Below are 288358 nucleotides of genomic sequence, written 5' to 3'. Positions count from 1 at the left end.
ACTGATAACCACCCGAGCCACTGCCTGTTCACCCAACTATCATCCAGAAGGTGAGGTCAGTACAGGTGCATCAAAGCTGGGACCGAGAGACTGAAAAACAACTTCTATCTCAAGGCCACCAGACTGTTAAATAGCCATCACTAGCATATTAGAGGCTGCTGCCTATATACATAGATTTGAAATCACTGGCCACTTTAGTAAATGGAACACTAGTCACTTTAATAATGTTTACATATTTTGCATTACTCATCGCATATGTATATACTGTATTCTATTCTGTTCTACTGTATCTTAGTCTATGCTGATTTGACATTGCTCAACCATACATTTATATATTCTAAATTTCATTCCTTTTTTAGATGTGTGTATATTGTGTGTATTGTTGTGAAATTGTTAGATATTACTGCACTGTTGGAGCTAGAAACACAAGCCTTTTGCTACACCCGCAATAACATTTGCTAAACACGTGTATGTGACCAATAACATTGGATTTTATTTTATTTGAAGAAGACATTTGGACCTAGATTTGGCGCTCCGGTACCGCTTGCCATGAGGTAGCAGAGAGAACAGTCTATGACTAGGGTGGCTTGGAGTCTTTGGCAATTTGTAGGGCCTTCCTCTGACACAGTATGGTATAGAGGTCCTGGATGGCAGAAAGCTTGGCCCCAGTAATATACTGGTCCGTACTCACTACCCTCTGTAGCGCTTGCAGTCGGAGGCCGAGCAGTTGCCATGCTCTGGGCCCCAAATTTACAGAAGGCTACCATTACCCAGTAAACCATAGACGATGCAACCTTGAAAGAATATTGACATTGAAGCTATTGGAAATGAAATATCGAAAGCCTTCTACTTTGATTATGTACAATATGTATTTTATGTGGTATTTACAATTGTGTAAATGTATGTTTTTAGTTTTGTTTTCCATGGACATTTTGAATGTTCGAAACTTTTTGATACTGAATGTGTTTGGGGTGGACAGATTCAGGATTTAGTTGCACAGTGAATCAAACAAGCACCTACTAATCATTGCAGGGGTGAAAATATATATTGAATACATATTTGAGAGGTCAAGTTAAATAGTGAGAATTGAGAAGCGAATATTTTCATTTTCAAAACCCATTAAAAATCTAATCCCAGTGGAACCAAAGTCTGCTTTCTGCTTGGCTACAATTATGATAAGTTTGATTATGTACATTAAGTCTGCATTCTGGGCTCCCGAGTGGCTCCCGAATGGTGCAGCAGTCTAAGGTACTGCATTTCAGTGCTAGAGGCGTCACTACAGACCCTGGTTTGATTCCAGGCTGTATCACAATCGGCTGTGATTGGGAGTCCCATAGGGCGGCGCACAATTGGCCCAGCGTCGTCCGGGTAAGGGTTTGGCCAGGGTAGGCCGTCATTGTATATAAGAATTTGTTCTTAACTGACTTGCCTAGTTAAATAAATAAAAATGCTGCTTGGCTTTTACTATGATAATTTAAGAACCTGTGCCCCTACACCAATATATTGTCTATTTGAATGCAGCTGCCACTGTATTGAAGCCATTGGACACAGTTTATCATAGTGTGCTACGCTTTCAGTTCAGTACACATCATTGTATTCTGTATCAGAAAGTAGACTGGCCTTCTTTGAAGTCTAGTAGATCGATGTATTACACTTTTTTTGTTAATAAAGCCCTCCTGCATAAACTTCCGCGATACCTTTTTACTGAAGTATGTTTCTGTTTTTCTGATTGTGTTTTGCTTTTCATGTATTGTTGTGTATAATAAAGGGTATTTTAATGTGTAAATTAATGTTTAGTTTAATATGTACAGTATATTGTATTTTGATGTGTATTGTACTAAAACAGGGCTCATCTGGAATAGAGACCTTGGTCTCAGCATTGATTCCCTGTTAAATTAAAGATTTTAAAAAATGTAAACAGCTGGCTTATTAATAGAATTTAGAGGCCACATAACCCATTTTTATGGTTAGGCACATGGTGAATAATATTGCTCTATAATATTAATGTACCACAGTATTGCCAGGGATGACTAATAAACACACTACAGTGTGTCACGGTCGTCGTGGTAATCATACTCGGACCAAGGCGCAGCGTACGTAGAGTTCCACATGTTTATTAATTGAAACTCACAAAAACAATAAAGAGCAATGAAACGTGACGTTCTGTAGAGCTCAAAGGCATCAACACGAAAACAAGATCCCACAAAAACCAGTGGGGAAAATGGCTGCCTAAATATGATCCCCAATCAGAGACAACCATAAACAGCTGCCTCTGATTGGGAACCATACCAGGCCAACATATAAATAAATGCACTAGATAACCCACCCTAGTCACACCCCGACCTAACCAAAATAAAGAATAAAAAGCTCTCTATGGTCAAGGCGTGACACAGTGGGTCCAAGCAAATTAAACTGGAATACTTCAAGTTTCTTAAAGGGGCAATCTGTGATCGCTACATCCATTTTTAGACTTTTAATTTGATTATATATATTCATTGATTCTTGAAGAACCCAAAATATAAGCTTGTTTTACTCCTTTGTTTGTTAACAAGGTAATAGCGGTGTAATAAATACTCAGGGATAAAAGGGTGTAGATTCACGGCAGACGTTTATTGTGCCTTCACAGAAGGCAGGAATCGTGGTCACAGGCAGGCAATGGTCAAACACAGGTAGGCAGTCAAAAACAAACAATACCTCACAACCATACAAACAGAAAGAACTGAACTAAATAGGGAGCTAATGAAACCAGGTGAGAAACCAACACAGGTGAAATCAATGAACAAAAATGAAAGACAGGGCTACGTTCAAGAACACAAAGAAAAAGAACAGGTTGACTAAGAAAAGAAAAGCAGAACCTTACTAGCAGAGGTGGATAACAATAGCGGCCACCTTGCACATACCATAAATTCGGGAGATTTGCTCTCAGTTACTCTTTTTTTTGTATAGTAATTTGCAGAATATACTGCACATGATCCCAATTTTAGCTTCAAGACGCTGGATTATTATTTTTTTTAACAAAAAAGTAGATTGTGATGATTTATTGGCACATTGAACAATGTCTGCGCCGTAGTGTAAAAACTCAGTGAATCGTGCTAAAACATCAACGTCATATCTGAATGTTCGCCATGGTAAACAAACACCGTATAGCCTCAAAACATGGCTAAAACTATAATTTGTATATAGTCTGGTCTGTCCTTATATCCATTGCTCCGTCAATGAATTTGAGAGTGATTACATTTCTCCAGCCCCATCCCTCAGCTGTTTACCAGAAACATGGTGGGGTCTCGCTTTGTTATTGTTCAAACTGCAGATTGCCTCTTTAATGAAGCACTGCATGGGTAGGCCTATGTGATAGTTCCTTACCTGCTTCATCACTAGGGCTAGATCAAGTGTGGTTTTGCACTGCATTTGGGTATTTTATACAAATAGTAAGAACATCCTGTACACTGTTAAGATTCAAGGTATGTTGTTTATTGTGATGTTATCATTTGTTATAATTTGTTCAATATATCTAATAAGTATTTGGGTGCTTTGGCAAATTTCATACATTTACTTTAGGACGTATACCGTTTATATTAAAGTCCCCACAGTTTATAGCAAAGGTTAAAACGTGGACGATAGTCCAATTTTCTCGCCATTGCACGGTACGTAGTAGAAAATCAAATCATTATCAGTAGCACATTGAGCTATTAAAGACACATGTACAGTACGTGTACTCTCTGTTTTCCTCCATATTTTATGTGTTCCATTCGGAGGTGTTCACTCTGGTTCCAGAACTTTCATAAATCCTTAACTTACCCCTTTATCCGTTTGGCCGCTGTCTGGTGAAGATTGACCCATGGCCATGATCAGGGGATGGATAGAGCTCTAAACTGTAAGCCCCATTTGACATTGAAAACGAAAAAATGTGTAGAAAAAGGTTGTTTCAAAGAAAAATGTGACCTTAACTATTTGTATTTGTATTTATTATGGATCCCCAAGGCCGCAGCTACTCTTCTGGGGTCCAGCAAAAATGAACGCAGTAATATACATTAAAATATATATATATATTTTACATTAAAATACATTTTACAGCAGATTTCACAATACATTAAGTCTGTGTTCTCCGGCCACTATTCTATTACAACACACAATCGAGGGGTATGTGTGTGTATAGTGTGTATGTTATGTGTGTTTGTATGTGTGTTTGTACCTGTGTGTGTGACTCTTCACATGCACTTCAATGGTTGCACATCGACAAATAAAAGGAGGCAAAATTGTCTGTTATTATTTGAGACAGGCAATGGTAATGCATGGCATACAGTGCACAGAGCATGGTTTACATTTGCTGTACACTCCACTGCAAAAGGAGACAAGTCAGGCCTTAATGTAACCAGCAAAAGCTGGATAAAAAATCCATACAAACTCAATTATGAATCAATTTGAGTTTGTGTCAGACAGTCTGGTGCCAACAGAGTGGATTTTTTATTAACTTATGGTCTAGAAAGAATGAAACACTTTTCATTTGTGTATTTCAGTGTGTTGCCTTATGATTCAGAGTGAGGGTGTTCACACTGTCTTGCAGGCACTCATCTCACAGACAACCTAGGATGCAACATGTTAAGCTGAAGTATGTGTATTGATGATGAAGGTTGTTATTCCTGTCACAAATAGAACTGACTTCTATTTTAGGGCATTCGAAGTAAGATAAATTAAAAGCGACATTTATAAAAAGACCTGGATTTAGCTGCATCAGGCACAATAGGCGAGAGACTATTGGTAAAATGGAAACAAAACCGGGTGACACGACATGGACACCGTACTATTTGGAGCAAACAAAGAAACGATTGAACGCAGTGGTAAACCTTTGCCAATGAAATGTTACCCTCACCTCTTCTGTTGGCTATTCTTAGATATCAAACTAGTTCATAGACCTGCATATTCATGATCTTTATGACAACTCCCTGCTATTCTAGGTTAAGACCTATGTTAATTCTGAGATTTACACCTAAGCTTGAGTTCACTTGAAAGTCTTACATATCGTAGATAGCTTTAGAGGCTGTTATCTTGGAGAGCTAGTAGAAGAAGAAGAAACTGAACTTTGACAGATAAGTTTTGTTTTGTTTTAATTACTGTTACCAGTTTTCAAAGTTTTGTGATGCTTTCGTTCAATTAAAAAGTTATTATTATATGCACATTTTTCACCCCCTCTGTGCTTTGTACCTTCAGTTCGTACATCTGGATTCTGCAGCTTGGCAGAAAATCCTAAACCTCTCATTTTTTATTTTAGACATACTGTAGATTACTTATAAATTGGCAATAAAAAAATGACAACATTTTAAAATAAATTTTCCTCTAGTTAACTGAAGACCTATTATTTAACTGGGTCAGGATACAGAATAGTCATCAATTCTGTCTTGAGCAAGAAATTATGACCATGGAGAGCTCATCTGGAGAAATGAAACAATAGCCCTGATAGTCATTTACTAGTTTCCTGCCAAGAGAGGCTTCATTAATTGGAAATGGTGTGGAATACTTGGCTAAGTCTCTTTCCAACATGTTGACTGAGAGCGGGAGTGTGGGAGCCTTGCAGTGATTCTGCAGGTTTATTTGATAAAGAAACAGAGGCTAGGAAAACGAATGTTGGGCGAACACAGTGTGACGCTGTCAGGTGTTCTTATAAAATACTGTTAAGAAACCGACATAGGTTGCTAGCTAGCTGTCAGGAAACCCGCTGCCTCTTTCTTTTTCCACCCCTCATGTTTTGAGCTCCCTCTTGTTTCCTATTTTCCTTCTCTTTCTTGTCTTTAAAAATTACATCCGCAGTATTGCATTTTGTAGCTGATTATGCACCGAAATGTAGCTTTCTCCAGTACTCCAGGCCCAGAGGAGTTTCATCACATCCTCTGTAATAGACAAGAACAAAAGGAGAGTAGACGAGAGGAAGAGGGAAGAATTCCACTGAGTTACAACAAAGTACATGGTAAATTCTGCCAGGCCCTCACCCCGCAACATCCCTCAAATTGTTTGACGTGATGCCACCAAAATAGCTCGATCCGGCTACAGGTGCTCCTCCGGGGGAGAGGTAGAGCATATTGATCATAGTCTGCTTAAAGCTATCATTAATTCACACACCTTGGCTTAATAGGACGTTTTCCTTCATTTTCTTTTTCCCTTTTCATTAGGGCTGCCGCTCTTCTGTTCTTCACAACAGTGTAACATGACAGGCCTTTGGGTTGCTGCTGACCCACCCTGCCAGTTCCACCATTAAAAGATTTATCTCTCAAATGAGACCTGCAGTAAACATGGTAATCTGTTTGGCAGCACTCACGGCAGAGGATGAATAAAACATTTGACAACACTAAGCTCCGAATCTTACTATCTCTTACTGGGAGAAAGCACCCCCACAAACCCAACCCACCCTGCTTCTCCCTCCAGGCCCTTCTTTGTTAATCCCGCTGTTCATATTCTTCCAGCTCCTTAAGGAGCTGCAGGGGTGTGGCCAGACTTTTGTCTTGGCTGACAGAGAGTTCATTATGTGATTGGGCGAGAGGCTAATGCAATAATGCTCATCACGTGCTCCCGGGCAGCGGGGGCTTTGAGTTCACTTCATTTTCAGCGGCCCCGTCCTCTCGCCAAAAAAAGCCACCTCTCCAAAGTGACAGGTCCACCCCCTCTGAAGTATTTATCCTCTTGTCTCACAAAACCCCTTTTTAATTGAAATTATCTGACATCTGATAGAGAGACAGGAGCTCTGGAACTGGAATTGAGCTGAAGGTTTTTTTCTCTTTCTCTCTCTAACCCTCTCTTTCTTTACAGCAGGTTATCCCTCTATTATGTGATTTATTATTTTCTGTGAGTGATAGAGGAAACAGCTCCCAATCTTTCTTCCTCTTGCTCTCTCTCCCACCATTTCTCTCTCCTTCTCTCTCCCTCTCTTTCTCTCTGTCTCTTTGTCTCAAGCAGTAAATATAGCCTGGGTCTGTCGTTACCCAGCTGAGCTTCTCTCTATTCTGTGATATATGGTATTGTGCCTGGGCCTTACTGTACACATGGAACACAATAAGCAGTTTTGTTTGTCATTCACCGCCTTATGTGCGAATATGACATGTCTCCCACTGTGAGCTGTCAGAAGGTACCAGATAACCAGGCTAACGCTGCTTTTCTGTTTGACCAGCCAGCGTCCCAGGTGCAACAGGCTTGGTTATGTTTCCACTTGCCACTGCAAGTTTATGTATTCCTATTAGTTGGTTGAATTAACATACGAATAAGGTGTTATGCCATTAGTTATGCTTGGAGATAGGGGGAGATCTCCAACATCAATTCTTCCCAGTCTGATAATTCTATGCAGACGGTCATGGACTGAAATACTGTATTCTATTCAGTTCATTATGCAAAAATGTCAAAAGATTTCACATATACGGAAATCAGTCAATTTAAATTAATTCATTAGGGCCTAATCTATGGATTTCACATGACTGGGATATGCATCTGATGGTCACAAATACCTTTAAAAAAAGTGGGGGTGTGGATCAGAAAACCAGTCAGTATCTGGTTGGACCACCATTTGCCTCATGCAGCGCGACACATCTCCTTCTCAGAGAGTTGATCAGGCTGTTGATTGTGGACCGTGGAATGTCCCACTCCTCTTCAATGGCTTTGCGAAGTTGCTGGATATCGGCAGGAACTGGAACACGCTGTCGTTAACATTGATCCAGAGCATCCCAAACATTCTCAATGGTTGACATGACTGGTGAGTATGCAGGCCATGGAAATGTTCAGTTTCCAGGAATTGTGTACAGATCCTTGCGACATGGAGCTGTGCATTATCATGCTGAAACATGAGGTGATGGTGGCGGATGAATGGCACGACAACGGGCCTCAAGATCTCGTCTCTGTGCATTAAAATTGGCATCGATAAAATGCTATTATGTTTGTTGTCTGTAGCTTATGCCTGCCCATACATGACTGGTGAGAGTAGCCTAGTGGTTAGACTGTTGGACTAGTAATCGAGAGGTTGCAAGTTTGAATCCCTGAGCTGACAAGGTACAAATCTGTCGTTCTGCCCCTGAACAAGGCAGTTAACCCACTGTTCCTAGGCCGTCATTGAAAATAAGAATTTGTTCTTAACTGACCTGCCTAGTTAAATAAAGATAAAATAAAAATACCATAACCCCACCACCACCATGGGGCACTCTGTTCACAACGTTGACATCAGCAAACCACTCGCCCACATGACGCCATACACTCTTGTCTGCCATCTGCCTGGTACAGATTAAACCATGATTCATCCATGAATAGCACACTTCTCCAGTGTGCCAGTGGCCATCTAAGGTGAGTATTTGCCCACTGAAGTTGGTTATGACGCCGACCTGCAGTCAGGTCAAGACCCTGGTGAGGACAACGAGCATGCAGATGAGCTTCCCTGAGACAGTTTGTGCAGAAATGATTTGGTTGTGCAGAAATTATTTGGTTGTGCAAGCCCACAGTTTCATCACCTGTCCGGGTGGCTGGTATCAGACAATCCTGCAGGTGAAAAAGCTGGATGTGGAGGTCCTGGGCTGGTGTGGTTACATGTGGTCTGTGGTTGTGAGGCTGGTTGGACGTGCTGCCAAATTCTCTAAAACTACGTTGGAGGCGGCTTATGGTAGATAAATGGGCATTCAATTCTCTGGCAACAACTTGGTGGACATTCCTGCAGTCAGCATGACAATTGCACGGTCCCTCAAAACTTGAGACATCTGTGGCATTGTGTTGTGTGACAAAACTGACAGTAAAAGTGGCCTTTTATTGCCCCCAGCACAAGATGCACCTGTGTAATCATCATGCCATTTAATCAGCTTCTTGATATGCCACACCTGTCAGGTGGATGGATTATCTTGGCAAAGGAGAAATGCTCACTAACAGGGATGTAAACAAAGTTGTGAACAAAATATGAGAGAAATTAGCTTTTTGTGAGTATGGAACATTTCTGGAATATTTTATTTCAGCTCATGAAACATGGGACCAACCAACACTTTACATGCTGTGTTTATTTTTTTGTTCAGTGTATATATGTGTGTGTACGGTACCTTTTAGATATTGGAGGTTTCCTGGGATGTGCTTTTGTATGTTATTTCTGTAAGAGCGAGGTAGCTAGCATGCTATAATTGTAATGGTCACATTATCTCACTGCTAATTCAGTTATTTCCATACGAACATATGAATCATGAATCTACAGCCATCAATATACTGTTGTCCTGCACATCTAATGTGCTACTTTGTTTCTATCATCAGGTACTTACATGTATTGTGTTTTGTACTCTTTTTTTGTCATTGTGATGTTTAATTACCCAGTCTGATATTGGCATGCAAGTGAATAAACTCCAATCACCTGGGACCGCTGCCTGGCTCCAGTTGAACCAAAAAAAAAAGAGAGTTACGAAATACAATCACATCTATTACAACTGCTTGTGTATTTTCGAATCAAATACAGTTGCAGGTAGGCTATTCGTCCCCCCTTCAGGCGCTCTCTTTCCCAGACTACTGCTATTGCCAGGCTCTTTCAGTGCATGCCATGCTGATGCAGACACAACCGTAATTAGGTCAACCGAATCTGTTATTTATTCTGTTGCAGTTACAACTTGAGGAATGTTTTCCCTTCCTCGGTGCACTGTTGTATTTTCCTTTCTGCAAAACATGACATGTTGTCATGACTATTGCACTGTAAGCCATTTCACACAGTTGTCTGCATGAATGTTGTACTGCATCTAAGATGCAGGACTCGATTTCATCAAGTATGTAAAAGGAATCCAGTAAAAGAAATGCCTTGCTCTTTAGCTGAACGTGTCTTTGTAATGATTGTTTTAGATTGAGCACCTTGGAGGAGGTAACCATCTGTGTTACTACAACAGTGGGGTGATGCTATCAAACTAAAGAGTTCCACTGTGCAGTGGTTTACAGTACATGTTCTGCCTCTCATTCGGGTTTTGTATGCGCTTCGCGAAGGCCATATCATGTTTGGCACCTAGTTAATCGTATTTTTCTTCCATGGTACTTTCTTCTGTGGTGCTGTAAACAAGAAGCAGGAAGTGTTTCATTTGATTATGCTCATTTCTCAGGACAGTGGCCTTTTCGCAATTAGATTTACTCAAATCAAACCAAATTGTATTTGTCACATGTTCCGTGAAATGCTTACTTACAAGCCCTTAACCAACAACGCAGTTCAAGAAATAGAGTTAATAAAACATTTACTAAATAAATAAAAATGTTTAAAACAATGTAATCGATCAAAAAGTAACAGAAGAAATGTACATCACAATACTGGTACCGGGTCAATGTGCGGGGGTACAGGTTTGTCGAGGGAATTCTAAAGTGACTATGCATAGATAATATACAGCGAGTAGCAGCAGTGTAAAAACAGGGGGGGGGGGGGGGGGGTCAATGTAAATAGTCCGGGAGGCCATTTGAATAGTTGTTCAGCAGTTTTATGGCTTGGGGTTAGAAGCTTTTATGGAGAATATTGGTCCTTGACTTGGCGCTCCAGTAACGCGTGCCGTGTGGTAGCAGAGAGAACAGTCTATGACTTGCGTGACTGGAGTATTTGACAATTTTTTGGGCTTTCCTCTGACATCGCCTAGTATATAGGTATTGGATATCAGGAATCTTGGCCCCAGTGATGTACTGGGCCGTACGCACTACCCTCTGTAGCGCCATACGGTCAGATGCTCTCGATGGTGCAGCTGTAGAACTTTTTGAGGATCTGGGGACCCCTGCCAAATCTTTTCAGTCTCCTGAGGGGGGAAAGGTGTTGTCGTGCCCTCTTCACAACTGTCTTGGTGTGTTTGGACCATGATAGTTTGTTGGTGATGTGGACACCAAGGAACTTGAAACTTTCGACCCGCTCCATTTCAGTCCCGTCGATGTTAATGGGGGCCTGTTCGGCCCTACTTTTCCCATAGTCCACGGTCAGTTCCTTTGTCTTGCTCACATTGAGGGAGAGGTTGTTGCCTACCCTTACCACCTGGGGGCGGTCTGTCAGGAAGTCCAAGATCCAGTTGCAGATGGAGGTGAATAGTCCCAGGGTCCTTATCTTAGTGATGAGCTTTGTGGGTACTATGGTGTTGAAGCCCTGAGCTGTAGTCAATGAACAGCATTCTCACTTAGGTGTTCCTTTTGTCCAGGTGGGAAAGGGCAGTGTGAAATTCAATAGAGGTTGCATCATCTGTGGATCTGTTGGGGCAGTATGTGAATTAGAGTGGGTCCAGGGTTTCTGGCATGATGGTGTTGATGTGAGCCATGACCAGTCTTTCAAAACACTTCATGGCTACCGACGTCAGTGCTACGGGCGGTAATCATTTAAGCAGGTTACCTTAGCTTTCTTGGTCACAAGGACTATGGTGGTCTGTTTGAAACATGTAGGTTTTACAGGCTCGGCCAGGGAGAGGATAAAAATGTCAGTGAATACACTTGCCAGTTGGTCCGCGCATGCTTTGAGTACATGTCCTGGTAATCCGTCTGGCCCAGCAGCTTTATGAATGTTGACCTGTTTAAAGTTCTTGCTCACATCGGCTACAGAGAGCATGATCACACAGTCGTCCAGAACAGCTGGTGGTCTCATTCATGCTTCAGTGTTGCTTGCCTCGAAGTGATCATAAAAGGCATTTAGCTCATCTGGTAGTCACTTATTTATATAAAAAAATCTAAATTTACATTGGCGCATTACATTCACTAGTTCCAAAAAACATCAAGTGATTTTGCATAGCCACATCGTTTCAACAGAAATACTCATCATAAATGTAGATGATAATACAAGTTATACACATGGAATTATAGATATACCTCTCCTTAATGCAACCGCTGTGTCAGATTTCAAAAAAACTTTACAGAAAAATAAACCATGCAATAATCTGAGACGGAGCTCAAAACAAGAGTCAAATTAGCCGCCATGTTGGACTCAACAGAAACCAGAAAATACATGATAAATGTTTCCTTACCTTTGATGAACATCAGAATGCAGTCCTAGGAATCCCAGGTCCATAATAAATGCTTGATTTGTTCGATAATGTCCGTTATTTATGTCCAATTAGATACTTTGGAATTGTTTACCAAACCCGCTAACCAAAGTCACAAAGCGCGTCCACTATAACGTGACGAAATGTCCAAACGTTCCGTAACAGTCAGTAGAAACATGTCAAATGATGTACTGAATCAATCTTTAGAATGTTGTTAACATACATCTTGAATAACGTTCCAACCGGAGAATTACATTGACTTCAGTTGACCGATGGAACGGAGCTCCCTCTCACGTGAACGCGCCAGTTCAATGCGTGGGCACCTCATGGCAGTGATTACTCATTCCTGTCTCCTTCGGCCCCCCTTGACATTAGAGTCATCAGACAAAGTTCTATTGACTGTTGACATCTAGTGGAAGCCGTAGGAAGTGAAAACTCATCCATATCTCGCTGTAATTTCAATGAGAGCTTGGTTGAAAATCTGCCACCCCCAGAAAAAATTCTAACAGAAAGTGTAACTTCTCAGGTTTTTGCCTGCCATATGAGTTATGTTACACTCACAGACATAATTCAAACAGTTTTAGAAACTTCAGAGTATTTTATATCTAATACTAATACTAATATGCATATATTAGCAACTATGACATAGGAGCAGGCCGTTTACTCTCCGTTTACTCATCCAAGCTACTCAATACTGCCCCTTAAGCCATAAGAAAATAAGAGATGTAGCTAACTAGGTAAACAATGAACCTAGCTAGGTAAACAACATGTAAGATCAAACCGTCACGTAACGTTAGCTAACGAGCCAGCCAGCTAAAGTTAGCTAATTAAAAAACAATGAACATAGTGCCAAATCATGTTGTTCCTACCCTGCAAACATAATGCCAAATCATGTTGTTCCTACCCTGCATGAATCTGCTGGGAGCTAACCAACCAGGTTCAATGTTAGCTAGCTAACCTACGTTAGGCTCTAACTAGCAAAGCAAACGGTTCTGGGATACGAATAATAACATCATACACATAGCGTTAGATAGGGAGCCAGCCAGCTACCGTTAGCTAGCAAGCTAACAGTACAGTTTAGCTTGAAATGAAACAACTTTCTGTCAAAATTAGAAACGTGTAATATCTGAAAATGTAGTTAGCTAGACTATCTTACATTATCATGCATGATGGACGCGTCTCCCTGTCACGGATGCCATGCCACGTTTGCCCTTAGTTTGAAGATGTAGCTATCATACTTTAATTCCACTGATTTCAAAACTCGTTCCTCCAGAAAGTGGAGAGCAACACTTATGCAGCTCCACTACACGATACATTTTTTTAAAAGCAGTGTTTTTCTGTGGCTTAACCAACAAGGCTCGTAATTGAACTATTTCATTCGTATTTACAGGTGGCATACACATTTGTTATTAAGGCATATGAAAGTTCACATGTTCCAGAATGCATTTCTGCCCCCGAAAAATGCATTTTGATCAAAATAAAATTAAGTCCTCGACTTGCGACATACGCCTAGTTTCGAAAACGGGTCATATGCTGTATTTTGCACCAATGTTTTTGTATTGACTTCTTATTCGTTGACTTCATGCCCATGTGACTTCAATAAACCACTGGAGCTAGGAGGCTATTTCCTGACCCATGTAGTTCTTAAATGGAATTTGGCTGGCCGTCTAATTTGGGTTAGAAACACCTCAAGGAGGACAGTACAATGCATGCACATTAGCCTTCTCATTATACATACTGTATTTTTGAATGGGTTCCAACTCAGTGGGCCAAATGCAATATGAAGATGAAATCAGCATAAAACAATGTAAATAACATCAGCATGTCCTCATTGGTTGAAGGATCCCTGCATACAGAGAACAAGATACATGATATAGGGTTAGTTTACTTTAAACAAGGAACATTGTGTACCTTGTACTATCTTAGAAAAAAGGGTTCTAAAAGGGTTCTTTGAGGGTTCTATATTGAACATTCATCTGAAGAACCCTTTTTGATTGAAATAAATATTTTTTTATTTTTTTGTGTGTTTCTACCTTGACCAAAAAAAGGTTATCCTGCAAAGAGGGACAAGCTAAAGAACCCATTATGGTTCCAGGTAGCAGCTTTTGGTCTGAGAGTCTAGCAAGTAGCAAGGTGAGCTGATGTTTGATACAAATGCGTGTCGTGTGGAAATGAAACAAATTAGCTACAGACGGACAATCCCACTCTATAGAATAGATTGGATGAGCAATTACATGCTGAAATGTGCATCACTCACTTTGTCTCCGTGGACAATGACACAAATGAATAATATTGTGGTTAGATGTAATGAAGAGGCTTCTTATCTCAACTCCAGGTATGAAAAAATTGATCTGACATCAGTGTTAAAACCGAATAATTAATTTAGGTTATTAGTGTATTTTATTTACATGTATTAATTGGAGTGACTGTACCGCATGCTTCGGTATGATAATAGTTACACGCTGTTACACGCTGAACGCTGTCAACTGGAGGTAACTGCGAAGACATTTCCATTGTTTTGACCTGGAACTTTATACACAGAAGATCTCCGCTAAACATAGAATCACATGGTTTATCCATCTCTCTGTGACCTCTGACAACTTCAGAACAAAGTTGACTACAAATATAAAGTTGCCATTGTCTTTGCATTTGATACAAACAAGCAACGTATAAAAATATGCTTCAAATGAAAACCGACATGACTATATTCAAATATCAACAGTAGGCTATAGGCCTATTTAAATCATATTTAAATACATTTCATGATAACTCAATTTAGTTCTATTTTGCTACTTGTAGGCTGTAATTTGTCTCATTATATATTTCATGATGTGTAGCCTAACATGTACGCAATGATGTGCCAAATGAGTTCTCTCTTTCTTTCTCTCTCTCGGAGAACCTGAGCCCTAGGACCATACGTCACGGCAAACCGGGCATGATGACTCCTTGCTGTCCCCAGTCCACCTGGCCTTGCTGCTGTTCCAGTTTCAACTGCTCTGCCTGCGGTTATGGAACCCCTACCTGTCCCAGACCTGCTGCTTTCAACTCTTAATGATCGGCTATGAAAAGCCAACTGACTTTTATTCCTGATTATTATTTGACCATGCTTGTCATTTATGAACATTTTGAAAATCTTGGCTCTCTCTAATTCTCTCCTTCTCTCTTTCTTTCTCTCTCTCGGAGGACCTGAGCCCTAGGACCATACGTCAGGACTACCGGGCATGATGACTCCTTGCTGTCCCCAGTCCGCCTGGCCTTGCTGCTATTCCAGTTTCAACTGTTCTGCCTGCGGTTACGGAACCCCTACCTGTCCCAGACCTGCTGTTTTCAACTCTTAATGATCGGCTATGAAAAGCCAACTGACATTTATTCCTGATTATTATTTGACCATGCTTGTCATTTATGAACATTTTGAAAATCTTGGCTCTCTCTAATTTTCTCCTTCTCTCTTTCTTTCTCTCTCTCGGAGGACCTGAGCCCTAGGACCATACGTCAGGACTACCGGGCATGATGACTCCTTGCTGTCCCCAGTCCGCCTGGCCTTGCTGCTATTCCAGTTACAACTGTTCTGCCTGCGGTTATGGAACCGCCACCTGTCCCAGACCTGCTGTTTTCAACTCTTAATGATCGGCTATGAAAAGCCAACTGAAAATTATTCATGATTATTATTTGACCATGCTTGTCACTTATGAACATTTTGAACATCTTGGCATAGTTCTGTTATAATCTCCACCCGGCACAGCCAGAAGAGGACTGGCCACCCCTCATAGCCTGGTTCCTCTCTAGGTTTCTTCCTAGGTTTTGGCCTTTCTAGGGAGTTTTTCCTAGCCACCGTGCTTCTACACCTGCATTGCTTGCTGTTTGGGGTTTTAGGCTGGGTTTCTGTACAGCACTTCGAGATATTAGCTGATGTACGAAGGGCTATATAAAATAAACTTGATTGATTGATTGATTTTTATTTGGTAAGCATTTACATCCATCGCTATCAGGAAACCTGGCCCTGTACTGTCCATTGCTGTCTATCTCGACGTTGTATTGTGTTAAAAATTAAGGAGATCACTGACAGTTATCAATCAGAGTTGTGAATCAATGCATGATTTGTGCAAAGTAACGCAGGGCTTATTATTATATTTACAATATCAAAACTTCTTATAGTCAGCTGTGGCATTGACATAAATTTGAGGCTGTTGGACATAGACCATCCAAATAGTTGAAGTTAAAAACCTTTATAAAATTGGCATATTCATGAAAGAAACGTAAAAACAAGGCAAACAAATCGGCTACAGCCAACATGTTGTGGTTTCACAAAACCTTCAGGCCATGCAGTTTGCCCTTTGCCTTAGTCAGCTGTGGCAGTTGCAATTGGACGACATATATTTTTGGGGGAATGGCGAGTAAACGTAAAAGACTCTTGTCTCCAGCAGGACTGCGGCATGGAAAAGTGGTTGAGCTCCCAGAGGCCCGTACTGAAACTATATGGAGGTCCATAACCCTACGAGTCACCTGAGTCTGAAACTAGAGTGGCTTGTTGACAACCGATCACTCAGGCTCCAGTCGGCCTTTCAGCAGCCCCCCCACAAGCCCCTGACACACCACGTAGCCCCACAAATGGGGGCAGCACACTGTATGTCAGCACTGTCATTAGGGCATTTGCTGATTCTCTACACAATCCTCTCAACCCCAATCTATGGGATTTCCTTAAAACCAGTTGAATGATAGGGCAACATTTAGATTTCCGTTTAAATAGACATTCCCAAAAGTAACTCTTTTTCATGAGATGGCCATAAAGAATAACTGGTAATGTTGAATATTTTTAGGAAGGTCTAGAACTCACCTTTTTGGTAAACATTTTTAGAAATTGCTGAGTCATACTCCCTTTTGAGAACACAAGCTCAAGTACATAGTAAAAGTATTATGAAAAAAAAAGTTTTTCCTATTCAACAAAGGTATGGCAATAGGTCTAGAAATGACTGAAATGCTTTCTAAATATAGTAACAGTCAAATTATAAACAATGTACAATAAGATTTCATATTTCTTATAACTGTAAAATAAATATGATCATACTTACTGACAGTACCATTTTGCCAAAATTTCAGATAACTGTCGACAGAATGTTCTCCTAAATGTCCACTGAGCAGTGCAGAGACACCATTCAAATGTGGGCAGCTTCGTTACAACTTTATATTTAAGGACAAAGTGATTTCATCCATCTGTGACCAAGAGAAAGTTCTATTTTTATTTTATTTCTATTTTATTTAACCCTTATTTAACTAGGCAAGTCAGTTAAAAACATATTCTTATTTACAATGACGGCCTACCAAAAGTTAAAAGGCCTCCTGCGGGGACTGGGGCTGGGATTACAAATAAAAATATAGGACAAAACACACATCACGACAAGAGAGACACCACAACACTACATAAAGAGAGACCTAAGACAATAACATAGCATGGCAGCAGCACATGACAACACAGCAACACAGCATGGTAGCAACACCACACGACAACAACATGGTAGCATCACGACATGGCAACAACACAACATGGTAGCAGCACAAAACATGGTACAAACAATATTGGGCACAGATAACAGCACAAAGGCAAGAAGATAGAGACAAGCGAAGCAGCCACAACTGTCAGTAAAAGTGTTCATGATTGAGTCTTTGAATGAAGAGATAGAGATAAAACTGTCCAGTTTGAGTGTTTGTTGCAGCTCGTTGCAGTCGCTAGCTGCAGTGAACTGAAAAGAGGAGTGACCCAGGGATGTGTGTGTGCTTGGGGACCTTTAACAGAATGTGACTGGCAGAACGGGTGTTTTGTGTGGAGGATGAGGCCTGCAGTAGGTAGCTCAGATGGGTGGAGTGAGGCCTAAGAGGCTTTTAGAAATAAGCATCAACCAGTGGGTCTTGCGACGGGTATACAGAGATGATCAGTTTAAGGAGGAGTATAGAGTGTAGTGATGTGTTCTATAAGGAGCATTGGTGGCAAATCTGATGGCCGAATGATAAAGAACATCTAGCCGCTCGAGAGCACCCTTACCTTTTTTTTTACCCCTTTTTTGTGGTATACAATTGGTAGTTACAGTCTTGTCTCATCGCTGCAACTCCCGTACGGACTTGGGAGAGGTGAAGGTTGAGAGCTGTGCATCCTCCTAAACACAACCCAACCAAGCCACACTGCATCTTAACACAATGCCCACTTAACCCAGAAGCCAACTGCACCAATGTGTCGGAGGAAACACCATACACCTGGCGACCGTGTACTGCGCCCGGCCTGCCACAGGAGTCATGAGCGCGATGGGACAAGGACATCCCTGCCAGTCAAACCCTCCCCTAACCCGGACGATGCTGGGCCAATTGTGTGCCACCCCATGGGTCTCCTGGTTGCGGCCAGTTGCGACAGAGCCTGGACTCAAACCCAGAATCTCTAGCGGCACAGCTAGAACTGCGATGTTGTGCCTTAGACCACCGCGCCACTCGGGGAGGCCAAGAGTGCCCTTGCTTGCCGAGCTATACATTACGTGTCTGTAATTTAGCAAGTATTCTAGTATTCTTTCAATCCTTTGAAATTATTTTGTATATTTTAATGTTAAGAGCTCTAAATCTGTCTAGGAACATCACAGTGAGAGCTGGACTCGCTAGACTATCACTGTTAATTTGCTGTCTCTCAAGTTGGGCTCACTTGCCAGAGAATGTGACACATCACTCCATATGCAAATGTGGGGTCTGAAACCTGACACTTCAAGTCAGCTCCGCTTAGAGAGTAGAAACAGAGAGCAGACAGATGGGTCTTTTTGGCATTATAAGGCACAGGACCCTACAGCATTCACAGACCATATGGGGGACTTAACACTCAAGTGGATGGGTTTAAAGATTTCCTTACATTTAAGATGGGTTGTTTGCATTTTAAAAAAACTTCAAACTCCTGAAAATATGTTACAGGTGTAGAATAATTACTTTTTTATCTTATTTTATTACGTGTATGTTTCCCATGGATGTATAAGTGATGCTGATCATTTATATTTGTAATTCTTAGGATCCCCATTATGCTGCCATGACAGAAGCCACTCTTCCTGGGGTCCAAACTCATTAAGGCACTTACATCACACAAAAAACTAAATAGTGCATCATATTTTTTTATTTAACCTTTAATTAACTAGGCAAGTTAATTAACTTATTTACAATAATGGCCAAACCTGGGCCAATCGTGCAACGCCCTATGGGAATCCCATTCATGGCCAGATGTGATGTAGCCTGGATTTGAACCAGGCTACATCACCAACTACAGTGACGCCTCTTGCACTGAGATGCAGTGCCTTAGACCACTGCGCCACTCGGGAGCCCATATAATATTATTAAACCACTACATATCTACAATACAAAGTGTATAATACCACCAAACAACAATATTACAATGGACGTGTGAGTAGAGTGAGTTCGCTAGCGTGTGTGTGCGTGTCTCTTCACAGTCCCCGCTGTTCCATAAGGTGTATTTGTATATGGGTTTTTGTATCTGATTCTACTGCTTGCATCAGTTAACTGATGTGGAATAGAGTTCCATGTAGCCATGGCTCTTTGTAGTACTTTGCGCCTCCCACAGTCTGTTCTTGACTTGGGGATTGTGAAGAGGCCTCTAGTGGCATGTCTTGTGGGGTATGCATGGGTGTCCGACCTGTGTCCTAATAGTTTAAAAAGAGACCTTAGTGCATTTAGCATGTCAACACTTCTTTCAAAAACAAGATGCGATGAAGTCAATCTCTCCTCCACTTTGTGCCATGAGAGATGTACATGCATATTATTAATGTTAGCGCTCCATGTACATTTAAGGGCCAGCCTAGCTGCAATTTTCTTAGCCAATTGTAATTTTCTGAGGTCCCTCTTTGTGGCACCTGACCACACGACTGAACAGTAGTCCAGGTATGACAAAACTAGGGCCTGTAGGACCTGCCATGTTGATAGTGTTGCTAAGAACATTGATCCAAGATGGAGTAGCAGTCGGACGTCTGTTTTGTCTTGTCACGTCCCATGTATATATCGTTTTCATCGTATATATTTCGTATTTTTTATATTTTTAATCTCAATTTCCGTCTATGGACTGAACATACTCTCCTGCAGCCCGCCTCACCCAATGTGGTACGGATCTGCTATATTTTACACTTTAGAACCGGAACTCCCATCAGAAGCTAGCCAGATAACTAGCTAGTAGTCAGTTAGCCACTGCTAGCGGTCATCACCGTTAACTCGGACATCAGCCAACCTCATTTCCTGCCAGACTGCGCAGTGCAATATCAACCCAGAGCATATCGGACTGCTTTTTATTTACCACATCTCCGAATTCCTACCGCAAGCTCTGAACTTTTACACCGGATCATCGCAGCTAGCTAGCTGCTATCCGAGTGGCTACTCCTGGCTAACGTCTCTGTCCCGACGTAAGCACCAGTTAGGCTGGAGATCGAGCTAGGCCCATCTCCCGGCTAGCCGAAGAGGTCCTTCAGCCAACTCTTGGGCTAGGATACCTATTTTGCCAATTGGCCTGAACCCTTCTACTGCCGACACGGAGCCCCGCCGATCCATCTGCCGACGTAACCATCCGAGGGGGTTTCAACAGGCTCTTCCATTGCGACGTCCCCAGGAGAATCATCTGCTAGGCTGCTAGCTCCGGCCCGCTAGCTGTCTGAATCAATGTGTCTCCAGCTTGCCTAGCTACTCACTGGACCCTATGATCACTCGGCTACACATGCCTCTCCCTAATGTCACTATGCCTTGGCTATTGCTGTTTTGGTTAGTGATTATTGTCTTATTTCACCGTAGAGCCTCCAGCACTGCTCAATATGCCTTAGCTAGCCCCTTTGTTCCACCCCCCACACATGCGGTGACCTCACCTGGCTTAAATGGTGTCTCTAGAGACAAAACCTCTCATCGTCACTCAATGCCTAGGTTTACCTCCACTGTACTCACATCCTACCATACCCTTGTCTGTACATTATGCCTTGAATCTATTCCTCCGTGCCCAGAAATCTGCTCCTTTTACTCTCTGTTCCAAACGCACTAGACGACCAGTTCTTAAAGCCTTTAGCCGTACCCTTATCCTATTCTTCCTCTGTTCCTCTGGTGATGTAGAGGTTAATCCAGGCCCTGCAGTGCCTAGCTCCACTCCCATTTCCCAGGCGCTCTCATTTGTTGACTTATGTAACCGTAAAAGCCTTGGTTTCATGCATGTTAACATTAGAAGCCTCCTCCCTAAGTTTGTTTTATTGAATGCTTTAGCACACTCCGCCAACCCGGATGTTCTAGCCGTGTCTGAATCCTGGTCTAGGAAAACCACAAAAAATCATGAAATTTTCATCCCTAACTATAACATTTTCCGACAAGATAGAACTGCCAAAGGGGGCGGTGTTGCAATCTACTGTAGAGATAGCCTGCAGAGTTCTGTCATACTATCCAGGTCTGTGCCCAAACAATTCGAGCTTCTACTTTTAATTATCCACCTTCCCAGAAACAAGTTTCTCACCGTTGCTGCTTGTTATAGACCCCCTTCAGCCCCCAGCTGTGCCCTGGACACCATATGTGAATTGATGCCACACATCTATCTTCAGAGTTCGTGCTGTTAGGTGACCTAAATTGGGACATGCTTAACACCCGTCCTACAATCTAAGCTAGATGCCCTCAATCTCACACAAATAATCAAGGATCCTACCAGGTACAACCCTAAATCCGTAACCATTGGCACCCTCTTAGATATCATCCTGGCCAACTTGCCCTCTAAATACACCTCTGCTGTCTTCAAACAGGATCTCAGCGATCACTGCCTCAATGCCTGCGTGCGTAATGGGTCCACTGTCAAGTGCTCCCTAAAACACTTCAGCAAGCAGGCCTTTCTAATCGACCTGGCCTGGGTATCCTGGAAGGATATTGACCTGATCCCGTCAGTAGAGGATGCCTGGTTGCTCTTTAAAAGTGCTTTCCTCACCATCTTAAATAAGCAAGCCCCATTCAATTAAAAAAAACTAAGAACAGATATAGCCCTTGGTTCACACCAGACTTGACTGCCCTTGACCGGCACAAAAACATTCTGTGGCATTCTGCATTAGCATCGAATAACCCCCACTATATGCAACTTTTCAGGGAAGTCAGGAACCAATATACTCAGTCAGTTAGGAAAGCTGAGGCTAGCTTTTTCAAACAGAAATTTGCATTCTGTAGCACTAATTCCAAAAAGATTTGGGACACTGTAAAGTCCATGGAGAATAAGAGCACCTCCTTTCAGCTGCCCACTGCACTGAGGATAGGAAACACTGTCACCACCGATAATTCCATGATAATCGGTAATTGCAATAAGCATTTTTCTTCGGCTGGCCATGCTTTCCACCTGGCTACCCCTACCCTTGCCAACATCTCAGAAACCGCTGCAGAAACTTGCCCAAGTCCCCCCCCCCCCCCCCCCGCTTCTCCTTCACCCAAATCCAGACAGCTGATGTTCTGAAAGATCTGAAAAATCCGGATCCCTACAAATCAGCTGGGCTAGACAATCTGGACCCTCTCTTTCTAAAATGATCCCCGAAATTGTTGCAACCCCTATTACTAGCCTATTCAACCTCTCCCTCGTCTGAGATCCCCAAAGGTTGGAAAGTTGCCGCGGTCATCCACCTCTTCAAAAAGGGAGACACTCTAGACCCAAACTTGTTATAGACCTATATCCATCCTGCCCTGCCTTTCTAAAATCTTCGAAAGCCAAGTTAACAAACAGATCACCGACCATTTCAAATCCCACCGTATCTTCTCCACTATGCAATCTGGTCATGGGTGCACCTCAGCCACGCTCAAGGTCCTAAACGATATCATAACCCCCATCGATAAATGACAGTACTGTGCAGTTGTCTTCATCGACCTGGCCAAGGCCAAGTGTTCTTATCAGCAGACTCAATAGCCTTGGCTTCTCAAATGACTGCCTCACCTGGTTCACCAACTATTCTCAGATAGAGTTCAGTGTGTCAAGCCTGTTCTCCGAACCTCTGGTAGTCTCTATGGGGGTGCCACAGGGTTCAATTCTCGGGACAACATTTTTCTCTGTATATATCAATGATGTCGCTCTTGCTGCTGGTGATTCTCTGATCCACCTCTACGCAGACAACACCATTCTGTATACATATGACCCTTGTTTGGACACTGTGCTAACAAACCTCCAAACGAGCTTCAATGCCATACAACACTCCTTCCGTGGCCTCCAACTGCTTTTAAATGCTAGTAAAACTAAGTGCATGCTCTTCAACCGATTGCTGCTCGCATCCACCCGCCTGACTAGCATCACTACTCTGGACGGTTCTGACTTAGAATATGTGGACAACTACAAATACCTAGACTGTAAAATCTCCTTCCAGACTCACATTAACCTGTTGATGATAGGGGGCGCTATTTACACTTTGGGGGAAAATCGTTCACAATTTAAACGGCCTCATACTCAATTCTTGCTCGTACAATATGCATATTATTATTACTATTGGATAGAAAACACTCTCTAGTTTCTAAAACCGTTTGAATTATTTCTCTGAGTGAAACAGAACTCATTCTGCAGCACATTTCCTGTCAAGGAGTGAGATTTCAGAAATCGAGGTCTCTGTTCTGGGTTCAGTTTATAAGTCCCCATGTAAGCCATCGGGCTACATGCACTGCACACGCCTTCCTCTAGATGTCAGTAAGCGGGGAGATTTTGAATGGAGTGGATTGCGCAATCTGGGACCTTTTATAAGACCGTGGAACGGAAGGACCGTCCTTTTCAACGGTGCGCTTGGCGCAAGCAGTCATCACAATGGCGTCCTGCAAACGCTTTCGTTTTAGTAGTTCTATATCTCCGGTCATGTTTTTATTCGTTATAGGTGTTAAAGACATCATAAGGTAGTTAATTTAAACCGACTTAGCAGTTTATAGCAGTTTATTGCGATTTTCTGGGATTTCTTTCTCATGCGTTTTCAAGAGTTGGACACCTCTCCAGTTGGTGGCTAACATTAGCAGCTATTTCGACCGGACAAGAGGACATCTTTCAACCCAAAGACGATTGTTCTGGAGAAAGGACACCTTGCCCAAGATTCTGATGGAAGCTCAACTAATAGTAAGCAGTCTTTATGCTGTTAATTCGTACTTATGTTGACAAATGTCAGATAATAATTCCGCCATGAATTATGGTGCGGTCTCGCTTTAGCGCACACTGTATGCTTGAGGTAACGTTAGTTTTAAAAATGTAACCCAGCGATTGCATTAAGAACTAATTTGTCTTTCAATTGCTGTCCAACCTGTATTTTTTAGTCAAGTTTTGGAATAGTTACTGATTAGAATAGGTGCCTTTTCAAAGTATTCTCCTGCCATTTTCTGGGCAGCTTTGCTACTTTTCTCATTGTATAACCACGATTTGTGGCGCTAAATATGCACATTTTCGAACAAACTCTATATGCATTGTGTAATATGATGTTATAGGACTGCAGTGGCGTGCCGTGGGCCTTCAGTGATGTACTACACAGTCCCACCCGAATTAATCCACCTCATTATGATGCCATGGCTCTAGAAACTATACATTTAGACAGAAACGCAGTATAACCAGGCGTTGCGTCACCTTGAAATTGACAAATTGACATTTTTGGGTAAACAGTGTTTACCCAAAAACATGACACAATCAATGAGTCTTTTCAATATTTCCCTTCACCTTTTCATTGTGCAGCTCCGTTGCCCTGCGCGTTTGTTCTTTGAGCTGTCGATCCACTCCGGTGTCCCCAAAAGTTTTCAAAAGCACCATTGCTTGTTAGGAGCCTGTGAGCCATTGACAGCGCTCGTAGTTGAAACTTTGAAAGTGGCGAGCGAACGAAGCACTTTCCTGCCTGTGACAGGCTTTGTGGCGTCGGGCGACCTCTCCTTACAATGTCTAACTTTTCTTGAAAAGTTCGTCTTGAGAATGGCGTTATAATTATATCCTCGACCAAATCGATATCTTCTCCTCCTTCCGCCATTGTGGGTTGAAAAAACAGCTTAGTAGTAATTAATTCGTTTATCAAATTCAGTTTCCTAGATCTCCATAGGACCTGCCTCTCGATATTGGTAATCCAATCAAAAGACGTGCACGCACTACGCCTGCTAGCTGGCTCCTGTGTAACACTGGAGCCAGCCAGAAGGCGTACAATAGCCAACTCTAAAGCTGATTGGTTGACACTAAATTTTCATTTCCATTCACTATAAGCTACAAGCGCCCGCACTGTTGATTCTGAAGGCCTGAGGGCAGATTTTAGACCCCTGGCAACACATGATGGCTGAATATGATTGGATAAAAGATCTAACATAAAGACCAGCCCTCAAAATCTCAACCTGGGGCTGGAAGCAGTGCAACCAAGAGGAAAGCTATGAAATGAAGAGTATAACTCTTACTCTGGGGAATAATTTAATACATATTTGTGGGAAAATATATTTAAAAAAAAATTATATTCTGATGATGTTTAGGCCAGCAGAGAAGGCCTTGCAGGCCCTGACGGCCCACCACTGTAGGACTGTCATCTGAAGAATTCTGAGAAGGTTAGTGAAAAAATTAAACCGCATGAAGCAAACTGGATGTAGTCTATCACAGTGCCATCCATTTTGTCACCAAAGCCAAATGTACTACCCACCACTGCGACCTGTATGCTCTCGTTGGCTTGCCCTCACTACATATTTGTCGCCAAACCCACTGGCTCCAGGTCATCTATAAGTCTATGCTAGGTAAAGCCTCTCCTTATTTCAGCTCACTGGTCACCATAGCAACACCCATACCTATACCTGCTGGAGCACACACTCCAGCAGGTATATTTCACTTGTCATCCCCAAAGCCAGCACTTACTTTGGCCGCCTTTCCTTCCAGTTCTCTGCTGCCAATGACTGGAACGAATTGCAAAAATCACTGAAGCTGGAGTCTTATATCTCCCTCTCTAACTTTAAGCATCAGCTGTCAGAGCAGCTTACCGATCACTGTACCTGTACACAGCCAATCTGTAAATAGCACACCCAACTACCTCACCCCCATATTGTTATTTATCCTTTAGCTCTTTTGCACCCCATTATCTCTACTTGCACATCTGTCACTCCAGTGTTAATGCTAAATTGTAATTATTTCACCTCTATGGCCTATTTATTGCCTTACCTCCCTACTCTTCTACATTTGCACACACTGTACATAGATTTTTCTATTGTGTTATTGACTGTATGTTTGTTTATGTGTAACTCTGTGTTTTTGTCGCACCGCTTTGCTTTGCTTTATCTTGGCCAGGTCGCCGTGGTAAATGACAACTTGTTCTCAACTGGCCTACCTGGTTAAATAAAGGTGAAACAAAAATAAAGAATGAAATAAAAAAGAAGGCAGAGTAGCGCTTTATGATGGACAGACTTCTCTCATCTTAGCTACTGTTGTTTCAACATGTTTTGACCATGACAGTTACGCAAAGCAGTTCATCCACCTTTACTTGCTAATTTTCCACATTATTTATTACAAGATTTAGTTGAGGTTTAAGGTTTAGTGGATGATTTGTCCCAAATACAATTCTTTTTCTTTTTGAAATATTTAGGAATAACTCATTCCTTGCCACCCATTCTGAAACTAACCTCAGCTCTTTGTTAGGTGTTGCAGTGATTTCACTTGCTGTAGTAGCTGACGTGTATAGTGTTGAGTCATCCACATACATAGACACAAAGCCAGTGACATGTCATAATTAAAGATTGAAAAATGAAGTGGCCTAGACAGCTGCCCTGGGGAGTTCCTGATTCTACCTGGATTATGTTGGAGAGGCTTCCATTAAAGAACACACTCTGTGTTCTGTTAGACAGGTAACTCTTTATTCACAATATACAGTGCATTCGGAAAGTTTTCAGACCCCTTCCATTTATCCACATTTTGTTACGTTACATCCTTATTCTAAAATGGATTCAATTTAAAAAATCCTCATTAATCTACACACAAAACAAAGGTTTTTAGAATTTTTTGCACATTTATTAAAAATAAAAACAGCATAAACATAAGTATTCAGACCCTTAGCTGTGAGACTCGAAATTGAGCTCCATTGATTTACCTGAGATGTTTCTACAACTTGATTGTAGTCCTGTGGTACCTAAAGGACTCTCTGGTTTGTGGAAACCAAGATTTAACTTTTTGGCCTGAATGCCAAGCGTCAAGTCTGGAGGAAACCTTGCACCATCCCTTTGATGAAGCATGGTGGTGGCAGCATCATACTGTGGGGATGTTTTCAGTGGCAGGGACTGGGAGACTAGTCAGGATCGAGGGAAAGATGAACGGGCAAAGTAATGAAGAGATCCTAGATGAAACCTGCTTCATAGTGCTCAGGACCTCAGACTGGGGCGAAGGTTCACCTTCCAACAGGACAACGACCCTAAGCACACAGTCAGGACAATGCAAGAGTGGCTTCGGGACAGGCCTCTGAATGTCCTTGAGTGGCCCAGCCAGACTTGAACCTGATCGAACATCTCTGGAGAGACCTGAAAATAGCAAATACAGAAACTCCCCAAATACAGGTGTGCCAAGCTTTTAGCGTCATACTCAAGAAGACCCGATGCTGTAATTGCTACCAAAGGTACTTCAACATTGTACTGAGTACTTATGTCAATGTATTATTTAAGTTTTTTATATTTAATAAATCTGCAGAAATTCTAAAAAACTGTTTCTACTTTGTCAGTATGGGGTATTGTGTGTAGATTGATGAGGAATAAGGCTGTAACGTAACAACATTATGAAAAAGTGAAGAGGTCTGAATATTTTCCGAATGCACTTTAGCAGGGGGTGTAAAGCCTTAACACATACATTTGCCATCAGCAGACAATGATCGATAAGGTAAAAAGCCGCACTGAAGTATAACAAAACAGCTCCCACCATATTTTTATTATCAATTTCTCTCAGCCACTCATCAGTCATTTGTGTAAGTGCCGTGCTTGTTGAATGTCCTTCCCTATAAGCGTGCTGAAAGTCTGTTGTCAATTTGTTTAAGGTAAAATTGCATTGTATCTGGTCACACACAATTTTTCCCAAAAGTTTACTAAGGGTTGGTAACAGGCTGATTGGTCAGCTATTTGAGCCAGTAAAGGGGCGCTTTACTATTCTTGGGTAGCAGAAAGACTTTTGCTTCCCTCCAGGACTGGGAGCACACACTTTTTAGTAGGCTTAGATTGAATATATGGCAAATAATTGTGGCAAAACAGTCCACTATTATCCTCAGTAATTTTCCATCCAAGTTGTCAGACCCCGGTGGCTTGTCACTGTTGATAGACATCAATACATTTTTCACCTCTTCCACTTTACAGAATTCAAAAGTACAATGCTTGTCTTTCATAATTTGATCAGTTATACTTGGATGTGTAGTGTCAGCATTTGTCGCTGGCATGTCGTGCCTAAGTTTGCTAATCTTGCCAATTAAAAAAACATTAAAGTTATTGGCAATATCAGTGGGTTTTGTGATGAATGAGCCATCTGATTCGATGAATGATGGAGCCGAGTTTGCCTTTTGCCCCAAATTTTTATTTAAGGTGCTCGAAAGCTTTTTACTTTCATTCCTTATCATGTATTTTTGTTTCATAATGTAGTTTATTTTTATTCAGTTTAATTACATGATTTCTCAATTTGCAGTACATTTGCCAATCGGTTGTGCAGCGAGACTTATTTGTCATTCTTTTTGCGTCATCCCTCTCAACCATACCATTTTTTAATTCCTCATCAATCCAGGGGGATTTACCATTTTTTACAGTCATTTTCTTAATAGGTGCATGCTTATTAGTAACTGGAATAAGCAGTTTCATAAAAATGTCAAGTGCAGCGTCTGATTGCTCATCATTATACACCACAGACCAGCAAATATTCTTAACATCATCAACATAGGAATCACTACAAAACTCCTTGTTTGACCTCTTATACACTATATTAGGCCCAGATTGTGGAACTTTGGTTTTCCTAGATAAGGCTACTATACTGTGATCACTACATCCAATGGATTAAAGAAAATTTCAGCAGCAAAGGCGCAGAAGATGGGAAAATGAAAGTATTTCCACGTTATGCATCGTTGTTATTTTGTCCAATTCTCCTTTGTTAGTTATATGTGCACGTTTATATTTAGCTTGGATACACGCACTCTTACACGCGACTGTCCATACATCACAGGGACAGATGAAGCAATTGCTTTCATTTGGAGGCCTGCTGATGGATAAGTGGAAAATGTGTCACAGACAGGTAGCTGTGAAAAATCACTCTTGTTATGCCTGTAGACAGCTGAGGTATCTGTGGAATTCAAAAAGAAATTGAGGCTTCGTGGAGACCCTCTGTGAGGTTTATTACAATCTGACCACATTCTTGCCTCCCTTCAACCCAATATTGTCTGCACATGCTGGTGAATAGGATGTTGACATTTCTCTCCTCAAAGGTACATATGGTATGTCCATTTGGTATTTCCACAGTGCACATAATATAATACGTATAGAAAACAGGTGAAGATAAACAGGTAATACATGATCTTGAATTTTTTTTCAATATTATCCTTCCTTTAAATGATGACATGAACATGATAGCTTAATTTCACCCATTAGTTCAACTGAACAGCATTTAACGACAGCCATGACTTGACAGTATTTTAAGTATTTCTTAATTCAAATCAAATGTATTTATATAGCCCTTCGTACATCAGCTGATATCTCAAAGTACTGTACAGAAACCCAGCCTAAAACCCCAAACAGCAAGCAATGCAGGTGTAGAAGCACGGTGGCTAGGAAAAACTCCCTAGAAAGGCCAAAACCTAGGAAGAAACCGAGAGAGGAACCAGGCTATGAGGGGTGGCCAGTCCTCTTCTGGCTGTGCCGGGTGGAGATTATAACAGAACATGGCCAAGATGTTCAAATGTTCATAAATGACCAGCATGATCAAATAATAATAATCACAGTAGTTATCGAGGGTGCAGCAAGTCAGCACCTCAGGAGTAAATGTCAGTTGGCTTTTCATAGCCGATCATTTAGAGTATCTCTACCGCTCCTGCTGTCTCTAGAGAGTTGAAAACAGCAGGTCTGGGACAGGTAGCACGTCCGGTGAACAGGTCAGGGTTCCATAGCCGCAGGCAGAACAGTTGAAACTGGAGCAGCAGCAAGGCCAGGTGGAGTGGGGACAGCAAGGAGTCATCATGCCAGGTAGTCCTGACGCATGGTCCTAGGGCTCAGGTCCTCCGAGAGAGAGAAAGAAAGAGAGAAGGAGAGAATTAGAGAGAGCATACTTAAATTCACACAGGACACCGGATAAGACAGGAGAAGTCCTCCAGATATAACAAACTGACCCTAGCCCCCCGACACATAAACTACTGCAGCATAAATACGTGAGGCTGAGACAGGAGGGGTCAGGAGACACTGTGGCCCCATCCGATGATACCCCCGGACAGGGCCAAACAGGAAGGATATAACCCCACCCACTTTGCCAAAGCACAGCCCCCACACCACTAGAGGGATATCTTCAACCACCAACTTACCATCCTGAGACAAGGCTGAGTATAGCCCACAAAGATCTCCGCCACGGCACAAACCAAGGGGGGGCGCCAACCCAGACCGGAAGATCACATCAGTGACTCAACCCACTCAACTGACGCACCCCTCCTAGGGGCGGCATGAAAGAGCACCAGTAAGCCAGTGACTCAGCCCCTGTAATAGGGTTAGAGGCAGAGCATCCCAGTGGAGAGAGGGGAACCGGCCAGGCAGAGACAGCAAGGGCGGTTCGTTGCTCCAGAGCCTTTCCGTTCATCTTCACACTCCTGGGCCAGACTACACTCAATCATATGACCTACTGAAGAGATGAGTCTTCAGTAAAGACTTAAAGGTTGAGACCGAGTCTGCGTCTCTCACATGGGTAGGCAGACCATTCCATAAAAATGGAGATCTATAGGAGAAAGCCTTTGAATAAAAACAAAAGTAAGTTGTCCAAAAGTGGTTATTGCTGACAATTCCACCAAACATTGGTTAAATTATGACATCCAAAAGCCAACTCTGACACTGATTAATATTTAAATTATTGTTAATGGGCTGGAATCCTTTCTCCTGGTTAAAAATGCATGATAGTCATATTCAAACAAAAACTTACCTTTGCAATTAAACTAATCATCAGCCTTATTATTGTACATATATTCAACTGGTCATCTATATTTAATCAACATTTCCGTTTCGTTATTGTCTTGATTTCAGTGAGTTGCCTTCAAATGAGTTATTTATGGATGTTTGTGAACCTGGCTTGAGTGGATTTTTTTCCTTGGGCCTTTGTGTCTTCCTGTGTAGCAGTGTCTGGTATGGTAAATTTTGGGCTGTATCCCAAATAGCATCCTATTCCCCTTATAGTGCACTATTTTTGACCAGAGCTCTATGTGTTCTGGTGAAAAGTGCACTGTACAACGAATAGCGTACTATTTGGGAAGCAGCCATGGTGGTGAATATGGTGATAGCAATAGTGGTGGAGGTGTCCCAGGTGATGTCCCAGATCAGTCCCAGGTGATGAGTTTATGCGTCCACACTCCCCAAAGACACAGGGCATGACCTCTCATCCATCGAGATCAGCTCTCATTAATTTCACTTTCATAAGCGCCCGCAATGACCTCGCTCCAGTGAGTGGGGAAACAGTCCCAAAACACTTGTTTAGTAAAGTGGGAATCTTCTCTGCTGCACCAATTGGAATTGGGCAAACACATGGCCAAACAAATAACCATACACAACTGGCACTCAACTGGCAATCAAACAGATACATAAATGTGTGTGTGTGTGTGTGTGTGTGTGTGTGTGTGTGTGTGTGTGTGTGTGTGTGTGTGTGTGTGTGTGTGTGTGTGTGTGTGTGTGTGTGTGTGTGTGTGTGTGTGTGTACGTGCACGTGCACACACACCCAGTGGCTGATGGACTGATGGCCTTGGTATTGTAATATGTTTGGGAGCCTGTACTGGGATTAGCAGCTCATTTCGGTGGCTGCACGCTTGGCCTTCACAGCTTCCTTGAGAATGTGGACAGCTGTGTGGGGGGGGGGGGTGTTTAGAGAGAGAGGGGGGAGTCGGGGGTGTACGCTTATCTGACATTGAGTGGCAAACTTGAGATGTACAACACCAGTTTAACCACTACACACCACTGAATTTAATTGAGAAGGGGAAGCAGCTGACTCCCACTGCTTCTAAAATGCCTTATCGTACCCTGGTTAACGATGAAAGATTGAACACGGCACCTGTAAACATTGGATTAGTGTGCTCCAGGATCACATTTTTGGTCATATTATTTTTAGTTGATGTGTAACTGGTAATCTGTTGCAATAGTATTAGGTAACACCTTAAATTGCTCATTTACTGCATTAACTGTGGAATAAAACATGTAACTACAGTAGTGACAACATTGTATTATCCTTCTGTTACCTAATACTATGTCACTGATGATTGGGATCGGAACTTTATGGTTCAAAATATTCTCCGACATCCACTGTACCTTTAATTACAGATTACCCAGAGAAACCACTTGTGTCTGGCTCTGTGATGAAATCCAAGTGGGAAACATTATGAGAATGCGAAAAAGGTCGTGAATGACACTGGCTCTATGAAGAAATTGATCAAATCAAATCCAATTTTATTTGTCACATGCACATGTTTAGCAGATGTTATTGTGGGTGTAGCAAAATGCTTGTGTTTCTAGCTCCAACAGTGCAGTAATATCTAGCAAGTAATATCTAACAATTTCACAACAATACACACAATACACACAAATCTAAAGTAAAGGAATGGAATTAAGAATATATAAATATTTGGGCGAGCAATGTCAGAGCGGCATAGACAAAGATACAGTAGAACAGGACAGAGTGAAGTATACACATATGAGATGAGTAATGCAAAATATGTAAACCTTATTAAAGTGACTAGTGTTCCATTATTAAAGTGGCCAGTGATTTCAAGTCTACATATATAGGGCAGCAGCCTATAATGTGATAGTGATGGCTATTTAACAGTCTTATGGCCTTGAAATATTTTTCATACAGGTATTTTGCCCCCGATGATACGTTGGGTAGACCGCACCACCCTCTGGAGAGCCCTATGGGTTGTGGGCGGCGTAGTTGACGCACCAGGCGGTGATACAGCCCGACAGAATGCTCTCAATTGTGCATCTGTAAAGGTTTTAGGTGCCAAGCCAAAGTTCTTCAGCCTCCTGAGGTTGAAGAGGTGCTGTTGGGCCTTCTTCACCACACTGTCTGTGTGGGTGGACAATTTCAGTTTGTCAGTGATGTATTCGCCGAGGAACTTGAAGCTTACCACCTTCTCCACTGCGGTCCTGTCGAAGTAGACGGGGGGTGCTCCCTCTGCTGTTTCCTGAAGTCCACGATCAGCTCCATTGTTTTGTCGACGTTGAGCATTCAATACCTCACACTCCTTTACAGATACCGATACGTAAATACATATTTAAGTGCCAGGTATCTATCATCTGGAGACCAGGCTTCTTTTGCTCTGGTCATGTGAAATGACAATATGTGAGAGCTTGACTCTGATATCATGACCTGTGCATGCCTGTCCTCTTCTGTTTTTCTAGTTTCAGTGTGTTTCCTAAGAAAGTCTGTGGGCTCTAAGCACATATTTATTTTGGATTAGTTGTTTTTTCATATACTTTCCATACAGTACAACAAAGTTATATCAACCCTATGTGAGAAAGTCTGTTCAAAAGTGTATTTGAACCAATGCTAACATCCACCTTTACTGGCTGGATAGAGTGTGGCACAATCATGTTATGAGGATTTCTGGGTAATGTGGTCATTGTTGCCAATGCACTGATGCCAGGTTCCCTGACTTTGTTATTCCAGGTTACATTTTCCGTCCCGCTGGTGGGTCTGCTTCCGGAATCCTGAAACGTCAACCATCAGTTCCAAACCAAACAAACTGCCTCCAGGAACATAAGGAAAAGGAAAACAGTGAACAAATCCAGAGTTAATTTCTCCAAGAAAACCTTGGTCGGAGTAATACATTATGACAGAGGGAAGGGACTTACGCTGTGGTTATTTCCCATGCGCTACCCCTGAGCGTTAAAATGACCCCCAAAAAAGAAATACAATTAAAAAAAGATCCTACAGCTGATGTTTCCGTTTGTAATTATGCTGACAGGGAAACCTTTTACTATGTTTTATCCATTCTATTTTGTCGGGCACCAACTGTATTGGCATTTACATGACAATCGGACTGGTGAGTCCAGGCTCCATCGCACAGTCAGCTGTCTCTCTAATCCAATCTAGTCCAATGTTGTTGGCATGGCAGTAGCGAGACCTCAGCAGCGGGGAACCCCTTTGTTGGAGGAAAGTACGATCTGTATGTATTCGGAGCTCCAAAAACATGCAGAGGTCACTGGCTTTACTTCCCGGGCTTCCTCCTCTTGCTGTGTTGACATAAGTGTGTGGTAAGTGGCATTATCACAAACAATGACACATTTAGCTGAGATCAGAAATACAGTGTAGACATTGTTAATGTTGTAAATGACTATTGTAGCTGGAAAGGGCACATTTTTTATGGAATATCTACATAGGTGTACAGAGGCCCATTATCAGCAACCATCACCCCTGTGTTCCAATGACACATTGTGTTAGCTAATCCAAGTTTATCATTTTAAAAGGCTAATAGATTATTAGAAAACCCTTATGCAATTATGTTAGCACATCTGAAAAAATTTCTGATTAAAGAAGCAATAAAACTGGCCTTCTTTAGGCTAGTTTAGTATCTGGAGCACCAGCATTTGTGGGTTCGATTACAGGCAAAAAATGGCCAGGAACAAAGACCTTTCTTCTGAAACTCGTCAGTCTATTCTTGTCCTGAGAAATGAAGGCTATTCCATGCAAGAAATTGCAAAGAAACTGAAGATGACGTACAGTGCTGTGCACTACTCCCTTCACAGAACAGCGCAAACTGGCTCTAACCAGAATAGAAAGAGGAGTGGGAGGCCCCGGTGCACAACTGAGCAAGAGGACAAGTACATTAGAGGGTCTAGTTTGAGAAACAGATGCCTCTTTGGCTGCTTATAACACAGTATTTAGGTTTTTCACCAAGTATGTATTTATCAGGAATCAAGGTAAGACCCAAGTGCAGACTGTGTGAAGTAACAATGTTTATTGTAACAACAGGGGCTGGCAAACAACAGGTCAAGGTAGGCAGGGGTTGATAATCCAGAGTAGAGGTCAAGGTACAAGACGGCATGCAGGGTCAGGTCAGGCAGACGTCAGTAATCCAGAGGTGGAGCAAAGGTACAGGATGGCAGGCAGGCTCAGGGACAGGCAGAGTGGTCAAAAAACTAGGAGGACGAGAAAAAGAGAAACTGGGGAAAAACAGGAGCTGAGACAAAACGCTGGTTGACTTGAACAAACAAGACGAACTGGCACAGACAGACAGAAATCAGAGGTATAAATAACCAGAGGACAAGTGGGGAAGATGGGAGACACCTGGAGGGGGTGGAGACAAGCACAAGGACAGGTGAAACAGATCAGGGCGTGACTGTATTTAAGTTTGTCTTCATCATTTAAGTTTTCAAATTCTTCGTATTGATTTTTAATTTTGGGGAAGAATGGATTTCTTATGTCAGAATATGTGTCACAGTTTTACAGAAAATACATATCTGTCTCCATCTCTTCCTTGGGGCAGAAGGAGCACAGCCTGTCCTCTCTAGGCTGCCAGGTTTTCCTGTGATGACTAGTCTCTATGGCCAGGCTGTGCTCACTGAGTCTGTACATAGTTAGTGTTTTCTTCAGTTTTCTGTCAGTCACAGTTTGTTTGTGATTTCTTTCCAATAGGTCATATATTTTTGCTTTGTGATAATTTGGTTAGGCCAGATTTTCTGAGTGCTGTCCTGAGGCTTGTGTTGGGTTGGCAGTGGTTAGTGAATTGTGCCTCAGGACCAGCTGACTGAGGGGATTCCTCTCTAGGGTCACCTCTTGGCATTTGAGGGCTTTGTAATAGTAGGGGGTCACTTGTTTTTAAATGATTATCAAATTTGGTGTCTCTTTTTTGGATATTAATCAGAAGAGGGAACTGGCCAAATTCTTCTAAGAGTTTTTCTCTTTACTCTGAGGATGCTCTTACAGAATTCCGCATGTTTTCAATGGGGGTGTTTGTCCCATTTGTCAAATTCTTGTTTTGTAAGCGGACCCCACATTTCACTGCCATATAATGCTATTGGTTCTAGTATTTATTAGAATATTTTGATCCAGATCCTAATTGGTATGTATAATTTGATATATATTTTAATGGCATTGCAGAGTATCCAACTGACAATCTCTTAGAAAAAAATATGAAATTTAAAGATTTAAAAACAACTGATGTTGGCACAAGATGGAGGGAAGGTTGGAGCATAACTAATGGAATTACAGTTAATGAAAATGCATGCTTAATGCCGTATAAATTAATGTATAGAATGTATTATACAATAGACAAAATACACAAATTCTACAGCACAACGGCAGAGTCATGTCTCAAGTGTAAAACAAATAGTGACTCAATAATCCATGTTTTCTGGGAATGCTATGAAGTCCGGAAGTTGTGGGCAGAGCTAGAATTTTGGCTGTCAGAAGTATTACAATGTGAACTTACTTTTAATCCGTCTGTCTGCATATTTCAAGACATGGCATATGGGGGTGTAGTGATATACTCAATGGGCTGGATGATTATTTTATCATCACTCATCTTGAAAAAACTTGGAAGTCAATCAATCTGCCATCATTGACTCAATGGAAAAATCGAATGATTTATATTATTGAAATATTGAAATAGCATGGGCGACAGAGAAAAACAAATTGGTACAATTTAAGGCCAAGTGGCAAACAATAATGCAGGCACTAGAGATGGGGGTGTGAGCATGCGAGTCTGGGCAGATGAGATGTAGTCATTGTTGCTGTACATTGTTGTTTGTATGTATGTTTGTTATAAAAAAGAAAGCCCTCCTTGCTTTGTCTTTCAGTTTATTCACAGCCAGGTTGAAGTTCCCTGTGGAGCCGATTTATTGTCCCAAATACTGTGGTGTGTGTGTGTGTGTGTGTGTGTTCTATGTGAGTGGAGCCCAGTAAAAATGTATATCGGTTTCTCTGACACCTGGATCATTTCTGGAATATCATAATTTTTGAATTTTTGAGATTGACTTTCAGGGCCCAGGTCTGACAGAACTATTGCAGATAATCTTATTGTTGATTTATCCCTCTTTTATGAGGGACAGGAGCACCAGGTCATCTGCTTACAGGAGGAATTTTATTTCTGTGTTGTTAAGAGTGAGACATGGGGCAGTTAATTTTTCTGGTGTTTTTGCCAAATCATTAGTGTATATACTCAAGTTTTCAAGCATGAGCTCCACATATCTCTAACGGTCTCCCCAGCATGAGTTTTTTTTATTCACGTGATGTCAGAATGCAATCACTGTAACAAAATGTGATTATAACTCCATAGGACAGTTAACCAGCACTGCCCTCAAACCAAGACACGCTGCCTGTTAATTATCTATAGGCTTGGCTATGTTCCAAAATAATTTTCTAACAAGTTATATTTTCTAACAACATTTTGAATTGAGGTGTGTTCCACCTCCTCATTAATTAATAGCCCATTTCACTGTTGTGGACAATTTATGTTGTAAGCTTTACTGAGCCGGACAAACTTCTCTCTTCGAGGAGAGCCCAAGCACTTCCCCGGTGTTTCCGCAGATCAAGTATGCAGACATTTGCCCAGTCTTGCACAAACTTTTTCCCCCTGGCACATTTTCTGACTGGAACTCGCATTGCCTTCATTGTTGTTTTCCTTACAAATAATAACTGTGGACATGTGTCCGTTCATATTTAAGTAAGTGCCTTATTTTCTAGATATCGTGTTGTCGTTTCTACTGTAGCTCCGTACTGTATGTACGGAGCATAATGTATTTACAGTTTTATTCACATGTTTTTAATGCAACCGCTGTGTCAGATTTCAAAAAAGCTTTACCGAGAAAGCACACCATGCAATAATCTGAGTACAGCGCTCAGAGCCCAAACAAGCCATACAGATATCCGTCATGTTGTGGAGTCAACAAAGTCAGAAATTGCATTATAAATATTCACTTACCTTTGATGATCTTCATCAGAATGCACTCCCAGGAATCACAGTACAACAATAAATGTTTGATTTGTTCGATAAAGTCCATAAGTTATGTCCAAATACCTCCTTTTTGTTTGCGTGTTTAGTACACAATCCAAACTCACGATGTGCGGGCAGGTCCAGGCGAAAGTCATATTACAGTTCGTAGAAACATGTCAAACTAAGTATCGAATCAATCTTTAGGATGTTTTTATCATAAATCTTCAATAATGTTCCAACCGGAGAATTCCTTTGTCTGTAGAATTGCAATGGAACGCAAGCTACCTCTCACGTGAACGTGCGTAACCAGCTCATGCCACTCTGGCAGACCTCTGACTCATTCAGCTCCCATTCCCCCCTCCTTCACAGTAGAAGCATCAAACAAGGTTCTAAAGACTGTTGACATCTAGTGGAAGCCTTGGGAAGTGCAATATGACCCCATTTCCACTGTATCTTGGATAGGAAAAGAGTTGAAAAACTACAAACCACAGATTTCCAACTTCCTGGTTGGATTTTTTCTCAGGTTTTTGCCTGCCATATGAGTTCTGTTATACTCACAGACATCAGTCAAACAGTTTTACAAACTTCATAGTTTTTTCTATGCAAATCTACTAATTATATGCATATTCTAGCTTTTAGGACTGAGTAGCAGGCAGTTTACTCTGGGCACCTTTTTATCCAAGCATATAGATTTCAAAATAGTTGGGAAGAGACTCTAGATGTACCAATTCCATGGCACATGGTTTATGAATTGACACACAATTTTCCATTCCTCCTGATTGCCGTAATATTAAAAACAGTCAAATGCATTCTCTCCGTCGCCCACACGCACTTTAAACATTTGGATAATTAAGCATTTAACTTCTTATGGCTGCAGCCCGGTGTCGGTACACTTATGACAACAGCCAGCTCAAGTGCAGGGCGCGAAATTCAAAAGATATTTTTTTTAAATATTTAACTTTCACACATTAACAAGTCCAATACAGCATATGAAAGGTACACATCTTGTGAATCCAGCCAACATGTCCGATTTTTAAAATGTTTTACAGCGAAAACACCACGTATATTTATGTTAGCTCACCACCAAATACAAAAAAGGACAGACATTTTTCACAGCACAGGTAGCATGCACAAAGCCAACCTAACTAACCAAGAACCAACCAAACTAACCAACAAACAACTTCATCAGATGACAGTCTTATAACATGTTTGTCATGTTTTGTCTTTCATCATGTCTTGTCCCTGTGCTTCCCTCTGCTGGTCTTATTAGGTTCTTTCCCTCTTTCTCTCTCTCTATCGTTCCGTTCCTGCTCCCAGCTGTTTCTCATTCTCCTAACGACCTCATTTACTCTTTCACACCTGTCCCCTATTTTGCCCTCTGATTAGAGTCCCTATTTCTCCCTCTGTTTTCCGCTTCTGTCCTTGTCGGATTCTTGTTTGACGTTTGCTGTTCCTGTGTCCTTGTTCCGCCCTGTCGTGTTCTTTGCCTTCTTCAGATGCTGCGTGTGAGCAGGTGTCAATGTCAGCTACGGCCAGTGCCTTCCTGAAGCGACCTGCAGTCTGTGGTCGCGTCTCCAGTCGTTCCTCTCTGTTGACGAGAGGATAGTATCCAGGAGAATCATTATTTGTTTTATTCTGGAATAAAGACTCTGTTACTATTACGTCGCTTTTGGGTCCTCATTCTGCAGCACAACAGAAGAATCCGACCAAGAATGGACCCAGCGACTACGGATTCTCGCAACACTGCCGTCGAGATCCAGGGAGCAATGCTCGGCAGACACGAGCAGGAATTGTCTGCTGCTCGTCATGCCGTTGAGACCCTGTCCGCTCAGGTCTCCGATCTCTCAGGACAGTTTCAGAGTCTTCGTCTCGTGCCACCAGCTACTTCCTGGTCTTCCGAGTCTCCGGAACCTAGGGTTAATAACCCACCATGTTACTCTGGGCAGCCCACTGAGTGTCGCTCCTTTCTCACCCAGTGTGATATTGTGTTCTCTCTCCAGCCCAACACATACTCAAGAGAGAGAGCTCGGATCGCTTACGTCATATCACTCCTTACTGGTCGGGCTCGGGAGTGGGGCACAGCTATCTGGGAGGCAAGGGCTGAGTGTTCTAACGTTTATCAGAACTTTAAAGAGGAGATGATACGGGTTTTTGATCGTTCAGTTTTTGGGAAAGAGGCTTCCAGGGCCCTGGCTTCCCTATGTCAAGGTGATCGATCCATAACGGATTACTCTATAGAGTTTCGCACTCTTGCTGCATCCAGTGACTGGAACGAGCCGGCGTTGCTCGCTCGTTTTCTGGAGGGACTCCACGCTGAGGTTAAGGATGAGATTCTCTCCCGGGAGGTTCCCTCCAGCGTGGACTCTTTGATTGCACTCGCCATCCGCATAGAACGACGGGTAGATCTTCGTCACCGAGCTCGTGGAAGAGAGCTCGCGTTAACGGTGTTTCCCCTCTCCGCATCTCAACCATCTCCTCCCACCGGCTCAGAGACTGAGCCCATGCAGCTGGGAGGTATTCGCATCTCGACTAAGGAGAGGGAACGGAGAATCACCAACCGCCTTTGCCTCTATTGCGGTTCTGCGGGACATTTTGTCATGTCATGTCCAGTAAAAGCCAGAGCTCATCAGTAAGCGGAGGGCTACTGGTGAGCGCTACTACTCCTGTCTCTCCATCAAGATCCTGTACTACCTTGTCGGTCCATCTACGCTGGACCGGTTCAGCTGCTTCCTGCAGTGCCTTGATAGACTCTGGGGCTGAGGGTTGTTTTATGGACGAAGCATGGGCTCGGAAACATGACATTCCTCTCAGACAGTTAGGGAAGCCCACGCCCATGTTCGCCTTAGATGGTAGTCTTCTCCCCAGTATCAGATGTGAGACACTACCTTTAACCCTCACAGTATCTGGTAACCACAGTGAGACCATTTCCTTTTTGATTTTTCGTTCACCTTTTACACCTGTTGTTTTGGGTCATCCCTGGCTAGTATGTCATAATCCTTCTATTGATTGGTCTAGTAATTCTATCCTATCCTGGAACGTTTCTTGTCATGTGAAGTGTTTAATGTCTGCTATCCCTCCTGTGTCTTCTGTCCCCTCTACTCAGGAGGAACCTGGTGATTTGACAGGAGTGCCGGAGGAATATCATGATCTGCGCACGGTCTTCAGTCGGTCCAGAGCCAGCTCCCTTCCTCCTCACCGGTCGTATGATTGTTGTATTGATCTCCTTCCGGGGACCACTCCCCCTCGGGGTAGACTATACTCTCTGTCGGCTCCCGAACGTAAGGCTCTCGAGGATTATCTGTCTGTTTCTCTCAACGCCGGTACCGTGGTGCCTTCTTCCTCTCCCGCCGGAGCGGGATTTTTCTTTGTTAAGAAGAAGGACGGTACTCTGCGCCCCTGCGTGGATTATCGAGGGCTGAATGACATAACGGTTAAGAATCGTTATCCGCTTCCCCTTATGTCGTCAGCCTTCGAGATTTTGCAGGGAGCCAGGTTCTTTACTAAGTTGGACCTTCGTAACGCTTACCATCTCGTACGCATCAGAGAGGGGGACGAGTGGAAAACGGCGTTTAACACTCCGTTAGGGCATTTTGAATACCGGGTTCTGCCGTTCGGTCTCGCTAATGCTCCAGCTGTCTTTCAGGCATTAGTTAATGATGTACTGAGAGACATGCTGAACATTTTTGTTTTCGTTTACCTTGACGATATCCTGATTTTTTCACCGTCACTCGAGATTCATGTTCAGCACGTTCGACGTGTACTCCAGCGCCTTTTAGAGAATTGTCTCTACGTGAAGGCTGAGAAGTGCGCCTTTCATGTCTCCTCTGTCACATTTCTCGGTTCTGTTATTTCCGCTGAAGGCATTCAGATGGATCCCGCTAAGGTCCAGGCTGTCAGCGATTGGCCCGTTCCTAAGTCACGTGTCGAGTTGCAGCGCTTTCTCGGTTTCGCTAATTTCTATCGGCGTTTCATTCGTAATTTCGGTCAAGTGGCTGCCCCTCTCACAGCTCTGACTTCTGTCAAGACTTGCTTTAAGTGGTCCGGTTCCGCCCAGGGAGCTTTTGATCTCCTCAAGAAGCGTTTTACATCCGCCCCTATCCTTGTTACTCCTGACGTCACTAAACAATTCATTGTCGAGGTTGACGCTTCAGAGGTGGGCGTGGGAGCCATTCTGTCTCAGCGCTCCCAGTCTGATGATAAGGTCCATCCTTGCGCTTACTTTTCTCATCGCCTGTCGCCATCGGAACGCAACTATGATGTGGGTAACCGCGAACTGCTCGCCATCCGCTTAGCCATAGGCGAATGGCGACAGTGGTTGGAGGGGGCGACCGTTCCTTTTGTCGTTTGGACTGACCATAAGAACCTTGAGTACATCCGTTCTGCCAAACGACTTAATGCACGTCAGGCTCGTTGGGCGTTGTTTTTCGCTCGTTTCGAGTTCGTGATTTCCTATCGTCCGGGAAATAAGAACACCAAGCCTGATGCCTTATCCCGTCTCTTTAGTTCTTCTGTGGCTTCTACCGACCCCGAGGGGATTCTCCCTGAGGGGCGTGTTGTCGGGTTGACTGTCTGGGGAATTGAGAGACAGGTAAAGCAAGCACTCACTCACACTGCGTCGCCGCGCGCTTGTCCTAGTAACCTTCTGTTCGTTCCTGTCTCTACTCGTCTGGCTGTTCTTCAGTGGGCTCACTCTGCCAAGTTAGCTGGCCACCCCGGCGTTCGGGGTACGCTTGCTTCTATTCGCCAGCGGTTTTGGTGGCCTACTCAGGAGCGGGACACGCGCCGTTTCGTGGCTGCTTGCTCGGACTGCGCGCAGACTAAGTCAGGTAACTCTCCTCCTGCCGGTCGTCTCAGACCGCTTCCCATTCCTTCTCGACCATGGTCTCACATCGCCTTAGACTTTATTACCGGTCTGCCTTCGTCTGCGGGGAAGACTGTGATTCTTACGGTTATCGATAGGTTCTCTAAGGCGGCACATTTCATTCCCCTCGCTAAGCTTCCTTCCGCTAAGGAGACGGCACAAATCATCATTGAGAATGTGTTCAGAATTCATGGCCTCCCGTTAGACGCCGTTTCAGACAGAGGTCCGCAATTCACGTCACAGTTTTGGAGGGAGTTCTGTCGTTTGATTGGTGCTTCCGTCAGTCTCTCTTCCGGGTTTCATCCCCAGTCTAACGGTCAAGCAGAAAGGGCCAATCAGTCGATTGGTCGCATATTACGCAGCCTTTCGTTTCGAAACCCTGCGTCTTGGGCAGAACAGCTCCCCTGGGCTGAGTACGCTCACAACTCGCTTCCTTCGTCTGCTACCGGGCTATCTCCGTTTCAGAGTAGTCTTGGGTACCAGCCTCCTCTGTTCTCGTCCCAGCTCGCCGAGTCCAGCGTTCCCTCCGCTCAGGCTTTTGTCCAACGTTGTGAGCGCACCTGGAGGAGGGTCAGGTCTGCACTTTGCCGTTACAGGGCGCAGACTGTGAGAGCCGCCAATAAACGTAGGATTAAGAGTCCTAGGTATTGTCGCGGTCAGAGAGTGTGGCTTTCCACTCGTAACCTTCCCCTTACGACAGCTTCTCGCAAGTTGACTCCGCGGTTCATTGGTCCGTTCCGTGTCTCTCAGGTCGTCAATCCTGTCGCTGTGCGACTGCTTCTTCCGCGACATCTTCGTCGCGTCCACCCTGTCTTCCATGTCTCTTGTGTCAAGCCTTTTCTTCGCGCCCCCATTCGTCTTCCCTCCCCCCCCCCCGTCCTTGTCGAGGGCGCTCCTATTTACAGGGTACGGAAGATCATGGACATGCGTTCTCGGGGACGTGGTCACCAGTACTTAGTGGATTGGGAGGGTTACGGTCCTGAGGAGAGGAGTTGGGTTCCATCTCGGGACGTGCTGGACCGTTCGTTGATTAATGATTTCCTTCGTTGCCGCCAGGGTTCCTCCTCGAGTGCGCCAGGAGGCGCTCGGTGAGTGGGGGGGTACTGTCATGTTTTGTCTTTCATCATGTCTTGTCCCTGTGCTTCCCTCTGCTGGTCTTATTAGGTTCTTTCCCTCTTTCTCTCTCTCTATCGTTCCGTTCCTGCTCCCAGCTGTTTCTCATTCTCCTAACGACCTCATTTACTCTTTCACACCTGTCCCCTATTTTGCCCTCTGATTAGAGTCCCTATTTCTCCCTCTGTTTTCCGCTTCTGTCCTTGTCGGATTCTTGTTTGACGTTTGCTGTTCCTGTGTCCTTGTTCCGCCCTGTCGTGTTCTTTGCCTTCTTCAGATGCTGCGTGTGAGCAGGTGTCAATGTCAGCTACGGCCAGTGCCTTCCTGAAGCGACCTGCAGTCTGTGGTCGCGTCTCCAGTCGTTCCTCTCTGTTGACGAGAGGATAGTATCCAGGAGAATCATTATTTGTTTTATTCTGGAATAAAGACTCTGTTACTATTACGTCGCTTTTGGGTCCTCATTCTGCAGCACAACAATGTTATTCAATAAATCTATGTTTTGTTCGAAAAATGTGCATATTTCAGGTATAAATCATAGTTTACATTGCAGCTACAATCAGAAATTGCACCGAAAGCAGACAGAATAATTACAGACACCAACGCCAAATAACTAAATACTCATCATAAAACATTTCTGAAAAATACATAGTGTACAGCAAATGAAAGACAGGCATCTTGTGATTCCAGCCAATATTTCCGATTTATTAAGTGTTTTACAGCGAAAACACAATATAGCGTTATATTAGCTTACCACAATAGCCAGAAACACAAGCCATTTCCCAGTAGCAAAAGTTAGCGATCGTAACAAACCAGTAAAAGATATAATTTTTGACTAACCTTGATATTCTTCATCAGATGACAGTCCTATAACATCAGGTTATACATACACTTATGTTTTGTTCGAAAATGTGCATATTTAGAGCTGAAATCAGTGGTTATACATTGTGCTAACGTAGCTACTTTTTCCCACAACGTCCGGATTTTTTTCTGACACTTTTTCTGACACACATATTCTGACCAAATAGCTATTCATAAACCTAACTAAAAAATACATGTTGTATAGGAAATGATAGATACACTAGTTCTTAATGCAATCGCCGTGTTAGAATTCTAAAAATAACTTCATTACCACATAAGGCTTACGTTATGTCGACCGAGTGCCCAAAACCTGGGCGCAAAACTAATAGTACACAGTTCGACAGATATATGAAATAACATCATAAAATGTTTCCTACTTTTGCTGATCTTCCATCAGAATGTTGTACAAGGTGTCCTTTGTCAAGAACAATCGTTGTTTGGATTTAGAACGTCCTTTTCCCTCTTGAATTAGCAAGCGCACTAGCCAAGTGGCGCGAAGCTCTCCTTTCTGAACAAAGGCACACAACGCAACACGCCTAACGTCCCGAATAAATTTCAAAAATCTAATAAAACTATATTGAAAAAACATACTTTACGATGATATTGTCACATGTATCAAATAAAATCAAAGCCGGAGATAGTATTCGCCTATAACGAAAGCTATTCAGAAGGCAAATCCAGGTCCACCCTCGCGCCTTCCTGAAAACAGGAAATGGGTGACACGTCATTCCAAGAGGACGTATTCCATCTCAGACCAAGATAAACACTCCATTTCTTCTCTCACTGCATCTTGACATCCAGGGGAAGGTGTATGACGTGCATGTATACTAATAGGTATCATGCCCATTTATAGGCAGGACCTAGAAGAGAGCATCGATTTCAGATTTTCCACTTCCTATCAGGAAGTTTGCTGCAAAAGGAGTTCTGTTTTACTCACAGATATAATTCAAACGGTTTTAGAAACTAGAGAGTGTTTTCTATCCAATAGTAATAATAATATGCATATTGTACGAGCAAGAATTGAGTACGAGGCCGTTTAAATTGGGCACGATTTTCCCCCAAAGTGAAAACAGCGCCCTCTGTCCTCAACAGGTTAATGCAACCGCTGTGTCAGATTTCAAGAAGTTTTACGGCAAAACACAATATTCAATAATCTGAAAACAGCGTTCAGCCACAAAAGCAAGCCATACAGTTACCCGCCCAAATTGTGCTGTCAACAAAACTCATAAAAAGCATTATAAATCTTCACTTACCTTTGCTGACCACCACGTCATGGTCATATTTGACAATTGGTGGGTAACAGAGAGCTTTGTATGCGTCTCTGTGTGTGGAGTAAAGGTGGTCCAGAGTTTTTTCCCCCTCTGGTTGCACATTAAACATGCTGGTAGAAATTAAGTAAAACGGATTTAAGTTTCCCTGCATTAAAGTCCCCGGCCACTAGGAGCGCCTCCTCTGGATGAGCATTTTCCTGTTTGCTTATGGCCTTATACTGCACGTTGAGTGTGGTCTTAGTTCCAGCATCGGTTTGTGGTGGTAAATAGACAGCTGCAAAAAGTATAGATGAAAACTCTCTTGTTAAATAGTGTGGTCTACAGCTTATCATGAGATACTCTACGTCAGGCGAGCAAAACCTTGAGACTTCCTTAATATCAGATTTCATGCACCAGCTGTTATTTACAAATAGACACAGACCACCACCCCTGTCTTACCGGATGCAGCTGTTCTATCTTGCAGTTGGACCGAATATCCAGCCAGCTGTATGTTATCCATGTCGTCGTTCAGCCACGACTCGGTGAAACATAAGATATTATAGTTTTAGTGTCCCGTTGGTAGGATATCCTTGATCGGTGCTCATCCATTTTGTTATCCAATGATTGCACATTGGCTAATAGGACTGATGGTAGAGGGGGTTTACTCACTTGCCTACAAATTGCCAGAAGGCAGCCCGACCTCCACCCCTTTTTCTCTGTATTTTCTTCATGCAAATGATGTGGATTTGGGCCCGTTCCCGAGGAAGCAGTATATCCTTACTGTCGGACTCGTTAAAGAAAAAATCTTTGCCCAGTTCGAGGTGAGTAATCGCTGTTTTCATATCCAGAAGTAATTTTTGGTCATAAGTGACGGTAGCAGCAACGTTATGTACAAAATAAGTAAAACAATAAGTTACAAACAAAAAAAATAGCACAGTTGTTTAGGAGCGCGTAAAACGGCAGCCATCCCCTCCGGCGCCATTAGGTCACAAAAATGATATTATACGTAGACATTAAGGTGTCTGTAATAGAATAAATGTGTCAAAAACTAGTGTAGACATTAATAAATGCATTTCTATAGCATTACAATTAAGGAGGAGTACAGAGATGGCTGAACAGTGGATTCAACACAGTGGCCCCTGTCATAATCCAGGCTTTATTTGTCTTTATATAAATTATGGTACCAGTGAGCCTTTCTTGTAGTGGAGCTGTTACAAAATCATTTATAAACAATTCGCTTTTTTTTTCATGTTCAGATATATACATTAAGATATAAAAGGGGGAATATAGATACATTCACCAAAATGTATTAAAATATATGTTTAAACCCTTTCTCATGCTTGGAGTCTTCAGAGATTTTGAAAAAATTGTGTGACATTAAAACCCTGTCTCTGCCACAACATTAGGTTTTTTATCAGAAACATCAACATTATCCAAACCACAAGCTAGAATGAGCGCATTTTCATGTCACTGGCAGAATAGGGAACTTTTGACTTCCTGTGTATTTGACTGCTCATAGTGAACCACAAAGTCCAGCATTCATAGTGAATAGGCAGATGGGGCTTGCCTACAAACTTTGTTGGTGGCACTGTTTACTTCGAATGACCAACACACATCAATCTCAGCTCTTCTCTAGGCACATTTTTTTATGTTTGTTTTTCCACTAACGTTTGTCATCATGCCTGTGGGGTGGTCTGTCTGGCTGTGCTAATTACAAACATGTGCGAAAATGAGTTTGTGGCTATCAAGAATGATGCTTACGGTGACCAAAGATTATCAGAGGGATTTCAGGCTGAATGGATGGGTAATCCATTTAGACGACAGCTGAGAAGTGATGCGATACCATTGTTTTCTCCCTTAGCAACAAAATGTTTTATATATATACAGGCATCAACCACTACCCTGAGAGCACTTGATTCAGTTTTTTATGTGGCCCTCAGCATCATTACCAATCAAAAACTTTTAACACATTGGGATCTCTACAGCGCCGTTGGCTAGTCGTCATTGACCTTGCATAGGCTTAAACACTGGTATACACTGATTTATAAGGCCATATTGGGTAAAATGCCACTTTATCTCTGTTCTTTTTTAATCAGATCAGTAAATAAATATAAATTACAGTCCCATTTTCACGTTGGTGGAGTTTAAACACTTGGTCGATGTAAATATCATAGAAGCATGTAATTGTCTTTAGGTCAGCTGTTTTTTAGTTATGCGATTTTTGTTTCTTTACGTAATATGTAATTGTTGTACTGTATGTGTGTCTATAGTTTTGTTTAATGTTTTGTTAGTGTATGTAAGTTGTTTTGTCTCAATGAGAAAAACCTGTAAAAGAAAGGTTAAATAAAATAAAACATTTAACATGTAAGATTCTCAATTAGAAGTAACATAACATTACTTGACCAGGTGCATTTGCTAGCTAATGTTATAGTCCTGTATTGAACTCTGAAAGCCCTCAGATAATTCATATAGCTAGCTATCTTTTGGACACTCGCTGTCTATCAATTTCGCATATGCCATGGTAGTCACTACTAGACTGGTAGCTACCTTCAGCAGAGTAAACATTTGTCTATTTGTTCTATCTTTGATTACAGTTAGCTAACTTAAACATGCTAACGTTAGCAAATAAGAGCAACTCAATCTGGCAGCCATCTATTCCACCCTTGTCTGGAAAATACTGTTACTAAAAATGGAATTGTCGATATAGCTAACTCACTCTCGGTGTGTTGGTAGTAATGATGAAGGTGTACAAATTGTCTATGGTTGGTTAGTTGATTCTCAGCTGGCTAACAATCTTGCTCCCAATTTAGTGACGCTAACTAACTAACACCAAACTGAAAATATTACAATGTCTAATAGAAATCAATACAATTAGTGGGGTGGTTAAATTATGTATTGTTGTGTGTTTTGTTGTAGGTGTTACTGTACATAATCTGATTCCACCAACATGTGTTTCCAACCCCTAGCTCTGCACTAGGTGAAGGTAAATTGGTAAAAATATTTACACATTGACGGCTAACATAGCTCAATTTACAGTAAGCATGGCATAAACATGAATCGGGTAGTGTTTGTATGGGTTTGTGTTTGTGTTTGTGTTATGGGGTTACAGGTGGTTAGATGTAGCCTCAGAACCACAGAGTACCTTCCAGACCATGTAATCAATTTAGTCTACCCCTTTTCTCTTTGTAAATCTCCTTCCACAGCCCTGCTGAAAAATACCCCAAAGGGACGACATTTTTGGTAGACGAGCATGAGGGAGGGACCACACCTTGTGGTAATGGAACACATCAAGATTGTGGGACAAGAACAAGCAAGGGACACTGAAAGGTATCAAATCAAGACTACAACAGTAATGACACAACCACCTCATTCTTCTCTCTGCAGATTCCCAAAACACAATACAAAGACACATCAACAGAAATCCCCTGCTACTATTGACAAGAATGATCTGTCAAAGTCAATGGACTGGGGGAGTTTTACAGATAGGTCTTTGAGATGAGGAAAGGGGTTTGGTTGTGCTTAGAGACAGTAAATGTATTGTTGTGTATGAAAAAGTTTGAAAGGTGCCATTTCTCCTCAAGCTCACTTACACAACAATACGTACTGTGTAAGAACTGCCTTCCTAAGATTGTTTACACCTTCTGCTGCCCCCCTGCCCATTCACTTTGTTGACTGATCTCTCTGCTCAAAAGCAGCTCCCAATGTCCTTCATTGTCCCTAAACAGTACACTAGTCTGTCTCTAAACACGTAGGTCCCAATTGGTTTGACACCTTTACCAACAATGGCATGTTACTCTACGTGCCTTCCACATAAAGTGTAAAATGGTAACACCACAGCCATGTCTTTCCAGGAGACATGCAGTACCAGCAAATCTTCTGCAAGAGGTCCAAACAGTCGGTGGTTGGTCTAGGAGCCCTACACCACTTCTGGCAGTCTTACCCAGCTGGCCATACACCGCAGACGGGACTAAACCATCGCCACAAACACTGCTTCCTCAGCCCACCATGCCAAACACCATTGCCAGTGTACCGAAGCCGGATAAAGGACCATAAAATAAATATGGATTTCTCTATCAATCCTCAAAATTTGTCTGGCTTTATGGATACACAGAAGATATTTATACAGGGCTCTGTAGCATCAACCCGATTTTTGACATTCAGATATATCCAAAGAATATTCATTTGTCAAAATCTAAAATACAGGGGAGTGAAAAATATTTAATTCTAACTCAAAAAGAGCTAGGTATTAAAAAATAATGTTACACGGTAAAAGTAACAAAAGTATGAACAGTGGTGTACAGATTCTTACAACAGATAATGTGATTCAACCAAAGATGTTTGGTATCAATTACTGGGAATAAGAGGAAAGGTACTGTTTGGTGTAGCACAGGTAATTTTTGACCAACCTTAGCTTGGCGACGGTGCCTTAGACCTTGAAACAGAAGTCTCAAAATGTCCATGTCCAGTTGCCAGGGTCCATTTTGAATTTAGAAAACGCTCCATTATTAAAACAAATGCTTTATTGTTTCATTATCTAATCCAACAGTGTACGCCGTCATCTTATCTAGTTTTCTCACATTGATCGAGACAGGTGAATGTACACTCCAAAGTGTCGCAATGTCTCGGGCCTCCCGAGTGGCGCAGCAGGCCATGATGGGTCACTACAGATTTGGGTTCAGTCCCGGGCTGTATTTTTGAAACAAGTTATTTTTTTTCATTTCACTTCACCAATTTGGACTATTTTGTGTATGTCCATTACATGAAATCCAAATAAAAATCCATATAAATTACTGGTTGTAATGCAACAAAATATAGGAAAAATGCAAAGGGAATGCATCTTTTTGCACGGCACCGTTGCCTGGAATCGAACCAGGGACTGTAGTGACACCTCTTGCACTGAGATGCAGCATCTTAGAGTGCTGCACCACTCGAGAACCTGTGTTTGCAGCTGTGTTTTCTCAGCACATTCAAGATAGGAAGGTATATTGAGCCCAGATATGCATTTCTTGGCTGAGGTCCATATCTGGATCTTGATATGCTTTTTGATATGCTTTTTGATATTATGAAAACAAAAAGGATTTCTGATGCATTTCTGATTTTTCAGCACATGCTCAATGTTTTGACAAATATGAAATACTTTCATGCACATACCATTTTTGGATTCCCTCTGGATATTATAAATGTTATGGCCAGATAGGGTCTCAATAGATAAATAAAGGTTAAACTTTTTTTTAAATTAGGCAAGTCAGTTAAGAACAAATTCTTATTTATAATGACGGCCTACCGATGTCTTGAGACAGGCTTATGTGGACATCTTATTTTCTCTATAGGTTGACAAATACTGACAATAGGCCTACATAGTATATCAGCACATAGAATGCATATACTCTTTGAAGACATGTTCAATAATTTGACAAATATTGAATCCATATAATTCTTTCAGACACTATAATTGTTGTATTCCCTCTGGATAAAGGTGCGTGCAAGCCATAAGCCAAAAGTGCTGTAACTGGTAGCCTAGCAACAAGAATCACGTATTTTCTGCTGTGGGGTTCCAACTGTCCTTTTTTTGTTTGGGCGGCACAAATGAGTGTGTAAACGGTGTGGGCGAACTGACAACTGGAGAAAGATAGAGGTGAGAAGCTCATCAGAAAATTCTTCAAGGAAGTTCATGGTAAAGCGAGTAGTTAATTTGACATACGTTTTATCATTTTAGTAACTAGAATCAAGGATGTTAGCTAATTTGGCCAGTAGCCAGGTAGAGTAGCTACCTTGTGGTATAGTTATTTGAAATGACAATATTTTCTTGCAATATCGACAATTTTGATTCATGATTTATGCATTAACAGTGGATCACAGAACAACACTCTACCAACATGTTGGGTCTGTACTGCGAGGTACCGTCGCTGATGACCCAATCTGCATCCATTGCATCGTCCATAATAAAAAATGGGCAGGCAGGGGTATTAAGGGTGTGCAACTTTTATTTTCTGTTAAATAAATGTATGCTGCATTTTTCGCAAAGATTGGCCTATGTTTGCATCTTTCCAGAAAACAAGTGTTGTGATTGGAGCTCTGGATTTGCTGTGCTGTATTTTTTAAATACGGAAATAGTAGAAATGTGCATTGGAAATAGCAACTTTGATTAAATATTACAATGTTTGCCTTTCCGTGCTCTGTAGCCTATTTCTTAATATGGTGCAAATGTAAGCTCAGATATGTCACCTTCATGCAAAGAAGAAGCACAATGATGTTCGGCGCCTGAACAGGGGAAATCATATGGGTGCTGGACATTTCATGAGTCGGATTGAGCCCCTTTTCGATGATTCACATATCATGTAAGGATGTCAAATGAAATTCTGCTTTTTTTTATATATATACGGATACATAAATGATCAGGTAATGACAGATGATATATTTCTGAAAATATATGGATTTGTTCATGCCTGAGTATAAATGCTTAGACACAATATGCCAGCATGTTGACACATACCCTTTGCGGAGTTAGAAAAGTCTACAAATATGTAAGTACCAGGTGCGTTTCAAGACTGTGTCTCACCTCAGATATCTCCCTGGATTCATACTGTAGCAGGAAGAGTTTGTAGGTCTGGATTGCATGTAGAAACGGTCCTATTGCAGAGAATATCCTAGCTTCATATATGAAATTAAGGACATGTGTATCTGGAACATGTCTACTCCTTATATCTAATAAAATGTCAGATATCCGGATATATATAGATAAAGATATCCCCTGTTATTGACCCTTTTTCGCCTAGTGTTAATATTTACAAACCTCAAAGCAAAGTTTGGAGACAAATGCTCGCTCTCAGATACACCGCCATTGTGGTCTTTCCCCACTCCACATCACATCTTCCGTTGGGGCATCAGTGTGTGGATCCTTAAAGTAACTGTCCAGTGTTTTAAGATTTCTATGAAATATGACCTATAATTAATTACAATATGAGTTAAATAGTTTTCCTTCCAAAAAATGGTAATTAAGTATTTTAAAAAGCAGCTTTTCTGTGTTGGAATAATGTGGGTGTACACCAAAAACAAAATGTGCTGGGAATATAATGGTCATTAATATAATGGTCATTAAAATATTAATGCAAGTAGAACGCTTGATTGGCCAGCTCGTCCTCCTCAGATGGATGACATCACCACTATGAGGAAATAGCAATAATTTTTAAACGGTCTGTTTGAGATACAAGTTCGAGGTGGGGGTTTTAAAAGTGTTTTTTTCTCGACAATTTATGCTTTGGCCACAAATAACATTATTTGGGTATGAGTTAACAGAATATGAACTTTTAAAAGTGAGATTTTTACTGGACGGTTAGTTTAAGAGAGCTGACAACACCCTGTGACTTCCAGGGTGCTCACTCTTTGCTCATGTCTGAGCTGCCCACTGCTGTTTCCTTATTGACCACATGACCATTGTCTCCAAGGTATTCATTATGGCCTTTATGGTAAGACACACAAGAACGCAGAAGCAGCTTCTGAGCCTTTGCCACCTTCGGAGTAGTGGAGGGAAGCTCCCGAATACAATTCCACCAGCTTATGTTCAATACTACACACTGGTGACCCAAGTGTTCACAAAACTGGTTGGAGGGGTGGTGTGTGTACATGAGCACACCAACTCAAATGGAATATTGATGTACTGATATGAGGTTTGAAATCTGAAAAAATAGAAATACACTTTCGTTACAGAAAGTGTCTTAAAACGTGTGTACATTTTAAAATAGGCTTTAACAGTAGCTTGTACACCTTTATGAGTGCTTCTTAATAAAGCCTCCAACAGATGGGTGGTTATGGGTCAGATTCTGGAAATTCATGGCTTTAGCGGTCAGTAGAGTTCGGTGATCACTGGTCAAAGAAGATGGATCAAGAGCCAAATACAATCACTCTCGCGCATGCAAACATGAACACACACATACTTCTAAGAAGGTGAGGCTTCTCCTTGAGTAGTTCTAAGTTGTATTATGCAGTACCTAGGGCTTTTGTGGTGACCGTATTACCGACACGCCCGGCAGTCATGAGTCATGACCACAGTCAAATTCCATGTGACCGTTGAGTCGCGGTAATCTCCTCCTATGCATATGTATAGGAACGGTGTTGATGTGTAGATAGTACTTAGCTCGCACTCTATTGTCCCTCTAATCACTCTGACATCAATGCAAATGCTATAGAAAACCCCCCAAAAAAATAAGTTCAACAGGTTGATACTGAGTGTAAAACACGGTCATTGTTGATCTTGTTTCAAAGCCAAACACAACAAAATTGACAGCGCTTTCTAAGGTGATGATTCATTCAAAGCATTTAAGACTTTGCATGTACAGCACCGATACACATATTAGAGCTTATGCATACACATAGGCCTACAGTATATATGACCCCAAGCCCGATACAATCCATAGCCTAACAGCCATTGCATATTACGGACTGCAGAAAAAAAAGCCTGTACTCCAAAATTAAATAAACTAAAGTAATCGCCTTTGACTGTGGACTGTGTTATTATACATACTGCATGGGCTGGTACCATATGCTATGCTCCAAACTTTCTATCCATGAGTTTGGGAAAGAACATATAGGCCTAGGCGATGCTGTTGGTTCATTGATTATGCAGGGCGGCTTACAGAATAGGCTGGTTAGCCTACAATTATAGTGAATTTGTATTTGATTTTGAATAGCCTAGTAATAGGAGATTAAAAAAAATATTTTCATAATTAAGAGGTTGACATTACTTTTAACTATAGAACATATCACCGCCGTGCTCTTCCATCTCCCCCTCTCTCTCCTTCATTCCTTTCTCAAGCACGCAGAGAGAGGGGCTGTCAATGTCACGAATCCCGTTTCCTGAGTCGGTTTTTTGCCTGTGTTCTGTCCTGGAGTGTTTTTTTCGGCGTCCTGGAACGCACCCTGTCTGGTTGCCGGGCAATGTAGCCAGTTGGGAGTTCTGATTACCCGCACCTGTATCCCATCAGCTATCTGCACACCTGGTCCTGATCATCATCTCTCCTCTTCATAAGCCCGGACCTGACATCCATTCCATGCCGGATCGTTAGCCATGAACAGTATGTTGTGCCATAGTATCAGCCTCAAGTTGGATAGAATTTGTTTTGTTGTTTTTTACGTATTGCTTGCCTTAAACTTACCTCCGTTTGTTTTGTCTTCAGTTACTCACCCGGATCATTTACCCCATTCCCGCCTGGTCGTCGGAGGATTCTGTTACCCCATTGGATCCACCTATTTACTCACATCAACTCACCACCGCTGCCCGCTACGCCACCTGGATATATCTACCCATTCACATTCACTTGTAAATAAATACTCACCTTCTTCCTACTCTCCTTGTCCTGGTCTGCTTCTGGGTTCGATTTTGAAAGAACGTGACAGTCAACAGCTTAATGAAATGTTTTGTTGTGAAAACATGTTATTATGGATGTTTCCAATTATGGATGTTTCTCTTTGGATGTTCCCAAAGAGGTTTCCCTTGGTTTCCCAAATTAAGCACTGGGTAACTGTAGGAACAGGGTTGAGGAGCCATGGAAAACAGAGTTTGGGCGGCATATCACCTGTCACGCAGTGAGAGGCTGCTTCTCATGATGCATGGAGTGAAATACAGTGCCTTCAGAAAGTATTAACATGTCTCAGCCTCCAGTATTTATGCTGCAGTAGTTTGTGTCGGGGGGCTAGGGTCAGTCTGTTATATCTGGAGTATTTATCCTGTCTTATCCGGTGTCCTGTGTGAATTTAAGTATGCTCTCTCTAATTCTTTCTTTTTCTTTCTTTCTTTCTTTCTTTCTCTCTCTCGGAGGACCTGAGCCCTAGGATCATTTCTCAGGACTACCTGGCATGATGACTCCTTGCTGTCCCCAGTCCACCTGGCCGTGCTGCTGCTCCAGTTTTAACTGTTCTGCCTGCGGCTATGGAACCCTGACCTGTTCACCGGACCTGCTACCTGTCCCAGACCTGCTGTTTTCAACTCTCTAGAGACAGCAGGAGCGGTAGAGATACTCTCAATGATAGGCTATGAAAAGCCAACTGACACTTACTCCTGAGATGCTGACTTGTTGCACCCTCGACAACTACTGTGATTATTATTATTTGACCATGCTGGTCATTCATGAACATTTGAACATCTTGGCCATGTTCTGTTATAATCTCCACCCGGCACAGCCAGAAGAGGACTGGCCACCGCTCATAGCCTGGTTCCTCTCTAGGTTTCTTCCTAGGTTTTGGCCTTTCTAGGGAGTTTTTCCTAACCACCGTGCTTCTACACCTGCATTGCTTGCTGTTTGGGGTTTTAGGCTGGGTTTCTGTACAGCACTTTGAGATATCAGCTGATGTAAGAAGGGCAATATAAATAAATCATGTTTTTTTAACAACATCTCTTTACTTTTTCCACATTTAGTTGTGTTAACAGCCTGAATAGAAAACGGATTAATTAAATACAGATGTTTTGTCAAAGTGGAATTATGTTTTTAGAAATAATTACAAATAAATAAAACATGTTAACCTGAAATGTCAATAAGTATTAAAACCCTTTATGGCAAGCCTAAATAAGTTCAGTAGTAAATATTTCCTTTACAAGTGTCACGGCTGACTAGGTGTGTTGGTAGGAATCAGGTGCAGAGAGCAGAGAGTTCCAGGGGAAAAATGCATCAACCCAAACACAGGGTAAACATGGTCCTGAGCACAACAACACCTTACGACACAAACGTGAACACAAAAATAATCCCGCACAACAAAGGGCGGGTACCACACGCTTACATATGGAAGCAAATCAAGATAACACAAATCGGAACAGGTGCAACTAATAAGACAAAACTAACAGAAAAGGGAAAAGGGATCGGTGGCGGCTAGTAGGCCGGTGACGACGACCGCCGAGCACGACTCCCGTCGAAGTTGGGGAGCCAACTTCGACGGGAGTCGTGACAACAAGTCACATAATTCATCACTCTGTGTGCAATAATTGTGTTAAACATGATTGTTGAATGAGTACCTCATCTCTGCACCTATTGGTAGATGGGTAAAAATGATTTTAAAAAGCAGACATTGAATATCCCTTTGAGCATGGTAAAGTTATTAATTACACTTTGAATGGTGTATCAATACACTCAGTCCCTACAAAGTTACAGGCGTCCTTCCTAACTCAGTTACCAGAGAGGAAGGAAACCGCTCAGGGATTTCACCATGAGGCCAATGGTGAATTGTCATGCTCGTCTGTTGAAGAAGGAGTGGACCAAAGCGCAGCGTGGTAAGGGTTCATGATTTATTCTCAAAAAACACTTGAACAAAATAACAAAGAGCAAAACGACAACGAACAGTTCTGTCTGGTGCAGAAACACAAAACAGAAAATAACTACCCACAAAACACAGGTGGGAAAACGTTACCTAAGTATGGTTCCCAATCAGAGACAACGATAGACAGCTGTCCCTGATTGAGAACCACACCCGGACAAAACAAAGAAATACAAAACATAGAAAAATGAACATAGAATGCCCACCCAAATCACACCCTGACCAAACCAAAATAGAGACATAAAAAGCTCTCTAAGGTCAGGGCGTGACATGAATTTAAAACAGTTATAGAGTTTAATGGCTGTGATGGGAGAAAATTTAGGACAACATTGTAGCTACTCCACAATACTAACCTAATTGACAGAGTGAAAAGAAGCAACCCTGTACAGAACAAAAATATTCCAAAACTTGCATCCTGTTTGCAATAAGGCATTAAAGTCAAACTGCAAAGAATGTGGCAAAGAAATTAACTGAATGTCCTGAATACAAAGCATTATGTTTGGGGAAAATCCAACACAACACATCACTGATGTATCCCTCTTCATATTTTCAAGCATGGTGGTGGCTGCATCATGTTATGGGTATGCTTGTCATCGACAAGAACTATGGAGTTTTTCAGGATAAAAAATAAACAGAATAGAGCTAAGAACTGGCAAAATCCAAGAGGAAAACTGGTTCAGTCTGCTTTCCAACAGATACTGGGAGACAAATCCACCTTTCAGCAGGACAATAACCTAAAACACAATGCCAAATATACAATGGATTTGCTTACTAAGATGACATTGAATGTTCCTGAGTGACCTAGTTACAATTTTGACCTAAATCGGCATGAAAATCTATGGCAAGACTTGAAAATGGCTGCCTAGCAATGATCACAATCAACTTGACAGAGCTTGAAGAATTTGAAAAATAATAATGTGCAAACATTGTACAATCCAGGTGTGCAGAGCTCTTAGACACTTACCCAGAAAGACTCACAGCTGTAATCGCTGCCAAAGGTGATTCTAACATGTATTGACTCGGGGTTGAATGCTAATCTAATCAAGAAATATGAGTGTTTTATTTTTCAGAAATGTTTTGTTTTTCTATCAATTTAACATTATAGAGTATTTTGTGTAGATCGTTGACAAAAAATGACAATTAAATACATTTTAGGGCCTCCCGGGTGGCGCAGTGGTCTAGGGCACTGCATCGCAGTGCTAACTGCGCCACCAGAGTCTCTGGGTTCGCGCCCAGGCTCTGTCGCAGCCGGCCGCGACCGGGAGGTCCGTGGGGCGACGCACAATTGGCATAGCGTCGTCCGGGTTAGGGATGGTTTGGCCGGTAGGGATATCCTTGTCTCATCGCGCTCCAGCGACTCCTGTGGCGGGCCGGGTGCAGTGCGCGCTAACCAAGGGGGCCAGGTACACGGTGTTTCCTCCGACACATTGGTGCGGCTGGCTTCCGGGTTGGAGGCGCGCTGTGTTAAGAAGCAGTGCGGCTTGGTTGGGTTGTGCTTCGGAGGACGCATGGCTTTCGACCTTCGTCTCTCCCGAGCCCGTACGGGAGTTGTAGCGATGAGACAAGATAGTAATTACTAGCGATTGGATACCATGAAAATTGGGGAGAAAATGGGAGAAATTTATTTAAAAAAATAAAAATAAAAATAAATACATTTTAATCCCACTTTGTAACACATCAAAATGTGGAAAAAGTAAAACGGGTGAAATACTAGATCTAGACATTTCTATATGCAATCCCGTGTGAAAAATACAATCACATTTTAATAGTCACATGCTTCGTAAAACAACAGGTGTAGACTAATAGTGAAATGCTTACTTACGGGCCCTTCCCAACAACGCAAAATGACAATAAAAAATTATAATAGAAAAAAAACGTAACACCAAGAATAAATACACAATGAGAAATGATAGCTTGGCTATATACATGGGGTACCAGTACCGAGTAGATGTGCAGGGGTACGATGAAATTAAGGTAGATATGTACGTATAGGTTGGGGTAAAGTGACTAGGCAACAGGATAGATAAGACAGTAGCAGCAGCGTATGTGATGAGTGTGTAAGTGTGTGTGTGTGTGTGTGTTGAATGTGTGCCTGTGTGTATGTGTTATATGTAAGTGAGTGTGTGTCAGTGGAGGATTCTCAGAGGAAGAAGGGGAAGACCATCCTCCTCAGTGAATTTCATAAAAATGGAAATATTGAAACATTAAAAAAGTTATCCTTTTTAGATAAAAATATACTAAATACATTCACATCACCAAGTAATTGAGTAGAATACAATGTTTTGCAATGAAGGTCGAATGTAGCCTCAACAGCACTCTGCAGGGTAGCACCATAGTGTAGCCGGAGGACAGCTATTTTCCATCTTCCTATTGACTCCAATAAAAAACCTAGGCGGCTCGTGGTTCTCACCCCCTTCAATAGACTAACACAGTAATTATCACAATTTCCGGAGGACGTCCTCCAAACTATCAGAGCTCTTGCAGCATGAACTGACATGTTGTCCAATCTTTGAACATCCCACATGAGCACCATTAAATCCGTTATTAAAAAATGAGAAGAATATGGCACCACAACAAACCTGCCAAGAGGGGGCCGCCCACCAAAACTCACGGACCAGGCAAGGAGGGCATTAATCAGAGAGGCAACAAAGAGACCAAGATAACCCTGAAGGAGCTGCAAAGCTCCACAGCGGAGATTGGACTATCTGTCCATAGGACCACTTTAAGCCCTACACTCCACAGAACTTGCCTTTGCGGAAGAGTGGCCAGAAAAAAGCCATTGCTTAAAGAAAAGACTAAGCAAACACTTTTGGTGTTTGCCAAAAGGAATGTGGGAGACTCCCCAAACATATGGAAGAAGGTACTCTGGTCAGATGAGACTAAAATTTAGCTTTTTGGCCATCAAGGAAAATGCTATGTCTGGCACAAACCCAACACCTCTCATCACCCCGAGAACACCATCCCCACAGTGAAGCATGGTGGTGGCAGCAAGATTCTGTGGGTGATGTTGTTCATCGGCAGGGACTGGGAAACTGGCCAGAATTTAAGGAATAATGGATGGCACTAAATACAGGGAAATTCTTGAGGGAAACCTGTTTCAGTCTTCCAGAGATTTGAGACTGGGACGGAGGTTCAACTTCCAGCAGGACAATGACCCTAAGCATACTGCTAAAGCAACACTCAAGTGGTTTATGGGGAAACATTTAAATGTCTTGTAATGGCCTAGTTAAAGCACAGACCTCAATCCAATTGAGAATCTGTGGTTTGACTTAAATATTGCTGTACACCAGCGGAACCCATTCAACTTGAAGGAGTTAAAGCAGTTTTGCCTTCAAAAATGGGCAAATATCCCAGTGGCTAGATGTGCCAAGCATATAGAGACATACCCCAAGAGACTTGCAGCTGTAATTGCTTCAACAGGTGGCTCTACAAGGTATTGAATTTGGGGGGGTGAATAGTTATGCAAGCTCAAGTTGTCTGTTTTTTTTTGTCTTATTTCTTGTTTGTTTCACAATAAATCAAATGATACAAACTCCCCCAAAATCCATTTTAGTTCCAGGTTGTAAGGCAACAAAATAGTAAAAATGCCAAGGGGGGGTGAATACTTTCGCAAGCCACTGTTCAAGTCAAGGTAAGCTTTTGGTTTTATTCATTTATTGCCACCGGGGCCCACCGGATAAACGGCTAAACTGCTTGCTGACTGTACACCGTACTGCACTATTGTAGCACGTTTTAGTAGCAAGTTAGTTCTAGTAGCGTAGATGCGAGACGGAATTATAAAACGAGCAAGTGATCATGCTCTTTGTATGTGGCTGCTATGAAAGTGAACTGTGTTTGCGTGTGATCAAGGGGTGTATTCATTCTGCTGATTCTGTTGAAAAAAGATTCTTAAACGGGCGGCTCCAGAGTGGTGCAGTGGTCTAAGTCGCTGCATCTCAGTGCAAGAGGCGTCACTGTAGTCCCTGGTTCAAATCCAGGTTGCATCACATTCAGCTGTGATTGGGAGACCTTATAAATAATATTTTTTTTCTTTCAACTGACTTTCCTAGTTAAATATAGGTTAAATAAAAAAAATAAAAAACAGAAGCAAACATAATGAAACGGGGATAACATACCTGAATTTGTCCAATAGAGACTCTTGAACTAATGATTACACCCTAGATTGGCTAGATGCAGGCAAGAGTTTGCGAGGCGGTATTGAATGTGTTACTGTCTGTCACCCTGATTACTTACATTTTTGTCTCTTTACCTGTGCACCTACGTTGTAAACTTTAATTCATAGGCTAGGTTTTAGCAACCTCATGATGTTTATAGGGAACATTTGAGTATCATTTGGTAGCCAAAACCTATCAATGTTACATTGAGCTGGGTGGATGGAATATGGATGACAGTCATCCAATATGCTGTAATAGAAATAAGGCCATGCTCATTAAAAAAAATGATCGTCCACCCTCGTCTTAAATGGCTCAGACCGCCACTGGTGTGTGTGTTTATATGTATTTGGTGGAGTGTCATTGTAAGTATGTGTGTGGGCACAGTCATAGAGTCAAAAAGAGTGCAAAACTGTCATTGCAGATAGTCCAGGTAGCTATTTGGTTAATTATGAGGCAGTCTTATGGCTTGTGGGTAAAAGCTGTTCAGGAGACTTTTGGTCCCACAATCCGGTACCATTTACAGATAGAAGTCTATGACTTGGGTGGCTGGAGTCTTTTACAATTTTTAGGGCCTTCCTCTGACATTGCCTGGTGTAAAGGTCCTGGATGGCAGGGAGTTCAACCCCTGTGATGTACTGGGCCATACGCACTACTCTCTGTAGCGTCTTGCGGTCGGATGCCGATTAGTTGAAATACCAAGCAGTGATGCAGCCAGTCAAGATGCTCTCAACGGTGCAGCTGTAGAACTTTTTGAGGATCTGAGGGCCAAATATGTTCAGCGTCCTGAGGGGGATTAGGCATTGTTGTACCCTCTTCACAACTGTACTGGTGTGTTTGAACCATGATAGCAATGTGAACTCAGAGGAACTTGAAGCTCTTGATCAGCTCCACTACAGCCGTGTCAATGTGAATGGGGGTGTGTTCGGCCCTCCGTTGCCTGTAGTCCACGATAAGCTCCCTTGTCTTGCCCACGCTGAGGGACAGGTTTTTGTCCTGGCACCACACTGCCAGGTCTCTGACCTCCTCCCTATAGGCTATATCATCGTCATTGGTGATCAGGCCCACCAATTTTGTGTCGTTGGCAACCTGGATGATGGTGTTGGGAGTCATGCAGAGCCATGCAGTCATGGGTGAACAGGGAGCAGAGGAGGGGACTAAGCACACACCCCTGAGGGGCCCCCGTGTTGAGGGTCCTTTTGTCCAGGTTGGAAAGGGCAGTGTTTGGTGCAATTAAGATTGCGTCATCTGTGGATCTGTTCTGGCGGGATGCAAATGGGAGTGGATCCAGGGTTTCTGGGATGAGGGTGTTGATGTGAGCCATGACCAGCCTTTCAAAGAATTTCATGGATATAGATGTAAGTGCTATGGGGCGTTAATCATTTAGGCAGGTTACCTTGGCATTTTTGGGCACACAGACTATGTTGGTCTGCTTGAAACATGTAGGTATTACAGACTAGGTCACGAAGAGGTTGAAAATGTCAGTGAAGACACTTGCCAGCCACGAAGCACATGCTCTGGGTACGCGTCCTGATAATATTTCTGGCCCTGTGGCCTTGTGAATGTTAACCTGTTTAAATGTCTTACTCACATCAGCTTCGGAGAGCATGATCACCAAGTTGTCTGGAACAGCTGGTGCTTAAAGCGAGCATGGAAGGCATTTAGCTTGTCTAGTAAGCTTGCGTTGCTGGGCAGCTCTTGGCTGGGATTTCCTTTGTATTCCGTGATAGTTTGCCTCTCCCTGCCACATCTGACGAGTGTCAGAGCCAGTGTAGTGAGATTCGATCTTAATCCTGTATTGACACTTGGCCTGTTTGATGGTTCGTCGGAGGTAGTAGATGGGTTTCTTATACACTACCATTCAAAAGTTTGGGGTCACTTAGAAATGTCATTGTTTTTTTAAAGAAAAGCACATTTTTTGTCCATTAAAATAACATCAAATTGATAATAAATACAGTGTAGACATTGTTAATGTTGTAAATGACTGTTGTAGCTGGAAACGGCAGATTTTTAATGGAATATCTACATAGGCGTACAGAGGCCTATTATCAGTAACCATCACACCTGTCACGTTCGCATGAATTATTCTGGAGACAAGCGCAGGAATACGTAATAGGGTTTTTTATTGAGCCCAAATTACGGCATGCCGAGTAAAGGCACGAGGACGAAGACCAAACAAACACGTAACAAAACACAGGGTAGAAACCCAAAACAAAAGAGCGAGGAGTACCTTGAATAAATAACACACACGCGCACACTGATTAACACACGGGACAAGACCCGTAATCATTTGCGGAATCCACAATGGCACGAAAGCCAAAACACACAACACAGGTACTCACACGCATCTATTGACATTGTAACAATAATCGACAGTCCAATGGAAACCAAAGGGCACACTGATACAAGTAATAATCAGTGGGAATAGGGGACAGGTGTACGTAATGAAAGTTCGAGGGATTCGTGACAACTACTGTGTTCCAATGGCACGTTGTGTTAGCTAATCCAAATTTATAATTTTAAAAGGCTAATTGATCACTAGAAAACCCTTTTGCAATTATGTTAGCACAGCTGTAAACTGTTGTTCTGATTAAAGAAGGAATAAAACTGTCCTTCTTCAGACTAGTTCAGTATCTGGAGCATCAGCATTTGTGGGTTTGATTACAGGCTCAAAATGGCTAGAAACAAAGACCTTTCTCCTGAAAATCATCAGTCTATTCTTGTTCTGAGAAATGAAGGCTATTCCATGCGAGAAATTGCCAAGAAACTAAAGATCTCGCACAACGCTGTGTACTACTCCCATCACAGAACTGCGCAAACTGGCTCTAACCAGAATAGAAAGAGGAGTGGGAGGCTCAGGTGCACAACTGAGCAAGAGGACCAGTACATTAGAGTGTCTAGCTTGAGAAACAGATGCCTCACAAGTCCTCAACTGGCAGCTTCATTAAATAGTACCTGCAAAACACCAGTCTCAATGTCAACAGGGAAGAGGTGACTCCGGGATGCTGGCCTTCTAAGCAGAGATCATAAGACCGGTGTCTGTGTTCCATTGCCCATTTTAATATTTATTTTTATTGGCCAGTCTGAGATATGGCTATTTCTTTGCAACTCTGCCTAGAATGCCAGCATCCCTCTTCACTGTTGACTTTGAGACTGGTGTCCAACTCCTCAAGGGTCAACGAACGCCTCCAACTCAATCATCAAGTTTGCAGACAACACAACAGTAGTAGGCTTGATTACCAACAATGAGACAGCCTACAGGGAGGAGGTGGGAGTTTGGGCCCAAGAAAATAACTTATCACTCAACATCAACAAAACAAAGGAGCTGATCATGGACTTCAGGAAACAGCAGAGGGTGCACCCCCCTATCCACATCGACGGGACCGCAGTGGAGAGGGTAGAAAGCTTCAAGTTCCTCGGCGTACACATCATGGACAAACTGAAATGGTCCACCCACACAGACAATGTGATGAAGAAGGCGCAACAGCACCTCTTCGTCCTCAGGAGGCTGAAGAAATGTGTCTTGGCACCTAAAACCCTCACAAACTTTTACAGTTGCACAATTGAGAGCATCCTGTCAGGCTGTATCACCACGTGGTACGGCAACTGCACTGCCCGCAACTGCAGGCTCTCCAAAGGGTGGTGTGGTCTGCCCAACGCATCACCGGGGGTAAACTATCTGCCCTCCAGGACACCTACAGCACCCGATGTAACAGGAAATCCAAAAATATCATCAAGGACAATAACCACCCTCGCCACTGCCTGTTCACCCCGCTATCATCCAGACGTCGAAGTCAGTACAGGTGCATCAAAGCTGGGACCGAGAGAATGAAAAACAGTTTCTATCTGAAGGCCATCAGACTGTTAAATAGCCATCACTACCACAGTAGAGGTTGCTGTCTATATACATAGACTGGATATAAATTCTTAATTCCATTCCTTTTTTAAGATTTGTATGTATTGTTGTGAAATTGTTAGATATTACTGCACTGTTGGAGCTAGAAACACAAGCATTTCGTTACACCCACAATAACATCTGCTAAACACATGTATGTGACCAATACAATTTGATTTGATTTGAGTCTTAGTACCAGCATCGGTTTGTGGTGGTAAATAGACAATTATGAAAAATAGAGAGGAAAACTATTTTGGTAAATAGTATGGTCTACAGCTTATCATGAGGTATTCAAACTCAGGCTAGCAGAACCTTGAGACTTCCTTATATTATGGATTGCACACCAGTCTTTGTTGACAAAGAGACACACCCCATCCCCACGGATCTGAATTCTGCTGTTCTGTCCTGCCGATGAATGGAAAACCCAGCTAACTGTATAGTATCCATGTTCTTCCTTCGAAAAGCCTAGTCAATTACAGTTCTTAATGTCCCATTGATAGGATAGTCTCAATCAGAGCTTGTCCAGTTTGTTCTCCAGCAATTGCACATTCGTCAATAGAACAGAGGGTAGGGACGGTTTATTCACTCGTCGCCATAGTCTCATCAATGTGCCCACAAAGATGTCCTCTATAGCAACGTTTTTTTCTTCTTCCGTGTGTCGGGATTATGGCCTGGTCCGAGGTGAGCAGTGTGTCCTGTGCCAAAGACTAATTGAAGTAGAAGTCTTTGTCCAGATCGAGGTGAGTGATTGCTGTTCTGGTGTCCAGAAGCTTTTTTTTTCGGTCATAGGAAACAATGGCGGAAAGTTAAGGTCAACCCCAAAAAACATAAAATATTGGTCAGGAGCCATCCCAGCACCATCTTCAGTGAAGCTTTCTACTGCTACTATATTTATTTCTCAGCTGCTAATATTCAGCACATTTTGCCACTGTAAAACCGGAGTAGCCTGCCCGGCATGATTGAAAAAGGAACGGGGTAAAGCGCAGCCTCGATTTGCTATTCGAGTGCTTAGGCTTTGGATGATGTCTTTTTCCCCTGCCTCCATTCCTGTCCATTTGATAATGACACATTCTAAATTGAAACTAATTTCACATATTAGTAAAGATTGATTAAGTTGAGAATAGTCTGAGGAGTGCGAATTTTATCACTTGATGAGAGAACAACGTGTGCCTCTTGAGGCAACGAACAGAGCACAAGCTTTTTTTGCAACTTTTTAAAACTACCAATATAGTCGCATCATGCAGCCCATATATGTTTTGATATGCCAGACATTCTAAGGTTTATATTATTCACAACTAAAGTTGCCAAAAAACTCTAAATCTAGCATATAGGACCTGTTTAATATGAAGTGGCTCAACATAGCCACTTGATATGCGCACTCTCTTGGGAATGGGAAAAATATCCTTTCTATTTTCAAGTTCAATTATACTGAACAAATTTCTAAGATTTTACTGAGTTACTGTCACGATCGTCAAAGGGAGAGAGAGAGGACCAAGGTGCAGCGCGTGAAAAATACATCTTTTTATTATCAGAAGGAAAACGAAACAAAACAACAAACAGACGACCGTGAAGCTATATAAATCCAGATAGTGCTGACACAAACACTACACATAGACATAGACAATTACCCACAAAACAGCTAAAGCCTATGGTTGCCTTAAATATGGCTCCCAATCAGAGACAACCATAACCAGCTGTCTCTAATTGAGACCCAATTCAGGCAACCATAGACTTTCCTAGACACCTACACTGAACACTAAACCATCTACTCTACTAAACCCCCTAAACCATACAACACCCTAGACCAGGGGTGTCAAACTCATTCCACGGAGGGCCTAGTGTCTGCAGGTTTTTGGTTTTTCCTTTCAATAAAGCCCTAGACAACCAGGTGTGGGGAGTTACTAACTAATTAGTGATGTTAATTCATCAATCAAGTACAAGGCAGGAACGAAAACCCGCAGACACTCGGCCCCCCGTGGAATGAGTTTGACACCTGTGCCCTAGACAATACAAAAACACACAAACTTCCCCATGTCACACCCTGACCTAACTAAAATAATAATGAAAACAAAGATAACTAAGGCCAGGGTGTGACAGTTACAGTTCATATAAGGAAATCAGTCAATTGAAATAAATAAAGTAGGCCCTAATCTAAGGATTTCACATGACTGGGAATACAGATATGCATCTGTTGGTCATAGATACCTTAAGAAATAGGGGTGTGGATCAGAAAACCATGCATCGGGATACATCTCCTTCGCATGAAGTTGATCAGGCTGTTGATTGTGGCCTGTGAAATGTTGTCCCACTACTCTTCAATGGCTGTACAAAGTTGTTGGATATTGGCGGGAAGTCAAACACCCTATTGTAAACGTTGATCCAGAGTATCCCAAACATGCTCAATGGATGACATGTCTGGTGAAAAACTGGGACATTTTCAGCTTCCAGGAATTGTGTATAGATCCTTCCGACATCGGGCCGTGCATTATCATACTGAAACATTATGTGATGGTGGCCGATTAATGGCACGACAAATCGCCTCAGGATCTCGACACAGTTTTGCCATCGATAAAATGCAATTGTGTTCGTTGTCCGTAGCTTATGCCTGCCCATACTATATCGCCACCGCCACCATGGGGCCTTCTGTTCACAACGTTGACATCAGCAAACAGCTCGCCCACACTACGCCATACACATGGTCTGAGGTTTTGAGGCCGGTTGGACGTACTGCCAATGAACATTCAATTATCTGGCAACAGCTCTGGTAGACAATCCTGCGGGCAGAATGCCAATTGCACGCTCCCTCAAAACTTGAGACATCTGTGGCATTGGGTTGTGTGACAAAACTGCATTTTAGAGTGGCATTTTATTGATGCCAGCACAAGGTGCACCTCTGTAATGAGCAGGCTGTTTAATCAGCTTCTTGGTATGCCACACCTGTCAGGTGGATGGATTATCTTAGCAATGGAGAAATGCTCACCAACAGGGATGTAAAACAAATTTGTGCACAAAATTTGAGAGAAATAAGCTTTGTCTGCATATGGAACATTTCTGGGATATTGTCCACCAGAGCGGTTGCCAAATAATTAAATGTTAATTTCTCTAACATAACCTCTAACAAGTCACCCTCCCAGATCCGAGATCCTCCTCATCAAAAAAGCTGACTAGCATAGCCTAGCCTAGCGCCACAGGGATATCATATAATATAATTTCATGAAATCACAAGTCCAATATAGCAAATGAAAGATAAACATCTTGTGAATCCAGCCTTCATTTCCAATTTTTAAAATGTTTTACAGCGAAAACACAATATATATTTATATTAGCTCACCACAATAGCCAAACACACAACGTCATGTTTTCACCATGTTTTCACCGCCAACATAGCTTTCACAAAACCCACAAATAGAGATAAAATTAATCACTAACCTTTGAACAACTTCATCAGATAACAGTCTTATAACATCATGTTATACAATACATTTATGTTTTGTTCGAAAATGTGCATATTTAGAGGTATAAATCGTAGTTTTACATTGCAACCACCGTCACAAATAGCACCAAAACAGCCAGAATAATTACAGAGAGCAACGTGAAATATATAAATACTCATCATAAAACATTTATGAAAAATACATGTTGTACAGCAAATGAAAGATAAACATCTTGTGAATCCAGCCAATATTTCCGATTTTTTAAGTGTTTTACAGCGAAAACACAATATATATTTATATTAGCTCACCACAATAGCCAAACACACAACGCCATTTATTCACCGCCAACATAGCTTTCACAAAACCCACAAATAGAGATAAAATTAATCACTAACCTTTGAACAACTTCATCAGATGACAGTCTTATAACATCATGTTATACAATACATTTATGTTTTGTCCGAAAATGTGCATATTTAGAGGTACAAATCGTGGTTTTACATTGTGAATACGTAGCCATAATGCACCAAATTGTCCGGAGATATTTTGGACAGTCACGTAATCTAACCCAAAAACTCATCATAAACTTTACTAAAAAATACATGTTGTACAGCAAATGAAAGATACACTGCTTCTTAATGCAACCGCTGTGTTAGATTAAAAAAATAACTTTAGTACAACGTACAGCATGCAATATTGTGAGACAGCGCCCAACAATTCTCCGCCTTGTTGGAGCCAACACAAACCACAAAAATACGAAATAACATCATAAATATTCTCTTACCTTTGTTGATCTTCCATCAGAATGTTGTGCAAGGAGTCCTAGTTCCAGAATAAATTGTTGTTTTGTTTTAGAATGTCCATTTCTTCTGTCGAATTAGCAACTTTGGCTAGCCATGTGGAGGGCACATGTGGAGGGCACAACGAAAAATTCCAAAAGTCCCAATAAACGTCGAAGAAACTGGTCAAACTCGGTTGAAAATCCAACTTTATGATGTTTTTCTCATATGTATCCAAGAAAATCAGAGCCGGAGCATTTCGTCGTGTATACCTAACCCATTTCAGACGACAATGTGTGGTTCCCTGGTGCGCAGTTGAATACTGCCAATAGAGCGGACCTGTCACTCCAAAAGCTCTCATTCGGTCTCACATCAAGCTAGACACCATTCAACATTCTACTGCCTGTTGACATCTAGTGGAAGGCGTATGAAGTGCATACAGATCCATAAATATAAGCCAGTTGAATAGGCAGGCCCTGACACAGAGCCCCATTTTCAGAATTTTCACTTCCTGTTTGGAAGTTTGCTGCCAAATGAGTTTTGTTTTACTCACAGATATAATTCAAACAGTTTTAGAAACTTCAGAGTGTTTTCTATCCAATAGTAATAATAATATGCATATTGTATGATCCAGAACAGAGTACGAGGCCGTTTAATTTGGGCACGATTTTTTCCCAAAGTGAAAATAGCGGCCCCTATTAAGACGAAGATAAGCCACCTCCAACATCGTTTTAGAGAATTTGGTAGTACATCCAACCGGCCTCACAACTGCAGACTACATGTAACCATGCCAGGACCTCCACATCCGGCTTCTTCATCTGCGTCATTGTCTGAGACCAGCCGCCCGGACACCTGACGCAACCAAAGAATTTCTGCACAAATTGTCAAAAACTGTCTCAGGGAAGCTCATCTGTGTGTTCATCGTCCTCACTAGGGTCTTGACCTGACTGCAGTTTGATGTTGTAACCGAATTCAGTAGGTAAATGCTCATCTTTGATGGCCTCTGGCATGCTGAAGAAGAATTCCAGTTTCAACTGTACCGGGCAGATGGCAGACAAAGTGTATGGCGTCATGTGGGCGAGCAATTTGCTTATGTCAATGTTGTGAACAGAGTGCCCCATGGTGGCTTTGGGATTATGGTATGGGAAGGCATAAGCTACGGACAATAAAAACAGTAGCATTTTATCGATGGCAATTGAAATGCTAAGAGATACCGTTACAAGATCCTGAGGCCCATTGCCATGTCATTCATCTGCTGCCATCACATCATATTTCAGCATGATAATGCATTGCCCCATATCACAAGGATCTGTACACAATCCCTGCAAGCTTTAAATGGCCCATTTCTTCCATGGCCTGCAAACTCACCAGACATGTCACCCATTGAGCATGTTTGGGATGCTCTGGATCGACATGTACGACTGCATGTTCCAGTTCCCGCAAATGTCCAGCATAGACATTGAAGAGGAGTGTAACAACATTCCACAGGCCACAATCAACAGCCTGATAACTCTATGCGAAGGAGATGTGTCACACTACTTGACTAAAATGGTGGTCACACCAGATACTGACAGGTCTTCTGATCCACACCCCTACATTTTTGTATCTTTAACCAATAGCTGCATATCTGTATTCCCAGTCATGTGAAATCCATAGATTATGGCCTAATAAATGTAGTTCAATTGACTGATTTCCTTTAATGAACTGTAACTCTGTACAATCTTGGAAATGTTTATATTTTTTTCAGTGTAAAATAGGTTGTTTCCTTTTGCTTATGACATTTTGAATATATGCTTTCTGTTTAGTGGTTTTAAAAGAGTAATAGCCCATTGCGGTCCAATGATAGCTCAACAATGTCTTCTGAACATTATAAACAGAGGTGGTAAAATTGTCAATTGATGTGATTTTAGCACATCAATTGGCCTCCCGAATGGCGCAAAGGTCTAAGGCACTGCATCTCAGTGCTAGAGGCGTCACTACAGACCCTGGTTCGAGTCCAGTCTTTATCACAACCGCCCGTGATTGGGAGTCCCATAGGGCGATGCACAATTGGCCCAGTGTCATCTGGGTTAGGGTTTGGCCGGTGTAGGCCGTCATTGTAAATAAGAATTTGTTCTTAACTGACTTGGCTAGTTAAATTAAATAGTACCTGTGGTGTGCAGTATACTAAATTATTGCGTGTCACCATAATTGCTGCTGCATCTATCTTGTATTTTTTTGCTGAAATATTCTGCAAAGACCAACAAAAAAAACAAGCCTCTGTAGGACAACACAGCGCATTCAGAAAGTATTCAGACCCCTTGACATTTTCCACATTTTGTTATGTTACAGCCTTATACTAAAATGGATTCAATTGTTTTTTCCCCCTAATCAATCTACACACAGCACACCATAACGACGAAGCAAAAACTGTTTTTGTTGTTTTTTGCACACACCAAAAATTATAATAAATGAAATGTTCTATTTACATAAGTATTCAGACCGTTTGGCAGCGATTACAGTCTTGAGTCTTCTTGGGTACGGTACAAGCTTGGCACTCCTGTATTTGGGGAGTTTCTTGCATTCTTCTCTGCAAAGCCTCTCAAGCTCTTTCAGGTTAGATGGGCAGCGTTGCTGCACAGCTATTTTCAGGTCGCTCCAGAGATGTTCGATCCCGTTCAATTCCAGGCTCTGGCTGGGCCACTCAAAGACATTCGGAGACACTCCTGCATTGTCTTGGCTGTGTGCTTAGCATTGTTGTCCTACTGGAACCGTCGCACCAATCTGAGCTCTTGAGTGCTTTGCAGCAGGATTTTATCAAGGATCTCTCTGTACTTTGCTCTGTTCATCTTTCCCTCGACCTTGACTAGTCTCCCAGTCCCTGCCGCTGAAAAACATCCCCACAGCATGATGCTGCCACCACCATGCTTCACCGTAGGGATGGTGCCAGGTTTCCTCCAGATGTGATGCTTGGCATTCAGGCCAAAGTGTTCAATCTTGGCTTCATCAGACCAGAGAATCTTATTTCTCATGGTCTGAGAGTCCTTTAGGTGCCATTCTGCAAACTCCATGCAGGCTGTCATGTGCCTTTTACTGAGGATTAGCTTCCGTCTGGCCACTATACCATAAAGGCCTGCTTGGTGGAGTGCTGCACAAATGGTTGCCCTTCTGGAAGTTTTTCACATCTCTACAGAGGAACTCTGGAGCTCTGTCAGTGACCATCGGATTATTGCACACCTCCCTGATCAAGGCCCTTCTCCCCCGATTGCTCAGTTTGGCCGGCGGCCATCTCTAGATAGAGTCTTGGTGGTTCCAAACTTCTTCCATTTAAGAACGATGGAGGCCACTGTTCTTGGGGACCTGTGCCTCGACACAGTCTTGTGTCGGAGCTCTACAGATAATTCCTTCGACCTCATGGCTTGGTTTTTGCTCTGACATGCACTGTCAACTGTGGGACCTTATATAGACAGGTGTGTGCCTTTCCAAATCATGTAAATTCAATTGAATTTACCACAGGTGGACTCCAATCAAGTTGTAGATACATCTCAAGGATGATCAATGGAAGCAGGATGCAACTGAGCTCAATTTAGAGTCTCATAGCAAAGGGACTAAATACTTACAGTATGTAAATAAGGTATTTCTGTATTTCTATATATTCTGATGTACAAAGGGCTGCAACTAAAAGATACCTTTTATGTAAGTTCACTTCATGCACATTATCACATTATCTCAAGACTATATATGTTGTTGTAGCAATCAAATGTATCCTTGCAACTTTTCATGTCTCCAAAATATTACTAGTTTGAAAAAAGTCTCAATAGGATCTATTCAGTGAAACTCAATTTGCATTCCGTATTGAGATAGTTGCTGTATTATTGTTTGAATACAGCCAACTGCATCTTGAAATCCAATCATGTTTCCTCTATGCATAGTCCTCACTCAAGATTCAGAGCAGAGTCGGACAAGTCATTGTGTTTGACCCAAGATATTAACCCCGTGTGATAAGGCCTGTTGAAAACCACATGTGCTAATTTTGTGATAACCTTTCCCCTCATGGGTCAGGCTGTGGCGCTGAGTCTCCCGCCTCTCTGAGTAGAAGTGCCGTGCAAAATGCATGACATGATATTCAAGATCTTCCTCATCAGATTGAAGAGCTTATACTTGTTTTCTATGCCTGCAATCAGTCAATTATTCTTCGAGTACACGTAATGAACATTGCAAGAATGGTCCGAATTTAATCAAAGCCTGTGCATGAGCACGTGCAGAATTATTATAGTGTTAATCAACCATCCAAGTATTAGCTCAACCATTACATGACAAGCCTATCCGGTATCTGATATGCATGATATCCAGCACATATCACAATTCTTTCACGTGCTTTTCTTGTAAAAGACGTATTGCAATTCATTTGACTATTCATAAACTGGTTCTGTGTGACTCAGTTGATAAGAGTGAGGTGGTGCTAGCATCTCCAAGGTCGTGGGTTTAATTCCGACCACTTCTGAGAAGAACTATGAGATTAAAACATTGCAAAATGTGAGAGGAAAGAAAGCAAAAAGCTAATCAAATTGAAAATACATTATATGTTCCATCCATGCACCCTTTTTATTTCGCTTGACAGCAGAGCTTGCGTTCTAAAACGTTTTCTAAAGTTAATCAAATGAAATTGGCAATAGGAAAGGTGATTGTCCTGGTTAAACGTCTGTCACAAAGCTTGCTAGGTTATGAGAACATGTTCAAGTGCATTGAGAGCTCTTCAATTCAATCAACATACGTAGTTAGGCCATGTTTAAGACCTCTGTGTTGAGTTGAACCAAAGGCCAATATAAGATTTCGTTCATCATATTATTGCTAACAATATGGAGTGCCTGCATTCTGCACCAAATATCATCTTCTGCTTGGTTTACGGAAGTTATTTACGACAAAAAGTTCAACTAGTAGGTAAAAACCAAGCTACACCAAAGTGCTGACTACGTCGACAGTGACTAAAACCTAGCGGAATGTAAAAACACTTTGTGACTGTCCACTGACAGTGCACTGTAAAAGCACTTTGTGGCAACTGCTTATGTGAAAGGGGCTTTATAAATTCATTGATTGAATGAATTAGTGGACCAAAGCTAAGAATCATGTCTATAGAAATGATAATATATTGCAGGGTTTAATGAGGTTGGATGAAGGGACACTCTTGGGTACTGCTAAGATCATGGAACCTTTTTGATTAAACGCTTTGATTCCCACAATTACACCGGCATGATTTAGTGCTTATCTAACCCCTTTTAAACATTATGTGTTTAAGCTACAGACTTCTGGGGTTGTTGCATTGGATTCGTCTATTTATTCTGCACACGCTGATACTAACCATTAGGCTGTGCAATTAACGGTGGCTGAACTAGAGCTGTGTTTCTGAGACAAGGTCGGATCCCAAAAACGGTTCTTTCTAATCCAATGGTTCTCTCACTAAAACGTCTGTAAAGTCAGAACGGTTTGAGCAACAAACTATTATGACTCCACTATGAAAAGGTTAGCCAGTATGGCTCGTACAAGGCAAGGCTCATGTAAGGATACTTACTTACTTTGCTTATGAAAAGCTGAGTCTCTCATGAACATGCTCACAAGCCACACAATAGTCGTTAGAAGGCAAGGTTTTTTTATACACAGATAATAGGAAATACCAGGAGTATCTTTAATAATGTAATAAGCTAACATAGTTGCTGTCACAAACTACAACAAAGTTGTCACTATTAGTTTGATATTAATTTCTGACTGAGCATACAATTTCTGTACTTACAGTATTATCATAAAAACTTTTTTTCAGGTTTTTGCTTGGAGGACCTTATTTTTTTATTGACATTTGTCAATAAAACTCATGAAAGCCACTGTTTATGTCAAATTGTTTTGTATTCTACTTGTAGGCCTGGTTGTCCTGAAAAGAAAATGGTAAAACACTTCAATGTGAGGCTAAATATGAGGGCAGAGCAAGCAGATTAATGAAAATAGTGAATTTCAGCTTTTTCATCATGCACTGTTAAAATGAAGTGCTTTGTAACACCAACACGAGTGGCAACCGAGCTGCCACCAGCGCAAAGGAGACAAAACCTTAACTTCCCTGGAGTATTGAAACACATCACCCTGAGATGTTTTAAGACATGACAGTGTGATGTAACACCACTTAATGAACTGTTGTGCAACCCCTTGCCAAGGACTGGGAGCACTACCGGAAAAAGTTGAAAACATTATTTTGGTGTTTCAAGTTCTGTTTAGTGCAGAATTAGATACCTTCTCCTTTGTTGTCATTTCCTCTCTCTATGGCTTCTAAACACTAATGTGGAGTTTAAAATCCTGTCTAATGCAGAATTAGATCACTTCTTCTGGATTGATTAATGTATCTGATCAGTTGCCAGTTTAACCCATTTTGGTATGTTGAGCAGCACCTCTGCTCTCCAACAGCAGTAACTGGAGGTTTTGCAGCAGGCATTGCAGGATACTATATATTTCCTCTTCCAGTAAAAGTTGGAAATGTGGGAATGGATTGTCTCAGTAAATGTCATTTTGCCTGATGGTTTTTATATCTGTTCATCATGATTCATTACACCTCATGGCACAACAAGCTGCTTAATACTAATATAGAAGTATATTTTTATATCTTCCAACATGCATACAACATTGTATAAAATAAAAAAACACAATCCTATAACAACAGAGCCAAATGCAAGGAGAGTAAAACCAGACTTCTAATTAGTTCCATTTTTGGTTATGCTCATATAAAATACACTTACATTTTGAGAAACATTAAATTTGATTTATTCTTAAATGTTTTGGTAAAATGAAATTAACAAATCATTATAATGACTTTTTTTGAGTCGATTTCAATTCAATCCAGAACTATTTTTTACAGTGTGGCTGTGTGGCTGAGTATGAAAAAATCCATTGAAATTCCAACGAAATGTACCATTTTACTGTCCCATAAATTGGGGGTCCAATTCCTGCTTCCGTCTGTCTCACTTTCACTCATTCTCTGTCTCCTGTTTCTAATCTGTCTAAATAAAGCAATAAAAAAAATGTAGGTGGAATTCCCCCCCAAAATATTCTCCATAGGCCCTTCTCATCAATCAATATTATTATTATTATTATTATTAAACCTTTATTTAACCAGGAAGGGCTCATTGAGATTTAAAATCTATTTTTCAAGAAATTCCTGGCCAAGATAGGCAGCACCAAGTCATTACAAAAACTACAGACAAACAACATGAAAAACTACAAGTAATCTAGTAAAAACCATAGAATTCACAAGAGTATAACAAAATCAAAAACAGCAAATTAAAAACATTGACAGGTCAGGGAATCAGTCTCAAGATCATTCATCAGTGATTTAAAAATACCAATCGGGACAAGTTCTTCCAGTTTAAAAGTATTTTGTAAGGCATTCCAAGACGATGGCGCAGAGTACATAAAAGCCCTTTTACCAAATTCAATTCGGACATTTGGAACAGTTAGCAGGATAAAGTCCAGCGAACGAAGAGATTACCCACGACATTTCTGAACAATAAAAATGCCCAAATAAAAAGCTAGTAAACCCAAAATGGCTTTGTAAATTAAAGTATACAAGTGACTGAGCCTACGAGTGACTAGAGAAGGCCAGCCAGCCCTGGTATACAAAGTGCAGTGGTGCGTAAGTGTTTTGCAGTTTAAAATAAAACTCAAAGTGCCATGGTAAAGGGTGTCAATTGATCTCAAACACTGAGTGGAAGCATTCATATATCTAGTCTAGTAAAGGCATAAATGTAGCTGATACTAGCCTCCTTCTGGCTTCAAAAGAAAAACAGGCCTTATTCCTAAAATAAAATCCCAATTTCAACTTCAATTTTTTTGTAAGTTGTTGAATATGCAATTTAAAAGAGAGGCCGTCATCAATTCAAATTCCAAGATATTTATATGAGGTTACAGTCTAAATCTCAATGCCCTGACAGGTAATAATAGGTGAAAAGATCAGAGGTCTATTTCTTGCTTTAGTAAACACCATTAGTTTAGTTTTGTCAGTATTGAGGATAAGCTTCAATTGACACAAGGTATGTTGAACAGTATAAAAAGCATTTAGCAAGTTCTGGAAAGCTTTTGTAGGAGACGAGGCACAACAGTAAATAACAGTATCATCAGCATAAAAATGAAGTTACGCATTTTGGACATTTTTGTCTAAATTATTTATATAAATAGCGAATAAGAGAGGACCAAGTGCAGAGCCTTGGGGCACACCATTACAGACAGACAATTTAACAGACATGAGCCCATCAAATTGAGTACACTGAGTTCTATCAGACAGATAGTTAGCAAACCATGCAACTGCAAAGACCTACACTCGACAATCTCTGCCTTAGTATAGCATGATCAACTGTATCAAAAGCCTTAGAGAGATCAATAAAAAGTGAGACACAGTGTTGTTTTTTGTCAAGGGCTTCAGTGAAAACCTTCATGGCTGCTGTAATTGTGCTATGCTTCTTCCTGAAGCCCGATTGGTACATTGATAAAATAGAGTTAGTAAATAAAAACTCTTTTAGCTGTTCACTCACAAGGGTTTCAAGTATTTTCACCAGGGGTGACAGCTTTGAGATTGGCCTATAATTATTTAAAATAGTTGGATCTCCCCCTTTTAAAAGTGGTAGGACAATTGATGATTTCCAGATCTTTGGAATTTCATTATATTCCAGAGTTAGATTGAACAGATATGTAAGTGGTTCAGCTATGAAATCAGCTGCCAGATTTAAAAAGCAGGGATCCAAAAGATCCGGACCTGCAGACTTTCTCTGATCTAAAGATTTCAGGGCTTCATGTACCACCTGCACTGAGAATGGCTAAAAGCTAAAAGTTTGACCAGCTCTCACTGGTTCATCCACACAGGGTTGTACAGAGACAGAGGACACTGAATCAAACAGCCTACCAGATGATACAAAGTGCTCATTGAAACAATTCAGCATTTCAGTTTTGTCATATATAGCAACAAAGTCCTTCAATACACATGACGGTAATTCATTAACATTACCGTTACCAGACATAGACTTAATAGCCGTTCAAAACTTTCTAGGATCATTCAGGTTATCCGTGGTAACCGACATAAAATATTCAGACTTGGCCGTCATGAGAAGAAAAGAACACTTGTTTCGTAACTGCCTAAAAATAAGCCAATCAGCATCAGAACATGATTTCCTTGCTTTAGCCCAGGCTAGATTACGGTTACGGTCGTGAATAATACAAGACAGCTCAGAAGAAAACCATGGGGTACCCCACCCTTTAATCCTGAACCTGCGGAATGGGGCATGTTTGTTTACTATTTGGGAAAAAACATAATGAAAGAATGTCCAGGCAATTTCCACATCAGCGATAAGCTCAATCTGCTCCAGTCAAAATAAAACAAATCATGAAGGAAAGCCTGCTAATTAAAACACTTCAAATTTCTCTTATGAATAAAACGTGGGTTTGTCTTAGGAACCTTAGTATTTCTAACAGCAACAACAGCACAATGGTCACTTAAATCATTGCAAAAAACACCAACCGCAGAATATTTATGTGGAACATTTGTCAATATCAAATCAATCAGGGTAGATTTATCTGGCCATTTAAGATTTGGGCGAGTTGGTGAGTTATTCAACTGGGTAAGATTCATAGAATTACAAAACATTTTTAAATCATCAGACACTGGCTTTAACCAACACCAGTTGAGATCACCAATCAAGATCATTTCACTGTAAAGAAGTTTAGACATAAGGTTCTTCAGAGAAGAAAATGCATCACCGAGAACAATATTTAGGCTATAAACCATTTTCATTTCTTAATGATTCGATTGATTGTTTGAGAGACAAAATCTGCAAAAAATAAATAGTGTGTTGTGATGCTGCCGTTACTGAAATTCACTGAAAACCCCCAAAAGTGTTTTCACAACACTCTCAGAAAATCAAATAAAATCCCATTCAATATTCATATTGAATAACCCCTTTGGGTGTTTCAGGGTGAATCAATTCTGTTTTTAAACACTTCCTATGTCATAACACTTACATAGGGTTTACATTCAAACACCCTCCTAACTACTTTTCATGGTTTTATTACACAATCATGATGTTTTGAGGCTTTCTATTTTTACAGTGTGGGAGTCCCTGGTCCCTGGGACCATTTTGCACACCTGTGTAAGGACATTATACCCACTTTCACATGCTCAAGTAATTAGGTACGATCACAAAGTATCTCTTCAGAAACTGGGACCGAACCATTCCATTCATTGTCTTCGCAAATTAAAGATATTTTTCCGTGTTCTTTTCCATCACATTTATCTGGTCTATATATACCAAACATTAAGAACACCTGCTCTTTCCACCACATAGACTGACCAGGTAAATCCATCACTTGTTAAATCCACTTCAATAAGTGTAGATGAAGGGGAGGAGACAGATTAAAGAATGATTTTAAGCTTTAAGCTTGCATATCACTGCTGGCTTGCTTCTGAAGCTAAGCAGAGTTGGTCCTGGTCAGTCCCTGGATGGGAGACCAGATGCTGCTCTAAGTGGTGTTGGAGGGCCAGTAGGAGGCACTCTTTCCTCTGGTCTAAAAAATATCCCAATGGCCCAGGGCAGTGATTGGGGACACTGCCCTGTGTAGGGTGCCGTCTTTCGGCTGGGACGTTAAACGGGTGTCCTGACTCTCTGAGGTCATTAAAGATCCCATGGCACTTATTTTTAGAGTAGGGGTGTTAACCCCGGTGTCCTGGCTAAATTCCCAATCTGGCCCTCAAACCATCACGGTCACCTAATAATCCCCAGTTTACGATTGGCTCATTCACCCCCCTCCTCTCCCCTGTAACTATTCCCAAGTTCGTTGCTGTAAATGAGAACGTGTTCTCAGTCAACTTACCTGGTAAAATAACAGATAAATAAATACATTTAAAAAAGACAACGTAAACATGGATTGTGTATTTGTGCTATTCAGAGGGTGAATGGGCAAAACAACATATTTAAGTGCATTTGAACAGGCTCTGTCAGTAGGTGCAAGGCACACCAGTTTGTGTCAAGAACTGAAAAGCTGCGGAATTTTTCACACTCAACAGTTTCGCGTGTGTAGCAGTATGGTCCACTACACAAAGGACTCAATATGAGGGAGGTGTTCCTAATGTTTGGTATACTCAGTTTATAATCAACCAAAACTTTTGATTGGACTGGAAAGATTTCAGGCTAAATTGGCATCATAAAACATTGAGTAATAGATTTGGGATGTATGCCATTCTGGTACTCCAGAAATGTTTTTAATAACAGTTGAATTCGGAAGATTACATACACTTAGGTTGGAGTCATTAAAACTTGTTTTTAAACACTCCACAAATGTTTTGTTAACAAACTATAGTTTTGTCAAGTCGGTTAGGACATCTACTTTGTGCATGACACAAATCATTTTTCCAGCAATTGTTTACAGACGGATTATTTCACTTATAATTCACTGTATCACAATTACAGTGGGTCAGAAGTTTACATACACTAAATTGACTGTGCCTTTAAACAGCTTGGAAAATTACAGAAAATTATGTCATGGCGTTAGAAGCTTCTGATAGGCTAATTGACATCATTTGAGTCAATTTGAGGTGTACCTTTGGCCTACCTTCAAACTCAGTGCCTCTTTGCCGGACATCATGGGAAAATCAATAGAAATCAGCCAAGACCTCAGAAAAAAAATTGTAGACTTCCACAAGTCTGGTTCATCCTTGGGAGCAATTTCCAAACGCCTGAAGGTACCACGTTCATCTGTACAAACAATAGTACGCAAGTATGAACACCATGAGACTACGCAGCTGTCATACCGCTCAGGAAGGACTTTGGTGCGAAAGTGCAAATCAATCCCAGAACAACAGCAAAGGACCTTGTAAAGATGCTGGAGGAAACAGGTACAAAAGTATCTATATCCACAGTAAAATGAGTCCTATATCAACGTAACCTGAAAGGCCGCTCAGCAAGGAAGAAGCTAATGCTCCAAAACCGCCATAAAAAAAGCCAGACTACGGTTTGCAACTGCACATGGCGACAAAGATCGTACATTTTGGAGAAATGTCCTCTGGTCTGATGAAACAAAAATATAACTATTCGGCCATAATGACCATCGTTATGTTTGGAGGAAAAAGGGGGAGGCTTGCAAGCCAAAGAACACCATCCCAACCGTTAAGCACGTGGGTGGCAGCATCATGTTGTGGGGGTGCTTTGCTGCAGGAGGGACTGGTGCACTTCACAAAATAGATGGCATATTGAGGGAGGAAAATTATGTGGATATATTGAAGCAACATCTCAAGACATCAGTCAGGAAGTTAAAGCTTGGTCGCAAATGGGTCTTCCAAATGGACAATAACCCCAAGCATACTTCCAAAGTTGTGACAAAATGGCTTAAGGACAACAAAGTCAAGGTATTGGAGTGGCCATCACAAAGCCCTGACCTCAATTCTATAGAACATTTTTGGGCAGAACTGAAAAAGCATTTGCGAGCAAGGAGGCCTACATACCTGACTCAGTTACACCAGCTCTGTCAGGAGGAACGTGCCAAAATTCACCCAACTTAATTGTGGGAAGCTTGTGGAAGGCTACCTGAAACATTTGACCTAAGTTAAACAATTTAAAGGCAATGCTACCAAATTATAATTGAGTGTATGTAAACTTCTGACCCACTGGGAATGTGATGAAAGAAATAAAAGCTGAAGTAAATCATTCTCTCTGCTATTATTCTGACATTTCACATTCTTAAATTAAAGTGGTGATCCTAACTGACCTAAGACAGGGAATTCTTACAAGGATTAAATGTCATGAATTGTGAAAAACTGAGTTTAAATGTATTTGGCTAAGGTGTATTTAAACTTCCGACTTCAACTGTATATTGAAAATATTTACATACTATATATGCTTTTCACAAATAAAGCTTGCTCAGCTGATGTTTCCAGGGACCTACTGTCGGGCTCTGTACACTAACCTTAACAATGTGGTCCAGCGGTTAGTGCCACCAACCCTGGTACACCAGAATAGCCTAGGCCAGGGGTTTTCAAACGTTTCTTGCCCAGGGACCCCCACCGAGGCAAACCGGCGACCCAGCGACCCCCATTATATGTTATCACAAAAAAAGTCACATCTTATCATCAGGTGAATGATAATGGCAAGTAGAAGTAAAACCTGTAATCAACATTTTAAAATGAGGAGATAAGTTTTACAGTTTCATTATTCTGACTTCCCCTTATACTGACCTCGCATAGTCTATAAGCTAGAAAGGTATCTTGTAGAGAAAATGCTCCTGTTGTTAAGCAAATTTTCTGCAATTCTATACAGTTTAGCATGGAGTGTAGAGACAATTTTGCAGTTTTTAAGCTAATTTACTGCAATTCTATGCATTTTGTCATGGCTAATGCTGTGTTCCTCTGCTCAAACATAACAAAATCAATGGGTATATGCCATACATTTTCAATTCTCCCTGACTGTCTAGATTTAATTGGATTGTTAGTTCTCAAATATGGTAGTATTTAACAACAGATATAGTTCAATATCTTTTCTGTATGTTTTCCACCCCGAAAATTACCACTTAGACTAAGAATTTTCTATACACCAAAAAACCTGTAATTACCTCCAATGACTGTAATTTCCTCCATATTAAAGGGATAGTTAGAGATTTTGGCAACGAAGCATTTTAGGCTATCTACTTCCCCAGAGTCGGATGAACAAGAACAGCTAGCATGCTAACTGTTCCTGTAGGCTTTCAGTCATAGCGCTAATGCTAGTTTGCATTGGCTCGTGAAACTACCTCGCATTTCCTTCATACTGGACACAGAGACATAAAAATGGTACCTACGATGGTATTCTGTAGCAGCGAGAGACATTCATAAAATAATAAATGTTCACATACATTTTATTTTATTTTAAATAAAATGCGGACCCCCTGCAGCGATTCTGCGGTACTATTAAGCATTCATTTTGGCCACTTTTTATGCATTGCTGAGCAGTCCCCTCCAATGTATATAGAACAATAATGTTTTATGGAAATAAGTTACATGTATTTAAAACTTTTATAATTGCAATCCTTTATACCAGCACAAAGAAGTTACTTTTAAATTAGTCAAATGAATAAGAATATACAATTGGAGGGAGGAATGTGCATTTACAATGATGAATATGTAAGAAATAATTATTTTTTCCCTCAATTAAAACTGGAGGGAATTATTCTAAAAGATTATTGACCTCTAAGGGGACTTGTGATGTCACATATTTGCTCATCTCTATCCTTGGTATAGTATTCATCTTAATTAGTACAAGAGTGTATTAACTTGGACAGATTAGTGCACTAATACATTCGATTTTTATTATTGTTCTGGTGGGGGAGGTTAGAAACCACTGTCCTCATCCTAGAGACCTATTCTTCATCATTGTCAGATATGACCTTTGAGTTTCTTGGTATTTTGACAACTTTGACCGAGCAGTTATTTTGGGGGGGTCCTTCATTCAAGGATCAAATATGCATGTCCTTACAAACGGTGACAACTCAAAGGGTGACAATATTTCAGATGAGGCTCTTTGGAATGGACAAGGACAAGGTCTCATACAGCTCATAGAGTAAATAGTATGAGTTATATTCACTAAGTCACTGGAAATGGATAAAAGATTGATCCACACACTCACCGTATGTGTTGAAAGCAATAGAGGGAGACCACTAACACACAGAAATATAGTGCTAATAGACATTAGCATTTACAGTATGATGCACATTTCCTCATCAATTCAAACATGTTCATTTTGCACAAAAGAATGAGTCGTCTTTTGTATTATTTGTTATTCCCATACTTTCCCAACCTTTTGCCACTACTGCAGGGCATATGCATGTTATCAGTATTATGCTCTTTCGAAGAATTTGTGTCTGTCAATGAAGCCTGCAATCTTGAGATAAATCAATCGGAGAGGTTTTCGTATTGAAAGAAACCACAACCAGATTCCTAGATAACACCATAAGATGGCCCATGCCTCATAACATTGAACAAACAATATTTTTCATTCTAGACAAGTATGTATTTGAGAGATGGGTAGTTACAAAACCACTAGGCTGTTGTCTGGGATGATAGGTGATCACTGTCGTTAGAAAACAAACCAATCATACTTCTTCCGAAGCGGTGAATGTCCTAAAGTCTGTGACAGAGTGTACACAATTTTTTACAAAAAGCTTTGTTTACAAATTAATATTCATAAAATCCTGACATTGAGCAAATACATCTTTATTTTCATTCCAGGCATTACAACGCGTACTGAGACTTCAGTAAGCATAGGTATACCACCTATTTTGTTTAAAAATATGTCCACATTTACACAATCCAGAGCAGGTTGAGGCAAAATGAAGCAAATTAGAACTGTTGGTCTCTGCTGAACCATTACTGGCCACCGTATATAATTTCTTGATGGCTCACAAGCAGTGTTGGAGGTTTTGAGTTACAAAGTACCACGTTACAGTAATAATAACTTTTTGCGGTAACGAGTAATATGATGGAGTACTGTTCCAATTTGAGTAATACTAGTTTAGTCACTGATCACAGATAGGTTGCCGTTACTTTGCCACTTTTGTTATACTTCACTTCCTATTACAGTTATTGATCCAAATACATATTTGTGATGATTATTATTCCTTCTCTGTTGGCACAATATAAAAAAATCCCCCCGCCCCAGATTGTAATTGTTTTTGTACAGAGTCTGACATCCTCTCACCAAATTGCAGTTTACGCACGCACTGCTACTAACTGCATTGGTGAGGGAGTTGAAAAATGCCAGAAGCGTCTAAAACATTGAGTTTCTCAGCGTGGAAGTAGTCCCGTTATTTTGATTTGGTAGGAAGACAAAGTGACAAGAATATAACTGAAAAATGTAAACTGTGCCCAAGAGAGAAACACCTCTCCACTGCTCGGAACACAACCTCCAATATCTTGGAGTGCCTGCAAAAGCAACATGCCAAGACAAAACTCGTAGCGAAAAGACCCAAAGCATGACCACTGCTGCTGAAAATGACTGTTGGCCTACCTCATTCTTTCAACCAAGGCTTGATTTTAATCGTTCAGGGGGACAGGCTGTAACCCAGGGAGAGCTGAACAAGCTTGTAGCTTGGTATGTAGCAGAGGAAATGCTGCCCTTATCCACGGTAGACTCCCCCTCAAAATACCGATGAATGTGTATGTGCATAGGTAACGTTGACATTGTTTACATTGAGTGAGGACATGCAACATTTTGTTTTATAATGCAAAAGTAATACAATGATTAGTGTAACTAATTACTTTTCCCAGGGAGTAATAAGTAAACATGTTTTACTGTTTAAATAATGAATGAGTAATAGGTAATATATTACTTTTTTGGAGTAATGACTCCAACTCTGGTCACAAGTGAACCACATCTATTTCCACACAACATTTGAATAAGGATTTTATAATTACATCTGTTGCTTTCATGTACCCATTGGACAAATATAAACCATTTGGTCTTGGTTGTTTTCTGAAACAAAAAAGGTTGTTTTGTGTTTTACAACAAATTCAATGTCAAAAACAGCCAAATAAACTCTGGGATTCTTCTGTGTGTTTATGCCATGATACATTTTTGGGAATTATTTGTTTATATGGCGTTTTGGTCATTTAACAGTTCATTTATTTGACAGTTGTGCAAGCCAGAGCCTAACGTGTCCATGCTGGACCGTGGTTTTTCAAATTTGATCTCAAAGCCCTCCCTGTGTTTGACTTCTTTTTAATTGTTTCCTGTCTGCCGACCCAATTATAAGTGCAGGATTCTTTGTGAAAAATTGCATTAACAACATTTTTAAATGGAAAAATTTGTAAATAACTGAAATTCAAACCAAATGATGAGGTCATTAGTTAGGTCTCGATTTGATCATATTTTACTTAGTTTTTGTCAGCTCTTAGTATACACATGTCGATTCCAGTTTAGATGCTGGTTGGGCACCTAAGCTGCTTTTGTTTGGCCGGTATAATGAAAGATGGACGAAAAAATTAAACTTTGTATTGATTGAGGAAAAGCTTAAGTCAGTCTGACTTTATTATCTATTATTGATTTTGAGTCAGGTGAACTGTGTGTGATATGTTGGTTAACTTAAAAAAAGACTATCAGCATTATGTTAGTGGCAATTGGAATGCACATGGGGTGTTAGGAGTTATTTATCAAGATTGTATCAATTATTTATTTCTGGAAACATATCTCAAAAATAACTACCTTGGTAATCATTTTTGTTCATTACTTGGACGAAATGTTCACATCCACTGCATGTTTCCCTTACTGCCTTATTGCTGAGATAAGTTAAGTGATAAGTGATTAATCACGGTTCAATGTCTTAATCTGCAAGTACTCCATCGGATTTACAGGTAATACTTTGAGGTGAAGATAGATGCGTGACGCAATGGATAAGACAATTTAAAACTATTGAAGACTACTGCAGTGACAACGCATAAAGGCTAACTTTCTTAGAAATGACCTGGTGAGACTGAGCCTTTATACAGCACACTCAACAATGCATGAGACATACTGCAGACTGGTGAAAAGAAAAGGACCTCTCAACGCTAAGCTCTCCCAAGCTCTCTTTGTTCCATTGTAACGACAACCACACGAAGGAAAACTATGAAGGACAAATATGGAGCACAAAGTCTAGTGAGTTTGTTTAACATTTAGTTTCATAGGTAGGAACTCCTCTCGTGGGCGTCAGCCAGGAAGTTGTAGCCAACCTGCCTCACTCACCAATGGACTGAAAACACATGTTTAGCGAGGATTGTGACAGGCACGTTCAGTGAAACGGATGGGTAAAAATGCCAGATTAACCCTGGCGTAATGGGAAAGGATTTACCAAGGGAGACAACATTATGCACTGTTGCCACTCTGAAATGAGCGCTGTGCATAGTTCACTCTCTGCAGTGTGAGGGCAGCTCCACAAGGTGCACAAGAAGGGAGGTCAAAGCTCTAAGCTGCTGGGTTGCCCATGGCTACATAAATATTAACTGAGCCTCCACTGTTTTGAGAGGGCTTCTTTGATTGTGAATCTCCTCAGAGGGTTTGCTATCCACTGGGAGTACAGCAGGCATCTGACAAAACTTGGTTTGATGCAAACAAATTAATATAGAGAGGTGTTGCATTTGGTTAACGGGTCAAGAAAAGCCAGTAGTTCTATGCAAATATGTTGAAGAGAGAAATAGCATACTTGTAGGCTAGATAGTTTGTTTCTGTTCCATGGTGGAACACATATTTGGAGGTTTGCCTGAGGTATTTTACTTTTACTAGGTGAAATTCTATCCTCAAAGGGTCCTTCATAGATTCAACTTTCAAACCATTTAGTTTACAGTTAGAATGACATCTCTGTTGAATTGAGAGTTTTTCTAGTTTATTTCATGGGCTTTCCAGACACAGAACTTTTCACAATGTCAAAAACAATTGTTAACTACATCAATAGTTATCATATGTAATACCTCTTCCGTTTCATTTAAGGACCAAACAATTGACAGCTGTGCCTCTATATAGATAGCAAAATAGTTGGGAAGATTTTTTCGATTGACTGATTCCATGGCACATGATTTCTTAACTCATACACAAAACGACGCTGGATTCCAAACTTAGAGTTCTTCAATTTAAATTGTTATACAACATTCTTGCAACCAATATAATGTTATATATATGGGGATACAACCATCCCAGCTCTGCAGATTTTGCAGCGAAGAGACATAATCATTAGGATCATTTGTTTTGGTACTGCCTATATGTAGCTTGTTTTTGGTCACGGGTTCAGAAAAGGCTGAAGAATTGCAACATTTACCTGGAGCTAACTCTGCAAATAGCACTGCTGCGTGATTTAAAAAGTCATAGTATATTGATCTAAAATATAATAATACTCTTAGCAAAAATATATATATTTATTTACAGTCTGTAGAAACTATGAGAATAGAAAGGTTCAGAACTTTTTTGAAACATCAGTGCACAGTTGAAAAATATATGACAAATAGAAATCAAAACTGGATGGTGGTCAGAGATAAAATGTATATAGTATGTATAAGCTGGAAGTAGAAGCATAAGTGTCACGTTCCTGACCTATTTATGTTAGTTTGTTATGTGTGTTAGTTGGTCAGGACGTGAGGTTGGGTGGGCATTCTATGTTTTCTGTTTCTGTGTTGGTTTTGGGTTGCCTGGTATGGCTCTTAATTAGAGGCAGGTGTTTGGCGTTCCTCTAATTAAGAGTCATATTTAGGTAGGCGTTGTCACAGTGTTCGTTGTGGGTGATTGTCTTCCGTGTCTGTGTAATTGTTTGCACCATACGGGACTGTTACGGTTTGTTCGGTTTGTGTAGTCTAATTGTCCTATTCGTGCGTTCTTCTTGTTTTATGTAAGTTCGTCGTATAGGTCTGTCTACACCGTTTGTTGTTTTGTTAGTTTAGTTAAGTTCGTGTTTTCGTTTAATAAATATGTGTTCAAACTCCACTGCGCCTTGGTTCGATCAATACTCCTCCTTTTCGGTAGAAGAGGAGGAGGACCGCCGTTACAGAATCACCCACCAAGAATCCAGAACCAAGCAGCGTAATTTGGAGCAACGGGGAAGTATACAGGACTTGTGGAGTTGGGAGCAAATATTTAACGGAGAAGGACCATGGGCTAAAGTGAATCACCGTCCATGGGAACAGCTGGAGGCAGCTCGGAGAGTGGAGGAAAAGAGAGAGAGGAACCGGAGTTATGAGGGAACGCGTCTTGCACGGAAGCCCAAAAAGCCCGTGAGTAACACCCAAAAATTTCTTGGGGGGGGGCTAAGAGGTAGTGGGCCAAGGGCAGGTAGGAGACCTGCGCCCACTTCCCAGGCTTACCGTGGAGAGCGGGAGTACGGGCAGGCGCCGTGTTACGCAGTAGAGCGCACGGTGTCTCCTGTACGAGTGCATAGCCCAGTGCGGGTTATTCCACCTCCCCGCACTGGTAGGGCTAGATTGGGTATTGAGCCAGGTGTCATGAGGCCGGCTCAACGCGTCTGGTCTCCAGTGCGTCTCCTCGGGCCGGCATACATGGCACCTGCCTTACGCATGGTTTCCCCGGTTCGCCTACATAGGCCGGTGCGGGTTATTCCACCTCCCCGCACTGGTCGGGCGACCGGGAGTATTCAACCAGGTAAGGTTGGGCAGGCTCAATGCTCAAGAGTGCCAGTACGCCTCCACGGTCCGGTATTTCCGGCGCCACCTTCCCGCCCCAGCCTAGTACCTACAGTGCCTACACTACGCACTAGGCTACCAGTGCGTCTCCTGAGCCCAGTTCCTCCTCCACGCACTCTCCCTGTAGTGCGTGTATCCAGTTCGGTGCCTCCAGTTCCGGCACCACGCACTAAGCCTCCTGTGCGTCTCCAGAGCCCTGTACACACTGTTTCTTCTCCCCCTACTAATCCTGATGTGCTTGTCCTCAGCCCGGTGTCACCAGTGCCGGTACCACGCACCAGGTATAGAGTGGGCTTTGAGAGTACAGTGTGCCCTGTCCCTGCTCCCCGCACTAGTATGAAGGTGCGTGTCCTTAGCCCGGTGCCTCCAGTTCCGGCACCACGCACCAGGTCTACAGTGCGCCTTATCCGGCCAGAGCCATCCGTCTCCCCAGCGCCATCTGAGCCATCCGTCTCACCAGCGCCATCTGAGCCATCCGTCTCCCCAGCGCCATCTGAGCCATCCGTCTCCCCAGCGCCATCTGAGCCATCCGTCTCCCCAGCGCCGTCTGAGCCATCCGTCTGCAATGAGCCTGCAAAGCCGCCCGTCTGCCATGAGCCTGCAAAGCCGCCCGTCTGCCATGAGCCTACAGAGCCGTCCGCCAGACAGGAGCCGCTAGAGCCGCCCGCCAGACAGGAGCCGCTAGAGCCGTCCGTCAGACAGGATCTGCCAGAGCCGCCAACCAGACAGGATCTGCCAGAGCCGCCAACCAGACAGGATCTGCCAGAGCCGCCAACCAGACAGCATCTGCCAGAGCCGCCAACCAGACAGGATCTGCCAGAGCCGCCAACCAGACAGGATCTGCCAGAGCCGCCAGCGAGCCATGAGCGTCGAGAGCCGTCAGAGAGCCATGAGCGTCGAGAGCCGTCAGCCTGCCATGAGCGTCGAGAGCCGTCAGCCTGCCATGAGCGTCGAGAGCCGTCAGCCTGCCATGAGCGTCGAGAGCCGTCAGCCAGCCATGAGCGTCGAGAGCCGTCAGCCAGCCATGAGCGTCGAGAGCCGTCAGCCAGCCATGAGCGTCGAGAGCCGTCAGCCAGCCATGAGCGTCGAGAGCCGTCAGCCAGCCATGAGCGTCGAGAGCCGTCAGCCAGCCATGAGCGTCGAGAGCCGTCAGCCAGCCATGAGCGTCGAGAGCCGTCAGCCAGCCATGAGCGTCGAGAGCCGTCAGCCAGCCATGAGCGTCGAGAGCCGTCAGCCAGCCATGAGCGTCGAGAGCCGTCAGCCTGCCATGAGCGTCCAGATTCGTCAGTCAGCCATGAGCTGCCCTTCAGCCAGAAACGGCTATATACCCAGAACTGCCCCTCAGTCCAGAGCTGTCTCTCTGTCCGGAGCTGCCTTTCAGTCCGGAGTTGCCCCTCTATCATGATCTCCCTCTCTATCTTGATCTACCTCTTTATTCTTATCTATCCCTCTGTCTGGTGCTATCCCTCTGTCTTGATCAATCTCTCTGTCCCGGTGCTGTCCCTGTCATTTATGTTACTAAGAAGATTTTGTGGGGGTAAAAGGAGGGTGGACATTCTTAGGGGGAGATGGAGGCTAGGATGGATTATGGTGGGGTGGGGACCTCGCCCGGAGCCTGAGCCACCACCGTGGTTAGATGCCCACCCAGACCCTCCCCTAGACTTTGTGCTGGTGCGCCCGGAGTTCGCACCTTATGGGGGGGGTTATGTCACGTTCCTGACCTATTTATGTTAGTTTGTTATGTGTGTTAGTTGGTCAGGACGTGAGGTTGGGTGGGCATTCTATGTTTTCTGTTTCTGTGTTGGTTTTTGGGTTGCCTGGTATGGCTCTTAATTAGAGGCAGGTGTTTGGCGTTCCTCTAATTAAGAGTCATATTTAGGTAGGCGTTGTCACAGTGTTCGTTGTGGGTGATTGTCTTCCGTGTCTGTGTAATTGTTTGCACCATACGGGACTGTTACGGTTTGTTCGGTTTGTGTAGTCTAATTGTCCTATTCGTGCGTTCTTCTTGTTTTATGTAAGTTCGTCGTATAGGTCTGTCTACACCGTTTGTTGTTTTGTTAGTTTAGTTAAGTTCGTGTTTTCGTTTAATAAATATGTGTTCAAACTCCACTGCGCCTTGGTTCGATCAATACTCCTCCTTTTCGGTAGAAGAGGAGGAGGACCGCCGTTACAATAAGTGTTGTTGTCCATTAGTTTACTCCAATTAGGGGAAGGGTGGTAAGGCTAGGGGAAAATAATAAAGGAAATCAATATAAATGTAATTTAATTATTAAATAAAAAATATATTAAAGTATTTAAAAAAACTCTGCTAAGATATGCTAGCTGCAATATGAATTGAAAGCCAACAACAAAGAAACAAGAGGGCAATGTAGTCAGATAACGTATAAACTTGTTAAAAAGAATCAGCATTATACACAAGTATCTGTTAACTAAGGTGTGAACTATCGATTGGGCACACAACCTCTACAAATCATTAGCCATCATTATCAAGTAGTCCATGGAGAGACACAGACTTTTTGTGTGCAACTATTTTTGGGAAAAAACTATAAGAATTGAGGGTTAAAAACAAGTCATTGATACTCATGGGAACAAGGGAGCCATATTTATTCTTCTCATGTTTGACTAAATTTCCTCTAAAGTGTGCCCCAACACATACAACCAATATAAAAACAGATAGATACACTTTATCGACATTATCACTAACAAAACATGTTTCATTTACTAGACGTTCTAATCCAGAGCGATTTACAGGAACAATTAGGGTTAAGTGCCTTGCTCAAGGAAACATCGACAGAGTTTTCACCTAGTCGGCTCAGAACCAGCAACCTTGCCCTTCGGTTACTGTCCCAATTCTCTTAACCGCTAGGCTACCTGGTAGCCTTCTTTTGGTAGCCTTCACTAAGGCTTGATTCAACATTGGTGCTACTACTGTTTTAATTCAGATTTAAAAAAGTATCTTGCAACTCTGATTTCTCTGTTCCCTCCCTCATTTCCCTGTCTGCAAGCTAGGTGGGCCAAGCAATCAGGTCTGGAAAAAGTTATACTTTAACCCGAGGTGCCCCAAGCATGCACCATTTAAAACATTTCTGTCTGGCAAGTGATTACTTGCAACCACATGTGAGATATCACTGGTATCAAAGCAGTCTGACTTGCCTTGTTAAATAAAGGGTAAATTAAAAAATACAAATACGTTCATCATTAACACAAATACACATTTCTGTCCAACCTTAATGGCTCAATGCACTGAACAATAAATAGGGACCACGTACTGAAAGTCGGTGGTCTCACTTCAATGTGTGATGGTATCGTCATTGTAACATTGTAATTAACAGTTATCAATAACAAAGTAGTTAATTAATATCATGTGTTAATATATGTGTAACAATTCAGATGTAACTCAATAAGTATAGCTACAATGTAACATGATAGAATGTATGTAGGCCTATATGTCTCATATATCCAAGAAAGTGAAATGAAGTACATGCATACAAAATTGTTTTTTTTTGCCCTCTAGAAGACTGTCTTGATCTACTCTCTCTAGCTATACAGAAACGGTATTCCTTCAAATATGAATGTCTGCCTTTGGATGACCTTTATAACATCTGCTTTCTCTTTTTGTCCCTTCAAAAAACGCTTGTATAATTATGTAAAATGCTTATGAAAACACAACTATTCCCCTCTCATCCGTTCACCTTCACCTGGTGAATATGACTCAATTTCACATTTCCCTACAACAGTTGAAAGGACGTTTTTATTGAAGCCAGGTGTATACCAGTCTCTTGGTGCCTGATAATGTTCCCGGACTGCATTCCTCAAGCAGATCATAACATTTTCCACAGCATCACCACCGATTGATGGTTGCCACTTAGCAGTTTTGCCTGAGAATACTGATCTTCACTGAAGTTAAATCCAAAATAAGCAAATTAATACGTAAGATAACGTTTGAAAAATTATGAAATAGCCAGGTATTGCATTCGTTGATGTATAGGATTCTGAGATATGTTTTTTTCCTTCTTATTTGAATAATTAGCCCTTTATTCCATGGTAGCTCAAAAATAAAACATATTTTTTAGATTGCTTGTCATACAGTTTATTGCTATACAATTTGTCACCATTATGCAACAATTCACAATCACACAAGATACATTGTTTAGTCATTGGTCAGCTTTGCCCACCTTTCTCTACAGTAGCAGATCACCTTCCCCCTTGGACTGTTGCAATGGTCGTTCTGTCTTTTATTGAGGCCAATTGGAGAAAAAAGTCTCTCTGCACTTTTCTGCTCCTTCCTTTTTGATGCTAGGTAGTGTTCAAGTAAAAATAAGTCCTCAGTCATTGGTTGAATAGGCTGGACTGCCTATTGTGAGGGGATTGAGCCTCTCCTACACAAAAAGAAAATGGAGAAGTTAAATAGTGGCATATATTTATAGATAATCTACTTCACATCTGTACTCTGTTCACTGTAATCTTCTTTGCGACAGTCAGGGCTAAACGGCCGAGCATTTCTTCTTGCTGGACATGATAACATGTTTATATGATTCGTTCCTATTGGATGTGTGCGTGTGTCGACTCCGAGTCAGTGTGGATCGGGACTCCGTGTCAGGTTTTGACAGCAGTCCATTCACAGACGACTCTTGCAGAAGGCAGCCTGCCCTGCTGCGACTCACTGCACTGGGAACTGGCTCTGTTTACTGGAAGCCTTCTCCGGTGAATCAAGCAAGTCTCTCAATGCTGTGAGCGGTATCTTTTCCCAAACGCGAGCCCCTTAAACTTTGCAGTACCATTGAACCTCATTCTCTCATCCAGGGGAACTCGGCGTGGATTGACATCAACTGCAGTCTCCTTTTTTTTCTGCAGAGAACAGGTTTCACTGCCTGTTCGCTCTTCTTCCCTCTGTCTCTTCGGGTTTCTACTCTGTGGATTGTTGCTTTGACTCCAGGCGAACAGGGGAGAAGAGATTACATGCTCAAGCAGAACTGTTGATGAGTTAAGACTGAGCAGCACCTTGCCATGGAAGAGTATGTCCGGTCTGCGGGAATGTATGGGCTGAAAGAGGGACCAGCTGCCTGATAAAGCCCTATCTGTCCCAGATAAGTGGAGCATGCATCAGAACTGCAGAGATTCTCTCAACACTGCTGTGTTCTGATCTGCAGAGGAGTTCCTGTTACAAGACTGCCTGCTTTCTACACACAGCTATTGTCCAACAGATTTTTTTCTGCCTCTTGACTTCGTCGTATTTATCGTGACTGTTTTCTCAGAAAGGTAAGGATTTCCTTTAGGATAACTGCATTTCCCTATTACTTAGGCCTACTATCACGTTACCAACCATATCCAAGAGTGGTTTAATCTCTTGACAAGTCTCTGTCTGTAACTTTCTTGTGTCACTTTATTAGGGGAATTGTTTGTCAAGTTCAGAGATATACTTTCCAACTCACACATGTGAGGATATCAAGTCATTAATCACACACTACAGTTGTATATTTTACTTTCCCAGACCACAAACAAACCATCTGTAGGCTGCTTGAAAATCTCGAGCTATGAAAAACCAAAGAGCAGGTTCGCCATGAATTAGGTCTACTTTTAAAGAACAGAACTGTTTGAAGTAGGCTAATTAAAATTATCCAAGGGATACCATTGTTAATTGAAGAAATGATTAATAAAAACAACCAGATGTGGATTGATTTGGTCAGCTGCCTCCCTCTCAGTTTGAGTGAATGGAAACTATTAAAATGAGGGGGAACACGTTTATATGAACCAGAACATGTAAAGCACCATTTCGTTGGAATTGAATTTATGCCTTTAAAGTTGTAGATAGAGTTCCTTGCTGTTTTTTTCATGTAGCCTATCAATGGGTTCCTTGCTTGAATAGGGCTGTATGTTAGCAGTGATCTAAGAATCAATGTGGCTGTGATTCTGGAGAGCAATGAGGCTCTTTCAGTCTAGCCAGGGCCTTGACTGCTATATTTTGAGAAGGGAAAACTCTAGAATAGCCTGTCTTTGCATCATAGTAGGCAGACAATATTATGTGTAAAACGAGTTAATTCAACTGCAATGCATTGAACTGAAGAACAATATGTAGCCTAATACGACAGGCAGAAACTTGATGTTGAAAATGTGAAATCATTGGTTAAAAATATAAAATCCAAGGAGACGACGAGATATCATCTATCTGTGTCTTATTGGAACACAGTTGCGCACAGTGGCAGTAAATTAGATCATTTTACTGCACTTGCATTTTTTACCAATACCAAAACCATCTTGTCAACCTGCATGTGTTAACAACCGGAGAAAAAGACAATATGCGGAGCGGAGCTCATGTACTACCCCGGCCAACTCAGCGTCCTAACGGCTGTGTGTGAAGCAGTGGAACAGAGGAGAAAAACAAAATATTGATCATTCATTGTACAGCATACCTTTTACTCCAGTCCAGTATTCCCTTCTCCGCCACTAAACTACCAGCACGATTCTCGATTCTGTCATATTTTGTGAGGCGTTACGCCTGATGTGAAAGGCTGATGTGAAAGGCTAATGAAAGTTCCTGCCTGGATTTGATCAATTATATGCACTTGTTTCTGCGTGCGATCAGCCAGCGTTAGATATGGCAATGACAGAATAAAGGTTAGTCATTAGCATAATATGTAGGCTTACTCATTGATGAAGATTTAAAAAAAAACGTTTTATATTGATAAAAATGTCAGTAATCCAACGTCTCAATATATATTAATTTATATAAATAGGAATAAATCTACCTCAGATGAAGCTATAGGCTATAGCTGATCATCTAGAATGGCTAACTGTATTTTATTGTCTTAGTTTATAAATGGAATAATATATAAATGGAATAATACTTTAGTCCTTTGCAAATAGGCTCTAGTCCATCTATCTCATCAGTCCCATAGGGTAAAATGTAACTTTATTTTTGGCTGCAAACAGGGTAGTTTAAATGATGCAACTAATATTATAACTCAACTGTGAAGTTGTTTGAACAGAGTGTGTGCGAACAAAATCTGCACTCTTATTAGATTGGTTGAGGCACATTGCTACTCTTCTTCCCCAGCCCCTTTCATGAAGGGCGATGCCATTTCACAAGTTTCTGCACAAAATGTTTGAATTAATGCAAGTACTCATTTTCACTGTTTGAAGGAATAGATTAGCAAATGACAGTGGTCACAACTCTTGCTCGATGGAGAGAACTCCAGCCTTGTAACCAATAGGGTTAGCTGATGCCGAAAGGGTAGGGGGAGTGTGAGTTAGTAAAATGGGAGGTGAACTTGTAGCCCGTCTCTACCCCTTTTATTGCGTTTCTATGTGAAAACACAATCTCCCTGCTTTTTTGTTTGCCATTTGAATGATATTTTCACGGGAACATGTAATACTATCTTTCTAGTTTTATTTCCACTCAACTGCAATACTGGTTGTTTTGATATTCTACATTTTTTATCTATTATTGTGTATTAGTTGAGGATTATAAATGTAATACATCTGCAGAATAGGTATAGGCATATACATTTTATGAACAGAGAGAGTATCTGGTTAACTGTCAGAAGCTTGTTGAAAAGAGTACCATTAGATACATTTCAAGCTGTCGCGAATCATACACCCATGTATAGCTTAGGCCATTTATAGGCTTCTCAGTGGTTTCTCACATGTTGGTCTGTTTTATGTCTTTTAGCTCTATGCAATCACACTTTCCCGAGCCAATATGCCTTTATAAGCGTGGTATTGTTTAATTCAAACCAACAGTCGCTTTTTTTCGACCCAGTCTTGTGTCAGAGGGAGCGCGTCCTGTTTCAAAGAACTGCAGCTGTTGATGTACCAGAGCCCGGGTTGCTCCTCTGCCTCTCTGTTCATTTCCACTCACAGATCAATAGACTCAGTGTGGTTCTCTATGGACTTCGGGGACCAAACTGGTACATATTATCATTAGCTCTCTATTCTTGATTGTAGCTGTAGCCTACATTTTATTGTGATCAAGCAAAAATAGTAAAGTGTTCATTTTAACCTCAAAGAAACCGTGTATTTGAGGAGAAGAGGCACATACTGTACAGTATCCTATTGTGAAGGCTCGAAAAAATCAAGAACCGCTATTAATGTTTATATTTCATATTTTTGAATAGATAACACTACATGCCAAGGGAAGTCTGCTCAGGTATGATTGAGTGGCATGCTAGAGCATCTCCTCCACTTCAATGGGATCGTGTCGATGATTTTGCGTCTCCTACAGTTTTGAAGCTACACAACCAAACTAGATAGCCTAATCTGTTATGACTGTATTGAGCCAATGCACTATTGATTTTGAAGTTGTTATTGTACTGTGACCCCTTTGTGCACACTGGCAAAAAAAATATATTCTTATTGAACTGAACCCACATTCAGAATGTGACCGTAGTCACATTGGGGCTTTGTTTGACTAGGCTCCTCCAAATAAAGTGGTGTGAAAGTGCCGCTGTGATATTTTACGAATGCAGTCCAGAATGTCCCGGAGCTGTGTTGCTTTTATTCACAACGTAAGGAACACCAGATTGACACAGGTCAAGAGTACATGCATTCACAGAGTTAAAGTGACTTCCTTCGCAAGTAAAATGACACACAATGAGCCCTTCAACGGACACTCAATTACGGTTAAATATGTTATCTGTCTTGTACAAAGAGGCGTTTTCGGACACAATCATTTCTGTTGCTGTTTCTCCTATATGGAGCCCTACTGTGCGGATAATCACTCGCCATTAAATGGAAAAAACAAGGCTGTAAAAAGGGCGAAGGCAAATTGTATGTAATGTGCAGGTCTTTGGTCCAAAATACCACCCCTTTTATGACTGATTTTATTTTACTATTGGCAATCGGTAAAACACTATGAGCCAGGGTGTTCCCCTCCCTGCTATTTTATGAAACATTTGTTTCCACTTGCCAAAGGCTTCTGTAGCAGTGGATGATTATTTACCTTCTGAAATGGCAGGTAAAACTTTCTGCTTGCCTTTTTAATTTCCTTCCAGGGACATGACATAGCATGTACAATGGTGACAATAAATAAGGGTCAATTTAGACCCGTGAAAGAAATAGTGAGGATATTTTTCTATGGTTTCTATATTGTTTTTCCACTGGTCAAGTGGTAGCCATCCTTAGCTTATCTAGGATCTCTTTTTCATTAGTTTGCCCCTTTTGGTGCTCCTCTGAATAGGATTCTGGAAATAAAACGGAAACACAAAGAACTTAAAGGCATAGCTGTAAAACTCATGGCTCGTGGCATAAAACAGCTCTAAAGGAAAACAAATATGTTTTGTTACTGGTTGTGGCCAACTATATATATTTTACAGAACCATATTGCGTGCGTTAGGCGTCTCTTTTTCTTGAATAGAACATGTAGTGTGTCATAAGCGGCGGGCGTACGTGTAACCAATGAGACAGTTATATTTTCTCTTGTGTCGTATATTCACAGGCTTTTGTCAGCTTTGACAGAAAGAATGCAAAAATGTTCTGACAAACATGTAACTTAATTAACTATGTCATTATCCACAAATTATGAAAATAATAATATGAATTACTGTTATTATTAAATATATTATCAACTTAAAAGAAGTACAACTAAATAGAAAAAAAGATTTTTTATTTGTTTTTAATTAAATAATAATGAAGACTGAATATAGACACAAAATAAAATATGTCTGTAAATATATGTGCGTGCACACACGCATGTGAGCGCGCACATACACACACACCTCACTTTTGGTGGTACGTGCACTAAAGTTGTCATTCTCAGCCCGAGCCTGACCACCCAATTGGGTTTCGGGGCTTGCCGTGCTGTGTCAAGAAATAAAAAAACAGTGCGTGTCTGTGCACCTTTTAGCCTACTACGGCTCTCTCTCAGCTGCAGCAGCCACTAATGGCGCCAGGATTCCAATAATGGTTGGGCCAGGGAAATTTGATAAAACTGATGATGAAATGTATTTTTCCGATGATTGAAATGTTTCGAATAGTGATACGAATAGGCTGGAGTGCACTCAGGAGAATGATGATCCACAAGAACACGACAGGCAGGGCATCGCAGTATCAGGAGAAGCCCATATTCCAATGGCACCCATACATCCTAACAAAATACACCCTATGACTGCCCTGCTAATGTGCCTTGCTGGACCTTGTAAACAGCTACCTTTTTAAATACACGATTGTATTTAATTACTGAGAAATGCGGTATGACAAACAGAGGATAGCGACAGTGTTACATTTCATGCTCAGAGCCGTCATTACCCTAGCTAGATCAGGGATGGGCAACTTTGATGGGGTAAAAGGGCGGCCACAAAATCTGAACTCATCATGAGGGGCCGCAGTGGCTCGCGGGTCTCTCTACCCACATCCATACCCACACGTAAGTTAAATGTTGTTGGGGGCCCTCACCCACCTAGCGAGCGAAAGAGTTTAGCGGCCCCCCCTCTTGACAGCAGAGAGAAAAAAAAATAAGTTTTAGAGTTAATTTCCTGCAATTGCAGAAAATGTTGCAGTTGTAAAGCAAGTTTGCTGCAATTCTACACATTTTGCCATGGGTTGGAGGGAAAATTAGCAGTTTTACAGATAATTTCCTGAAATTCTACATATTTTACGATAAGATGTAGAGAAATGTTTGCAGGTTTTTATATGATTTCTGAGTGAGAGTGACTAACAAAATCAATGGGTAATTTGACCATGATTAGTAGAAGTTTAGATAGCTGGCTAGACTAATTTACCAATCTAAAAAATGTTTGCTGACATGGCTAATTGAGTGACTGTCAGTGACTGACAATAACAAGAGAAAAACTGATGATGCACAACCATATTTTGGAATTGCACCTTATGTGATCAGAAGGGGTTTCCTGTGCCCTGGATCATACAGCACACTCAGTACTGTGCCCTCAAACAGAGACGGTCCTTCGAAAAGCTGCTCTTGACAAAGATGCATTGTTGAGGTTAGCCTATAACCCACTGCACTGAGTGGCTACATCTACGAAGCTCATCTTGACTACAGTGAGGCTTGTAACAAGGCGGCAACTGTCACAGCTAGACCTGCTGCTTTCTCGGTAAGAGGCACTCTCTCTCTGTTGACCATATAGCGGTATCACTCTTCTATCCCTGACAAAACAGAAGCTATATAGATGGTGGGTCAACTCAAGAGGAATTTCCAGGGGAAATGCTGAAAAACAGAGGACAAATGCCACTCCCAACAGAGATGTGTAAACGCCCAACTGAAGCCGTTTAAAAAAAAATCTCAATATTACATATTTTCTGGGTAACAATTAAGTACCGTACTGTGATTATGTTTTACCATTTTAATTTAAAACAAACAAAAATAGCTTCTTAGCAATGAACATTTTCTCATGCAAGAATTTTAGACTGTCTGGGAGTGGTCTGAGTGAAGAAGGGAAAATGGAAAACTAGCTGTTGTTGGCAGAGAGGTTTGGAATTCTCTTTCTTATTGGTCTATTAACTAATTTACCACCGGGTGATGTCACCAGGCAGGCCAAAACTCCATCCCATAAAAACAGGCTGAAATTACTGCCTGCCTTTTCAAACAACTCTTAGACAAAAAGGGCATTATTATAATTTTCTCAATTTCACAGTATTATTCCAACCTCATAATGTTGAAATATATACAAAACACAGGCGAATCACGTTTTTGACTGCACTGGGCCTTTAAGTGAAATATCGTCCCATAGGAAGGTGAGATTTAGTTCCATTTGAGCATGAATGTAATTTTTCCTTCTACAGAACATAGCTTTAATCTAGCAATGAGACTGTGAAGTAAAAACTGAGATTTTGTGTAACTGGCTTACTACACACAATACCCCATAATGTCAAAGTGGAATTATGTTTTTAGAAATGAATAAAAAATGGAAACGTGAAATGTCGAGTCAAAACTATTCATCCCCTTTCTTATGGCAAGTCTTAATACGTTAATGAGTAAAACTGTACTTAATAAGATGCATGGACTCACTCTGTGTGCAATAATTGTTTCACATCATTTTTGAATGACTACATCATCTCTGTACCCCACACATACAATTATCTGTAAGGTCGCTCTGTCGAGCAGTGAATTTCAAACACAGATTCAACCGCAAAGACCAGGGAGGTTTTCCAATGCCTCGCAAAGGGCACCTATTGGTAGATGGGTAAAAATGAAAAAACAGACATTGAATATCCCTTTCAGCATGGTGAAGTTAATAATTCCACTTTGGATGGGTTATCAATACACCCAATCACTAACATGATACGGGTGTCTTTCTTAACTCAGTTGCCGGAGAGGAAGGAATCCGCCCAGGGATTTCACCATGAGACCAATGGTGACATTAAAACAGTTAAAGAGTTTAATTCCTCAGAAAACTGAAGAAGGATCAACAACATTGTAGTTACTCCACAATACTAACCTAAATGACAGAGTAAAAAGAAGGAAGCCAGTACAGAATAAAAATATTCAAAAACATGCATCCCGTTTTCAATAAGGCACTAAAGTAAAACTGCAAAAAAATGTGGCAAAGAAATAAACTTTATGTATTGAATACAAAGCATTATGTTTAGGGCAAGAGTACCACTATTCAAATTTTCAAGCATGGTGGTGGCTGCAAGAAGGACTAGGGAGTTTTTTTTTATTATAAAAAGAGATAAGCAAAGGTAAAATCCTAGAGGAAACGATGGTTCAGTCTGCTTTCCAAAAGACACTGGGAGACACATTCACCTTTCAGCAGGAAAATAACCTAAAACACAATGCCAAATATACACTGGAGTTGCTTACCAAGATGACATTGAATGTTTCTGGGTGGCCTAGTTACAGTTTTGACTTAAATTGTCTTGAAAATCTATGGCTGTCTAGCAATGATCAACAACCAACTTGACAGAGATTGAAGAAGTTTTTTAAGAATAATGTGCAAATATTGTACAATCCAGGTTGTGAAAAGACTCACAGCTGTAATCGCTGCCAAAGTTGATTGTAACATGAATTGACTCAAGGGTGTGAATACTTGTGCAAATTAGATATTTCTGTGTTTCATTTTCAACACATTTGCAAAAATGTCAAAAAACTTGTTTTCACTTTGTCATTATGGGGTATTGTGTGTGGATGGGAGATACATTTAAAAAAAAAAAAAAAATTTTGTTACATTTTGTTACATTTTGCTGTTACACAACAAAATGTGGAATAAGTCAATGTGTATGAATACTTTCTGAAGGCACTTTAGACAAGAAACCTTAACACATTTTAAATCCACTGTAATTTGTTGTGGCCTCACATTAGCTAGCTAGCAATATTTAACTACTTTTTACTCAAAAAACGCAGTTAGAGGCTATAACGACGGTCATTTCTCTGTTGTAGCATAACACAATGAATCTAATGTTGTAACAAAACAATGGACAGTAGTGAGGTTATGGTTCATATTAAACAACTGAAATGAAGTGCCACATTAGCGACAAATGTTACAACATTGCGACAAATACACCCCTGTGTGATTAAGCAGTAAGAAAGTGGTAGACTGGCTCGACAACATGCCCACTATCCTGCCAGGTCTAAATCCCTAGTTAGGGGTGTGAAAAGAAACACAGAGACCCAAGGAGCAGGGCTGCATTGAATGCAGATTGTGTCGGATTAACACGGGGAAGATTGAGCGATTGTGGCCATGGTGACTTTCCTGTACAGCTTTGCTTGTACAGCTGCACCAGGCCCGGCATCGTACAGACGCTTGCCCAGAAAGGGCTATATTTGGGTTTATCTGTCTGACAGTTAGATTTTCAGTTTTACTTAAAAAAAAATTGTATCAGTTGGAATATCAAAATGTACAGAGCTTCTTGTATGTTCCAAAAGTGTATTTAAAAAAATGACACGATGAAACTACACTCAGAATGTATGCCTACCTCCAAGTGTGAAACCTTAGTAGGTGATATTTCTGTCAGAAAATCACACAAACAATGACTTCTTTTACCATTCAGGGGACTTGTTTGCTGAATAGTGATTCACCTCCTACTAGGTTGGTTGTAATTAAATATGGTATGAGAAATATAACCCCTACCACCACACACCTGGCACTATCATCTGAACTGATGCACATGTCTCATGCCTGAGTTGGGATTACCATTAACATCCTTTAAGACATGGAATAAACAATGTACTCTTTTTGTTTGTTTTATTGCACTTCTTTCAGTTAGGAAATTGGAGATGACCATAAATATTAAACTTTTACACTAAATTAGGTTTAGTTGTATATGAATGCTTATTGTGCGCAAAGGATTTGTTACACTTGAGTGATCACTGAATTAAAATATATAGGCTATTGTCAGTAACATGCAACGTGAACATCCCCTTTCTCTATCCCCCAGCAGCAACTGGTATAAGCCATGCAATTGGGTAGTTGATGGAATAAAATACTATTAAAAAAGAGAGAGACAAAAAGAGGGGAAGCAGGGGTGTATTTTTGTCCTTGCAGAGCTGCACTGGTTGCCGCTCGTGGCATTTCCATCATTCATCACCTCGAGCTGATAACTAGCAAGTCTGGAGCGAGCTGACAGGATGCATCCAGCCCCCATTACCATCAGAAATAGGTCCAGCAAGCCCTAGGGCAGCCAAGGAGCCACAGCTCCAAAAGGGAGCCTGTTCAAAGTCTCTAAAAAGTTGGCTTTGTTGTGCCTGATAACATCTTGGATTGGCACAGGCACCTTTTTGCATTGCCTGAGAGATCCTCCTGTTGTTAACCCTGTAGCCTTTACTAAATTAACAGCGTTGTGGAAACGTAGCCTTGAGAACTTGATAAATCTGACCATTAGCAAAAGTTGTAAACACTTTGGATCTAAGACATGCTACACAAAACCGACATACCTAAGTGCATTAGCCAAAAAGGGGACATTTGTCACACGTTGTATTTTTTTACATTGTTGTTTTTCCGATTTACATTGTAGGCCAGGGATAAAATAATGTAGAGTAGCCTATTTATATCCTTGACATTTGTGGAATTTCTCAGAGAAATGTTCCAATAAGGTGTTGATATTTGCATGATGCACAACTGGAGCATGCACCAGTAGCCTGAAACAAAATGCTAATTGATGTTACATACACTACCGTTCAAAAGTTTGGGGTCACTTAGAAATATCCTTGTTTTGGAAAGAAAAGCATTTTTTTTTAATCCATTAAAATAACATCAAACTGTTCAGAAATACAGTGTAGACATTGTTAACGTTGTCAATGACTATTGTAGCCGGCAAAGGCAGATTTTTAATGGAATATCTACATAGGCGTACAGAGGCCTATTATCAGTAACCATCACTCCTGTCACGTTCGCATGAATTATTCGGGAGACAAGCGCAGGAATGCATAATAGGGTTTTTTATTGAGCCCAAATTACGGCATGCCGAGTAAAGGAACGAGGACGAAGACCAAACAAACACGTAACAAAACACAGGGTAGAAACCCAAAACAAAAGAGCGAGGAGTACCTTGAATAAATAACACACACGCGCACACTGATTAACACACGGGACAAGACCCGTAATCATTTGCGGAATCCACAATGGCACGAAATCCAAAACACACAACACAGGTACTCACACGCATCTATTGACATTGTAACAATAATCGACAGTCCAATGGAAACCAAAGGGCACACTGATACAAGTAATAATCAGTGGGAATAGGGGACAGGTGTACGTAATGAAAGTTCCGGAGGGATTCGTGACAACTCCTGTGTTTCAATGGCACGTTGTGTTAGCTAATCCAAGTTTATAATTTTAAAAGGCTAATTGATCATTAGAAAACCCTTTTGCAATTATGTTAGCACAGCTGTAAACTGTTGTTCTGATTAAAGTAGGAATAAAACTGGCCTTCTTCAGACTAGTTCAGTATCTGGAGCATCAGCATTTGTGGGTTTGATTACAGGCTTAAAATGGCTAGAAACAAAGACCTTTCTCCTGAAAATCATCAGTCTATTCTTGTTCTGAGAAAGGGAGGCTATTCCATGCGAGAAATTGCCAAGAAACTAAAGATCTCGCACAACGCTGTGTACTACTCCCATCACAGAACTGCGCAAACTGGCTCTAACCAGAATAGAAAGAGGAGTGGGAGGCCCTGGTGCACAACTGAGCAAGAGGACAAGTACATTAGAGTGTTTAGTTTGAGAAACAGACGCCTCACAAGTCCTCAACTGGAAGCTTCATTAAATAGTACCCGCAAAACACCAGTCTCAACGTCAACACTGAAGAGGCGACTCCGGGATGTTGGCCTTCTAGGCAGAGTGCCTCTGTCCACTATCTGTGTTCTTTTGCCCCTCTTAATATTTTATTTTTACTGGCCAGTCTGAGATTTGTATTTTTCTTTGCAACTCTGCAAAGAGAGTCGCCTATTTGCATCCCAGAGTCGCCTCTTCATTGTTGATGTTGAGACTGGTGTTTTGCGGGTACTATTTAATGAAGCTTCCAGTTTTCAGTTGTGCTAACATAATTGCAAAAGGGTTTTCTAATGATCAATTAGCCTTTTAAAATGATAAACTTGGATTAGTTAACACAATGTGCCATTGGAACACAGGAGTGATGGTTGCTGATAATGGGCCTCTGTACGCCTATGTAGATATTCCATAAAAAAATATGCCGTTTCCAGCTACAGTAGTCATTTACAACATTAACAATGTCTACACTGTATTTCTGATCAATCTGATGTTGTTTTAATGGACACATTCTTTTTTCAAAAACAAGAACATTTCTAAGTGACCCCAAACGTTTGAACGGTAGTGTACGACAATTACAGATATCAACGTTGTCATTTTTGCTCATGTTACTGAAGTGAAGTTGTGTCGTTGACGTGCTTAGCCTAAGTGTAAATACATATGGGGACATACTGTTTGTCGATTTTCATTTTTTACTTCCATACCATTCCATCTCTGTTTTTTTGCCAGATAGAAGAGGTTTTAATTCACTTTAGGTTTACAGCTAATACCTATAAGGGTCACTGGTCTGCACTAAGGATGGTTACTGAAGTTATGATTGGACATTGAATCAGTGTGGAATTTCTCAATGTTTGCAATCTGGTGTCATGAGTTCTCAATTTTATTAAACCAATCACACCATGTTCAAGTCATACCATTAGGAACCAAGTAGACAAAGAGACAGCATTGTGGAACATGTCAACAAAGACAATTCAAGTCTTGTGTTCGTGGGGAATCTTGGGTTGGGTCCTATTTAAGCAATTGCCTTTGTCAAAGCCACATTAGTCCTGTAATTAGATTATCTTCTATCGCCGTGGCTTAGTACATTTTGTTGTTCTGTGAATGCCTCTCTCATGTCAAGAAACATTTAAGTAGATATCTCACAGGGAGCCTGTTGTCTTGTGAGGAGATTTCCACCACTAAACAAGGGCCATTATCGAGATATTACCCTCTCTCACAGCATGGTGCTCTGTTATCACACTTCCTCCATATTCATATGGAGTTTTTAACTCCCTATTATAATTTTGTATAATTTAGAGCTGTGGTAATTACACTTCAGTGGATTACCTGTGCAGAGATACCAAAGATGGCAATCTATACCTCATGCTGGCTCGGCGTAGCAGTTCAAAGGTACGACCTAGACTGAAATGTTATCAGTTTGTATAACACAGAATGGGTCAACCTTTCAGGATTTGTTTGGGAATTTGAATTCCTTTGGTATTCAAAAGGAGAGGGTTTATGACAGGAAAGATCATTTTACCAGTGAATATTTTATCTCCAATTCGCTTACAGTTTGCTGTGTCATCCTCTGTGTCTTTGGATTTGCCGACTTTGGTCCAGTTATTCTGAGTTGTTTGTTTCCCCTCCTTTGTTATCACAAAAGAGCAAACACATCTTAAACATACACAAGGTGCAGCAGCAGTGATTGCTGTATCGGTTGTCCTGCTGTGGGTGGTAGAGGGCGATAACGTTGCCAGTAAGCCATTTACATTCGAATCATTTTTTATCACGCCAAGACTCTGATTCTCGGTAAAGATTATTCTCCATTGAAGGGAGGCACGTCCTTTTGAAAGGGAAATATTTTTGCATGACTGACGTTGTAGCTTTAACAAAAGGGATTGTAAATAAGATGCTAACACTCAATATATATCTGCTATATTGAAAAAAATATATATCAATGAAATGGAATGTGGCTGTTTAACATCGTAGGTTGCAATATGTGTCGTGTTTGTTTATTGTTCAGCCCTTTGGTTATATAGCAACATGTATTACGGCAATTATAGTCAATTGTTTTCAGTTTCATAGAGCACTGACAATGTATTCTGTTTAAGTTTTATGCATGTGTAAAAACCAATCCATTCTCACTATAATGTTATGGAAAAGCCCACAATGTTTACACCTTGAAGATAACACAGCTGAAACTATTTCAACATTTTATGACTTCCTCTTTGTTCAAAGACGATGAGTTGTTGCAACCCAGTCAGTCTACAGTAGGCCTAGACACACAACTGGGCTCCACTCTGTTACAGTTATGCAGACGGGCGTGCTCAATGAGCCAATCCCAAGGACGTTTGCATCACAATCGTTCGTATAACACTGGGTGAACACATGTTAATGAACATGTAACTGCTCAGATGGAAGCTCAGTCCAAAAGCTGCTCTCTGTCACAACCCGAGGCAGAGGGCAACGAGCACTGATACTGATTGAACAAGGCCTTAAATATGATGTAAATTAATTAATATAGCTCCACAAACAAACCAGTTTAAAATGGCTGCATTTAATGAATGAGTATTTATGATATTACAGTGCCTAAAATCTGTTATAATAGTTTTTCCTTTACAGAAATATACTTCACGTTGTACGGTGCATTGGAGAGGCAAACCATTCATTTGCAAGCAACAGTATCTTAAAAAAAAAAGGTAAATATACCATCACAAGGTTTAACAAGTTGCATTACCTGTTAGTTGCATTACCTGTTAATATTTAGGGCTGACAACTGATTGCTCTCAAGAAATACTACACCAACGTCTTTCGTCTCCCGGTTTCCTGATGAGAGCCAACCAGTGTTATTCTACCTTGTTTATTAGCATGCAATGACATACGACACTTCCCTTGTCTCACGAAGGCATTCACGTCGTCTTTTGAGATTGAAAATAGATGCTATAGCGGCGAGAAAATGTAGAGGGTGAAGTTTGACGTGTCTGCTCCAGTGCTGGCTCAATGTGTTTGTGTTGCTGCTTTAAGGGAAAGGTCCTTGCTCTGCTGTCTATTTTAGTAAGGGCTGAGATTATAGCATCCCTCATTTTGCTTTCGTTTGTCCTTCCTCGGAGCCATCGGAAGGATCAAAGCCTCAATTACATAGTGTGCCAGGACAGGAAAACTGGAGTATAATGTGTAATCCTAAAGAATTAGCACACCTTCTTAAACTATTGTTTTGCCGATACTGCACACCACACTTCTGTGCACTTCATATACACAATCATATCACTGTATAGTGTCTCCTACCATACCCTTTTTCTTCTTTGTCTTCCAGTGATAGCAAAGATTTGTCCGTATGGAGATAAATTGGCTGCTTACCTACTTGCTCCACATCCATTCTAGATGTTGCTTTTACGAGTCATCGTCTGTGTTACGTTTTTCATGTTTAGTGTTGCCACCCACCATCTTAAAAATTAACCTTCCTGTTGAATAATGCCTCACGATCATGGTGAATTATTGATGGGCCTGGTCCTTAATAGGGGGACAGAGCAGGCTTTTTACCCATTCATCTGCTTATTTTCATCCTGTTGTACAGAGAGATTAAAGCTGCTCACTGGTGCAATTAATGGTAAAGGTAACCACACTTCCACTTGCATGGAGGAAAAAACAAGTATTGTGAACCTAACGGTATACTTTTTCAGTATCAACACTATCTACTGTCCTTTTGTGACACTAAGTATTATGTGTTCTATCTGTGTACTGTATACAACTAATGTGTTGTATCTGCGTGGCAAATTAAAGCTCAGACAGCCTTGGCGATTTGCCATAGCCTTGGAAGTTCTCTCTCTGACCGGGTTGTTATTAGATGTTGAAGTTTGATTCGGGAATACGTCAGCACAGATGAAGTGGACAACATTGACCCGACACCCAGTATTTTGTGCCAAGTGCCTGTCTGACTTTGTCTTCACCAATACCGCATTGTATCATTTTTTAATGAGCGCAACACTGATGCATTCCGCTGAAATTGAGAAGATGAGCTAAGGAGAACTTGGCTGGACCAACTGCCGAGCTTCATTTTGTGATCCCTGATTTGTTATGACTAATTTAGGCACAGCATCGTGGCACAATGGATCATAGGACAAACGCCTCTGTTTTGCTCATGAAATGCTCTCTGAACAAAAATCCTACAAAATATATCCACATTGGGTTGTCTGTCTCCCTGCATCCACAATGTTATACTGAGAGTATTCCATGCACTATCTGTCTTTTTCAAGGATAAATGTATAGTATCAAGGACTTATTGGAGTTGATTGGCAGGTACTATCGCCATGAGACACCTATATAATGGTGGGCCTCACATTTCTGACCTCCTTATTTATCTTCCTGTATTAATGTCAGCCTATTAATTCCTGAGCTGAGAAGCATTGACAATGGCACCATCTAACAGCTATGGCAGAACCATTCTTATCTCCTTTGTCTTGAAAGGAATAGTTTTGTGCTATCAGTAAATGGAAATTACATTTTCAAATTTTATTTGCTATAATCCACTTCACTTCCACTAAAACATCAAAATGACCCCTAATAATGTATGGAACCTGTATTAAAAATTGTTACCATCTCAAATCATCTAGCTATAATCTACATGGAGAGACAGGTATAGGCATCTCTCAGAACGAATAGGGTTTTCTGTTGCATTGCTAAAATGATTATGGGGTTATGAATTCCATACTAGTGGGAGAAAGGGCAAAACAACACAAACCATGTTATGGTACAGCCCAATAAGATTTTCACATTCTTAAATACAAATAAATACACATATTTCCATGCTGAACCAGAGAAGATACTTGAACCACTGTTTGGGATCAGAATGTAGACATATGATATTGTATGTAATAGAGATGGTGTAGATTTCCCACCAATATGTTTATTACTGGTTTATTGTTGACTTGTATTAACTAAGTGAATTCGTACTGAGTTATATGTCTTGCTCATCCAAGACATATTTTGGTTAGTGGCCTTTTTCCTTTTTCTCCCCCAATGCTTTATTAATGACCTATCTTAGGTCATGATTGTTTTATTTAGTAGCCATATGTCCTGACCAATGGGGAACGCGCTAATCGATTAATTGAATGGCCAGTAAAAATGATTTATGGAGAGAACACAAAGAGCAATGGGCGGTACAGTTCCAACCTTAGAGATGTATTCACTGTGTAGTCTACACTACTGTATCATGCTCTATGGTGGAGGTGTAGCAAAACTGAATGGTTACTCTTTGCTACATTCAGAGAAAAATTCCAATATTTAGTTATATTCTGAAAAAGCTGTGTTCATATACTCTGAGACGATTAAGTAAAGCTAGTTAATAACTGAGAATGGGAAAAGACTTACCTGACTCAGATCTCTGAGTTGTAGATTAGTGTCTATGATTGCATGACAGTGCAAATTGTCATTGTTTTAGAAGCAAAATGGAGGAGCAGTATTTTATTTTTGTCCTGAAAAGACAGCTCTGACTACTGCAATATGTTTTGGATAAGGGAGAGGGGCGTAATGAATTGTTAGCTAATCATTTTTTACTGGACCAGTGAAAATGTACACACACAACATTTATATAAGAGATTGTACGCCATCTGTTGCAACATTTCATTTTCCTAAAATAGTTTAGTGACCCAATTTACAACTGCTACTTCAGAAAAGTATGATTTTTTGTTTTTGCTTTGTGTGCCCCCTTCCCTTCTCATCCCTCCCAGAATAGCTGTAGCAAAGCTGTTCTGGTGAGCAGTGTGTGTTTGACCTAGTATTTCGCCATGATGATCTCTGTCAGGGTCATGGGGCTGTGTTCAGGGGCAACAGCAGTCGCACTGTGTTTGGTTGTGGTGTCAGTCATGCTCCTTGTTCTGACTCTGCTCCATGCTGCTCTCAATCATTCCGCCACCGAGGGGTCAGCGACTTGATTCCACTCCACGCCATTTCGAACTCAGTGGGACTCCACAAGTCATCTGATCACCGGCTCAATCTCTTCCCCACCGGAGGGAGAATTTTCTGATTTACGCTTGCAAATTGTACATCTGCAGCAGTGTCAGAGAAGAAATGCAATCTCTTTAAGGAATATATTTCCTCAACGAGCCAGGCTAGGTTACTCCATGACTGAGCCACAGGTCCCTATGTATTTTATGCCTTCAAAGATTATAGTTTTTTACTTGGTAAGACATGAGGATAAGGAGAGTTTGGACAAATGTGGAAAGGACTATAGTGTGAATGTATGATTTTGTTTTTTTAAAAACCAAATGGGAGCAGCTATATTTTCATTCAACATGTGCTGAAACCAGCACACCAAATCATTGGATGCGATTTACATTTTGGTGAATCACTGGCGCCCTTTTTTACATTGTTGGGATGTTCCGTGACAATTAACATCCCTACTCTTTCTTGAAGCCCGGGGGCTAATGCAGAGGTCAAGCAACACCTGCAGGCTGTCAATCTTTTATTGTAACCTAGACCCATCCCCCTCTGTCGCTTTATCCTGTCTCCTCCCCATTCTTCCAGACCTCGTTTCAAATAATAGCCAGCTCTTCCTCTATTCTCTTGTGGCCCTCTTCAGCAGCTTGAGAGGGACAACAGATCTTTGTCCAAAGGACTTAGCATTCTTTCACATCTGCCACTTGTTCTCGGGGCCCGTCATTCAAATTTCAAACTGTCCCTTTTTAATAGCTCCCTTCCTCCCAAATACTTAGCTTTTGTTGCTTTTTATTCGAAAGAACAAATGGGCTCAGCAATTCACGTTTGTCACTCTTACGTCAATTTGATTATAAAGCTGCCTGCCGGTGCTTTGGTTGGATACAGCAAGTGCACATATGCTGAAAGCCTTTGGGCCAACACCTCTGTGGCTTCTCTATCTCTCCGAGTACATCTGTCTGCATTTGCCTCGTATTTAGCAAAGACAATGCTGTGCCTGTTGACATTTCACAATCTGTTCTTACCATTCACAGTACATTGACCTCCTATCATGCTTCTTGTGAAATTGAAAGTAGCCTAGGATGATGATTCCTCTGACAACTTTCAATATGACAGTTGGCACTTTTAAGGCCCGTCTCAGATCAAATCAGAGTCAAGAGTTGGTTAAGAAAACAGTCAGGATATGATCACCGGTGGTTTCGGCTCTAGCTACAAGGTAAAAAAGGTCTCCAGCAGAGAAGGGAGACCTCGGTACGTTTAATGATGAGAATGGCAGGCAGGCAGACTCCCCCATTCGCCTTTGGTGTCTCAGCATGCTAAACACTCTCAGCATGATACAAAGATTATTAAAGTATAGAACTGTTATCATCCATTTACAGAACACCCATTCTCCATGTAGTAGGGATCTACCGTCTCATTTATTTATTTATTTCCGATGTGGGGGAGCCTGCTGCCTCTGAGGCAGACAGTGCAGCGCTGTTGAAGACATTCTGTCTTTGTCCGACTCAGTCTTATTCAGGAAATCTGTGGTGCTGCAGGCTGCAGCTGCTACATCCCTACCTATATGATGCTGATATAGAAGCCTAGTCATACTGATACAGTACCATGGCCTCAAGCAAAGGAAATGTTTTCTTGTCTCTCTGTATCTGCTCCAGTATGGGTTTTTCATGAAAACTACAATAGTGCATAAATGTGTTTTTAGGTCATAAAGGATTTCAGTGCAACTCTCTTTTTTGAGTGCTCTTCAGTTGCACTGTAGTTTAATTTTCAAGATAAAGGAAACTAGGTTCCTGTTATGACGATTTCGCCCTATATTGAAAAAGCTATGAGAGCCGTCCCTGCTCCTCGTGACGTGATTGTGAAAAGTAAAGTCGGAATATGTTTGTGGTCTTTCAAGGTCATCTCAATTCCTATTGCAGCCATGATACAGAGTTGGCATATTTTATGTTTGCTTTGTCCAATCCAGTTTTGTATGGGATGGCACCTTGCTTGTGAAAAGGACATCTCTTAGCCCATACACATGTAACAGTATTGATTCCGTACCTCTCTATTTATTTATTTGTTTTTTCTTTCAAACCCATCCCCCCACCACCTCCCACCCCTTCGGAGGACAAAGGCAACCTTGTTTTACACTCTTGTTTGTACAGATATTTTGCTACATACATTTCACATATATGGCACTTTTCCACATGGTATTACATGACAAAAATACAGTTCAGTATACACACCACATACAAAAAGGTATTCAGACACATCCGGCACACATGATTCCTGGAGCTCTCGGCCCCAGCCACTACAGATCAAAAGTTTTTAATCTCATCCCTCAGCTACTCTCAGCCCATCCCACCTACCACCCGCTCTTGTTTTCCATGTGTCATATATTTTTCAACTTTGCTGTGATGTCTGACATGAATTTTGAACCTTTCTAATCTCATAGTATCCATAGATTGTAAATAAAAAATGTATAGAGTCTAAGAGTCATGTTATATTGTTAATTGATTGACTATGGCTATAAAAATCGTCCAACAATACTATACTTCTAGGGTTAGTTTTAAGTGAATGCTGTGATTTTACAGCCATTCCTGAACCTGTGACCAGAAACAAGCCACATGGGGACAATATCAGAATAAATGTTCTAGTAAATGTTCCTGACTTTCTCCCCTTTTCCCTTGCCTCCTCCATTTCTTTGGTAATGCTGCAACCAGTTGGTTATAACTTTGGAGAGAGCAAACATTCTCATATATTTTTGAAAGCTGCATGTGTGACATAACTTCCCTATTCTTATTCATAGTAAAGATAATACAATTTGTTAAAAATAAATAATGTTTTTTCATCAATCAGTATATTTTGAGTTTAACCATAATATTTGGTCTGTCTTTTCAGGAGGATGAAATGTAAATTGTAACCAGCTTCGTATTGCTTGTTTCATTTTCAATTAACCAAAAATGAAAGGTTGTAATTTGGTTAAAGGCAAGAAGGTCATCTTTGAACAGCAGGTCAGCTATTCTTACTAATCTGCTGCAGAACCAGTTTGGATGTAGTATATCTTTTGTATGACTGCAGCTTTTAGTGAGACATTTAATGCTTTCATATTTCATAATTTTAGCCCCCCAAACTCATATTCATTATATAAATAAGAACATTTAATTTTGCCTGGCTTACTTTTCCAAATAAAGTGAAATATTTCTTACTCATATAATTAGGTTTTAGTCCAGAGAGGCTAGAGAATTTATCTATATTGCCAATGAGACTGTGCAGGGATCCAGATTACGGACTTAAGAGAATTATAGCCATCGGCATGCAGATATTTTTGTTTTTAATCCCTGCATTTCTAAACCCCTTGATTTTAATAACTAACATTTCGATGGCCATAACAAACATATATGGAGACAGTGGACAACCTTGGTTAACTCCTCTTGACAGTTCAATATTTTCTGAGAAGTAACCATTATTTACTATTTTACATCTGGGGTTGCTATACATATCTTTAAGCCATTGTATAAGAGACTGACAATTAATATAGTCCAGGCATTTATATATAGTATGACTAGAATTTTTCAAAGGCCTTTTCAATATCTGCTATGAAGACCAGGCCTGGTTTCTTCGATGTTTCATAGTGTTCTATTGTTTTAAGTAATTGACTTATATTATCTCCAATGTATTGTTTGCGTAAAAAACCTTTCTGATCAGGATGAATAATATCCAGGAAAAAACTTTTTTAATTCTACCTGCTATGCATTTTGCCAGGATTTTTGTATCACAACATTGAAGTGTAATGGGCCTCCAGTTTTTTAAGTGGACTCGATATTTATACTTACCACCTGGGTCCTGTTTCAGTAATAGTGAAATCAGACCTTCTTGCTGACTATCTGATAGTCCACCATTTTTAAAGTAGTAGTGAAAACATGCTAATAGTGGATCTTTTAGTACATAAAACAGTTTTTGCATAACTCTACTGGTTTGCCATCAAGCCCTGGCGTTTTTCCGAACTGAAAATATGTAATATCGTCATGAAGTTCCCCCTCTGTAATTTGGCCTTCACACAAATCTTTTTGTACATTTGTGAATTTTACACTATTATTAGTAAAAATGTCCTTACGGTTATTATCATTCAGTAAGATGGAGGAAACTAAAAAGAGAACATACTGTGCCTTCAGAAAGTATTCATACCCCTTGACTTATTCCACATTTTGTTGTTATTTTTTAACCGTAATGATTGAAATAATTTAAAATTAAATACAGAAATATCAAATTTACATAAGTATTAACACCCCTGAGTCAATACTTTGTAGAAGCACATTTGGTAGTGATTACAGCTGTGAGTCTTTTGGGATAAGTCTAAGAGCTTTGCACCTGGATTGTACAATATTTGCCCATTATTCTTTCTACAATTCTGCAAGCTCTGTCAAGTTGATCGTTGGTCATTGCTAGAAAGTCATTTAAGTCTTTCCATAGATTTTCAATCAAAATTGTAACTAGGCCAATCAGGAATATTTAATGTCGTCTTGGTAAGCAATTCCAGTGTAGATTTGGCCTTGTGTTTTAGGTTATTGTTCTGCTAAAAGGTGAATTTGCCTCCCTGTGTCGTCTGTTGGAAAACAGAATGAACCAGGTCTTCCTCTAGGATTTTGCCTTATAGCTGTCCTTGCCGATGACAAGCATATTCATAACATGATGCATGCTTGAAAATATGAAAAGTTGTACTCGGTGATGTGTTGTGTTTGCCCCAAAGAAATTGCTATGTATTCAGGACAAAAAGTAATTTTCTTTGCCACATTTTCTGCAGTATTATTTAAGTGCCTTGTTGCAAACAGGAATATTTGTGGAATATTTTTATTCTCTACAGGCTTCATTCTGTTCACACTGTCATTTAGGTTAGTATTGTGGAGTGACTACAATTTTGTTGATCCATCCTCAGTTCTCATATCACAACCATTAAACTCTGTAACTGCTCCTCTCCGGTAACTGAGTTAGGAAGGACGCCTGTATCTTTGTAGTGAATGGGTGTATTGATACTTCATCCAAAGCCTAATTAATAACTTAACCATGCAAAAAAGGGATATTCAGCATCTGCTTTTTTATTTTTACAAATCTACCAAATTGGTGCCCTTCTTTGCGATGCATTAAAAAATCTCCCTGGTCTTTGTGGTTGAATCTGTGGTTGAAATTCACTACTTGATTGAGGGACGGGGTAGTCATTGAAAAATCATGTTAACCACTATTATTGAACATGGAATGAGTCCATGCAACGTATTATGCAATTTCTTAAGCACATTTTTCTCCTGAACTGTAGGCTTGCCATAACAAAGAGGTTGAATACTTATTTCAGCTTTTCATTTATTAATTTTAAAAGTGTTCTACCAACAAAATTACACTGACATGATGGGGTATTGTTTGTAGATCAGTGACACAAAATCTCTATTTATGGCACAATATCTCCATTTAATCCATTTTAAATTCAGGCTGTAACACAAGAAAATGTGGAAAAAAGTAAAGGGGTGTGAATACTTTGAAGGCACTGTATGCTTAAAATCTTTTGCTTCTTCTTTCAAGATAATGTATTGAATCGGTGAATCATGGATGACTCCATTTCTTCGGAGTTTCTGTAAATTATTCTTCGTAGCATTTAAAAAAAAAAGAATTTGCTTCATTTTTCATTCACGTCTTCATCTAAACTGGATGAAATGGATTTAACAAGTGACGGCAATAAGGGATCATAGCCTTCACCTGGATTCACCTGGTCAGTCTATGTCATGGACAGAGCAGGTGTCCTTAATGTTTTGTACACTCAGTGTATAGGCTAGCCTACCATTTGTATTTGATATTCATACTTTTGCTTATTCGATCTGGTCACAAACATAGGCCTACGGCATTGCAACGAATTCTTGTTTTTAAAAAAACGAATCTGTGCCTCAGAACCAAAAAGTTGCACGTCTCGACTGTTGACCAATGAACAGTCATCAGCATTGGTGTGCAAAGGCAGGTGCACATATACAGATTAGTGACCAGAAAGTAGTCTACCTACATTAATATTACTCATAAAGTAGGCTACCGTTTTAGCAATCTGCTATGGATGCTAGTGTTGCAGAGTATAGTGAAACTCCTGTACTTTTTCAATACTGAACATGAAAAATGGTTCGGTACTAGCATTTGTGTTAGTTTCGGTACTTCTATCAAATGTGTCTCATGTCTTAGAAAGACTTGATCCTTTCTCAATCAGTATATCAGCACAGCCGATGTCCCCTTAAAGTATGAGCGCACTGTGCATTTCTCTGGTCTGCTCCACTTAAAAAAATAAATAACATATATATTTTGTAGGGGCTTTAATATTGCAGATACATTGATGATCGATCTAATTGTCTGCATCACTTCCAATCCCAATTATATTTATATATATATATATCACACACATACACATAAATGCATACATACAGTTGAAGTCGGAAGTTTACATACACTTAGGTTGGAGTCATTAAAACTCGTTTTCAACCACTCCACAAATTTCTTGGTAACAAACTATAGTTTTGGCAAGTCAGTTAGGACTTCTACTTTGTGCATGACACAAGTAATTTTTCCAACAATTGTTTACAGACAGATTATTTCACTTTTCATTCACTGTATCACAATTCCAGTGGGTCAGAAGTTTACATACACCAAGTTGACTGTGCCTTCAAACAGCTTGGAAAATTCCAGAAAATGATGTCATGGCTTTAGAAGCTTCTGATAGGCTAATTGACATAATTTGAGTTAATTGGAGTTGTACATGTGGATGTATTTCAAGGCCTACCTTCAAACTCAGTTCCTCTTTGCTTGACATCATGGGAAAATCAAAAGAAATCAGCCAAGACCTCAGAAAAAAATTGTAGACGTTCACAAGTCTGGTTCATCCTTGGGCGCAATTTCCAAACGCCTGAAGGTAACACGTTCATCTGTACAAACAAGAGTATGCAAGTATGAACACAATGGGACCCGGCAGCCGTCATACCTCTCTGGAAGGAGACGCGTTATGTCTCCTAGAGATGAACGTACTTTGGTGTGAAAAGTGCAAATCAATCCCAGAACAGCAGCAAAGGACCTTGTGAAGATGCTGGAGGAACAGGTACAAAAGTGTCCACAGTAAAACGAGTTCTATATCAACATAACCTGAAAGGCCGCTCAGCAAGGAAGAAGCTCGAAAACCACCATAAAAAAAGCCAGACTATGGTTTGCAACTGCACATGGGGACAAAGATTGTACTTTTTGGAGAAATGTCCTCTGGTCTGATGAAGGAAAAATAGAACTGTTTGGCCATAATGACCATCATTATGTTTGGAGTTTAAATGGGATGCTTGCAAGCTGAAGAACACCATTCCAACCGTTAAGCACGGGGGTGGCAGCATCATGTTGTGGGGGTGCTTTGCTGCAGGAGGGACTGGTGCACTTAACAAAATAGATGGCTTCATAAGGCAGGAAAATTTGGTGGATATATTGAAGCAACATCTCAAGACATCAGTCAGGAAGTTAAAGCTTGGTTGCAAATGGGTCTTCCAAATGGCCAATGACCCCAAGCATACGTCCAAAGTTGTGGCAAAATGGCATAAGGACAACAAAGTCAAGGTATTGGAGTGGCCATCACAAAGCCCTGACCTCAATCCTATAGAACATTTGTGGGTGTAATGGTTGCTCTCCTCCTCTTCGTCTGAAGAGGAGGAGTAGGGATCGGACCAAAACGCAGTGTTGTATGAAGACATAATGAATTTATTAAACAAGACGAACACTGACACGAAATACACTTGAATAACTACAAAATGACGTAGACCGACCTGAACATAAGAACTTAACATAAACACGAAGAACGAACGAACAGGTACAGACTAGCACAAACGAAACAGTCCCGTGTGGTGCGACATACACAGACACAGAAACATTCACCCACAAACAAACAGTGAGAACAGCCTACCTTAATATGGTTCTCAATCAGAGGAAACGTCAAACACCTGCCCCTAATTGAGAACCATATCAGGCAACACATTTAACCCCACATAGTAACACATAACATAGACTACCCACCCAGCTCACGTCCTGACCAACTAAACACATACAAAAACAAGGAAAACAGGTCAGGAACGTGACAGTGGGCAGAACTGAGAAAGTGTGTGCGAGCAATGAGGCCTACAGACCTGACTCAGTTAAACCAGCTCTGTCAGGAGGATTGGACCAAAATTCATCCAACTTATTGTGGGAAGCTTGTGGAAGGCTACCTGAAACATTTGACCCAAGTTAAACAATTTAAAACAAGGTTTTAAAACAAGGTTGTCCACCATCGGCAGTGAAGAGGCGACTCCGGGATGCTGGCTTTCTAGGCAGAGTTGCAAAGAAAATGCCATATCTCAGACTGGCTAATAAAAAGAAATGGGCAAAAGAACACAGACACCGGACAGAGGAACGGAGTCACCTCTCTCACTGTTGACGTTGAGACTGGTGTTTTGCGGGTTCTATTTAATAAAGCTGCCAGTTGAGAACTTGTGAGACATCTGTTTCTCACACGAGACACTAATGTACTTGTCCTCTTGCTCAGTTGTGCACCGGGCCCTCCCACTCCTCTTTCTGTTCTGGTTAGAGCCAGTTTGCGCAGTGCTGTGAAGGGAGTAGTACACAGCGTTGTACGAGATCTTCAGTTTCTTGGCAATATCACTTGGAAGAGCCTTCATTTTTCAGAACAAGAATAGACTGACACGTTTCAGAATAAAGGTCTTTGTTTCTAGCCATTTTGAGCCTGTAATCAAACCCACAAATGCTGATGTTCCAGATACTCAACTAGTCTAAAGGCCAGTTGTATTCCTTCTTTAATCAGACGAGCAGTTTACAGCTGTGCTAACATAATTGCAAAAGGGGTTTAAATAATAAAGGGTTTTCTGATGATCAATTAGCCTTTTAAAATGATAAACTTGGATTAGCTAACACAACATGCCATTGGAACACAGTGTGTGATGGTTGCTGATAATGGGCCTCTGTACACCTATGTAGATATTCCATAAAAAATCCAGCTACAATAGTAATTTACAATATTAACAATGTCTACAATTTATTTTAATGGACAAAAAATTGCTTTTCTTTCAAAACAGTGACATTTCTAAATGACACCAAACTTTTGAACGGTAGTGTATATGACAATTATCTGATGGTCCGACCGCATTCTCCACTTACTCATTGCTAGAGCTAGCTCTTTGTCCTGACGAGGAACCACTGGACTGGGATTCCGGGCTGCATCATGTTTGTTCCCCACTCATGCTGCACAGAAGTTAACACACTTGAATAATTGAACACGGCATGTAGAAATGTTTTAACTGCTAATTACTGTTCACAAAACAATGTCCATGCAGGCTAGAACACTTAACATTACAAGAAGATACTGGTAGCTTCCAGCTTGGTAGGCTAACTTTCCTTCCTTGTTCACAATTCACTACCCTCGTAGTTTGTTTGTGACCTTAACGCAAAATATGCTGATTTTCACAACTATATTAATTTACTTAGGCGTCTCCCTCACACAGAAATACTTTCCTTCAGTATCTCTTCTTCGTGTGGATTTCCGGCAGACTAGATTGCACATTTTGGTAAAGAAATGAAGGGGAAATCTTAACATGGCACCACCATCTATCCCTGCACACTATCCCCAAAAACCCACTACCCCATCCCACTACTTTGGCCCTAAACGATCCTTTACCATGCCGTCCGCTTGGGAGGATGGAACCCATTCTCTCAAATCTTCCTGTAGATCTTCTTAACTAAAATTTCTGACCCCAAAATATTTCTCTACTGCTGTAACCACCACATCCGTCTTCTGTGATTACCACTCCTTTAACACAGTGCAGTTGACCACCAACCTTACTCATCCTCTCCGATCTGGCTCCGTCTAATCACTCACCTTTCAGCTATCATCCACTCGCTTCTCTGCCTCGGCATAGGAAACTTTCTGCCCAACTCAAACAATCTCAACCTGTCTCTCTCTCTCACAGGGCACTTCAGATCCCCAGCTGCATGGGCACCCCCACAGTTGACCCACAGTGCTCTCTCTATCCCAACTGTACACTCCCTCTGACTATGCCCTCCTGTGACAATAACTCTAGTACTAACTCAGACCCAGGTGCAGAGAAACACAGCAGGCAGAGATGAGGGTAAATCCAGAATGATTACTGAAGTATTCACAGGAAAAACAAGAAAACAAGTGCACATGAGTACAATACAAAACAAGACAAGAGACCTGAGCAAACGGTCTAACTCCATAGAGGAACCTAAATAGTCCTAAACCAGGTGAACCCAATAATCCCAATCAGGCTCACCTGGACACTAGAAACATAAGGGTGCCCTCCAGTGGCACCCTCAGGGATAATACTCCATAATGACCTCTAACCTGTGACACACTCATACACATTTCTCACATCATGGGATCTCCTTCTACACACTGCTGCAGCATGTCCGAATCCTTGGCACCATAAGCGCCGTAGCGGGTTCGGAACATAGGCCTTCACAGAATAGCAAATATAATCTAACCTGACGTTATCAGGTAGAAACTCTGTGTCAACGCTCAACAAGACAGACAGGTTATTCTTACTCTCGCCATTGCCACTGGGTCTACGTCTCACCAAACGGCTGGCGTCATAAACACCAGGAATGTTGTTTTTCATTTGATCTACCTCTAGACTCAATGCTACCCCACTGATAACGCTTTAGAGTGGCGCCGTCTTCCGGAGAGCAAAGCACGCCACAGGTTGAGCCTGAGCCGTGAAGCTTCCTCTGGGCGGAGGATGCACAAATAATCTAAACAATTCCCCTTCTCGAAACTAGCACAGATATAACTGTTCCCAGTTTGTCCTTCAACCAGCTTGACACAACGTACAGGGCTGTGAAAAAGAATTTACCCCCTATCTGATTTTCTCTATTTTTGCCCAAAAAAATTTGACTGAATGTTATCAGATCTTCAACCAAAACCTAATATTAGATAAAGGGAACCGGAGTTTACAAATAAACACAATTGATGGTTGTTTAATTTATTTAATTAACAAAGTGATGCATCACCCTACCCCCCCCCTCAATAACTGGTTGTGCCACCTTTAAATGCAGCCAAATGATTCCTGTAGTTGTTGATCACATCGCTGTGGAGGAATTCTGGCCCACGTGCAGAACTGCTTGCAGAACTGCTTTAACTCAGCGACATTTGTGGGTTTTCACACATGAACTGCTCGTTTCCAGTCCTGCCACAACGTTTCAATTGGGATTAGGTTTGGACTTTGACATTCTAAAACTATTCATGTAGACTTGATTGTGTGTTTTAGATCATTGTCTTGCTGCATGACCCAGCTGCACTTCAGCTGGGTCATGCAGTGCACTTCACAGATGGATGGCCTGACATTCTCCTGTAGAATTATCTGAGCAGAATTCATGGTTCCCTCTATTAGGGCACATCGTCTAGGTTCTGGGGCAGCAAAGCATCACCCTTTTTTTAACTAGGCAAGTCAGTTAAGAACAAATTCTTATTTTCAATGACAGCCTAGGAACAATGGGTTCCTAGGCTGTTCAGGGGCAGAACAACAGTTTTTTACCTTGTCAGCTTGGGGATTCGATCTTACAACCATTCGGTAACTAGTCCAACGCTCTAACCACTAGGCTACCTGCCGTCCCCTGCCATCACCATGCTTGACCGTTGGTATGAGGTTCTTCCTGTGAAATGCAGTGTTTGGTTTTCTCCAGGCATAATGTGAACCTTGTCGTCCAAAAAGTTACACTTTTGAATCATCTGTCCATAGAACCTCTTACCAAAGGTCAAAAAGTAAAAACCACTGAGCTAGCAAGCAGATTGTTGATTTGCTGTAGAGCTATAGGATCGGGTGCAGCACATATGTCAAATTGGAAGGAGAGAGTATTGCCATAAATTAATATGCCACTCCAAAAATTGGTTGGTGATTAAGAATATGAACCGTTTACTTTGCAAGCTCACCAGCAAAAGGGCATCAAGCAGCAATTACTAACATAGGCCTTCTGGTTTTTTGGTATGTCAACATTGCTTGAAATTGATCATTTACTTGAATTTGGAATTTGTTGTTCAAATTAGTTATTATTTAATCAAAATGTTTGTAGACAAAATAATGAAAAGGGCGGGCTGTCTGGTAGCCTCAATAAATAAACAAAGATTTGTAGTTGAACAAATCATCGCCTGTATAGATTTTTATTACTTGACTTGAGACTTGACTTGCTCTTAGAATGCAAGACTTGAACTTGACTCAACCCATTCTACTTGGGCCTCGACTTTAGACTTGGACCTTGTGGCTTGTCACTCGAATAATAGTGACTTGGCCCCACCTCTGCTTAAAACCGTGTGATAATCTCCCACCATAATAACAGGATAATGTGTTCCCTGCAAGCTCAATAGATTGTTATGTATATTTTCAAAGAAGTGTGGATCATCATTATTTGGACTGTATAGATTAATGAGCCAAATGTGTTTATCGTCCAATAGCATTTTTTAAAAGGATCCACTTTCCTTGTGGGTCTGTTTGGACAATTTGCACTTTCGGATCAAAATGATTGTTAATTAATATAATCACCCCTTTAGATTTTTTTTCTCCCACAGAAATAAATATGTCCTTCCCAGTCCATTTCCCACACAACATCATCTATAGTTGTAGAGTGAGTTTCCTGTAAACAATATGTATTATATTCCTTATCTTTTAGCTAGGTAAAGATTGATCGTCTTTTTAGAATCTGCTAAACCATTACAAATTATAATTATCTATACTTATATTTACCACTTACCATAACGAGATACAAGTTTCAGTTATACTTACCAGAATACATGAATTTACAAACAAAAAGTACCATTGCAATCAAGCTGCTAGGCATATCTATATATGAGATTTCAAATGTTCCTAACAGTCCTCCTTGGTCCCTCCCCTAAAACGTCACATGGGTATCATTTTTTGATTTTCAATGTGCGCTCCATAACATTGATCCTGAGAAGTTGGGACACTTCCCTTGAAAAAAGCTCAAAGTGCCACTTACGGCACAAAAACAGGTTAGAGCAGTAAGCATTTCTGCCCCTTTCACCTCGGTTGTAGTATATACATTTGGTATAATTGTATTTTTCTTATCCCCAAATGCATTCATTTTCAAATTAGACAGATAATACACATAGGTAGTTCCTACAAAAATAGAATTACCTTTAACAAGTAGCAGGCTGTAGAAATTTGAAATGTCAGGAAGCAAATATAACATAAGATTCAATGTAATCTGTGTTTCTGGTCATACCTCATACCAATAATAAAGATCAGTAAGAACAGAAATAATGATAATGATAATAGCAACAATAATATCAATAATCAGGATAATACCAATAATGATAATAATACCAACTGTAGTATTAACATTAAAATAATAATACTATTAGTGACAATAATAGGAACCACAGTTGTACAGATTAACATACCATTCATAATAGCTAAAATGATTTGGTGTAAGAAAATATTACCATTTCTGTCCCATACAGTCCCTGTCATCATCACCTAATAGCAGCGATGGCGGAATGCATGCATACACACACACACTCCCCCCACCTCCCCCACACACACACATGTAGGCACGCAAGCACGCACTCACGCACGCACAGGCACACACACACACACACACACTCCTCTCCCCATGCACACACGCACACACACATACGAGTAGGCTTGCTATGTGAATGCGCATACAGTTGTAACCGTACGTGAGGAGTGCCAATTGTGCAGGGGCCTCATTTATAACCGTTGTGTAAAATTGAACACTAAATATCTGCTAAAGATTTATAAACTTGGCGCATGCCATACATACCCATGTTTCCCATTCTAAGTCAGACCTGTCAGAAAATTGCACCCGTGGATGGGTATTATAATACCGCCTGAAAAACTCCCATCACTCACCTTTTATGGTGACAATAACGCCCTTATTTACTGTATAGTTTGGAAGTATTGGAATTAGGCCAAGACTGTATCTAAAGGAACTGCAATGGCGAACTTGATCGAATGTCTTTGGAGGAGTTGGTGTTATCTGACTGTTTCTGAAAGACAAAAACAATTGCAAATTGTTGTGGACCTGTAAATAGATTGGTTAAATGCAATAATATTTTGTATTCACATTTTCCTCAAACATAAATATGCCACTGCCCGTGAATTTTGAAACATTGTCTACTGGGATTTTTTTTACAACTATAGTAGGCCTACTTACAGTGGTAGTCTACACACTTCAATGCAAAATATCAACTGTCTGCTCACCTTTTAAATACTACTGTATCTTAGAAATCGCACACCCTATCGGTTACATAGAGCAAAAACGTTTAATTATAATATCCTACGCCAATTAAATGGAAGATGTGCATGGTCATTTGGTGTATGGCTACTATGGGAATATAAACTCATCATGACCAGAACAGGTGAGGAATTTATTCTGCAGTGGTTATGATGTGTATTATGTTTATAAATTAAGTATTTTCTACATTAGAAATGTCACATTACAGTACTCAGACATTGCCTACAAAAGTCAATGGAAAAGGTGAACCGTTTGATCTACCATTTAACTCGCATAGAGTAAAATAGGCTACTTGAAATAGCTTATCTATTTACTACTGTGAAGCGGGTCCAATTAAATGAGAGCTGGGGTGAATGGTAGTCTATCCTAACTTGTTATAGCCCTATAAGCTATTTCGCAAGTAGCATATGAAACCATCACAGTCAGAAAGGTGAGGAATTTATTCTGCAATGATCATGGAAATGAAAAAAATATGAAAATATATGCCTATTTCTAATTATTGTAGTATGCAAAGATAAATCGCTTTTCGCTTTTCTCACTCATGGCAAATGATTGTATCTTGTTATTATATTTAACTAGGCCTACCCATTTTTTTGTTATGAATATGTGTTATCATATATTCCCCATTTGTACAAGGCTACTACTAGACATTCTCATGTCAAGTTCAGTTTTTATAAATGTGACCGGCCGCCTCGATTCGGTCTTATGTAGCAAACATTTTTAGTGTTTTTTTTTACATTGGATAAAAGTAGAAACTCAGAGCTAGAAAATGGTATATCATACACTGCAGTTGAAGAACATTGGTAAAGTAATTCTGCTTTGATAGTTGATAAACTTGTAACCCAACTTTTGAGAAAATGGGCCTTGAATGTTTTGGTACACCCACTGGAGAGGTCTTCTTTGTCTACACCCATTCAGCATCGCACACCGTCTCTTAAGACTTGGCCCCACCCATCTCTTTAAGGATTCACATGTGATGCCATTTGCTAAACAGAGTGATTAGTTTAGTGAACAATATAAGATTTCAAGACTAAAAGTGGTGAATGTAGTAGCCTACAATAAATAAAAAAAACTCCAGGTAAAAATACATTATCTAGTCCTTGGCCTATATCCTAATCTGATTTTCGTGCAGGTCATGTTACTCTTCACATTATCGTCTCTGGTAAACAAACACTATATAAAATAAAATCTAAATGTATTTGTCACATGCACAGGATACAGAAGGTGTAAACAGTACAGTGAAATGGTTACTTGCATTGTAGCAATATCAAAAACAGAGTGTGCAGATAAAATATTTTATATATATTAGATATTTATTAGATTAGGCTTATCTGACACACTTGTCTAGATTGATGGGTCATGTGAAGAAAATGCTATAACCAATCTCCAGCCACATCTAGCTAAGTGGATGGGTCACTATTATCTAGACATGTACACATGTTCATGAAATACAATTGATGGCCATAATCACCCCCAGACACACCTGGCTAACTTGATGGGTCATGTAATCATCTCGGGTGAAGTGTTTTGTGTAGACATGTAGCTAAGTAGCTAGCTAAACAATGGACCGGCATAATCCCAACTCATACTACTACCAACCAATACAAACATTGTCGTAGCTGTAGTATATATCTCCAGGTAGCTAAAGCTAACCAACCAGGTTCAATGTTAGCTAGCTAACATTAGGCTCAAACTAAGAATGCAAATTGATTTCTGATTTGAATAAGGTTTCGCTATTTAGCTAACAGTATGATTTAACTTCTTCTGGCTGCAAGCCCGACGTCGGTACACTTATGACAACAGCCAGCTCAAGTGCAGGGCGCGAAATTCAAAATATATATTTTTTAAATATTTAACTTTCACACATTAACAAGTCCAATACAGCATATGAAAGGTACACATCTTGTGAATCCAGCCAACATGTCCGATTTTTAAAATGTTTTACAGCGAAAACACCACGTATATTTATGTTAGCTCACCACCAAATGCAAAAAAGGACAGACATTTTTCACAGCACAGGTAGCATGCACAAAGCCAACCTAACTAACCAAGAACCAACCAAACTAACCAACAAACAACTTCATCAGATGACAGTCTTATAACATGTTATTCAATAAATCTATGTTTTGTTCGAAAAATTTGCATATTTCAGGTATAAATCATAGTTTACATTGCAGCTACAATCAGAAATTGCACCGAAAGCAGACAGAATAATTACAGACACCAACGCCAAATAACTAAATACTCATCATAAAACATTTCTGAAAAATACATAGTGTACAGCAATTGAAAAACAGGCATCTTGTGATTCCAGACAATATTTCCGATTTATCAAGTGTTTTACAGCGAAAACACAATATAGCGTTATATTAGCTTACCACAATAGCCAAAAACACAAGCAATTTCCCAGTAGCAAAAGTAAGCGATCGTAACAAACAAGCAAAAGATATATAATTTTTGACTAACCTTGATTTTCTTCCTCAGATGACAGTCCTATAACATCAGGTTATACATACACTTATGTTTTGTTCGAAAATGTGCATATTTAGAGCTGAAATCAATGGTTATACATTCTGCTAACTTAGCTACTTTTTCCCACAACGCCCGGATTTTTTTCGGACACTTTTTCTGACACACATATTCTGACCAAATAGCTATTCATAAACATAACTAAAAAATACATGTTGTATAGGAAATGATAGATCCATTAGTTCTTAATGAAATCGCAGTGTTAGAATTCTAAAAATAACTTCATTACGATATGCAGCTTCGGTATAGCTAGAGTACCCAAACGTTGGGCGCCCACGACTAGTTCACATGTACGACAGATATATGAAATAGCATCATAAAATGTTTCTTACTTTTGCTGATCTTCCATCAGAATGTTGGACAAGGGGTCTTTTGTCCAGAACAATCGTTGTTTGGATTTAGAACGGCAACTTTCCCTCTTGATTTAGCACGCGCACTAGCCAAGTAGCACGGATCTCTCCATCGTCAACAAAGTCAGAGAACGGAACACGGCAAAACTCCCGAAAAAATTTCAATAATCTGATTAAACTATATTGAAAAAACATACTTTACGATGATATGGTCACATGTATCAAATAAAATCAAAGCCGGAGATAGTAGTCGCCTATAACGGCAGCTAAACATAAGGCAATCCCACTGTCCACCTCGCGCTCCCCAGAGTACCGGAAATGAGGGACACGTCATACAAAGAGCTTGTATTCCACTTCAGACCAAGATAAACACTAAATTTCTTCTCTCACAGCCTCTTGACATCCAGGGGAAGGTCTATGAAGTGCACGTAGACTCTTACGTATCATGCCCATTTATAGGCAGGAAGAAGAACAGAGCCTCGATTTCAGACTTTCCACTTCCTGGTCAGGAAGTTTGTGCCAAATGAGTTCTGTTTGACTCACAGATATAATTCAAACGGTTTTAGAAACTAGAGAGTGTTTTCTATCCAATAGTAATACTAATATGCATATTGTACGAGCAAGAATTGAGTACGAGGCCGTTTGAAATGGGCACCTTTATCCAAGTTACTCAATACTGCCCCTTCAGCCAGAAGAAGTTAACTTGCAATGAAAACGACTTTGACAAAATTAGAAACGTATAATATCTGAAAATGTAGATAGACTCTTACCCGTATACATGGATGAATGTTTCACAGCAGACTGGAACCATTTAACTAAGTTTTATTTGTAGCTGCATGTTTATCATGAGTAGCTCCTCCCACCCCAAAATCCCTCCCCTCTCACAGATTCAGGACCCCTGTTTATCGTCCCATCCGAAAGATGTCTTTTGGATGGGACGGTAAACAGGTGTCCTGACTCTCTGTGTCATTAAATATCCCATGGCACTTATCATAGGGGTGTTAACCCCAGTGTCCTGGCTAAATTCCAATCTGGCCCTCATACCACCATGGCTACCTAAATCATCCCCAGCTTCCAACTGGTTCATTCATCCCTTGTAACTATTCCCCAGGTCATTGCTGTAAATGACAATGTGATCTCAGTCAACTTACCTGGTAAAATAAAAAATAAATAAACCTATTGCTCCACAAAAGCCGCAGCCCTTGCAGAGCATGGGAAACAACTACTTCAAGGTCTCAGAGTGAGTGACGTCACCGATTGAAACACTACCAGCATGCACCGCTAACTAACTAGCCATTTACACACACAATGTACTGTAATATGGACATTGTTCAGACTCAGATCTGGTTTACAGTGGTCTTAAGAATTCACTAATTATAATCACATTCCGTGATAAATCTGTTTTGATGCCGCATGCAATGACCAGTAACTTAATGCAAGCGAATGCACACGGATAGGTTTTGTATCAGATTTGTGCAATATATTACAAATAGATTTCATCACCATAAATGTTTCAGTAGTGTTATTGTGACTGGCTGACAAGAATACACCTACAAGTACTTACATCATCTGGAAGAATATTGTGATTCTGGCCTTTGGGGCAGTGTAGCAAGCAGAAAAATAAGAGTGGAGTTGTTTTTGACTTCTTAAAAGGCAAAAGAAAAGAAAAGGTTCTACTGAGGTCCTGTGTGCCTTGTTACCCGAGTGATGGTGGGCCCCTGGGTGAATGTGATAATGGTTGATGGGAGAAGAGGACGGGTGCAGCTAGTGAGTGTAAACATGCAGACAAAGGGGATCCATTAGGAGTGCACACACCACGCATGAGCTTCCAGGTAAGGCATTTTGGTTTCACCCAGCAGCCCGCCAGTCAGTTGTGCGCTGTATCCGTGACAGCTAGCTATTTTCCTTTGTAGTAGCAAGAAAACAAACCGACCAATTCAGCCTATATGAATGACAGGTACGGATTGAGTGAGAGGGGAGGGATTTTGGGGTGGGAGGAGCTACTCATGATAACTTGGTTGTGTTCACTCAGAACAACTGTGTGGAGAGACACCATTTGGCTAGCGTGTTTGTTTGTTTGTTTTGGGGCAGCCGATAACTCGGTGAGCACTGCTAGCTCTTGGTCACGTGGAGGTGAAAGCGGGACCTCTGAGTAGTAGCAGCCACTAGGCCCACCCCTATTGAATGGTCACTCAGCACTTAGCTTCCATTAAGGGATTTCCCTCCTCCGGATTATTGACTTTATGTCTTTTTTTCACTAGCCTGTCTGGATTTGTAGCGTTTTACAGTTTGGGTTTCAAAAATTCCACAACGAAGAAACTAAAGCACACAGAGCAGCATCAGAGCTGAAGTGTTCAGGAGGATGTTAAAATGAGGATGGTACATATTTTGTGAAATTCAAGACTGACTGACACCACTGGACTTTTGAACATGAGAATAATGTCTCCCTTCCTTTGCCTTGCAGGTGAGAGGATCAAGGATGAACATCTTTGAGAGCTGTTTGCCTGGACTTTAACCCCCAGTCATCGCTCCCAAATCATGCAGAGACCATCCACACAAGGCACTATGGCATGCTCTCTGTGGAAACTACCAACCTTCTGCTGGCTTATTGCAATGGCCCTAATACAGTCTTCAGAGGGTAAGTACACAGTCCTGTTATGTGCAATCACCTAATATTGAAATCCTTTGAAGTTAGAAAATTATATATTCATTTCAATGTTTTTTTTGTAACAATTAGACAGGGAATGTGTCAAGGGCCTGTTCTTCTCATTCAATCAATGAAATGTTTGTTGTCTTCCTCAAGTTTAGCATTTAGGCTCTGAAATAAAATTGTCACTTTTGCGTTTGAGTGGCTCGTCTGACTGCACGCAGTAGTTGTATGAATACAGTGGCCTCAGAGGATGAGGGATAATATTGAGTGGTTTCATTAGTTAGTCAATTGTGATTGGTTTGAGATTCTCTGCTTCAAAGCATCAGTTGTCCCTGGTGCGATCAAAGCTTCTACTGGGATACATGTTTCATTTGCATATACTGTACATCTTAACCTAGAGATCTAAACCATACATGTTTTTAATCACAGCAAATTTGGGCTTTGGTTAATAGACTTAATATTGATCCGAATCATGCCTAAACGATCTCATAACCATCCAGGCCAACAGAATATGCATAATGGCAGGAATAGTACACCCACAAATGTATTAGGATCTTCGAATATTTCAAATTGAGGCTTTAATGCCAAATGTAGCATCTTTACAATGCAAGGAATCAGTAAAGGCACTGTTTTGGGGGTTTATTTGTGCCAACTGCTCACGGCTCTTTCTTCTAATGGTTGGATTGACAAGGAGCGGTTGTCCTATATGGGGGAATCAAACAAAAAATGATGCACATTGTCATGATTTCATAATTTGCTCATGAAAGATAGATGCCCAATCCTGTGCATATAATGATCCAACAGTGTTCGTCCCAAATGGCACCCTATTCCCTACATAGTGCACTACTTTCTATGGGCTCTGGTCAAAAGTATTGCACTATGTACGGAATAGGGTGCCACTTGGTAAACAGCCACAGTCTTTGCTACAATGGTCTGTTGCTGCTTGTCAGGTGTAGTGTAGCCTGTGGGCGGCAAGGGATTTAGGTAGTAGAGGACGAAGGTGAATGCTGACTAGAGCTGGGACAATAAACCAAAAAATGATCAACGCCGACCAAACCGAGCACTTATCGTAGACACCTTTTCTGATATCGTTCATCACGATACGTAGCATATACTAGAGGAGTGTGAAGTTTGAAGAATGCTGACAGTAATCTTTTGCCTAAACTGAGAGATGTTGTGCTGAAAACGGGCCAAAGGAGGTGGTCACCGTTTTCAGCCTGCGTCAATAGATGCACCTATTCACTAATCCATATGAAACCTTTTCATTTGGTTTCTCGTGAGCCCCTCTTCTCCTCGTGGTCCCGTTCTAACAACGGGGCTCAGCCTTGCAGGAGTTTCATTAAATAATATTCCCAAGTAAACATGGTTCATTAAACTGCATCCTGCCCGTAATATATTTTTAATGCATTTTTATAATTGAATTAAAATGGGTTACTGCCGTGCTATAAATGGCTAGATGTTTTGATTTAAGAGACTGCAAGATTGATTGCTCTGAGGGTTCTCTCGCTCTTCTTTCCTTTACGTCCCTCGAAAATTCACATCTCATCGTCCCCATTTGACTCTGTGGGCAGATGTGCAGTGGGGTCCGAAATTATTGACACCATGATAAAGATGAGCAAACATCACTGTTAAAGGCAGATTGCCTATTTAAGTATTGCACTGGGTGAGGTAGAATAACATTAATCTAAAATTGAGTTTCGAAATGGCGTTGTTGGGAGATCTGGAGAGACCTGGTCAGTCAATTACTAATACTCTTAGTAAAATTATTTATCTTCAACTTGCAATCTGTGGATTTTATTTGATTAGATAGATTCAAATTGTATGTTAAACATCACAGCATAGTTGAAAGATATATGGCGCGTAGTCCGAAGAGGGTGGCCAGCAGAGATGGGTGGGATGGGCTGAGGGTTGGGATGTGGAATTGGAGACAAGTGGGAGTGGAGTTGCTGGGTGGGGGATAGAAGGACGGTCAAACATAAAAGTACAAAAATAAAGTCAAAATAAAACAAAACAAAAAGTATGTTTGAATGACACTGAGGGGCAACGTTGTTGCAGCTAATGCCTGTTTTCTTGAGGCTGATGCCGCACAGGTGTTTGTACACATGCATATACACACACTCTCATTCAAAGATACACACGCACATGTAAATAGTGCCATACATGCACTCAAACATATTCAGTTGGCCTTGCTGAATGGTTGTTTTCTGTTTTCCTTTGTCTTTTGTTCATTTTGTTGACTGTTGATGCATTGGGGGTCGGGGGCTTGGGGGTGGGGAATGGAATTATTTTATTATGATTTTTGGGGCGTGGGGAGGGTCTCGGTTGAGGGGCAGCTCTCAGGAACTGTGGGAGGGCTGCTGGCCTGGCGGTTGGTCTCGGAGGGCTGGTGGCCTGGCAGTTGGGCGCTTGGGCCGGTGGCTGATAGTTTGCTGGTTTAGGTTCCCGTTTCTTAGCTTGTGGGAGATCTGTCTGTGCCAGAGCGTTGACCCTGGTTGCTTCTGTGGGTTGCTCTGGTTGGGAGTCTGTTAGATGACTGAATGTAATGTAAAATGTTGAGTGGCTTCTCTGCAAGTAGATTGTATGTTTAAAAAAAAAAGATGAGGAATCCACATGACCGTATATAATAAACACAATAATATTATTCCCTGTCATCAGCATTCCAACACAATCTCAGAGGCAGTAGTCAAATCATAAACCATCATTCTCCCCAAAGCATTTACAAATAGATTAATTTCATGGCATACCCAGCATTACTTTTCATATAACATCAAACATTCTACCACTATTCCCAACAGTGCGTCTGAAACACCAACCAGAAAGGAAAATGTAAACAATATTGTGGGTTACTCACAGTTGGGTATTGGATGCACAGATAACAAAAATAAAATGATAAATGCTGGAGACGTTTTTTACTACTGCCTGGATGGCTTGGCACTAAACTAATAAGACCAATTAACTCGGTTGTAGGTGAACTCAGAGCATAGAGCTGTATAGAGGTCTCTAGTGTCCAAAAGCCTGTGTAACATGGGCAGTGCCATTGAGGACTGATACGTTACGATCTATGGCTCAGAGGTAACTGCAATTAAAGGGATAGTTAGTGCAATTAAAAAAAGACAGTTAACGTTAGCCTTTTCTAAAGCTAAAAGTGGTCTCTGCTGGTTTTGCTCTTACTCCTCAGGGGCTCTGCAAACGGGCCTGGTTTGATATAGGTCATGCTTTGATCTAGGTCAACCTCAGGCAAGCGAATCAAACAGGCAACCAGTCTGAAGTAGGGTTTGATGTTTGCCCAGAAGGGGTCAGCAGGATTTGGCTATGTTGCCGTCGACCAACAAGCCCCCTGTCAGTATAGATAGCTTGGGGTAGAGCACTGTCGTGCTGCCCAATGAGGAGCAAGTTGGGAGTGACTGGGTCCGGGTCAGGTAGGCGGATGATGAAGGGGAGTGGTACTGCCGCCCCATGGAGCACCATGGGTGGTGGTTCTGGAGGAGGGTGGCGTGCATGAATGGCAATTGCAGGAAGGGGGTATGCAATGCCTCTACTCTGGGCCCTCATGAGCCCACAGCTGCATGCTGTTGGAACACTATGAGGATCTGACCCCTGTCACTGGAGGATGAGGTGGAGTTGGCTTGCACGCCACAGGAAGCTGTCTTGCAGTGTCCCCTTCACCAGGAGCTAGGTTGAACACTAGTCTGAATTTGCCGCTGTGTTGCTCAACGGTAGGTAACAGGATTCCAGGAATCCTTACTCAGCATCAAGAGTAAGTTTGGCAACATAGCCTGAGGTTACCAGCTTCTGGATCTCCTAATGGTGGACTTTTGCCAGCCTTGGGTTCTTTAGGAACCGACGCTCAGTGCCACGAATGGAAGGCATCACTGCTTGTTTTGTAGCATGCAGCTGTGGGCTCATGGGGGCCCAGAGTAGAGGCAATGCATATCTCTGGAGCCCATCCACCAAGATTATTGTGGTCTTTTCCTCCAGGAGATTCAAGGCACTCTGATCTTGTTTGGAACATGTGACTTCCTTTCCAATGAGAGAATGTGTCCACCTAAAATAGCTTCTGTACATTCTTAAGGAATTCAGTGGCTGGGGAAGCAATGGTAGCGAATAGGCATTGCTGGACATGTGTGTGACATCAGGCTTGCTGGGCCCTGCACAGCCCAACCAAGCAAGGTGTGGACAGCGACAGGGCCTCCCACAGGGCCAGTATGGACTGGCTCAATGGGATCAGCAGGTATAGATGGTCAGACCCTATGAGCAATAGAGGCCGTGGCCTGGGGATCTTTGGCTGCGGCATGACCTTCAGTTGTGGGAACTTCCTCTGAAGCATGTCAGAAGGGGAGGTGTGCTCCGCTAGGCAGATACTGTCTGCTGTGACTGCACTGTGGACTTGATGCCGGGTGCCGCTGTCTCCTTCAGGGGATATGGTGAATGACACAGAAGCACCACTTTCTTGGAGTACATCATGACGAATAGTTTGAAGGCTCAGTACCTCTGATTCACCCTCTAACCCAAGGCAGTAGGCAGCAGCAGGGAGAATGATGGAACGTTCAGAGCCGTAATAAAGACGGGAAAGGTCTCCATCGCCTCTTCACCATGATTTAAGATTAGTCTGACCACTTTTAACATCACTCGTGCTGAGCGGTTTGGGCAGTCAAGGTAGAGGACACCAGTCTTGGCTTTGTCGGTGCTGACCATAACGACGCTCCTGTTCTCTTGCGGTATGACCTCATGTAGCACGGTGAGGTTTCACTCCATGCTGGTGTTGCATAGCTTTTTTAGGGTGCATTCCTTTGGGGAGTGTTTTCCCACACTTCCAGCAGCATACTTTCACCGAGATCCAATCCCTGATCTTCTCCCTCGAAAGCTGCTTGAACTCAGGACATGAGCCTAAGAAGTGTTCTTCCCCTTCACAGTAAGGACAATGGAATTCTAACTTGGGGTTGTTTTGGTTCGATTGTTGCTGCTTACCACGAGGAGATCTGTAACTGGCCTGTTTGTGTTCATGTTCACTGGTCAGGTACATGGTGGTACCCAGGCACCATGGTTCTTTCCGGTTAACCTCCCGCTTGTCCTGGTAGAGAACAGAGGCTGTCAGAGTCTTCCGGCCCTTGCTTACACCTGCAACCAGCCAGACAGGTTCTGAAGGGTATAGGTTTGTCCTACTCTAAGATACCATGAGTCAAGCAGCTCTCAATAAACCCAGTCACGGTATTCAGGTGACAATTTACCCAGTAGCTTTTACACATTTGAACTCAGCACCCTGGTGACCTTCCAATGTCTGCAGCATGCCTATAAAGGATTGGATGGAGAAAAGCAAATTCTTACCTTCACATGTGACGCATTGAGAATGTTGCCAATGTCACGCTGCACAAGCTGACGGGGCTGTCCATACTTGACATTTAGGGCATTGAGAGCTGAGGTGTCTGGCCTAGTGTCGTACATGTATTACTTTGCCAGTTTCTGTGCACTTGGCATTTTCAGATGATCCAGGAGCACTTGAAACTTGCACTGTTCTGAGAGGTGACCATAGTTACCTAGGATACTGTCTAAGGCCATATTCAAGAGGGTGAAATCACTCTCTTGCACCATTTCCAAGTAAGGCAGGTTAGGTCTGGGTATAACATAAGCAGAGGTGACAAGGAGCTCCATCATGTTGGCCCCATTGTCCGGATGTGGTAGCGATAGGGGGAGAAAGGGGTTAGGGTGCTCCACCACCGCCAGTTGATGAGTTGAAGGCTGAGAGGATGGTTGTGCTAGCCAGTCAGAGCCAGGGTCAGACTGGGCACCCTGGGATCCTAATGGTGGGTTTGGCCCAGAAGTTTGGAGATGTGTTGGTAACCCAACCAGACTGTGAAGGCTTGAGTAAGTCTTGGATCTATTAAAGTATTGTGAGGTAGGAGCTGGTACAGGGTGCATGTGTCCCAGTTAGAGGGCAAGGATAGGGGGAGAGACATGAGGTTATATTTAGAGAGTTTGAGCTCCCATTTATTCTAATTTCCAGGGTTGGGTAGGTTACTTTCTAAATGTAATCCGTTACAGTTACTAGTTACCTGTCCAAAATTGTAATCAGTAACGTAACTTTAGGATTACCCAAGCTCAGTAATGTAATCTGATTACATTCCGTTACTTTTAGATTACTTTCCCCTTAAGAGGCATTAGAAGAACAGAAACATTTATATTACCAATTGAACAACATCTATTGCAGGATGAATCCATTTTACAAGTTAACATAGCTGGCCATATAAGGATGTCAATTTTGACTTTATCAGTTGGTTATGTAGGCTTCTTCCAACCCATCGCTTCCTACTACATATAATAATACGATTAAATTATATTCTGACATTAAAAACCAAAGTCTATCAGAATTCCAGTCATTCCCAAAAAATGTATAGCCCTTGATTTTCAAGAATAGGACTTGGACGTATAGATTAGCCAAATTGTTTACCTGAGCATGACCCCAAAACTAAGGACTTATTAGCCAGCCCTACTCTGTTGTCTATGAATTTGTTGTCATGGAGGACTAATTGGGCTCATTGATTAGAGTTGAAAAATAAATGCTGCACTCATGAAATGGCATGCTTTGAGCACTACTGAAGAAAAAATATTGTATTCCATAGGCTTGGATCTGCACTGTGCAGCTGTTGCAAGAGCGCATTTTTCACTGGCTGTCAACTGGTTTCAAAAACAATGATCGATAGGCAGCTTAAACTTCTTACATTCAACCATTATTGGGTTCAAATACACATTTAGATTTGTGAACAGCCATCCACAACAACCACAATCTGTAAGGTGCAAATAGCTAAATGAGAGAGCAGCTGTATTTATTCACATCAATGCGCTATGTACAGTTGAAGTCAAGTTTACATACACCTTATCCAAATACATTTCAACTCAGTTTTTCACAATTCCTGACATTTAATCCTCATAAACATTCCCTGTCTTAGGTCAGTTAGGATCACCACTTTATTTTAAGAATGTGAAATGTCAGAATAATAGTAGAGAGAATAATTTATTTCAGCTTTTATTTATTTCATCACATTCCCAGTGGGTCAGAAGTTTACATACACTCAATTAGTATTTGGTAGGATTGCCTTTAAATTGTTCAACTTGGGTCAAACGTTTCGGGTAGCCTTCCACGAGGTTCCCACAATAAGGTGGGTGAATTTTGGCCCATTCCTTCTGACAGAGCTGGTGTAACTGAGTCAGGTTTTTAGGCCTCCCTGCTCACACACACTTTCTCAGTTCTGCACACACGTTTTCTATAGGATTGAGGTCAGGGCTTTGTGATGGCCACTCCAATACCTTGACTTTGTTGTCCTTAAGCCATTTTACCACAATTTTGGAAGTATGTTTGGGGTCATTGTCCATTTGAAAGACCCATTTGCGACCAAGCTTTAACTTCCTGACTGATGTCTTGAGATGTTGCTTCAATATATCCACATAATTTTCCTCCCTCAGGATGCCATCTATTTTGTGAAGTACACCAGTCCCTCCTGCAGCAAAGCACTCCCACACCATGTTGCTGCCACCCCTGTGCATCATGGTTGGGATGGTGTTCTTCGGCTTGTAAGCTTCCCCCTTTTTCCTCCAAACATAACGATGGCCATTATGACCAAACAGTTCTATTTTTGTTTCATCAGACCAGAGGACATTTCTCCAAAAAGTACGTTCTTTAGTCTGTCTTTTTTTATGGCGGATTTCAAGCATTGGCTTTTTCCTTGCTGATCGGCCTTACAGGTTATGTCGATATAGGACTCGTTTTACTGTGGATACTTTTTTACCTGTTTCCTCCAGCATCTTCACAAGGTCTTTTGATGTTGTTCTGGGATTGATTTGCACTTTTCGCACCAACGTACGTTCATCTCTAGGAGACAGAACGCGTCTCCTACCTGAGAGGTATGACTGCTGCATGGTCCCATGGTGTTTATACTTGCGTACTCTTGTTTGTACAGATGAACGTGGTACCTTCAGGCGTTTGGAAATTGCTCCCAAAGATGAACCAGACTTGTGGAGATCGACAATGTTTTTTCTGAGGTCTTGGCTGATTTCTTTTGATTTTCCCATGATGTCAATCAAAAAGGCACTAAAGGTAGGCCTTAAAGGTAGGCCTTGAAATACATCCACAGGTACACCTCCAATTGACTCAAATTATGTCAATTAGCCTATCAAAAGCTTCTAAAGCCATGACATAATTTTCTGGAATTTTCCAAGCTGTTTGAAGGCACAGTCAACTTAGTGTATGTAAACTTCTGACCAACTGGAATTGTGATACAGTGAATTAAAAGTGAAATAATCTGTCTGTAAACAATTGTTGGAAAAATTACTTGTGTCATGCACAAAGTAGATGTCCTAACCGACTTGCCAAAACTATAGTTTGTTAACAATACATTTGTGGAGTGGTTAAAAAACGAGTTTTAATATCTCCAACCTAAGTGTATGTAAATTTAAAACTTCAACTGTAGATATCAATAGTAAGCGATGTCGTTCTTACCTCCAAGCATTTATACAAGTTGGATAGTCTTTCGATGCCAACAGTAGTCACACCATTGGAAGACATATAGCCTGTAGCCTACAAAAGCCTCAACACTCAACAACACTCAAACACATTTGGTGTGTCATCATTTTGGTCAGACTCGCGCAGGTGGAACAAACTTAAACTTGCATCTTTTTTCAATGCTGATTTGAATGTCATTGAGATTACAGTGAAGTGTCAAAGATTTTTTTTTGCAAACGTCCTTTATGAATTTAAAAGTAATCCTCTAAGTAATCATCTAGTTTTTCGAATGTATCTGTAATCTGATTACAATATTTTTGCTGGTAAAGTAATGGATTAGAGTTACCGGTTTTTGTAATCCTTTACATGTGACAGATTACATGTAATCCGTTACTCCCCAAACCGGCTCATTTCAATCATCCCCTGTAATTTCCATAATTGATGTGTGCCAAGAAATTAACAGAAAACAAAACATATTTTACATTAGGATTTTTAATTTGATGATATAATAATAATCTCTGTCATCAGCATTTCAACACAATCTCAGAGCTGGTAATAAAATCGTAATTCTCTCCAAAGTATTTACAAATAGATTAATTTTAAGGCATATCAAACATTACTATCCATACAAACATTCCACCACTATTCCCAACAGTCCGTCTTTAGATGCACATCAACTGAAACAAACAGAAAGGATCGATTTTTGGGACCATTCCTCCATACAGATCCTTGATATACTTCGTATGCACTTATGGACTACCCTCTTCAATTTAAACCACAAGTTTTCAATGGGTTTCAAGTCCAGAGACTGAGATGGTTAAGATTTTGATTTTGTGGCCAATGAACCACTGTGCAACTATAGGTGAAACTCTATATCACCTTAACTCCACACACAGGGCTAGCTCTCCCTCGCCCTCCATTTGTCAAATCTGACCATATCTCTATCCTCCTGATTATTGCTTACAAGCAAAAACTCAAACAGGAAGTGCCCGTGGTCCGATATGGATGTGGTCAGATGAAGTGGATGCTTCATGTCCCCACAGTGACCGTACATACATATCCCAACCAGATGCCATGGATTACAGGCAACATCCACACTGAACTAAAGGCTAGAACTGTCACTTTCAAGAAGCAGGACACTAACCCGGCCTCCCAAGTGGCGCAGTGGTCTAAGGCACTGCATCGCAGTGTTGAGGCATCACTACAGCCTGGGGTTTGATCCCAGGCTGTGTCATTATCGGCCGTGACCGGGAGTCCCATACGCCGGCGCACAATTGGCCCAGCGTTGTCCGAGTTAGGGGAGGGTTTGGCCGGGGGGGCTTTACTTGGCGCTCTAGTGACTCCTTGTGGCAGGGCTGTCATCTGCAGGCTGACTTCAGTTGTCAGTTGAACGGTGTTTCGAGCAGGTGCTAAGAAGCGTGGTTTGGCGGGTCATGTTTCTGAGGACGCATCACTCGACCTTTACCTCTCCCGAGCCAGTTGGGGATGGGACGCCCCCAGGTGGTAAGGTTAGGCAACAACACATTCGCCATGCTGACCCTTGACATGGGAGCCCCTCAGGGGTGCATGCTTAATCCCATCCTATACCCCGTGTTCACCCACAACTGCGTGGCTGCGCACGACTCCAAAACCATCGTTAAATTTGCCGCCGACACGACAGTGGTAGGCCGATGAGGTAGCCTATATGGAGGAAGTCAGAGACCTGGCCGTGTGATGCCAGAACAACAACCTCTCCCTCAACGTCAGCAAGACAAAGTAGCTGATTGTGGACTACAGGAAACAAAGGGCCGAGCACGCTTCCATTCACATCGACGGTGCTGTAGTGCAGCGAGTTGAAAGCTCCTCGTTGTTCCTCATGGCCCGAACACACCAACACAATTGTGAAGAGGGCACGACAACGCCTCTTCCCCCTCAGAAGGTTTAAAAGATTTAGCATGAGCCCTCAGATCCTCATCATGTTCTACAGCTGCACTATTGAGAGCATCTTTACTGGCTGCATCACCGCTTGGTATGGCAACTGCTTGGCATCCGACCGCAAGGCATCTATAGAGGGTAGTGCGGACGGGCCAGTACATCATTGGGGCTTAGCTCCCTGCCATCCAGGACCTCTATGCCAGGCGGTGTCAGACGAAGGCAGTAAAATCTGTTGAAGACTTCAGCCACCTAAGTTATAGAACTGTTCTCTCTGCTACCGCATGGCAAGCGGTGCCGATGCACCAAGCCTGGAACCAACAAGACCCTGAACAGCTTCTATCCCCAATCCATAAGACTGCTGAATAGTTAACCAGACTATCTGCATTGACACTTTCTGCAAGAACTTTTTTTAACTCATCACATACGGTGCTGTTATTGTTTACTATCTGTCACTTGATTCTTAGTTATACATATCTACCTCAATTACCTCGTACCCCTGCACATCGACTCGGTACTGATACCCCTTGTATATAGCCAAGTTATAGTTTCTCATTGTGTATCTATTATTACTTTTACTACTATGTGTTTTACTTTTCTATTATTATTTCTCTATTTTCTTTCTCTCGGCATAATCGGGAAGGGCCCGTAAGTAAGCATTTCACTGTTAGTCCACACCTGTTGTTTTGTGAAGCATGTGACAAATTGAATTTGGTTTGATTTCTTTGGATTTTGATGTGTGCTTTGTTATTGTCTTGCTGGAAGATCCACTTGCGGCCAAGTTTCAGCCTCCTGGTAGAGGCAACCAGGTTTTTGGCTAATATTTTACAGTAGGTATGGGGGTTATTTTCTGCTCATGTATTTTCTCATTTCAATGCCAAATCCACTGGTGTGCGTGGCCGAAGAGCTCTATTTTCATGTCATCCAATAAATGTAAATGCCTAAGGCCCTCATTTATCAATGTTGCGTAGAAAAGCTTCTAAATTAACTCGTACAAAGAAAATATAGAATGTACAAAAAAGTTTATTTATCAATTGATCGTACGCTTGATTTACACACACCTGTAAGTATTTTCAAACACGTTCTAAAACACAGTGCTAGTGCACGTGAAGTCTCATTTACATAAAGAACCACGCTAAATGACCAATTATGGACAAAAACCTTCCCTTTAAAGCTGCAAGAAATGTCAGTAATTTCTGTCTGCCAACATGGAGAAATCAAAGACAAAGGAAAAAAAACTTTTTGGATGCAGAAATAGAACTTTTGATCACCGAAGTGGAAGCAAAACAAGCCATACTTTTTGGAGCCCTCAGCAATGGCTTGACAAATAAGAGAAAAAATATTGCTTGGGAGCAGGTTAGAGCTGTGGTAAATTCTGCCTCATTTGAGTGCAGAACAGTTCATGAAATTAAAAAGAAATGGTTTGATTTGAAAACATGTGCCAAAAAAAGAATTATGATCCACAAAAGGTATATACGTACAACAGGAGGAGGGAAGAGTGACTCTTCACTGTCTGCCATGGACCAGCGCATTGGCAGCATAATTGGAGAGACCTCAGTGTCTGGCATCATTTGTGATGGTGATACTGTGAGGACCCTCTCCCAGACCCTGAAGAAATACCAGACACACCAACTGATGGTAAGTCAAGCCTTTTTTTCGCCACCATATTCAGACATGGACTACATCTGAATATTTTTTCTTGACAATAAATATAACAAATATATAGAACAAAATGAATTTAACAAAAATACAAAACATGAAATCTTCACAGATGTTGGTGATTTGCCTGACCCCTCATCCCCAGGTCTACCAGAAGGGTGTCCTCTTTGGCAAGCGCTTGAGCTGCACCACATGTTTGGACTGACACAGTCCTGAAACAACAAGGGATCAACACATCAATTATTGGACTCAAACAGCAGCTGGAGGATGTATGCTATGGCCTGAGAGAGAGAAATCAATCATTGAAAGAACTTGTTGATTGTGTCAAACATGTAAGACAATCAAATTCTTGTTCAATGTAAATGTGTTTTCCTTGTCGATTTGATTACACTATTTGGAAGAACAAATATCTAAAACTGTTGTATGATGTTGACTCTTGTCCTCAGTGCCAGGGCTATGGGTGGTGGGAAACACTCCCTGTCAGGCACGGGCTCATCGGGTCTGGGTGGATCATTCAGTGGAATGCCATTTTTGATTGCAATGTCGTGGAGCACACTGCAAGCCTTGACAATGTAGCAAACCTAAAAAGTAATTTGCACATTGTATTACATTCATGTAATGGCATTTGAAGGAATGTCATTTCAGAGGCAAACCTTGCTAGGCTGGTATTGCAGTGTGCCTCCTGTCCCAGACAAGCACAGCCAACGCCCTTTCAGCAGGCCTATGGTGCACTCCACTGTCTTTGTGCGTGCGTGGGCTTGGTTGTAGCTTGCCTCTTGTTGGTTTGTGAGGGGAGTCATCAGCCACGGTTTTAAATGGGTAGCCCCGGTCTGTTGCAGTTATGAGCACAACAGTCAGATATTGTTTCCTAGTAGAGGTCTAACATGGCAAATAAAACCTTGTAAATAAAACATTAGTCACTTACCAATAAGCCATTCATCCTCAACAGCTCCTTCCTGGAGGTTAAGGTCGACTGATCTGTTCTGCACAATGAATGATAATGTGTCCCACCTGGCCATTTTGCCACTACATTCAACAAAGACAAATGTGAATCACATATGACCTGCACATTGACAGAATGGAAACCTTTTCTGTTGACGAAGTTGAATTCGTTCAATGATGGTGCTTTTACTGTGATGTGGGTGCAGTCAATTGCTCCAATGACATTGGGAAATCCAGCTATGGTATGGAAATCCCTTTTCACTCTGGCCTGTTGCACTGCAGTGTACGGAAACTGTGTGTATTGTGGGGTCAATGAAATTATGCCAGGGAGGACTGCAGGCAACATCTGGCTCATGGTTGGTTGTGAAATGCCAGACCGATCCGCAATCTCCCGTTGGAATGTTCCAGTGGCCAAAAATCCCAGGATGGAAAGGACTTGGGTTTGCACTGGGATGGCATTGGTGCGTTTCGTCTCCCTTTCTAATAATGGAGAGAGTTGGTTGCAGGGATACAATAAAATATGCCTTGGAAAACGAAATCTACTAATAAACCAAGCGTCGCTCTCAGCAAAAAAATCTGCACCCTCATTGAAAACACGCTCCTTGCGTAATGCAGCTTGTGCCAGATCCTCCAGCAATGCAATATTTGCCATTTTGGACAAGTCACAATGCCTCAGTGTTGCCTTTTATATTATGTAACTGGTTTAGGTAAATTGCCTCCAACCTTACATTCCACTCTATTTCTAATTTGCTTTATTTTTCAATTAGGCTTAAATGGTTTCACGTTTATGAATTCAATAGCACCCTGAAAAAACGATTAGAAGCTTAAGTGTCTATAAAAGATATACATGAATAAACTATTAATGTATTAGCTTTTTTTCTTCATAGTTTATGATTTGGTCCAGTACTATATGTCAATCCTTTCTCCATTGTGGATGGTGGATGGTATTTCATTGGCAGTTTGACTTTTCTACCACAAGATGCTGTGGGTACGCAAGGTCAGAGGTGTGCTTACATTTGCACATATTCTCAAGTATCAGTACAAATTGATAAATCCCCCACATTCTCAAGTATTAGTACAAATTGATACATCCCACACATTCTCAAGTATCAGTACAAATTGATAAATCCCACACATTCTCAAGTATCAGTACAAATTGATAAATCCCACACATTGCTTAGAAATGATTGCATGCATGGTTTACCAACATTTCTGTTCGTACGCAACACTGATCAATGAGGTCCCTGGATTTTGCTAAACGGCATTGGCACTTGAATTGGAACCAGTGCTTTGCTCAGATGGCATGAAAATAGAGCTCACACCAGTGGTGGGTTTGGCATCGAATTGAGAATCCATAAGCAGAAAATAACCCCATACCTACTGTAAAATATGGTGGGGGATATTTTTCTTCCACTGGGCCTGGGGCCCTTGTTAAGGTCAACGCCGTCATTATAACTGCCTTAATTTAGCTGGACCCCAGAAAGAGTAGGTGCTGCCTTGGCAGCAGCTAATGGGGAGCCATAATAAATACAAATACAAATCATGAACTTTACCCAGTACCAGGACATTTTAGCCAAAACCTCTGCTAGGAGGCTGAAACTTGGCCGCAAGTGGATCTTTCACCAAGTGTTCACGTCCTTCATCTGTCTTCACAGAGCTCTTCTCTCCCTACAAGGCCTTTACTCCTCTTCACTCCTCTTCATTATCTTCTTCCAGTACACTCTGATATGTACAATATTATCTCTGAGATGTACAATATTATCTCTGAGATGTACAGTTTATTTCTGTTATTTCAACTGACCATGTCAGTGACTATACCTCATGTACTTGGTAATCATTATTACTTTAATGAAGCTAAATGTGGCATACGGTACCGATCCAAGCATTCTTTAGCCTGCAGCCTATCAACCAACCGTGTGGAATCAGCCACATACATATCCCGTGAGACTTGATGTCCTCCCCGTCGGAAATAAATGCAATCTACAGTGCCTAGTGAAAGTCTACACACCCCTTGCACAGTTGTCACATTTTGCTGCCTTCAAATTCTATCTAAGAAGGGATTACATTTCATTTTTTTTCATACAGATCTACACAACCTGCTCCACATTTTCAAAGTGAAAGAAAAAGTTTAGAACATTTTCCAAATAAAAAATGAATAAATAACGAAAATGTCTTGATTGTGTATGTCTTCACAGCCCAGAGTTAGGCCTAATACTTCACAGCCCAGAGTTAGGCCTAATACTTCACAGCCCAGAGTTAGGCCTAATACAAAGTACCTTTGGCAGCAATTACAGCTGTAAATAATGTTGAATACGATTCTACCAACTCTGCACAACTCTTAGGTCAACATACAGTACCAGTCAAAGGTTTGGACACACTTACTCATTCCATGGTTTTTTCATTATTTTTACTATTTTCTACATTGTAGAATATTAATGAAAACATCAAAACTATGAAATAACACATGTGGAATCACGTAGTAACCAAAGAAGTGTTAAACAAATCAAAATATATTTTAGATTCTTCAAAGTAGCCATCATTTGCCTTGATGACAGCTTTGCACACTCTTGGCATTCTCTCAACCAGAACCTTGATGGTAAAGGCAAATTACCACCTCGCTGATGGATCCTCACAAAGCAAACCGACCTTCGTCCTCTATCTCTCTCTTTCTCCTTCAAATGACGGGGATGAGGGCCTTGTCGGGTGTCTGAAGTAAATCCCTCTTGTCCAACACGTTAAAGAAAAAATAGTCTCTCAATACGAGGTGAGTAATCCCCGTCCTGATTTCTAGATGCTCTTTTTGGTCATAAGAGACGGTGGCAGAAACATTATGTACAAAATAAGTTACAAATAACGCGAAAAAACACACACGATAGCACAATTGGTTAAGAGACTGTAAAACGGCAGCCATTCTCTCCTGGCGCATTGTTTTGTTTGTGTTTGTTTTTGTTTTTGTATAAGGGCATTGGAAGACATAGGTTCTGTAGCTGAGGAGCGTGTATCGGTTATCTTTGTGAGGTTAAACAAAGATCAGGCTGTGATATGAAAGCAATTTCCAACTCTTTCAATGACAAGAACTTGTGTAGACATGTCTGGCATGAAGAAATCCTGTTTCCTCCCCTCCACATACCCTGAACTCAGCGTATTGTTCCTTCTCAAAGCCTGCAATGTTTGAAGTACTTCAGATTTCTCAAGGGCGACACACACGGGCTCCTCAAACATCCCCTTTTGTGTTTGTAAAAGAAATATAAACTTTTTTGTGTGCAGGCTACTGTAATGTAAATTTAGTGAAATAGGCCCACAGAGCACCTTGTCTGATATGTATTTACTGGAAATAAGAAGGAAAAAGCCATAATGCATAAGAATTATCTTTATTTGTGCTCTTCTTCAGCGTTGGGGTCAATTCCCAATTTTGGGGTGCAACTCAATATTAGGAAGGTGGTCCTAATGTTTGGTATACTCAGTGTATATCGATGTGTGCCCGATGCTGCCCCTCATCTCTGATTCTCCGCTCGGTGCGCAATATCAAGTGTGCCTATAGGTTATTTAGTGGGGTTTCAATCAAATGATCCATAGCCAATGGGCTATAAAGTCCATGCTCGGAGATGCACAGAGCAAAGTTAAATGTCAAAGATAGCTGCTGGGATGGTGTAAATACAACTAGGTTGCATTACACACGGCAATGGATATTCCAACCCTGAGACCCGGCCTGATCTGATCAAAATCTTTTTTTGTGTGCTGCCTAACCAATGGCTGTGCAGACTAGGCGTAGTTGGCAGTTCAGGAGGAGAGTCAAAGGCTTTTCCCGAAAATTCCTCAACCAACCATGCACTCTTTAAATAGCCTACCTCCGTGTCACTGAAGGGCTGTTAAGTTAAAACCAAGACTCGAATTGAGGGGGTATGAGAAGGTATGCCATTTAAATGGCAAAAAAGCACGGGCCTACCCCTTATTAGCTTATGATTTTGTGGAAAATGAAATGGATCTGATTATATAAAGTGATCTATAATAGGGCTTTGCTCCACAATGCTTTATGCTAGAAACAAGCTGTAAAATACCCGGGAAAGACGTGACTCCAATGCATTTGGGAATATCATTGTTTAGTTTCTTCAACATTCAGAGCCTGAGCTACAACCTTCTGTAGCTGAGGAGACAAAACATAGACTTTGCTTGGGAAGTAATCTAATTCTGTCACTATCAATTAAGCTATTCACTTTCAGTACAACGGAATATGTTTAAACCCAGGCAGCTTTTAGGGAAACATCTGTGACCTTCTCTCATTGGGTTACGCCACGGAAGACGAGTAGCCAGCAGTTAAAGCTTACATTTTTCTGCGTCGGTAGGTCTGATCTGTCTGGGGTGGAAAGGTAGGCCTAACTTTTGAAAGTACCTTGCTCAGATTCCTAATGACGTCTCAGATTTAATTATTTGCAAACAGGGACAGTTTTGTTGCAAACAAGACACTCTGATTTGGCATTGGAGAAATATGATAAGATAAACACATACAGTGCCTTGCAAAAGTATTCATCCCCTTGGCGGTTTTCCTATTTTGTTGCATTACAACCTGTAATTTGAATGACATTTTATTTGGATTTCATGTACTGGACAAAATAGTCCAAATTGGTGAAGTGAAATGAAAAAACTAACTTGTTTCAATAAATTCTAAAAAATAAAAACGGAAAAGTGGTGCGTGCATATGTATTGACCCCTTTGCTACGAAGCCCCTAAGTCACATAATTAGTTAGATTGCACACAGGTGGACTTTATTTAAGTGTCACATGATCTGTCACATGATCTCTGTATATATACACCTGTTCTGAAAGGCCCCAGAGTCTGCAACACCACTAAGCAAGGGGCACCACCAAGCAAGTGGCACCATGAAGACCAAGGAGCTTGCCAAACAGGTCAGGGAAAAAGTTGTGGAGTAGTACAGATCAGGGTTGTTATAAAAACATCAGAAACTTTGAACCTCACCATTAAATCCATTATTAAAAAATGGAAACAAAATATGGCTCCAGACCAAAACTCACGGACCAGGCAGGGAGGGCATTAATCAGAGAGGCAACAAAGCGACCACAGATAACCCTGAAGGAGCTGCAAAGCTCCACAGCGGAGATTGGAGTATCTGTCCATAGGACTACTTTAAGCCGTACAATCCCTGGAGCTGGGCTTTACGGAAGAGTGGCCAGAAAAAAGCTATTGCTTAACTTATGGGTACGGTAGCGTCCCACCTGGCCAACATCCAGTGAAATTGCAGGGCGCGACATTCAAACTACAGAATTATAAATATTTAACTTTCATAAAATCAGAAGTGTAATCCATCAAAATAAAGTTTAACTTCTTGTTAATCCAGCCGCTGTGTCAGATTTCAAAAAGGCTTTACGGCGAAAGCACACCATGCGATTATGAGGACAGCGCCCCGCATACAAAACCATGAAAAACATATTTCAACCAAGCAGGTGCGACACGAAAGTCAGAAACAGCGACATAATAAATGCCTTTGATGATCTTGTTCTGTTGGCACTCCAAAAAGTCCCAGTTACTTCACAAATGGTCCTTTTGTTCGATAATGTCCTTCTTTATATCCATAAAAACACAGTTTAGCTGACACGCTTCAGTCAATAATCCACCCAGTTTCCCTCCATCAAAATGCATACAAAATGAATCCCTAACGATACTAATAAACTTTTCCAAACAAGTCAAACAACGTTTATAATCAAACCTTAGATACCCTAATATGTAAATAAACAATACAATTTAAGACGGAGAATCGTTATTGTCTTTGCCGGGGAGAAATACCAAAGAACGCGCTCTCATTCACGCGCTTGGAAACACTACAGCTAAAATGGGAGCCATCTAGAAAAACTACAATTTCTGCCTCATTTTTCCAAAAACCAGCCTGAAACTCATATGGAAGAAGGTACTCTGGTCAGATGTAACAAAAATTTACTTTTTGGCCATCAAGGAAAATGCTGTCTGGCGCAAACCCAACACCTCTCACCCTGAGAACACCATCCCCAGGGACTGGTAAACTGGCCAGAATTGAAGGAATGATGGATGGTGCTAAATACAGGGAAATTCTTGAGGGAAACCTGTTTCACTCTTCCAGAGATTTGAGACTGGGACGGAGGTTCACCTTCCAGCAGGACAATGACCCTAAGCATACTGCTAAAGCAACACTCGAATGGTTTATGGAGAAACATTTAAATGTCTTGGAATGGCCTAGTCAAAACCCAGACCTCAATCCAATTGAGAATCTGTGGTACGATTTAAAGATTGCTGTACACCAGCGGAACCCATCTGTCTTGAAGGAGCTGGAGGAGTTTTGCCTTGAAGAATGGGCAAATATCCCATTGGCTTGATGTGCCAAGCTTATAGAGACATACCCGAAGAGACTTGCAGCTGTAATTGCTGCATAAGGTGGCTCTACAATGTATTGACTTTAGGGGGGTGAATAGTTATGCACGCTCAAGTTTCCCTTTATATTGTCTTATGACTTGCTTGTTCCACAATAAAAAATATTTTGCATTTTCAAAGTCGTAGGCATGTTGTGTAAATGAAAAGATACAAACCCCCCAAATAATCAATTTTAATTCCAGGTTTTAAGGCAACAAAATAGAAAAAACGCCAAGGGGGATGAATACATTTGCAAGGCACTGTATCTGTCTGGCCATGCTTAGCCTATCATTTTTCGTAATTTGTTTGGTATTAAAAAAGATTATGCTAAAATGTAAAATGAATTCATGAATTGCATGAAATATTCATAAAAGTTATTTTTATTTTTTTTGACCTGCAAATATGATGATAGATTCACAGTGGCGTGTATTCATGGATGCCCCCCCCCAAATACATAAAATAATGTTTCTTCCGTCTCTCTGTGTGTCATAATTTTTCTTCTTTTTGCCAGAGGTTGAATGTATCTCACAGGAGAAAGCATCTGAGCGAGCGATACAGTTCCACTCTGTCTCTCTTCATGTAGGCCATCTATCTGATCGTGTCTGGTCGAAACTAGTATGACATTGTTGCCGCCCCTGGCATTGAATGCAAGGGAAGCCAAGCGAGCACTTGGCCTCCTTTGACAAAAAAAGTATACAAATTTGATAATCTGCGTTGAGCGAGCGTTTAAGAGAGCTCAACTGTGAATTGTCCTGGCTGGGGGAAAAAAAGGAAGCCAGCTTGGATTTGGCGTCTCTCCTATCAAATCGCTTTGAGAGCATACTTTAACAGAAACAACTTGAATTGTTGCATCTCGTTGTGTTGTTGTCCTACGGTGGCTAAAATTGCCCCTTTCTTAAATTAGCCATGGCTGGAGATAGGGATTTGGACTTGTGGTTTTACTTAAATCTCCGTACAGGCCAGTGATTATAACGCCGATTCTGATCCAACCATTAGTTCATCCATTGTTGTGTCCCTGGCCTGAGAGGATGGAAGTTCAATATGTACGGTATCTACATGTGGAAGGCTAATGTTAACTAGCATTCATTGCCCGTGAATGGAAGTTAAGCTAGCGAGCAAGCATTTTAGCCAGGTAGCCTAGGTCAACAATAAATTAAAGTGTGTACTGTGTGACAGAATGATAGACCGTTTCGTCAACATGAAAGAGAGGAGGATGGCATTGGCATTTCTCTACAAGTAGGGTGAGTCAGCATGTTTTTCTACTTGCACAAACGCAAACAGAAATCAAAACCACGGGACAGCCACATCATATTTAGCTTATCTTGATTGGACTAAATTGTTTTTGGTATATTTTAGTTGTCACTGTATTAGACAAAGTAGAGATGATTTGATGATGTTGAAATGGTGCTGGAATAGTGGAGGCAGCTCCTGTTTACTTTGTGACTTGCGGTAACTCTCTGTGGTTCTAAATCAATAGTTGTTTAGTGGTTCAAAAATGTTGGAAACATTAACTTGCTTAACCATGCTGTCGGTCATATAACTGTCTGTTACATGCAATATGAGTCATGGACTTCACCGGACAGAGGTTGCTATCCGGTTTTGTGATAAAACAAAGGTGTGGTTAATTGTTATCTTACTGTCTGTCTGTCTTATTGTCTCTACCTTTAGGCCTTGTAATGGCAGCCTTCCCTCTCTTCACGAGAAGAGAGGGTGTAACAGGGAACGGACCAACACGCAGCGTAGCCAGTGCTCAACATGTTTAATAAAACGATAAACACGATACAAAATAACAAATGTGGCAGCCCTATCGGGTGCAGCGAAAACAAAGACAGGAAACAACCACCCACAAACCCCAACACAAAACAAGCCACCTATATATGATTCCCAATCAGAGACAACACAAAACACCTGCCTCTGATTGAGAACCATATTAGGCCAAACATAGAAACAGACAAACTAGACACACAACATAGAATGCCCACCCAGCTCACGTCCTGACCAACACTAAAACAAGCAAAACACACAAGAACTATGGTCAGAACGTGACAGGCCTACATATCACGGTTGCAAGACATATGAATTAACAGCAAACAACGCAATTATCACCACATACAGTGTAGGTTGTAATATGGCTTTTTTTGTAATATGTTTTTTTTTGGGGGGGGGCCACGCACCGCTACTGTAGATTCGTTCTTTCCACCCCTACTCTTGTCCATGGTGGTCTGCGAACCCACAACCTTCTGGCCCTCAGCCCCATATGTAATGCATACAGGACAAAGTACAGTTTCTAAAACTACATTATCTAAGGCTCTGGTCTGTCTAAGAAATGAGGGTAAATGCTAGACATGTTCTCTGCTATTCACTTTCTTTTAATTATTATTTTGGGTATAGGGGAGCGTCACTTTTTTTCAAGCGTTCAGGGATAGTTTAGGTACAATATATTTTTCTGAAGGGAGGGCCATTCATTTTCCTTGCAGAAGAGTACAATTTTGTCAATGTAACCCTTATTATAAATAATGTTCACTCCCTAAGAAGCTAATTTTGTTTCTTTTTGACCATTTTAATTGAAAACAATCACAGTAAGGTACTTAATTGTTACCCAGAAATGATTTGATATTGAGATAAAAATGGCTGCATTAGGCCTGAATGGTCTGCATTGAAATGGAATTGACCGCAAACTTGCTTTTCTCTATCATCTATTTCAGTATTAAGAGTAGTAATTATGATGGTTAAACTGCCGGGCCTCACTACCCCTCTTACTATGCCAATGAGCAGCCATTTTCACTGCAACATTCTAACAGTCTAATTAATACATTTTATATATGCTATCGGAAAAATTCTGATTGTGTCTTGGGTAACATTAGAATACAATATATATATATATATTTTTTAATAATTCAATAGTATTTTCATTAGTTTAAGTCACTGTAGGTGAGCTGTTGCTTCCTGCTCACGTTTGGAGTGCGAAGAAACAGCAGTTATTCTTGGAAAAAGTGAGCTTTTCTCTTCAATTTTGTGTGATTTAGCAAAGATAAGTGTTTTGCAAACCTTGTAATCTACTAAACTATATGGAATTGTTTAAATAAGGTCATACTAAGGATCAGCTAGCTTTTTGATTTAGAATTTTAAGACCCTCTCGAAGTATCAACAAAATATACAAAACAATTATTTGATGAAAAATGTAATTTGGCCTTACTGCTATTAGCCCATACGAACACATTGAATAACAGATTCACTACATGGAACAACATACACTACCGGTCAAAAGTTTTAGAACACCTACTCATTCAAGGGGTTTTCTTTATGAAATAACACATATGGAATCATGTAGTAACCAAAAAAGTGTTAAACAAATCAAAATGTATTTTATATTTGAGATTCTTAAAATAGCCACCCTTAAAATATCCACCCGCCTTGATGACAGCTTTGCACACTCTGAGGTCTGTGGGTGTCCTAGAGCAAAACTACCGACATGTACGTGTTTGTGAGAGTCTCACCTTTACATATTAATTTGCAGCACAAACTGTTCGGGCGCATACAGAATGACTGTACTGACTTCAGACAAGTTCCAAGATGCTTGTGTGAACCATAGAGCAAAACGGAGAACACCATCGTGTTCATGAGTGTCTCATCTTTCCATAATGGGAAAGTTTGTAGGCCAAACCATTTGTACGCTACAGACGATTTTTTGTGAGAAGACCAAAGTCTCATGGTCTGACAAACACCACTGTCACCTTTCACCGCAGAAGCAGAAGTGCGACATCGGCGGATGCGGTGGATTGAGACACATTCAATGCAGAAAAAAACATATCACTATCTTAAGCTGACAGATTTTTATTGAGATTTGTTATTGTTATGCTAATTACATTTCCGCATGGCCGTGGAAATCGACTCTTCAAATCAAGCTTTATTTATACAGCACATTTCAGACATGGAATGCAACGCAATGTGCTTCACAGGAAAAAAACTAATTAAAATCAATGAAAATAAAAGCTGAAATATTTACTACACAACAAACATAAGATAAAAATCTTAAGAATAACAAAAACTGAACAACTAAAAATCACCCTGAGGAAAAGCAAAGCTGAAAATATGCGTTTTAAGATCTATTTTAAATATGTCCACAGTTTTGGCCCCCCTCAGGTTCTCTGGCAGGCTATTCCAGAGGCTTTGGGCATAATAACTAAAGGCTGTCTCTCCATGCCTCTTGGTCCTAGGCTTTGGGATAGCTAAAAGGCCAGTGCCAGAGGACCTGAGGGACCTACTGGGTACATAACTTAAAAGCATGTCTGACATGCATTGGGGTGCCCAAACGTGGATTGTTTTAAAAAACAATGGAAGAATCTTAAAATGTATGGTAAAACTCACAGGCAGCCAGTGCAGGGGGCGGTGGGCCCTGTGCTTGGGCCCATGCTGCTTGACTCTCATCATGGGCCAGCCCTTACAGATAAGGAGATAAGAGGACAATGGTGGCAAGGTGTGACTGCAGCCTCTGGTCCCCACCCCTGCCAAGCACTTTAAATCCTCATTAGGGAGTATCAGCAAAGGAAGGAGGGATTTAATGGATTATGCTTTGTCACAGCTGGCTCCAGGTTGGTGTTTGTCATGCAAGAGCATGGAGGGTGGCTGTGGCATCCTAACATTCTGCTATCAGATGCGGATTTGACGGACATTTTTGGTGATGTGAAATACCCCCAAAAACCAGAGAATACCTAAATTCACTGAGAGCAAACCCAGGTACAAACAGTGTTCCTAGTTTGGTGTATTTGGAGCTAAAGTTGAATACTATAGGAAACAAAGGTTGTAAGCTTGTTTTTAGTGGCCCATGTCAGGTTCTTTGAGTTTGGGCTCCTGCGTCAGCAGTCCTCTTGATGTTTATTTATACAGGGATAACCTTGAGAAGCATCATTAGTTTTCTGTTTGCTGTCACCTTCCATAACTCATTCTGCGATTTCCCCCGTCACACCGATTTGGCAGCACAGACAGCAGATACAATGCCTTATAAAACGAAAGTCACACTTAGTCAAAGTGAAGACTTTCAGTGTAGAGGGTTGGTCAACAGTAATTTATGCATCTATTTTTCTTTTCAATCTTTAGTTGGTGCTCCTTTCAGATTTCCTGACCCATGTTTTTTCCTGTATAAACTGAGGCAAAGGGCCTTTCTTCGGGGAGTTCAAGGTAGTTTAATTAAGTACCGACGAGTCGACTATAGTGGTCTTCAGTAAAAACAACAACACGACTTGTGTTACTTGACTTGTTATTCAACCTTTAACATATTCCCTTAATTGGGTTACAACCTCATCTCCCACAGTGGTTCAGCGCTTCACATTCAGTTGACAGCGCTTCACATTCAGCGTATAATTGATGTCTTCTCCTTCTATCATTAAACAATGATATCAGTGGATAAGCACTGCTCACATTGGGCCCAGGGGTCCCTTACTGGGTGGGGACTCAGCACCTAGATTAGTCATCTACCCACATCCTATCTGTTTTTGACTTCCTCATTTCTTGCTTTGTCTCGTTTTGTTCTTGCCAAGGTTGAGTTATGTGGGTCTCTAACAAGTAAATCCCTAGCAATCAACAAAACATGCTGCGATAGACATAGACTACTGTCTGAATACCAAAAGGGGGAAATGACTTACAGTACAATATCAATCTCTTGTGCTGCGGCCTATGTCCCAACAGCTGCTTTCTGGTTCTTGTTTGTTGGTTTGCTTGTTATGCTGACCGTGCTTTTGTGACTTCAAACTACAAAAGCGAGTTATTGCCTTACCGTAGCCCTTGACCTTTGAATCCCCAGCTGCATGTGCCGTTCGAGAGTATATTGACGTTAACGTTTTGATTGTCTAATGTAGATGCGATTTCAAACAGGAACTGGTTTATGAATGAGCTAAGCAGGGGTTAGAAGGTAAATGTGGAGCAGTTTCCTGTTTTCTAGCTACCGTAAATATTGTGGAATTTTAAGGTGATTAGGCTGTGCAAAATTAGGGTCACACAGGCTGCAATATTCATTTCATGTGACTCATGTAAGCTAGAGCGTTTTACCCTCAATTAGAAGAAAAAAACACTAAGGGCTATTTACATCGTTACATCCCACTGATAAATTAATAGTTGATGCTGGAAAAGTCCAATGATAATTTGTTTGTCCCCTATTACAAGTCATTAGTAAATCCTATTCCAGTTTTCCAGTGAGGTTTTAGCTCCTCAAAACACCAGGCCATTGCTGGTGACTAGCGAGAGGGGATGGGGTGCTTGTGTGAAGTGACTTTCAACTTCAGGACACGACATGTCTTGTATCAGTTGGAATACATCTAAACGTTGACAAACTGCGGGTTTTCAAAGCTATGTAATCATGGCTTTTGATGGCGATCGGGGCAGTTGAGGCATGTGTACTGAAGCTGGGACATGCATGGCATTGATTATAACCCACAGTCTAGAATAAACAATTATATGGTAAAATCACCTACATGATGGACACAATTCCTGCTAAGAGATCTTTAGAGTGTATAAAAGGCTCAAAATAGGAAATAAACACAACATTTTGGGGGGGAATCAAATCCACCTGAGGTGCAATAGAGTAACAAATGGTGGCATCATTTCACAGATCAATTTCTTTCCAAGAAAATATAATGGTGGATGTTCTGCCTTGCCCTCAGTGAACTGTCATAAAGAGGGTCCTGTAAACCAGAGGTGGTGAGGGTACTCCCATAAATATAAAGGATTTAGGAGCAAGGCTTTCTGAAGGCACTCATGGAGTGTCCACTTACTGCAATGTTTTGCTCTGTCATACTGTATTTGCCCCTTTACCTGCATTCAGAAGTACCCCTGAAATAGCGATCCTATTTGTTGTACTAAATATGTAATCATTTATTCAGGTATTTTATCAGTAAGTCAGCATCGGCGGTTGTCATTTGGAGTTGAAAGCTCAGCAAGACCTGACTTACTTCCCGGGAAACAGAATGCACGCCAACTGAGGCCCTTAATATACCAGCGTAATCAGTATTACCTCATCTTGAGTCACATCGTGACCTTGGTTGAGTTATTTGACCTCTGAGTACCTCTGTGTGTAGCATGGGGCCTCTGCACTTTGGCACCGGTCTGGAGTAAATGATGGCTGACAAACAATCCTTAAGGAGAATACTGCGGAGTCCCTGCGGAAAGTCATTATCAATCAATATTAAAGCAAAAAGTCATTTCAAATCAAGCCCCATAGTATGTCAAGCAACCTTTATGATATTGACTGCAGGAGCACTAAGCTCCATTAATTGTTGCCTTGTAACATACTTTTCCACACAACATTTTTTTTCCAGATTTCCTACATTCTTTTTTTAAGTAGCCAACTAGCAATAATTGAGACTGATAAGCATGAGAGACATCTGATAAACTCTTAAGTGGGAACATGAAAGTCTTCCTGCTGTGTCTGTTTGAGTGCAAAAAAATTAAGGGAAGAATGGGAAAAGTAGGAGGCATGATAAGTCATTGGACTTGATTCAAAGAGGTTAATCCAAATTTGAATTTTCTTATCGAAAAAACTAGTAGAGGGCTCTTTCTAAAGCCATAGCAATTTTATCATAGATTTCTTTTTTTATATGTATGGGAAAGGGGATTCACAGAATTAGGGCATGACAACGTGACAGAGGTTACACAAAACAATATAATTTTTTCAATCCAAGTATGCAATCCAGTGCAATCCAGTATGCATAAGTATAACTTCTTCTATTTCAGTATTATGAGCTACATTTGTCAAATGGCTGGTGATCATTTGGTTTGTTCGATCATGCGTGTGTCGTGTTTCCATGTGCTTATTGAATGGCACCTTTGACAAATAGCATTGGTAATTTTTTTTCCAGTAGAAGCTAATTAAGTTGTGTTTATAAGTCTTGGGTTATTTCAGAGCTTGCACCTAACCTTGAGTGAGCTTCTGTCAGGAAACAAAAGCCCGGACCAGAGCCCAGGCTGGGCCAAAGCATCACTGTGAATAAAAAAGTATTGTGGCACTAGCACATAACAATTGGCCAAACCACGAGCTGATCCACTGAAGCTTCACAATGAATAAGATTTCATAAAGAACAGCTCGAGCAGCTAGTGTCATCGGGCATGACTATCCTGTTGGTCTGGGAATTTAAATGCTAGGTGAGGGTCAGTCAGAAGCAGTCTGAATAACGTGGCACAAATGTATACACATGAGAGCGCACGCAGTCGCCCTGCTCTGCACGGAGATTGTGGACCACATGGACCACAATGTTGTGGAAGTAGCTACATGTGGAAACACAAACGGAGCATAAGGACCCTTCTCGTTTGCGTGAGCTGCCACTGTTGACCCATGTGGAATATTATTTTTTTATTTAAAAATGAGAGGCATACAATGGCTCATTGGGGCAGAGAGGGAAGTGTGCTCTGCCCCAATATGGACACTGTACAACTGAGGTTTTATCTGCTTTTATCCATTGCCTTGCTTTTGTCTTGCTTTTGTGTTTGGCACAATGGAGGATATGAGGGCAGAGCAAACCAAGTCAAACATGAAAATGTAACATTTCATAGTAGTCATAATAGTCATATAAATCATTGTTTAAGTTGATAGTGTATTTGTTATGGCGGTAAAACTATAGATGGGTTTGTTTGGTAGTAATGCCTGAAGTATGTCGATGATAAGAATGACAAATGCAGTGCAAAGTGCATGTTTTTAGTAGATTACCACACCTCAAAACAGGAACTGTCCATGAGAGAATCTCCTTCCTGGAATCAATCATTGTCATCATGTCTTCTTGTCTAGTCAGTTTAGTCTAATTTATTGTATACTAAATACCTAGCAAACCGTGAGTTATTTTTGGGAAGTAAAAAAAAAAAGTTTCACTGAATGTATCCACCGGTCGTCGAGGCTATTTCATTACGTGAAGATGTCCTTGTTTTTTTTTGTGACCTGATGTACAGAGTACCCCCATGGATATCCAATATAGCCTGGGCAGATGATGTGTAGTCAATATTGCATTATACAAGAGGAATTTATGACCTTGATGAGGCCAATAGTTCTTAATTAGGCTTAAAGGTTGATTTACGTACAAGTGTACATAGAATCTGACGAGAGTGCATTTCCCGATGGCACAATACACGTCCATTTCTGGGCTCTCTTTTTTTCTTTACAATTATCTTTCTTTCAAAAAAACATTTTGAAATGGAAATCTCCATGTAGTATATTGCTTGTGATGTGGCTTTACATCTACACTGCAAAGTAGTTTGTCCTAACATGCAAAAAGTAATACCTACCATAAACATATTCAACTTTTGTTAAGAAAACTATACAAATGCAGTGCCATTGAGTACAAGCACACATTTGTCCCTGTGTGGGCTTGTGTATCTATGTTATCCATCTACAAGTGGGCGTTGGGTAGGAGAAGCAATCTAAGGAATCACTGACAGAGTACATCTTTTTCAGAGTCATGTACCTACTAGTAACTGCCAAAGTAAAGGAAACACTTGAGTAAATGAGGGATACAAAGTATATTGAAAGAAGGTGCTTCTACACAAGTGTGGTTCCTGAGTTAATTAAGCTTACATTGGGGCAGCAGGTAGCCTAGTGGTTAGAGCGTTTGCGCCAATAACCGAAAGGTTGCTAGATCGAATCCCCGAGTTGACAAGGTGAACATCTGTCGTTCTGCCGCTGAACAAGGCAGTTAACCCACTGTTCCTAGGCCGTCATTGTAAATAATAATTTGTTCTTAACTGACTTGCCTAGTTAAATCAAAAATTAAATAAACATCCCATCATGGTTAGGGTCATGTATAAAAATTCCCAGTTGCCCATTATTTAGGCTACCATGGCTAGAATATGAGATCTCAGTGACTTTGAAAGAGGGGTCTCAATGAGCATATAGGGGGTTTAAAGGGTGTGTGTGTCAGTCAACAGATCTCAACCCAATTGAACACTTATGGGAGATTCTGGAGCAGCTCCTGAGATTGTATTTGAGCTGATGGTGCTGATTTTAAGGCAGCAGAATAGGTTGCGTAGTGGGATTTACGAGGCCATCCTTCCTCCAATGTTTCTCATTCTGCTCAGTTCATCAGTGAACCAAGGAGACCAGCGTTGGAATGTTACTTCATGTGTTTTTTCTGGGGCAAGGATGTTTAGGGTATTACTCAGAGTGCTGTTATACATATTGACCATGTCATCGAGGACCAGCTCACTGCAGACATACTCAAAGGTGGGCTGGATGTGTTCCTGAAGAGGGATGGGTTAAGTTTCCTAAGGTTGCGGAATTGAATGGTCCTCTTTGGGCGGTGGAGAGGAGTTGGAGCAGTCAGAGACAGTGTTACAGCCTTGTGGTCAGAGACGCCTAGCTCGATGACATACAAGTCAGAGGCAGGGACATCACCAGTATATCCTTCAATGTGTGTCCACGGTTGTGGGTGGGAACATTTACATGTTGCATAAGTATCTGAGTCAATGTTCTAGACATCATGGTGAAATAAACTTTGTGGGTTAGAATCGACGTGTTGTACAGACAAGACACACCAGAGATAAAGTGCATTAATGTCCAATTGAAGAGTTCCATTACAAAACGCGATAATCACACATTTTTTACACATTTTTTGTCTGAAATTAATTATAGTGGGTCACTTTCTATGCTTTCTATATGAAGTATATACACTGCTCAAAAAAATAAAGGGAACACTTAAACAACACAATGTAACTCCAAGTCAATCACACTTCTGTGAAATCAAACTGTCCACTTAGGAAGCAACACTGATTGACAATACATTTCACATGCTGTTGTGCAAATGGAATAGACAAAAGGTGGAAATTATAGGCAATTAGCAAGACACCCTCAATAAAGGAGTGGTTCTGCAGGTGGTGACCACAGACCACTTCTCAGTTCCTATGCTTCCTGGCTGATGTTTTGGTCACTTTTGAATGCTGGCGGTGCTTTCACTCTAGTGGTAGCATGAGACGGAGTCTACAACCCACACAAGTGGCTCAGGTAGTGCAGCTCATCCAGGATGGCACATCAATGCGAGCTGTGGCAAGAAGGTTTGCTGTGTCTGTCAGCGTAGTGTCCAGAGCATGGAGGCGCTACCAGGAGACAGGCCAGTACATCAGGAGACGTGGAGGAGGCCGTAGGAGGGCAACAACCCAGCAGCAGGACCGCTACCTCCGCCTTTGTGCAAGGAGGAGCACTGCCAGAGCCCTGCAAAATGATCTCCAGCAGGCCACAAATGTATTGTATTGTCAAATGTATTGTCAATCAGTGTTGCTTCCTAAGTGGACAGTTTGATTTCACAGAAGTGTGATTGACTTGGAGTTACATTGTGTTGTTTAAGTGTTCCCTTTATTTTTTTGAGCAGTGTATGTCTATATGAAGTAACTACCAGCGATTTCTAACAGTTTATAGATGTTCTTCAGGCATCCAGGTGCCTTTCTATATGAATTATAACTGTTCTCATGCTTTCAAAACATTTACTTTAGATGTGCTTTAAAATGAGTTGTTTTAAATAAATGCTATACCCGACATACTTGTTTCATACCAAAACGCGCTATATCCAGAGCAGAGCTTTAATGTGCGACCAATTTGGATGAGGGTTGTAAAATTCCTGGAACTTTCAATAAATTCCCTTGTTTTCCAGAAATCCTGGTTGGAAGATTCTGGATTTTCTGCTTATTCTCTCCTGATTCTAGAAACCTAGAATACGAGTTCAAAGTTCATACCAAGTTGCCATACTTTTAAGCTCATTATTCTGGCTGGTATAGTCGAAATTCATCCTTCCCGGGGTGTAGGTCGTCACCTTCACATTGCAATTCGATGCTAATTTCATTTGGTTCTCTAAGGTTGGCTTAGTTCTGTAGGTGGTCTTTGTCCTTTCAACATGGGGACCTCAAGTCCACACGTCCTTGGAACAGCTTATTATCTGAGCCCTTTTAAACTTAGGACTGTCGCCCTAACGTCCTCGGAACAGAAAGTTACATTTTCGTCAAGGGCTTTATATAGGAGGGGAGAGAAGGGCGTGTTTCATAGTTTGTAACCAATGTCTGTTCACATGGGCAGGGCCACGGAGTTGAGCATAGTTTACTATATGACAAACCGTTCTCTCGTTAAGAAGCTAAATTACATTTCATCTTTTCACAAATAGTTTCATATTTAAACATTTAAATTGCACAACAGTTCCATGTGAATCTGATAACTATAATGTGTAGACTTTCCAAGATACAGTTTGTTGTCCTATCATCAGTAATAATGTCTCAGACACCAACTGATCTGGCATCATATTCATTTAGTACCAACGCATATTTTCAGCTGGTTGGATTACCGAAATATGGTTCCTTTCCCCCCACCTTTTGATGTTCCCAGACTCTCTATGTTTAACAAAGGCTTTTCAAGAGTCCTTCTGTAGAGTCAAGAGAGAGGAAAGGGAGAAAGGTATTTATGGGGGGTCATAAACCTCACCCACAGGCCAACGTCATAACAATAGGCTGTATCATTACAAAATATATTTTTCTGGTGCTCCTAAATTTAATGTGGTGCTCCTAACCTTTTAAACTTGGGAGCACCAGTGCTATCAATTAAACATGTTAATTTAGAGCCTTAATACAGAGCCATGTGTTTAGAAAGTTGGGCAATTGAGGTTGAAGCATTTACGATGCATTTACATGACACTACAATAATCATTGGCAGCCATGTTAGCACCCCATTAACATTACATGGGGAATGTTTAATTAAGTGATAATGCCCAAGTAGCCGGTGTTCGGAGGATATATTGGCATGGGTGTTGTTAGGCAAACCATGCCAATATATCCTCCAAACACCGTCTTCGACGTCTGGAATGCAATTTTAACCATTCAGCATCCAAGATTGGGCCCACCCGTTGTGTAAATAATGCTATGTAACTGAATGTCTATAATTTAGAAACATATTAAACATTCTAAAAGTTGACCCAACTCTCTAAATATATGGCTCTGGATATATTGACTGTCCCGATGGATGGAATGTTCCATATGGTTTTTGCCGTTGGTGCAAAGTGAGTCAATTAGATGATCGTTTCCGTTATACAGTATTTGTCTCTTCAGTCGTAAGTTAGGTTTCAGAACCTTATCTTATCCATTAGTCTAACCACTGGCTTAGTCAGTCAGATGCGGTGATGGACAGCTGTCACTCTCAGCTGTTTGCGCACTGGCTACCTAGCGTTACGTTAGCTTTGAGCTCTTGTGTGTCATTGACCTTTATGATAATGGATCTCTTCAACAGTTTATTGGAGCCTGTGATATCTGTTCCTGTTGAGGGAAACTTTCTAAACAAGCACATGAAAATGAGGGAGCCAAGATCCAGCGCCACTCAAGTGAAGGGAAGCAATAATACGGCTGCAAATATATACCGAGACTGCAAACAGAATCAATCCAAACTATAAGAATCAGCCCATCCTTGACCGGCAAATTAATTCCAATGTCCTTATTAGTCCTAAAATCCTTCCCTAAAGTGTATATGATAAAACAAAAAAATCTGCCCTTTATTTATCCTAACAAAATACATTTTTTGACTTATAAATTTCAACTGTCATACCTCATCAGAACCCAAAATATAAGCTTGCTTTACTCCAATGTTTGTAAACAATACATACTGAACAAAAATATAATAACAACATGCAACAATTTCAATGATTTTACTGAGTTACAGTTTATATAAGGAAATCAGTCAATTGAAATAAATTCATTAGGTTCTAATCTATGGATTTCATATTACTGGGCAGGGGCATAGCCCCACCCACTTGGGAGCTAGGCCAACCCACTGGGGAGCCAGGCCCAGCCAATCAGAATACAATTTCCGTGCAATATATTTCAAACAAAATCATGTCTTTTCACTAGCCCATGTCATGGTAAGAAGAACAAATTATAGCTCTATCTCTTTCACGCTGTGTTTTAAATTAATGTCAGTTTTCGAACAATTCTGGATAAAAAATATATTGCATTTTTGAATAAAAAATAAATAAATTCAATTACTAGTTGAAGGCTGTAGCCTACTGTACATTGTAGCCTGCTGTTCAAGTTACCACATTCACTTTCTTCTCAGAAATATACAATATTTCCCCTCTCTTCCTCCCCTGTGTGAACCTGACTTCTTAAGAATACACACTGATGTAAAGGATATCTGCGGATTAAGTTGAATCAGCACTGTGGGAAGAAACTTGACTTAAAGGTTTATTTTGCTCCATGGACTTCCGTTGTGCTGTGCCTTAGGGGGGAGAAAGTGAAACCTAGAGGACTCAAGCTGGGTTTCCTGTGGCCATGACTAATGCTATAGGCCACACTCTCCTTTCGGCACCAAATCCCCTCAGCAAGCGACCTTGTCGACGGAGAGTGTGGAATAAAGGCGGCCAGAGAAGAGATGTTAGCATGCTAGCTGTCCGAAACAAAGGAGAAACAAAAGCTGTGTTAACAGTAGACGACAAGCGTCTGGAGAGTCGTCGTCACACTTCTCATTCCCATTGAAGAGAGAAATTATCTGGTTTCACATCAAAATAATCCAGAGGCGCCTTTGTGCTGTGGCCACAATGGGCACAGTATGAGAGGGGTGAATGGGCCTTTTGATCAGGTTCCCCTTGCCTCTGACTGTACTTTGGAAACTTTATCCAATGCCATTTTAATATGAAAATAGTCTACTGTAGGCACAATGGTTACTGATGAATAAAAACAAAGCTTCTCCAATCTGCAATATCAGTTGCTGATGATGAGAGTGGCATAGTTTGTCAGCAATTCAGCTTTGAAAAATCAATGTTAGTTCTCCCTAACATTCAATATTACATATGGTTTGTATTCCTCAGTTTAGTGTGTGTGTGCATGCCTGTGACTGCCTGCGTCGGTGCATGTGTCTCTGTGTGTATGTTTGTGTGTGCTGCTACACTATGCCCCACGTCTGTTTGCTAATAGTAGTATCCCCTCAGCAGTTTAGGATTGTGGCGTAGGACACATCCTAATGACTCCGTTTGTGTGAAATAGGAAACATTTTGTTCATTACCCCCGCTTCAGTGACACTCATATCCTGGCAGATGGTTACTTTCCAATTGATCTGTCTGGTAGAATATTTTTTTATACAACTTTTATAGCACCAGAGAGATGGTGTGTAATACGTGACTCGTTTCAGGAAACTAGGCGTATGTCACACATCCCTACTTCACAGGAGTGCCATTTGAACATAAACTTATTTTTTAAATCAAAATGCGTTTTTGGGCAGAAATGCCTTCTGGAACGTGAACTTTCATGTGCCTTAATAACTCATTTGTATGCCATTTAAATACAAATACAATTGTTAAATTATGAGCCTAGTTGGTTTAGCCATGGAAAAAAGCAGCAACCTTCCCGCTAACCATGATTGGCTGAGATAATGAGTGGGCTGGACATGCTGAGAGATGAGTTTGGAATGGTCTGCCATGTAGCCTGCTTCTGTCTATAATATAATCTGGCCAGTGTGTGTATGTAATCCTTTTTAACACTGCTTTTTTGAAAGATATCACGTAGTACAACTGCATAAGTGTTGCTCACCACTTTCTGGAGGACCGAGTTTTGAAATCAATGGAATTAGAGTATGATAGCTAAGGAGATGGAGAAAATTCTGGTGTTTGATTGCAAATATGCAGACGGAGTCGAAAAGAGAACACACAGAAGGCTGTTGTATAAAACACCTGTCACCGGATTACCTTTTCAATCTAAGGGCAACCATGGCATCCGTGACAGAGAGGGAGAAGCGTCCATCCGTGTTTACGGGTAAGAGAGTCTAGCGAGATACATTTTCAGATATTACACGTTTCAAATTTTGTCAAAGTCGTTTTCATTTCAAGTTAAAGTGTATTGTTAGCTAGCTAGCTAATGTTAGCTGACGGGCTAGCTAGCTAACATTACATGTATGATCTGCATAGTAACATTATTTGTATCTCAGAGCCATTTGCATTGCTAGTTATAGCCTAATGTTAGCTAGCTAACATTGAACCTGGATGGTTAGCTACCTGCCGATTCATGCAGGGTAGTAATGTTATGAGTTGGGATTATGGTTCATTGATTAGCTAGCTAGCTACATGTCTAAACAAGACTCCACTATGCAAGTAACTATTTCAATATAATGTTTATGATGTCACTGCGACAACTGTCGATAGACGTAGCTGGTAAATTCTCTCTGGCTATTTACTCCGATTTCAGAGCACTCTCGTCTGAGTGTGCCAGAGCGCAGAATAACTGACGACTTTACGAACGCTCAACACCCGTTGAATATGGCCGGTGTCAGTAAACGTTAGCCAAAAAGCTCAATAAATTTTTTGCCAGCAGCACAGTTGCAGTCACCAACGCTCTGGATAACATAAAACAGCCTAACCAGCTCTGCTAGGGCAAGTAAAATGGTCAGAGTGAGGTGTTCTCTCATTTGTGTCTGGAAGTAGCTAGCAAGCTAGCCACCGTTAGCCAGTTAGTTTGGGTGCTGTTGAACGTTCGCATCAACCCTACTTTTCAACCAGAGCGTCCAATGTGTGCTCTGAATGCTCCGAGAGCGAAACGCTCTAAATTTTATGAACGGTCAATCTGACAACGCTCTGGCACTCCAGATTAAATTTACGAACACACCCGTTGTATAAACCAGCCTTTAGTCTTGAAATCTGTGGTTGTTTAGTACATAGCCTCACATGTGAATCCTTAAAGAGATGGGTGGGGCTAAAGCTTAAAATAGAGGCAGTTCCAAAGGCACCATAAAGGGCTGTAAACCCACAAAATTGAGGTCCTGAGCGTCAATCTAAATCAATTAGCGGCACATTGACCCATACATGATCAACGTGTGTTAAAGACAAGTCACCCCTAAAAAAGGATGGTTGTTTGCTAATTTTGGCAGTTCAATAGAGGGCAAAACCCCCAAAATGTATTTTCCCCCAATGCTTGCATGCCAGGGTTGGGGATCAATTCCATTCTAATTCCAGTCAATTCAGGAAGTACACTGAAATTCCAATTCCAATTCTATTTAATGCTTTTCAATGAGAAAATTACTTTCTCAATTGACTGGATTTGAAATTGAATTGGCCCGAACTCTGTTGCATGTTGATCTCGAATCAAGGCTCTACAATAGGTATGTGTTCAGTGTTATTTACCCAAGCTTACAAGTTAATTACTGTCTGTGGACAGAGTGAAGGGGCCTCGCTGAATGCACAACATTGTGCTGTGTGGCATGGGCCTGCTCACACACACACACACACACACACACACACACACACACACACACACACACACACACTTGAGTTCAACGCTGGCTACATCGCTGCCTGAGAGGAATTGAAAAGCTACTCACCGAGTGACTGACCAGAATGCCTGATAAGGTGCCATGTCAACAAGGAGGATCTCTGCAATTATGGCACTGGTGGACCACCGATTGCCATGGACACCGGATTGAGCATTCCTTGTAATATATTATTGACTACCTCTATTCCACACTCCCATCATTTAATTAGAAGGGGAGGCAGATCTTTGAGTATCTGTCACCTTTATATGTCTTGATTGAGATGCTCCTTTCTCTTTTAGTAAATATGCTGGTGTTGTTTTTTACTACTATCACATTGAAGTGAGACAAGTGTTGAAAAGGCTGTTAGGTGTGCCGGATGATAATGTAAAGAGCACACAGATTAAATGTCTCTCTCTCTCTCTCTTGGTTTATCCAAGTGCATATGTGCCCCACTTTGTGGTCATTGAAGAGCAGAGGAACCTGTTTGCCCATTTTGTTGGTCCCTACAGCACCTCTCCATGGCACAATGCATGGTATTAGAAAGGCCTCTGAAACACAATATAGCAACAAGTGCTCTCAAATACTAATAAGCTGTTGAGATCCCCTAGATGTGTTTCATGACACAACCACAAAAGCCATCAACAATAACACAGGGAAATGATTTAGAGCTTTAGACATACAGAATGTGTGCATATAATAGCCTTTTGAACAATGAGCAATTCATGTGCATATAGGTCCTTAGACTAATAGAGTACATTTAGCATCCCTTTGATATTTTAAGCAGAAATTGTGCAGCAATATTGCATTTTTAAAAGCTTGTTTTTAAGTGCCCTTTAATATAGACCACATGTAAAATTCATTAAATCAGTTTTTATATAAATAAAGACTTGCTAAGGTGCCATAAATCTGCATTTTGACATGTCCCTTGTCATGTTTTTACGACTTATAGGAAGATTTTAACCTCTTAACCCCAACATTTCTTCAAGTTTTCACCATAATTGTAAACCCCTAGTTATGTTCTTGCTTTAAATTAAGTCATTTCTGAAGGTTATTTTTTATTTTATGTGATTAGTGATTCATTGATTTTAAGGTTGACCATTTGGTGAAACTATTTCTTTAAAAAAACTTTTTTCTAAAGAAACATTGAACATGTAATAATCAAATCATAGTGTAAACGCTGGTGAGCTGGTTCTACTCTTTTTGGCAATCTTCAGGTGTTTTGTGGTGGAAAGGTGAATGTGTCGAGCATACCACAACCATGTTACCCATAGATAGCTAGGCCATCATTTCTTTTACAATGTCATTTTTTTTGTGAAGCGTACATTCAATTGCCCCTTCCTGTTGGACACAAGCTTCCAGAAGAGAAGATGCTGCCGACAGAGAGGGCTGCCTTGCTTCTAGTCCTTAGTAAACTTTGCAGTATTTTTATTTTTTATGTATTATTTCTTACATTGTTAGCCCAGCAAATCTTAAGTGTTATTACATACGGCCAGGAAGAACTATTGGATATCAGAGCGACATCAACTTACCAGCACTACGACCAGGAATACGACTTTCCCGAAGCGGTTCCTTTGTCCGAACCACCCAGGGCATTTGAACTGATTTCATAGGCTGACCCAAAACAACGGCGTCAGATAAGAGGTAGACGGAGCGGTCTTCTGGTCAGACTTTGGAAGGCGCGCACACCACCCGCCGCTTCTGAGTATTTTACTCGCTAATGCCCAGTCTCTAGATAACAAGGTAGAAAAAATTAGGGCAAGGGTTGCTTTCCAGAGAGACATCAGGGATTGTAACATACTCTGTTTCACGGAAACATGGCTCTCTCAGAATTTGCTGTCGGAGTCGGTTCAGCCACCTGGATACTTTGTGCGTCGCGCCGACAGGAATAAACATCTCTCCGGGAAGAAGGGTGGGTGTATGTTTCATGATTAACAACAACATGGTGCAATTGTAACAACATACAGGAACTCAAGTCCTTTTGTTTACCTGACCTAGAATTCCTCACAATTAAATGCCGACCGTATTATCTCCCAAGAGAATTCTCCTCCGTTTTTGTCACAGCTGTGTATATCCCCCCTCAAGCCGATACCACGACGGCCCTCAAGGAACTTCACTGGACTTTATGCAAACTGGAAACCATATATCCTGAGGCTGCATTTATTGTAGCTGGGGATTTTAACAAAGCAAATTTGAGAACAAGGCTACCTAAATTCCATCAGCATATTGACTGTAGCACTCGCACTGGTAAAACACTGGATCACTGCTACTCTAACTTCCACAATGTATACAAGGCCCTCCCCCACCCTCCTTTCGGCAAATTTCACCACGACTCCATTTTGCTCCTCCCTTCCTATAGGCAGAAACTCAAACAGGAAGTACCCGTGCTAAGGACTATTCAACGCTGGTCTGACCAATCGGAATCCACTCTTCAAGATTGTTTTGATCATGCGGACTGGGACATGTTCCGAGTAGCCTCAGAGAATAATTTCGACATATATACGCTGATTCGGTGAGTGAGTTTATAGGAAGTGTATAGGAGATGTTGTACCTACTGTGACTATTAAAACCTACCCTAACGAGAAACCGTGTATAGATGGTGGCATTCGCACAAAACTGAAAGCGGGAACAACCGCATTTAACCATGGAAAGGTGACTGGGAATATGGCCGAATACAAACGGTGTAATTATTCCCCCCGCAAGGCAATCAAACAAGTTAAATGTCAGTATAGAGACAAAGTGGAGTCGCAATTCAACGGCTCAGACACAAGACGTATGTGACAGGGTCTACAGACAATCACAACTACAAAAGGAAAACCAGCCACGTCACGGACACCGACATCTTGCTTCCAGACAAACTAAACACCTTCTTTGCCCGCTTTGAGGATAATACAGTGCCACCGACACGGCCCACTACAAAGGACTGTGGGCTCCCATTCTCCGAAGTGGGTAAGACATTTAAACGTGTTAACCCTAGCAAGGCTGCCTGCCCAGACGGCATCCCTAGCCGCGTCCTCAGAGCATGTGCAGACCAGCTGGCTGGTGTGTTTATGGACATATTCAATCTCTCCCTATCCCAGTCTGCTGTTCCCACATGCTTCAAGATGGCCACTATTGTTCCTGTACCCAAAAAGGCAAAAGTAACTGAACTAAATGACTATCGCCCCGTAGCACTCACTTCTGTCATCACGATGTGCTTTGAGAGAGTAGTCAAGGATCATATCACCTCCACCTTACCTGTCACCCTAGACACACTTCAATTTGCTTACCGCCCAAATAGGTCCCCAGACGATGCAATCGCCATCACACTGCACACTGCCCTATCCCATCTGGACAAGAGGAATACCTACGTAAGAATGCTGTTCATTGACAATAGCTCAGCATTCAACGCCATTAGTACCCTCCAAACTCATCCTTAAGCTTGTGGCCCTGGGTCTCAACCCCGCCCTGTGCAATTGGGTCCTGGACTTGCTGACTGGCCGCTCCCAGGTGGTGAAGGTAGGAAACAGCATCTCTACTTCGCTGATCCTCAACACTGGGGCCCCACAAGGGTGCGTGCTCAGCCCCCTCCTGTACTCCCTTTTCACCCATAACTGCTTGGCCATGCACACCTCCAACTCAATCATCAAGTTTTCAGATGACACAACGGTAGTAGGCTTTATTACCAACAACGACGAGAGGGGGAGGTGAGGGCACTCGGAGTGTGGTGTCAGGAAAACAACCTCTCACTCAACGTCAACAAAACAAAGGGGATGATCGTGGACTTCAGGAAACAGCAGAGGGAGCACCCCCCTATCCACGTCGATGGGACAGCAGTGGAGAAGGTGGAACATTTTAAGTTCCTCTGTGTACACATCATGGACAAACAGAAATGGTCCACCTACACAGACAGTGTGGTGAAGAAGGCACAACAGCGCCTCTTCAACCTCAGGAGGCTGAAGAAATTTGGCTTGTCACCTAAAACCCTCACAAACTTTTACAGATGCACAATTGAGAGCATTCTGTCGGGCTGTATCACCGCATGGTACGGCAACTGCACTGCACACAACTGCAAGGCTCTCCAGAGGGTGTTGCGGTTTGCACAACGCATCACCGGGGGCAAACTACCTGCCCTTCAGGACACCTACAGCACCCGATGTCACAGGATGGCCAAAAGATCATCAAGGACAACAACCACCCGAGCCACTGCCTGTTCACCCCGCTACCATCCAGAAGGGTAGTTCAGTACAGGTTTGTCAAAGCTGGGACCGAGAGACTGAAAAACAGCTTCTATCTCAAGGCCATCAGACTGTTAAATAGCCATCACTAACACAGAAAGGCTGCTGCCTACATACATACAGACTTGAAATCATTGGCCACTTTAATAAATGGATCACTAGTCACTTTAATGCCACTTGAATAATGTTTACATATCATGCATCACTCATCTCATATGTATATACTGTATTTTATACCATCTATTGCATCTTGGCTATGCTGCTCTTCCATTGCTCATCCATATATGTATATGTATATATTCTTATTCCATTCATTTACTTAGATTTGTGTGTATTAGGTAGTTGTTGTGGAATTGTAAGATTTCATGTTAGATATTGCTGCACTGTTGGAACTAGAAGCACAAGCATTTCGCTACACTCGCAATAACATCTGCTAACCATGTGCATGTGACCAATAACATTTGATTTGATTCCCCCTGTCACAAGGGGATTCATGGCTGATTTAAGAAGAAAACGGTCAACCATGTTACTTTAATGACACTTGCTGTAGCAGAAAAGATTATTCAACCACTTGAGATGTTGAAACATGTTTTTTATTAAGTTGATCATGTGCTCTTTGGTGAAATTAATATTTTTTTTTTACTAAGTTACACTACCCAAAATGTACTCTATTCGTGGAACGACCTTTGTAGTTTACGTTTACTATTTTGTAAAACTGCGCGTGTGCGTTCGTGTGTGTGTGGCGGCATATCCTCTAGTCTAAACTGCAGAGATACATAACTAGTAAATACGATCGGTGTTAATCTTGCTGCATTATTAAGCTATTAGCTCCAGGATCTAAATCATTATTACTTTCTCTCACCTTTTGGGTGATGTGGTAATTATTTGAAAAGAGACAGCCTGGCACAATCAGTATTTGTATTTTTAATGTTAGATGTGCAAAAATCATATTCTTCTTGTGTAATTGCAGTGCATTGTTGTACAAGGCCATGATCAATGGTGCTTCGGTTCCTTTCTCTCCTCAAGTCTGAACAAAAAAGGAACAGCAGCCCATTATTAAGTTATTGACTGTTATAGTGAAGAAAAGGTTGAGTTTATGTCATTGAGATATTTCAGATCAACTTTCATTTCGCTTTCCCTGTCTACCCAGTGAAAATCTCTGGATAGGAGAAGCTAGGAGAAGCATTGCCTTATTTGATTAGTAATTGCCTCTCATGCATCCACTAAATCCAGTTTGAGAGAATGATGTTGACAGAAATATTTGAAGTGCATACATTTTGAGTGAGGATCACAGGCATCCTTCTTGATTGTCAATCTCAGAAAGTGATTTGGCAAGCCATCTCTTCATAATTTCGAGATATTGCAGAGATATTTTCTGTGAGGTCTTGTCATAGAGAATAAAACCGAATTGCACTCAACAAATACAATACAGATGGTGATGATGATGATGGTGACTCTTGTGACTGAGAGTGTCTTAAAATAGACATTGGACACCGTACCTTTGGTCTGAAATAAGCTAGTAGGGTGAGGCTTGAATTGGAATTTTTATTAGGATTCCCAATAGCTGGCGGCAAAATGTAATCTTCCTGGATCCCAACACAGAACTTAAAATACATTACAATAAATGACACTTTACATTAAGCCACTACAAACATTTAATAAGTAGACGTTACAGACAATTAAAATACCTTACATGTAAGATGGCGCCTGAGAAGAAGGCAGACGTTTTACGTGCCCCCAACCTATATATTTTTTTGTTAGTCTTATTTTTTTTACTTATTTTGAACATAATGTTGCCGCTACCGTCTCTTATGACCATCAGGACTGCGATTACTCACCACGGACTGGCAGAATCCTTTTTTTCCTTCAATGAGTCTGACGAGGCCGATGCAAACGATATACTGCTTTCTCGGGAACAGGCCCAAATCCCCGTGATTTGCGTGAAGAGGAGGTGGAGAAAAAGGGTCCGGAGGGCGGGCTGCCTTCTGAGAATTCGTAGGCGATCGAATAAACCTCCACTTCCCCCATTCTGCTAGCAAACGAGCGATTTTTGGACAATAAAATAGATAACCTACACGGAAGATTAAACTACCAACGGGACATTCAAAACTGTAATATCTTATGCTTCACGGAGACGTGGCTGAATGACGACACTATCAACATACAGCTGGCTGGTTATACGCTGCACCGGCAGGATAGAACAGCGGCGTCTGGTAAGACAAGGGGCGGCGGACTATGTATTTTTGTAAATAACAGCTGGTGCACGATATCTAAGGAGGTCTCGAGCTATTGCTCGCCTGAGGTAGAGTATCTCATGATAAACTCTGTATTTTTCGTAGCTGTTTACATACCACCACAGTCAGAGGTTGGCACTAAGACAGCATTGAATGAGCTATATTCTGCCATAAGCAAACAAGAAAACGCTCACCCAGAGGCGGCGCTCCTAGTAGCCGGGGACTTTAATGCAGGGAAACTTAAATCCGTTTTACCAAATTTCTATCAGCATGTTAAATGTGCAACCGGAGGGGAGAAAAACTCTGGACCACCTTTACTCCACACAGAGAGATGCATATAAAGCTCTCCCTCCCCCTCCATTTGGCAAATCTCACCATAATTCTATTCTCCTGATTCCTGCTTACAAGCAAAAATTAAAGCAGGAAGCAACAGTGACTAGATCAATAAGAAAGTGGTCAGATGAAGCAGATGCTAAGCTGCAGGACTGTTTTGCTAGCACAGACTGGAATACGTTCCGAGATTCCTCCGATGGTATTGAGGAGTACACCACATCAGTCATTGGCTTCATCAATAAGTGCATTGATGACATCGTCCCCATAGTGACCATACCCCAACCAGAAGCCATGTATTACAGGCAACATCCACACTGAGCTAAAGGCTAGAGCTGCCGTTTTCAAGGAGTGGGACTCTAACCCGGAAGCTTATAAGAAATCCCACTATGCCCTTCAACGAACCATCAAACAGGCAAAGCATCAATACAGGACTAAGATCGAATCGTACTACACCGGCTCTGATGCTCGTCGGATGTGGCAGGGCTTGCAAAGGGAAGCACAGCTGAGAGCTGCCCAGTGACACAAGCCTACCAGACGAGCTAAACTACTTCTATGCTCGCTTCGAGGCAAATAACACAGAAACATGCATGAGAGCATCAGCTGTTCCGGACAACTGTGTGATCACGCTCTTCTCAGCCAATGTGAGTAAGACCTTTAAACAGGTCAACATTCACAAGGCTGCAGGGCCAGACGGATTACCAGGACATGTTCTGCGAGCATGTGCTGACCAACTGGCAAGTGTCATCACTGACATTTTCAACCTCTCCCTGTACGAGTCTGTAATACCAACATGTTTTAAGCAGACCACCATAGTGCCTGTGCCCAAGAACACGAAGGTAACCTGCCTAAACAATTACCGACCCGTAGCACTCACGTCTGTAGCCATGAAGTGCTTTGAAAGGCTGGTCATGGCTCACATCAACACCATTATCCCAGAAACCCTAGACCCACTCCAATTTGCATACCGCCCCAACAGGCCCACAGATGATGCAATCTCTATTGTACTCCACACTGCCCTTTCCCACCTGGACAAAAGGAACACCTATGTGAGAATGCTATTCATTGACTACAGCTCAGCATTCAACACTATAGTGCCCTCAAAGCTCATCAATAAGCTGAGGACCCTGGGACTAAACACCTCCCTCTCCAACTGGATCCTGGACTTCCTGACGGGCCGCACCCAGGTTGTAAGGGTGGGTAACATCCGCCATGCTGATCCTCAACACAGGGGTCCCACAGGGGTGCGTGCTCACGCCCCTCTTGTACTCCCTGTTCACTCATGACTGCACGGCCAGAAACAACTCCAACACTATCATTAAGTTTCCCGATGACACACCAGTGGTATGCCTGATCACCGACAACAACGAGGCAGCCTATAGGGAGGAGGTCAGAGACCTGGCTGTGTGGTGCCAGAACAACAACCTCTCCCTCAATGTGATCAAGACAATGGAGATGATTGTGGACTACAGGAAAAAGAGGACTGAGCACACCCCCATTTCATCAACGGGGCTGCAGTGAAGCAGGTTGAGAGCTTCAAGTTCCTTGGTGTCCACATCACCAACAAACGAACATGGTCCAAGCACACCAAGACAGTCGTGAAGAGGGCACGACAAAACCTATTCCCCCTCAGGAGACTGAAAAGATTTGCCATGGGTCCTCAGATCCTCAAAAGGTTCTACAGCTGCACCATCGAGAGCATCCTGTCTGGTTGCTTCACTGCCTGGTGTGGCAACTGCTCAGCCTCTGACCGCAAGGCACTACAGAGGGTAATGCGAACGGCCCAGTACATCACTGGGGCCAAGCTTCCTGCCATCCAGGACCTCTATACCAGGCGGTGCCAGAGGAAGGCTCTAAAAATTGTCAAAGACTCCAATCACCCTAGTCATAGACTGTTCTCTGCTACCTCAAGGCAAGCGGTACCTTAGCACCAAGTCTCGGTCCAAGAGGCTTCTAAACATCTTCTACCCCCAAGCCATTAAGACACATGAACACCTAATCAAATGGCTATTTGCATACACCCCCCCCCCCCCCCCCCCCCCCCCCCCCCGCTATTCTCTGTTGTTATCATCTATGCATTGTCATTTCAATAACGCTACCTACATGTATGTACTACCTCCACTCACCGGAGCCCCCGCACTTTGACTCTGTACCGGTACCCCCCCTGTATATTGTCTCGCTATTGTTATTTTACTGCTGCTCTTTAATTACGTCTTACTTTTATTTCTTATTCTTATCCGTATTTTTTTTTAACTGCATTGTTGGTTAGGGGCTCGTAAGTAAGCATTTCACTGTAAGGTTGTATTCAGCGCATGTGACTAATAAAATTTGATTTGATACATTTAACTTCAATGGGATTAGTATCTGTCCAGTCATATGACCAATCACATTAGATGTTCTTTTTTTGTTTTCTTGAAGGTTGGTTTACTTTTTGTCTGAGAAATGTGATTTGGTAAATAATTACATTTAGTGATGTCTCTATATATTTGAGGAGATTTGTCCTTGGTCTGGGGGGTATCAGATGACCTGAACTTGCCTGTCTGGTTTAGTGGTTTGTTCATTGCCTGTGGTCTTAACAAATATTTGGTGTCTTGAAAATTACTACATTCCTAAAAGATATCTAGACTGGATACTAATTTGCTTTCAATGGGAAGCCATGAGAGATTAAGATGCATTCGGTTGACCTTCATACGGATAGAGCAATGAACTGCTAATCTGGCACCCCTGTTTTGCGTGAGTTGGAGATTGTTTCTATTTTTTTGCTGCAGATGACCACATGACTGGACAGCACTCTAGGTGTGATAGAACCAGAACTTCAATCACCTGATTGAGTGCTGAGGGTGTCCTAAAATCGACACCATACTATTGGTCTGAAATAAACTAGTGGGTTTGGATTTGAATTTGAGGGTGTCCTAACATGTACAATGTACCATTGGTCTGAAATAAAATAGTAGGGAAGGCTAAAGACTGAGAATGTCCGAACATGTACACCATAACGTTAGTCTGAAATAAGGTAGTGAGCCTGACCAGATATAAGCTACCCATCATTGTATTGATTTGTCTGTCAGTCATCCCCTTGTCCTGGAGCGAAACCCAACACCAGGGTGAGAAAGTAGTTCAACCCCGGGCCTAATCAATTGAGAGGCTTTTTGGACGTTGTTACCGAACAACACTTTGATTCTATGATGTATGAACTATTTGGATGTTCAACATTTCCGGACATGAATCAGAAACATGTCAACTTTGCTGTACTCATCTTGCTGTTGACATGTTGCTGTTTAATGTCCCGGGATTTTTAACAAGAACATGATGACATTAAAGATGTGTCACGATAGAAAATGGAACCTATCGAGAGTTGATCATGACTCTTTGCTGTTGAGTTAATTATCTTTACCTTAACTATGTCGTGCTGGTTTGTTTTTGTACTTAAAGCACAATGACTGCACCCGGATTCAGTCATAAAACCAGAATCTGGATTTTTAGAGGCACTGCAGAGTGATTTAAGTGTTTTAACAGTGTTGTTGGGACGCAGAGCATGGGTGGTTTGGCATCACACATGCAGAGGATCAAACTCTGACAGCATGCATTTTTGGCTCAAGAACCAGATATTTTCCAGTCACAAAGTAGGGCAGCACAAGCGAATATATCTCATTCAGATTTACACGACTGCAACCTATTTGATCCATGTGAAGTACATTGAGTCAAACAGGAATGCAGCCCAATGTAGACCATTGGGAAAAAAACATGGTTTCAAGTGCTAAAGCAATCGGCAACGACCCTCTACATGGTAATAGCTAGGGGTGTGACGTTTAAACACATTTGGGATCGTTAAGGTTTTTTGTTTAAATTTGTTACAAAATGTAAAATCACAGTGCAGTTATCACAAAACGACCATTAACAGGTCCCGATCATCATCATCATCATCATCATCATCATCATCATCATCATCATCATAATGGCAAAAATGTAAATTAAACATATCTAACGTAACTATGCTGTAAGTAGGAGGAGATATGCATCTTTCAAATGATTCGCCATGGATATAAAGGTCTTCGCATGTTATCATCGTTAACAGTTGGAAAAATGGCAGAGAGTGAGACGAGAAAGCGAAAGCAGCGAAGTCCTGCATGGCAATAGTTTGAGAAGTTAAATGAGGTGATGAAACGCAAACTTTGCGAGGTGGAAATGAGCTACAGTGGCAGTACAGGTGCAATGCTGAAAGAGAGGCATTGGCAGCGGTGCCATAAAGGGATGGAGTGAGAAAATCACAACGCTGATGACAGAAATGATTGAGAGTTGATATGCAGCCATTGTCAATGATATAGGATGTCAGCTTCAATATGCTAATGACATATCGGGAACAAAACTACAAGATGCCATGTCGAAAAACCGTGACGACCTTGATGGAGAAATTGTACAAAGTACAAAGTGGGCGCTCTCAAACCACCATACGTGGCGTTAACAACAGATTGTTGGACATCTATGAACACGCTGTCACACATCACTGCAACTATCACATTGATGAGAAGTTGGACATGAAGTACGTATTGACAACTGAGAATATGGAGGAGAGGCACACAACAGAAAACCTAAAATTGCTGAGTGGGTGGTGGACAGCAGTAAGGTGGGCTCTGTGTGGTAGGGTTTCCACTAGTTTCAGTAATACAGTTGAAGTCAGAAGTTTACATACACCTTAGCCAAATACATTTAAACTCAGTTTTTCACAATTCCTGACATTTAATCCTAGTAAAAATTCCCTGTATTAGGTCAGTTAGGATCACCACTTTTATGTAAAGATTGTGAAATAATAGTAAGAATAATAGTAGAGATAATTATTTATTTCAGCTTTTGTTTCTGTCATCACACTCAATTAGTATTTGGTAGTATTGCCTTTTACATTGTTTAACTTGGGTCAAACTTTTCAGGTAGCTTTCCACAAGCTTCCCACAATAAGTTGGGTGAATTTTGGCCCATTCCTCCTGACAGAAATGGTGTAACTGAGTCAGTTTTGTAGGCCTCCTTGCTTGCACACGCTTTTTCAGTTCTGCCCACAGATTTTCTATAGGATTGAGGTCAGGGCTTTGTGATGGCCACACTAAATACCTTGACTTTGTTTTCCTTAAGCCATTTTGCCACAACTTTGGAAGTATGCTTGGGGTCGTTGTCCATTTGGAAGACCCATTTGCGACCAAGCTTTAACTTCCTGACTGATGTCTAGAGATGTTGCTTCAATATATCCGCATAATTTTCCTCCCTAATGATGCCATCTTGTGAAATGCACCAGTCCCTCCTGCAGCAAAGCACCCCACAACATGATGCTGCCACCCCCGTGCTTCACGGTTGGGATGGTGTTCTTCGGCTTGCTTTTCCCCCTGCTAGCTAGCCCTAAATCAGAACGAGCGATGGTTGCTATTATTCTGTTCTGTACACTAACGCCTGCACTGACGTTCTATGTTTAGCCAAGCTGACGGTTAGCTAGCCCAGTGGAGGCTGCTGAGGGGAGGACGACTCATAATAATGGCTGGAACAGAGCAGATGGAATGGCATCATGCATTTGATACATCCAGCCATTACCATGAGTCCGTCCTCCCCAATTAAGGTGCCACCAACCTCCTGTGAGCTAGCTATATCTGCAGCTAGCTAGACATGCTAGCTGATATTTCTCTATCAAATCCAGTTATGCAGAAGGTGGCAAGTGCCATTTTCTGCATGTGTGTCATGTCACTCGTTTGCTACCACACCTTGCTACAAAAGTAGCTAGCAACCTTATGTCTGCTGTTAGATCTGTAGAGGGTGACTAATCCCAGAACTACTCATATAAATATCCCCTTCAGGTTCACTTATGAACATTGCACAAATCTCTCCAAGCTTCAGAACTTGTGCTCTAAGGAGGTTTCAGAGGTATGTTGTGTATTATGTTGATTTGTCAACTCTAATTCTGTGTGTGTGGTGGTGCTACACAAACCAAACGTGTCTACTGTAAAAAAATATATATATATATTGATGTGCTTACATGAAGACAGTATGCATACACTTTACCTAGCATCAAAATAAGTTGTGTATTGTAGCTGTCTTACACCCCCTCACCACAGGGACAGGATTTGACTGTCTACCCACTGACATGCACACTGCACAGCTCTCTAGGCAAAGCTGTGCTGTCTCAAGTCTCCAGTGGGTGTTTATGCATTACAGGTTATGGATCTGTGCATTCAGGTGGCAGGAGGAGTGTCGTGCATGACACTCCATCCTGGGTATAAGGGTGTTTGCCTCAACCCTAGGGTCCTGCAGGTTGAGTCCAATAACTACAGGCAGATAGATGTATGGTTAGATGCCAGAGGAAGCTTTGAATCGGTTAGTAGCCTACAGAGTAATAAGAGTGCAATTGCTGAAATTATGTAGATATTATAAACTAGGTGTTTGGATAACGTCCACATTTAGTAACAGGTCCATGTAGAATAAACAACCCTGTACGTAACACACAGGGTTTCTCCCTCCCCCTGTTGACTAATAGCATACAATGAAATATTTAAAAAATACACAATTACAAGTTGTGTCTAGTAAATACAAGTTGTGTCTTAACGCTGAGTGCAAGGTCTCTCTCCATTCAGAGTCATCAGTATCAATCCCGTCTGTCGGTCCGGACTCCAAGTCTCCATACATCTGTGAACACATACACACAGTACTATTACCTAGTGGCAGTTAGTATCTATTTGTGTGTATCATATTATATATTCTATGTTGTAGTTTGAACAGGTCAGACTAAACCTACCTAATTGTGGTCTCCCCACCAACTGTAGAAATATGCAGAGTTCACCGATGCCTGTTGAATAGAGTAGTTGTAAGTCTGTTAAACACAAAGGTTCACAAATAGAGGGATAAGCAACGTTCACACAACTATTTACACATACTCGGTTTGAGCCAATCCCTGGTCTCTGCGCCTGTAAGGAGTTGGTGCAGGCAGTTTGGGAATATGTCGTCATCGTGACTGTGAACATCCTGGATGTGGTTAGCTACCAATGTCTACCTTGCCACCATCTTCTCACCACACTTTGACATTGAGGCCAACCAGTACAGGTGGTTGTAGTAGTAGTGCTTGATGTCAGGCCTCTCCTCCCTCAGGTACTTCTGGATCGAGGGGTGTCGATCTGTGACTATGGAGCCAATGCTGACATCTGCCTCCTCCAGGGCAGCAAGGCTCCTCAGCAGTCCCTCCTCCATTCTCAAGCTGTTGCCAACATTGTTGCTCTGTGTAAGCGAAAAACAGTATTATTGGAAATGTTTACTTCAATCTTTGTTCGGCTGGGCAGAGGCTTCCAAATCAGTATTCAGAGATGCCATTGCCAACATGACACAGCGATGTCTATCTAGGCAGAAAAAGGTACTCCATGGATGAAAAGCTCACCTGTACAAGTTGTACGTCCAACACTAATGATGTCAGTGGCGGTCAGTGCCGTTTATGATGAGGGAGAACACTTTTTTCATGAGCAAGGCCTTATTTCTATTACAGCATGTTGGATGATTCTCATTCATATTCCATTCATCCAGTTCAGTGTAACATCGATAGGTTTAGGCTACTACGTGATACTCAAATATTCCCTACAACTTAGCCTATGAATGAACGCTTACAACGTAGGTCAAGAGAAAATGTTCAGATGACACACAGTGACACATTCAATACAGCCTTGCACACTCTTGCCTGCATCTAGCTTATCTAGGGTGTAATCACTATTCCAACAGATGCAAATTAGAGTTTCTATTGGACAAATTCAGGTATTTTCATCCCAGTTTAGTTTAAGATTTTTTTTTTGACAGCGTCAGCGGAATGAATACACCCCTGATCATAGTAGCCACATTGGACTTTAAAGAACAACACATCAGCTGTATGTGACCAGGCGAAAAAACCTTTCCAAGCCAAACCATGTCATAACCGCTATACACAGCCTACATCGTTGTCCCCATATTAGCTAAAGTAAAGTCGTAGTCAACATAGGTAATATAACTAATGCGTTGGTAAACCCGCTACAATCAGTAACGTTACAGTGTATAGTCAGTAAGCAGATAGACCGGCGGGCCCCGGTAGTAATAATTTTATAAAACCAAAAGCTTACCTTGACTTGAAGAATTCCAGTGTTGTGTTGGATAGTCATAGCCAGCTGGCTAACATAGAATCCCTTTGTTTGAGTGTTTGCGTAACTAAACTAGCCAGCTGCATTTGCTAGCTAAGTAAGTGAAACTGAAAGTGAAAAAAAGGACAATCTCTCTCTCTTGCTTCTCCTTCATTTTTGAAGAAATGAATTTGTTGAAAACAATTCAACTGTTGTCTTTCTTTCTCTTTGAGTCAACTATTCACCACATATTATGCACGGCAGTGCTAGCTAGCTGTAGCTTGTGCTTTCAGTACTAGATTCCTTCTATGATCCTTTGGTTGGATGGAAACATGTCAGTTCATGCTGCAAGAGCTCTGATAGGTTGGAGGACTTCCTCTGGAAGTTGTCATAATTACTGTGTAAGTCTATGTAAGGGGTTGAGAACCAAGAGCCTCCTAGGTTTTGTATTGAAGGCAACGTACCAAGAGGAGGACGGAAGCTAGCTGTCCTCCGGCTACACCATGGTGCAACCCTACAGAGTGCTGTTGAGGCTACTGTAGACTTTAATTGCAAAACAGTGTGTTTTAATCAATTATTTGGTGACATGAATATATTTAGTCTAGTTTTTCAATGTTTTACCATTTTTTATTTTAAGAAATTCACTGAGGAGGATGATCCTCCCCTTCCTCCTCTGAGGAGCCTCCACTGATTGATGTTCAAGTTGACCATGGTGTAGGACCCTGTTAGATGTTAGAGGTTGAGGTCAATGTCAGTCCAACTCAAGAGAAGTGTGGACATTTTGTATGTGTGTGTGTATGGTCAAATATGCATAGGACATGCAGGCATGTGTGTGCCTTTGTCCACATGGAATTCAAAAGTAGACAGCGTGCAAATATATTTCACAAAACACATTTTGCACAGTGGCCAGGTGAGTCTGCTTTCAGATCCACAGGTTCCCCGACAGACTGCTGGAGGAGGACTTTCTACTCCGACTTCCACTGCCAGTATGTGGTTGGATGCAGTACCTTTCACTGATGGCTGTAGTCGGTTTATTTGCAAATGGTCTGCACTTTTAGCGCATTCAGGAACTGAAACAGAAATGAAGCACGTAAAAATGTAGATCAGCATTATATACTTACATCCAAGGTTTCAGATTACACTAGAACATATTTTGCTTTACCTTGTTGTCTGAGCAAAAGAAGAGCCGGTGAAAGCTATACCTGCAGTCAGGTGGAGGTTGCCTGCAGGGGTGTTGTACTCGTCCACATCTTGGTGTTGTCACAGTGTGGGCAAATCTGGGCAATGCAGATCAGGGTAAGTTGGAACCGCTTCATGATTTCACATTCTCTGGTGCAAACTGGACAGGATTGGAAAAGCTGCAGCAGGCAGTCTTCGTACACAATGCACTTCCTCACCATAAGAACAGGCGTGTCTGGGACTCTGTAGCAGTGATAAAAGGTTGCAGGTGTGAGGTACAATTTTTTTCACTGTCTACATTAGTCTAGATCTAGTACTTTGGCACAGCAATACATTTCACCTATCAAATGTATCAGTGCAACAACACATTTAGTCATACATGACCATTACAAGGTCACTACAAAGTATCTTACAGTTCCGTGCTGCAGATGATGTCAGTGATAACTGATAACTGTAGTCATCAGTGGAATAGTCCACTCTTGGCATTTTCACTGGAATGCGAGTAGGCACTGAAGCTTCAGGCATGCATGCTAGTGGTGTTGTATCGCAAGACACACAGATTCTGTGCTGAGAAATCGCAAGCCTGTGGCGTGTCTGTCTGGCAGCTGTTCTCTCTTGTGATAGAAACCTGTAAATAGATGTAACTATGACCTCTCACTTCACTACGAAGTTTTGATACCATAACGTTACACATGTATCACTGCTAGCGTTAGCTATCCCAGCTACCACAGCAAATGTTTGCTAGCTAATTGCATAAGCATTTCAAGAAGTCCCCACTTTTCCACTTCAAGCCCAAATATATCATACTTTGACTTAATCAATCATTTATTGACTTCAATCGTTGTGCAACATCTTGGGTAAGCTCTGGGCATCGTCTTTCAGTTGCAAAAGGCCTACTGCGAATGTTAGCAGCAGAACAAACTCCAAACACAAGTAAAGAGTAGTTAAATTGTTACAACAGCATAGCTAACAGTTAGCTAGCTAACTACATAGCTGATTTACATAATCTGCTGATAACCTTGCCCTCTGTGAGTAGTAGGTTTTTGCTGAAAAAGAAAGGTGTATTAAAACAAAAAATGAAATTTGACTAAAGGGAGCAGTACAGAATTCTGAAGTATTAGCAGTAGAGAATTTGGGTAAAAAAAAATAGTTGTTGTGGGGGGTCTTTAAAAAAAAAAAAAATCTTTGAGCGAGCACTTGCCCCTCCAAAGGTCTGTGCATGGCTCTGGTTGGCAATATGATCAAAACATTCATGATATTTGAAGCTTGGCAAAAGCCTACTGGCCAGTGGCCACCAAAGGCAAATGTAAAGTTCTCAATTTGAGGAAACATAGTAAATAATGTTCAATTTTGTCAGACTAGGTATGTGTTACGTACCAATACTGTACAAGTCCTGGGTATAACCCCATAGTCATTTTAGTCTTCACCTTGAAAAATGTGCCACAATCTTGAAACCAGTTTTGTAGCTCACTCACAGTACAATTGTGGACAAAGCCATTTTTAAGGGGAAAACATTGAAAAGGAGCTTTCAAAATGTTTAACATGTACCATACTGGTGCTAAAAGCAAAACAGGCTGTTCCAGTGAAAAACCGTATGACATAAAAGAAAGACATTATACATTGACTAGTCTCAAAGGGGTGTGTGAGTATACAAATTGTAAATTGTCATCGATTGATGTATTACAGGGATCATCAACTAGATTCAGCTGAGCGACAATTTTTTTCTTGAGCGGATGGGAAGAGGGCCAGAACATAATTAGAAATAATTTGTAGACTACAAAAAGCCCAAACATATATAACGTTTGACTAAAACATAATCATTTCAAACCTTGCTTACATGTATATACAATCACACACATCTGTATACATCTCTCTATTATACATCTCTCTATTATTATATCTAATACATCTCTCTATTATGTGTGGGAATACTTTGGAACAGATTTCCAAAATTAAAATCACTTGTAGCTGATTTGCTGGCGTTTTTAAAGTATTTTATGTCCAATAATAAGGATAATAGGGAACCCTGATGTATTACAAAGGTTCTCTTAGTTATTACATTGTGTGTGACTGACTTATGATGGAGCTATGCTGGAATGCATTGACATAAACGCTAGATTGGTTGTCAAATCATGTTTCTGACATGCCGTGTTTTTGTTTTTTTATTTAACTCGAGGATTTCCCGCGAGCCAACAACACCTCTGAATTGTGTATCACCTAAAGCATAATTTTTTTCTACTGTAGTGAGGAGAAGACAGACTTTGAAGTAAGGTGAAAGCCTATCAGACTTGAATGCTTTTCCTTTTTTATGTTTAATGGTCGGATGAGAAAGTTGGATGTCAAAAAAAGACCAATAGCAAAATAGCCTCTTTCCCCCATGTTCTGGTTCTTCCAAACATAAATAAAAGACTAATACAACTATTAAAGACAGCAATCTGACTCTATAGTAATGCAACCATTATTTCCTCTAAAATCTACACTGTAAAGCATTGAGCACATTAACAAAACCATCTTATTGGCACAAAAGCGGAAGCATCAGACACTGACATTATTCTAAGCTGACATTATTCTTCCTTAGCAAAACATCAGGGTCGCACTTCTAGAGAGGGACAAAACCCGGAATGTTGATTGTCTCTAACAACAGTAGTACAGCATTACATTGTGCAAAGTAATCTTATTGGTTGTTAATTGATGAAGCATTCGATGGGAGAGAAAAAACGTAGCCTCGCGGGCCAATTTAGCAGAGTTCAAGTGAATTGCTTTGAGCACACTGCGCTCATGCTTGGTGAGTATAAACGATTTAATTTATGAAATGCAAAGGCCCTGGGTAATTATCAAGGATAGCCCAGACAGGATCTGTCCGAGTTGCCATTGCCAGTCTTACACAACAAATGAGTGTATGAAAAGGAGTAATGACATTTTTTCAAGCCACCAGACTGTGAACACAGACTCATTAGAGAGGAAGAAGTCGGTAAACACTAACGACATGTGCTTCAACCAAGACAGAAAAGTTACAGCTAACAACGTTATTATATACAGGGCAATGTGTGGTAAGAGTTCTCCTCAGCAGTACAAATGCCAGACGGCTGTGTCTGTACTAAATTGTAACTCGCTGAAACCATTGTCATGGGCAAGGTATGGAGAATTCAGTCTATTTCTGGAGAGTGATGTATTAGCTAAGTTCCTTTTAGTATTCCTCGTCTTCTGAAGATGTGACAGTTCATAGCTGGAATGGAAGGAAAGCTGTCCTTTCAAAATCATTAATTGAGAGAGAAGAAAATGGAGCAAAATAGTTAACTATTTTAAGCACAGCTATTTGGCCGTGTTCACATTTTCAGAACACAAGCCCCCCCCCCCTTCTAAATTTCCATGGAGAGAATAAAGGAAACTTAAATGCAGTGCTTCAAATGGTGTCGTTAAAGCTAATTGATACACAACATTTCAGTTAAAAAGGAGAGTCTGAAACTTTTAATCAAAATACGTAACATTTTTAAAGGAGAGTTTTCACACTCATCATTGATATACAGTGATTTCAGGATCCAAAACAATTAGCTATATTTCAAAAGTTTTCGTTTTGGTTGAGAGTTCATGCCGCTTCATGACGTTTCTTTTTACACCTTTGTCAGTCAGTCACAACTGTGTTATGGGCATGTCAGTGGCATACTAATGGGGTTGTACGTATTCTAAAAACAGGGACGCTCTACTGCTGCCCAATAAATTTGGCATTGCACGTCTCTTTCACAAATGTTTTATGGATTCTGAATAAGGGTGTACTGTATTGTAAAACACTTAATGAGGTAACAGTTCTTCGGAAATGTACGTGTGAGATTGAAGTTCTGTCATCTCATATCCCTGTTTTAGCCAAGCACGTTTTGTAATTCTTAGTCATTTTCCAGTCTACAGCCTTGGTGAGTCTTTTTCAGAGTGGCTACATTTCTCTCTTTGATTTTCTTTTGTACTGATAGAAGACTCTTCTATTCCCTCAGGGTTTAGCCGGGCTGCCCTGCCGTTCGGCTTGGTGAGGAGAGAGCTGTCTTGCGAGGGTTATCCGATCGACCTACGCTGTCCAGGAAGTGATGTCATCATGATTGAAAGTGCCAACTACGGCCGAACTGACGACAAGATCTGTGACGCTGACCCCTTCCAGATGGAGAACATCAACTGCTATCTGCCAGACGCCTACAAGATCATGTCACAAAGGTAAACCTCCTGTAATTCCTGATGGGAACTGTTGTTTTTACACCTGTTTTTTCTGTGTAATCAATTTGGATTAACACATGGTCAGAATCAAAATGGGATATCAATATTCAGTTATCAGCAACATCATTTAAATGAGTTTTGACTTCCCCCAGACATAATCAACCCAAAATCACTCACCATTAAGAGATTGCTCTTCTCCAACTGCTTTCATTGGCAAATCCTATTGCAAGACTAACGTCAGACTCCTTGGCATGAACGGCCACTGGATGCTCCCAGATGCCCAGTGTCTGCTACAAGGGAGTCTGTAGACTACACACTACATCACTGTCTATATTGTACAGACAGGAGTCTCTGGACTACACACTACAGAGGGGTATACTATGAAGCAAGCTAGATCTACTCCGCTTCAGTTAGCTTCCTATTCCAGCTCAGGCTTCATCCATACTATGACAGTGCCCCTAACTCTAGCAGGCTTGTAACTGCGCTTGCATGTCACACATGGCTAGTCAAACGCCGAACTGCCCATACCAACCCCTAATATAGTGACATACACTGAGTGTACAAATCATTAAGAACACCTGCTCCATGACATACTGTAGGCGAATCCTGGTGAAAGTTATGATCCCCTATTGATGTCACTTGTTAAATCCACTTCAATCAGTGTAGCTGAAGGGCAGGAGACAGATTAAAGAAGGATCTTTAAACCTTGAGACAATTGAGACATAGATAACTCAATATTAGGAAAGGTGTTCCTAATGTTTGGTATACTCAGTGTGTATTATAATACATGCGTTTTCTGTATGGGTGTTCATTGAGACACTGCTGAAACATCAATCCATGGGCAAGTCAGTGCCACATTTTAATTTGTGCCGAAATCAACATGAAAGAAAAGTTATATTGCAAATTCAGCAGGCTATCGTGTGAAATAGACTTTTAGAAGTGGCATCCTTATTGTATTACTTTGGTGTGCATTGGTGTGGTTATCAATGCACAAGCACCTTTTTTCCCACTCCTATCGATACAATTATTGTAAATCAAATAACATTTTATTGGTCACATACACGTGTTTAGCAGATGTTATTGTGGGTGTAGCGAAATGCTTGTGTTTCTAGCTCCAACAGTGCAGTAATATCTAACAAGTAATATCTAACAATTTCACAATATATACACAATACACACAAGTCTAAGTAAAGGAATATAATTAAGAATATATACATTTATGGACGAGCAATGTCAGAGCGGCATAGACTAAGATACAGTAGAATAGGATACATACAGTAGAAGTCGGAAGTTTAAATACACTTAGGTTGGAGTCATTAAAACTCGTTTTTCAACCACTCCACAAAGTTCTTGTTAATAAACTATAGTTTTGGCAAGTCGGTTAGGACATCTACTTTGTGCATGACACAAGTCATTTTTCCAACAATTGTTTACAGACAGATTATTTCACTTATAATTCACTGTATCACAAAAATTATGTCATGGCTTTAGAAGCTTCTGATATGCTAATTGACATAATTTCAGTCAATTGGAGGTGTACCAGTGTATGTATTTCAAGGCCTACCTTCAAACTCAGTGCCTCTTTGCTTGACATTATGGGAAAATCTAAATAAATCAGCCAAGACCTCAGAGACAAATTGTAGACCTCCACAGGTCTGGTTCATCTTAGGGAGCATTTTCCAAACGCCTGAAGGTACCACGTTCATCTCTACAAACAATAGTACACAAGTATAAACACCATGGGACCAGGCATTCGTCATACCTCTCAGGAAGGAGTCTGTCTCTTGGAGATGAACGTACTTTGAGAAAAATGCAAATCAATCCCAGAACAACAGCAAAGGACCTTGTGAAGATGCTGGTGGAAACAGGTACAAAAGTATCTATACCCACAATAAAATGAGTCCTATATCGACATAACCTGAAAGGCCGCTCAGCAAGGAAGAAGCCACTGCTCCAAAACCGCCATAGAAAAGACTAACCACCAGACTACGGTTTGCAACTGCACATGGGTACAAAGATCATACTTTCTGGAGAAATGTCCTCTGATCTGATGAAACAAAAATAGAACTGTTTGGCTATACTGACCATCATTTTGTTTGGAGGAAAAGGGGGATGCTTGCAAGCCGAAGAACACCATCCCAACCGTGAAGCATGGGGGTGGCAGCATCATGTTGTGGGAGTGCTTTACTGCAGGACGAACTAGTGCACTTCACAAAATAGATGGCATCATGAGCGAGGAGAATGTGGTGGATATATTGAAGCAACATCTCAAGACATCAGTCAGGAAGTTAAAGGTTGGTTGCAAATGGGTCTTCCAAATGGACAATGACCCCAAGCATACTTCTAAAGTTTTGTCAAAATGGCTTAAGGACAGCAAAGTGAAGGTATTTAGTGTGGCCATCACAAAGCCCTGGCTTCAATCGTATAGAACATTTGTGGGCAGAACTTAAAAAGCGTGTGCGAGCAAGGAGGCCTACATACCTGACTCAGTTACACCAGCTCTGTCAGGAGGAATGGGCCAAAATTCATCCAATTTATTGTGGGAAGCTTGTGGAAGGCTACCCGAAACTTTTGACCCAAGTTAAACAATTTAAAGGCAATGCTACCAAATACTAATTGAGTGTATGTAAACTTCTGACCGAATGGGAATGTGATCAAAGAAACAAAAGCTGAAATAAATATACTCTACTATAATTCTGACATTTCACTTTCTTAAAATAAAGTGGTGATCCTAACTGACCTTAAACAGGGCATTTTACGAGGATTAAATGTCAGGAATTGTGAAAACCTGAGTTTGAATGTATTTGGCTAAGGTTTATGTAAACTTCTGACTTCAACTGTATGAGTATTGCAAAATATGTAAACACTATAAAAGTGACTAGTGTTCCGTTTATTAAAGTGTCCAGTGTTTTCAGGTCTATGTATTAATTCATACAGGCGTTTTACTGTGCTTGAAGTTCCAAATGCATTTGTCATTACTAAATGTGTGATGTGATAGGTATGTTAACATTACTACGTTTTAACACACAAAAAACATTGGAGTAATAAAATATGTTATCGATTGTCTTCCTCCAATGAAGTGGATGATGACGCTATCTTTGCGAGGGAGAGAATCTGATGTAATTGGTCTTCACCTTGCTGCTTAGATTCTTCATTCAGGATAAATGTAGTTAGCCATGAGTTAGCCTGCCCCGGAGCAGGTTCGATCTGAAGGATTCATTGCCATATACATTTTCCTGGCTAAAAGGTGAGCCACTTTCGTGGTACCGGTTATCCCAAGTTGAACTCTGAGTTGACCAAAGTTGCCTCGCTAACTCCTCAAACTATATTCGTAGTATAGGGCTCAGGATAGTCTTTTTAGCAATTCACTGATTTTCATAATACAAAATGGACTAATATTCTAATAATGAGCACTTTCTCTGACTACACAAAGCATTGCTTGAATGTGGCCGGAATAGATATGAACACCTGCACACCTCAGTAAACAACCCGTGGTATAGCTGTGCATCTTAATACACAAGGTCTTGTCACACAGGGTTGCAGTGAGACAAAGTGCATGGGATGGCATGACGTACGAGCGCCCACAACCCAAGATATTGGATCATTTGAGGCTGTCAGCAACTCTGGCAAATCTGTCTGGGGAAATAAGAAATAATGAAATAAAACAGAGTTGCCGTTGTATTCAGGGGGGTTATTGTCAAGTCGTATTTGATGAAGTCAGATAGCTGACTCCCACGGTTGATCCGGTTTTAATACCCCATGTGTGTGACCCTGCTGAGTAGCACACAGGCTCAGACGTATAGTCACAGAGAAAGTGCCCACTGGATCAAACATTGTCCTTAGACGTTCTCCAACATCTTTTCACCCAAGCCTCTAGTAGCCTTTTCACACTAATGAGCCGGCCAAACCAAGCCAAACTCCTCTGACTGCATGGTCCTGGTTAAACATCCACCATCGTTGCTGGAACCGTGCTGGAAGGGGCAATATGAAATTAATATATCCGAGCTAGCAGAGTACGGATGGGTTCGGCACAATAATGTGAATCAGCGAGTGACTGCTTTCGGTTGCATTGACGTTATAATTTATCTCGTTAGAACAAAGGCAATGGTTCCACAGACTTTACAAAGGTGTCTATGGGAAAATGACCCTCCATTGTGATAGTGTTGAATAAACTAGCTGGCTTCCATCAGCGAGTATACTGTATCAGCGAGTGACTGCTTTCGGTTGCATTGACGTTATAATTTATCTCTTTTTGTTTTGTTTTTAATGCATACCTTGTCCAATAAGTTCAGCTTTTTCTGGATAAAATGGTTCTTGTATGTTTAAAAACAGCTCATGCCAGTCAGAGACAATTAATGAAGAAAAAAAAACTATTCTGACCATTCGCACCACTGTATCACCCTGAGCCAAGTACTAACACTAGATAACATTCCATTGACATCAATACATGCTTTATATGAAAGCCACGGAAAACAAATGTATTTGAAGTTAGGATTGAGTAGTATGTTTTCTTTTATCTAGTCTTCACACTATAATAACATATTGTTTGCATAACGTATTAATGGATGAATGCAAAACAATTCATTTTCATAATTCCATCATTAGGGAAAGCTTGAATTAGCACCCAAGATCACAAGGCATTATTGAAATGCAGGGCAATTCCACAGTAACAGAGACTCACTTCACTTAAAATGTATGCCAAAGAAAAAGATTGATTTAAAAGTTTAACAAACCATACAACTATATGCACTAGGACTACTTTTAACGATTTACACTGAAATTTTACACAAAAAAAAATACTGGTAGAACTGTGGTTTGGTCACTGAATCTCATTTTTTATTTGTCCATGTTTTCCAAAATCTGCTCCGAATTAAGATTCAACTATGTCTGCAAAATGAATGGGTTGTTAACGATGACATGACACATTGACGTTGAAAAAAAATCTATTTTGGTTACTGAACTACAATAAGTGAAGTGGATTTACACCCGGTAATGGAATCACCATGAAGAGAATGTAATTCTCTTCATGGTGTGGTGATGTATCCTAAATAGATATACAAAAGGTATACATTTGCAATATCCTCCTTTGCATATTTGGGTATTATTCTACACACTTACTATTATTTTAATGAGCTCTACAACCAAACAAGGCCACATTTGGTTGGTTCGGACCAGACCAAATCTGAATCAATCATAGAAGTCTGTTTCACGAGTTTGGACATCAAAGTACAGCACAGCACAGAGTAGAGTTCAGTTAAGTACAATAGAGTTCAGTATAGTTCAGTAGATTACTGTACAGTAGAGTACAGTACAGCCGAGTAGAGTACAGTAGAGTTCAGTACAGTATTATTGTGTACTCAATTCTAGTGTGCTCTACTTTGTACTGTACTGAACTCTACTGCACTGTACAGTACTGAACTATACTCTACTTTTCTTTACTGTGCTGTGCAGTACTCTCCAAACCTATGTACTCAACTGTGGTTTGTAACTACTATGATTTCCTATTGTAGCCAATTCAATTGCAGAAATTCAGTTACCAATTTTGGGGAAAATCTGAGTTTTAATCACTTAATAATTCATAAACAAAAACACTACAACTAATTGATAGGTCTACCTTTACTTGATACTTCTGTGAACTTTCATTATCCTTAGAAAATATCTTAAAGCTATGTGTGTTTTTGGTAACGTTATTTCCAAGGCATAAGGCAATGTTTCTTAAACTTACAGAAGGCAGAAAAATGGATCCAAAACTAAATATGTGTTGATAATAGTTGGCAGGGGTCTTTAATTCAACATGATTGTGTTATGATGTATTTCTAATACTTTCTAATACTTTTTCTGGTAGATGTTTTCTAAGAACCGTTTTTCATCTGTTCAACAAGAAATCAAAGCCTTTCTTTATTTCACATTTTTTAGGATGGATAGTGGTTCAATTTGGTATACATTCCATCATTTCAAAAACAAATAGACTCTTAGCTTTAATTTGACACCCAATTTGACATGCTCCTATGAACTTCACATGCTGGTGCTCATGGGTCATTTTACATGGAAATGACCTGCTCTGTCTATGTAAAAAATAGGCATTGGGTCTGCTAAATGCACACATTCCCAAATTTCAGCACACTATCTCACATCTAGAATTACCACAGTTATCCAAGTAACATTGGAGCGATTAATCGAACCACAGCTGATTTAATGAACCATTCACACTTTCACTGTACAGACCGGCTTCATCTTTGGACTTGCTTAGCTTAATGTTTGGTATGTGAAGAAGGCACGACAACGCCTATTCCCCCTCAGGAGACTGAAAAGATTTGGCATGGGTCCCTAGATCCTCAAAAAGTTACACAGCTGCATCATCAAGAGCATCCTGACCGGTTGCGTCACCGTCTTGTATGGCAACTGCTCGGCATCCGACTGTAGGGTTCTACAGAGGGTAGTGCGTACGGCCCAGTACATCACTGGGGCCAAGCTTCCTGCCATCCAGGACCTCTATACTAAGCGGTGTCAGAGGAAGGCCCAAAGAATTGCCAAAGACTCCAATCACAATTTTGTTTATTTAGTAATTATTTTCTTAAAACTGCATTGTTGGTTAAGAGCTTGTAATTAAGCATTTCATGGAAAGGTCTAAACCTGTTGTATTCGGCACACATTTTATTTGATATAAAATGCTGGCAGGATCAACTAGGATCAACCCTGCAACATTGAGGTTTACCTGGGCACACAGCGAAGCGCAGGGGCCCAGTCCTTCAGTGATTGATGAGACCCAAGCACACTTGTGGGCACCCAGTGGGAGGCCCCGACCTACCCACAGCCGAAGCCGCTCGAGAGATGTTCTATTGAAGGGTTTTTGGAATATAGCAGGGTTTGAGAAACGTAATGGTTCTCTGGCGTCAGTGCGTAATAGGATGGTCCCCCCCCCAGGAACGCTGCCTAGGTGTGCCATGCCCTGAGTCGGAACGCTATGGGAGGACCACTGAGACGGACGGGTCGACTGGGTCTCGCTCGGAGTGAGGCCAGCCGGGTGTGTTGGAGAGCAGTAGGGAAATCTCTAAAAGAAGCACGGCTGATGGGGGCCCTCCCAGGGTGGATCACGTAGCAATCGGTCAGGAGGAGTGAAACTGGTTAGACAGACAGAGAGGAACCAAGGGGATGGATGGTCTAATGCAGGGAGTGAGGACCAGGAATGGGTGCAACACAGCCCAGCCCAATACAGTGCCTTCAGAAAGTATTCAAACCCCTTGACTTATTCCATATTTTGTTTTGTTACAGCCTGAATTCAAAATGTATTAAATCTTTTTTTCTTCTCACCCATCTACACACAATACCACATAATGACAAAGTGAAAACATGTTTTTTGACATTTCTGCAAATGTATTGGGTAAGATCTTTTGCACACTTGGATTGTAGAATATTTGTACATTATTCCTAAAAAAAATATTCAAGCTCCGTCAAGATGGTTGTTGATAATTCCTAGACAGCCATTTTCTGGTCTTGCCATAGATTTTAAAGCTGATTTATGTCAAAACTGTAGCTAAGCCACTCAGGAGAGACTTTAGGTTATTGTCCTGCTGAAAGGTGAATTTGTCTCCCAGTGTCTGTTTATCCTCCAAAATTACTCCCCAGTGTTTTCCGACAACAAGCATACCCATAACATGATGCAGCCCCCACCATGCTTGAAAATATTAAGTGGTACTCAGTCATGTGTTATGTTGCATTTTCCCCAAATGTAATGCTTTGTATTCCGGACATAAAGTTGATTTCTTTGCCCCATGTTTTGCAGCTTTAATTTAGTGTCTTATTGCAAACAAAATGCATGTTTTAGCTTTTTTTTTCTGCACAGGCATCCTTCTTTTCACTCTATTATGTTAGTATTGTGGAGTAACTACAATGTTGTTGATCCATCCTCAATTTTCTCCTAACACAGACATTAAATGCTGTAACTGTTTTAAAGTCACCATTGGCCACATGGTGAAATTCCTGAGAGGTTTCCTTCTTCTCTAGCAACTGAGTTAGGAAGGATTCCTGTATCTTTGTCGTGACTGGGTGTATTGATACACCTTCCAAAGTGTAAATAATAACTTCACCATGTTCAAAAGGATATTCAATGTCTGTTTTTTTTTTTTACCCATCTATCAGTAGGTGCCCTTCTTTATGAGGCATAGGAAAACCTCCCTGTTTTTTGTGGTTGAATCTGTGGTTGAAATTCACTGCTCGACTGAGGGACCTTACAGATAATTGTATGTGTGGGGTACAGAGATGAGGTAGTCGTGTTAAACACTGTTATTGCACACAGAGTGAGTCCATGCAACGTATTATGTGACTTGTTACATAAACTTTACTCCTGAACTTATTTGGGCTCCCGAGTGACGCAGCGGTCTAAGGCACTGCATCTCAGTGCAAGAGGCGTCACTACAGTCACTGGTTCGAATCCAGGCTGAGTCACTTTTAGCCATGATTGGGAGTCACATAGGGCGGCGCACAATTGACCCAGCGTCTGGCCTAGTGTAGGCCGTCATTGTAAATAAGAATTTGTTCTTAACTGACTTGACTAGTTAAATAAAGGTAATACAAATAAAAAATAATTGTAGTTTTGCCATAACAAAGGGGTTGAATACTAATCGACTAAAGACATTTAAACTTTTCATTTTTTATTAATTTCTAAACATTTCTATAACCAACATAGTAATTCCACTTTGACTTAATGGGGGAAATTGTGTGTAGGTCAGTGACATGACATCAGGCTGTAACACAATAAAATGTGGAAAGATTCAAGGGGTGTGAATACTTTCTGAAGGCACTGTATCTACCTGCATCATCACTAGGGAGAGATAAAACAAATATGACCCTCCCCAGAGGGCAGAGACAGACTCAGAGGTCACCAGAGGAATGGTCACCTGCCGCGAGTGAGAAACCATGCGTGGGAGAATTAATACAGTATATACATTTTGTACTCATAACCACTTAAAAGGATCAAATTGCAACCAGTAACCAGTGAACCGGGCCAACAGCATCAATGTAACAGTTTAGCTTCCGTCCCTCTCCTCACCCCTAACTGGACTCGAACCAGGGACCCTCTGCACACATCAACAACAGCCACCCTTGAAGCATCGTTACCCATCGCGCCACAAAAGCCGTGGGGAACAACTACTTCAAGACCTCAGAGCGAGTGACGTCACCGATTGAAACGCTATTAGCGCGCACCACCGCTAACTAGCTAGCCATTTCACATCGGTTACATATGGTCCATTTGGGGCCTTATTTTTAACAGTAAGCCTTCCATATGATTTCACCACAACATGTTTTCATTGCATTTTATACTTAAATTGTTTAAAAAAATATGAATTATTTTCATATATAAATTCAAATTCAACTCTTTTTTTTTCAAAAAATGACTAAGAAACTGACCCCTTTAATTTCATTGGCAGAGAAGTGCAATATTTTGATAAATATTTCTGATGAAGTTAACAATCTGTTCAGGCCATGTGCTCCATCCATGTCTTCTGTACTTCCTCATTGCAAGAGAACCCTTCCCAGTGCAATAGTGCCCAAATGCTGACTCTTTGTTTAATCCCAGAATTATGTCACATCAAGTGGATATTGCTTTTAGGGACAAAATGTAGTCAGAACTATTTGGTAATATCATGAATAGACTTGGGGACTATTGTTTCTTGAAATAAACGTCTGTGTTATACAAGAGTAGATGAAGGGAAGTACTTTTTTTTTCATACATTTACTTTAGGTCAATGTCCCACAACCTTAGGACAAAGGTCACGTTTGGTTCAAAATTGTAATAAAACAAATCATATACTGCATGATTTTACTCATGATCCAAATAAAAAAACTAAGCTTTTAGTGTTATATCGCAATTTTAGGAAATTTGGAAAGAAAATCCAATAAACAACGCCTAATCAGCCAACATCAATTATCTTCAAAACATATAATGATCTTCACTGGGTATTGGAATGCAAAGTCAGTGTTATAGCCAGGAGGTCTGATCTTCTACATTTCCACAAGTCAAAATGTGGACCTGTTCTTTGCCCTTTTTTGAGCCGAAATTAGCTGAAAAACTCCATATGTGGGACAACTGTCATACAATTATGTATGTTCTCTTATAATTACGCCATCATATGTTTAGGACACACAGTCGGCATTACTTTCTTTAATGTTTTTCCACAACTAATCTGAGATAAGAAAGCACATCATCTAAAAAAAAACTCCTCTAATCGAAAACGGTTCACAACATAATGAACTGCTGTCTTGTAGAGTATCACATAGACGCAATGACTTTGATGGATCTTGTTGGCACTAGGAGTTATTTTTATATCGGGTTTTATATGAGCACCATGATTTTATGAAAATAGCCCTAGGACTGCTGTAGCTCAATTAGAATGGCCAGCTGCAAGCAATTAGGCAGCTCAAGTGGGTGATTGTATGTACAGAAATGTTTAACTGAGACCCCTCCCCAGCATATGTGGACCTGCAAGGATATACAGTTTTAGTACAGATTTTAAATAATATGTAATTTATAGTATTATTACTTTAATATTTAAAATTGTACTAGTAATACATTGTTTCCTAGTATCAGGGCCGGAATAGGCCCCAGGGCTTTGTTTTTTTATTACCCCAAACACCATCATTTTCTGTGAACAAATCCTTGCACCAAGATGCAATTTGATGTGTGGTAAATTTACTGTTGAAGAAAAAGGCCCTTTATAATAAACCGATAGTAACATTTGCGATGTGGCATAAGCTCAAGTGGTGAACATGGGGAACATTTGAGAGCTAGAAAATGGTATATCATACACTGCAGTTGAGGAACAATGGGAAAGTAATTCTGCTTTGAAAGTTGATAAACTTGTAACCCCACTTTTGAGAAAATGGCCCTTGAATATTTTGGTACACTTACAGGAGAGCTGTTCTTTGTCTGTACCCATTCAGCATCGTTCACACCCTCTTAAGCCTTACCCATCTCTTCAATGATTCACATGTGGTAGTTTATTTGTCACATGCACAGGATAAAGAAGGTGTAAATGGTACAATGATAGTACTTGGATGGTCTCCAAGATGGCGTAGCAGTCGGACGTCTGTTTTGTCTTGTCCCTTTCCGTCCCGTGTATATACAGTTTTCTTCGTACATATTTGTATATATTTTTAATCTCAATTTCCATCTACGGACTGAACATACTCTCCTGCAACCCACCTCACCCAATGTGGTACGGATCAGCTATTTTCTACACATTAGAACCGGAACCACCCTCAGAAGCTAGCCAGCTAACTAGCTACTAGCTAGTAGTCAGTTTGCCACTGCTAGCGGTCATCACCGTTAACTCGGGCATCAGCCAGCCTCAGTCTGGTCAATTCCTGCCAGTCTGCACAGCGCGATATCAACCCAGAGCATATCGGACTGCTTTTTCTCTACCACATCTCCGGATTCCTACCGCAAGCTCTGAACCTTTACACCAGATCATCGCAGCTAGCTAGCTGCTATCCGAGTGGCTACTCCTGGCTAACATCTCTGTCCCGTAGCAAGCACCAGTTAGGCTGAAGCTAGGCCCGTCTCCCGGCTAGCCGAAGAGGTCCATCAGCCAATTCTTGGGACTACAATACCTCTTTTGCCAATTGGCCTGGACACTTTACTGCCGACACGGAACACCGCCGAGCCATCACGACTGGTCTGCCGACGTAACCGTCCGAGGTGGTTTCAACAGCCTCTTCCGTTGCGACGTCCCCGGAGGCTAGCTGCTGTTTGAATCGCCGTATCTCCAGCTTGCCTCACATAGTAGCGACTACTGAATTGGCTCCCGGACTCATCTATTGCAACTCACTGGACTCTATGATCACTCGGCTACGCATGCCTCTCCCTAATGGCAATATACCTTGTCTATTGCTGTTTTGGTTAGTGATTATTGTCTTATTTCACTTTAGAGCCTCCAGCCCTGCCCAATATGCCTTAGCTAGCCCCTTTGTTCCACCCCCCACACATGCAGTGACCTCAACTGGCTTAACTGGTGCCTCTAGAGACAAAACTTCTCTCATCGTCACTCATTGCCTAGGTTTACCTCCACTGTACTCACATCATACCATACCCTTTTCTATACAGTATGCCTTGAATCTATTCTATCGCGCCCAGAAACCTGCTCCTTTTACTCTCTGTTCCGAACGCACTACACAACCAGTTCTTATAGACATTAGCCGTACCCTTATCCTACTCCTCCTCTGTTCCTCTGTTAATGTAGAGGTTAACCCAGGCCATGCAGCCTCCAGCACCACTGCAAAAATCGCTGAAGCTGAAGACTTATATCTCCCTCACTAACTTTAAACATCAGCTATCTGAGCAGCTAACCGATCGCTGCAGCTGTACATAGCCCATCTGTAAATAGCCCACCCAATCTACCTACCTCATCCCCATATTGTTTTTATTTACTTTTCTGCTCTTTTGCACACCAGTATTTCTACTTGCACATCACCATCTGCTCATCTATCACACCAGTGTTAATTTGCTAAATTGTAATTCATTCGCTACTATGGCCTATTTATTGCCTTACCTCCTCACGCCATTTGCACACACTGTATATAGACTTTCTTTTTTTTCTATTGTGTTATTGACTGTACGCTTGTTTATTCCATGTGTAACTTTGTGTTGTTGTTTTGCTTTGCTTTATCTTGGCCAGGTCGCAGTTGTAAATGAGAACTTGTTCTCAACTGGCTTACCTGGTTAAATAAAGGTGAAATATATATACAGTATATATATATTTTTTAAATGTCCTGTTGTTGGAGGAAATGGCCTCCAATTAAGCGCACGGGGTATGGCATGGCGTTGCAAAATGGAGTGATAGCCTTCCTTCTTCAAGATCCCTTTTACCCTGTACATATCTCCCACTTTACCACAACCAAAGCACCCCCCAGACCATCACATTGCCTCCACCATGCTTGACTGATGGCATCAAGCACTCCTCCAGCATCTTTTCATTTTTTCTGCATCTCACAAATGTTCTTCTTTGTGATCTGAACACCTCAAACTTAGATTTGTATGTCCATAACATTTTATTTCCAATCTTCCTCTGTCCAGTGTCTGTGTTATTTTGCCCATCTTTATCTTTTATTTTTATTGTCATTCTGAGTTATGGCTTTTTCTTTGCAACTCTGCCTAAAAGGACAGCATCCCGGAGTCTCCTCTTCACTGTTGATATTGAGACTGGTGTTTTGCGGGTACTATTTAATGAAGCTTCCAGTTGAGGACTTGTGAGGCATCTGTTTCTCAAACTAGAGACTCTGATGTACTTGTCCTCTTGCTCAGTTGTGCACCGGGGCCTCCCACTTCTCTTTCTATTCTGGTTAGAGCCAGTTTGCCCTGTTCTGTGAAGGGAGTAGAACACAGCGTTGTACGAGATCTTCAGATTCTTGGCAATGTATTGCATGGAATAGCCTTTCTCAGAAAAATTATATTCTGTTATTTTAATGGACCAAAAATTGCTTTTCTTTCAAAAACAAGGACATTTCTAAGTGACTTCAAACTTTTGAACTGTAGTGTATATTTACAAAAGAATATGGTGGATTGGAAATTATGCAGACAATTACATTGATGGAAGCCACAATCTATCTGCAGTATTAAAGCTGATCTAAGGGGCCTAGCCCAAACCTTGAAAAACAGCCCCGGACCTTCCACCAAACTTTACAGTTGGCACTATGCATTCAGGCAGGCTAGCGTTCTCCTGGCATCTGCCAAACCCAGATTAGTCCGTCGGACTGCTAGATGGTATAGTGTGATTCATCACTCCAGAGAACGTGCTCCAGAGTCCAATGTTGGCCAGCTTTACACCACTCCAGCCAACGCTTGGCATTGCGCATGGTGATCTTAGGGTTGTTTGCGGCTGCTCGGCCATGGAAACCCATTTCATGAAGCTCCGACGAACAGTTATTGTGTTGACGTTGCTTTCAGAGGCAGTTTGGAACTCGGTAGTACGTTTTACAAAGATTACAGACGATTTTTACGCACTACCCACTACAGCACGCAGCGGTCCCGTTCTGTGAGCTTGTGTGGCCTACCACTTCTTTGCTGAGCCATTGTTGCTTCTCGACGTTTCCACTTCACAATAACAGCACTTACAGTTGACCAGGGTTGCTCTAGCAGGGCAGAAATTTGACAAACTGACTTGTTGGGAAAGTGGCATGCCACGTTGAAAGTCACTGATCTCTTCAGTACGGGCCGTTCTGCTGCTAATGTTTGTCGAGGGAGATTGCATGGCTGCCAGCAACGGGTGTGGCTGAAATAGCCGAATCCACTAACTTGAAGGGAAAGCCCCTGCATTAATCTGGCCCTGCCTGGTACATTATCACTGTATCAATCCGCTGTGTATGCCCAATTCTGAAATGAAAGATGACTAAATGGCCCACATTTGTATGGATTTCTTTCAGTCTAATGAGGTTTATTGTAAGTTTTCAATAACAGGGTCATTGATCACTGTAACATGACATGGCCTAGTCCTGTCTGGTCTGTGGATCATGTGTTTTGGGTGAACGTATCAATAGCGAGAATGATCAATGTAAATGGGTCTCTAATGAGGTCTGGGGTAATTGTATCAAATTTTAGAATATGTTTTTGTCTGGATTTTACTTTTCAACCAGCCCTGTTACTGCTGTGAACATTTTTACAAACTCAGCCATTATCACTTGTAATTGTTCAGGGTAATGTAATCATGATGTTTCAAGTAGCTATTAGGTTCTTAGAAAGGCAAACAAGGCCAAAGGAAAAATGTCCATCAGGTTTTGATCCTGAGCATTGAATAATGCTCTGTGCTTACACTATTTATATCAGTGACAGAAGTGCTTGCAGTGCTCTCCAAGGACCTCCATCTCTGCCGCCTGACAGCACACAGCCTTGTACTTCCCCTTCTGTACATATGGTGTGAGTATTTATTTAAAGAAGACCAGATTAAGATTTCATATGCCTCCGAAAACCAGGAAATGGACCTCAATTTAATAGCTTCAACTAGACTTAACTAGTCAAATGAAAAGAAAGAGAGAGATTTGCTGTAATGAATGATTGAACTCAAATGGTCAGATAAATGTTCCCTTTGAATTCAGCTGGATCGGTACAACTTTATCATTCTGCCGGACCAGTATGAATATATGATGGATGGCCTCTGGAAGAATTGATTGTCAATATCGAGTATTGTAGGAGAGTGCTGCTTAATACGAGGCCTCTCATTTTGTTCTTCTGAAAGCCCTAGATACAGTAATCTGTAGCCAGGATGACAGTTTGACGACAGTATGTTTAGATTGCAAGGCAACATACTGATTTAGATATCCCCCACCCCACCTCCACCCACTTAATTTTTAACAACCTATTTCACAGAAAACCTTGTTTAAACCAGTAAACCAACCGTGGCAGTTGAAAATAGGTCAACATTTCCTGGTATCAAGGATGACTGAGTGTGCTGTTTTTGTTTTCCAATGCTACTCTTTTAACATTTTTGTGGCGGGGGAATCTTTTTGATTTTGTAAATGGCCACACCACCATCAGCAGGACACCCCCTAGAGTGGCATGTCTGCCTTGATAATTGCGATGCGATCCTCAGTCGGCATTTCAGATTAAATGGAGCTAGACGTGTCACTCAGAGTTTAACAGATTCTAATTGAATTGAAATTCAAAGTGGGAGTTCCGCGAAGTAAATTGTCAAAATACATTATTTAGAAATGAATTTATCAAATAATCTGTCACGCCCTGATCTGTTTCAGCTGTCCTTGTGCTTGTCTCCACCCCCTTCAAGTGTCCCCCATCTTCTCTATTATCCCCTGGGTACTTATACCTGTGTTCTCTGTTTGTCTGTTGCCAGTTCGTCTTGTTTGTTAAGTCAACTAGCGTCTCAGCTCCTGCTTTTCCTCAAGCTCTCTTTTTTCTCGCTCTCCTGGTTTTGACCTTTGCCTGTCCTAACTCTGAGCCTGCCTGTCTGACCACTCTGCCTGACCTGACCCTGTGCCTTTGCCACTACTCTGGATTATCGTCCCCTGCCTGCCTTGACCTGTCATTTGCCTGCCCCTGTTGCAGTAATAAACATTGTTACTTCACCACAGTCTGCATTTGGGTCTTACCTGAAACGTGATAGTACGAACTGGCCATGACTGACCCAGCAGACTTAGACCAGCTCCGCAACGCCATCTTCTCCCAAGGAGCCATCGTTGGTAGACACAAGGAGTTGCTTCGCGGTCTGATGGAAGGGTTCCAGGACGTGGCCAAACGTCACGACCTAGAATTGGACGCATTGTGGGAGCAATTCTGTGGGTTGCCTACTAGGCAGCCTACAATGACGATAACCTCCCAGCCCCTCGGTAACCCGGCTGGTAGCAGCGCCGTCACCACGTTTTCCTGGGAACCCCGCTTCCCTCCCCCAGAGCGCTACGATGGAGATTAAAGAATCTGCCAGGCCTTTCTCTCCCAGTGCTCCCTCGTTTTTGAGCTGCAGCCTTCTTCATTCCCCTTGGATCACTCAAAGATAGCGTACATTATTACGCTGGTGTCCGGGAGGGCACTCACCTGGGCCACGGTGGTGTGGGAGCAACAATCCACCGTCTGCCTCAGTCTGGAGGTATTCGTGGCGGAGTTGAGAAGTTTTCGAGGCTCCTGCGTCCGGGAGAGAGGCTGCCCGGAAGTTACTCCAGCTTCGGCAGGACTATGCAGTGGATTTCAGCACGCTAGCAGCGGGGGGTGCCTGGAACCCAGAAGCGCTGTTCGACACGTTTCTGCACGGATTATCGGAGGAAGTAAAGGATGAGCTTGTAGCTCGGCAACTACCAACGGATCTTGACTCACTCATCACTTTAACCATCCGGATTGATGGTCGGCTATGGGAACGTAGGAGTTAGAAGAGGCCTGATTGCGGTCCCACTTAATTTTTAAAGGATCCCACCTTGCATTTGATGAACTCCGGGAAGTACCGAGTGGACTCGAGCTTATCCGAGTTCCTCCATGATCCTCCGAAGACTACAAGGCTAGGCTGTCTTCAACCGAACGCATACGCAGACTTAACACCCAGAGTTGTCTGTATTGCGGTACTGCCGGTCATTATTTGTCTACCAGTCCCTTCAAGCAACCTAGCTCATTGGTAGGAATGAGTACTCTGGTTGGTCTTAAGGATAATTTTGCTTCTCCCCTTACTCGCCCCCCTCTCCATGCCACCCTGCGGTGGAGCGACCAGTCCAAGTCTCTCCAGATACTCATCGACTTGGGGGCCGATAAGAGTCTTATGGATGTTACTCTGGCGTCCGAGCTGGGCATCCCTACTCAACCCCTCTCCATTCCCATGAATGTCAGAGTGTTTGACGACCGCTCTATAGGCCGGATCACCCACCATACCACCCCCATCAACCTACATTTGTTATGGGAACCACAGCGAGGCGATCCAATTCCTGCTAATTAAGTCTCCGCAGGTACCTGTGGCATTGGGATTCTCTTGGCTCCAGCGACACAATCCCTCGATTGACCGGTCTACTGGTGCCATCGTGGGCTGGAGCCCGTTGTGCCATGCTCATTGCTTGAAATCAGCTCTGCCAGCCCCGGAAAGTTTTCCTGGGGGCTTGGAAATTGCCCCGAACCTCTCTGCCTTTCCCGTGAAGTACCAGGACCTCTGGGAGGGGTTCAATAAGGCCCGGGCCACTTCGCTTCCGCAACACCGACCGGTACCCAAGGATGTTAAGCCGGGTGCGCTGGCACGCAGCTATAGCCCCGCTGCTACACCCCTGGAAACCGAGACCGTTCCCCCATGTTCCAAAGTCATTAGCCCCTCTGCTGTTCGTCGTCTGTTGCCCCGTACCCTCCGTATACTTCTAGATGTAAACCCAAGTCTCACAGCCCTTTGTCTCCTGTTTCCTGTCGTTTGCCTGCTCCTGTTGCTGTAATAAACATTGTTTCTTCAACACAGTCTGCATTTGAGTCTGAAACGTGATATAATCTGTAACACAACCAAAATGAACTGCAAATGCATCCACGTTTGTAGAGTCACAAGCTTGATTTAGTCATTGCGTGTTAGGAATATGGAACCAAATAATAAACTTTTGACGACTTTATTTGTAAGAATTTAGGAGTGTCAATAATTTTGGCCCCTACCTTTTTGAGAAAAAAAATATTACTTTTTCAATTGTATGATTATTAAAAAAAAAAAAACATTTCCAAAATTTCTTGGAGCATACAATATAGCTCAGTATTGTTATTATTTATTTTATACAGTCATTATTGGTAATCTTTATCAAGGGTGTCAATCATTTCGGACCACACTGTATTTCTTTATGGAAATGGAAAATATATTTTTATTTTCATTTATTATTCAATTAGCCCCTTATCTCTTTGTCCAATTACTCCTTTGACATGCTTTATGATCGAAATGTGAAAGGTTAAATTCCATGTGGGTACATGGTATCACGAGTGCTATCAGTTACACTTTGTTGGCATCTTATCAGACACTTCCTGCTGTCAGCCCAAGTGCTCATTTCAAAAGTAGATTTGCATCAGATCCATGCAGCGTTCTACGACGATCTAATTGTGCTGATGTCTGGCTCTCCCAAAAGGTCAGGGATGTGATGGGATTAGAGTTGGAATGTTATCGCTCTGATTGAAAAGCCACTATATTGAAGACTGAGGATGTGAAAGTAGAAGGGAGTTAAATTTCGTACCATGTTCCTGGTCAACTTGATTGGAATTCTGATATTAGCTGTTAGTGACATGGTATTGGAAAATGAATGACAGAACAAACTCATGTTACGTTGGGTAGTTGGGTATCACTTTATTTAGGTAGTCCAACTATAGATGCTCTACAGACATTTCAACTAACTGTCTAATAACCCTAACCTTAACCCTTATTCTAACCCTAAACTTAACCTCACTAGGGTATGTGGGACGGTAGCGTCCCACCTCGTCAACCGCCAGTGAAACTGCAGGGCGACAAATTCAAAACAACAGAAATCCCATAATTAAAATTCCTCAAACATACAAGTATTTTAAAGATAAACTTGTTGTAAATCCAGCCACATTTTCCGATTTTCAAAAAGGCTTTACTACGGAAGCACACCAAACGATTATGTTAGGTCAGAGCCAAGTCACAGAAAAACACAGCCATTTTTCCAGCCAAAGAGAGGAGTAACAAAAAGCAAAAATAGAGATGAAATGAATCACTAACCTTTGATCTTCATCAGATGACACTCATAGGACTTCATGTTACACAATACATGTATGTTTTGTTCGGTAAAGTTCATATTTATATCCAAACTCCATCTGAGTTTACATAGGCGCGTTATGTTCCGTAGTTCCAAAACATCCGGTGATTTTGCAGAGAGCCACATCAATTTACAGAAATACTCATAATAATTATTGCTAAAAGATACAACTGTTATGCATGGAATTTTAGATCCATTTCTCCTTAATGCAACCGCTGTGTCAGATTTAAAAAAAACTTTAAGGAAAAAGTACACCATGCAATAATCTGAGTACAGCGCTCAGAGACCAAAACAACCCAAACAGATATCCGCCATGTTGTGTAGTCAACAGAAGTCAGAAATAGCATTATAAATATTAACTTACCTTTGATGATCTTCATCAGAATGCACTCCCAGGAATCACAGTTCCACAATAAATGTTTGTTTTGTTCGATAAAGTCCATAATTTATGTCCAAATACCTCCTTTTTGTTCGCGCGTTTAGCCCAGTAATCAAAATTCATGATGCGCGATCACTAGGTGCAGAACGAAAAGTCAACAGTTCCGTTACAGTCCGTAGAAATATGTCAAACGATGTATAGAATCAATCTTTAGGATGTTTTTAACATAAATCTTCAATAATGTTCCAACCGGAGAATTCCTTTGTCTGTATAATTGCACGTGAACGCGCGTGGTCAGCTCATGCCTCTCTGGCAGACCTCTGACTCAATCCCCTCTCATTCGCCCCCACTTCACAGTAGAAGCCTCAAACAAGGTTCTAAAGACTGTTGACATCTAGTGGAAGCCTTAGGAAGTGCAATATGACCCCATAGACACTGTGTATTCGATAGTCAATGAGTTGAAAAACTACAAACCTCAGATTTCCCACTTCCTGGTTGGATTTTTTCTCAGGTTTTTGCCTGCCATATGAGTGTTGTTATACTCACAGACATCATTCAAATAGTTTAAAAAACTTCAGAGTGTTTTCTATCCAAATCTACTAATTATATGCATATTCTAGCTTTTATGGCTGAGTAGCAGGCAGTTTAATTTGGGAACGCTTTTCATCCAAAATTCACAATGCTGCCCCATACCCTAGTGAAGTTAACCCTTACCCTAACCCATATTCTTAATTAACATAACCGTAACCTTAGCAAGCAGTTGCTTATCAACAGATTTTTTGATAGTATATCCATCTGAAGAGCATCTACAGATGGACAAACAGGACTTTCCAAATAAAGTGTGACTGCTAGTCGATAGTAAATTAGATGGACAGCACACCAATAAATAATCTTCAATAATCCACATTGTTTTATCAACCTATTGACTGTAAATAGTGTGACAACAGCATAATGTTACATCAATAGCTTCAGATGTGATATGTACGTCGAATGTATTGCAATCAGTTTCTATACCAAATTGTTAAAACTCCACTCCTACGACATCATATTTTACATATCCTTGGTTGAGAAATGTTACACTATAAGCCCCAAAAGGTGATGTAATATATGAAGATCTATAAACTCTCTCTCAAATTGACAGTTAGGACTTTGGTCTGTAAAGGCTTAAGACTTTTTCAGTTGGTCTCATGAGATGTAGCCCACTCAATCTACCTACCTCATCCCAATATTGTTTTTAATTACCTTTCTGCTCTTTTGCACACCAGTATCACTACTTGCACATCATCATCTGCTCATCTATCACTCCAGTGTTAATCTGCTAAATTGTAATTACTTTGCTACTATGGCCTATTTATTACCTTACCTCCTCACGCCATTTGCACACACTGTATATAGACTTTCTTTTTTTCTATTGTGTTATTGACCTTACACTTGTTTACTCCATGTGTAACTCTGTGTTGTTTGTGTCGCACTGCTTTGCTTTATCTTGGCCAGGTTGCAGTTGTAAATGAGAACTTGTTCTCAACTAGCTTACCTGGTTAAATAAAAGTGAAATAAAATAAAAATAAAATATATCTTTTTTTTTATTCACCGACTCACATGTGAGACAAAGCCACAAACTCCCATAGATTCTCCTATAGAGCCAGGTCCTACTCTCCAGCTGTAAAATTAGGGCAATCCTGTATATCTCCCATCAATGCAAATGCTAACATTGAGAGATATGGTTAGGGATATTTGGGATATTTCTTTGTCTAATGCTTTCCTTCCTACATGATACACCTAGATTCTTATTAGATTCATGAATCTTTGTAGTGATGTTATACACGTAAGAAGCCAGACGTTAATTCTCCATTCCAGCAATTTTTTCGAGTTGGAGCCAGCTGCAATTCATATTAGTTTTGCATGATATGCTTATGCATAAAAAAACGGGATTATCAAAGTCACCACATAAAATATGGAAAATGTTGACACACTGCAGACTCATGAAATGCAACTTGCAAGACAGCCAAGCGCTACATTAAGGGCTCAGCATGAGGTGTGTTTCCAGAATCGTAATTCATTCCTTTTATTATTATATATTTTTTTATACCCTTTCTTCTCCCCAATTTCGTGGTATCCAATTCATAGTTACAGTCTTGTCTCATTGCTGCAACTCCCATACGGACTCGGGAGAGGTGAAGGTCATGAGCCCTGTGTCCTCCGAAACACAACCCAACCAAACTGCTTCTTGACACAATGCCCACTTAACCCAGAAGCCAGCCGCACCAATGTGTCAGAGGAAACACTGTACACTGGTGACCGTGTCAGCGTGCACTACGCCCGGCCTTCTACAGGAGTCGCTAGTGCACGATGGGACAAGCATATCGCTGCCGGCCAAACCCTCCCCTAACCCGGATGACGCTGGGCCAATTGTGCACCGCCCCATGGGTGTCCCGGTCGCGGCCGGCTGCGACAGAGCCTGGACTCGAACCCAGAATCTCTAGTGGCACAGCTAGCACTGCGATGTGCCTTAGACCACTGCGCCACTCGGGAGGCTGTAACTAATTTCTATGAACAAATATGCTGATTTTCTCATCTGTTATCACACATGAAGGTCGTTAATAAAGTAAAGTCCCTTATGAGACACCTCTCTGGTCTCTCTCTCTCTCTCTCTCTCACTCTCTCACTCTCTCACTCTCGTGCCTGTGACCATTGGGAATATACAGCTTGCGTTTTGTTTCGTGACACTGTCTAAATTGGATTTTACACTGAGCTATAACTGCTTTTACTCATGCCAAAAGCAAAACAAATTACATTTTCGCTTTGACAAAGTAAACATTTGCTCCTTGTATGTATTTGAAGAAAATAGAGTAGTGAATTATATTAATTGTCATAGATGCTGACTGGGGAAGGCGGAAAAAAAGAAAGGGGACTTGAGAGAGATTAATTGCCTTCAGGCCCGGTCAGGAAACATCTAATGGCTAATTCAGCTCCCTAATGTTATCATGATTTAGTGGGCTTTTCATTTTAACACTGGATTGTTGTACAAGTCGGTGGATTTTGCACTGCAGAAAGTTGGAAAAGATCCTTAAGAAAAAAGTCTTTGTCAAGTTTTATCTGAAAGGTATGTCTACACATTCACTGCATATCTATGGTAACCATTGACAATAGGCTAGCATGACTATGCTAATGACTTAGAGTCAATGACAGAACACTGAGGATGCCTTTTTAAAACGAGGCAGGAAGAGTCAAACCAAAATAAATAAATATTTACCCAACAAACTGTCATGTATTTCCAATGATCTATTGTAAATGTCGGCAGTGGTTTGTGACAAGAGAACCAAATGTTATCGCTAAATCAGCAGAACAGGTCGATTGATTTACGAACTATGCGCTGCAGATAGTCTCCATCGGCAAGATGGCCAGCTCGGGGTATTGATGTATTTATCATGATTCGTAGGTAGCAAGGGGTGGCCACCTGCAATTCCCTGGAACCGCAAAACACTTCTTGTTCAATTAAAATGTCTGTAACGTATATCTGAAAGGTCATTGTTCAGAAAATAGGGGGGGGAAGATACTGTTGTCAAAATTGTCTCCTCAAAAGTCACGGTGTTGCCAACACAAATGATACTGCTGCACAATGACACATACAGTACATTCTGCAGAGGAAATGTTACGTGAAACTAGAGATTTTGTAATTATTTTTGCTGGGTATCTGTCGATCAGTGTATCCACTCAGATGAAACGAACACGATTTATGTTAAATATCAAGATTTTTCGGAGAAGATATATGCACTGCATATGCCCTTTGCTGTGAACACAATTACATTGTCAACCACCCCTGCTGATAGAAACACGCAATGTTATTGAGTAATGGATACAATGCCCAAGCATCAAAACAGAATGTATTGACCTTGGGTATAACATTGTTATAACTGAATAGCAGAGCTAAAAGGATTAATATAATACCATTATCTTCATAAAAATGCAATTATCACTTCATGGTTGTAAATGTACAGTGTATGTGTCTGTGGTTTCGAATGGAGGTCATTGCATTATTTATCAATGTTTTGATGTTTTTAAGGGCTACCGTTGTATTTTGAATGTTTTATTTATTTCACCTTTCTTTAACCAGATAGGCCAGTTGAGAACAAGTTCTCATTTACAACTGCGACCTGGCCAAGAAAAAGAAAAGCAGTGCGACATAAAAACAACACAGAGTGCCTCCCGGGTGGCGCAGTGGTCTAGGGCACTGCATCGCAGTGCTAACTGCGCCACCAGAGTCTCTGGGTTCGCGCCCAGGCTCTGTCGCAGCCGGCCGCGACCGGGAGGTCCGTGGGGCGACGCACAATTGGCATAGCGTCGTCCGGGTTAGGGAGGGTTTGGCCGGTAGGGATATCCTTGTCTCATCGCGCTCCAGCGACTCCTGTGGCGGGCCGGGCGCAGTGCGCGCTAACCAAGGGGGCCAGGTACACGGTGTTTCCTCCGACACATTGGTGCGGCTGGCTTCCGGGTTGGAGGCGCGCTGTGTTAAGAAGCAGTGCGGCTTGGTTGGGTTGTGCTTCGGAGGACGCATGGCTTTCGACCTTCGTCTCTCCCGAGCCCGTACGGGAGTTGTAGCGATGAGACAAGATAGTAATTACTAGCGATTGGATACCACGAAAATTGGGGAGAAAATGGGATAAAATTTTAAAAGAAAAGAAAATACAAAAAATACAAAAAAAACTAAAAAACAACACAGAGTTACACATAGGATAAACAAAAGTACAGTCAATAACACAATAGAAAAATCTATATACAGTGTGTGCAAATGGAGTAAGGAGGTAAGGCAATAAATAGGCCATAGTAGCAAAGTGATTACAATTTAGCAAATTAACACTAAATTGGTAGATGTGCAGGTGTGCAAAAGAGCAGAAAAGTCAATAAAAACAATATGGGGATGAGGTAGGTAGTTGGGTGGGCTATTTACAGATGGGCTATGTACAGCTGCAGCGATCGATAAGCTGCTCAGATAGCTGATGCTTAAAGTTAGTGAGGGAGATGTAAGTCTCCAACTTCAGCGATTTTTGCAATTGCCGCATGCATCGTTTTTTTTTCTTGCCTCTTTTTAAGTCAAGTTTGAACTATTGACAAGGAACGGAACAATGCCATTTGCTCCGAGCATAGGATGCCATTTTCTTTGTCTGCACTTATTGATTATTAGAACAACAATAACTGTACTGTATTACTAGTGTGCAGATTGTTAAGGGAAGCTGCCTTTTATTAATGGCTTCTCTCTTATTTTCCTCCAGGTGCAACAATCGAACCCAGTGCATAGTGATCACAGGTTCTGATGTCTTCCCAGATCCCTGTCCAGGGACCTACAAATATCTGGAGGTCCAGTATGAGTGTGTTCCCTACAGTAAGTATGAACTTTCCATCATGCATTTAACAGTTCTCTGTCCTCTTCTCTGGCTCTCTTTCTATAATTTCTCTCACTTTCTCGATAATGTATCTCTCTTTACACTCTAGTGTAAGATAAATTCAAATTATTTGCATGAGTATTGGTTCCTAGGGAGGATCTATATACAGTGTTTTATCTCTACACCATTTGTCAATGGACCGTGCTGGGGTAAGTTTTAAATATATGACGATGTTAGTGGAGCGCTATATTAAAGTAATACAATAAATGGTGTGATCTAGTCATCCCTCAGATACAACACCCTATTCCCTTTTTTGTACACTACTTTTGACCAGGGCTCCATAGGGCACTGGTCAAAAGTAGTGCACTACAGTATATAGGGAATAGGGTGCACTTTGGGATGCATCCCTAGGATTGATATCAGCAAAATAATCACCACTGCTCATTGCAATGGTTCTATGTAGTTTCTGAACAACAGGTGTTGAGATCTGTTAAACCGATGTTTCGTATGAAGGAAAACAGAATGCCTCCAATTAGATAATTCAACAAGGTGATTGTATCACATTAAATGATAGGATTAAGATTTGTCACTTGGATGCTAAAATATTCATTGTGACTTAGCTCCAAAATAATCTACAGTCTATAGATACCCCTTGTCTGAACCGTTGTCCTAATAATGTTGTTGATATGCAAGTGCAATGAATTGCCAGGGAATTCAAAAGAAAGGGAAAATCCACTCAAAACAATATTTGAGTCATTTTTTTCAGTCCTCCACTGTTGATGCAGTCATGATGATGTGGCCGGTGATACTTTGCTTCTTGAAAGTCCAATATCTTAAAAACTTGACTGTTGACATGCGAAACATTTTTGGGACTGTATCAACAGTGGACTAATGAAAAAAATACTTAAAAGATAGCTTTTGAGTGGATTTTCCCTTTCAATGATTTGAGCATGATCCAGCTCTACTAGCTGCTTACAAATCTATTTTAGCTGTTAATGTGTTTGTGAGCTCAACCTACTAACATGTACATCGTGTAGATTTGACCACTTACTCAAATGATTTCAGAGCGTCTGAGAGCATCTGGAATAATTATAGTCTACACGACCCAAAGCCAGTATTCCTGCTCTAACCATTCTCTGTAGCATGTTCATATGAATAGCTAAGCGAACAACATTAGAATACGAACCTCATTACAAGTTCAAGTTTGACCTCTCCAATGTTTTAAGACCCGAGATTATCAATGAACTATGTAATAATGAAAAATAGGATTAAACTACGAAAGCACAGCGTAATTCATTCTTTTTAGCTGAAAATCCCTCTCCCAGTATTGTTTTTCAGGATCTTGCTCTGCTTGTCTCAAAGTTATAGGGAACTATCGATCCGTCTCTTGGTGTTTTGCTTGAGACCTTAATCATAGGATTAACCCCAAGGTCCACCTAGACACCCTCAATATTTTTTGGGGGGGGGTTCTTGTCCCTTCTGGGAAGGAAGGAGACAAACTTCCCTCGGAACATGTCAAAGGAACTACGAGGTTGTTGAATCCCAGCTGTAGGTAGATTTTTGTAAAAGATCCCAAGCAAGCCTCTCTATACTCTTTGGTTGATCCATAGAGTCCATGCATGTAGCGCCATCTTTTTGCTTCTTAATTTCCGTAAAGGTCCATGTCCGCCCAAAATAGGACCGAGGATACAGAATGTGTCGTATATCAACTGCCCTGGTAAGTTCTTAGTGTCCCCCCCCCCCCCCCCCCCCCCCAGTCCAGCCCTTTTTTTAGTGTTCCCCCACCCAGCTAGACCACCCAGTGCTGTTGTAGACTGTGTTCCATGGGGCAGTGCTGTGTTTGGTTGTGTTTCCCCCACCAACCCCTTGTCTTTCCTCACACAAGCACCCAACCAGTGACCAGTGACTACCCTTAAGACCATCTTTAAACTCTGAAGTATCAGATTTGTCTCGAGCCAAGAATTGCCTTCACTGGGCAATATTTAGTAAGCTTCCGCATAAGTGCAGAGATATTACCACTTTTACCAGAGGGAGCAAATCATATGGTGAACATGAAGATATTTTGATTAAAAACGTTGACCTGGTTCAAACTATGAATAAATATGGCCCTTAGAGAGGTCCTAGGAAATATATTTTTCAAGTCAACATATTAAACCCCTATTTGGCCAATCCACAAGTGAGATGAGTGAAGACCAGTAGACATATGCATCATCATTCTAGACTAAAGCAAGGCTTCTAGAGCCTCTGCAACATAACTGACAATCTTACTTCAGAATATATCTAACACATTTTACCTTTGCCACTGGTTTGATGTAATATGCTGTGTAATGTATTTACTTCTCTATAACAAGCCTTCAAATCGAACTGGTCCATCTTCGATACGTCTTGGATCTTTCAAAGTAGCACATACCAACAAAAACCTATATTTCCGCCATATATATGGTTAAAATACCTGGGTCTGTATAACCTCTATTTCCATAAATCTACCTCTTGTTCTTATTTGGTTCATGTCAAGAGCTATCCTCATTAGGCCCCGTTATCTCTGTGTTTAGTCTGTGGATGTGGGTTGGGCCTTCACCTGGCATCTAGTAGCCCTCTGAATTGCCTGTGTTAATTGCCAGGATGATATAAAAAGTGACATACAAGTCTTCATTAACATCATTCTTTGCATTCTGCATCGAATCAGCGAGACAAAATCTGCCACGACTGTTTCTACGGCACCTTATAAAAATGCAGAGGCATGCAAACATATGTTAACAGGATTCCAAAGCAGTCAGACCTAATTTTGTTTTATGTCATCGTCTGCTATCATAGCTATCCTCCAAAACGGTACAATATAGAAACAGACATAAGTATTTTAATCAGGCAAAGAAAATAGGCATAATGCTTCAGCTTATGTTCCATCACATTTACATTTGAGAACTTTACTCTTTACATTTGCTGACATTAGTAGTGTAGTTTGCTTTGCTCAATTATATTATTTAGAGATTGCATTATTCCCCAATTTAATCCAATTTAATTTCTTGCCCTCCGGACGAGACTGGAGCCACTGATTGAGTCTACATAGTGGTCAGCAGGCTTCTGAGGCCATGGATTGCAGCCAATACACCAGTCTAGTCACTCCAGAAAGTATATTACATGCAAATCAAAGGAGCTTCTGACTCCAGCAAATAGAGAGGTTTGTTCTAAGTCAAGGTTAAAGTAGAGTAATGATTAAATAAAGACTGAACATTCATGTTATTTATAGGTGTATACCTTAAAATAAGTTAACAGGGACCCCTTTACTGCTATTTTTGGTGATAATGATGGCAGGGTTTACGGTGCTATCTTGTTTTTTGAAATGCTGCTCTTTTAAATGTTATTCACTTCTCTTCTTCCCTTGTGCAATCTGCAGGAGACTTCCTTGGCTCCCTGACTCTCATTATGTTCCTCTACTGACCAGTTTCTGATGACCTTTTTAGTTTTACACTAATGTCTGCTCAGGTCTTCCATCTTGTCTCCTCTCCTTTTTCAGATTTCCGTCTTCTTCAATTTTTATCTGGCTGGCTGTGTCTGAGAATGTCTGCTGTCTGTTCATTTGTTTGCGTCTCTGCCGTTTATCTTGTAGGTAGCCAGAACTCTGCTCATTCTTAACCATGCCTTCCTCACACTTGAATCACTTGCATTTTTGCAGAGTGGAGGGCATGCTTATGCCTCTCCCTCTTTCTCTCCTTTTTCTTTCTTTCTCTTTTCACACTTTTCTACACACTTGAGGGATATATTTTAGAACAGTAAAATAGCATGCATTGTACTATAAAAGCATCTTTGTATTCTATCTGATTAAATTGACAGCCTCATGAAACCTTTGCTATTGATATTGATTGTTTTTTCTACTCAATGTCCCATTGTGATAAATTAACAGCTCATAGAATCTGTATTATATTCTTGCTTTAGAATACTAATAGGCTGTCTTTATATGAAAACAGATCACCGTATGTGACACTTAACGCTATTTGCACCTTTTGGTTAGCATTATTGTGTTTCATTCAATACGAATTTCAGATCGATGAACTAGCAAATGAGTCAATCCACCATCAATCCAAAAGTCAAATGGCACTACTAATCGTGAACCTCAATTTACACAACTAATTAAGTGCAATGTTTACTTTGCAACTTAATGCATGGTGAATGTCAAAGCATTGCTACACCACTGTTTTGTTCTCTAACTGTAACACACTACTTTTAGTAGTTATTTTAACTGATGATTTACTTCCTCAATGGAGAGAGGGGAAATAAACCACAAATGTCAGCAGATGCTCCAGGGTTTGTTTTTGTCATACTCAGAAGGTGCCGGAAGCCTTGGTGCAAAAATGTTAAATCACCAACTTAGTGTATCATAGATTCTATATCAATCTGTAACTAAAGAAATAGGCCTTGGAACATCTATGAAGGGTAGGATCACTGCAATGTTGTACAGTAAACTGAACTGCAGGCTCTATTTTTGAACCAAACTGTTTAACTCTAAATTGCGATTATAGGACTTATTTTAGACCTCTGGTTTCATGACACAAATTCTTTAACTAGTACTGCATTGTTTGTTGCTAGCACAAAGAAAGTGTTGTGTTTGGTATTTGTGTTAAAAACCTGGGTCGTGTCCATTTACGGCATGCGACTGAAAAAAAAAAAAAATTACGGAAAACTAACCTTTATATTTCTCATCAGTGTTACTCAAGTCCAGGTAGCCCCTCACTGTTTCAGTAAAAACAAAATCTCCAGTTTCTGCCTACTGAACACGACCCTGGTGATCAGATTGTTTTTAAAAGGACAATGTACAGATTCCTCTTTTATGGGACTCAGCTCCCCTTTCTTTCTTTTTTATTTTATTTTATATTAAATTTTACCCCCTTTTTCTCCCCAATTTCATGGTATCCAATTGTTAGTAGTTACTATCTTGTCTCATCGCTACAACTCCCGTACGGGCTCAGAAGAGACGAAGGTCGAAAGCCATGCGTCCTTGGAAACACAACCCAACCAAGCCGCACTACTTCTTAACACAGCGCGCATCCAACCCGGAAGCCAGCCGCACCAATGTGTCGGAGGAAACACCCTGCACCTGGCGACCTTGGTTAGCGTGCACTGCGCCCAGCCCGCCACAGGAGTCGCTGGTGCGCGATGAGACAAGGATATCCCTACCGGCCAATTGTGCGTCGCCCCACAGACCTCCCGGTCGCGGCCGGCTGCGACAGAGCCTGGGCGCGAACCCAGAGTCTCTGGTGGCACACCAGAGTCTCTGGTGGCACCACTGCGATGCAGTGCCCTAGACCACTGCGCCACCCGGGAGGCCTCAGCTCCCCTTTCAATAGTGTTATTAAACTGTAAATTGAGTTTGGAGGGTTTTTTTTGTGGAAATATTTGATAGACATATGATATTAATAATTTACTCTGTTAGCAGCAGAGTTACTTGGCTTATAGTTTGTTGGTCAATTGCTGTTCATCAAAATTCACAGCAATGTCATTAACATTATTTTATTGTCTGATGTTCAATGGTTACATCCAGATATATCAAAAGTCAAAATAGTGTATATGTTATCAAAAGTGACAACGGTAGTCACACTAGCAGCCTACAGACAGTTGGTCTGAATATAAAATGAACATTGTTGTGGCCAAGTGTGGTTGACCAACCTTCTATAAACCAAGCTTAACACTTGGCCAAAGCTCCATACATTGTCCATTTGGACCTCTCTGGGTGTCCTAACCTTAATCTTTCCCTCGAGATAGGGGGTCGTCTGCGCTGTCTGGTGGTGTTTACTGTATCTCCTGTTTCTCTTTCCTTTCTCAAAATAGGTCCGCCTATCTTTTCACATGTGTCATTATATGTTACTGCATATGTAACCATAGAGATGACAGTTAATTCATATTAATCTCTTTTTTTCCCTTGCACCCCTTTCATTCTCTCTTCCAATGCTTAAAATAGAAGTGGAGCAAAAAGGTAAATAACTGACACAATCCAAGATCCTTGTTTTGTGGCATACGGTTGTAAATCTATCCTATCCCCACTACGGTGTGCCAACCCCATAGCAGGCAGTAGCAACAAACACATTCCCCGTATAACAGTAGTCCGTAAACTGCAACGATGGGAGTGAGACTGATTTATAGAATAAAATATGATAAAACACGAGCAGCAGTACAGCTGTAAGTGCAGAGTGTAGTAGCTGGAGTCCATAGGGGTTTATTCCCCCATCCCCCTGGGTGCTTTTGCTACTCAGCCCAATCTCCTATTGCCTGGCTTCCAAACCCCTCCGTAGCATGCCATGGTAACAGTGTTTTCTGGTCCTTTGAAATTTACTGGTTCTAATGTCCTGTTCTCTCTTAGCGCCTTTCCCCCCCCTTATCCCTTATGCCTTCCCTCTCCCCCCTTATCCCTTATCCCTTCCCTCTCCCCCCTTATCCCTTCCCTCTCCCCCTTCCCTCTTCCCCCTCATCCCTTATCCTGCCACTTGCTGCTCTTCTCTCCTTTGATTCATGCACATACTCAGAGCAACAACAAAAAAACACCTCAAGAACACGCTCACCTGTAACTTTAAATGGTTAGGACATTTGCATCATTTTTGTCACAACAACAAACCTCTCAGGTATATGGTAAAAAAAAGAGTGGTGTAAGTGGCAAATGTCTCAGAATACACATTTTCAGACCTGCTGAATCCTGCTCTCGATTGAAACCTCCTGTCTGTTGCCAAATGACTTTAGTTGCCTGCTTTTTTTGTTTACAGGATTTTATTGTTTGGTTTTCGTTCTGTTCTATTCTCCCCCTCGTTTGTTTTCTATTCCCCTACAGTAGATGTCTAAGAGGCAAGGCTTCTTTTGTTTCAGAAAGTTATGTTATTACTTCATATACAATACATTTGCTTAACAACTTTCCTATTCCTTGTTTTCTTTCTATGCACAAAACCAAACTCCCCACACTGCTTGTGAACATTGGTTATAGCTGTAGTTGTCTTTTGGGCACTTTAATGTGTGTTTGTCCCCACTCTCTTTTTGGACAACCCGTAAAACAAAATGGAGAAATTAGAGATATCTTGACATTGTCTTTTGCTATTTTGCTACGTTTCACATGGATTTGTTGACTTAAATCTGTTTCTTATTTTACTCTTCCCCCATCACTAGTTTTTGTTTGCCCTGGGACTCTGAAAGCTGTCGGTGATCCTTCCTTTCTCTTTGAAGCGGAGCAGCAAGCCGGGTCATGGTGCAAAGACCCTCTACAAGCCGGTGACAAAATCTACTTCATGCCTTGGACTCCTTACCGGACAGACACACTCATTGAGTACTCTTCCCTCGACGACTTCCAAAACGCCCGGCAAACCATCACGTACAAGCTCCCCCACCGGGTGGACGGCACTGGATTTGTGGTCTACGATGGGGCCGTGTTTTTCAACAAGGAGAGGACCCGCAACATTGTAAAGTTTGACATACGGACCCGAATCAAAAGCGGCGAGGCCATCATCAATAACGCCAACTATCATGACACGTCACCCTACAAGTGGGGTGGGAAAACGGACATCGACCTGGCCGTGGATGAGAACGGCCTGTGGGTGATCTACGCCACAGAGCAGAACAATGGCATGATGGTCATCAGCCAGTTGAACCCTTACACACTGCGCTTCGAGGCCACCTGGGAGACGACGTATGACAAGCGATCGGCCTCCAATGCCTTCATGATCTGTGGAGTACTCTACGTAGTGAGGTCCACATATGAAGATAACGAGAGTGAAGTCAGCAAAAGCTTAATAGATTATGTTTACAATACCAAACAGAACCGTGGAGAGTATGTGGATATCCACTTTCCCAACCAGTACCAGTATATCGCAGCTGTGGATTACAATCCCAGAGATAACCAGCTATACGTGTGGAATAATTTTTACATCCTGAGATATAATCTGGAGTTCGGACCACCCGATCCCGCTCATGGTAAGCAGCATCTCATTTCTTCAGCGCACAATACTGGTAAATTACATTTTGTGACATTGCGAATTTAGCTACCATTAAGTGTGTTGATATTCCTTGGGTATTCCACTGCCTACGTGTCAAGTGTCACGGATGGCAGATTTGTTTATTTGGAATTTAATATGTGTTAGATATGTTGCGGAAGCTTTGGAGTGCATGAAGCTTCTCGGGGTGAAGTAGTCTTGCTCAGCAGTAAACAACATCACAGACCCACTTACCATCTCATAAGGGATCAGTATCGGGGGATTTAGTTGGGTTTACAGTGCGGGCGTTCCCCCACGTCCCCAGTGCAAAGGAAGGCCTGTGGGGGTAGCTGCTGCCACCAGCTCTTCTCCCAGAGAGAGAGGAAATTTACCCCCACCACTGGAATCATACCTTCCTGGACAGGTACAAAGTGTTATTCCCACTGGTACAGAAACCCTTAATCCCCATCGGGCACCGTTCAGGTAGCAAGTAGTCTAGTGTTTAATAACATTGGGCCAGTAACCGAAAGGTTGCTGGTTCAAATCCCTGAGCTGACGGGGTGAAACATCTGTTGATGTTCGCTTCAGCAAGGCACTTAACCCTAATTGGTCCTGTAAGTCACTCTGGATCAGAGCGTCTGCTAAATGACAAAAAAAAAAGTTCACACTATCAGGCTAGTATGAGGAACAATGTGTCTTCTGGAAGAAGAGGAGGCAGAGAACACGGGGAAGGGATCAATCACTCGGGTCATGTCAGATGAATATGTTTTTAATTTAACTGTCAAAAAATGGACATGAGGCCGCTTAGGCCCCAGATAGTCTTTACATTGAGCATATAATAACTGTAATTACCCTAATCCCCTTCCTCACCCCGAGTCCTAAATCCATGTAATACTCCATACAGTCGGCGATGAGCGTGGAGGTCAAGCAACTTTCCTCCAGATTACCACAGCTCAATATTTATTCATCTATTTGCTAGCCCACTTTTGTATTGATAGGGCTGAGGAGGCTAAATTGGGTTCAACCAGTGGAACATGCCCACTATAGTAAGAGCCAGACAGGCTTTAGTGTAAGAAAATAACTTCTCCTAAGTTTAGATACAGACCCTTAGGGGGAAATTAGTATGCAGTGGGTGCACTGGATTGAAGTGAAGTAATCAAGGGGAGGAAGATGAAAATGCACTCATTTTCCTTTATTGCTGTCCATGAGCAACTTGTTTGAAGTTTCTCCTTAGCCAATGACGAGGTATTTGTGGATTTTGATTGAATATTTGCAGCATTACAAGCAAAATGTCATTTTCTTTTCCGATTTCCCATTTGGCAAATAGTTTGTCATTAACAGATACTCAAGTACAAATAGGTGACAATCAGCAGAAAGGCAGCTAGTATATTACATTTCTGTTTACAGACAGCTATGGTAATGGTAGTAGCAAAAACACTTGTCACCTCGTTAAATCTAAGAAGTATTAAAATATTTTTGTTACAGTTCCAAGTTATACGGCTATAAAAAGCCAGACATTGAACTGAAACACATATGGTTTCAATACCATTTTTGCAGATTCATGGAATAGAATTGCAATGCTCAGTTGATTAACTCATCTGTTGAATGCACATTGAATGCCAATATAGAAATTAAAGCACTTTAAAGGTACTGTACAAAATAAGACTGGGTTTCAGTCAAACGTGTGTCTAACAAGAATCCTTAGCTCTTCCCACAGCACAGAGTACCTGGGCTGTAACATAGTGCCTATTTAGGGGCTCGTCTAGGATGCAAGATACCTACATTATACCCTTAGGCCTAAACACTAACTACACTGAACAAAAAATATAAATCCAACATGTAAAGTGTTGGTCCCATGTTTCATGATCTGAAATAAAAGATCCCAGAAATGTTCCATATGCACAAAAAGCTTATTTCTCTCAAATGTTGTGCACATATTTGTTTCCATCCCTGTTAGTGAGCGTTTCTCCTTTGCCAAGATAATCCATCCACCTGACAGGTGTGGCATATCAAGAAGCTGATTAAACAACATGATCATTACACAGGTGCACCTTGTGCTGGGGACAATAAAGCCACTCTAAAATGTGCAGTTTTGTCACATAGCACAATGCCTTCAGATGCCTCATGTTTTGAGGGAGCATGCAATTGGCATGCTGACTGCAGGAATGTCTCCCAGAGCTGTTGCCAGATCATTTTATGTTAATTTCTCTACCATAAGCCACCTCCAACGTCTTTTTAGAGAATTTGGCAGTATGTCCAATCAGCCTCACAACCGCAGACCAAGTGTAACCACGCCAGGCCCAGGACCTCCACATCCGTCTTCTTCATCTGCGGGATCATCTGAGACCAGTTACCTAGACAGCTGATGAAACTGAGGAGTATTTATTTCTGTAATAAAGCCCTTTTGTGGGGAAAATCTTGTTTTGATTGGCTGGGCCTGGCTCCCCAGTTGGTGGACCTATGCCCTCCCAGGCCAATCCATGGCTGTGCGAAATGTGTGAAATCCATAGGTTAGGGATTATTTAATTTATTGTAATTGACTGATTTCCTTACATGAACTGTAACTCAGTAAAAAACTATTGTTACTGTGTAATTTCAGGCAATTATTAGGGCTATCAGAGTTTTAATTAAAAAAATTTGGGGCACACAATTTTTTATCATGATTAATCGCAATCATGATTAAACATCCAAAATGCATAATCTATACAACTAAAGTCTACATTGCCATGTAAAACTAATTGACATTGAGGTTAGGGAAGGTTGTGCTTTCTCAATTTACCTAATTTTGCTAACCAATACTTTAGACAGTCAATATTCCTGTAATGTTCTTTGTATAAAAATTCGTAAATTACAGCTGAAATTGAGCAAATTCGGGATTTTGTGAGTAATCGCAAGCAAATCCTGCAATTAACTCTATTACATTTTTTTATTGTTTGACAGCCCTATTCTTACAACATCAAGTCAAATGTACCTGTTTAGAAAGTCATTACTCACTATTGGTGTCTAAATTCAAGTTACAACATAACTATATCACAGATTTTGTTAACACATAGAATTCAATCACATGAAGTTGTGTAAGGATTTTTTTTTTTGGACCCTGGTAGATCGGGGCCTTGTCTAGTGCGAATGCTGTTTATGTCAATGTAAGAGAATCAGCCTGTGGGATCTCGCTGACAGGTGGGAGTGGATGGGGTCGAATCCAACACGCAGTGACTGGAAGTGTAAGTTAAATAGGGCTGGCACAATTACCCTATAACCTTGTAAAGAGCGACTACCCCTAAAAAACAACTATGTGCCATTTTCAATATATGAGTCAGAAACATTTAATCTAGTGTTAACATTAACTACAAAGTGTAAAAATTCCATGACCATCACAGCCCCAAAGTTAAATGGGTCAGCCACCTTTTCATGACCAATCACACCCAGATGTGTCTCACATATGAACTCTAATCCACTGTTACATTACATGGCGTCACAGCTCTTTTTAAACCACTACGGCGTTCATGTAACAGCTCATAAAAAGAGGCGTTCCTCCATCAGCTCCTGTTAGTGAGACGATTACTTTAAATAAGACATTACCCTAGAAGTCTCATCGGGCACACAATTATAAGGCCTGTTTATGCATCCAAAGCACAGATAGATTGTCTAAATTCTCTGAGTAAGCATCTAAAAAGCAGCTTTTTGACTGAGCGATGAACATTGGGCCTCGGTCTAGAAGCTCAATGGGACACGGGTCAGGCCTAGCTGGGGAACCCCTTTATTTATCCTGAGTTGTAAAATGAAATTGCTGATTGCTTTCATAAAAAAAATCCCCCTGAGTGCCAATTAAGACCCACACAACTCACCAACTGCTTCTTAATTGTTTAGATGTCAATACATTGGTATGCAATTTCATCTGGCGAGCCTCAAATTGCAAGTGCTGCTCTTACGGCTCCAAATGACCCAATTTATTGTAAATTATAAGGTGCGCGCCATGCCGCCATGCCGCCAGTGACACAACTTACCAATTAGCTCACCAGTATCTCTATGTGGCCGAACGTTGGCCTGCTGTTGCGTTATTTTATGAGTGCACAGCACAATACAAGAAAACCGTGCTAATACATTAACTGTAACACATAAGCAAATGGCCAAGTAAGTTCACCCCACATTTCAGGTGAATTCACTGCTTTCCAATCAACTCTATAATTTCCTCTACCTCTTAAATGTGGGCCATTCTACCATTCTATGTAGGTCTGCTCACAGAATGGATGGAAATGGGTGCTGCACGTGTGCACATACCTAGAACACCATGAGAGAGAGAGAGGGGATTGAATGTGTAAGGCACAGCCTCGCAGTGAGCCAAGGTGCTCTGCATGCTAACAGCGAAGGCCCCTCTCTACATGCTCCAGAGTTATCCCGGATCAGAGATCAAGGTGCTGAGGAAAAATGTGCAAAAGATGACACTGTTTGTTTTGACAAAACCAACCCCATGTCCTCGGCGTCCGAGTGGACATCACTTGAAAGGGAGAGCGTATTGATGTGGAAAATTGCCATTTTTATTCCTCCCACATTCTCTCTCTCTGGTGTGGACACACGTCGACGATGCTGTCGCCTGTCTTACTGCGGCTGCTGATAGCGAGAGCCATTGTTCTCCATAGTCAATAGCCCCATGTCCCAGCAGATGAGCAGCACTGCCATGGGCCCTGTAGAAAATGCATCATTCCTACCTCACTTCCTTGAAGTAATCACATAACCAGAATTGGTTGGATTGGGGGGAAAAAGTGGGTGGCGAACTTGCTTTCACCTATCCAATCACTTATAGATCTGTGATTACCTGAAGGAAACAAGAATGGAAGGGTGGATTCTATTATTATGTATTATGATTTGAACAGGGCCTGTGTCTGGCTTAGTCTGCTGGCCAGGATCAGCATTAGACTTCAGCAAGCCAATCTGTTGCCCAGAGGCAGTGTTTCTATACTCCCGTTACTCTCCAGACTCACGTCCCTGCCAGTGCCTGCAGCGTCCACACTGCCTCCCCTCCTCTGCATTAGCAATGGAGGAATGAATTACCTCCGCAATCTGCACTGATGATAGGAGGAACATGCTAATTCAATGACGGATCCCCGGCCCCTGCGCGGCACCCGCTCTGAGGCTTTTTCCTCTCCCTCTCAGGATTCTCCTCACTTCTTCCTCCAAATGAGTCCATATCTTTTTATATTATTTCTGTATTCAGTCGTGATTCAGCCGACAAGGGCTGTTCTAGCAGGCTCATTCCCAGATGTACTGGGATTTCACAATGCGTTTCCATTGGATCCTATTTATTAATATACAGTAGGGATGTCCCTGGTTGAAGATTTATAGGTTTTTCAATTCTGAAAAGTGTCTCAATTCTGAGAAGTGTATTTTTTGATACACAGGGTTGGATGTCAGCTATTTCTCTAAAATGTGATCGATTTCAAGTTTTTCCCTCCACACATTCCCAAACTGTGCTATTATTGCACTCGTCGTAAGACATGGAACAATTTATGCACTTGCAAGCATCCACATGTATGATATTTTGTATTCCAACACTGAAGGTAATACGTTTTAACAGTTCGGGTTACATCATGTTGAACTAGACCTCGACTGTGTCATATAGTCCAAACAAACTGCTGCAAAATGATGTGTGATGACAGCATATGTGGGCAACCCTCAGCCTTGGGTTACCTTTCACAATGTCACAGAGAGTTGTTTTACGTAAGAGGATGATTACTGTTTCTCTGAGGTATGGCTGAAAGGATCAGCCCAGTCTCATGTTTGATCACGGTTTAAACAATGCATATTGAAGTTATTATTATTATTGAGATGTCTATACAGTCCACTAACTGTTATTGTGCCTTTGAGAATATTTGTTCTGGGATTGGGCTGTGTGTATGTGTGTGTGTGTGTGCGCGTGTGCACGTGTGTGTGTGTGGATGGATGTTTTGCTGGGTGGTTTGTTTGCCTGCCTGTATGTCTGTGTCTGTCTGTGTGTTTGGGGATGTTCTGAAATAGACACCCCGTGTGTATGGCACCAAATGTATGCTAGTTCTTTGCACTCTGAGTTCATGCTTGAAATGTGAGGCACGTACAGTAGAGAAAGCTGAGCGAAAAAAAGCAGTCTCTAGTCTGGCAGCTGCTGTGTGTGTGTCTGCTCTCTGTACTTAAATGTATGTGTTCCATTCGAGACAACCTCTAACAGCTATTAGGTTTTGTTCGCTTAGACACAGACATGGACCTATAAACACAAGTACATTACTCTTAGATAATAAATCTTCAGGAATTGCTTATATTGCTGATATCACTGAAGCAAACAATGTTATTTCATTTTTTTCAGGTGTGTTATTGTTATGATAGGAGGATATTGGAATTTACTGCAGACATTTTATCACAACAATCAGCAAGTCTAATTTCCAGATGAATCTTTCACTGAAAGCCCAGGGAAATTAATGAATACATAGGACGATGTTAAAGTGTGCACTTTAGCACAAATCTGACACTTGGTTGCAAGGATTGGATATGAGGTTATCACTTCCATCTTTACAGCTCAGGTAAACGGAACCCTGTGCAGTTCACTGTAGCCGATAAGGGGTTAATTATTTTTTTCAAATTACTTTTGAAGTAGATGGCTTATTAGTTTATTTTCCTGGTATAATTTTCTTGGCCCTTTCACAAAGGCTGAACTTGGCTCCTTTTTGATCTGAGAAACAGGGTTTTAATTGTTTGTGCCTCTGTTGACTTCTTCTGTTTGCTTTTACTCTTCTATTAGGAGCTGATTACCACCTGGGACCCATATTTCACAACTGATAAAAGCCTGTGTTTAAAGGACCCCTTTAGTTTTGCACCAGAAAGGCAGAGGGAGGATCTTTTCAGCAGGTTTATTTGAGACAATGTTGTTGGTTTCTCTTCAGTGACAAGCAATAGTTGGTACGAATTAAATGAAATAGTATTTTACCTCTTATGTGCGAATTATCTGAAACATTGGTCTCACAAACCTTCCCTATCGGTTTTCCTCCCTTTTCTCTCTCCGGATAAACAGCCCCTGATAACGTGTATGAAGCATTACTCATGTGAACAACCATGCGGTTCACATCGTAAGTGCGGCCATTAAGCATAATATAAAAGACACACTCGCTGTCAGTTTTCATTTTTCAACTCCGCCAAGACTGGTGAGGCCTGGAAAAGTCCAATCTATGCTCGATGCAGCTCTGACAACACTAGACAGCCCTTCCCCCCTCCTCTCCTCTCTCTCTCTCTCTCCTCTCCTTCCTCTCCTGGATTATTGTCATATCATCTCAGATGAAACCCATGCCCTATACCCACAGTAGTAATAACCGAGCGATAAAAATATGTTTCCAGGCAAAAAGACGTGGGCGGCGATCACATAAAGAGGTTATGAATGTGTCCATGTTTGACAATTCTCAGCACTTTGGAGGATATCTCTACCTTACACTCGTAACTCCATGACAGTTAATTGAAGGTCCCTCTTGGGCTTGAGTGCTAGACAGACATTAATTGGGGGATCCTCTCTGGTTTCTCCAATCTGAGAGAGATTTGCTTGAGTTGTAATCAAAAGGAAATTGTACAGGAGGGATTCACAGGTGTACAAAACACGTATTTCATCTGCATATGTTACAGATGTATGGCAGGAGGAATCTGCTGCCACAGCAGAACAAACAATAAATAGAACCCCTAAGAGTATTGGATGTATTCCAAATGGCACCCTATTCCCTATATAGTGCACTATTTTTGACCAGAGCCATTTGGGCCCAGGTCGAAAGAAGTGCACTATAAACATTTGGGACGAACCGCTGCCTATCCAAAGATAGCCATCACAGTATACTGCAAACCAGCAACAGGATGGTAGTAGTGTCCGTTTGAATACCTGTAGCGTTAATTATTCCCCGTTTCCATTGAATTAAAGGAATCTTCGGCATCAAGGTAATGAGATTATATAGATGTTAGAATTACAGACCAACAAACTGCATCAACTTGAATAGCACAACATTTGAATAAGGGTTAGAGAAGCACAAACATTGTGTAGGCCTATTTGTATCCAACTTTATTAAAGAGATTCTCCGGTACTTTTGTATAGTTTTTAGCCAGCAGTTCAAAAAGTAGTGCTCACAAGCCAAAATAAAATTGCGTACTATGTTTTGCATACGTGGAGGTTTGTGCACCACGTCATTGCTTTCTCTCTCTCGTTCTGCTGTGGGTGCATCATGTGCCTTTTGCTCATATGGTGAGGGGGTGAAGCTCATTGGTTGAACTCTAATTGCTAGTGGACTGGCTCAAGTGGGGGAAAACTTTGAGAAAATGGCATAGCAGTTTCCAGAAAAACAGTTGCATTCAATTGAGGAAATTCTGCTCATAGATTATGCATGTATGAATTACACATTGACACCACCAGCCCAAAGCGGGAGGTTTCAAAAATAATTTGTAGTTGCTAAAGTTCTGGAGCATCTTTAGGTATGTGCAGTCTAATTCAAATGGTCATCCATTTCATAATCTCCCTTTAGAAACCTGAATGCAAAACTCACAAATAGGATCATCAAGGGCCTTTTCCATAACAACTGTCATCCGTGTATACATGTTTTTTAGGACTTGCATATTGACAGCAATTCTGTTGAATTAACAAGGCAAAGTAACAGCACAGCCTTCTGAAACATTTGTTATTGCCCAAGTGAATTAATTTCCCTTTTTTTTGCGGTGCTCGTAAAACAATCCCCTGTTCTACAGAGCAAAAACCAGTGAGAATCAGCAAAACAGGAGCCTACATCAAACAAGGAGATACTTTTGGTCATGTAGGGTATGTGGACACCTGCTCGTCAAACACCTCATTCCAAAATCATGGGCATTAATATGGAGTTGGTCCCCCCTTTGCTGTTATAACAGCCTCCACTCTTCTCGGAAGGCTTTCTACTAGATGTTGGAACATTGCTGCAGGGACTTGCTTCCATTCAGCCACAAGAGCATTAGTGAGGTCAGGCACTGATGTTGGGCGATTAGGCCTGGCTCGCAGTCGGTATTCCAATTAATCCCAAAGGTGTTCGATGGGGTTGAGGTCAGGGCTCTGTGCATGCCAGTCAAGTTCTTCCACACCGATCTCGACAAACCATTTCTGTATGGACCTTGCTTTGTGCACGGGGGCATTATGCTGAAACAGGAAAGGGCCTTCCCCAAACTGTTGCCACAAAGTTGGAAGCACAGAATAGTCTAGAATGTCATTGTATGCTGTAGCGTTAAGATGTTCCTTCACTGGAACTAAGGGGCAGGTAGCATTCTCCTGGCATCCGCCAAACCCAGATTCGTCCGGACTGCCAGATGGTGAAGCGTGATTCATCACTCCAGAGAGCACGTTTCAACTGATCCAAAGTCCAATGGCGGATGGCTTTACACCACTTCGCATTGCGCATGATGATCTTAGGCTTGTGTGCGGCTGCTCGGTCATGGAAATCCATTTCATGAAGCTCCCAACGAACAGTTCTTGTGCTTCCAGAGGCAGTTTGGAACTCGGTAGTGAGTGTTGCAACTAAGGACTACAGACAGAAACTAAAACAGGAAATGCCCGTGCTCAGGTCTGTTCAACGCTGGTCCAACCAATCTGATTCCACGCTTCAGGATTACTTCAATCACGTGGACAGGGATATGTTCCGGATAGCGTTGAACAACATCGATGTATACGCTGATTCGGTGAGCGAGTTTATTAGTAAGTGCATCGGTGATGTTGTACCCACAGCGATAATTAAAACCTTCCCCAACCAGAAACCGTGGATTGATGGCAGCACTCGCGCAAAACTGAAAGCGCAAACCACTGCTTTTAATCAGGGCAAGGCGACCGGAAACATGACCGAATACAAACAGTGTAGCTATTCCCTCCGCAAGGCAATCAAATAAGCTAAGCGTCAGTATAGAGACAAAGTAGAGTCACAATTCAACGGCTCAGACACAAGACGTATGTGACAGGGTCTACAGTCAATCACGGACTACAAAAGAAAACCAGCCCCGTCGCGGAACCCGATGTCTTTCTCCCAGACAAACAAACAACTTCTTTGCTCGCTTTGAGGACAATACAGTGCCACCGACACAGCCCGCTACCAAAACCTGCAGACTCTCCTTCACTGCAGCCGTCGTGAGTAAAGCATTTAAACGTGTTAACCCTCGCAAGGCTGCCGGCCCAGGACATATAAGGACATATTCAATCAATCCCTATCCCAGTCTGTTGTTCCCACATGCTTCAAGAGGGCCACCATTGTTCCTGTTCCCAGGAAAGCTAAGGTACCTGAGCTAAACAACTATCGTCCCATAGCACTCACTTCCGTCATCATGAAGTGCTTTTAGAGACTAGTCAAGGACCATATAACCTCCACCCTACCTGACACCCTAGACCCACTCCAATTTGCTTACCGCCCCAATAGGTCCACAGACGACGCAATCACAATCACACTGCACACTGCCCTAACCCATCTGGACAAGAGGAATACCTTTGTAAGAATGCTGTTCATCGACTACAGCTCAGCATTTAACACCATAGTACCTTCCAAACTCGTCATTAAGCTCGAGACCTGGGTCTCGACCCCGCCCTGTGCAACTGGGTCCTGGACTTCCTGACGGGCCGCCTCCAGGTGATGAGGGTAGGAAACAACATCTCCAGCCCGCTGATCCTCAACACTGGGGCCCCACAAGGGTGCGTTCTCAGCCCTCTCCTGTACTCCCTGTTCACCCACGACTGAGTGGCCATGCACGCCTCCAACTCAATCATCATGTTTACAGATGACACTACAGTGGTAGGCTTGATTACCAACAGCGACGAGACGGCCTACAGGGAGGAGGTGAGGGCCCTCAGAGTGTGGTGTCAGGAAAATAACCTCACACTCAACGTCAACAAAACAATGGAGATGATCATGGACTTCAGGAAACAGCAGAGGGAGCACCCCCCTATCCACATCGACGGAACAGTAGTGGAGAAGGTGGAAAGTTTTAAGTTCCTCGGCGTATACATCACGGACAAACTGAAATGGTCCACCCACACAGACAGCGTGGTGAAGAAGGCTCAACAGCGTCTCTTCAACCTCAGGAGGCTGAAGAATTTTGGCTTGTCACCAAAACACTCACAGACTTTTACAGATGCACAATTGAGAGCATCCTGTCAGGCTGTATCACTGCCTGGTACGGCAACTGCTCCGCCCACAACAGCAAGGCTCTCCAGAGGGTAGTGAGGTCTGCACAACACATCACTGGGGGCAAACTACCTGCCCTCCAGGACACCTACACCACCCGATGTCACAGGAAGGCCTAAAAGACCATCAAGGACAACAACCACCCGAGCCACTGCCTGTTCACCCCACTATCATCCAGAAGGCGACATCAGTACAGGTGCATCAAAGCTGGGACCGAGAGACTGAAAAACAGCTTCTATCTCAAGGCCATCAGACTGTTAAACAGCCATCACTAACATTGAGTGGCTGCTGCCAACATACTGACTCAAATCTCTAGCCACTTTATGAATTAATAGTTGGATTTAATAAATGTATCGCTAGTCACTTTAAACAATGCCACTTTATATATAATGTTTACATACCCTACATTACTCATCTCATACTGTATGTATATTCTGTACTCTATACCATCTACTGCATCCTGCCTATGCCATTTGGCCATCGCTAATCCATTTATTTATATGTACATATTCTTATTAATTCCTTTACACTTGTGTGTATAAGGTAGTTGTTGTGAAATTGTTAGATTACTTGTTAGATATTACTGCATGGTCGGAACTAGAAGCACAAGCATTTCGCTACACTCACATCATCATCTGCTAACCATGTGTATGTGACAAATTACATTTGATTTATGGACATTGTATGGCTGTGTGCTCAATTTTATACAGTTGTTAGCAATGGGTGTGGCCTAATCCACCAATTTGAAGGGGTGTCCAAGTACTTTTGTATATATTGTGTACCTTCTAATGGAGAGTTCTAGAGGAGAAAGAATTCTACTCAGTTTTGGAGCTGGAACAATAAACCGAAAATTATCGACACCGTCCAATTATCCTGGACATTTTGCTGATATCGTTCATTATGATAATAAGTCTTTAATAGAAAAAATGTGAAGTTTAAAATGATGTTTGCTAATATGGGTGATTGTTGGGACAATTGATAGCTACAACATTCGATCTAGCACTAGTAGTTTGAAGGGTAATAAAAAAAAGTGTGCACATTATTATTTACTTATTGTTCTATGTATAGTTATCGTATTGATTCAGTCAATTTATCGTGATATGGATTTGTCTATTTCGCTCCGCTCTACAGTCAGTTAGCCTAGCCTCATTTAATTGCCTCACTGTTTTTGTGCTGAAAACCCAGGCAACAGATTGTAGGAACAGACTTCAATTGGACATTTTTAACACCCCCCTTTTCGTGATATTCAGTTGCGATCTTGTCTTGCTGAAACTCCCCAATGGGTTTAGGAGAGGCGAAGGTCGAGTCATGCGTCCTTAACACCCGCCTACTTAACCCGGAAGCCAGCTGCACCAGTGTGTCTGAGGAAACACCGTTCAAGTGACGACTGGAGTCAGCCTGCAGACTCTCAGCCCACCACAAGGAGTCGCTACAGCACGATGAGCCAAGTAAAGCCCCCCTGGCCAAACCCTCCCCTAACCCGACGACGCTGGGCCAATTGTGCACCGCCCTATGGGACATCCGGTCGGCTGCGACAGAGCCTGGACTCGAACCCAGAATCTCTAGTGGCACAGCTAGCACTGCGATGCTGTGCCCCTCGGGAGGCCACCAGAATTTTGAAAATACAAAATACATATCAGTAAAAGCATCATAACTAATTGGCAAGTCTACCTTTACTTTTTACTTCTGTGAACTTATAAAGATATGAGGGTTTTGGTAACGGAATTTCAAAGCACATAGTAATTTTTCTTAAACTTACAGAAGGCAAATCATATCTCAAACTAAATATGTATTGATATAAGTTGGCAGGGGTCTTTACTTCAACATGATTGTTGTTGTATTTATACTACCTTTTAAGACTTGTTATGGTAGATGGTCGAATACCCCTTTTCCGTCTGTTTGACCAGAAATCAAAGCCTTGGCTTATTCCTCATATTTAATATTAATGAAAAATGTATATATGCTTTAATTTCTCAAAAGTCTAGACCCTTAGCTTTCATTTGACACTAGATTTAACATGCTCCTGTGAACTTCAAATGTTGGTGCCTAAGGGTCCTTTTACATGGAAATGACCATAACTAGAGCAAGGAGTTAGAGTACTACAGCAAGCCTGTACAAGGATCTGCTCACTGAAGAGAGGTGTGGACATAATATCATTAGCTAACATGCTCAAGGAATGTATTTGAATCAGAGCACTGCACGTGCATCTTGATGTATTGGGGAGTGAACCCCTCATCTAAAATAACTCCGAACATTAAGGATTCATGTTGTGTTTTCCTCCTTTTGTCTAAAGGAGGAAAAGATGTAAACATTTTCTCATCCAAACAGTATAGAGAGGACTTTCATCATTCGTGGCTGTTCTCCAACTACCGCCTAGCCTAACATGATGTAAATACTGTTGATAATACACTTATTACGTGTCAAGCAATGTTCAACTATTAGACCTGCAGAGGTAGCTACTCTACATGTGGCCAGTATATGTGAAATACAAAGGACTGAATAGTTTTTTTCAGTAGTTTATCTGGGCTTTAAAATGATGCATGTATATTACAGCCAAATTTACCATCAAGCTCCGTATCAAAACATCCAGTCAGCTGAGAACTTCTCCATGTCACCATTTCAGGTCTGAGGTCTGTGTCTCAGTCAGGAAGCATCATGGACAGGCAGTTACTGAAACCAAGACTGGGGTGCTTCCCAAATGGCACCCTGTTCTCTATATAGTGCACTAATTTTGACCAGGGCCTATAGGGCTCATGTCAAATGTATTGAACTATGTAGGGAATAGAGTGCCATTGCGGACCCGCTTGGGCTCCCGCTAGGCAGGAAGCGCATTGACTTGTCTCCAATGGTCAATAGAGACTAACTCGCAGCAGGTAGCAAGCTAACCAGCCAACCTCAAAGAGGGATCCCTTCAGCCTGGACTGTGCTGAAGTCTTCCATCCACACCATGGGGGCGCTGCCAGACAAACTATTTCCATCAGCCCAGTCCCATTATCCAATTGAAGCGATATATATGGTGGTGATGTCTGTCTTCCCTCCAAGCCTGGAAGCGAGAGCTTCTCACTCTTACTCAGTGAGCTCAGTAGTTGTTTAAGTGAATTTGCGTGAATTTACGGGGGGAAAAACAGCAACAGCAAATACCACTTTAAAGTCCTCCATGTTACGGACAACTTAATGGGATAATAAAAGGGATAAAATTCCTCGCACATCATTTTGTGTTCAAAATTGTATTATATTGCTAAACTCTCGCTTCAGTACCTTGAGATGTGAACAGATGTATAGCAAATGACTGGTTTATGGTTATCACCGTTTCACTGGATCATACAGTTATAATAGTACTAATACACCAAAAGAAATGTCAGCCATAGGCCCTGTTGTAATACTTCAGAAATGTATAATTTCATCCTTGTTTCCTTGAGGTAAGCACAGATCTATAAGTGATGGATAGGTGTAAGCAAGGTCGCCAACCTATTGCTTTCAACAATCCAACCAATTCCCGAGCTGTGATTACTTCAGAAGGGAAGGAGGGATGTATTTGAATGTGGTGTTTCCTTTGCTCTCCTGACTGAAACGTATTGTTTTTGCCCTTGGCACATAACACATACCGGCTTCATCAAAATGTGGGGTGAGTAAGGAAAAAAACCACCGAATGAATGTTCCGACAACAAAACGACACACACGGGCTCCTTGTTTCTCTGTCAAAATGTAATCAGCCGTGCCTCATAGTCTCTCAGGCAAGAGTGACTGCCAGGCAGGAAGATGTTACAGTAATTATTGTCTTGTTCGGTGCAGACTGAGTGCCTTGAATAAGATATAGTCCAGGGGAAAGCAAATATATTTGCACAAAGCACTCCCAGCTCCCCATTTGTGTGTAGCCACCATTGTGTGTAGCCAGCTTTGTACCAGGTGTGTTTTGAAAGAACGAGAACAGAAAGACTTGGGCGAGCTAAAATGAGACTACGTTATCATTTTCTCCCCAGCTCCACCTCTCTCCGAAGCGACCTCGGCGCCGGCTGAGCCTCTCCGAACGACAACCACCACAACAACCACCACGGCAGCACGCAACAAAGGCGTAGCAAACACCATGACCACAACAGGGCCAAAGGAGGGTAACAACAGAGGAGGGCCCAAACCCCCTCTGGAGATTCCTCAGACCACCGCCCAGCCGCCTCTGGAGTCCTTCCCCCTACCGGAGCGCTTCTGTGAGACCACGGAAAAGAGGGACATCGTGTGGCCTCAGACCCAGAGGGGCATGTTAGTAGAGAGGCCTTGCCCCAAGGGGACCCGAGGTAAGCAGAGGGTTTACCTTAGGGCATTAGCTACTGTTTATCACCATGATGTGTGGTTGGAGAGATGAGATCGCTTGTGTGTTTTTGTTACCTGTACAGTATGTTATTGTTTCTGACGATCATTTATTGATAGATTCAATTCGTGCAGGACTGTATAGGGAATCAACAAGATTTAGTGTTCTTACAGTTGTGTCAATAATTCACTGCATTGTTATAGGTCAAAATAGTCTTTAGCAATGTGCAGCCATTGTGTTGAAGGGAACTGGCTCAGCTGTTTCCCCAAGCTTGATTGAAGATGTTCAGGCCTTATTGGATTGTGTGTGAAATTGTGTTATCATTCAGGGTTCATTAGACGTTGGTGTAATTGGAACGGAAGAAAAAGTGTTATTATTACTTAATTTGTAGGGAAACTGGCACTGGGAGTATATAGTCAGTATTTATGGTAAATTACCAGCTATTGATGTAAAGATAACAATTAAATGCAGTGTATGTAGGATTTTGGAGGTTAGATTGTTTTAACACGATGAGGTATATGGCTAATATAACATGACATAATCCAATGTAGTTTCTAATATATATATCATATAAATGAGCTATTGTAAATGTATTTTCCTGACAGGCACCGCCTCTTATTTATGTGTACTTGCCACGGGGGCCTGGCACCCAAAGGGCCCTGATCTCAGCAACTGCACTTCCCACTGGGTCAACCAAGTAGCGCAGAAGGTATGTATGGGCTGTACTACCTCAATGTTTTGAGCTACAGTATACAGTCAGAAGTTTACATACACTTAGGTTGGAGTCATTAAAACTTGTTTTTCAACCACTCCACCAATGTATTGTAAACAAACTATAGATTTGGCAAGTCGGTTAGGACATCTACTTTGTGCATGACACAAGTAATTTCTCCAACAATTGTTTACAGACAGATTATTTAACTTATAATTCACTGTATCACAATTACAGTGGGTCAGAAGTTTACATACACTAAGTTGACTGTGCCTTTAATCAGGTTGGAAAATTCCAGAAAATGATGTCATGTATTTAGAAGCTTCTGATAGGCTAATTGACATCATTTGAGTCAATTGGAGGTGTACCTGTGGATGCATTTTAAGGCCTACCTTCAAACTCAGTGCCTCTTTGCTTGACATCATGGGAAAATCAAAAGAAATCAGCCAAGACCTCAGAAAAATTATTGTAGACCTCCACAAGTCTGGTTCATCCTTGGGAGCAATTTCCAAACGCCTGAAGGTACCATGTTCATCTGTACAAACAATAGTACGCTATTATAAACACCATGGGACCACACAGCCGTCATACCGCTCAGGAAGGAGATGCGTTCTGTTTCCTGATTAACGTACTTTGGTGTGAAAAGTGCTAATCAATCCCAGATCAACGGCAAAGGACCTTGTGAAGATGCTGGAGGAAACAGGTACAAATGTATCTACATCCACAGTAAAACGAGTCCTATATCGACATAACCTGAAAGGCCCCTCAGCAAGGAAGAAGCCACTGCTTCAAAACCGCCATAAAAAAGCCAGACTACGGTTTGCAACTGCACATGGGGACAAAGATTGTGCTTTTTGGAGAAATGTCCTCTGGTCTAATGAATCAAAAATAGAACTGTTTGGCCGTAATGACCATTGTTTTGTTTGGAGGAAAAAGGGGGAGGCTTGCAAGCCGAAGAACACCATCCCAATCGTGAAGCACAGGGGTGGTAGCATCATGTTGTGGGGGTGCTTTGCTGCAGGAGGGACTGGTGCACTTCACAAAATAGATGGCATCATTAGGAAGGGAAATTATGTGGATATATTGAAGCAACATCTCAAGACATCAGTCAGGAAGTTAAAGCTTGGTCGCAAATGGGTCTTCCAAATGGACAATGACCCCAAGCATACTTCCAAAGTTGCAAAATGGCTTAAGGACAACAAAGTCAAGGTATTGGAGTGGTCATCACAAAGCCCTGACCCCAGTCCCATAGAAGATGTGTGGGTGGACCTGAAAAAGTGTGTGCAAACAAGGAGGCCTACAAACCTGACTCAGTTACACCAGCTCTGTCAGGAGGATTGGGCCAAAATTCACCCAATTTATTATGGGAAGCTTGTGGAAGGCTACCCGAAATGTTTGACCCAAGTTAAACAATATAAAGGCAATGCTACCAAATACTAATTGGGTGTATGTAAACTTCTGACCCACTGGGAATGTGATCAAAGAAATAAAAGCTGAAATAAATCATTCTCTCTATTATTCTGACATTTCACATTCTTAAAATAAAGTGGTGATCCTAACTGACCTAAGACAGGGAATTCTTACGAGGATTAAATGTCAGGAATTGTGAAAATCAGAGTTTAAATGTATTTGGCTAAGGTGTATGTAAACTTCTGACTTCAACTGTAAGTAAATGTACTAATTCCCTTAAAATACTGTAGGTACTGCGGTGCTTGAAGTGGAATGAAAATGGTGCCTGTAATCATTTTAATCTTACAGTAGTGGTGCTCAAATGTTATATATGATAAGAGGTGCCGGTAATCTATACCAGTTTGAACTGGCTCAATTCAAGCACTGCACTGTAATAATTGTATCATCCACCATTTATGATAAGAGAGTCAAAATAGCCGCGGGCCGTCCACTAGGTTGCGCTGTCTGCTGTTTGTTCTGATAAGTGACTCAGACATAGAATGTGTTGAAATTTAAGAACAACGGACGACCCTTCATCATTTTGTACTCTTGTGTTCACTACCATCAAATGAGAAATACAGCACCCCGAGAAGTGTTATTAAGTGTAATTAGTCACCCATCTCTCCAGACTGGCGTTATATGGGGCAGCTCATCCTAGAATGACCTCACGTCAGAACGGGAGGGAGAGAGCCTCGTAGTCTGGTGGAATATTCCCTTAGTCTGGTCCCAGATCTGTATGTGATTAAGCCAATAGCATTAAGAACCATATTCAGAGGACCACAAACAGATCTGGGTACAGTCCTTAGCTAAGTTGGAACTACTAGCCATTTCTGCTGCCCATTTTAAAACATAGAAAGCCATAACAAATACCTTAGTATAAAGGTTTTTTCATACTTGTAACAAGTCTTAAGCCTATAACATGGCTGTAAGAATATCAAATTCAATCACATTTCTAAAATCCCAAATAGCTAGCATTGCAGAGGCAAAAGCAGAGTGGCCAGGAAAAACTCCCTAGAAGTAGCCTAAGAAAACACCTAGAGAGGAACCAGGTTCAGTGTTACAAATATATTTTTTATCGCTCCAGATCCGTAGTGGCGAGAACGCAGCTAACCTGGCCAACGAGCTGGCCAAGCACACCAAAGGACCCATCTTTGCCGGCGACGTGAGTTCGTCAGTCCGACTGATGGAACAGCTGGTCGACATCCTGGATGCTCAGCTTCAGGAGCTGAGACCCAGCGAGAAAGACTCTGCGGGCCGCAGTTTTAACAAGGTAACGGAATTTCCACCCTTTCAAAATGGCTGCCACTTGAAATCTTCATTCCCCCTATCACGTACTGTGCTTCATGGAGATAAATAGCATTGCCATTTCTCCCCACCCGGCAATCCCTCTGGATCTGAGTCACCGCTAGACGTTTTGTGATGCTCTTCTGAGCCGTCTCCCGCTTCAAGTTAGGAGAAATGTGATTCCTTCTAGTCAGTGAAATTAGTGGTTATATTTTTCTTAATATTCCTCATTATGTCTGTTCCTCTCTCCCTTTCTTTCAAAGTCAGACAAATGTACTCAAGCAAATAAAGAAACAGCAAACCAATTAGGGTATTAAATTATATGTACTGAAATGCAATAAGATACTGTTATTCCCTGACATATTTGTACACCTGAAGTAATTGCTGTAATTGCCTCAACCAAGGCTTGTTCTGTGAAGTCTCCGGTGTATTTGAGAGAACTACATCATGCCACAAATGGAAGTGAGGGCTCTTTTGTTCTGGAACCTGCAGGTAGCGTAGCCTAAAGCATGAGGAGGGAGAAAGCCAGCTGAAAGGGGGGGGGGGGAGTGATCAGTCAGAAGAGAATCGAAGCCTTGAACACTTGTTCTCAAGCTTCTACATTTTGCTAATTGTGTGTTTCTTTGTTTTATCTTTTTTTCTACCTAATGAAAAAGCTTCAAAAGCGAGAAAGGACATGCAGGGCATACATGAAGGTATCTGATCTATGCTAATGTACCACACTCTGCTTCTCCGCACCTCCCTCCTCCCCTCCACTCCCCTGCTCAGCAGCATGTACCCTCTGTATTGTCATGTAGCCTCTCCCCCCCTTGCTCTGTGCTTCCTGCATTTTGGAGTAATTGCTTCCACACAGCCATGATTGTGCCAAAGGTGCACGCTAAGTGGCAGAGACATCATTGGCAGTTACTAATGTAACTTATTTTTCTCCCTTAAATTTACAGGAGGATTTTGTTTTGTTCTCGCGTATCTTTGCCTTCCATTGAATGGTCCTTTCTCTTTTTGCTTTAAGAATGTACATGCCTAAATGGGTAACACAGTGATTCACAAACTGCATGTCATGGCTAAAATATGGGTAATTTCCGATATAAAGTTAGCCTGTGCGTCTTTTAAGGCACACGTTCCTTTTTACAGTCACCTCCGATTCTGCGAGTCTCCTCAATAGAAAAGCCCATTAGAGTGCTACGGTGCTAAGAACAGCTGTACTTAAGACTCTCATTTCCACCTGTGATGTATTCAAACCGTTGTCTTCCTCGGCCACACTCTGACCTTTGGCATGTTAATTCATGACAGTTCAGTCATCAGGGCACAGATTTTCATTTGTGTCATAAATTAGAGGCACAAATCTGCGCTTTCCGTTGGACTAATAAGGCTGGTGGGGGGCAAACCAATTTGTGTCCTTCTCCATTTAATAGTTCCAGTGACCTGCCCGCTCTAAGTATTTTGGCCATATCCCTTCTCTGGCCATTAGGGACTTCTCAGCATCCTTCTCCACCTGCCTCCAAAGTCAAGCTCTCTGACATCCAGATCGATCCTCGGCGACGGTGTTAAAATGGATCAGGTTAATTAGTCCTTAGATGGCCATACTTGTTCAAAAGAAGAATGTTAGCTAATACCTATTACCCTTTCACCCCAAATGTCTCATTATCGTCATCTCATTCATATTATATATATATTTCTGTGCATATTTCCAGCGCGTTGCATGTTTCTGTGTTTCTGTGGCACGTGGGTCTATATTTTGTTAGTGAGAGTGAATGGGGAAGATTTGAAACATGTATGTGACTAGATGACAGTGTGTGTGAGTGGGATGCTGTGTTGGGTTCCTCAGAAAGCGCTGAGTCGGCAGTATTTGACATACAATATAGTTGATGGGAAGTCACATTAGCCATCCGTGCTAGCTAGAGGAACCCCATTGATTACCTGATTAGTCTGATTGATTTGATAATTTTTTTAGGAGATCCCACTGGCGTCTGTATGTACTTTATCTACTGCCTGTCGAGTGCTAGCGACTGGCTAAACAGCTTGGATTTAATATTTCAAAATGCATCATGTTTTGGTTTTCTCAATGATTTGAGCTGTTTAATAGTGGTAAATGTTTATTATACATTACATTATAAAGATTAGCTGATAATAAAAAATAAAAAAAATGTCCCAGAAACATTGAAACCCCCCTCAGTTTTAAACATATTCAATTATCTGCTTGAATGCACAGCAAATCACAAGAATTTACACCGCATCGATACAGAGAAGATACTTTGTGTGGAGCATTTGTTTGGCACTTACTCTAAACCCCCAAAATATTTTTATTTTATGATCGTCCATTATATGTCAATGGGGATTGCTTCGCCATGCATTATCAAAGCTGTTCGTATGACTCCCCTCTTTGTTTTTGCTCATGCCAATTACTGTCGTCGAATGCGTCGAAAACGGTCTTTGTTTTCAGCATTGCTGACACGTCTCTTTTTCTGATGGACACAGGCCATTGTAGACACAGTCGACAACCTTCTGAGACCAGAGGCTCTGAAGTCCTGGCATGATATGAACAGCACGGAACAGACACATGCTGCTACTATGTTACTGGATACCCTCGAGGAAGGAGCGTTCGTCCTTGCCGACAACCTAATGGAGCCGGCTATTGTGAAAGTACCCGCTGATAATATAGGTAAGTAATTGAATTCCCGGTAAACAAATAATAAAGCACGGCCAGTGATTTGAACGGCAATCAGTCGTTTCTGATGCTGTATGCACATTTCAACTACTCATGTCGAGAAAGAAAATGAGTCTGTTCTATGAGTTCAGTCACAATGTACATGTAAAACAAAGTGATGAATTTCAGACAATTCCCAGGTTATTAGATTGGGAGGACTTGGTTTATAAATGCGTAGGTCTGCTCCATGTAATTCTATACATTAATGTGAACATCACCCTACTGCGGAGACCTACTAAAAACAGTGGTTAGACCCTGTCTCCTCCTTTAATCTCAAAGCTCTCGGGACATGAGAGGGAATGAATGTAAAATGTTTCACTGTGCATTGCAACTACATTTCTTTCTTTTTTTTATTCAAATGCTGCAGTTTTATCTTGCACATCCAGTCTTTCGCTGGATTTTCACAAGTGTACTGTATCCCACAAAAGGGACTCAACAGGAGCTAAAGGATCACCTTGGTTCTGACATTTTAACTCGGCAGCACATTGTTGTTGCATAGAATCACTTGAACAATGTCTTCAGTGGCTGTAGTACCTAACACCCTCGCACTCTTGCTTCGCCTTAGGAATGTGAGCAACCACGTCGTTGGCATCAACATTTTCTCTTTTCTTTTTTATTGCCCTCGTCTTACTCAAAACACACTGTAACGTCTGGTATCTCTCTCTCCCGGTCTCTCTCTTTCCTTGTCTCTTTTTTCCCCCTTCATCACCAAAACCCAAGTCCTGGATGTGTATGTGCTCAGCACGGACGGCCAGGTTCAGGATTTCAAATTTCCACAGGCCAGCAAGGGTGGTGTTTCTATCCAGCTGTCCTCCAATACTGTCAAGCTCAACAGTCGGAATGGTAAACCCCATACACTTCCCCTCTAAGAAATCTCACTTCATTCACAGGCAGAGCTGCATGCGGGTGTTTATCCCGAGTGTGAGTGTTAGCTCAGACTTTTTTGTTCCATTCCAGTGTCTATGAAAAGGTGAAGAGTCTGTCGAACCGGTCTGTCAATGCAGCTTGTCAAAACTGACAATACACAGTGATTACTCAGTGGGACTGTTAGATAGGAGCGACCACTAAGGATTTGAACCCTAAAACCCAGCACCATGATATTTTCTGAAGATAACTGACAAGGCCCACTTATGTTCCCTCATGGTCTAATACGTTTTTTTCAATTCTCAGCCCTTAGTTTTTTTTAACACTACAGTTACGGCTGCTTTCATTTGAAAGGAACATGTTTTCCTAGCTGCTTACCTCTTCTGCTTTTTCCTTTCTTCAGGTGTTGCCAAGCTGGTGTTTGTCATGTACAAAAACCTTGGGCAGTTTCTCAGCACCGACAACGCCACGATCAAAATGTCCAACGATGCTTATGGGCGGAATGTGTCGGTGGCCGTAAATTCCGACATCATCGCCGCCTCCATCAACAAAGAGTCCAGTCGTGTGTTCATCACGGACCCGGTGATTTTCACCCTAGAACACATTGACGTAAGTCTTCCCAAGCTAAATGAATGGAGAGGTCATAAAACCGCTGGGAAAGAGAAGAGCCTGGCAGGCAGAAATCCTTCCATTTTAACTATAAATACCTGGCTAGGTAAAATGTATGCAAAATGTAAAAGTACAAAATATGCACACATGACTGTAAGTCGCTTTGGATAAAAGCGTAGTCTAAATGGCATATACAGGTAACTGCCAAAATAAAGGAAACACGAGAGTAAATGAGTAATACATAGTATATTTGAAAGAAGTTGCTTCCACACCGGTGTGGTTCCTGATTTAATTAAGCAATTAAAACATCCCATCATGCTTAGGGTCATGTATAAAAATACCCAGTTGGCCATTATTCCAGCTACATGGCTAGAAGAAGAGATATCAGTTACTTTGAAAGAGGGGTCCTTAAAGGAGCATGGGCTCCCGAGTGGTGCAGTGGTCTAAGGCACTGCATCTCAGTGCAAGAGGCGTCACTACAGACCCTGGTTCGAATCCAGGCTGTATCACATCCAGCCGTGATTGGGAGTCCCATAGGGCGGCGCACAATTGGTCCGGGTTTGGCCGGGGTAGGCCGTCATTGTAAATAAGAATTTGTTCTTAACTGACTTGCCTAGTTAAATATAAAAAAATACGGGGTTTAAAGCAGTGGTTTCCAAACTTTTTCCCCCAGGGCCTCCTTATTTACATTTAATTTGTTTCAATTTATTTAGATCATTGTTTATTGAGATAGCCTATATTAAATACACCATCATTTTGTTTAATTTGAGGGACCTAGGAAATGTTGTTTTGAAGCTCATTTCCTGCATTTCCACGTAGTCTAACAAGACTCATAACTATTTCGAATGATGATAATAATAATAATAATAATGAATAAGGAAAATAAAGTCCAGACCCGATTTCCCAAAATGTTATTCCGCTACCAAATATGTCTTATGATAATTTACATGAACCTTCAATTGAATTATACATATTCTGTTTTACAGAAAGTGAATAGATCTATTGATAGCGACAGAATCACACATTGTATAAGATTACTTCCCAAGCAATGTCCAATTTCTTTGAGTCCTCAACTTTAGAAGGTCGTAGGTCAGCTTCTGAATGTCATAGAGTAAAGATCTTCCCATGTGTGTATCAGAGTCGCGTCTTCCTCTGGCATTTTACCGCTTGTTTCTAGCCTAAATCATCACAGATGTATGTGTTGTTTTAGATTGGTATAGACAATCGCGATCACGTTGGTATACGTGTGTGTGACTGAGACGAGTAAGTCTTCAATTGGATTGAGATCTGGTGACTGAGACAGACCGATACACACACAGTTTAAAGTGTGTGTGTGTGTGTGTCTCAGTCTCCAGATCTCAACCCAATGGAACACTTTTCTGAGATTCTGGAGCGGCGCCTGAGACACCGTTTCCACAACCACCAACTAAACACCAAGTGATGGAATTAGTCGTAGAAGAATTGTGTCACATTTCTCCAATAGAGTTCCAGACACTTGTAGGATCTATCCCAAGGTGCATTGAAGCTATTCAGGCGGCTCGTGGTGGCCAAATGTCATATTAAGATACTTTATATTGGTGTTTCCTTTATTTTGTCAGTTACCTGTATATAAATATATATTTTTTTTAAATTCCACATTTGGTTGTGTTACAGACTGAATTCAAAATGGACTAAATAGAGTGTTGAGCTCAGGTGCATCCAATTGCCTTTGATCATCCTTGGAGTCCACCTGTGGCTAATTCACTTGTTTGTACATGATTTAGAAAGAAACACACCTGTCTATATGAGGTCCCACAGTTGACATTGCATGTCAGAGCAGAAACTATACCATGGAGTCCAAGGAACTGACTATAGATCTTTGAAATAGAATTGTGATGAGGAATATACAGTTGAAGTCTGAAGTTTACATACACTTAGGTAGGAGTCATTAAAACTCGTTTTTCAACCACTCCACAAATTTGTTGTTAACACACTATAGTTTTGGCAAGTCGGTTAGGACATCTACTTTGTGCATGACACAAGTATTTTTTCCAACAATTGTTTACAGAAAGATTATTTAACTTATTATTCACTGTATCACAATTACAGTGGGTCAGAAGTTTACATACACTAAGTTGACTGTGCCTTTAAACAGTTTGAAGAATTCCAGAAAATGATGTCATGGCTTTAAAAGCTTCTGATTGGCTAATTGACATAATTTGAGTCAATTGGAGGTGTACCTGTGGATGTATTTCAAGGCCTACCTTCAAAGTCAGTACCTCTTTGCTTGACATCATGGGAAAATCAAAAGAAATCAGCCAAGACCTCAGAAAAAAATTGTAGACCTCCACAGGTCTGGTTCATCCTTGGGAGAAATTTCCAAATGCCTGAAGGTACCACATTCATCTGTACAAACAATAGTACACAAGTATAAACACCATGGGTGTCACGCCCTGACCTTAGAGAGACTTTTTTGTTCTCTATTTGGTTAGGTCAGGGTGTGACTTGGGTGGGCAAATCTATGTTTCTATTTCTTTGTTGGCCGGGTATGGTTCCCAATCAGAGGCAGCTGTCTATCGTTGTCTCTGATTGGGGATCATACTTAGGCAGCCTGTTTTCCACCTTAGTTTGTGGGATCTTGATTTTGTTAGTTGCGGTATAGCCTGCAGAACTTTACGTTCGTTTTGGTTTTTGGTGTTCATTTTAAATAAAAGTAAGATGTTCGCCTACCATGCTGCACCTTGGTCTAATCCATCTTTCAACAAACGTAACAGAAGATCCTCTCCTAGGGAGAATCTGACAATGGGACCACACAGCCGTCATACCGCTCAGGAAGGAGATGCGTTCTGTATCCTAGAGATTAATGTATTTTGTGCGAAATGTGCAAATAAATCCCAGAACAACAGCAAAGGACCTTGTGAAGATGCTGGAGGCAACAGGTACAAAAGTGTCTATATCCACAGTAAAACGAGTCCTATATCGACATAACGTAAAAGGCCGCTCAGCAAGGAAGAAGCCACTGCTCCAAAACAGCCCAAAAAAGCCAGACTACGGTTTGCAAATGCACATGGAGACGAAGATCGTACTTTTTGGTGAAATGTCCTCTGGTCTGATGAAACAAAAATATAACTGTTTGGCCATAATGACCATCGTTATGTTTGGAGGAAAAAGGGGGAGGCTTGCAAGCCGAAGAACACCATACCAGCATCATGTTGTGGGGGTGCTTTGCTGCAAGAGGGACTGGTGCACTTCACAAAATAGATGGCATCATGAGGGGAGATAATTATGTGGATATATTGACAAAAAAGCCCTGACAATCCTATAGAAAATGTGTGGGCAGAACTGAAAAAGTGTTTGCAAGCAAGGAGGCCGACACACCTGACTCAGTTACACGAGCTCTGTCAGGAGGAATGGGCCAAAATTCACCCAACTTATTGTGGAAGAAATAAAAGCTGAAATAAATCATTCTCTCTACTATTATTCTGACATTTCACATTCTTAAAATGAAGTGGTGATCCTGACTGACCTACGACAGGGGATTTTTACGAGGATTAAATGTCAGGAATTGTAAAAACTGAGTTTAAATGTATTTGGCTAAGGTGTATGTAAACCTACGACTTCAACTGTATCTGGGGAAGGGTATAAAACAGTTTCTCGAGTGTTCAAAGTTTCAAAGAGCAGAGTGGTCTCCATCATTGGGAAATCAAAAAAATATGGAACTTACCAGACGCTGCTTAGAGCTGGCCGTCCGACCAAACTGAGCAACCGGGCAAGAAAGACCTTGGTCAGCATGGTGATCAAGAACCTAATGACCACTCTGACAGAACTACAGCGTTTCGTTGGCTGAGATGGGAGAACTTGCCAGAAGTACAACAGTCTCTACAACTCTTCACCAATCTGGGCTTTATGGGAGAGTGGCCAGATTGAAGCCACTCCTGAGAAAAAGGTACACAACAGCATGCCTGGAGTTTGCAAAATGTCATGTGAAAGTTAATGAAAAGATTATGTAGTCTGAAAATGGAATGGCTTCAGAACAAAAATGTGAAAGTCCTTGAGTGGCCCAGCCAAAGCCCAGACTTGAATCCCATAAAAAATATATGGAAAGACTTCAAGATTGCTGTTCACTGCCGCTCCCATCTAACTCAACAGAACTTGAGAAAATCTGCAAGGATGAATGGGAGAAAAGCCCCAAATCCAGATGTGCAAAACTGATACAGACATCCCAAAGCTGTAATTGCCGCCAAAAGTGCTTCTACAAAGTATTGACTCTGTGGTGTGATTACTTATGTAAATGACTAATGAATTTAATTTTCAATAAATTTGCAAAATGTTATAACCTGTTTTCATTTTGTCATTCTGGGGTATTGTGTGTAGATGGGTGAGAAAAATAATACATGTAATCCATTTTGAATTCAGGCTGTAACACAACAAAATTTGGAATAAGTCAAGCGGTATGAATAGTTTTTGAAGGCACTGTCTATATGAACATTAGCATATAAATTATTCCCATTTTATTTTATGGAGGAACAAATTACCTCATAGATTAGAAATACAATGTAGGACGGAATTACCTGAGCACCAATTATCCTTTGTCTTTTAAAGTTGTCAATATGGACTCCCAGAGGGCTACGCATGAGTCCGTTCTTTATCAAGGAAATTGTTCATTTCCAAAGACAAGCCGGCCTACCAACTGTATAAAGAAACAATAATAACACGAGGAATAAACAGGCAGGCAGTGTTTCTCAACCAGTCGAAATCATGAATCAGCTGGGATCATTTCTATGGATATATATACAAAGAAATGTCAATTGAAAAAGTGTCAACCAAAACAAAGTGCAGCTAGTTTGCAGTCTTTCCAGCTTCAGTTTGAAGTGATGGTTTTAGCTGTGTTGTTGGCTAGCTCCTCTGAACAACAGCGTCCTAATGAGTGAGCACATTTTCTATGCCAGGTGAAATCGCTCCTCATTGTTATTGATTTATCCAAATAAATGTCACTAGAAAACAGCTTAAACAAATGCAAATGCGTCTACTTTGCTGTTATTTTGGTTGCACTTTTTGTAAGTTAGCCGTAGTTGGCTAGCTAGCAAGCAAGGGAAAATAACGTTTTAGAACAAAAGACTGGGTCGCATCCATAGATACTGAATTAAAAGACGACTGGGTCGCGTCTCTAGCAACCGAACCAATAGAACGAACGACCAGCCGGCTTGGGTAGCAACTCTAGATTTGTGTCGGGACTATATCTTCTGGAAAGATGAAATAGTATGAATAAATACCCCATAATGACAAAGCAAAAACAGTTTTTTTTACATTTGAGCAAACATATTAAAAATGAAAGTCAGAAATACCTTATTTACATAAGCAAAGAGGCACTGAGTTTGAAGGCAGGCCTTCAAATACGCCCACAGGTACTAAGGGTGTATACACTTCCAACTTCAACTGTAAGTATTCAGACTTAACTGACTTGCCAAGATAAATAAAGGTTAAATAAAATAAAATACAAATATATATTATTGAATTGAAGAAGTTTGGAACCACCAAGACTCCCTATTGCTGGCCGCCAAACTGGGCAATTGAGGGAGAAGGGCCTTGGTCAGGAATGTGACCAATAACCCAATGGTCACTCTGACAGAGCTCCAGAGTTCCTCTGTGGAGATGGGAAAACCTTCCAGAAGAACAACCATCTCTGCAGCACTCCACCAATCAGGCCTTTATGGTAGAGTGGCCAGATGGAAGCCACTCCTCAGTATAAGGCACATGACAATCTGCTTGGAGTTTGCCAAAAGGCACCTAGTCTTAACAAGCAGCCATCTTGGGTAGCAACCCTGGAATTGTGTCGGGATTTTGTCTCGGGCCTAACAACGCATCATCCAAACACCGGCTTCTCGGGCCTTATCACTTAAATCTACACAGGGTACAATTACCGAGTTGATGTTTATTATTTTAACTAGGTATGTCAGTTAAGAACAAATTCTTATTTACAATGACGGCCTAGGAACAGTGGGTTAACTGCCTTGTTCAAGGGCAGAACAACAGATTTGTACCTTGTCAGCTCAGGGATTCGATCTAGCAACCTTTCGGTTACTGGCCCAACGCTCTAACCACTAGGCTACCTGCCGCTGGCGTACGAGGTAATTGAGGTAGATATGTACATATAGCAGCATATGTGATGAGTTAAAATAGTTAGTACAGGGAGGGTCAATGCAGATATTCCGTGAGGCTATTTGGTTAACTATTTAGTGGTGTTATGGCTTGGGGGTTAAAGCTGTTCAGGGTCCTATTGGTATTGCCTTGGTAGATTTAGTAAGTAGGCAACCAAATTAGATATTATTTTATTAAATAAATTAAGAAAATGCATTATGCACTTCCCCTTTGTCAGTTCAGTATCTTTATGCGAGTAGAAAAAAGTTCATAGGTTCTGTACAAATTATGATTTGGACAGTCAGTTATTTCAACAATTAATCTTATCATCAGATGGACCACTACTTCAACTCCAATTGCTCCTTTTGGAATTATTCGGAGAGGAGCATGATGGGATACTGGTCCACCCAGGGCTGCAAGCTCCTGGGCTCCAATAAGACCCACACCACCTGCTCCTGCAGTCACCTCACCAACTTTGCAGTTCTCATGGCACATCGGGAAATCTCGGTAAGCAGCTCCTGTTTTGGTATTCATTTATTTATTCTTGGGAAAAACAATTTGAAGAGTTTAATCCAATTTAAAAGTATAAAGAAATCACAGAGGAAAACACATGAAATAGTTAAATACACTTATTTCCAATGTCCATTTCCGTAGATTTGCAGTATCATCTCATCTTTTTCCCCTCGATTCATTAGATTAATTCATTTTCCTAAAGCCCATTCATTTCAATGATTTTATTGTACCACAAAGTGTATTTCATGAGGGTCTGTAGGCCTAATACTCCATGTTTAAAACTCCCATGTTTTCCAGGTGTATACAGGTATTAAGAAAGCCTCTGTAGGAGTTAAAATGACGTGGCCTAGCTACAGCGCCTTGCTTTAAATTCCACCCAGTCAGTTGTCCTCTATCAGACGCTAATTGTACTCATCTGAAGGGCTCAGCCCATGATTGATGGCTGCTGAGCATTTATTTCCTCATGTCTCCTATGAAATAAAAAAGTAATTTTCCCGTGGCTCTTGCCGAAATGAAGTATGGAAGCATTGGCCGTCCTCTATTTTTTTTATTGACAAAAACAGGCATATTAATTTGCCACATCCGTTATCCCCGTAGGGCCAAGTTGGAGTGCACGAATTACTCTTGACTGTCATCACCCGGGTGGGCATCGTTGTCTCGCTGGTGTGCTTAGCCATCAGCATTTTCACCTTCTGCTTCTTCCGGGGCCTGCAGAGCGATCGCAACACCATCCACAAGAACTTGTGCATCAATCTCTTCATTGCCGAGTTAATATTCCTAATCGGTATTGATATGACCGAACCCAAGGTAAGCAGCACAGATTTACCAATTTTTTTGTGAATATATAATTTTATGTATATTTTTCATTGCACCCCAAACTAAAAACCCTTCAATGTGAAAGTCATGAGACTTTCAAACATAGTTGTGTTTAACCTTCAGTACTTGTCCTCTGCATGGCATGGGTCAGACAGACAGCACCATTAATATGAAGTACAGAGGAGGGATGTCATGCAGTACTTTCCACTTTTGTCTTCGTCACTGAAAGCTATCGTTTAGAACGTTCTGAAACACTCAATACAGCCTCTGCACCCTTTTTAGTTCTTCAATTTCCTCTGTATTCTCTTTTAGTTCTTCTTCTCTCCATGGCCTTTGTGTAGTCATAGTGCCTTCCACCTCCACACAGTCAGTATTCACTGTAAAACCAAGGCTCAATGAAAGGACAAAACCAGAAGTAATTCAAAATGGTTGACCATGGAGCCTTAGCCTTTCAAGACAACTGTCATTTAAGCAGCCAGCTGCAAGGTCGAACTTGAGTGAACCTGTACGGAGCATAGTGTGTTTTACTTCTGTTCGTTACTTACATTGAAATGCACATAACCACTGTATAATAACAACCGCACTCAATTAAATGGCATCATTATCATTGGGATTTGAGAAGATTACCATGGAATGTTGTTGCTCAGTTAATTCCTCATAAATTGTTACTTTATTTCAAGTTAATATCTATAATATTTTGATCAATTGAAACTATTAATCCATCCACTATAGATTGGCTGTTCCATCGTCGCTGGGATTTTGCATTTCTTCTTCCTGGCCTCGTTTTCCTGGATGTGTTTGGAGGGCGTTCAGTTGTACCTGATGATGGTGGAAGTTTTCGAGAGTGAACATTCAAGGAAAAAGTACTACTATGTATCTGGATACCTTCTCCCAGCCATTGTGGTGGGTGTCTCTGCTGCTATCGACTACAGGAGCTACGGGACAAAGAAAGCGTACGTAAAAATGTATCCGCTATTTTGTTCTCTAATAAACTGTCATAGTTCATTTATTCCGTGTGTGTATGCGGCCCTGTGACTAAGAACTATCTTTGCTGTCGTTGCTTTTGTCTGCACCCGGGACCCCTTCCTGGAATGGACTGATCCATTTTTTATGTCATTTTAAAGAGCCTGACAGACTCAACACTGTGGTTTCTAGGGGGGCATGGCAACATTAATGCCTTTCTGTTCAAAGACCCTCCTGCGACCTCTTGTTTTTAAATGCTCTCTTAAAGAGAGGAGTGCTGTCTGGAAAAAGGCTTTTACATAGATTAATGATAGTATTTTAGCTAAGCTTCAGGATTGAGGCTAGAGTCCTCACTTTTGTCTTGTGTAACCATGTAACTGCAACGTGGGGGCTTTGTTTTTAGATGGATTTTTTGGGGTGTTTTTTTTCATTTATTATTGACAATAAACTAACTACCATGTGTTAACAGGGGCAGGGTACATTTTTGTCCTCATAATTCATGCCCATGCATTAATATTTGGCCTAAGGAGGCTGTTGATAGACTGGGTTTAGTTGTTCCTCTTACGTGTGTGTTGTTGTTTTACGGATTCCTAATGTTTGTTTTATCTTCCATCGTAGTTGCTGGCTAAGAGTGGACAATCACTTCATATGGAGCTTTTTAGGACCTGTCACCTTCATCATCATGGTAAGTTAGTTTTCTTTTCTTGAAAGAGAGAGAGAAAAATGTTCCTCAGTGATTGGCCACACTGATACAGTATGTTCATAGTTACTCGCAATTGTCTGTATCAATGACCGATGAGATGTACAACAACCACAGTGTGAAAAGACATAAGGTCGAATAGTATCTTTGAATTTTTGTTGTTGTTGTGAAACCCACTGTTTTCTGCTCAAATCCATTTTCTGAATGTACCTAATTAGCCTAAAATAGTCCTAAATGTCTTGGAGTAACAGTTTCTGTCTGAAAGAACAAGGAGGACACAAAATACAAAACATCTCTGTTATTCTCATGCCTCCATGCTGTTGTATTTAGTAGTATTAGTCGTATTTATTGGGATCCAGCATTAACCACTTCCTGGGGTTACAACAGGAAAATAAACACAACAAATATAATACATAATATAATAGTCATAATATACATAATACACATAATATACACTAGATAATATCCTGCCTCTGCCTCACGCTTCAGAAACAGGAGATGGCTCCTGCCCTTTGAGCCATTCCAGCTCGCACAAGCCAAGGATTCGTGCAAGGTCACCCACCTACATAATACAGTGCAAAATACAATACATGTCTGTCTCTTCACAGTCCCCATGGTGCCGTAAGGTGTTCTTTTATCTGGTTTTTGAATGTGGTTTTATTGCTAACATGAGTTTCCTTGGGTGGCAGATAGTTCGATGTAAAACTGTGCATTTCCCTAGCCTGTGTTCTGGACCTGCGGACTGTGAAGAGACCTCTGAATGCATGTCTTGTGTTGTACTGATAAGGGAAAGGGGGATACCTAGTCAGTTGTACAACTGAATGCCTTCAACTGAAATATGTCTTCTGCATTTAACCCAACCCCTCTGAATCAGAGAGGTGCGGACTACCTTGCTCAGGGGCAGAACGACAGATTTTTACCTTGTCAGCTCGGGGGATTCGATCCAGCAACAGTGGCCCGAACTGTGTGCTAAATGCTTCAACAAACAGTTCAGTACCTCGCACAAAGACCAATAGCGATGCAGTCAATCTCTCCTCAACTTTGAGCCAAGAGAGATTGACATGCATGTTCCTGACATTCATCCTCTGTGTACATCTAAGTGCAGTATGTGCTGCTCTGTTCTGGATCAACTGCAATTTATCTGTCCCTCTTTGCCGCACATGACCACACAACTGGGCAATAGTCCAGGTGCGACTAAACTAGAGCCTGTAGGACCTGTCTGGTTGACTGAGATGTCAAGAAAGCAGAGCAATGCCTTTTCATGGACAGACCTCTTCCTGTTTTAGCAACCTTTGTCTATATGTTTTGACCTTGAGTCTAAGTCCTCACAAAAAAAACATCACTGACCGGGGTGAATCCAGGTGAAAGCTATGATCCCTTATTGATATCCCTTTTTAAATCCACTTCAATCAGTGTAGATGAAGGGGAGGCAACCGGTTAAAGAAGGATTTTTAACCTTTGAGACATGGATTGTGTATGTGTGCCATTCAGAGAGTGAATGGGCAAGACAAAATATTAAAGTGCCTTTGAACGGGGTATGGTAGTAGCTGCCAGGCGCACCGGTTTGATTGTGTCAAGAACTGCAATGCTGCTGGGTTTTTCACACTCAACAGCTTCCTGTGTGTGTCAAGAATGTTCCACCATCCAAAGGACATCCAGCCAACTTGACATAACTGTGGGGAAGTATTGGAGTCACCATGGGCCAGCATCCCTGTGCAAGGATTTCGACACCTTGTATGCCCTGACGAATTGAGGCTGTTCTGAGAGCAAATGTTCCTACTGTTTTGTACACTCAGTGTATGTGCTGTTCAAGCGTTATTTACTGGTCATGACATTATTATCTCCAACTCGATCAATGGAGGTTCGGTGGCTCCCAGGGAAGAGGCCTGGGGAGTATTATTTTCCCATTTGGAAAAAAAGAAATCAGAAATAGCTGGTGGCATTCATCGGATGTCAGAGCCCTTAGAGCCCTTTTGACTGTCTATTGTTTTGGCCTCTTTCACACCAGGTGAATGGTAAGTCTCCAAACTGTCTCCTGTGAAGAGGGAGGAAGAGCAATATTTGCTCAGCGCTGTGTTCTTTATCGGACATAATGGCTGGATTTACAGACGCGCTGACCTCCCTGAGCGAGAACACAACGGCCAGAAGGAGGGCTTCCTCTTTGCCGCACCTTATTGCGGTGCTTTACTGCTTTATGACAACGACTGGCCAGCGAGGTTTTGTAACACACGGACGACTTACCCGTTCAGTAGAGAAATATAATACAATTCCCTTAAATTGCAAATTAAAGGGGGTGTGTTAAATATTTATCCCCGTGTCAGCAAATGCTCTGCCAACTACGTGAGATTGTTATTCTCTAAATTGGACATTGTTATTTTTCTCTTTGGTTTCAGAATTATTTGCATGAAAAAATGTGTTGGATGTTGAGACGATAATCTGGACTCCCAGTCCCAGTGACCTGCATGATAAAACGGTGACCCTGACAAAACTGATATATAGTTGCAGTGCTAATGTTGGACAGGAATGAGGATTTGCAGTTCTAGCGTAGGGAGGTATCGTAATGCTGCTTTTTTAAAACTTTTTGCAAAAATTGACAACAAACAGTAAAGCACAAGGGTAGGGGATCTCAAGGGAATGTGTGGGAGCAAGGTTTTCCACAACCTGTGACCCTGGTTCCTCAACAAATTGGCTTTGTCCTTGTCAATGAGATAGTAGAGAGAGAGAAAGACACAGACAGACAAAAAAAGCATCCAATCTCACATTCAGTGGCTAGCTGCAGCAGCCACAGCTCCTGTCTTCGAACACCATACTCTCCCGCTGTGTAACTTTTGGTCTAACCCGAGTTGGTCAGGCTCAGTGAAAAGCACTCACAAAAATGTTGTTTTTCCTCTTCCTCCCTAGTTTTTTTTTTTACTCCCCCCACCTCCCTGAACGCCGTCTTAAAGCCCAGACTTGAAGTGAAGCTTGAAGAAGCACTCTGTTCAGCCCTGTTCTCAGGCAAGAGGTTAGTTGGCCCTGTCTCCGGGCACAGAGGGTATTAGCTCCATGAAGAAGGAACATGGAAGTAATGAGTGGTGGGGGGAAACCATTAGTATGCCTGAGATGCTTTAACAGCAAGCCTTTGGATCATGACACGTCGCAAGCAGTTCCTATCATCCGGACAGCTCCATCTGCACCTTTAATATTTCATCCCCAGTTCACAAGGAGTTCAGGGTTGTAGCACACACTCGACACATACTCGCTCAGGAAAAAGCTTTCTCCTCGGGTCCCAGTGTGGCAGAGATGCTTCTGCTTGGCTAGCGGTGATGATTCAGAGCAAAGAGAGAGAGGCCCAGGCCTAGTAGCTTTCAGGCTGCCACTCTCACTAGGTAGACCGGGCCCTGGGGAAGGCAGAGAAAGCATGTTGGTGGGGGGTAGTGAACATGTGCCATGCTAGCTAGGGTCCTTTAAAGTACTGTCGTCTCCGTCCTCTGTCTCATTGGATCCATGTCACCACTCCAGGGTGTGTGAAAGGCATTTCCAAGTGCCCGACTCATGCAAGCGAAGTAATAAAAAATGATTTGTCTGATGGCGGCATAAACAAAACGCTGCATCACCTCTGAAAGTCCATGATATGAAGGAGCTGCTCCATTTATGTTTTTTTTTCTTCTCGCCTTCGCTTGTTATGCTCTGCTTATTGTTCTGTGACTCCACTGGTTGATTAGGCGGGGGAGGGGGAGATATTGATCACCTAGCTACTCCTTTCATAGCAGAGTGCAGTAGAGCGCAAGGGGAGCGTGAATGAACAGCCAGACATGTCCAGTACATTATGGAGCTCACAAAGCACCTCCATTTGTCTCATTCCTTCATATTGGTGTTTTCACACTCTTTTTCTCTTTCTTTCGCTCTTGCAGCATTCAGAAGATAACCTGAGACAATTGAAAAGCTTTGTTCATGTTCAACTAAGTCAACTATTTAAAATGAATATAGTTAAATCACCCCTCACCAGAATATCTTAATTTCTGAAATCAAGATGTGGAAGTTTTATATTAGTAGAACAAACATGTTTTGTTGTTGGTTGTTTGTTTCTATAATTTATTAGCAGTCTTTCTACATTTGTCCAGGGTTCACACAGAGTGCTTGAAGTACTTGAATTTGGAGCTCAGAAAATCAAGTGATGGAATACCTTGAAAATCTGACATTTCCTCTATTTTGTCCTTGAAAAGTCCTTGAAATTATTGGAGCCGATTTATATGCTTGGACTGCTCAATATAATTATCCACAAATGTCATTTCTGATCAGTTAGTTTGAGAGGGAGACGCTTTTGTTTGTTTCCCGTTATTTCAATTGACATGGGTTGCGCTTGTCTGTTAATTTGTTGTGGTTAAACCACGTGCAGTTATTGTGAGGACGACAATGTTGGCTTCAACTTGGCTTTCCATACAAAGCGTTCCATTACAAAGGGAACTATTTTTTTGGTGGCGCTTTCTCATTTGAAAAACATGATACAAACCCCTACAACATCTCAAATGGCGAGGGTGAGCATAATGCTACTGCTAGCCTATGTGGACAGGCTTTATCAGTGTGCTTGTGTCGCCAACACATGTTGGGTAGACTATACAAATCGTCACGCATGCAATCTATTTAGTCAGGCAATGTCCATATTATCCTGTCATACTTAGAATGTCATCATAATTTGAATGCAAATACATAGTGCCATTAGGAAGAACTTTAAAATGCGTTAGTCTTAAAGTTGTAATGTATACTTTTTTTGGCACTTTTTGCATGCTTTTGGGCGAGAGTTTTTTTCTATACTTTTAAATATAAAATCGAGGCCCTTGAAAATTGCAATTTAGTTCTTGAAGAATTCCTTGAAAGTCCTTGAATTTGACTTGCCAATGTCTGTACGAACCCTGTTTATAACATACACTATCGTTCAATAGTTTAGGGTCACTTGTCCTTGTTTTTGAAAGAAAAGCTAATTTTTTGTCCATTAAATAACATCAAATTGATCAAAAATACAGTGTAGACATTGTGAATGTTGTAAATGACTATTGTAACTGGAAACGGCTGGTTTGAGAAACAGACGCCTCACAAGTCCTCAACTGGCAGTTTCATTAAATAGTACCTGCAAAACACCAGTCTCAACGTCAACAGTGAAGAGGTGACTCCGGGATGCTGGCCTTCTAGGCAGCGTTGGAGAAAAAAAAGCCATATCTCAGACTCGCCAATAAAAATGTAATATTAAGAAGGGCAAAAGAACACAGACACTGGACAGAGGAACTCTGCCTAGAAGGCCAGCATCCCGTAGTCGCCTCTTCACTGTTGACGTTGGTGTTTTGCGGGTACTATTTAATGAAGCTGCCAGTTGAGGACTTGTTTCGCAAACTAGACACTCTAATGTACTTGTCCTCTTGCTCAGTTGTGCACCGGGGCCTCCCACTCCTCTTTCTATTCTGGTTAGAGCCAGTTGCGCTGTTCTGTGAAGGGAGTAGTACACAGCGTTGTATGAGATCTTCAGTTTCTTGGCAATTTCTCGCATGGAATAGCCTTCATTTCTCAGAACAAGAATAGACTGACGAGTTTCAGACAAAATGTATTTCTTTCTGGCCATTTTGAGCCTGTAATCAAAACCCACAAATGCTGATGCTCCAGATTCTCAACTAGTCTAAAGAAGGACAGTTTTATTGCTTCTTTAATCAGGACAACAGTTTTCAGCTGTGCTAACATAATTGCAAAAGGGTTTTCTAATGATCAATTAGCCTTTTAAAATGATGAACTTGGATTAGCTAACACAATGTGCCATTGGAACACAGGAGTGATGTTTGCTGATAATTCGCCTATGTAGATATTCCATAAAATAATCTGCCGTTTCCAGCTACAATAATCATTTACAACATTAACAATGTCTACACTGTATTTCTGTTCATTTTGATGTTATTTTAATGGACAAAACATTTGATTTTCTTTCAAACACACGGACATTTCTAAGTGACCCCAAACTTTGGAACGGTAGTGTACACACACAGTAGGCTATACGTATGTGCGTGCGTTCAAGAGTCAGAGACCCGGTTCTGTCTCAGAATAGATAGTTTTAGGAGTAAATCATTTGGAGCTGCTCCTGATTGGCCAATGCAGCTCCCTCTTTGTGTCTCTAAATCATTGTATTGATTTATTTTTAAGGGCCCAAAGATACAGCACACAGTATCCCACTCTGAACGTGATATGTACCACTGGCTTTCTTAGGATTTCATCTGGTATTAAAACAAGGAAGTGAAAGTGATGGGAATCTCTCCCTCCCTGTCTGTCTGTCTATTTTCCTGCACAGGAATTGGAGAAATATACTGCGTTCCATATTGCGTTTTATAGTTACCAGACTGTAGCCATGTTTTTTGGCTGGACTGCGATGGATTTTAATGCATGTTCATGGTCTTATTGATATAGAATGACACAACATTTGGCGCCAGTCTGCTTGTCTGAGTCTTGCAGGACGATAGATGTCTATTACATTAGGGCAGTGGATGAGAGAAGCTCGGGAAGGCACTCCTATTTTAATAGTTATGGACAAATTAACAGTTTTTTCTCCTTCACCATGCCATTAATCTCCATCAATTAACAATGCCATTACTCTGTTTTGACAGCTCAATCTCATCTTCCTGGTCATCACCATGTACAAAATGGGGAAGCACTCCACTACTCTGAAACCAGACTCCAGCAGATTGGAGAACATCAAGTAAGTAGAGATTCTTGGTAAATGCACATTTTCCAATATTCTTGGCAATAAACAGATATTTCCACAAACCCATAAAGACAATAGTACTGTATGGCATGGTTAATTTTTTCTATGTACTGTAGAGGTACTGTTTTTCCTGTTTTTGATAAGTCGAACTTGTGTCCTTGTCGGTACCATTAATGTATCTATATCTGGTACACATTTAAATTGTCCATTCAGAAAATTGACTAGAGGAATTCCAATTGATCTCCAGGGAGATCATATTTTACACAGAGACTGGTGGTTTCGGGTGGGGGATTATGGCATGACCGTCCCGCAATGATGACAACATTTACTTTGTGAATGGTCTTTAGTCCTTGTTGTATTCCTCTGTGTCAGCGACCACTGGATTGTGTTGGCATGGCACACACCATTCGGAAGCTTCTGGCTCAAAGTATGCGCTGTTAGGGCTTCAGGGTGGCGTGAGTGGAAGCACTATCATGTGTTTCCCATGGAACAAAAACAATTTGAGTCCCAGAAAAGAAGTCCCCCCTCCCTTAACTCCACTCCCTCCCCATCCCTTAACGAGTCTGGTTTTCTCAGTCACCTCTGCATTTGCTAAGTGTTTTGCTTTGGGGAAAGTAAATGTTTTCCAAAGTCTTGATTGTTTATCATTGACAAAAAAACAGTATATTGTGCTTGAAATCAGTGAGCAGAATACAGGGACTCCTGAAAGACATGGGCATTTTGGTTTGTTGGTTAGGGAGTGTTATTTCCGATGCCATGGCTTGGTTGCATAGCCTAACCCTAACCAATTCACACCATGACATTATAACATCAACTCAGCTCCATGCCACTGTGTGTAGGAGCATTGATGCATTCATTTGTAGTGGTCTAATTACTACCATAAAAAAACACAACCAAAAGTAGTGCCAATAGACATCCAGTTCACCTCTGCAATGTTTAATGAAATGCATTAGGTGATTGTGTTTTAAATGTGCACATTTGCTCACATTCTATTTCTGCATGTGTTCCATTCACTAGTGGGTATTGTCTTTTTGGTGCGTAATGAAACTACACCACATAAAATGTTTCCTCCAAGCAATGTTTGTACACATATGTATAAGTATTACTGTATTTTCTGTTGTCTTATGTTGTCTGCACCAATCCTCACGGACTTTGGTTAGTCAAGCACATAGACGGGGGATGGAAATCAGCATAGCACCAGTGTCATTGCATGTTGCATGTCAAAGAGAAAGCTAATCTGCAGCGTCTCTCGTTTCTCTTCCTGTTGCGTTTCTTCTTTTCTCTCTGTCCTGTCTTCCACACCAGTAATTATCGCGTTTGTGACGGCTACTATAATACCGATTTGCCTGGGTAAGCTATCACCATACATTTCCCCCAAATTGTCTTCATCGCAGAGCGGACATAGTAGCATAAACACAAATTGAACGGCACGCAAGTGGTTTGAACTGACCAGTTTACACATTTTGTAATGTCATCAACAGCCAAATACACACACACACTCTCGCTTCTTGTTAGCCTCTTAATTTCATTCCCTCGTAATTTTCCTAAAATCAAAGGTGAAGATCTCTGCCTCAAAATGCCAACTAACCACGCTGTGATGCGTCTGATCTAATTTGTGTTTCTCTTTCCCGCTTATCATGCTCTCTAGCTATGAAGATAATAAACCATTTATCAAGTAAGGACATTAGCCTCAGAAGTCTGAGTCTGTTCTTCAGCCTGTAGTTGATTTTCCTCACCATTCTGCCTCTCTCTCTTTCTCTCTCTCGCTCTCTCTCTCTCTCGTTCTCTCTGTGATCACTCCAAGGTGCTCCTCATTTTCTTTCCTTACTGTTCACATCCCCATGTCTGTCCGTCCATCCGTCCGTCTTGTCTCTATGCAGTTTGCTGTTGTGTGTCTTCACCTGTGAAGGTGTTTGAAGGCTCCATAGGACCTTCACACAACCGGCTCCAGGCTTTTCTCTGTAGAAATAATAAATATATTAAAGACTTGTTGAAAGAGAGACAAAACACAGGTAATAATTGTTATCGAGTCTGACCCCCCCCCCCCCCCCCCCCCCAGATATGATATGATACCAAAAGAACAGTATCTGTAGTCAAGCTCGCGTGTCCCATAAACATTGTGTGAATCATGTCTGAGTTTTTGGTTTCCTTGGCTGAATCTGCCGGTGTAGATGTCCACCTGTCATGGTCTAGCTAGCACAGACTGATCGTTATTCCAAGAGAACACAATTTCCGCCTCACACTGGATTTCCCTTTTTTTTTCTTTTTTTTTCTTTGTTTGTTCAGATCCTGGGTCCTGGGGGCGTTTGCACTGCTTTGCCTGATGGGACTGACGTGGTCGTTCGGCTTGTTCTTTATCAACGAGTCCTCTGTGGTGATGGCCTACCTCTTCACAATATTCAACAGCTTCCAAGGAATGTTCATCTTCATTTTCCACTGCCTTCTCCAGAAAAAAGTATGTTTGCTTCCTTTATAAGTTTGCACTATCATTTTGCACAAACACTGTGATCGTCTACGTGAGACTGAATCAATTGTCACTTTAAACAGTTGAGGGGTGAGTGGGGTAAGTTGAGCCAAAGGTTTGGTTGAGTCACCCTTTGTTTCTAGGAGACCATACACAAAATTAATCAGGTGACCAAATATTTAGGAAGAGGTCATCATTTCATGGAGTCACTAAAGGAAGAAACCACATGGAAAAGTCTAATTCATTTATTGTGTTATCGGTTCCATGATGATTGTATCTAAACAAAAGTACATAATTTGAAGATTGTTCTATACATCAGTTGGGGTCTCTATAAGCTACAATATGAGGTCCTAAACCTAGCATGAAAGTGCATCCTTGTACCTGTGTGGGCTAATAAAGTCAACATTTTGCCTTGGGGTAAATTGAGATAATGGCCACAATATCCCATACAAATAATATTACATTTAGTCAGTTTTATCCATAATATGCATAGTATTTGTGCAATGTGTCATGCATATGAACTCAATATTTTTGTTACACAGCAGACATCATCATGCACTGTAAACAAGCAGGGGTCTAGCCCCCCTTGAGGTTCTTGAGAGAGAAGCCAAGGAAGTGAGAGAAGGGAAGAAGTCCATTTGAGCAGCAGCAAGTGATGAAATATAGTCTGAATGACACTGAAGTGGTACATTGACAAAAAAAAGAAAACAAACATGTACCTGTGCGAAACAGAGTCTATAACAGAGCAGCAGAGGTGCACGACTTCTTATCTGATGAAATGGAGGTTGAGCTTGCTAACCATATCAGGAAACTTGCAGACCAGTTTCATGGGCTTAGTAGCCTCAAATGCAGAGAACGTGACTACGAATTAGCACATCGAAACAACATCCATGTCCCAGACAACTGGTCAATAAATGGAAAGGTAAGTAATACTGAAGACAGAGATCTATATCTGAATGTAGGCATACATTTAAGATGTACAATATACCAAACCCCCATTCCTTGAATTCAACTTTGACCTACCAGCACCATCACCCACTGTCACAGGACACCCGCCCTCACTTACCCCATGGCGGCTCAACTTACCCAATTCCTATGCTCAATTTACCCCATACCTAGACCATTTTTTTGAACAAGCTATGTTTTCAAAACTGTTGTGTTTACATTAATTCTGGCTATTTCCAGGGATATAGGGAAAGTATTCAGACCCCTTGACTTTTTCCAAATTGTGTTAGGTTACAGGCTTATTCTAAAATTGATTAAATTGTATTTTTTCATCATCAATCTAAACACAATACCCCATAATGACAAAGCAAAATCAGGTTTTTAGAATTTTTTTGCTAATTCCAAAAAATAGAAAATTACACATTTACATAAGTATTCAGACCCTTTACTCAGTACTTTGTAGAAGCACCTTTGGCAGCGGTTACAGCCTCGAGTCTGCTTGGGTATGACGCTACACGTTTGGCACACCTGTATTTTGGGAGTTTCTCCCATTCTTCTCTCCAGAGATGTCAGATTGGGTTCATGTCTGGGCTTTCACTGCAGAGATGGTTGTCCTTCTAGAAGGTTCTCCCATCTCCACAGAGGAACTCTAGAGCTCTGTCAGAGTGACCATCGGCTTCTTGGTCACCTCCCTGACCAAGGCCCTTCTCCGCCGATTGCTCAGTTTGGCAAGGTGGCCAGCTCTAGGAAGAGTATTGGTGGTTCCAAACTTCTTCCATTTAAGAATGATCGAGGCCACTGTGTTCTTGGGGACCTTCAATGCTGCAGAAATGTTTTGGTACCCTTCCCCAGATCTCTGCCTCGACACAATCCTGTCTTGGAGCTGTACGGACAATTCCTTTGACCTCATGGCTTGGTTTTTGCTATGACACACACTGTCAACTGTGGGACCTTATATAGACAGCCCTTATATAGACAGCCTTTCCAAATAATGTCCAATCAATTAAATTCACCACAGGGTGACTCCAATCAAGATGTAGAAACATATCATGGATGATCAATGGAAACAGGATTCACCTGAGCTCAATTTCGAGTCTCATAGCACTGAATACGAAATAACATATTTCTGTTTTTTATTTTTTATTAAAATGTAAAAACCTTTTTTTTTTAAATGTTTTTAATCAATTTTAGACTAAAGTCATAATGTAACAAAATGAAATGTGGAAAAAGTCAAGGGGTGTGAATACTTTCCGAAGGCACTGTACTTTGTTATAGAATATTATATTCCCCTAGACGTAATGATGCTGAATGTAAAAACATGTCTCAGCATACTCCACTCTCCGCTAAACATATTTCAATGTAGTTTTGAGCATAATGAACCAACCTTTGTTCATGACTCCTGTATTTGTATTTATTTGAGTTAATTTACAAATATAAAGGATAACAGCCAATATAGGCTTAGCATAGCCTCTGCTTTCAGGCTTGGCTCACGTTGTTTTCAAAAGTCTGGGGAAGGTTATATTGGAAAAATATGAGTGGAGTGTTGATTGCCAGCAGATGCTGGCTGATTTGCTATGAATATATATATATTTTTAAACAACCACCCTTTCAATCCCTCTTCCGAAACAAAACTTATCCAGAGTAAGCTAATTTATGGTCCAAGCATTGCTAGCATGTTATCTTTTAGAAAATTAACATTCAGAAATCATTTCTATTAAATGTTTTATGTAATTTTGTTGTAATGACAAAATCTAGATATTTTTTGGGTGAAAATGTTTCGCTGTTTGGTTTTGAATCTCTGCCTCTGTTTGAATGTGCCTATTTCAATTGTTGGGAGGTGCAAATGGCTTGGATTATACCATCCACCGTCTTTTAGCTGACAAAAACTTCCTCAGGCTTTCGAATGGTACGGTATATTACAAGGGCTTTCAGGACTAGGTTTACAGTACTTTCAGAAGGTATTCATACCGCTTGACTTATTCCACATTTTGTTGTGTTACAGCCTGAATAAAAAATGGATGAAATATATTTTTTTCCACAAATCTACACACAATACCTCAATGTTTTTAGGAATGTTTGCACATTTATTGAAAATGAAATACAGAAATATCTCATTTAGACAAGTATTCACACCCTTGAGTTAAAACATGTTACAATCACCTCGGGCAGTGATTACAGTTGTGAGTCTTTCTGGGTAAGTCTCTAAGAGCAATGCACACCTGGATTGTACAATATTTACACATCATTCTAAAAAAAAATCTTCAAGCTCTGTCAAGTAGGTTGTTGATCATTGCTAGACAGCCATTTTCAAGTCTTTCCATAGATTTTCAAACCAATGTAGCCCTTTCCTGCAGTCAAATGACCTCGTGGGTGGAATGTTATTCATATTTTTCATAATATATATTTTTTAAATGCTGAAAATCCGGTGTTTCTATGGCAAACAGTTTTGTTATATTTCAGTCTTCTGTGATGTTTATAAAGTGTAATTTTGGGATGCAAACTCAACATTGAATACATTTCAACTCTATATCTGACATGGTACAGGTGTCTTTTTTTTAAACCAATAACCATGTGTGTGAGGTGTATACATTTGTTTCAAACTAGATTTGTTTAAGACTACCAAGGAACACTCGGTGTGACCATGATTTAGCCCACTGCAGTAAAATATTAAGTCAAAACTGTAACTAGACCGCTCAGGAACATTCAATGTCATCTTGGTTATTAACTCCAGTGTATATTTGGCCTTGTGTTATAGGTTATTGTTCTGCTGAAAGGTGAATTTGTCCAGTAAAAACTCCCTAGGCCTTGCCGATGACAAGCATACCCATAACATGATGCAGCCACCACCATGCTTGAAAATATGAAGAGTGTTACTCAGTGATGTGTTGGATTTGCCCCAAACATAACGCTTTGTATTCAGGACATGAAGTTGCCAGATTTTTTGCAGTTTTACTTTAGTGTCTTATTGTAAACAGGATAAATGTTTTGGAATATTTTTATTCTGTACAGACTTCCTTCTTTTCACTCTGTGAATTAGATTAGTATTGTGGAGTACCTACAATGTTGTTGATCCATCCTCAGTTTTCTCCTATCACAGCCATTACATGACCAACTAGACTGTTACCAACCCTTAGTAAGCTTTTGGGAAAAAAATGTGTTTGACCAGATACAATGCCTATTTACAGTAAACAAATTGACAACATACTTTCAGCACGCTTATAGGGAAGTACATTCAACAAGCACAGCACAAATGACTTGGCTGAGATAAATTGATGATAAAAAAAGATTGTGGGGGCTGTTTTGTTAGACTTCAGTGCGGCTTTTGACATTATCAATCATAGTCTGCTGCTGGAAAAACATATGTGTTATGGCTTTACACCCCCTGCTATATTGTCGATAAAGATTTACCTGTCTAACAGAACACAGAAGGTGTTCTTTAATGGAAGCCTCTCCAACATAATCCAGGTAGAATCAGGAATTCCCCAGGGCAGCCGTTTAGGCCCCTTAATTTTTTTTTACTTTACTAATGACATTCCATGGGCTTTCAGTAAAGCCAGTGTGTCTATGTATGCAGATGACTCAACACTAAACACATCATCACATGACTGCAATACTTAACAAATAGCTGCAGTTCGTTTCAGAATGGGTGGCAAGGAATAAGTTAGTTCTAAATATTTCAAAACTAAAAGCATTGTATTTGGGACAAATCATTCAGAAACCCTAAACCTCAACTACATCTTGTAATGAATAATGTGGAAATTAAGCAAGTTGAGATGACTAAACTCTTGGAGTAACCCTGGATTGTAAACTGTCATGGTCAAAACATATTGATACAACAGAAGCTAGGATGGGGAGAAGTCTGTCCATAATTATACATCAGGTAACTGATACAAGAAGTAGAATCAGATTTTTAAAAACAGGTAAAGTACACCTTATGGAACAGCGGGGACTGTGAAGAGACACAGACAAAAGTACAGACACACCCATACGCAAACAAGTGCAAGCACACGCACTCTACACACGTACATTGTAATATTGTTGTATGGTGATATTGTAGATATGTAGTGGTGTAATAATGTTATATGATGTACTGTTTTATCTTTGTTTTATATGTAAAGTAAGTGCCTTAATGTGTTTGGATCCTAGTGACTGAGTGTGCTGATACACCATTCCAAGCGTAATAAATAACTTCACCATGCTCAAAGGGATTTTCAATGTCTGCTATTTAAATTTTTTAACCATTTAACAATAAACAACTCCCTTCTTTGCGAGGCATTGACAAACCTCCCTGGTCTTTGTGGTTGAATCTGTTTGAAATTCACTGCTTGACTGAGGGACCTTACAGATAATTGTATGCGTGGGGTACAGACATGTGGTAGTCATTTAAAATCATGTTAAGCACTATTATTGCACACAGAGTGAATTCATGCAACTTATTATGTGACTTTTTAGGCAAATGTTTACTCCTGAACTTACTTAGGCTTGCCATAACAAATGGGTTGAATACTTATTGACTCAAGACATTTCAGCTTTTTATTTTTTATGAATTTAAAAAAACATAATTCCACTTTGACATCATGGGGTATTGTGTGTAGGCCAGTGACACAAAATCTCAATGTAATCTATTTTAAATTCAGGCTGTAACAAAACAAAAATATGGAAAAATTAAAGGGGTGTGAATACTTTCTGAAAGCACTGTAAGCACACACAAACGGTACACACAAAATAAACATAGCCACTAACTTAGCGTCCCCTTCTTGCTTCCACAGGTCCGTAAAGAGTACATCAAATGTTTCCGCCACACATATTGCTGTGGTGGCTTACCAACGGAGAGCTCACACAGCTCAACAAAGACCTCCACCACAAGGACAAGTGCACGCTACTCCTCGGGCACACAGGTACTATACCAGGGATTCTGACTGGGATTCATCTCTATGTCAGGGTAGATTGGCATAAACCCAGTTTACCGCAAAGTATCACCTATAATAGTTAACTAGGAGAGTCTCCAATGACTTCTGAATCCATTGAATCCATCAGAACGCCCAGTAATGTTATATTTTTAAAGACCGCTGGCCAATGTAATTGTACCAGAAACACAGACCGTAGTTAAATAGTGACATGTATACTTTAAAGTAAGCTAACTGTTTCAAACAGTACTGTATTGCATGGGCACCTTTTTCCACTCTACCCCTTAGCACTCGCTTTATCTTTTTTTCTCACTAACGCCACTGTGCATGGAAGTATTTGCGCTATTTGGGAGCATTGCAGTCGCTTTTACTCTTTGAAAAACAAGAATGCAAATATAATTTGATGTTTATTCCTTTGTTATTCCTTTGCTATTGAGCTACTTTTTTATAAATGTTTTGATAGGAGACAATGCTCTAACCACTGTCAAGGTGGCGATAGAAAGACAAAACCGTCACACGACATTCCCATTTTAATGTCTAATTAAACCCAAGGAGCACCCCCCTATTACATCCACTACTTTTGACAGGAAGTATAAAAGTAGTCACTCGAAGCCTGAGTTAATATAATGTGTGGAGGCCAGACGTTGCACTTGGTGCGATTTGTGTGAAGAGTTGGTTCGCCGATGCAGGAACACTACATATAGCAAACATAATGAAAGTTGATCTCAACAGTGAACAGGCTTCTTTAAGTCCTAATAACTGTCCCTTGTTAATCTGACAGAGCCGTATCAGGAGAATGTGGAATGACACCGTAAGAAAGCAATCTGAGTCCTCCTTTATCTCAGGTGACATCAACAGCACCTCCACCCTTAACCAAGGTCAGTCACACACCTCATCTCTTCTTCACACACCATTCACCATCATCGAGACATAAAATACATTTTCAAGTACCAATGATTTCATACAGAAGGGCTAACATCCTGAGAAAGTGTAGTGAATGCTTTGGGCTTGATAAGATTTGCACACTGTGCTAAAAGGGATAGCAAGGATAGTCTCCCTGTTCTGTTCTGCCAACTGAGGATTACAGAAATCCGTCCTCAAATACTTTGTGCTGTCATTTTGGGCAGTAATGTCGAACACGAATTGGGGCAGCCACTGTACTGTTTGTACTAAGTCCAAAGTTAATGTGGCTCAGTCCATTAAAAAAAGAAGAAGAAGAAGAAGGAAATGCCAACAAACTCGAAATAAAGTTTCATTTTTATTTTTAAACCTATGTTTGCTTGACACGCAGGGGCACATTATTTGGTCGGTATGTAAGGGGACCTCTGCTATTTCAGGGATTCAGGAGGGAGGAAAACAACCTTGTCATTTATTATTTAGCCAGAGCACAAGTATGATGATGAGAAGATGTTCAACTCTGGGTGACCCTGAGTGCTTAGTGTGTTGTTCAGCCTTTACGGCTCGGCATGACTCTAAAATGGCTTTCCAAGTAGGCAGGGAAAGAGGTTAGCCTGAGGTAGTCTGACTTCCCCCTCCCAAACTCCCCCTTATTATTTTTCACACTTCAATTTCCGTGAGGTAAAATGTTACAAACAGTAGTTTGAAATTCATCTCGTCAATATTTTTTTAATCCCAATAAGCTGTATATTAGATGTTAAGGTTACATTTTATATATCATGCTCCAGTGTACTACCCTAGTTACCCTTGAGTATACTGTACTGAGGATGGCCCGCTCTTCAGAAACCACTCCTTGTCATTATAACATCCTCAGAGAATACCCTAGAAGAGTGATGGGGTTTTCTAGTACACAGCTTATAAAAATGTGACTGGAAACGTCCTCGTTTTTAAACGTGATGCAAGAAATCCATTGTAAACATTATAAATCGGGGTGAATTGAGTATTTGAAGAAAAGATCTGACATTGTAAAGTATTGGCATCCAGGTGAAGTTAGTGTTATGATATTTTTACGAAAGAGACAAGGGTGTGGTCATTTGTTGTGTACACGTTTCAAGCAATTGCGTCATAGGACTTCAACTTAAAAACGGTGGCCTTAGCAGTAGCAATGGACAAAAAAAGCATTGCACTGCAGAAAATACCTGATCATGCAGTTTTAACAATTCATTTTATATTCACAGCAGTAGAAGGCTAAATGAGAGCATCTTTTTTTCACCAGTTACCTTTCTTGTCAAAAAACAAAAACACAAAAAAGGCTGACTTTATAATTTTGTTCTGTTGTTGCATTGCTTCTCATTTACATAGCAGACTGTAGTAGATTTAGAATGAGGTGAACAAAAGTGCCTTTTGTGGTAGTGACTGTTTAGATATTCTATATCCCCTCTGTATCCTAATCCTTGCTTCCACAAAATGCCTGTACACTTTGCTCAAGTGACATCCAGAGATAATATTAATATCCTGTCCTCCCCAAAAAATTCCCAAATTCAATATTTACTCTGAAAATAATAGCCCAGTTTTAGATGTACTTGACATTTTGTTCCATAAATCACCCCAAAAAGCACTCATTGTACCAATGGCAAAAACTGATCTCTGATCTGTCTTCTTCTGTCTTACCGCCTCCAGGAATGACGGGCAATTATCTTCTAACAAACCCTCTTCTTCGACCACAAGGCACTAACAACCCTTATAACACCTTACTGGCTGAAACAGTCGTATGTAACGCTCCCACGGCTCCACTGTTTAACTCTCCAGGTGTGCTTACTTAACACTTCTTGACGTACAGTTAACTTCTTCTTCTCTCTTCATTTTTTATACTTTGACTCGTTTTTTTTATGAGTTATTGTGGCCTTATCAAGATCAGAACGTTATCGAGTATCGACTTCCACTCTGGATCTCAGCAGGATCCCCAAATGGGTAACAGACATCGGTTGCTGAAATCGGTGTTGTAAGAAAGCACCGTGTGTATGACTTGGTTTGTGATTTATTAAGAGACCTCTGGTGTGCAGATTCACATTTTGGTCTTTTAAAGTTTCTCTTGAATGAGATAAAGTGATTCATCTACGATGGAGATACTACATGTTCTGCCTTGAAAAGACAGTATGAACATTGTCATGGCCTTTCAAACGGTACTCTTAAATTGCAGGATTATTGAGATTTGATGATTGTTGATTTATTTATTTAGTGTTTTGTGGGTGAACCTACCCCTAAAACCGTATACGTTGCAATACGGGCAAGCTGAAATATTCAGTTTGTGCTTGAATATTTGTATTCATGAATGTGACGCAACATGAATTAAATCAACATTTGATTTCGACCACATATGATACGAAGAACAGAACAGATACCAATCCTGACAATCATCATTGGATGCTGTTTGATAAGCAAACAGTTAATTTACCTAAATTATCATGATATTTAAAATGTGTTCGTCCCGTATTTCAAATTGTGTGTAAGGATTATTATGGTACAATGCAATGATGTTTACATTTTTTTAAATGACAATTTAACATGACAATTTAAGTATTTTTTAAAAATGTTTTTTGTTTCTCATTATGCTTTTTCCTTAAGCTTTTTAAAAATGATTTTCTGCTATTTATTTTGTGTTTTGGGGTGAACTTACCCCTTCAACCGTATACGTTACAATACAGGCAAGCTGAAATATTCAGTTTGTACTTGAATATTTGTGTATTCATGAATGTGACGCACCATGATTTAGATCAACATTTGATTTTGATCGATGATATGTTTTTCAGGTATGAACAGATACCAGTCCTGACAACTCACTAGACACTGTTTTATAAACAAACAGTTCATTTAGCAAAATGATCATGAGATATTACGTGTTAGTCCAGTATTTTAATTTGTGTGCAGGGATTATTATGTTACAATGCAATGCAGTTAAAAAATATATGTTTTTAATTACATTGTATATTTTGTCATGTTTTTTTTGCTTTCTCCTTACGCTTCCCTCTAGTGACCTACAGAGAGACAAGTATGGGAGTAAAACTTAACTTTGCCTATCAAATGTAAATTTATTTCAGCATGCTTATTAAAAACAACAACTCCCTGGTACATCAATGGTCATTGGCATTTACTCAGTGGGCAAGTGGTTCACAAACTTTACCAACCAAATTATATTCCACCAATAGGAAAATACTACTTTCCAATATTGCATTCCTTTGGGATCCAACAGCTATCTAAGACATCTGAGAAAGAATGGTTTTGTTATACCTCAGATACTCTTCTTCTTTCTCTTGGATGTGTATAAGTAGTTTGTGATCTGCAGACATCAACTGTAGCTTTGTTACTGGGGTGGCAAAGAATATTTCCTGAGTGAAATGAGAGAAGAGAGGCTTCCTACGTGAATGCCGTTCCCTGTGGCACTCAGCATTCTGTGTCCAGTTTACATTCCTCTCACATCTCTCCCCTATTCTCCAGACATCACCTGTGTGGGGAAAATTGTTCTCCTAGTGAGGCATAAACAAAATGTACAAACGTCACGGTAGCAGCTGTAATCTTTTTTTTTTTTGTCCTCTTTCACTCTTTCCTTTCTTGTCATTTCTCTCCTCTCATCTCCGCTAAACTCTGATGTCTGTTTTACATGTTGGTGTGTCTGGAACACAGGAGGTTGGTGGCACCTTAATTGGGGAGGATGGGCTCATGGTAATGGCTGGGGTGGAATGGTATCAAATACATCAAATATATGGTTTGATGCCATTCCATTTGCTCCGTTCCAGCCATTATTATGAGCCGTCCTCCCCTCCGCAGCCTCCACTGGTCTGCAAAAATGGTCTATGCCCTTATCTGAACAACAGCATGTCACCATAAAATACCCATTCCTCTTAATCTCTCTCTTCTATCTGTGGCAGGAATTTATTGAAATGTTTTTCGCAATTTCTTTCTGTGCCAAAGCCGTGTTAGCCACGGCAGATACACAACCTCTCTGTCCAATCACACCCCACTAATATTTATTCTATCGCCGCCTGATTTCCATGGCCCTGTGCATACAGAAATTCCTAACATGACTGCACCTGACCTTCCCAGCTGTGTTTTTCTTGGGCTGTTCTTGTAGAGACCCGGGCGTGCACTGGGGACTGTCATTTTGACTGATGTGAACCACAGGGCTGCCGGCTAACTCTGACCTTGCCTGAGTGAAAATACAAAAAAACACAACTCCAGACACCACTCAATTTAACAAATACAGCCAAAACAAATTAAAATCATTAAAACAATTTAAATAAAAATTGGTGGCATTTAATCTTTAAAAAAAGCTTTGATTGCTTGTTAATCAAATTTGCTGAACCCTTGCTCTAACTAAGTTGCTATGTTTTAATTTTTTTCCTTTCAGTGATTCTTCATGTTACAATAAATCATTTTACTTTCTTTTGTACATCAGCTACTCTTAGGCCAGATAGCCTGAACAGACAAACATGATGTGAGTTGTCCAAAGTGAGTCTCTCCACCTGCTGTCTGTCGTGATGTCGGATGGTGCTTGTGGGCCCTGAAGTGAGAAAGATGGCTGTCCGTGTTGACCATAACTCTCCTTTCTGTATACATTCATATTTTCCCATTGTTTTTCCCTGTCACCTCCAACAAAGAGTTGCTAGACAACTTCTTGTCTATGTCGTAGCTTGCCCATTTGTGGCTACATACCAAGGCCCGGTTTTCTGATAGTGATGGAACTTAGGCTTACGAGTGTTTTAACGATGCATCTTTCCTACAACGGGCGAAAATGTAACATGCATTTCCCAAAACACCACGCAGAGAGAATGTTCGCTAAGTGCATCGTTGAGGCATTTGTCGAAACTGAAAGGATCGGGGAAAAAAGGAAGCACTGCTCTCAGATCAGCGTTCTCCCTTTCAAAACTTACCTTAACATTAGAATTATTCCACAATACTGACGACGGATCAGTTCGTAGAGAGATAGTATCACCTATGACTGCAAATATTGAGGTGGCTTATTCTAATGCTTACCCTATAATAATGCACTAAATCAAGATTTTTCACATCATTGCGCACGTTACACATCATGAAATATATTGAGGCAAAAATGACAGACAGTAGTGTACAAATAGCTAAAATAAACTCAATTGAATTAACATGAAAATGTATTTAAATGTCATTCAAATATATAGATCTATGTAGCCTATACTGTATTTATCTTAATACAGTTATCTAAATTTTCATTTGACGCGTCTTTATATCCTTTGCTTGTTATGCAAAGAAATGGGCAACTTTCTATGTGTCGTCACTGTCACATCGTTCTGAAGCTTTCAGCGGTCACAGAAAGACAGATAAACATCTTGATTTTGTGTTTAGGGGAGATCTTCTGTGTATCAAGTGACGCGGAAGGGGGAAAAAGAATCTAACGATGTACTTAGCTATTCTACAAGTGGTCTGAGGCAGTCGTTAAATACCAAACGTTTTCAAGATCATCTTTAGTAACGATGGTTTTGGGAAACGGCTCGGAGATTTAACGATGCTCCTACGAAGGTTTTAATGATGAACTTAGCCTTAAGATGCTTTTGGGAAACCGGGCCCTGTACATTTACCTCTGACATGTGTGTTGTGATCTTCATGATTTTTTTTCATGTTTTTTAATGTTGTTTGGGATCACGTCTGTCCCTTTGTTACTAGAGAGACAAAGGCAGAATATTTTTGTGAATTGGAAAGGCTTTTAGAGAAAGTATTAGTTCATGATATACAAATATTTTCCAAATTACCCCATAACTGAGAATGTAAAATGATTGTTCATTGTGTATATGCATGCATACACATTCTCCTTACAGATTGTATAATTAGTAACATGGTACAGCTGATTCTTAGTCTTGTGCCAAATTATCTCCAGCATCCTGAACAGCATTAAACCACTTTTCTCATTTTTTTCATATTGCTTTCGGGAAGAATGGTTGTGACTAATGTAAATCCCCTCATATGTTTTCTCATTCCAGGACACTCACACACACTGAACCATCCCAGGGACACCAGTGCAATGGATACTCTACCGCTAAATGGTAACTTTAACAATAGCTACTCGCTTCGCAACGGGGACTACGGCGACAGTGTGCAGGTGGTGGACTGCGGACTCAGCCTGGACGACGCAGCCTTTGAAAAAATGCTAATATCGGAGCTGGTGCACAATAACCTCCGGGCTTGCAACAAGAGCCACAACCACCGTGTGGAGCGGGGGGCTCCTCTTCCTCCGTCGTCCAAGAAGGTGCACGTTGTGGGCGGGAGCAGCAGCGAAGATGACGTCATCGTGGCTGACACCTCATCTTTGGTGCACGGCCACACTATCAACACACCGGTGCGCCTGGGCATAGAGCTGCACCACCGGGAGCTGGAGGCTCCGCTCATCCCCCAGCGGACTCACTCACTTCTGTACCAGCCGCAGAAGAGAGTGAAGACCACTGAGGGGGGCTTGGAGAGCTACGTCAGCCAGCTCACGACCAACGAGCACGGGGACAGCCTACAGTCCCCGAACAGAGACTCTTTGTACACTAGTATGCCCACCCTAAGGGACTCTCCATACCCCGAGAGCAGCCCCGATGCGGAGGAGCTGGAGGACCTCTCGAGCCCCTCTAAGAGGAGCGAGAACGAGGACGTTTACTACAAGAGCATGCCTAACTTAGGAGCAGGACACCAGCTCCAAGCGTACTACCAGATAAGTAGAGGAAACAGTGACGGTTACATCATCCCTATTACTAAAGAGGGCTGCATCCCTGAAGGAGATGTACGGGAAGGACAGATGCAGTTAGTGACAAGCCTTTAAAATATATTTAAATCATCGTCCCCTGTCCGCAGTCCCGACATCCTCGAGGACAAACAGTACTGTACTCTGAGAGATGCTGGGGAAGTTTTTTTCAGAGAGCCTTAGAGCCCCCAACATACACACACACACACACACACTCAGTCGCTCCTCTCCCCCCAGACTCGCCACACCCCATTCTCCTCACAAACCAACAGACTTAAGTGCACTGCGATGGCAGTGCAACATTACCCCGACCGCTGGAGTGGAGTTTTAAACAGACTGTATATAAAATGCAGAGTTCAATTTAAGACACATGCCATTTCTGTATTTAATTATTCTGCTGCTGTTGAATTTTAAAAAAGGATATAAAAAACAATTTAAAAAATGTTATCGGCCACTCCAGTTCAGCAGTTTTTTCTGGCCAAAGGTTGTACATACACTCCCACCATCCTTGTCAAGCCTGTTTCGTATTACATACAAAATGAGGCTCTCGGACCAGGATAAGGACTTATTTGTTTGATGGTGTTCCTGATCAGACTATTAGTTAGGAATATAAGGTCCTGGATCCTAGAGTTGTCCCCATCACCGTGGAGGTTGGATTAACCACTAGCAATCAAGCCCCAGGCCTTATATTCTCTCAATTGAGCTGTTGTCAAGGGAAATGGCAAAATTAATATATATTTTGCTAGTGTAAAATAAAATTCATGGAAACCCGTAAATATAAAGAAATCTTTTAATTGAAAATGTAACATTTGAAGAGAATATTGTGTAAAAGTTGCACATATGTTATAAAATGTGTTTATAGTTCTTACACATCATTCATTATCGTATGTTTGAACAAAAAAAGCAGATAAACAAAATAAGTCTACAAAGAACAAGGTTAATGCATACAAATTTTTTCCACTTGTGGTGTTTTTGCATACTGAATTCATATACAGTATGTTGTCCATTGAAATGTATATGATTTTATATTGCTAAAAGGTCATTATTTTAGTAAAGTGGGAATACAACAGTGACCTATGAAAGTCATGCCATACCATTTTTGGGGGGGTGAATTTGATTTAAATAATCTAATCGGATAAACAATCATGACATAGAAATGGGCCACTCAAGACTAACAGCCACTCGAGAATTTTTTTTACCATACATTTTTTTTCATTATACATGTATTTCTTCTGCCTGGGTATGGACATTTATTTATTGAAATATTTTCAAAAGATTATACATTGGAAAATGTAATATTTTCCAGCACTGGTATACATAGTCCTTCTTTTTATGTATACATGCTATTAAGGGGCCCATCAATAAAGACAAATGTAAAGTTCAACACTTGTTTAACAAATAAATAAATGTGAGATTTTTTTGTAAAATGACAGTTTTATTCATGTTTTGTGTTTTTGTACCATTGGAGAAATTATAGGTTTGATTAATTTTGCTATGGACAAAATACACTTTTGACTCAAGTCACGAGTTCATCCCAAGCACCTTGGAAGGTTATCAGTGATATGTTTTCAGAGGGACTGCTTTGCTTTTGTTTTCTATCAAAGACATTGTCTATTAGTCAAGCTCATTTCACCTTTTGTGTTGATAAGCCAAATCTTTCCATGTGATTTAAATTATGAGAAACTCAGGTAGGAAAATTACATTGTAAATGTTCCTCTGTGTGGTTGTAACACTCCAATAAAAGTTTGAAAATTACACCGGTTCATAACATTGTCTGCTTAGTATATTATTAAGCACTTCACCAGACACCATTAAAATCTAGGTGATACAATTCTGTAACTCATCAGCTGGCTTTTTAATAATATGTAAGTGGAAATGAGTCTGATGCTTTACAAGGGTCGCTGTTATAGTTGGAGGCGGTTTGGAGAAATACAGTACATCACAGTAAATATGTCTTATTTATGACAGATATTTGCACCAATTAATGCCCACTCCCGCTGAGGACAAAAGTCAGTCCTTGGTTAATGCCTCAGGTATTGCTAATTTATGACACATTCTAATAGGGTAAATAAGCCACCGGTTAGAGCAGGATGACAGCTCACTGCAGGGATTCTGGAAATTGCATTGTTTATCATTTGCCATGGAAGGAAATGACTCAGGATTTGCACCGCCCAGACGCTCTCACTGTCAGAGGAAGTTCACATTAAAGGGACAGTTCACCCAAATTACAAATGAATAACTGCAATTTCGGTGAACTATACTTTTAAGTTGCATAGACTTTGTTGATGTTGCTTTTCTTATAATTGAGTGTGAGATATTGTTGCAATTATCAGAGGGACAATTTATTAACTACGAATTCTCGGGTTTCTCACATTCTCGGTTTATCATCGGAAACAGCTGATGAATGCTGCCATGGTGGTTCTCTGACAAACGGTTTTAGTGAATACTTTGAATTATATGATTATTATATAATTTTATTTTATATCTAGTATTTTATATCCAGTTTTATTATTTATTTTGGATCCAGCGACGCAGATTGCCACATTTGTCCCTGGATCCTTTTAGTAGCCTATTGGCTAGCAAGCAAAATGGCTGAATTGAGTAAAGGGTGTTCTTTCAGCATAAAGCAGTGAAAACTCCTTTGACTCTATCGCCGACCATAGAGCCATTAAATGCATTTTATGTGCCATGTTCACCGTCATCCGAGTGAAGGACTTTTATGAAAACTTCACCTGTGTCAAATGCCATGAACTAAATGCTGCCAAGAAGAGGATCGTTACTTGAGGAAATTAAACATCTGGATGAGCGTCTAATTTTCAATAAGGATTCCTCACGTTGAAATACCCTAGTCAAGTCAAGGAAATGTACAATATCCCTTTCTTAATATCAATAGTATTTTTAACAGACACCAAATAGATGCAGCCGCAGGCCCATCGGGGCAAGCTTTGACAATCTAATTTCTATTCCTATGAAATTTCCTGACTTACTTAATGATCAAGTTCATAACGACCTGGTTACGGTAAATATGGACACCCCTGCTGTTTTTAAGTCTGGCGAAGGGATGGGTTTGCTACATTTAATTGTGCGAAGTATGATGTAAAAGATTGACTTTATCGATATCTGGATGCATGACACGAACACAGACATTCTTGTTTTATCAGAGACTTGGTTAAATGATTTGATCATGGATAAGGACGTTGACATTGCTAATTACAAGATTTTTAGATGTGATAGGCAGAGAAAAGGTGGAGGGGTGGCGATGTAAGTAAAATCCACTTTTGTAGCGTCATGTGCTCTTAATATCACTATACCCCAGAAATGTGAAATCCTGGTTTTAGATATGACCATGAGCCAAAACGTGCATGTATTTGTTGCTGGAGTGTACAGTATAGGCCTCCTGCTGCTTTAATTCATGGGATTAGTATCCTAGCTTTACAACCTTTTCTATCATCTGAACTGGTGGTCTTAGGTGAGTTTAACCTGGACTGGCTGACACCGATCTCGGATAACTTTAAGAACATTTGTTTTGATCTTAATAATAACCCAGCTGATCACAAAACCCACTCAGTTAAATGTGAAAAATCTCGATAGATCCTCATGATTGAATTTAATTTTCACAAATAACCTCCATAAGTGTGTGTCTTTTGGTGTGTTTGCAAACTTAGTGATCATTGTCCTATAGCCTGTTTTGGAGATACTAGACAGCATAATTCTGATCCCTGTGTTATTAGGAAGATACATTTTTAAAACTTTTCTAACCAAGTGTTTATTCATGACTTGTACCATCAAGTGTATACCTGACCCTGAATTAGCTATTGAGCATTTCTCATCTATTTTTATATAACTTGCAGATAAACACACTCCTTTTAAATGCTTCCCTACCCAAGCAAGTTATACTGAACTCTGACATCATTATTGAAAAAATTAGATAGGTCATGCTTTTTATCAAAAATGTCTGTCCACTGTTTTTGTTTGAAAGAAATCTTGGTTTAATAGACTGCTCGTCCCTCTCCCAGCTGCTAATCGACTTGATAGAGGACCAGACAACCCCCTGTGAATCCTTGTACTCTCTGGATCAACTGTCTACCTTGTGAAGATGAAAGGCGTCAGGAGGAGTTGGCTGCTGTTTTACGGGCTCTTAACCTATTGTGTGTGTTTTTTCGCGTTATTTGTAACTTATTTTGTACATAATGTTTCTGCCACCGTCTCTTATGACCGAAAAGAGCTTCTGGATATCAGGACAGCGATTACTCACCTCGTACTGGACGAAGATTTTTATTTTCACCGTGTCGGACTCAAAAGATTTACTTCAGACACCTGACAAAGCCCACATCCCCGTCATTCGCAGGATAAAGAGTCGGAGATATCGGGGATGTAGGTCGGGGTGCCTTGTAAGGATCCAACGCGAGTGGGTAAACTGCTTCTACCATCAGTCCTATTAGCCAACGTACAATCATTGGATAACAAAATAGACAAGCAACGATCACGAATATCCTACCAACGGGATATTCAAAACTGTAATATCTTATGTTTCATCGGGTAGTGGCTGAACGACGGCATGGATAGAATACAGCTGGCGGGGTTTACGCTGCATCGGCATGATGGGTCAGCTGTCTCCGGTAAGACAAGGGGTGGCAGTCCGTGTATATTTGTAATCAACAGCTGGTGCACAAAGTCTAATATTAAGGAAGTCTCAAGGTTTTGCTCACCTGAGGTAGAGTATCTCATGATAAGCTGTGGACCAAACTATTTATATCCTTCCTGTTTGGCCCTGTCCGGGGGTATCATCGGATGGGGCCACAGTGTCTCCTGACCCCTCCTGTCTCAGCCTCCAGTATTTATGCTGCAGTAGTTTATGTGTCGGGGGGCTAGGGTTAGTTGGTTATATCTGGAGTACTTCTCCTGTCTTGTCCGGTGTCCTGTGTGAATTTAACGATGCTCTCTCTAATTCTCTCCTTCTCTCTTTCTTTCTTTCTTTCTCTCTCTCGGAGGACCTGAGCCCTAGGACCATGCGTCAGGACTACCGGGCATGATGACTCCTTGCTGTCCCCAGTCCACCTGGCCTTGCTGCTGTTCCAGTTTCAACTGTTCTGCCTGCGGCTATGGAACCCTGACCTGTCCACCGGACGTGCTACCTGTCCCAGACCTGCTGTTTTCAACTCTCTAGAGACCGCAGGAGAGGTAGAGATACTCTTAATGATCGGCTATGAAAAGCCAACTGACATTTACTCCTGATTATTATTTGACCATGGTGGTCATTTATGAACATTTCTGTTGTTCTGTTATAATCTCCACCCGGCACAGCCAGAAGAGGCCTGGTTCCTCTCTAGGTTTCTTCTTAGGTTTTAGCCTTTCTAGGGAGTTTTTCCTAGCAGCCGTGCTTTAACACCTGCATTGCTTGCTGTTTGGGGTTTTAGGCTGGGTTTCTGTACAGCACTTCGAGATATTAGCTGATGTACGAAGGGCTATATAAAATAAACTTGATTTGATTTACCAAGGGGGTTTTCATCTATATTTTTCGTAGCTGTCTATTTATCAACACAAACCGATGCTGGCACTAAGTCCGCACTCAATGAGCTGTATAAGGCCATAAACAAACAGAAAAATGCTCATCCAAAGGCGGTGCTCCTAGTGGCCGGGGTATAATGCAGGGAAACTTAAATCCATTTTAATAAATTTCTACCAGCATGTTAAATGTGCAACCAGAGGAAAAAGAACTCTAGACCACCTTTACTCCACACACAGAGACGCGTACAAAGCTCTCCCTGGCCCTCCATTTGGCAAATCTGACCATAATTCTATCCTCCTGATTCCTGCTTATAAGCAAAAACTAAAGCAGGAAGCACCACTTCCTTTGTACGCGTCTCTGTGTGTGGAGTAAAGGTGGTCTAGAGTTCTTTTTTCTCTGGTTGCACATGTATCATGCTGGTAAAGAAGTGGTCAGATGACGCAGATGCTAAGCTACAGGACTGTTTTGCTAGCACAGACTAGAATATGTTCTGGGATTCTTCCGATGGCGTTGAGGAGTACATCACATAAGTCGTCCTCACAGTGACTGTAATTACATACCCCAACTAGAAGCCATAGATTACAGACAACATACGGGCAGAGCTGCCGCATTCAAGGAGCGGGACTCTAACCCGGACGCTTATACGAAATCCTGCTATGCCCTCAGACAAACCATCAAACAGGAAAAGCGTAAATACAGGACTAAGATTGAATCGTACTACATCGGCTCCGATGCTCGTTGGATGTGGCAGGGCTTGCAAACTATTACAGACTACAAAGGGAAGCACAGCCGCGAGCTGCCCAGTGAAATGAGCCAACCAGACGAGCTAAATTACTTATATGCTCGCTTTGAGGCATGCAACACTGAACCATGCTTGAGAGCATCAGCTGTTCCAGACGACTGTGTGTTCACGCTCTCCGTAGCCGATGTGAGTAAGACCTTTGAACAGGTCAATATTCACATGGCCGTGAGGCCAGACGGATTTCCAGTACGTGCACTCCGAGCATGCGCTGACCAACTGGCAAGTGTCTTCACTGACATTTTAAACCTGTCCCTGACTGAGTCTGTAATACCAGCATGGTTTAATTAGAACACTATAGTCCCTGTGCCCAAGAACACTAAGGTAACCTGCCTAAATGACTACCGACCCGTAGCACTGACGTCTGTAGCCAAGAAGTGCTATAAAAGGCTGGTCATTTTCCCAGATGATGCAATCTCTATTACAATCCACACTGCCCTTTCCTACCTTGACAAAAGGAACACATAATTGAGAATGCTACTCAATGACTACAGCTCAGCGTTCAACACCATTGTACCCTCAAAGCTCATCACTAAGCTAAGGACCCTGGGACTAAAAACCTCCCTCTGCAACTGGATCCTGGACCTCCTGACGCGTTGCCCCCAGGTGGTAAGAGTAGGTAACAACACATCCGCCATGCTGATCCTCAACACAGGGGCCCCTCAGGGGTGCATCCTCAGTCCCATCCTGTATTCCCTGTTCACCCATGACTGCATGGCCAGGCATGACTCCAACCCCATCAGTACGTTTGCCGACGACACAACAGTGGTAGACCTGATCACCGACAACGATGAGACAGCCTATAGGGAGGAGGTCAGAGACCTGGCCGTGTGATGCCAGGATAACAACCTCTCCCTCAACGTGATCAAGACAAAGGAGATGACTGTGGACTGCAGGAAAAGGAGGACCGAGCACTCCCCCATTCTCATCAACGGGGCTGTAGTGGAGCATGTTGAGAGCTTCAAGTTCGTTGGTGTCCACATCTCCAACAAACTATCATGGTCCAAACACACCAAGACAGTCGTGAAGAGGGCACGACAAAGCATATTCCCCATCAGGAGACTGAAAATATTTGGCATGGGTCCTTAGATCCTAAAAAAGTTCTACAGCTGCATCATTGAGAGCATCCTGACTGGTTGCATCACTGCCTGGTATGGCAACTGCTCGGCCTCCGACCGCAAGGCACTACAGAGGGTAGTGCAAATAGCCCAGTACATCACTGGGGCCAAGCTTCCTGCCATCCAGGACCTATATCCCAGGAGGTGTCAGAGAAAGGCCCTAAAAATTGTCAAAGACTCCAGCCACCCTAGTCATAGACTGTTCTCTCTGCTACCTCATGGCAAGCGGTACTGGAGCGCCAAGTCTAGGTCCAAAATACTTCTTAAGAGCTTATTCCCCCAAGCCATAAGACTCCTGAACAGCTAATCAAATGGCTACCCAGACTATTTGCATTGTCCCCCTGCTCAACTCTCTGGTTATTATCTATGCATAGTCACTTTAACTCTACCTACGTATTGTTTACATATTATCTCAATTACCTCGACTAACCTGTGCCCCTGCACATTGACCCTATACCGGTACTCCCTGTATATAGTCTTGCTACTGTTATTTTACTGCTGCTCTTTAACTACACTGCTCAAAAAAATAAAGGGAACACTTAAACAACACAATGTAACTCCAAGTCAATCACACTTCTGTGAAATCAAACTGTCCACTTAGGAAGCAACACTGATTGACAATAAATTTCACATGCTGTTGTGCAAATGGAATAGACAAAAGGTGGAAATTATAGGCAATTAGCAAGACACCCCCAAAAAAGGAGTGATTCTGCAGGTGGTGACCACAGACCACTTCTCAGTTCCTATGCTTCCTGGCTGATGTTTTGGTCACTTTTGAATGCTGGCGGTGCTCTCACACTAGTGGTAGCATGAGACGGAGTCTACAACCCACACAAGTGGCTCAGGTAGTGCAGCTCATCCAGGATGGCACATCAATGCGAGCTGTGGCAAGAAGGTTTGCTGTGTCTGTCAGCGTAGTGTCCAGAGCATGGAGGCGCTACCAGGAGACAGGCCAGTACATCAGGAGACGTGGAGGAGGCCGTAGGAGGGCAACAACCCAGCAGCAGGACCGCTACCTCCGCCTTTGTGCAAGGAGGAGCACTGCCAGAGCCCTGCAAAATGATCTCCAGCAGGCCACAAATGTGCATGTGTCTGCTCAAACGGTCAGAAACAGACTCCATGAGGGTGGTATGAGGGCCCGATGTCCACAGGTGGGGGTTGTGCTTACAGCCCAACACCGTGCAGGACGTTTGGCATTTGCCAGAGAACACCAAGATTGGCAAATTCGCCACTGGCGCCCTGTGCTCTTCACAGATGAAAGCAGGTTCACACTGAGCACATGAGCACATGTGACAGACGTGACAGAATCTGGAGACGCCGTGGAGAACGTTCTGCTGCCTGCAACATCCTCCAGCATGACTGGTTTGGCGGTGGGTCAGTCATGGTGTGGGGTGGCATTTCTTTGTGGGGCCGCACAGCCCTCCATGTGCTCGCCAGAGGTAGCCTGACTGCCATTAGGTACCGAGATGAGATCCTCAGACCCCTTGTGAGACCATATGCTGACACATGCACATTTGTGGCCTGCTGGAGGTCATTTTGCAGGGCTCTGGCAGTGCTCCTCCTTGCACAAAGGCGGAGGTAGCGGTCCTGCTGTTGGGTTGTTGCCCTCCTACGGCCTCCTCCACGTCTCCTGATGTACTGGCCTGTCTCCTGGTAGCGCCTCCATGCTCTGGACACTACGCTGACAGACACAGCAAACCTTCTTGCCACAGCTCACATTGATGTGCCATCCTGGATGAGCTGCACTACCTGAGCCACTTGTGTGGGTTGTAGACTCCGTCTCATGCTACCACTAGAGTGAAAGCACCGCCAGCATTCCAAAGTGACCAAAACATCAGCCAGGAAGCATAGGAACTGAGAAGTGGTCTGTGGTCACCACCTGCAGAACCACTCCTTTATTGGGGGTGTCTTGCTAATTGCCTATAATTTCCACCTTTTGTCTATTCCATTTGCACAACAGCATGTGAAATGTATTGTCAATCAGTGTTGCTTCCTAAGTGGACAGTTTGATTTCACAGAAGTGTGATTGACTTGGAGTTACATTGTGTTGTTTAAGTGTTCCCTTTATTTTTTTGAGCAGTGTATTTGTTATTTACATTTTTTACTTCCCTATTTTTTACTTAACACATATTTTTCTTAATACTGCATTGTTGGTTAAGGGAATGTAAGCAAGCAGTTCACTGTAAGGACTACGCCTGTTGTATTCGGCACATGTGACACATACATTTCCATTTGATGCAATGGAACAACAGCTAAAATCTACTGGGGCTGATATGCTTGATTCCTTGTTATTACAGCTTTCTGCGCCATTGATTGCAGACACATTAACACATATTTTTAACTTGACAATAATATCAAGTAGCATCCTTAGAGTTTGGAAGGCGGCCGATGCACTTCCTCTACATACAGGTGGCAACCCGAGTGATCTAAATAATTATTAACTAGCAAAAATCCTGCAATCATTGATTAATACTCAGCTTACATCCCTTTTAACTGGTACATATTTTCTGAATGTAAAACAGTCAGGGTTCAGACCAGGTCATAGGACCATCTCTGCTACTTCTATGGTTTTAAATTATGTCATAAATTGTTTAGATACGAAGAAATACTGTGCTGCCCTCTTCATTGACCTGTCCAAGGCATTTGACACTGTGGATCACACCTTACTTATTCAGAAAATCTCTACGATTGGCTTAGATCAGGCTGCTTGTAGCTGGTTTGAGAATTATTTAAAAGACAGAACACAGTGTGTACTTACTGATGGCGTGAAATCAGGATTTCTAGACATAACAAAAGGTGGCCCACAGGGTTCGATTCTTGGTCCAGTTCTTTTCACTATTTATATTAACAGCATTGGTCTATCTGTACAAAACTGTAACTTCCACTTGTACGCAGATGACACTGTTGTATACGCTACTGCCCCCACAGCAACTCAGGCTCTGTTGACTCTTCAATCTGCTTTTACTACCTTGCAGAAAGCCTTGGTTGACCTGAAGTTGGTACTAAATGCTGGTATAACCAAGTACATGTTATTTTCCAAATCATGTAATAATATAACTGGTGATTTGTGATTAAGTACGTTAGATGGTGCCCTTATTGATCGTGTCCCCGCCTATAAATATCTGGGCATCTGGATTGATGAAAAGCTATCTTTTAAAAAGCATTTTGACAAGTTAGTCAAAAACCTGAGAATTAAGTTGGGCTTCTTAAATGGGAATAGGGCTTGCCTTTCATTAAAGAGTAGAAAACAGATAATTCAGTCTATATTTATCACTGTTATAGATTATGGCAATATTATATACATGAATGCAGCACCCAGGGTTTTGAAGCCCTTGGACACAATTTATCATAGCGCACTTCGTTTTATAACATCTGACAATTTTGACACACCACTGCATCCCTTATCATAAGGTTATTTGGACCTCAATAAAAATAAGTAGGTCACTTCATTATTCTGTTTTTGTTCATAAAGCCTTACTCAATAAACTACCAATTTACTTAACATCACTGTTGAAATATAGAAACTCTGATTACAACAATAGGTCACAGGGTTGGTTAATGCTGGAGACTCCACGTGTATCCACAGAGTTGGTTAAATCTACCAGGCCCCTATCATGTGGAATAATCTCCAAGTAACGTTTCATTTGAATGTGTTGTTGTCTCTGAGTCAGTTTAGGAGAAAGGCTCTGGATTTTTATATTCATAAATGTGTTTGTTTTGTTTGATTGTTTATTGTGTATATAATATTTGCTATTTATTTAATTTTGTGTTTTATATTGTGTCATTTTATTTTCTGTATTGTTCCCAGGGCACATTTGCAAATGAGACCTAGGTCTCAACGTATTTTTTTCCCCTGCTTAAATAAAAGTTAATTAAAATCATCCTTCACCTTGGTCGCCATGGACAGTCAAGTTGAAATGTGTCTGTTTGTTTTACACAAAATGAGAGGGTTGTGAAATGCCACGGACGAAAACCATTTTGGGTTGGTTGACCATTTTGGGTGTGTTGACACAGGTATTATTTAAATGTTGTGTCTTGAATATGTCCTTGCTCTCAAGTGATATGTGATTACTGGTTCCTGTAAGTAAAGATTGGACTTGTTGAGATTTCTTTCAATGTCAAAAGTCCACCCTGGAATCTTGTGCTACTATTCAAAGTTGTTATCAGAATAGAAGCTTCATGCAATAATTCATTATATAGCGAGAGACATTTCTCAACTTTAATATTGCAGATACATTTTGGGTTCAATCAAATTAGTTGTTTGCATAATTCTTAACCCCCTTATTTATTTTTTTCCCCAACCCTACCGTCCTTCCCTGATTAGAGCAAACTAAAGGACAACAGTACGTCCTCTACTGCTACTTACAGCTTTTTTCATTCCTTACAGTGCATTTGGGAACGTAATCAGACCC

General features: G+C 41.4%; 1 protein-coding gene across 1 annotated transcript; it reads left to right on the top strand.

Moving 5' to 3' along the window:
* The first annotated feature begins 94588 nt into the window (after positions 1-94588).
* adgrl2a (adhesion G protein-coupled receptor L2a) lies at positions 94589-278272 on the top strand. The gene is made up of 22 exons (XM_039002059.1): positions 94589-95163; positions 131633-131806; positions 188502-188715; positions 213574-213683; positions 220828-221628; positions 236785-237093; positions 237713-237816; positions 240353-240538; positions 241209-241247; positions 243028-243211; positions 243977-244099; positions 244524-244729; positions 251180-251353; positions 251957-252166; positions 252908-253128; positions 253757-253823; positions 260459-260550; positions 262843-263011; positions 268735-268863; positions 269654-269750; positions 271450-271578; positions 275778-278272. The coding sequence occupies exons 2-22, from the start codon at positions 131707-131709 to the stop codon at positions 276596-276598; spliced, it is 4485 nt and encodes a 1494-aa protein (XP_038857987.1). The 5' UTR covers positions 94589-95163; positions 131633-131706; the 3' UTR covers positions 276599-278272.
* Positions 278273-288358: the final 10086 nt, after the last annotated feature.

Source organism: Salvelinus namaycush, chromosome 10, assembly GCF_016432855.1.
Source record: "Salvelinus namaycush isolate Seneca chromosome 10, SaNama_1.0, whole genome shotgun sequence".
NCBI classification, from domain to species: domain Eukaryota; kingdom Metazoa; phylum Chordata; class Actinopteri; order Salmoniformes; family Salmonidae; genus Salvelinus; species Salvelinus namaycush.
This window is presented reverse-complemented; position numbering and strand designations above follow the sequence as displayed.

What these genes read in the sequence shown, in the direction of transcription:
- adgrl2a (XM_039002059.1), top strand. Translation starts at nt 131,707, where the DNA reads ATGCAGAGACCATCCACACAAGGCACTATGGCATGCTCTCTGTGGAAA. An exon ending in GTATGAGTGTGTTCCCTACA is followed by an intron (nt 213,684 to 220,827) that starts GTAAGTATGAAC and finishes CCCCATCACTAG; the next exon opens with TTTTTGTTTGCCCTGGGACT. An exon ending in AGCAGATTGGAGAACATCAA is followed by an intron (nt 260,551 to 262,842) that starts GTAAGTAGAGAT and finishes TTGTTTGTTCAG; the next exon opens with ATCCTGGGTCCTGGGGGCGT.